The sequence below is a fragment of the Cygnus olor genome, chromosome 20, assembly GCF_009769625.2.
Source record: "Cygnus olor isolate bCygOlo1 chromosome 20, bCygOlo1.pri.v2, whole genome shotgun sequence".
Lineage (NCBI taxonomy): Eukaryota > Metazoa > Chordata > Aves > Anseriformes > Anatidae > Cygnus > Cygnus olor.
The window spans coordinates 8,972,019-9,260,376 of NC_049188.1; the positions used below are offsets into that span (position 1 = coordinate 8,972,019).

The 288,358-nt window shown below is 44.2% G+C and overlaps 5 protein-coding genes and 4 long non-coding RNA genes across 17 annotated transcripts in view; 4 read left to right on the forward strand and 5 right to left on the reverse strand.

Moving 5' to 3' along the window:
- The first annotated feature begins 206 nt into the window (after positions 1–206).
- Positions 207–17,388, forward strand: INTS2 (integrator complex subunit 2). The gene is made up of 24 exons (XM_040532143.1): positions 207–622; positions 974–1,112; positions 1,825–1,927; positions 2,216–2,329; positions 3,007–3,137; positions 3,238–3,411; positions 3,597–3,823; positions 4,335–4,460; positions 5,035–5,106; positions 5,201–5,315; positions 5,632–5,700; positions 6,160–6,294; positions 6,804–6,980; positions 7,692–7,800; positions 8,647–8,751; positions 9,228–9,392; positions 9,606–9,807; positions 9,920–10,045; positions 11,498–11,687; positions 12,308–12,553; positions 13,585–13,692; positions 14,850–14,955; positions 15,128–15,304; positions 15,881–17,388. Exons 1-24 carry the CDS (start codon positions 330–332, stop codon positions 16,048–16,050), a joined length of 3,579 nt encoding a protein of 1,192 aa, XP_040388077.1. The 5' UTR covers positions 207–329; the 3' UTR covers positions 16,051–17,388.
- Positions 17,389–17,591: 203 nt separating this feature from the next.
- On the forward strand, positions 17,592–133,986 carry BRIP1 (BRCA1 interacting helicase 1). 8 transcript variants are annotated; one of them, XR_005813955.1, is made up of 27 exons: positions 17,634–17,756; positions 18,115–18,207; positions 19,078–19,208; positions 19,964–20,075; positions 20,609–20,803; positions 21,084–21,211; positions 22,129–22,263; positions 28,544–28,837; positions 29,465–29,686; positions 30,216–30,415; positions 34,339–34,471; positions 34,974–35,125; positions 35,380–35,551; positions 35,669–35,806; positions 36,201–36,362; positions 58,224–58,383; positions 59,137–59,258; positions 70,646–70,758; positions 73,124–73,206; positions 75,137–75,460; positions 76,213–77,052; positions 79,315–79,388; positions 80,109–80,187; positions 82,138–82,359; positions 83,353–83,510; positions 128,175–133,287; positions 133,907–133,986. XR_005813955.1 is itself a non-coding variant. In XM_040532419.1 (20 exons), exons 2-20 carry the CDS (start codon positions 19,116–19,118, stop codon positions 77,091–77,093), a joined length of 3,819 nt encoding a protein of 1,272 aa, XP_040388353.1. In that variant the 5' UTR covers positions 17,592–17,751; positions 19,078–19,115; the 3' UTR covers positions 77,094–78,472. The 8 variants fall into 8 exon arrangements, 3 of the variants coding, with proteins under 3 accessions (XP_040388353.1, XP_040388351.1, XP_040388352.1); XR_005813954.1 differs by lacking the exon at positions 18,115–18,207 and having other exon boundaries at positions 128,175–131,600; positions 133,064–133,287; XR_005813952.1 differs by lacking the exon at positions 18,115–18,207.
- A 7,281-nt stretch (positions 133,987–141,267) lies between these two features.
- Positions 141,268–173,984, reverse strand: TBX4 (T-box transcription factor 4). Its single transcript, XM_040532420.1, has 9 exons — positions 173,721–173,984; positions 172,376–172,534; positions 171,407–171,501; positions 160,944–161,063; positions 159,139–159,286; positions 148,865–149,017; positions 145,400–145,488; positions 144,684–144,925; positions 141,268–143,301 (listed from the first exon to the last, which is right to left on the reverse strand). The coding sequence occupies exons 2-9, from the start codon at positions 172,529–172,531 to the stop codon at positions 142,679–142,681; spliced, it is 1,626 nt and encodes a 541-aa protein (XP_040388354.1). The 5' UTR covers positions 172,532–172,534; positions 173,721–173,984; the 3' UTR covers positions 141,268–142,678.
- On the forward strand, positions 143,125–144,831 carry LOC121057785. Its single transcript, XR_005813958.1, has 3 exons — positions 143,125–143,260; positions 144,473–144,613; positions 144,697–144,831. It is a non-coding gene; the product is annotated as an uncharacterized LOC121057785 (long non-coding RNA).
- A 6,171-nt stretch (positions 173,985–180,155) lies between the features above and the next one.
- LOC121057938 lies at positions 180,156–185,050 on the reverse strand. The gene is made up of 3 exons (XR_005814027.1): positions 184,922–185,050; positions 181,050–181,251; positions 180,156–180,818 (listed from the first exon to the last, which is right to left on the reverse strand). It is a non-coding gene; the product is annotated as an uncharacterized LOC121057938 (long non-coding RNA).
- A 5,720-nt stretch (positions 185,051–190,770) lies between these two features.
- On the reverse strand, positions 190,771–193,082 carry LOC121057837. Its single transcript, XR_005813971.1, has 2 exons — positions 192,974–193,082; positions 190,771–191,866 (listed from the first exon to the last, which is right to left on the reverse strand). It is a non-coding gene; the product is annotated as an uncharacterized LOC121057837 (long non-coding RNA).
- Positions 193,083–198,300: 5,218 nt separating this feature from the next.
- On the reverse strand, positions 198,301–208,986 carry TBX2 (T-box transcription factor 2). Its single transcript, XM_040532921.1, has 7 exons — positions 207,977–208,986; positions 206,988–207,255; positions 204,428–204,574; positions 203,215–203,291; positions 202,933–203,102; positions 200,819–201,429; positions 198,301–199,928 (listed from the first exon to the last, which is right to left on the reverse strand). Exons 1-7 carry the CDS (start codon positions 208,339–208,341, stop codon positions 199,482–199,484), a joined length of 2,085 nt encoding a protein of 694 aa, XP_040388855.1. The 5' UTR covers positions 208,342–208,986; the 3' UTR covers positions 198,301–199,481.
- A 480-nt stretch (positions 208,987–209,466) lies between these two features.
- On the forward strand, positions 209,467–220,365 carry LOC121058003. 2 transcript variants are annotated; one of them, XR_005814058.1, is made up of 2 exons: positions 209,467–209,663; positions 217,763–220,365. It is a non-coding gene; the product is annotated as an uncharacterized LOC121058003 (long non-coding RNA). The 2 variants fall into 2 exon arrangements; XR_005814059.1 differs by having other exon boundaries at positions 217,766–220,365.
- Positions 220,366–222,064: 1,699 nt separating this feature from the next.
- BCAS3 (BCAS3 microtubule associated cell migration factor) overlaps positions 222,065–288,358 on the reverse strand; it is a 357,048-nt gene continuing 290,754 nt past the window's right edge. Inside the window, 3 exon segments of the mRNA XM_040532922.1 lie at positions 222,065–222,956; positions 237,988–238,053; positions 245,106–245,273. Of these exon segments, the coding sequence (XP_040388856.1) occupies positions 222,808–222,956; positions 237,988–238,053; positions 245,106–245,273 (383 nt within the window). The 3' untranslated portion in view covers positions 222,065–222,807.

A 288,358-nucleotide genomic window follows, 5' to 3' on the forward strand; every position in this document is an offset into this window, starting at 1 on the left:
TCATGACAAAATAAAAGTGACTAAGGAACAAACACTATTGCTGCCGAATGCCATAAACACTGAGTTGTACAAATTGTGATTGAGGAAATGAGAAAAAAAGTTTATACTTTTTAAAAAAAAAATCAAAAAAAATCAAATGGAATAAATTATTCATGAAGCCTTGATTGCGGTGTCTCCTTATTTCCTCTCGGGCAGAAGGGAGGGAGAGGAAGGGGCGGGCCGAGGCCGCTTGCCCGCCGCCGCCGCCGCCGCTCCCCTCAGGGCCGTGACGCGATTGCTTCGCGCCGCTGGTAGCGCCCGGCTGAGGGGACCCGGGGCCGGCCGCCGCCATGGCCGAGTGCTCGGGGCTGCAGTTCGTCAGCCCTTACGCCTTTGAGGCCATGCAGAAGGTGGACGTGGTGCGTTTGGCCGCCCTGAGCGACCCCGAGCTGCGGCTGCTGCTGCCCTGCCTGGTGCGCATGGCCCTCTGCGCCCCCGCGGACCAGAGCCAGAGCTGGGCGCAGGACAAAAAGCTCATCCTGCGGCTCCTCTCGGGCGTCGAGGCGGTCAACTCCATCGTGGCCCTGCTCTCCGTCGACTTTCACGCCTTGGAGCAGGACGCCAGCAAAGAGCAGCAGCTCCGGTAACTCCCCGGGCGGCTGCCGGAGGCCTCCCTGCGGTTTCTCGAGCGGCTTTATTCGGTTTATTCGGTGCTGCTGGGGGTGGGAGGCAGCCGGTACGTGCTGAGGGGCCGAGGAGCTACCTCGGCCCTTGGCTGGGCTGTGGGGAGCACAGACCCTTGGCGTTCTGCTGGTATTTTCTGAATACACCACGTTAATCCACCTAAATAGGTTGGCTACCGCTCTACAGGTACCACAGTCCAACCTTTAGCATGATAGAAGAAATTCCTGTGGAATTACTGTCGTCTTTGACCTGAAAAGCTGTCAGCGTGTACAAAAAACGTGATAACTGTTGTGTTTTAATCGTCTGGTAGGCACAAGCTAGGAGGAGGCAGTGGAGAAAGCATCTTGGTGTCGCAGCTGCAGCATGGCCTGACGCTGGAGTTTGAGCACAGCGATTCGCCTCGCCGGCTCCGGCTCGTACTTAGCGAATTACTGGCAATTATGAATAAGGTATATTTCTTCATTTCTGGATATTTGTGAATTTTATATTAGCAAGACGAAGAACCAGAAGGCTGTCCTCTCAATAAATTAAAGTAATGCCCCGTTACGTTACCACTGCCACTGCTGTTGTGAGTACTCTTCTCCAGATCTTACCTGCTGCACCAAGGCTTACAGTTTACATTTTTTCGAACGGTGGCTTATGATTAAACTCCTTATGAACCCAATGTCCTAGAGGAAGTCGTTCTTCCTCAGAACAAATAAGGGTAATCTTTTCTAATGTAATATTTGCTCGGTGTATCTTATAACATGCTTTACTCAAATATAACGTGATTTTGTGATGCATCAGTGCAGAAACTACATTTGAAAATGAAATTGTGTTCTTACTCTTATTGCAGTATAATGTTAGCTACCATATTTCTCTTATTTTTTTCTTCTATATTTTATTTTCTTCTATATTTTATTTTCCTTGTGCGAACTTAACATATTTTTAGAATTCTCAGGTGTTTTTCTTCTAGAAAGAAACAATAATAGTACTTGTATTGAAGTACTTCTGTTAGTAAATATTTATTATTCTAAACATATTCTTGACTGTTCTGTGTTTCTAGTTACACATTTTTAGCAATCTTAATACATTAAATCTGTTGAATTTGAAAAAAGGAAAGTCTGATCAGACAAATTGTTTCATAAAACTTGTTCAGTAATAATATATAATATCTTGTAGGTGTCAGAATCAAATGGAGAATTTTTTCTCAAATCTTCAGAGCTCTTTGAGAGTCCTGTCTACCTGGAAGAGGCAGCAGATGTTCTCTGTATTTTGCAAGCAGGTATATGTATATATAAAAACTACAAATATAGTTACTTGCTTTACTGTTGTATTACTTTTGACTTCATAACCTTCATAATTTCTTATAAACTTAAAAAAAAAATAAAACTTCTTGAGCTGTTGTGACAGATTTAAGGTTAATCTCTGCTGTATAGCTTTTTGAAAGAGGAATAAACCACAGGTAGTTTTTTTCATTCATTGATTTGATATGTTACTTAAATGCATATTAAATGCAAGTTTTTATTTGTTTCGTAGTGAAACTCTGTAACTTTAAAAACTTTTTATCCAGAGCTGCCATCACTGTTGCCCATAGTTGATGTAGCTGAAGCTTTGTTGCATGTTAAAAATGGAGCCTGGTTTCTCTGCCTCCTGGTGGCCAATGTTCCTGATAGCTTTAACGAGGGTGAGTTAGTTTCTTCTTGTCCAGCTTACAAATAAAGATTTGAAATAGTTTCTAGCAATAAAGTTCATTCTAAGCTAAACCGTATATTGTGAATATTTGAACTGATGAGTGCTTAGCTTATGAAATGTAATTGAATGCATTTATACTTAGAGACGCTGATAGGCCTCCCCTTCTCATCGCGTTCGCTCCCCTTTTTGCGGCCTAACTGTAGACTCACTGTGTGCATGTTGCAGCTTCTCCTCTGTAGGTCACCTTTCTAAAGGCTGACTCAGGCAGTGAATGACTGGGATGATGAACCTGGTCTATCTTTGCTAATAGTACCTGTCCTTCAGATTGAGCCATATTATGATGTGAAAAATTTGTATTGACATTACCCTTTTCATATCCTGTACCCTGCAGTAAGATTTCAGTCTCTAAGGCTGCCAGATGCACAGGTTATATTAGATAGAGTATAAGTAATAATTGGATAACGTGTAAATTTGTAAAGATCCTGTAATTTCTCAGAGGAGAAAGACTATTTACTTGCTCGTCCTACTCAGTGTTAATCACCAGTTCTTGGAGTAGCCCTGCTAATAAATCATAGTGAGACGAACAAAATGGTTTGGCTTTGTGTTTATGGATATGTGACTTTCTGTTGGAAGGGTCAGATTTACTAACACCTCCCGTTGGATATTTAGTCTGTAGAGGCTTGATTAAAAATGGTGAACGGCAGGATGAGGAAAGTGTTGGAGGCCGTCGTAGAACAGAAGCGCTCCGTCACCTGTGTAAAATGAACCCTTCCCAAGCTCTGAGGGTCCGAGGCATGGTGGTAAGCCTGTAACTCGCCTGTCATGAGACAAGACATGATTCATATTTGTCATCCTTGTTGGAATGGTAAAAAGATAATTGAGCCTGGACGTTTTATCTAGGTAGAAGAGTGCCATCTACCAGGTCTTGGTGTAGCTTTGACCCTGGATCACACCAAAAATGAATCTTCAGACGATGGAGTGAGTGACCTGGTGTGTTTTGTGAGTGGTTTGCTACTTGGAACAAACGCAAAGGTTCGAACTTGGTTTGGAACATTTATCCGAAATGGCCAACAGGTAAGACAATCATGTCTTGCATGTTCCCCTGGTGAAAATTTTATTAAAAAAAAACAAACAAAAACCACTCCTTCCCAGTCTCTTCTTTTTTTCTTGAATTCATCATTATGGAGGCTCTTCTATAATATAGTGTCTGATAAGATGAATTTTATATTGTCGTTCTCTTCTTTTAACCTCTTACACAGAGAAAAAGAGATAATATCAGTTCTGTGCTTTGGCAAATGAGGAGGCAGCTGCTCCTGGAGCTCATGGGAATCCTTCCCACGGTTCGCAGCACACACATTGTTGAAGAAGCAGATGTTGATATGGAGCCAAATGTGTCTGTGTATTCGGGACTGAAGGAAGAGCATGTTGTGAAAGCCAGCGCATTGTTACGTCTCTATTGCGCTTTGATGGGAATAGCTGGGCTGAAGTAATGAATGTTTTAATGCTCTGTGTTTTTACTCACTATCGTTTTTTTTTTTTTAACCTAAAATAATATTAATGCATGAAATGAGTTCCTCTGTTTAATGCTGCAAAATCAGCGTTACAGATTTCATTAAAATAAGTCTAGGCCTAAGGGTGTAGAACAGCTGAATAGTCTAGCAAAGTACTTTATATGAACTTTGAATTTCTTTTTCTTTAGTTTTACATTTTAGAGAGCGCTAATGTAGCATCTTCATACAACATTAGTTTTGGTTCAAAGTGTGTTGTACCAATAGGCATGCTTATGTCCTGGGGAAGTTTTCTCACTGTTGTTATCTCTTAGCAGAGATTTTTATTGGGATTCTTAAGTTCAAAGAGAAGTGCCAGTTAATCTTGATATTCATATATTGATAGTAACTTGATAAACAGGTTAAATAACAGAGAAAACTTAATCTTCAACCATTGCGATGAGGTTGGAAATCGCTGTTAAATGATCAGTGTTCTCTCCCCCCCTTCAGACCAACTGATGAAGAAGCTGAGCAGCTCCTGCAGCTGATGACCAGCCGGCCTCCTGCAACTCCAGCTGGTGTTCGCTTTGTTTCTCTTTCCTTTTGTATGCTTCTGGCCTTCTCCACTCTTGTCAGGTACCTCAATAAAGGAGGAGTTTGGTAAAGGTATTGCTGTTTTAACACAATTAAGGCAATGACCTTCAGAGATGCACAGTTTTTCCTCTCCTAATTCTTTATACTAAGAAGGGATTTATCTCACACTGCTGTAAGTGTCTGAAACTGCTCTGCTCACTCACTTGCTGGTAGCCAATCTTTTGAGGGGAGTATTGGCAGTAGCTTAGTTTGGAATGGTTTTTGAAGGCTAAAGTAGGCCTTACCAGTTACTTTTCCATTGAACATGTTTATAGCTAAATTCTTTAGGGACCTTATTCAGAAAAGTAGCAACGTAGTTATTTAATGGATGTAGCTTTTTGCTGTGTGCTTTCAAGACAGGAAATTGTCTGACAGCTGGACTCTTGCCCAGACTTCGAAGTTAATGCTAAATATCAGTGCTTATCAGCTGTTGATGCAAAGTAGACAGTGACAGAAAGTATCCTGGTATAAGATTCCTCAAATACTGTGTTTTATTTTTTTTTTCCTGCTAGTAATTGTTAGTTCAACTAACTGTAATTTCTGGGAAATGGATCTTTTATGTAATTTCTTTGTGCAGTACACCAGAACAGGAGCAACTCATGGTAATGTGGCTTAGTTGGATGATAAAGGAAGAAGCTTACTTTGAAAGGTGAGAGCAGGCTTCTTTTGTTTTTAGTGATTCCAGTATTCTCACATTTACTTATGTCTTGTTGGGAATTAACTCTTCCTCTTTGTTATCGCAGCATTTCTGGTGTGTCTGCTTCCTTTGGAGAGATGCTTCTCTTGGTAGCCATGTATTTCCACAGTAATCAGCTCAGTGCTATCATTGATTTGGTCTGCTCCACTTTGGGAATGAAAGTAAGTCCTAAGCTGTTTCTAAAACACACATTTCTCTGTTAAAATTCACTTTCTAACTGTGGATTTATACTCTTGTATTTACTTTAATTTTAATAAAAAAAACTTTGGTTTTGCTAATGTAAACATATACACAAGAAATGAGTAACTAACTTAAATTAGTTAATTTCATTACTCAGTTTAGATATGTGAATCTTTTCCTCGTACCACAATGAAGACAAATTTTAAAAAGTTAACAGTTAATAAAATAAATTTACAGAACTTAAAAGAAAGTTAGAACTTAAAATTGAAAGTAGTTTTTTTTGTTTGTTTGTTTCAGATTGTTATAAAGCCCAGCTCTCTGAGCAGAATGAAGACAATCTTCACGCAGGAGATTTTCACTGAACAGGTATTTGAAGTCTAAGCCTTTATTTTTTTTTCCTTTGCTTTGTCATTTTTTTCTCTTTTTTTTTTTTCTTCTTTAATCACTTTGGTTTGACCTACAAGAAGTTGCACCCTCCTTATAATGAAGAACTTTGGCCTTTTAATTTTGTACAGTGATCCAATTATGCGTTTTGAACATTAGGCTGTTTTTAAATAATGGAAAAGCAAAAGAGAAAAATAGTCCAGAATGACATAAAATAATATAGTAACAGGAAATTGTTTATAAATGTAGTATGTCTGCTACAGTTTTGCATATACTGCATTAAACTACATAAAAGTGTTCTTCAGCTACCAAACAACCAAAAATAAATAAATGCCTGAAAGGATGCAGCTGTGCAGCTTTGTCACATTGTGCTTATGCATTGTGATATAGTGATATATATTTTTTGTGGTATTTTTCTTGGTAATTATAACTTTCTTTTAGGTTGTCACAGCCCATGCAGTTCGTGTGCCGGTTACAGGCAATCTCAGTGCCAACATTATTGGTTTTTTACCTATTCACTGCATTTACCAGCTTTTAAGAAGCCGGTCATTCACCAAGCACAAAGTATCCATTAAGGTATGATATTCATTTTATTTCTGTTCTCTGTTTTGGATGTTGACTAGGCTTTGCAGGCTTCATTTTTTGGTAGAATTGCCTAAGAAGTTACAACATGAACAGAATTATTCATGAATCTTTCAGTCTATTACCATGTGATTTAAGACGGGACAATGTATTAAGTTAGGATACCTAGTTATAGCTCTGTAATCCAGGAGTCTGAACTTAACTAAGTTACATATAATTAGAAGGTTATCCCTGTCAATTTTCTGTGCTTAGTAAGATCATGGTCTGAGCGATGTTTTCAGCCAGGACAAGCTTTATTGGTAGATCTTTGTAGAGCAGAGAAAGCTCTTTTTGGATATGCAGTTTATGACTACATTTAACGCAGAACAGGTATTATACTTTCCAAAGTCAAAACCTCATTCAAATACATTTTTTTTGTAACTAGTTAAAAAGGAAGGTACTTGCAAACAAAAGAATTACCCGTCAGCTTTGAAACTAAACATAGTGGCGTGTTTTTTTTCTAGGACTGGATCTATCGGCAGCTCTGTGAAACTACCACTCCACTCCATCCTCAGCTGCTTCCTCTTATTGATGTCTACATTAACTCTATTCTTACTCCTGCATCAAAATCCAACCCAGAAGCCACAAATCAGCCTGTCACGGAACAGGAGATACTGAATGTTTTCCAGGGACTCACTGGGGTAAATGATTTGTTTGTTTCTTTCATGTAGTTTCATGTCAAGGTACGTGTGGTTCAGTATATTGTATACATGCTTGTTTCAGATTCTGTAAGTTGTCTAATTTTTTGTCTTTAGTCCTTATATACTCGTTGCCCTACATTGATGGTCATGTGTTTATAAGTGAGTCTTGTTAGTGCTACCTAGATTTCTCGGAGAATTGATATTTGTCCCCCTTTTACCCTTTTCTTTGGGAAGTAATCAACTCACACTATTAAAAATGCAAAATTAGAACACTTCTTAAAAATCACAGGTTCTTCTTAACAGTAAAATAAATTGGAAAGAGGAGTTGTTTATCTTGGATTTGTATAATTTTTGTACTGATTTGGCCTTCTTAGATCAAAAATACTATGTAATTGAAGCACTCTAGCTGTTTTTGAAAGAAACATTTTCTTTTTGATGGAAGTGTGGGTAGCTTGAATGCATGTTGAATGAGTAGTAAACATTAACTTGTGCTGGAATCCTGGGAATTCCAAGACATCAAAAATACCTTTTATGTTTGAAACTCATTTAAGAAAAGAAAAATCTACAACTTTCAGCTTGGACCTCCTATGGCTTGATATTTTTATGCAAGGTTTATTGCTTTATCCTTCTTCATATTTGCAGGTAAATACAAATTTTTGTTCTCAGCAATCAGGAATGCAACATGACCTTTGTATGTGGTTTTTTATACAGGGAGAAAATACTCGTCTTACTCAGCGTTACAGCATCACAACGCAATTGCTTGTCCTCTACTATGTCCTGTCATACGAAGAAGCACTTCTGGCAAACACGAAGACACTAGGTATATGTGAATGCATCTCTGAAAAATAGCAATTTAAAAATTTGATGCAACTAGAGGAATTCTTACAATAACCAAAATTTATGTTGCTGTCAGGTTGAAGCACAGTATGAAAAGCTTAGATTCGTGTGGTAAATGCAGCACTGCCATATAAATTAAACAGATAAACTTTCTGCTAAAACTCCATAGTTGAGTAATTGGTTTTCCAGATTGAAAAAGATCCAAGCTAGCCAAAAAAATATTTATATTTATATAAATGTATTTCTGTATTTTAATAAATATTTTTGACCATGTGATAAATATTACCAACTAATAACTAAGACTTCTTAATCACTTTAGATATTCGTTTGTTCATGTGTCAGCAAACTAAGCACATCTCTTTGGGCTGGCAATTTTATAATTTTATAGTTGGCAAGGCTGAATGATTCCTTTTTGCCTTGAAAATTTGGGCTTTTAAAATAATGTTGTGTATGTTACTGACTGAGTTTCATTTCAATGAAAACATAGTACTTATATCTAGTGGTTGCTTTTTTAATGTTGAATAAAAACAGTGCAGATTTGAATATGATCTCAAAATCTGTTCGACTTGATCAAAAATAGTGTGAAGATGTTGTGAAAAATCTAAACGACAGGGAAATCTTTAAATGGAAATGTTCACAGAAATTGTTTCCTAAAGGGCTTAGCTTAATGCTTTACCAGGAATGAGGTGTGCTATTAGGGGTTTTCTCTATTTTAATTGAATAATATAGGGGCTAATGTCTTACATTTTCCTTACTGATTCAGTCAGGGAAATATGTATTTTTTCACACTGTAACTATTATGTGTGGATTTTTTCCCATTCCCTTATAGCTGCCATGCAAAGAAAACCCAAGTCGTACTCTTCAGCGTTAATGGATCAGATTCCAATCAAGTACCTCATCCGGCAGGCCCAAGGACTGCAGCAGGAACTGGGAGGTATATCTGTGCATCAAAGTCTAATGTCCGTGAAGAAAGAAAGCTAAGCTTGTTTCCAGCTCTTCTGCTGTTGGTTGTTTCATAGTGTGCTTGCCTTTTTGTTTCTTTTAAACTGCGTCTATAGTAACTAGTGAAATTATAGATAAATCTAAAGAGTAACAGTGAAAGTTTGAGGAGGGTAGTTCTTTCTAGAGTAGTCCTTACCTACCTAGAGTAGTTAGCGTGGGAATTACCTGAGAATTTATAATTGTTTCAGGCTAAGTTTAAAAGCTACTGTAGGGTCCTCCCACCTTCCCAAAATGGAACTTTTCCTTTCTGTTGGAGGTAGAATTTCAGACTCTAAACATGCAAGTTCATTGAACATTTTGGCAGTGATTGAGTTAAGATCTGTTGTTGAAATGGTAGGCACAAATGTGTTCAGGTGACTAATGTAGCTATTTAAATCTAAAGTGTATACTTTCTTAATGCCCTTAAAGGCTTGCATTCTGCACTGTTACGCCTTCTTGCAACTAACTACCCTCACCTCTGCATCGTGGAAGACTGGATCTGTGAGGAACAGATCACAGGCACTGATGCCTTACTGAGGAGGATGCTTCTTACAAACATTGCGAAGAATCATTCTCCTAAACAGCTCCAGGAAGGTAAAAGCTTTGTTTGAAGTAAGCAATTCGCTTTCCAAACTGGTGGAAGGAATGTAATGGGTTTGGAAGTGCTTAGTCATTTAATTTCTTTATGCAAATGCTGTATGATCAAACAAAATATTCTGCTGCAAGCTCATTAACTTGTGAGTCCTCAGGTCAAGAAGTCAGCAAAAATGTCAGAAGTCCAGTTTTACCATTGTCTTTGTTTTATAGCATTTTCCATGCTGCCTGGAAATCATACCCAGCTGATGCAGATTTTAGAACACTTAACACTTCTCTCAGCTGGTGAATTGATCCCATATGCAGAAGTATTGACATCAAATATGAATTGCTTGCTGAATGCTGGAGTCCCTCGGAGGATTCTTCAGACCGTCAATAAACTTTGGATGGTTCTTAACACTGTGATGCCGAGAAGGTAGGCTCAAAATACTATTTAGTTTGCTGTTGCAAACAGCAACAAACAAATCCTTTTTTTTTTTTCTTTCTTATGGACTATTAAAAAAAACTTTAAAATAATCTCATTTTAGGTTGTGGGTTATGACCGTTAATGCTCTGCAGCCTTCAGTAAAAATAGTCCGACAGCAGAAGTACACTCAGAATGATCTGATGATTGATCCTTTGATTGTACTAAGATGTGATCAGAGAGTTCATAGGTAAGCATCTCTTCTAGCTTTTTATGCCCTGCAGTACTTACATTGGTACATAGTGAGTGCTGTACATAAAGAAGTCTCATAGAAAACTAAAAATGTTCAGTACTTTGAAATATTTTCAAACTAGTCTTATGAGCTTCTAAGATCCATCTTTTGCTGCACCATATTCTTGTATTAAGCTTGTTGGTCTGAGGATTGAGTGAACTGTGCACGCTGTTTAAGCATGTCATATTGTCCAGCTGAGCGTCTTGTAAAATGGCCTTACATGTAGTTCTATTCTGGAAACTCTGAGATTTGCACATAGATCATCCATTTTAGATTTGTGTGTGTGAATTTGTTCTAGACACTGCAGCATGCTTAAAATGGCTGCTGCCACATGGTGGTGGTGGTGGTTGTAACTGTAGCATCCTTCCACTTCACAATTGTCATTTGACATCCTTCATGGGCCTGTAAATACTTTCTTTTTTGGCTAATGGTTTCTGCCAGTGGGTGCTGGATGTATATAGCAGAGGTAGATTTGCTTCATTTTTCAACTAAGTCTTTTAGCAGTACTTAGAAATTACTTCCTGTAGCTGTCAGCGATGACAGAGGAGGATGTGTAAAGCTGCAGAATGACTTTGATGTAGAAGAACAAGCTGAGAATTTTAGTAGTAGAAATGATCATAACTGATAGCAGCAGACCAGCTTGTAAAAGTACTTCAGCCTCTAGCTTTTTTCCTTTTTGTATTCTTTTTCACATCTTCTGTCAGTTGTGGTTTATTTTTTCCCTTTTTACTTCTCTTTTTTTAGTACCCTTCTGTTCATAATAAATGGCTAGTATCATCTCGATTTGTTCTTCATGTTCTTGTTGGTATGCATCTGCCCCTTTGCCTTTTAGCAATTGAGCTGTTAATCCAATTTTCATTAGGCTCACTACAACTCTGCTAGACTTCAGGTTTCTACTGATGACATCTTTAATGCCAACCCGTAGGAGAAATATTTAAATGTATGTCCATTCAGCCCTGGTTACAAATTGAAAATCCTAAGCTTCTAAAACTGTCAGAGAGATTTATAAGACAATGTGATTTGAGAGCTATCATGTTAGTATTGTGGAAGCAGTTGTTTAGAGCTTCTCTGCCTTACTTTTTCTCCATCATTCAGATCATTATTTTGGTTTAAATTGACATAGAGCAGAAATTTTTCTAGTTTCCTGTGTTTGTCAGAAGTTATTCTCTGAAGTAGCTCCTTGTTTGTGTACAGTGTGTGCATGCATACGCGTGCATGAGAGAAGGACTGAGTGGCAGGACAGCAGAAAGACTTGTGACCTTTAGTATTTTGCTGTGTTGGAGAAAGCAGCTTTAGTATGGACCAGAGTACAACCAAGTGAATCTTTGTGGAGTTTTTAGTTTGTTTTTACTCTTACTGTTTATTATTCTGCTTACTGAAATGGCTTTATTGTATGTGTTCCTATATTAGGAGCCCTCCTCTGATGGATATAACTTTGCACATGTTGAATGGATATCTTCTTGCTTCAAAAGCTTACCTCAATTCTCACCTAAAAGAAACAGCAGAACAGGACATTAGGCCGTCCCAAAATAATGCAATGGGTCCAGAAGCCCCAGAAGTTACAAGGGAAGAATTAAAAAATGCATTGCTTGCTGCTCAGGTAAGGGGGAGGGATGGATATTAAATGACATGAGGAAAGACAATCACAAAACAAATACAGAAATGGAAAATAAATTAAAAGGTCATCTCTTTTTTTTTTTTCTGCATTCAGATTGTTGAATATTTTCTCGGGAATTCCTGAGTAATCCTGTTTCACAGACATTCTCTTCTTACTTTTGTCTGGAAGAATGGCACATCTAGAGTCCCTCTTAGAAGATGATTTTTGAGTTAATGGAGGTTTTATACTTAAATGGGTAGTGTAGTCCCTTCCAAATTCTATGAATTGCATGGCCATGAGCATTTTTTGTCTGATCTGGATGCTTTAGGGGACCGTTGGAGATATATTTTGAAACAATACGTGATTCCCTTGGAAAGATTGTTCTGATCTGTGATTATGATAGTCTGGTGGATTTAAGCTTTTGTTCAGTTAATTTGTTAATGTTCTCTGGGGTTTATGGTTCTTGAACTGAGTTGTGGTTTTATTTTTTCCTTACAGAAAAACATTCTATATCCAGTAATTCTAGCCATTTGGCAGCCTTTAGTTTCTTAAATTGTCATTACTTTGTATTTCGTTTCTTATTTCTTTTTTTATGTGTGCTCTGTTGCTTATTTTCTTCACAGGACAGTGCTGCTGTGCAGATTCTTCTAGAGATCTGCTTACCGACAGAAGAAGAGAAAACTCAGGGCAGTAATACATACAGTTTGCTGAAGAGTGTTCAAAGTACCTCGGGTCCTAAGAGTCCAGAACTAGAGGAAGAAGAAGATAGCTTGCTCTGCAATCTTCGAGAGGTCCAGTGTCTGATCTGCTGTCTGCTGCATCAGATGTATATAGCCGACCCCAACATAGTAAAACTAGTTCATTTCCAGGTCTGGTTTGCATTATTTTAGTTCTTTCATGTTTCTTCTGGTTAGGAGAGAGCCAAGTGAAGTGGTCAAAGAATGCTGGATGCTGTTGTTGTGTTCCTCACAAATTACAAAAACACACTCCTCTTTTTCCCGTCTTCCCAAATTTGTAGTGCCCACGTTTCCACCAAATTTCAGTGCTTTTGTTCGGTGTTGTAGCTGAGAGGGGAGCAGCTAAAGTATGCCTGTTCTTCATCATCAAACACATGCTTTGTTTGTGCCTTTGCCATTATTTATACTGAAGTAGTGTGTCCACTCTAGGCCAAAGAAGACTGGTGTACTCATCTTGTAATTACTTGTTCCACATCTTGTGTGGTTTAGTGTTTTTCTGGCCATGTTCTTGAATTAATATACCCATTATTCAAAACTGTAATTTGGCCTCAAATATCAGTTTCTTCTTATCTTTCCTTTTTGCTAGGGCACACTTTATCTCTTTAGAGTGGAAGGAGAAAGGATGCCCCTGCCACAGCAGCTGTAGGCCTTCACAAAAAAGAAGGGGGGGGGAGGCTTAGCAAATTTTTTATATAAATATGTTTTTTGGTATGTGTTAAATCGCTCATTGCCAGATGGTAGTCTCTCTTAAGAGCAGTTAATTTGCCTTGACCTGGAACTGATTAAGTGACTGGAAAAGTTGTAATAGTGCAGTTGTGAAATAAGCAAGTTGGGGCCTACAGTGGTGTTTGGAACGCAGGGCAAGGACACAAAAGAAAAGAGTCAATGCAGCTTGGTTTAGTTTGGGGAGCAGAGAGGGAATTTATATGCAAATAGTAGGTTGAGTCCTGTGGATAAAGAACTGATTCAGACCCTGGGTGTGTCACCCAGCCTACTTCGTGTTGCCTTGGGGGTACAGGCCTGTTGCTTGTCTTTCTGAACAAAAGCGAGTTATATTTGTTTTGAAAAAAAAAGCATTAATGCAGATCTAATTTAAAACTGTAATTGAAGCAGAATTTTTTAAACTCCTTGGGCATATCTGTTTTCTTTCCTTAATCCCGCAGGGTTATCCGTGCGAACTTCTGGCACTGACAGTGGCGGGGATTCCATCAATGCACATCTGTCTGGATTTCATACCTGAGCTCATTGCCCAGCCTGAACTTGAAAAACAGGTACTGTGCAGTCATCTCGTTTGGGAGTCACTGTAAGTAGTTAACACCGATGCAGTATTGGTTAGGGGGAGAAAATAAAAGGATCACTTAACAATAAGTCTCGTTCTAACCTGCCCAGTATATTAAGGTAGTATCGGTAGCACTTTCACCTTAGATTAAAAGCCCTGCCACCAAATCTGGGATTGTGATGACTCTGCTGACATGTCTGTGTACACTTGTTTAGGAGATGCTCATGAATTTCAATATTACTTTCAAGAACATAAAAGCACTTTCAATAACAACTTTTTTGTATATGTTGCCTATATATCAGTTGGCAGAAGTTTTACCTTCTTAGCTTTTGTCTGATACTTTATAGCTAGAGGAACTTGCATAAAGGTTTAGATTTTGAAAACCTTTTGTGGTAAACATACTCTGCGAAACAGAAGAAGCAGCCTAAAGATCAAAATTTTATTCTTGTGAAAATTTTGACTACCAGGACTTTCTTCCAGAGATTATTACTACTGCTTCTCGAAGCAAGCTTAGCAAAGAGGGAGTCAGGAATTTAATTTTTTTTTAAATATTCACCTATATTTTTGAAGCCTTCTCATGATGATTGTTAAAAATAATGTCAAATAATTGTTAATGATTACTTTCTAGAACAGTTTATAGACACTGATTTGGTATGCTGTGACAAGGGAAGATTACATATTTGGTTAGCCCTAGGTAACTGGAATTTTTGGGGCTAAAAATCAAATCAACTTCCTAGTTGCTCTTAAGTAATCCTTTTCAAATACTAAGTTTCTGTTTGTGAGAAGGCACTCTAGTAAAGTTAAAGCTAGAACACATTGGACACTTAACAGTTTTTACAAAGATTACATTGTAAATTGTGTCGTTTTGTTGCTCATTGTTAATGTTGGAACAAATTGTGTCTGTGATAGAGATTCTGAAAGGCTAACAGATACTTGTTTAATGTTAAACATCTGATTTTTTAATTTTTTATGCAGCAGCATAAAAATTCCACAGTAACTATTTTTAAGATTTCTCTCACTTTTATTTTCTGACTATAAGATGGGGAATATTTACTAACTCCTAAATTACATGAAGAGCTTCGGATTGAAACTACAAAACAATTTATAACTTTTTGCTTATTTTTCTTTTGCCTTTCACCTACTTAACAGATATTTGCTATCCAGTTACTTTCATATTTATGCATCCAATACGCACTACCTAAATCTCTCAGTGTGGCTCGTTTAGCTATCAATGTGATGGGAACCCTACTCACAGGTAAGCATTCCATCAACTCCTAAATGCATTGTTGTGTAAGTTAGATTTGTCTAGGTTGAATAAAATTTTGCCACAATGCCACTGTGTTAATTATGATTGTAAAAGTAACAATTCTTGACTGGATTTTGATAATAGTTGCTTTTTTACTTAACCATTTCCTTTTCCTTTATAGTTCTAACCCAATCAAAGCGCTATACCTTTTTTATGCCAACCCTGCCTTGTTTGGTGTCATTCTGTCAAGCCTTCCCTCCTTTGTATGAGGATATTATGTCTCTGCTGATACAGATTGGGCAAGTTTGTGCCTCTGATGTTGCTACGCAGACGAGAGACTTTGACCCAATTATTACACGTAAGTAAAGCAGCTTGTATTTCAAAGGTAATGTCATGGTCCTAGGGAGAAAATAATGTTAATGTTTCAAATGTTTAAGCATAGTAAATGCAATATGAAATGTACTACTGTTAATTTGTAAATATAGAAGGGATAGGGTTCAGTGGATTTATTGTGTTGGAGAAGTTAGAAGCTGGAGGGGTTGGAAGCCATTGGAAATGCACAGTCAAATGAGCTGAGTTTTGTACAACTGTTTAAATCTATTGGTTGATTTTTAGCAAGTAATTCTGTCTTTCTGTCTAACACAAATGTTCTACTCATGTGATTCAGTGTTCTCTGATGCTATCTATGCTATGATATTTATGTTTAAGAGATTAAGAGGGAGTACAAAAAGAAACAAGGAGGCAGATATAGGTAAATGGAAAGGACAAGTTGTTGTAGTGTCTATAGAAATAATGTGGAATTCAACCATCAACCATCACTGTTTCATGTATTGGGTTTAAATTGACGATTTCATAGCATACGTTTATGCTATGGGTGTAATATAACAGCTGTATTCATTTATTCATTTATTTATTTATGGTTGTTTTTTTTTAGGTCTCCAGCAACTAAAAGAGAAACCAAATGAGGTGTCAGGACTTTGTAAAGATTCACCTTACAAAAGTTGTTCAAGGGATTTTGCAAGTATGGACCCTGATGTTCAGTTATGCCAGTGTGTTGAAAGCACTATCATTGAAATAATTAACATGAGCGTAAGTGGAGTTTAGGAAGAACGCAAATGAGATTATACTGTAGCTAGTCCCATGGCCTATGGTGTCTAAATTTGGATAGAGCTGCCAAAGTGGATTGAGGAGCTGGAGCACGAGAAATTTTTCTTTCACTGGATTCGGTTATGTCTGAACCTTCTTAAAAGAAAAGAATACTTCAAGGAGACTTGTTTTGCTTCCAGTGAAAACTTTTGAGGCTGTTGTGGCGGGTAAATCATTTCCAGTGAAAGTAAGCGTGATCTTTCAGGCTTGCTTGGTTGCACACTGTGCAACTCTGTGATACAGCAATGCACCCATAAAAGGTTTCTTGACACCGTGAAGTGAGTACTTAATTTGTTGAGCAAACGACAAAATGATGGTTAAGAAAAATTTGAGATTGGAAAGCTTTACTAAAATTCAAATAAATGACTGTCCCACGACCTTGCAGAGCGAAAAAGATTTAACTTTTTTTTTTCCCTTTTCAAACCATTGGTCAAAATGTGAATTCATGAGACCAATAACTTTAAAGATCAGACAGCCTTCAGTGGAAGTTTGAAACTGGTCTCAAAGGAATAAAGTGGAAAAGGTATCTTAAGTTGTCGTCAGGGTAAGCTTAAACAGAAATTAATGTTGGAGATGACTGTGGCAGAAGCTAAATTTCCTGTAGTGAAAGGGATGACAGATTTCAGCCATACCAAAGCAGTTCCACACAGCTCAGTGAACAAGAAGGCTGAAGAATCCTTTGTGCTTACTGCGTGCAGTTGGTTGTTCCTTCATTTACAACTGCAGCAGTTAGCCTTGACGGATGTTTTGGGGCATTGCAGAAGGGTGTTTATGGTGCAATGTTCCTGAAGCTTACACAAGCTCTTATGTGAGGCAGCACATGCGTCTGCAACAGAGAAAGAAGCTTGTTTGGCTGTTGTGCCAGAATTGAATGTTGTACTTCAGCACGCTTGGATTGCTAAGCTTGGCAGCCCAGATTTGCTGTTTCTTGAACGACAACATCCAGGATCCTTAATTAAGTAAAATATTTTTCAGTTTAAGCCAGTTTACATTCCAGAAATAACGGTCTGATTCTTTAGTGTGACTTGAGAAAGTCTTGCATACGTCTGCTTCCTGTGATGGACAGCCAGTGGGAGATGCTAGCACTGGATTGCCGAGCCTGGTTCCCAGCTGTGTGCCAGGCTCATCGGTGTGCCCCGACCGTGTGCCGGCACCGTCTGGCTCCCAAGGATGGTTTTGTCATCTCGGTGTAATGTATGTAAATAATTTCAACACGTGGTGTTTTTTCCTGTCGTGTAATTTTATATGCTGTATTTGTATTTAAACTAAAAAAAAATAAAAAAAAGACGATTTGAATCGATTCGTAGGTGCTTCTACTTTCCATGTGAAAGGGATCTGCAGGCACTGATGTAAGGGGGGGGGGGGCAGCAAATGGGGGGGCCCCCATTTGCGGGGGCCCGCGGCCGAGGCCCAACGCCAGCCCCGGGGCGGCTGGAGGAGCTGCCCTGCGTGGTTACCTAGCAACGAGTGCAACCCGGAAGCCAACACGCCCCATCACCATTGGCTCTACCCGTGCGGCGCGGGGGGGGGGGGGAGTCGCTCAGTGTGCGGCTCGCCGAGTGGCGGCTCGGCGCCCTTCCCTTTCAGCCCATTGGCGGGCGTGGCCGAGCCGCGCGGGAGGCGGGAAGCGGGAGGCTGCCGGGGGCGGCCTCGCCTGAGGTGAGGTGAGCGCGGCCCGGGGGGGAGCGGGCAGGGGAGAGGAGGCTCCGCGAGCGGCTCTGAGGGAGGTTAAAGAGCCCCGGGGGCTCCGTGCCCTGCCCCGCCCCGCAGCGGGGCTCCCCGGGCCGTGCTCTCACCTCCCCGGGCCTCCGGTGGCTGCCGCCTTCTGCCCGCTGTGGGGCGGATTCCGCCCCCCCCGGGTTGTGCTTTCTGGGGCAGAGACCGCTTAAACTCGGTTCTGAGCAGCCCCCCGTTAACAGACACCCCCCCCACACCCCCAGTGTTTGAGGAAAAGCCTCTTCCTGGGTGCGGTTTCAGGGGAGAGGCTGGCCGTGAGCTCCCGGTCTTGTCCCTTCTCGCTAGGGCTTCCTTGGTGTTGGCAGAGCCGGTGCTGGAGGTGAATCACGGCACACGGCGGTGTTTCTCTCGTGCCTGTGTTTACACGTTAAAAGTCAGGTGAGGACACAGGTTAGCGAGTTCACGTATCGCTGGAAGACCGCCAGCATAAAACTGCTCTTTTATTCTATACACGCTGAAAACCTGTAAGATGAGTTTCTGTGTCTTTGAGAAACTAGCCGTTTTTTTAAAGCCATACAGGTCTACCGTGTTTTTAATTCAGAATTTTCAGCGTGACAGGGAAACTGACTTTCTTTTATTCTCCAGAGTGAGAAAAATGTGAAATAACACTAACAGAATGGAATAGTAGAGTGAAGGACAGCACATTTCTCCCTCAGAGTAACTACTGCATTACCAGTAAAAGAAACGTGTTGGTTTAAAACATCCCTTTCTTAAAGTCAGTGTCCAACTATACTTTCTCATGGCCATAAAATAAACGCTGCAAGCAACCCTTGCCAGTTGAATCGTGCCTTGCGCCGTCTTGGTGTCTTAGCGTCTTCTGCTAATGGACCTGCAGAATTGGAAAATTGTTTTTTTTTTTTCTTAATAGTCATTTAAACATCCTAAAATATTTTCTGTCCATGGATCCAGGTTCTTATCCCAACAATATTCCACCTGAGAAGTAAAATCTAAAATGATGTATGAATTTCGTTCGTAGTTTGTTGTTGTTGTTGTTTTAAAATTGCCGAAATTCCTACTGTTACTCATCAGATGGCGGTAACTTGTTTTTATCTGTAACAAGGACCGAGCCTGAACAGATGACAAGTAGTATAAATGCCACTCATATACATACCACTTTTGTTAACATGCTGAACTCTTAGCCCTCTTACCAGGTTAGCAGTTTCTACTTGTTTTTGTTTGGTACCATATGTTGTTTCAGGCTTCGCCTGGTTGTTAATGTTGACTTGTTAATACTGTTTTTTATTGCAGTTATAAACCTGAAATAAGCAGGGGAAAAAAAAGCGGCAATGTCTTCTGATGTGTCAGAATATACTATTGGGGGAGTAAAGATTATATTCCCTTGCAAGGCTTACCCTTCACAGCTTGCTATGATGAACGCTGTAAGTAGATTCATGTTAGCATCTGCTGAGCTAATAGCTTATGCTTTGCAGTACCTGTCAGCCTTTAGGAAGCTAGTATGTTAAATTAGGAGCCTCCAATATCTTGAGAATTTCAGTGCAATGTAACTTACTGGTCTCTGTGCTGTACGGTGATGTCTGGCCCCTGACGGGGTAATGTTGAAGTACACTTGGATTTGTGAACACTGAGGGCTAAGAATCAAGTTGTATTTTGTAACATGTACGCTTATTTAAGTAAATGTGTTCTAATACAAATTTTATATAATTTTGTGAGAATGTAAAGAGGAAAAGATTTTGTAAACGTCTTTTAAACAGACGTAGTACTTCAGTAAGTTTTCACTTTCATGAGAGTTTCTCTAAAAGAATTATACTTTACATCTAAGAAGTTTTAAACATTTTTTTTTTCCTCTGTGGGACAGTTGCATTTGTTGTCTGACATGTTCTCAGTGTTTTGGCTCTGTAAGATTAAAGAAAGCAAGCTAGCTCCATCAGGTGTTGTGCACAGGTAAGCGTATCACAGTCCCCTGTAAGGGAACCTTACGGAGCGTGTTCCTCTTGAGAAAAATACAGCTAAGGCTTGTTGACCTGTGGTTACTCTGAAAGATGATTGGGTGGGATTGTTTTTGTTTTTTACAAGGTAGCAGTTGTCCTGATCTATTATTAGAAGCATAGTTAAAGATATCTTCTTTTTTTTTTCCCTGTTAATTCTGATCTTGTTCTTGTTATTCTCTTTAAAGATAGTTAAGGGCTTAAATAGCAGGCAACACTGTTTGTTGGAGAGCCCCACAGGAAGCGGCAAAAGCTTGGCATTACTTTGTTCTGCATTATCGTGGCAGCAGTCTATGTATGGTAAGTTGTTGTAATGTCTGTTTGCATCGTATTTTTACCAAAGTAAGTTATAATGAATTGTTGTTTTTCAGCCTTTGAACGTTTGGTTTCAGGAGTCTAGCTGGGTCCTTGTCCATGGTTATATGTATTGGCTTATTTGCAACGTGGCGTTAGGCAAGCAAAACAGTAACGGCCAGTACTACTAAGCAAAGTAATTGTCGTGTTAAAATGGATTTAACTATCTGTTATCATAAGGGAATTATATGGCTGTTGAAACTTTAAAAGCAAATACCTGTGGCTGGCAGTTACGCAGACTGAATTGCAAAAGAGGGGTATTTTTCAGTTCTGCAAGTTGTTACAGTTCTTTGCGCTGCAGCTCTTCAAAGAGTGATGACAGCTTGTTCAGTCTGTGTAGCACGTAGAGGGATGTGAGGTTTATAACTGGTACCTAAATGAACTCTTTCATCTTAACGGTTATGGAAGTCTAGTGCTCACGTATAATCCCGAATAGGTTTTAATGGAAGACAAATGACCGTGTCCTTTATCTTCCTTAGAGAAATCACTGCTTAAATCGTCATGTGAAAAGGAAGACAAAGAGCCAGAAGCCTTACCACTGTGTCGCTGTACGTGTCATTCCCAATCGGAGAGCAGTGAGGCTGCTACAAGTGTGAATCATGGTGCTTCTTGTTCTTCTAATAATTATGAAACAGAAAGTTCCATAAAAACTGGAAGCCTGCAAACAAACACAGGTAACTTCGTACATAGGCAGCTAAAAATCTGTTCTAGCAGTAAAATATATAGCCAACAATATCACTTTTTATGCTTTCAAGTCAGGAACTATTTTACCATCATAGTAGCAGAGTGCTCTTCTGCCCTGCATGAAACTGGTAGTCTAGAAATTTCCTGCATCATGTGTCTTAACCATATTTGTAATAAATTCTATTTTTTAAATGTTGCCGCTGCTTACTGCATTTCTAGTAGTGGACATGCATTTTTTTAAAAAAAAAAAAACATTTTTTTATTTTTTAGGATGCATGGAAAGCAATACCCTAGCTTCAAAATTGTCTGCCAAAAAAAGGGCATCTCTATGCGAAAGTGAGAGTGATGATTTTCAAGTAGACAGGAAAAGGATTCGTCCTTTAGAAACTGAGCAACAGGTGAGCAAAGTTTATTGGCAGTAAGATTACCCAGGCACAGCTCTCAAACAAAGCTGTCAAATACCAATCAACGTTTCAGGGAAAGGCAGAGAGAATTGTTGAGTCATATCACAGTCATAATTTAGATTGACAGATTTTGTTCTTTTTGTTGTAACAAAGGAGGCCGTTGTAGCATTATATTATTCATAATACCGTGTCCTAAATGGCTTCCTCCATGTTTAAACACTTAATATCCCCAAAGTATATTTATCACCGGTTGATCTGTAATGCATAGTGAAAGTATGAGATTCTAGAGTTGAATGCTCTTGCAAATATATTTGTAAAATACAAATAATGCCATGGTAGAGCTGTGTTTTATTATCTTTTCAAAATGCCTGCTTTCAAATGTAGTTATCTCTTGCCTGTGATGTGGAGTGCGGTATTTCCGTGACGTTTTCTTCATGTTCATCAGTATTGGTATCACGTGATTTAGTACTTATATTCGTATGTGTGCTGTAAATAGCTTCAAATGCTTCAGAGTACTGGTCAGACAGTTTCCTATGTCTAAGTTTTTAGATTAATATGGCTTGAACTTATTTCTTGTTATTTTAGCCATGGAAGTTTTCTTATATTTATAGTATTATAATCTCTATCAGTTTTGTAACGGTGTAAAATAGAAAACCCAAAGCTCAGCAGTAGTTAACTGTTACACATTTTGTTATTGTACTGAACTAGTAATTAGAATTTTATAGCTCTTCCTAAGTGACATTTGTGTAGCTTAGATTTGGTTAAACTGTTCATGAATATTATGATGCACTGTGTTATTGGAACAGATCCAGTGGAATACATCTAAAACGAAACATACATGGCTATTGTAAGCACATACTTCAGCCCCATATGTTTTAATGCAGTACTTTGTTTTTTCTTTTCCCCAACAGGTTAGAAAACGGCATTGCTTTGCAAAGGGAGTCCAGCTAGTTGATGCTTTAGAAGTTTATAATCAGAGAAAAAATGGGGAGCTGATTGTGCATTCTGAAAAAAGTGTGAAAAACCTTACTTTTTCTCCCAAACCAGTAAGTAATGTAACATGTTTTACATCATGATTGTTAGTTCAAGAGCATTTTTTTTTTGACTGTAAAGAGATTATACATAACATGTAGCTTGCTAATCGAGTTTTGCAAAACACTGTGCTTCCAGCTGCTTTATGGCCTCGTAACTTGCTTTAAAGTAATATGTTGTCACTATCTATAGGGAGAACTGCAATGGCTTTTACTGCTAATGGTGGTGTCTAACCAACATGGTTTGCAAAGTTATATCTATTCAAGTTGTTCTTGTAAACGGTTGAATTCTTTTAGCCACGGTTTCCCGATAGTTAATAATCTGGCTCAGCTTTCAGCCTGTAAACTTTCAATATGTGGCAGCAGTTCTATAGGATGTGTAAAATTTGTATGTTAGACCTGCATTTATAGTGGGTTTGTGACACCGTAGAAAAACTTGAAACTAGGACCATGGAAATTAGGTGAGATCACTTGACAGTTTGTGGGTGTTGTTCAACTTGCCATTCTTTGTTCTTTGGCATATGTAGTAGATGAGAGACAGCACTTCATATTGAAGTGTGTGCCTTTTAAACATTCAAAGAAATAGTGTGGAGGAAGTTGGAGCTAATCTTTACAATATATTACAACAAAACATTACTAATAAATATTGCATGTGATTAACAAGAAAAATCCTGTGTTACTGTGGTATTTATTTTTATATATGATCGCTTTCATAGCAGAGGTATCACAGAAGTTGAGGTACAAATACGCAGCTGTTTCTGAAGCTTTCTGCTAGGCATTGGCTGCAATTCTTGGTGTTTGAGTTTTATTCATTTTAGACAAAAGCGTGTTTAAGCAAAACCAGTAGAATAAAAAATACGACACAGTGAGAGATGAACGTGAGATGCCCAGTTACATTAGTGATGTAGCTCCCATGAGTGCTTATCAAAGGCTGTGACAGAATAGTTCTTGCCAATATTGAAATACAGGAGAACGTGAAATTGTATGAGTTTGAGGCAAATATGAGAGAAGAATGAGGTCTGTCTCTTACTACTTTGTTCAGTATGGAAATCTACTTTCTTTTCAAAAGGCAAAGAACATTCTCCCTTTCCTATTTTGCATGTTGTTTTACAGTCATACCCATCTGTAGATAACTGTCCTTCGAAGTACAGGGATTTACGTGAACGTTTGGAAATGTGCGTGGTTTCAACAAGCATTTGGATTCTCTTAGCTCTTTTCCAACAGCACTTGGCCCTTCATATGACTGAATGTAGCTTTTATTTTAATCAGTGTTTGTTTTAACTTCAAGAGCTGCTTTCCAGTATACTCTGCTCTTGTAAACACAAAACAAGCCAAAAGCTTTGGTATTGCTTTAAGAGACTGGGAGATAAATCTTTTCCTGACAGAAGTAAAGCTGTTTTCTAGGTCATTCAATGGGAAGTAATTTTTATTAGTTTTGGAAAGTTCCACAGATTTTTGAGTAGAGTATGAACGTCAGCTGGTACTTTGAAACACAAAGGCCAGCAGAGTGTGCTGTTGATTTTCAAATAAAAAGACCTTTCTTATTTCATTGTCAGATTTGCTTTGGGTACTTTGTGTGCGTCTGAAAAATTCAATTTACAAGTTCTAGAATCTTCACGTAGTGAAGAAAATGGAAAACTTTCAGTACTGTTAAAAATCAGACTATTATTCAGTGTTTTATTATTTTTAAGGAAACTCTTCATTTTTTGTAACAGCGGTTGAGCTGTAAGCTAGTGCATTATAACACATTCTCCATGGGTCTGATTTTGCAGAAAGACAATACAGTATGCTACTCAAAATTTAAACTCTACGCTGTTTACTGCTTCTTTAGAAAGTAAAATGTAACTGAAGAAGAAATAAGTGTTTGTTTCTTTCTTCAGAATAAAAGCAGTAATAATTTCTTTTAAAAAAATTATCTAAGAATGAAAGGGTAAGGTACTATTTTCCTATGATGAACTTTTACTTTAGCAGACTTGAGAACTTGCCTGATGTCAAGAAGCAGTTGCAAAAAGTAGAACCTTATTTGTCATTATTAGCTTTGCAGCTAAATTTTAGGTTTAAAACATGAAGATTGTCGTGGCATAGGCTGTCAGGTATGAAAATGCTTTTCTCGTGTGGCTTATCTTGATTGAAAGTTTACTGAGATATATTCAACGGTGTTACTGTAATCGTGCATTTAGGATGATAGAGTCAGTAAAAATATTCATTCTGTTCGGTACATAAATGTTCTGGCATATTGTTCTGGGAAGTATAGCACCTTGAACAACGCACGCATCCTTTGTATAGCTTGTTTTATTTCAGCCAGCCCTGTGCTCAAGGCTGTAGCTCCTTGTCAGGCATTTCTTCCTGCAGAGCCCCCTGGAGAGGGACTGGGTGGGCGCCTGCCCAGCAGGAGGGGGCTGCCGGGTGCTGGTGTGTCAGAACAGCACCTGCAGGGTAGGACCTTCCCTTCTCCCAGGGTGACTGCCTGCCCTCAGCCCAGGGGCTGGGGATCCATTTCTGCCCTCTAGCTGTTAGTTCTTGTGAGAGAGGGCAGTTCTAGGAGGAACTTAAGATGAGAAATTATACCCTTATGGTACTCTATTACTCCTGTGAAAGCATATGGTCTGAGAAACCGGGGCAGCTGGGCTAAGGAATCCCCATTTATACTTCATTTAAAAAAAAAAAAAGAAGTAAACAGTAAATGGAGAGTAGTGTAACAAACACTTGGGGTATCAGAAAACAGCTGTGAAAAGAATCTGTCTTAATGTGCTAGCCTATTGCAGTTTAACATATTGCTTACAACCTCCACAAAGGAACTCGAGTGACTTCTGTTACACATTCCAGGGGACTGGCAGCCTGTTACAATCAGGGTCTGGACTCCAGAATAGGCTAATTTACCGCGATGGGATGAAGAAAGTTGTGGATTTGTATTACACGCTCTCACCTGACACCGTATCTGATCCTTTACCTGCTGACTGACGTTTTGAATGAGCTCTTTGAAGCAAGTTCCAGCTTAATTAAAACGTTTGCTTGGTTAGCAGTGATCTGTGAAAGGCTGTGATAAATATTGAACTGGGTTCACCTGCTGGTTACTGCGAGAGGATAAACAGCTGCTTTGTGTACTTTAATCAAGAGGCTGCGGCAGCAGCAGAATACTGTGCTTTTTGAGATCATATAAAGGAATAGTTGAAAAGCTCAGGTAATGTCACTGCTGATATCTGACTAGATTGTGCTTGTGTGATATTTCACACAAGAAGTATTCACTGCTGTATCATTTAGATGGCTTTGTAACCAGGAAATGTAGATGGAGATATGAAGAGCTCCTCTTATCTCTTTGTGTTTCAAAGATCACAGCCTTGGTGTTTGTTTAGCTCTAATTTAAGCGTAGGACAGGTCTGTGGACTTGATTTGTTCTTTTATTAATCTGACTTCTACGTTTTTGCCATATAAATATTGATGTGATAGGCTGTTTTATCTGCCTGCTGACAGAGGTAAAAACAAGCTGGATTAGCCCAAGGTCCATATAGTCTGGTATCTGATCTCTAACATCTGTTACTGGATGTGTCTGATGAAATACTAAGGCAAGTAGAAGAATATATTTTTTCCTTCACCAAAAATAAATAAACAAACAAACAAATAAAAATCTCTGTCCCAGATTCAAAAAGCTGAAAATGGGTTCGGGTCTGAAGCCAGAGAAAATTGTTTTATTGTGAAATAGTTTTCTGTTGTCTTAATATTAAACGTTTATACTCAACTCCCTCCCCCACCTATAGATTCTTTCGCAAATAAATTGAAAAGTTTTCTAAGTTGGGTATGGTTTAGGCAGTATCTCTGCGCTACGGGTCTGCAGGTCTGCACTTTGAGGTGATGTTACTCTAGGAACTCCCACATTGGCCCTATCCCTTTGTTCGGTCAGAAGGTACGTGCTCTCCTCTTCCTGTAGCAATGGCAGAATAACACCACCGTGTTCGTTTCTGCTGTGTGATATTGATAGTAAATTGTCTTATAGAAATACTGAACTACAATAGCTTGCTTTTCATAAAATTTAAAGATGGCCAAACCATTTTCTAAAGGACAACGAAGAATTCAAGTGTAATAATGAAAATAACACAAACTAAACTGTTTTTACCATTTTGTTAAAGTTTCCCTGTGTTATAAGGGATGTTCTAAGAAGGTTTTTATTTATTTATTTGTTTAGGGCTGATGGCGTCTGTGGCTTTCAGAAATGTTATGACTACTGCTGGCAGTGTTATACTTCTAATGGTCACTATAAAAATCAGTCCAAGTTTATAACTTTCTTAATGTTGATTTTTAAAAAACTTTTTCAAAGTAGACGGTAACGTTTTAAAACTGGCATAGTGGCTGAAGTGCTTCTTAAAGCCAATATTATATCCATTTCAAACCTTATAACAAAATCTTTTAAGGCCACCTGTAAAATACTGTTCTTAGGTGAAAAGGCTTATAAATTACACTCTTAAGTCTTCTTATGAGAAGAAGTATATATATTTTTAAACCCATCACAGAAGAGGTTTCTGTTCATGTGTATGCAGTTCAAATAGAATAGGAGAATGTGCATATATGTTCATATGTGTTAGACCAACTTCTGCGAAATAGCTGCTTGATTGCTCTTACTGTTTTATTACTTCTATTTGGCCAACTGCATGTGGGGCGTAGCGTTAGCAGTGAAGTACTAGTGCCATGGTGTCATCTTTGAGTTCTGCAAATCCATTTTACCTCAGAAAACACAATCTAACTCGAATCCAGATGAAAAGCTACGTGCATTCCTAAGGGCCCTACGGAGTAACTAGACCGCTTCTGAGGCATTACTTGTTAGCATTGTGATGTGAAGGTCGTTATTTCAAAGAGAAAAATAGAATATCCTTGCTAGAAATATCAAGGTACAATTTGCATTGCAGTTTTCTGTGCGAGTACAAACTGAGTCGAGTATTGGCACATATGTAACATATACCATATGTCAGCTGTTTCCTGCTTCGCTGCTGACAAGAGCCCCATTCATAACTCTTCTTTTTATCCTTTCGGTGAATAAGTAATTATCCAATATAGAAGGCAGGATATTTGGAACCGGCCATTTAATGTGGCAGCACAGCGTAATGAAATCCGCAGTTACTGGCAACCTGAGAGGGGCAAGTAACAATTCCAGCACGGGTGTAACTTTATCTGCTTTGAGGGCCTGTTTATTTGGCACATCAGTGAACCTTTTATCCCAGTGAGTGACAGCTCCAGGAGAGTTACGTTTACATGCCTTGTATCGTGTATTGTAATATTTAATGGGGGACAAGGCTGAGTGGGACCGAGGGTAATGTGAACTTGCTTTTCCTCCGAGTGGAGGCTAAAAGACAGCTTGATCCCCCGAATTGTGGTGTAACACACAGCATGATTTAGCATTTGTTTATAATGGATAATCTTACTGATTACAATTAAAAGGGGAGGGAGGAATATCTGAGCTGGCAGCTACACGTTGTTACTTGCACTATCAAACTGAAAACCAAATACAAATCCTTTTATACTAGAGGAATTCGTTATCTTTATAGCAGATGTGTGTAGACATGGCTACTCATGAGTTACTTCTTTGCCATGCATCTTTTCATTATAATTATTACAATTTTGTGACAGTTGTTCAGGTATTTTATATTATAAAAGATGTTAAAAAGATGGTGCTTCTCAGGAAGAAAAAAAAATGTTTAACAAATATTTTACAGGTTAGTTTCTGTTTTGAACTATCCCCTATTTTGTCTTTTATTCTCATAGTTTCTAGACATAATAGCATGTCAAATATGTTTCTGATGGAGTACATATGAGGCAGTCTGTTTTATCTACAAACAGATTTCATTAAACTGTCTAGATTTCTCTTACTATACTGAAAAATGTTCTCAGTATTTTAATTTGGGTACCTAGTCCCAAGGTTTTCTTCTTTTAAGATCCTGGACACTTCTTATTTTGTAACAGAAGTGTCCTTATGCCCAAGTTGAAATGTGAGAAGTTTCTTTACTTTATTCACATGCGTATTACATGTGTAAATACTCCATGGGAGTAGCAATTCTTTCCGCAATTAAGTTATGATAAGGTTGTACCTAGCGATTGCAGAATGTCTTGTAAGAAATGTTAAAGCATGCACATCACATCCTCTCATGCCTGAAAATCTTAACTTTTTGCAGTTTGATAAGCCGACCTGGTGATTTAACAGGATATCTTGAACTATCCCAGAGGGCATTTTCTAAATAGACTATAAACAGATTTGGCATGTTCATCTTGCAGTGGGATTTTGTTAATCTTTTTTTGTTTTGGGTTACAGTCTGTCAGCTCTTGCACTGAGTGTTCCTGTTCTTCTGGAAAAGAAGCTCATAAAGATGCTAGCAACACAAAGAAGAAAGACAAAGGAGATCAGTTGTTCGTTCCCAAGATATTTTTTGGAACACGAACACACAAACAAATATCCCAGATTACCAGAGAGTTGAAGAGAACAGCGTATTCCAGTGTCCCTATGACAATTCTTTCTAGCCGGGATCATACCTGTATTCATCCAGTGGTGTCTAGTAGTAGTACTAACAGGAATGAACTGTGTGTAGAATTACTGGAAGGAAAACATGTGAGTAATTTCGTTTCAGAAAATGACTATTTGCTTAAAAATATTAAGTAAAAGGTAGTGGAACCGTTACTTTACAATTTTGATTTCTTCAAGCTATGTTGGTTAAATGCATCTGGTAACGTGGTTTAAATTAAATATCAGTTATTAGCAAATGTTGATACACAGTACCAATACTGAAAAATATGTGATAGGAATAATATAGTTGATTATACTTGCAAGTTTAGCTGCAATTTCAACAAAATTTTGTTTCACTCAAATTATTTCCCGTAAAAATGATGAAGTTACGCATTCAGGAATGGTGCCTTTGCACTTCATACACACAAACAACAGAAGTAAACTTTGGTAATGCTGCATTCAGTGTGTGGGATAAAATTGTTGTCCAGTTATCTTTATTTTTCTAGGGATTTAGTTTCTTGTATCATATATATAAATGTTAAGAACCCTTTCTTTATCGAATTAACCACAGCTGATCTATCCATATTAATCTCTTCATGGTATGTTTTTCATTATTGCCCATCATATAAAGTAGCTTTTAAAAATGTTCCAGTAAATAAAACCAAATGCAGATAATGACTTTGAAGGTTTTAAGCTTACTTGTTTTTTCTGTCTGTGCTAATGTGCTTTCAGGGCAAGTCCTGTCCTTACTATCATGCTGTTCATAAACTCAGTGAACACCATGCCCTACAGTCCGCACATAACCTGTACCAAGCTTGGGACATTGAGGATCTAGTCAGCCTGGGAAAGAAGCTTCGTGCCTGTGCATATTTTGCAGCCAGAGAGCTCATGGTGGGAGCAGATATTGTATTTTGTCCTTATAATTATCTCCTAGACCCACAGATACGGGAGAGTGTAAGTATATTTTTAAGAGATTGCAATAACTGAAGTTAAAGTGAAGTTTAAAAAACATCACCAAAACAAACAAAACCCACCAAAATATTAGGTTCACTGGCCATGGTCAACTGAAATCCTGTTTATATCCAAATATAATGTATGAATAACTCCTGGGTTAAGTAATTTTTTTCTTTTCTTTTTCTTAAATGGATGTTTCTGTATTCCAAGTAATGCTTCCCCTGTTCTTATATTGTAGCTAATCGGTCACGTTTTTTTTTAATCAGTGGAAAATAAACCCATGTAAACTTCACAGTTGTTGGACTTGTGGAGTGTAGTATATCCAGATTATATTTACTCAGGCTGAGCTAAGGCTTTTTTTCTCCTGTTTTTTTTCTAGGCTACAGAAACTGGATCAGAAAGATGAAAACTTTGTGTTGCTTGCCCCATGATGTAGAATAGGCATTTTTTAAAAACAGGATCCAGTTAGCTGCTGTTTCTCATTCTAGTATTTTACTCTGTTTCACTAGATAACCATTTTATTTTTCAGATGGAAATTAACCTAAAAGGCCAAGTAGTCATTTTAGATGAAGCCCACAATATTGAGGACTGTGCTCGGGAGTCAGTAAGTTTCAGCGTTACAGAAAGTCAACTCAGAGCTGCTCGAGAAGAGCTAGATTCCATGGTCAATAACAACATTAGGCAGAAGGATCATGAGCATCTACGGGCTGTGTGCTACTCTTTGACAAAGTAAGGCAACTCTTTTTAATTGCATTATGTCAGTATTTTTAAAAAACATCATTTAGACTCCTTTTGCTAATGCAATTTGCTGGTTACTGTGTTGCATCAAATAAAATGCAATAGAAGTAGACTTCTGACTATGCAGTCACCTGATTTTTGTTCATTTGAGGAGTACAGAGGATTTCTTTTTGTTTTAAATCCCCCCTTACTCAAGAGGAAGCATTGAAATTTGTTTAAAAATGTGCTATACTCTTGAATGTACTGGTACTTATGGGGCTTACTGTCCTAGTCTATGAAGTTCAGTATGAAAATTTTACCTGAGGTGAATCAATTGTCTTTTAAATGCTTCTGTTTGCTTAGTTGACGAGTAGTAATAGCACTGCTTTGTCAAAGCATTAATTAGTGCACATTTAGGAAATGCTTTGGGAGCCTTTGACAGGAAGTGTTTTGATGAATGTGTTTAAAGTAGCGTTAGAGAGACATTTTTTCCCTCAAGACTATTCTGTGCTGAAGCTAGAGGGCTGAAGCTAGAGGGAAGTTCTACCAGAACACTGTTGTCATGTATAGCTGAAATAGGAGTCATTTATTGGTGCAGTATAAGACTGCCAACTTCGTTACAGAGAGCATCAGTAGTGACACTTAATGACTAAAAATGTCAACCGCTCCCATTATAATGGTGTTTTAAGTTGCTTCTATCTTTGCTGTATTTGAGTACTTATACAGTGCTGAAACTTTGTTTCTTGAAATTTATTCTGGGTCTTTTATCTATTTTGTCCATGCTTAAAATTGAGTAAGTTCCTAAATCTACTTTAGTAATAATCCCTGTGCCTCTATGTTTTGGAACAGATTCGTCATTTTTGAAAGTGAATTTATCAATCATGCCCTTTATTTTTCTCGTAAAACTTGGCTCAAACTTGAGCAGAGAGTTAAAGCTCTGACAAACTGCTGTACGTACAAATTCGCAGCACAGACTCGTTAAACTTGTTAGAGCATTCAGGTAACAAACTCTTTGCACGTGCATGCACTGTCCTCTTTGAGCTTCTGATTATTCTGAGGCATGAATTGTCTACACAGTGTTACTGATCATTCTTTCTCCTTGGACTATATCGGCAGAATACGGCTTTAATGATTAGCTTTTGTACTTACATTGAAACCAAAGATAAGCTGAATTTCTCGGCACCTGCCTTGTTGGAACACAAGTGTCACGGAGCTCAGTGAATAGAGAAACATCGGTGATTGAGAGAGTGCTGGTAGAAGCACGAGCTGATCAGTAAGGCAGATAGAAACTGAAAAAATTAAAAACATTCTCCCCTTCTCTGCTTCTTTTTGCCCTTCTTCCTACAAAGGCAAAAGTAGTAAAAGCAAACAAACAAAACCAACCAACCAACCAAACAAACAAAATAGTTAAAACCCGGAAAGTGTAGAGGTAGAATTGGACGGAGAGGATCTCAGCAGAAGCTGCAAATCATGAGAGGGGCTGGAAGGAGAACAGAAGCAAATGGACTGACGACAGAAGCTTGGGAAGAAGCGAAGAAAAAAAAAAGAGGGCACAAGGGCATATTTTGCATGGAGTAGGAACATGAGAAAGTTGAAACAATGCCAGAAGGTTCTGTCACTGGTGGAGAATTTGGAATTCAGCTCTCTAGTCTTAATTTTTGAACCTTTCATTTGAGGGATTCAGGGACTGAGAGTTTAGAAATGCACAACTAGTGAAACCTAGAATGACCAAGTCAGTAGAATAAAAGTGAATAATAGTACCAGTGGCTTTGAAGTTAACTGAACTCTGTTTCAGTGCATGTCAAATCATTGTTTTGTTACGTTGGTGGTTGGTGGAATACACCTTGCAGTACGCTACAACAAGTAGTTTGTCATTTTTTCTGTCCTTTCTCTACCCTGAGTGTTAATGTTTGTGTCAGAGAAATGATTTTTGTTTTTCTTTTTTTGCAGTTAATTCTCCTACTTTGGAAATTTCAAATATTCAGAGTTAGTAAAAGATGAGAATAGCATGGCTGGAGATTTAATTGCCTCAAGCTTTTTAACCTTATCAGAAAAACTAAGGTTGATTGTCTTGGCAAATCTGCAAGCAGTATGTAAAGCAGTTGGAAAGCAGAAGACTGGGTGTAAATTGCCAGTAATTGGTAATATAATGTTGCAGAAAGTGACGTGGCTTTGCCAAATGCGTGGGCAATTAGAAGAACCTTATTTCAGTTATAAAGGTCTTGGGTCCCCATTCCAAAAAGCACTTAAGCATGGGCTTAGTGCCACTGAGGTGCTAAAATGACCTTTCTGAGGAGCTTGAAGATATACCAGTAGAGGCATACTGGCAGGCTTTTATGATGAGATGCAGATTTACAAGGACAATTTAGATGGGATGGCTTGCTCCATTGAACAAACAGTGGGATTTTCTGGTAGGAAGCGAAGGGCCAAATATACTTTCTTGAACAGAAGGCAGCTTGGAACATTTGCTGAATCTTTTCCTGAAAATATTGCATACGCTGATTTTTACTTCAAAATTGTAGATATCTGGAAATGAAGCTAATTTTATTTATTTACTGCTTTACTCTAAAATAAATTCTCGTTCTAAATAGAGTATCAGGTATTCCAAGTAAGCGATTTAATGTTAGATTTAATTGGATGGGGTTTATTCTAGAATTTACCTTTTTTTGCAATGCTTTAGTATTAGGTTAGGAAGGTGATTGTTTCAAGTTTGTGTTTATAGCAGAACCATTTTAAAAGTATGCAAAGGCATTTAAAGTTCAGAACAGGAAAACAGAATTTTAACATTTCCTGGAATGTTTTACTCATTTATTCATGTCTTTCATACTCACCTTTTCCGATCTATAGTTCCAGGTCTTTTTGATTTTACATTTGAGGAATTGGGGCCAAATACTACACTGGTGAACTTCTGCCTGTGTTAGTGATCATCATTCCTTAACAAGATAAAGCAAATTATGAAAGAAGTAATTGCCATGGTAGTATTTATGGATTTTTGTTTGCAAACCCAGCAAAAGGGAAGGTTTTTTAATTGTTCTGTTGTACAGATGATTTACAGTGACAGGGCAGGAAATCTGGAACTGAAACAGTTACTAAGCCTTGTTGCTTTATTTGATAACGATTAACTGATTTTACAGATACATATTTTGAACTATTGTAGAAATGACAGCTGTCTTTCTGATGCCTCCTGCTTGTTGATGAAACAGACAGCTTCGGCATTTCCTGAGAAAGAGGGAGCCTGCCTGCTTCTCTAGACAGAGGGAAAAAATCTTGTAATTCTGGAGACATACTTTGGTAGTGAAAATCTTAGCCGTGCCACAGATGAGATGATCTGCATGTTTACATCCTGTTTTTAGAAGTCCTGTCACATATTGCATTGTCAGTACAGTTATAATTCTGCTTAGTTTTCAAGTTGTAGCAGAATTATGAATATCTGTAGCTAGGTTAAAATAGGCAATTTATATTGTATTGTCCAACCCTGCCTTACTGTGTATAGATATTAAAAGGAGTCATTTCATGCCTCAAGATTTGTTTAACAGGGAAATCTGCAATTGAGAGGATGACAAAGTAATGAGTGGCTTTAAAAACACAGCAGAAATCTTTCTTAAATGAGCCTAACATCTTATAAGAACAGATTATATTCTAATCCTTCTTCCTTATTATAGAGATATTACATGATGATAAAATATAAATATATGGGGAGAGGTTTTCCTCTCATTTCACTGAGCTGCCTCAAGAGCAGCTTCCACAGACATCATTTCAACAGTGGAAAAAACTGGCATAAGGAAGAGCAGGATTCAGCTACCTAAATGCAGCGTTTATCACCTTCATCTCAGAAGTGTGGTGCCATTTTTCGAGGTTCAGTTTGTTTTGTACTTGTACTTGAAATGTATCTCTAAGTTTATGCTAAAGTTATTTCTGATTTCTCTCTTTTACAGCTGGTTAAAGGAGAGCTCTAGCCAACTTGTAGAAAGAGGGTATGAAACTTCCTGTAAGGTTTGGAGTGGAAAAGAAATGCTGAACATTTTGCACAAAATGGGAATAACCAATATTACGTTTCCCATTTTACAGGTAATGCTGTAAGCTCTATAAATCAATACCAGAGATGTTAAACGTCTTAAAGTACCCGTAAACTAAATGTTAACACATCTGTTACTTTACTGCAATTTTGAAAAGCTGTCTGAAAATTATACATGATGAAAACCAGGAGTGATCCATTTAAGCTACTGGAACTTGTGGAGAATCTGCCTTTTAAAGGATAAAATTGATCATGTACAATTATTGAAATCGAACTGGTTAGTCAGTGATAGCTTTGTCTGTACTATCCATCTACATTTTTATTGACTGTTGAAATGTACTTAGAGTATTTTCAACCTCATCTGTCCTTTTTGTGTAAGCCAAATATGTTAAAAGAATTGTTAGTTTTCCTTCTCAATTCTGTCTTCAGTCTGACTTTATAGGTGGCTTACATAAACTTTTAAAGCAGCGTGCTAGTTGTCTTGTATCTGTGTTAGCTTTGCTTTCGAGAAGATAACTGAGAATGTTAATATGGAATTTGTTTTGCCTCTTACAGAAACACCTTTCAGCTATCTTGGAAAAAGAAGAAAAAATATCAATGTTTGGTAGAGAGGAGCTTATTGAGATACCGGTTGTGAGCCCTGCCACACAGATTGTGCTAAAAGGCTTATTCATGGTTCTTTTATGTCTTTTTAAAGATAATAGCAGGTCAGTGCAAATGCATAACCTGAACAGTGTGGTGGTGTTTAATTCAGCTTACCAAATTGTCCATTTCATTTGAACAACATTATGTTATAGTGTCCAGCTTCTGAGCAAAATTAACATTTCAAAAAGCTTTGGAAAATCTACTTATTTCGGAAGAATTTATTGAGAATTAATTTAAATACTATCAAAATACATTTTTTCATTCATGAATGAATTCAAACTGTAGTTTTAATTAATATTTATATATCTCTGTATAGGTATGCAGATGACTACAGAGTTGCTCTACAACAAACGTATACTTGGATGAATGAAAACCAGCCTGATGTTTCAGATTCCAGTGCCTTCTTTACAAATACCAAACAGAAAAGGAAAGCGCGTCATAAAACTGTAGTCCACATGCTTAATTTTTGGTGCTTGAATCCTGCTGTGGTAAGCTGGGTGGGAAGTAGAAGGGCTTAAGTGATTTTATATGATAGCAAATACATGTAAGATCTTAAAGTGATTACATCCATTCTCTGAATTCCTTCTTTTCTCTCTCTAACTTAGGCTTTTTCAGACTTAAATGATGTCAGAACAATTGTTCTGACATCTGGTACGCTCTCTCCAATGGATTCATTTTCTTCAGAACTTGGCGTGAAGTTTTCTATTCAGCTGGAGGCAAATCATGTTATTCGGAACTCGCAGGTAAACTCTCCTGAGGTGTAATGCTGTCCATTGTGAAATGAACAGTAACTTGAAAATAAAAATGGTGGCAGACTCTTTCTGTAAGTAGGAAGGAAATGTATAGAACAGACTATTACATAGATTAATGCAACTGTAAGTTTTCAAATGAAAAAGAGAGCAATACTTAGACATCCCCTCCATGGGAAAATCTGAAGCTAAGCTATTTTGGTAATAACCATCTCATCTCAGTTACTGCACTCTCTCTTCTGTTTTTAAGTACTCAAACTCGTTTGCTGAGAAATAATCTCAATATTTTTCTACACATTTGATGTTTCATGATTTAACATAATGTAATTTCATACAGTTACTGTCAGTGTCAGTTTAGTATTAACTTTTTGAATTTGAAATACGCAAGGTTTGGGTTGGCACCATTGGAGCAGGCCCAAATGGTCGGAAGCTGTGCGCCACATTCCAACATGCAGAGACCTTTGAGTTCCAAGATGAGGTGGGAGCACTTCTGCTTGCAGTGTGTCAAACAGTTGGCCAAGGAATTTTGTGTTTTTTGCCATCCTATAAGGTAAGGAAATTTTACTTCATATTTTCCCTTTAAAAAACATACGCTCTACTTGAAAAATGTAATGTGATTTTTTCTTTTTTTAAGCATTAATATATATGAATGGTTATAGAATAAATATATTGTAATAATTATATTGTGATTTCTTCGATCTCATATTGGCTGGCATGCAAATTTGTTTTTGTGAAAAAGCAGACTCATATTTGTTTTCAACAATGTTTGTATCTCAGTTAATATAAAAGGAGTACTAATTTTTTTTGATTATTTTTTTTTAAAAAAGCCAGACTGTTCTGCATTTTTTTTGCAAAGCAAGGGGTTTTTTTCCTTCTCTGTGTGTCTTTAAAGCATTGCAGTCATCAGTGCAGTTACTGACAGTAACCATTAGGTGACCACATTAGACCAGGTAATGTGCTATCAGTGAAAAAAGCAGATTACTGACTATAAATTTATTTAACCTAGCTCACAAAACTGTGTACTTATACACAATGTTAGCAATCTGTAAATAAATTTTGCATTCAATTTATTTTAGTAAGGAGTTTGAGGGCATATTTCAGTTTTCACTAGCATCACTATTCTTTTACTAAGGTGTGTAACGTTAAGCAGTATGTGGTAGTTGATCTTATTGTATACAAACCTGACAAACACCTCTGAAAGTTTTTTATGAGAATAGTAATCTGAATTGAAAGTATGGAGAGACTTTGTAATGACATTTAATAAAGAAGGAAAGAGATTGCTGGACAGCTCTGGTACCCTTCCCCCTCTCACTGCCCTTATGCTTCACTGAAAGGTCACCTAGCTAAACACGTTGAGTGTTTTTTCTTTGTGGGAACACTTCCATGAACCCAGTGAAAGTATTGATAAATATAAATTGCAGACAATTGAAGGATGATATTTTAAAATCACATTGCCAATATCTTTCTATGGATGCCCTTTTTCATTCCACTTCTTCTTTTATTCTGGATTGGGTTGCCTTTAAGACTAAGAGATTAATATGTTGAAAATACAGAATAATGTAAACGTAAGCATATTAGTGCAGGGAAAACAAGGCATTTTTCTTTCATCATCCTACGGAATATTGCTTACCTGCACATTTGCATTTCAAAACTGCTTTTCAGACTTTCATGGGGAAGTTGCTAGATCGCATGAAAAACTGCACCTTTTAAAGAAATGGTTTAAGCCTATCAAGATGGCAATAATATAGCTGGTCATGTACCTCACTGAATGAACTATTATGAGTTAAGCAAATTTTTGAAGGTATCAAATTGTTTTATGAATTGCACTTTCTGCTTTTGAATAAGTGGAAAAAAAGTCTGTTTAAGTGTCTTAGGAGTTTGAGTGCAGTGCTCTGAATTTGGAGTGCCATCAGTGTATCTCTCTTCTATCAAGTTAAACTGATGGAGTTTGAATTTAGGCGTGTACATTGGATTTCAGTTTGGTTAGTTACAGATGTGTTTTTCGGTTCAACGTTCTGTTTTAGTTTTGTTTAAGAATTTCTGGCTCAGCAGTGATGTTCTTTGCTCTGCATGCCTACAGAAGCCTTGCTTCTTAGATGGCTCTGTCTGTTTCAGTGCTTCACTTTCAACCACTCATACACATCTTGGCCTGTTTGCCCGAAAATCTTTGTTAATTATCCCTAAGTATTTGCTTTGTAAATAATGTTAACTTTATTTTTCTGCAAATCCCATTTTAACTTAATTCAAGTAGTAAATTATATGTTACTTTCTTTGCTTGTATATAACGAGAGTACTAGAGACAGAAATTGCATCTTACTGCACTTTCATGCAATTCAATTTGAATTTCATAGACTTTAATTCGTTTTAATGAAATATGTCTGGATTTCCTTTTCTGTTTTGAGAATAGTAAATTAACAGTTTCTAGCCTCAGCCATTGGGAATAAAAAGAATGGAGGTATGTGTAACACTACCCACAGGAAGCAGAAGTAGAGAACCCAGTCATGATGCAGTGTGTCATGATGAACAGTGTTGGGAGCCTAGAGCCAGGAGGCGAGAAGTCTTCTCTCCTTGCTTGTCCTGTTAAAACACAATTACACAATGTCAGAAATAAAATTATGGCAGAAGTACAACAAACTAAATCATTTCAACTTCTTCCAAGCCTGGCAGTTAAGGGGCTTCTGTAAGTAAAGTTTCTTCCTCTATATTTTGCCTAGAATTTCAGGTTGCTTTGTAAATGCTAAGTAATCAACCAACGTTAGGTGAAAATGATGACCGATGTATTCATGTTAGTGCTGGTGAAACAAACTCAACCAGAAATATAGTGATTCGTTTCAGACTTCTGAAGTGCTTAATAGAAAAAATCTTACACTCGCCAAGAAGAGATACCAACATACTTGAAAGTTTCTATGTGTGAATAAATGGAGGGCAAGTAAATTTCAAAATGTCACCACATTAACCTAATCATAAGATGAGAAAACTGGATGCTTCTTCTAGAACATCAGAGATGAACATTATAAATGTCACCAAAGTATGTTGCTGTAGGAGCTAGCGTATTAGTCACACAGTCCTTCCAGTGCCAATGTGTGCCGAAAGCATCCATTAACGGCTTCCATTTTTCTCCGTTAGTATTTCTTCAGGTAGATTGCGACCTGGGAGATTCTGGATTTCTTTGAAAAAGTTGTCAGTTGCCAGGAGGAGTTAGTAGTCACTTGTCTATATTTTGCTCTGGCAAAAAATAGCCTTAAATCTTTGATATGTCATCCATACTTCTACTACAAGGCAAAGAGATGCTGTGTAGTTTCTTAGCTCTGTAGTAGCCAAGTGACCTGTAACTATCCAAATTAAGAGCTTCTCACAGTTATCTAATACCTGAGAGAAACTGGAAAGAAAAACACCACTGCCTTTTGTTTGGCTCTGTTTTGTTTGCCCATGTAACAGTGTTCTTCTTGCTCTACCTCCCTTACTTTTGTGCTCAGTTCCCACATTTTATTTTTAAATTGTAGTTCTCTTGGGTAGACATGATGCCTAACATGCATGTTTGCAGGATGACAAGCAATGCAAAGCCTGATCTCAACCTTTTGAGCATCCATTAACTGATGTAGCTGTAATGAAATGTATATTTGGCATATAAAGTAGAACTTTATTGCTTCATATTTTAATGATAGTTGTATGCTTTTTGTGTAAGAAATTAATACTTAATTTTCCACATATCATATAAAAAACATTTTATTGGCAGATAATTTTTATTCATTAACAGTCAAACAGTCTAAAGCTATGCTAGTGTTAGTAAAATAACCAGTTTCTTGAAAAATGAAATGAGACCAACTCCTTTCACATCAGTGTCACTGAACTGCTATTACCTAAAAAAAATAATAATTCATCTGTCCCCTTTTTCTTTTTTTTTTTTTTTAATGAGAGCAACTGTAGCAGAAATCCCAGAACAATTATGCAGAAGAGGTCTGCCACCTTGTTATAGGTGTGTAATTTGAAATTACTAGATAAAGGCAGAAGTAGAGGAAAGAAGTATAAAAACTTGCCTTTATCTTAATTATTTGATTTTTTTTTTTCATGGAAGAGTGACTGCATATGTACAGCAAATATTTGAGATCAATAATGCGGTGGAGGAAAAAAGTATGAGAAGGAAGCAATGCATCAGATATCCATCTCCACGTTTGGTAGTTTTCTGTTATAAACAGCTCTGATGCCATGTTTCAGAACAGTCTACAAATAACATGATTTTTTGTAATTATCAAACTTCTGTCATGTTGACCTTTTTTAAAAAAAAGCTTTATCTTAACATTTACTAAATAGCCATCATCATGGTTGCGTTTTAGGGATACTTAAAAACATGCTGTTGATACTGTGCAACAAAAATGCATTTATGTGAAAATCAGTAGCAACTCCAGGAAAAACACTCTATAAAAGAGAATATCAGAAGGTGAAAAGATTACTCAGAAATCTAAGATGCTTTTAAACAAGATTAAGATAAGGACCATTAGGGTTCATGTCGCCGACCTGTCTGCATTAAGATATATCTTGCCTGGTGCCTGCATCTTAGATGATTCATTCAATATGTGTCATATCAAAGTCAAGGTATCCAGCAAGGAGAAAAATGCTAATGCTTATAAATTTTAGTGATAATCCATCATGATGAATTAACTGACCTTTCTTTAGTAGCTCTTTTACAAAATAAGCTTTGGACAATAATGTTAATGTTTTTTTTCCGTCTTTTTTTTTTTTTTTTAAGGCATTGTTGGTTAATTTGTATCTGCTAATTGTTGAGTCATAATTTGGAAGTAAAATTTTTAAAATAAGATAGAATACTTTAATTGCCCAAAAGGCTTTGAATGACTTAGTTGTTAAGTTTTACCAATGGGAAGGTGAGTATTCTTTGCTTGAGAATCAAAGATTTGCTTACTACTTTTTCCTCCCACACCTTTCAGAGTTAGTGTCTGAGCACTTTTCTCTCTATTTTTTTTTCCCCTGACTGACTTCTCTCTAGTAAAGTTAGTCAATATATCCTATAGAAGGCTCTCATACATCCTGTATTGGGGATGGTTTTTAGTTTTATGCCTATTTACCTTCCCTTCATTGGGAGCTGGAGTTGAAGAAAAGGAAAACAGAACAGGCAAAGAGAAGGGGGAAACGAGAATTACAAGACTAATTGAAAGCACTGCTCCATTATCGAGCTAGCACTTTGGTAGCTAAGGATATAATTAAAAGCAAACAAAACCACCAAAAAATCATTTTAAGTCACTTTATCGCAGATGCTGTTGGACTTGAGGCTAAACTGTAAGGATAAATATTTGCAGTACAGTCAGCTGACAGGCAATGTGGATTGTTCTGCAAATTCATATTTCCTGAAATTTCAGGTGTGTTTTATAGGCACTATTCTTGTGTTGATGGCTAAGAAGATTCGGGAGAAAAAATTCTGTAATTGTTCCTTGAACAAGGTTACAGAAATTTCAAATGTTCAGAATTAGGAACTGTTCTGGTAACTCAACCATTTAATCAAAATTTAATAAATCTCTTAAATGTAAGACTTTATGATCTCTAATGAGGCTTGGAACTTGTTAGTTTCCTGAATTTTGATAGTTGCTTTATAAATTGCTCATAGACAATTTTTATGGGATCAAGCAAACCAAGTGATCTTAAGAAGAAAATCGTATTTTATCAGTATTTTTGCTTTATGCCCCTGCAGAACATCACCTAGGGCTATATTTGATCAAAAAGTGATTGTTCTTTTCCCGTATTCTGTAGGGGGTATGAATTTCATTCAGTAATTTGGACTTGGCATTGATGCAGTTCTGCTTTCTTGGTTTAACTGCAATAAACGTGAATGGTCAAGAACAATAATGCTTTGCAAATGTGTTTTCTGATTGAGATAAATCTGGATTTTTTTCCTCTTATCTCAATTGATTGCATTTGGTGCTCTAGAACCCCAAATGCAATCTGGTTCAATTTAAAGAACACTTCCATATGTACTGCTGGTGATGGTAGGTTACCAGGAGCTGGTTTGGAATGTCTGGGGTCAAAATCCAGACATCCCAAGCCCCGAAAGTCATGTCTAATCTAAAAGGTGGGTGATTTTTATTTCTTTGAGTCTGGAGCACAAACCAGTTCCTAATTTTTATCCCACTATTTCTAGTTTCAAGGCAATAGGTATAATCTGAGTGTAGTTCTGCCATGTTTAGTTTTCGCTTTTCCATGCAAGTGAATGAGTTTTGTGCAGTGTATCTGGAACCCCACTGCTGGTTTTGGGCAGCCTCCCAACCTCCTTGGTCTCAGTCGAGGTAGTTACTTGGAATAAACAGAAGGGACCTCCGTTTAACCTCTTACTGTTGCACTTTTCTGCCATTGCAGCACAGCGTGTCTGCATTGGGTATGAGCACAAGTCCTTGAATAGACAGTCTCGTGGCCTGGACATAAATGTGCCACCCCTGTATGACAGGCTGAGGGAGGGATACAGTTTCAGTATTAATTCTGAATGTCTGGCTCTTCTTAGGCTGAGACAAATCCCTCCCCCCCCCTTTTTTTTAATAGAAATTGTTTGAGATTGGTAGAAGAAAAAAGTTTGTCAGAGTGGCAGAAAATGAATTGATCATAACAAAAAAGAACAGAATACTTTCATTTCTAAAACTTACCTGAAACGTGGTTTTGTAAAGAAATTATAAGAAACCCATTTTTTCCTACCATCAGTAAAAAAAAATGCTGCCTTCTGACAACTTTTACTTATTTAATAAATTACTTCAATAAATTTACAAAAGATGGTAGTCTGTTTAGCCAGGCCTATTAAAAGCATTAAGGTTTGAGCACTGGCTGTTAAAATGAGTAAATGGCAATATCACAAAGTTAAACAAATGCCAAAAAACATTTTCCAGAGTACTGGGATTGTAACAATACCATTAATGAGGGCAAAGAGGTTTTAATGCAATTTGCACATTCTAAAGTTTCAAAAAGAGGTTTTGAGTTAGTGCATTATTAATGTTCTGAACATCTGGAACTGTGTAAGAGCCATAGACATTGAGCAAGTGCAGGGTTTCCCCACTAGGTCTGATGCTGACTGATTTCCTCCCTAGCGAAAAGGTTGTTTTAAGAAGTTTGAGACAGTAAAATGACAATATCCAGATAAGAGATAAACATTCCACAGCGTCTTTTTGCTTGTAACATGGATGGAGGAAAAATTGGAAGCCATTAGGTTTGTGCAGTTAAAAGGTGAATTTGAAATTAAATAGGAAAATTACTGTTTGCACCACAGATGGTTGCTCTGTGGTGTGGTCGCACTGGTTGCAGAAGACTGATGCAAGGAATTACCTAGTGCCACTGGTGGGCTCCATGAGGTTGTCCATGTTTTTCTGTTAGTTGTATTTAGGTATAGTATGCGGAGAGAAATGCTTGATCAACAGTAATATTTGCCTTGATGTTCTTGTTGACAGCTATAGGAGTATGTTGAGGAAGAGATTTACACCTGTAAATATTTGCAAGATGTAGGAATGTTTGCACCCAGTGTGTTTTATGGCAGAATTTTGTTCTTTGAAGTTACATAAACGTTAACTTTCTGCATCATTTTAACATTACAGAACGTAATTTAAAATATTATGGGAAACAATGTTTGAGCGTGTCTGTAGCTCTAGATGTCATAACTATAGCTAGTATCCAGCATCACATTCACTGGGATGAAAAGAGAGAGGCCTTAAATAGGCCGGCATATCAGAGGTAAGTTATGAAATAATTGTAAATTAATAATGATACTCACTTTCTGCGCAGCATTTGCTTGCTACTCTCAAGGGAAAGGCATTCTCTTACTTCAGAAGCCTGATTTGTTTGAGCCAAACAGCTGCACTGGTGCTATTATAGTATGTAAGAAACCCCAAAACCAAGAAAAGACTTTAGGGAATAGAGTTCTGTCATCCTTGCTATCTCAAATTGTACACAAGTACCTAATAACGGAAGTAGAGCAAAATGATGGAAGAGTAATTAAACAACGTGGGAGAAGCTCTCGCTCTGTGTCTCTGTCCTGGCACTTAGGGCTCTATGCGATGCCCCACTGGAGTTTTTTTTCCAGTGACTGCAGGCTGCTGAGGTAGGTCTTACGACACTGAAGTGACCCTTTTTTAAAAAAAAAAAAAAAAACTTTGGGGAAAAAAAAAAAAAAAGGCTTATTGCCAGATTCTAAAGCTGTGTCTTTTGCCTTTATCTGATGAAAATCTTAGGAGAGTGATTTCTGTGTGATGGGGCATAACTCAGGGTAAATAAGTGGTCTAAAATAGCTGTTTTTTGATGACTCAAAAACTATGCATTTCAACATTTGTACCTAATAAACGTAGATAGAATTTTGTTTTACTTGTTGACCACTGTTTTTTTCGTTGCTTGTTTTTCACTCTCACTCTGCACTCATGGGTTTCTTTCTGATCTTTATCTCAGCTTCCTCATGTTTTTATGGTTTTTGTTGCTCCCATTAATCATATACAATATCTTTACTTTCAGTTTTATTCTACATTTTTTCCATCCTTTAAAGGTTTAAATGTCAGTAATATAAACTGTCTAAGTATCGGGGCCCTTGCATTCATCGAAAAGGCCAATTTTCAGGCTTGGTGTGCATTATCTGAGGTGTCTTCTGAGAACTACAATGGCTCCTGTAAATCTTACTGCAATTTCTGAAGTCTACAGTTTCAGTGTTTGCCATTGACTTGGGCGTAGCGAAGAGAGGTATGTAAAGATCGCTGTGTATGATGGAGGAGTTCAACCTTTCCATCACAACACTCTTTTCACTGAAGACTTCTGGTAGTATTGCCTCAAATAGGAAAGAACAGTAGCAGAGGGAATAGTGAAGTTTATAGAAAAGAATTACAATGATTATTCTATAAACAGGTATGTAATCTTTACCCTCCAGTTCTGTTGCAAACCTCCTCTTTTCATGTCATTGGTTTAATCAGGTTCCTTTGCCAAGCTAAATTTGAAGACGGAGCTGACAGTCCACACCCTGGCAAGATCATTTCTTGTATAATCTGGGAGGCTGCAGCAGAAATATTTCCCCAAGTTAAGAGCCAGAGTGGTGCTGAATTTCACTCCAGAGAAGTAACTGAAGTGCTGTAAAATAGCTCCTAAACTTTCAAAGCTGGTGCTTGTTTTATTATAATGTTTTCACTTAGAATTTTTTAACCTCTTAAGTTGTGGGTTTATTTACCTATTTATTTATTTTTATTCATTACTTGGTTACTGGTGGCTTTTGACAATGCACATGTGATACAAAGCAGGCCAAGAAAACTTTTGGGCTGGGTCAAAGATAATTTTATATCTTTCAGGCTGATGACTGACAACCAGAGTAGTTGCACAAGATTTTTTTTCTTTCTTAAAGAGTATGGCCAGATCCTAGATACGCACTGGTTACAGGAGTAATTTTCTGATTTCTAGGGAATTAGAGGTAATCCAAGCGTGAAGCAAGCTTAGAAAAGTTAGAGGAGATGATCCAGAAGCTTGCATTCTGCCCTCCTTGTGATTGTTCTCGTGCTGCTCCGAGTTCAGTGGGAGCTGATTCAGATCTCCAGAACAAAGGAAGAGGCTTTATTTCCCCCACCCTCCCCTTCTCGCCCTGCTTAGTTTTCTGCTGGCCTTGTGCTCTGAGTTGGCTCATCAGGAGGTTAGGCAAGTGTCAGAGGGTGCTCGAGGGAAGAGATTATATTGTATACTCTTGAAAGGGACTGTGATCATCCCTTTACTGCTAGAGCTCAGCCTTGGAGACGGGACATCGTTGTACTTTCTTAACATGCCTTTTTCAGTGGTGGACCTTAATATGAGCATCTATAAAGATAATCATTTGGAAGTTCTGATGTTTGTATGAAGTATGGTTTATTATCGTGTTGTTATGGAAGTTGGTTAGAGGGCGTTCTTGAATTCATGCGTTTTGCGTTATTGGCAAGAGCGCTTGTGGGCTTGAATGGTGAGCTCCAAACTCCTGATGTTGCTGTTTGTTGAGAGCGCCTTTGTGATGCGCAGGTCTTGTTCCTGCAGTGGGGAGTGCAAAGATGCTCCTCTGAAGTGTGCAACCCCCCCCTTTATATAATATTTATCTCTCTAGAGCAATGCCATAATAAATATCAATTATGCTTAGGCAGAATAAGCCTACAAGCTTGAAAGGTACTTTCTGGATTTTGGAAATTGTGCTACCTCATCAAGTACATCTTATATTTATTTGTAAGTTGCATACAGGGGTGTGTGTATGTAGGGGTGTGTGTACATCTGTATGCTATGTGTATGTCAATATTTTGATCTATATTTTAATTTGCATCGTGGTAGAGAAAAGAGGGTCTTTTGAGCCACGCTATTATTTAAGATTGGGATATGAATATTGTTACTTGATGTGTTCCCTAAGAAAAAAAATATACTTTCACAGTATTTTGCCATCTGTTTCTCAGACTACAGAGAGCAGCCATGAAGAACAGCCATTAGCTGTTCGTGCATGATGCTGCACCCAGGTGTTTTACACATGGTCTTTCTGTGAGTTCCCCAGAGCAGCCTCCGACCACTGCCATGGCCATGCTGTAGCACTTCGGTGCTGTTGGCTCAGAAGAGGTTTCCCACCTTATTTTCGTGAATTACTCTCTGTGAAGAATGAACAAATATACTTTCTGTGCCTTGCTGGGCTGGTATGGTGACAAGCAAGGGACTTGCAGTTATTAAGAGCCCTGTGGCACTTGCTTTTTGCATAGAGCAGCTGTACTTTGTGGTAGCACCCGCACAGGATATAAAGTAGAATCTGTAGCGACAGTCTGTGGCAGGTTATTGGGTATTACGTGTATAAAAGATTATATTCTGGACTGTTAGATGAGTGCTTTCCTTGTGAATTTCACACCCTGAAAGCAGTGCACTTTAATATTTTATTGCGCTGTTAGTTTAAATACCCCGAGCATACAGCATCAGGAAAATAAACTAAAAACCTATTACTGCTTCTCACTTCTGAGCTCTGACTTGTCAAAGTGCTGCAAGCTGAGTTGTTGTATCTAGTTAACACGTGTTCTAATTTCCATTTTAATTGACACTTTCTGCTTCCGTGTTTTTCCTACCAATTAAGTAGAAACTGCCTTGGAAATGGGTTTTCACGGTCAAGCAGTGGCTGCGCTCAGTTTGTGAATGACCGAGTCCAAATACTAAATAGCAAGTACACTCAGCGTCGTTTTTCCTTGGGAACTTTTAATGAAAGGAAGAGAAATCCGGTTGAAAAAAAAAATAGTTAATAAGGAACAATGTACATAAAAAACCATTATTTTTAAGAAGGAACATCTTGCACAGGTTACTTTGACGTTAATGTTCAGTACCAGTGCAGCCTGCCAAGTTGTGGTCCCTTTGGCAGCTCCTAGAGGTTCACTGCCTGATGAAGAAGAGGTGCAACTTTATGTGTGAAAAAGGCTATGTATGACAAAATAAATTTGTGAACATATATTTAGGTAACATGTTCTGTATCAGCAATGTGACGGCATAGACAAGAATTGGAATATGAAATATATTGACGGGGATACGTGGTCTGTTTTAACTGCAGAAAAATTCTACTTCCTTGGGAAACATGAAAGCTTGTCTTAGGAAATCATGATAGTTGCCAATTGGGTAAGAAAGTTTCTTTGTGATAAAATATGATTTGTGAGATGGTGTATTCCAAAGAGTATTCATTGCATTTTGATTTCACAGTCCATTAAAGTTTTTTTAAATGTTGTCAAACGTAATCTCCACAAAACATAAAACTTCTGTTTTATGGCTTATGAATGAGAGTCAGTTTCTGAGACTTATTCCTTATTGCCATTGTTGCAGAAAGTTTTATCTCTCTGTATTTTACCATTTGCTTCGTTCTTTGTCTTGATCTGAGATCGTACTAAGTTGTCAGGATAGTGGTCCTACTTCCAAAGAAGAGGCTTCAGATGTCTCCAAGAATCAATGATATTGTTCCCTGTTATAATTTGGCTTTACATAATTACCAATTCCAAGCTGAGCATCTTGCATACAGTACGTGGTTGTTGCTGAGAAATTGTCTTGTTTTTTGCATGCACTGATTTGCTGTATAACGAGGGAAAAAACGACTAAGGGGAAAGCCAAGAGAGTATTTATTAATATGATTTGGATTTGAATAGGATCATAAAAATTATTTAGTGGCTACAGGTGTAAAATGCTTCTGTAAATGTAAAACTATTTTTTTCCTGTTCATGTCAGTAGACTAAAAGCTAAAACCTGTTCCTCTTCCCCTGCTGGAGTCGGTTCCCAATGACAGGCACCTGACTGCCTCGGGTTCCTGTAGGAGCACTCGCAGACGTGGCCAGCCTCTCGCCTAGGACTACACTTCTCTTTGAATCAGTGGTCCCACGTGGCCCTGTGCTTCGCTGCTGATGTGCCACTAAGACAGCCTTGTCTTCTCTTTAGTCTGGAAAAAAAAGAGGTCAAAGATGACTGAGCTTGGTCTTTTACTGCTGAGGAAAAGGTCAGCAATATAGGATGCGGACCTCATTAATGAGCAGTTAATATTCCATATTTTATTCAGAGCCAGGATATAAACAATTCTTTATTTATAAATAGATTTTTCTGGAGAGCCTTTTTTGCACGAAGGATTGTTCTTTCATTGGAAAGCATAGCGATAGCCTAGGGTGAATGTACAAGTAGCTCTTGTAACACAGAAAGCGTTGTCTTGGCTAATGTTAAAACCACAAAAAAAAAAAAAGCCTGTTTTGAATCAGGTCGTTTAGAAACAGCTGTGACAGAGCTCAAAGCCTTCAAAGGCTATCCAGGTTGTTTTGTAGTAAAACAAGTCGTGTGGTTTGTTTTCTTTTTTTTTTTTTTTTTGGAAAAAGATTTAATATATAAAAAAAAGCTTCTTTAACTGTAGAAGCAACGTATTAACCGTGTTATTCTAGAGTCTTTGGTGTGCAAAACATTTCATTTTTCATTACTGTTGTCGCCGTTCACATATTCCATTATTTAGGGAGGTTATTGAAAAATTGATGGTATGTTGGTACCAGAGAGACATCCTGTAGGCTGCAGTGTTGATTTATGGCACGTGGAACACAGTTCAGTGCTTCAGTTTCCTGCTGGGGAGCGGCACTTTGTCACTGTCCCTGAAGAAAAATCATACCAGTGAAATCCCCTGTGTTTCCCCCAAGTTGAGTGATGCATACATTTCCTTCAAAAATGATTATGAATTATTCACCTTTCATTGTGCTGGAGTGTGCACATGGTGATCAGAATCTTGTTCATAATACAGAGTTTTTCACCATGTTCAGGGGTTAGTTTAATTATGTAGCGGAGTTGCGCAGAAGCTTTTGTCTGTTTCCCCCCACCTTACGGCGTGCCTGCCAAGCCTGTGTGGGCTAGCGAAGGTTTTACCCCACGTTTCCTGGCATATATAGATATCTCAACATGAGTCTTGGTCCTAAATGTTGTGTTTTTTTTTCACTTTAATATGTTATAAGTAAAATATATTTTATTTTCTATATTATATTTATATTATATATACTTTAATATGTTAAAGGAAAAATATATTTTTTCTTAAAGATATTATAATATGTTATAATCCTGTATAAGTTTGTGCTTGAGGAAGTATGGTACTTCTAAACTTAAAGAGATGCATTTTCCACACAAGTTTTTGGAAAGCATAGGCACCTACAAGGTTTTATTTTCCAACTGGTTCTCTGTTGTGAAGATACGCTATGAGATGCCTCAGTGAAAAATCTCTTAAAGCAGATCATGCGGTAGCGATACAGTTTTCCTATTGAGGACAACTTTCTCTCGGGAGGTGCGTAGAGGAAAGACTCCATGATACAGACCACCCGGTGAGAAAATTAAAAGCCTTGATGATCTTTCATCATAACTCTGAGAGACATGTAAAATGTGAGAGTAAATGTGGGACTTGCTGAGTATTCATCAACTTCAGCGATTTTATTTTAATTTTGAAATCATGGCTATCTGTGCAAGCTTGTATTCTTAAAATCACTTTCCTTCTAACTACTTTTGCTTTAAATAGATGCTCTCCTGTTTTATGCACTTAATTTCCGTTTTGCTGTAACAGATGGAAAGGGTTAGCAGTCAAATACACATTAGAAAATCTTCATCATCAGCTGAAAAGGAGAGGTTCTGAAAAAAGTGAGGAATGTGTGTTTTCTTCTGGAAGTGGTACTTAGATGCATATACATTCTGGTCTCATTCCTTACTTTTATTTCAGGACTTTCTAAGCTCTTTCCACATTGAAATTCCTCTCTGTATTGCCTCATATGTGTGTTCCTTAAAACAAAGAAATTGAAGTCTCTGAATATATTACATTCCCTGTTTTCTTTAATTCTTGGTTTTACAGTTTACAATGTTCTCTTTCTCCTGGCAGTTTAAAAATGCTTTTTTTTTTTTTCCTATATTTTCTGTTCTGCAGTTATGGAGCATTTCATTACAGAGCCTCCATGACACTTTGAGAAAGGAAATCAGACAGAAATTGATCAGTCGTCTGTAAATGAAATCTGGTTAAAAAGGATACTTCTTTGTGTAGCTGTTTGTAGCCCCACAATGATAATAAGTAGCCAGGGAAATGTACAGTAGAAAGGGCACAGTGGCCTCTCCTGGACAAGATTAACATCTTTTTGTGGCCTGTGTCCATTACAATTCTGCATTAAGTCTTAAGTTTACTTTTAGCATATAAAGAAAAGGTTACCTGTGCATGTGCATTTATATGTGCATCTGGTATTTTTCTCCAGTTACCCATTAACAGTGGGAAATTAACGTTCTATTCCAAAAGTAGACTTTATTTCACAAGTGAAATATTTTGGGCACAGATATTTTACCGTTCTCTTTCAATTTGAAGGTTGTTTTTTTTTTGGGGGGGGGGGATGAATAGATAAGTTAGTATTTTGTATCAACTTAAATCATTCAAAAGAATGAATTTTAAATACCTCTTTGTATTGTGTTAGGTACCTCCCATAAACATGAAGAAGTTTCTGTGAATCAGTCTATTGCTTAACCTTTCATGAAAATCTAATTGAGTGCAAACAACTGCTTAAATAATTCAATGGGCTATGTTATTCTTGGGTGGCGTAGTCCCAGCCTGGTGCAATGCAAATGACTGGGTGTCGTGCAAAGTTGATTTTTTTCTTGGTGATGAATATGATCAGGAGTAAAATCACAGTTGAAAAAGCACACGAGGTGATTAAGAAGAAGAAAATGGAGAAGAGATAAGATATAAATTAGCTCTGACAATTTAGTAAATCACTTGTAACTAAAAGGTGCATACTCTTAGAGTCCTTTTGAAAACATGATATTTTTGGTGGCGTTCGTGAACATTATTGGGTTTGGTTGTGGTCTCTGACACATTCTTATTAAAGGACATTATGCTTTTTATAGTACTCTTTTTTATTAGTTCAAGAATGCTATTTCTTGATTTATTTGATAGATTTGAATAATGGTCATCAGAGTTTATCAGTTACTTGACCCAAATATTTTCCTTCCTGTTCCTCGAAGGAAACTCAGCTTTTTCCTTTTACCCAAATCCTTCCAGGCAATTAGCTGGCTCTTTGTCCCTTTAATCTTCTATTCCCATTTCATTACTGTTTGCTTTCTTCCTTCTGCCATTTCCTTTGTGTTCACTTTTAACCTCAAATGACTTTTTTTTTCTTTTAAATATAGAAATAGAGTTAAACTGCTGATCCCATGCCACCGCAATGACCTTGTCAACTGTTGCTTTCCCCAAATTGAAGGCTTCCTACAGTCCTGGAGGTCAGCTGCGTGGAGGATTCTGGGACACTTAGTGAGAGGCATGACAACCTTGTAGTTCAGAGAGCCTTTGAGTAAATTCTACTACTTCTGTACTTTTCCGGAATGTCTCTGGTTCTTGAAGAAGTATTTTTAATAGGAGCCTGTAATACTACCATGGAAGTGATGTGAAAAAAGTGGATGGAGTCTGGCAAAATACATTCTCCAGGGCTACTTTGAAATGACATGAATTTAAGGCCACTAGTGTTTAAGCAACATACTAAATACATTTATTTAATGGCTGAATATATATTGGGATTATCACTAATACAGAAGTGGCTTAATTCTTTCAAATAGAAGTAGAACATTCAAGCAGGTAATTAACCATCAACCTGAGCAGACTAGAGCTTTGCGACCAGGGGGAGAGTGGGTTGAAGAAAAAATTGCAGCTGTAGGCAACCGGCTGACTCAGCAAGCTGCCTCCTCCTGAAGGCTTATTAAAGGTAATGCAATACCTGTGGAATTAGATACATTATAAAAACATCTGTGCCTTGAGATCATCAGAGGATTACCTCTGTGGAAAATATGATGTTCTTTATCCTAATAGCTTAAATTCACAGAAGGATCTGTCAGTCTATAGATTTATATATTTTTTAAATATATATATGTGTATATTTTTTCCCCCACTGGAAGGAAGAGAGGAGGCAGCTGATGCAGATGCAAAGTGAATTGTCTGGTGATATATAAAGCAACCTGTACGGTTTACTTGCAGAAAGCCCAAATGGTGGGAAACATTTTTGTAGTAAAATGAGAAAACTGTGTTTCTTTCCGACATCCTTTCTGAATGTAAGTTTTCCATATGTGTAGAGTAAACAAGGCCTTTTATTTATTTGGTTTTGACACCTGTTATTTTTCTGTCAAGGCACAAGTGCTTTATTGAAGGAAAAATATTTCATATGCACTGAGTGGATAAATTTGGTGTCTACACTGCCTCCTCCACTCTGCTGCCTCCTCCTGTTGCTTAGATAAATTAAAAAGCACTGAAGGACTGAGTTATCCAATGTCTTGAAGCAGAACAAAGATTGAGATAAGTAGAAGATGGTGAGAGGAAAAGATACAGAATTTACTGTCTTCTGTTGCCAAGAAGGTATAAATTACATCTGGCATAGAACTTAAAGAAAATATATTTACAAGGCTTGGCACACTGCTGGTGAGGTCTGCCGAAATAGTACGTTTTTAAAAAGCCTTTAATATTAATAAGAAGTTTTTGTGTTAGATTTTTGGAGTACCATCTCTACATTGTTCAGCTTTTTTTGTTCCTGAATGACAGTATCCACCAGTTGCAGATATGCATCTCCTATGGTCTATTTAGTGATGTATTTTGTCTTATAATGTGTTACTGAAATTGAAATGCTGGTAACACGTTGTGTTGTATAGTATGGAAAGGTATAAGAACTAAGTAATGTATGTTAAAATTTAAAATACGAAGGGATACCTGTTTCATTTTGATTAGTTTATTGGGTTATTACTCGGATGAAAGTGCAAAAAACACTGGTTTTAAAGTTAGAACAACATCCATGGGAAAAAGTTGTTTTGTTTTATTTAAATGAATAGGTTTTAGTTTAGTTGCCTTTGGATAAAATTTCCTTATTCTGATTTTTGTGGTTGATTTTGTGTACATGTGGATTTTATGGCCCTTTTCATGGTGTAAGACTGACAAGTCTGGAAGAGCACAATTCAGTTTGACAGGTTCTCTTGTCTCTCTGAATCTAACTATCATTGCCAAATTGTTCATCCTGTATGCATGGAGCGGTGCAGCTGGGTATGGGTCCGTACATCTGCAGTTTCTTAAAATGTTCTTGCTACTGCAAAGTTAAAAGTGAATAAATCTGCAAGACTTTCTAGAAAAAGAAACCATTTAGTAGTCCTGAGAAAAATTATAATTTCTGTAGTCTGTGTAGTAGGTAAGTAACATGATGTATTTCAGTTTTTGTAGATGTAAAACTATGTTCTTCTCCATCTGCCAGGGTTTGGGGGAATCCCTTTATTCTGGGTTTGAAATCCCTAATCTTCCTGTTTGTAGGGTACTAGTTTAGCCTAGGTATCTTTTAGAAGCACCTTCTGTAGTCGGTTGTAGGTGTTCAACAGGGAATGGCCCAGGTCAGTCTTTTCTATTCGTTGTTTCTCCAGAAACCTCAGGTGTTACAAAACGTAACTGGAAATGGTTCTAGGATGCATATGTCTATATTGCATTAAAACAGACAAATATAATATACTTTTGAAATTAAAGGGAAAATGTTTGTAGTATGAGATTTTAGGTGCTGCTAAAACTGCCACCTTTTCCTCACGCCGTTTCAGGTAAATGTAGGATTTTGGTGTCTGTGTACAGAATGTGCCTTAGTGGACTGAGACTGAAAAGATGATGCAAGAGTACGTCATTGTTGCAGCAGTGCACCTTTGTGTGTCGTTTACACACGTTGGTGGATTGAAGAATAACCCTGCTTTCTGCGAGCGACTGCCCTGTTAGTCCCAAGCGTATCAAAGCCCCTTCAGTTCTAGCAAAGCTGAGCCTAGTGCAGTAAGTCCTGTCGCTCAGCCTCAGGGTTGGACAGGGATGTCTGCTTTCTGCTTCTGAAGTTTTCTGCTGACTGTGTGGAGAACTTCTGTTTGACCCTTCAGACACATTTCCAGCCCACTGGAGACACACTTTGATTTGAAGCAGTGCTTATTCAAAAAGAAAATTCTAGTAGCAAACACACGAAGAGTTCTGCATGGGAAAAGGCTTTTAGATCAATGTTAGTCCCTCGAGAATCTCTGACTTTTTGCACTAACAGTGGTGCCAATACTGTGATTTTTATTAAGAAAAAACTAACGGCTGTTTCATCACTCTCCTCAGCTACCCTTTATATCCAAGTAACAATGAAAATGTTAAGTATCCTTAACAGTTGAAAAGTGAATTTCATATCATTAAAAAGCATTACATACAAACAAGATGAAAAAACACTGAAGTTTAGAGAAAGGTGTTGTTTTTTTTTGGTGTGTAATGGCAGACTTCTAAGAGGGTTACCAGGAATTTGTGTAACTTTTGTGCACCTTCAAATACCTTTTGTTCAGTTGTCATTATATAAATGTATGGCGAACAAGACAGCACACTTTTAAAGATGCATGAGAATATGCAATAGAATTGTAACTGGTAGTTGTTATTAAAGACTTAATAGTTGTTAAACTAGCTAATAAAGCCAGAGTTACTTTATTCTCTCAGGGGCTGCTTGGGTCACGAGTGGCTTCATTATCCTTTTATTCCCCCTGTACTGCTCTTGAATATCTTATCATATTTTGAACCGTCCCATAGCTTCTCCGAGCACTTCTTGATGGAGGGATTATTCCCGTAATCCCTTTTTACTCTACTAGCAAGGAGCAGTCCATTCATTACGTTAAACAATGCTAAAATATTTAAGGAATAATCTATGTAAAGAAAGTTAATAACAAGTGCTCGTAGCAGGACAAGAGCTAGGGAACTGTAAATCAAAATAAGTAGCTCATCATGTCATTGTATTTTCCATGAGACCCTCCCTCATCGCAGGTATTTGCTACTTCAGAAATCCCCGTCAGTGGTAAGGAATGCTGCAGAAAAAGTGCATTCCCAGATTATGCTGCAGTGGTGTGATGGCTGCAAGTTAACTTCTCAACTTCTTTAAGATGCTGGAAATTACAATGAACTTGCCTTAGGGTAAAATACATTAAAACAAATCTTTGGTCTTGTTCCGTGACATGGGAAACCTCTAATGCAATTTTTGGCACTGTATAAAACAAAGCAGCAAATGAAAAGGAGCAAAGCTTTTCCTTCATGGACACAGGATGAGAGGATTTAGTTTAGGAGTACAACATAATGCCAAGAGATGTTAAAACTTTTACTCTGTTCCCAAACTCCAAGAGTGTTTCAAAAGATGCCTAAAAAAGGGGGGGGATGCTGACAAAGATGAACAGTAAATCTAAATACTGAGCTCGTTGATTGTACCGATCATAGCTTACAGGTGTCCTTAAGTAGAAGAAAGGAAAAAAAGGCAAAAAGCTATCGAAGTAAACATCCTTCAGTGCATGGGAAGATGACAGATTCTATCTAACAAGATTTTGTGCTCTCTTGGAGGAAGACCGTTTGTTAATAAACCATTTGAGAATCCATTTTTAGGGGATTTAATAAAATATACGCAGACTGCCTTCCACTGCAGAAACTATTATTCCCTTGGGTAGAAGAAGTGACTGACTGTGGGCATTAATGGTTGCTTCTTGTGATTCCTGGCATTATATCTTGCTCCCATTTGCACTTTTTCAACCTGAAGTGAAATAATTTTTATGAGAATCTTGCATTTGATTCATAGCTCTTATGAGGCACGTATGTGTTTTATATTTTATTTATTTGTATTCGGTCATGTCCGTAATTCTGGTGGCTTTAGGGTCTCTTGCGTGTGTATTGTGTGTATTTGCACATATTTTTCTGTGTACAAGGAAGTTTCCATCTCCAGGAAGCTCCATTAAGTAGGAGAGGTAATAGCTTTCGTATGAATTAAATGAATTGTTCCATTCTTGCCAAGGATTTTCATGAATAATTTGCATGTTTTCATCCAAAAAAGTAGATTTTTTTTTTTATTGTGATGGTTTCTGTCAATTAAACAAGAAACCTGAACCTCTTCTGGTCTGATACATACTTGCCTGCAGGGGCTGGGCAGCCCACAAAAGAGAAAAGATGTTTTCTTAACAATCTGGAGGAAGGTTTCCTACTGCCATCTTTCCAAAGATGAATGGAAGTTGTCCTGCTTTAAACTGTGAGAGAAATCCAGTGGAATTGAAGGATTAAGTAATTTTTGTAAGGAATCTTGCCCTTTCTGAGACGATCCAACAGGCTTTGGTTCACTTCATTATGAAACCATTTTTCTGATAAGAATGCTTCATGAGGTGTGCTTGTAAAATTTCAATTCAGTTATACCTAAACGTGTCCTGTCTCTACCATCTTACCAGCCTCCTTTTGCCACGCATGGTAAGCAGAGGCAGAAGTGAATTTAGCACAGCTTGTCAGGTGGATGCCCGGACAAGCATTAGGTTCATAGAAGGAAGAATGAAGTCTGAAAAAGTTGACAATATTACAGTCAGGGGCAGCTCTAACAGATCTTAAATGGAGGTACTTAGAGGAATAATTTGATTCTCTTTACCAGAATTATCTCCATATCATGGCCAAGAACGGAAATCTCAGTGGCAGGCTGTGGATGGCCAGATGCACAGTAATTGCTTGGTCATAATATTATGGCCCTTTATATAAAAAGAGATTATAGACAGGATCCTGCCAGGAAATGACAGAGCTGGTAGAGAAGGGGACAAACGCTAGGACAGATACTTTTGGAAGAAGTGATTTCTTCCCCTGTAACATCTGTATGTGTAGGAAGCTGTTACTGCTGGTCACCTCTTGGTCTTTCTGTGGCTGCTGGAGAGCGGTGCCTTGCCAGCAGTAAGCAATCATAACTGTCTGGTTAGAAATGGGGACAGAGCTAGTCAAAGTACAAAAAGTGTCACAGTATTTGTCCCCTCTGACATGCATGTTCTTCAAGAGGGACCGATCCAAATACTTAATGTCAGAGAATAAATTCAGATCTTTGGTGTTAAGAAGATGAAATACGCAACTGTTCTCTTATTAACAGAGTAATTTTGCAACAGTCTAACCATACAAGATCCTTGGATTTTGGCTGGAGTGCATCAAAAAGGCGAGTGGGCCAGGAGCTAAGGGATGCTGTGGCTCCTTAAGCACTGTACTGGGACTAGTGCAGGTTCCAGCTGGAGCAGTTTGTGTAGTCTGAAGCAAAATAGTAAGAAAGTCTTCAGTGAGCGGAGTTGAGGGAAGTACAGACAAATTAAGAGCGTAGCCCGTGGTACAGAAACTGAGAATTTAAAATCTTCTGTACATATGGATCTTGGTAACTCTACTGCACAGTATTAGTGACACTAATGATCACTGAACAGTAAAATGAGTGAAATAAAGTATTTACCTTCTGTCCACTGAACCAGATCACCTCAGTTCATTCTGAAATGTGTTGGTTGCCTTTCATTGGTCTTGAGGGCATTGCTGTGCACCATCGAGCAAGTATGTTAGGTAAAGGAATGACTTTTGCTCCTTACCTTGATAAAATCCAGTGTAAAAACTGATGAGAAAAGGGCATGTGATGACAGCTAACTGCAAATGACCCCCACCCATCTCACTTCAGTTTTCATGGTCGTTTCAGACTTTGATAATTTAGGTTTTTATAATGCAATACATATTTTTCATTATGTTCACACTAAATGTGGAACAAACTTATTTGCTTACAGCATTTGAACATGCACTGATTTGAAGTAAAATATGCGCAGTTCAGAATCTGGCAGATACAACAAAACTGGCAGGCCCTTCAAGAAGCAGAGGAGACTGTTGACAAATGCTACATCGATACCTCCTCCCCTAACTTATCTATGCAAATTTTAAAGTATTGAAATATTGTGCAAATTTAAGATGCAAATGTTTGTTTTAAATGAATTCAGAATTCAGTATGTAGTGAAACTTGTATTGATAAATACAAAAAAATGAATAATTGCACTGAAATAGGTGTCTTTACTTGCTTTATTTGAACAGTGCAAGTGATTGACCTTTTATTTCAGCTCTTCTGGATTTTTCTGTTTTCAGCTTTTGGACAAATTAAAAGATCGCTGGATGCATACTGGCTTATGGAGAAACCTGGAGCTGGTTAAAACAGTCATTGCAGAGCCTCAAGGAGGAGCAAAGAGTGACTTTGATGAATTGCTGAAAATATACTATGATGCAATCAAATGTAAAGGAGAAAAAGGTATTTTCTTCCCACATGTAATTGTTGATACTGACTCTTTAGGTTAAAAACAAAAAGTGGGTGATACTTAATATGTTTAACAGAGAATAAGGAATGGATAAACAACTAAAACGAACTTCAGCTTAAAAAGTTATTGTGATAAATGAGGAAGATTAAGTGCTATCTGCATTGTTACGTGAGCATAAAGGGCATACAGAATGTTGCATAACCCTAGTAGTGGTATTCAAAAGGCAGTGAGCTGTGTAAGGACGTGCATTTACGCGTCCAGCAGGGTGCAGACTGGTTTCTCAAAGAATCAGCTTCACCATACATTCCATAGCTTTGATTTACCGACTTATATTACAGCTACTATAGGATTTCTTCTCAAAATACTTGAGTATTAGTATAGAGAATAAAGAATGATACTATGTCAAAAATAAATGGTATGGGTTTTGGAATGCACAATTGAAGGTTTAAAATTTAAAACTTTGTAGTAGATTCATATGGTTCATGCATAATTAAGTACCACTGTATCATATGATGCAAAATTATTTTGTTACTCGTATTCAAAGTGACAATTTTATCAGTCAAAATGAGTTAATCTCATCCTTTTAACAAAAACTCTCCAATTTTAAATTTCCCTACCTTTTCCAGACAGGTACAATGTATTATGCTATGTTATGTTTAGTTTTTAAAAAAAATGTTGCTGAAACTTTCTTCTGATATTCAGTTTATCAATGGGAATGATGTCTATCCCTCTTTGGCTTGTTCAAGATGGAGCACTCCTTATAGCTGTATGCAGAGGAAAAGTTAGCGAAGGCTTGGATTTCTGTGATGAGAATGCCCGAGCAGTTGTAACCATAGGTATTCCGTTTCCAAATGTGAAAGACCTTCAGGTAGGATATCAATACCTAATTGAAAGAGTTGTACGTTATTTTTATGCCATGTTTAAAATACCAAATGTGCACAAAATATTTGAAATGTTTACCCTTATGTAATCTTACTCCTGTCAGTCTCATTTGAATTCTTTAAGTTACCTTTTACACAGAAAGAGGAGGAACAGCACAGCATATCGTGTGGACCTAACTCTAAATAAATATATATCATGCTAGGTAAAAGTATTGTAAATTTTTTTGACATTGCTAGTGAAGGCTATTGCGTTGTTAAAGTGCTTGTTAGCTTCATCTTCTGCCAAGCACAGTACCTGTTTCCATCTTTACTTGTCTGTTTTTATATGCAAAAGTTTATACCATTTATATAGAAATAAAGTTACTTTCTGACTTTATGGGGCATTTGGTTGTTAAAGTATAGGATAAGCCCTGGGAAAATACTATTTTAAGTAAGGCATTCAGATTGATCAGAAGACTATTTCAGAAAATACATGGAAAAATAAAGATAATTGTTTCACACTCTTTATTTTCACTTTCACACACTCCGTTATTGATTGCAGTGTGTCACCTTTCTCATTCCTATTACCTTCTTCAGTGTAACTGTGTGACACTTCCCATTTACACAGAGAGTGGAAATGTAAACTTTTTCAAAGCTAACGCTGCTTATCAGATTGAGATTTTGAGTCATAAAATTATGACATAACATTATCTCCTCCTGAAAACTGAGGATATTACTTTTTTTTGATAATTCATGCGTCTTCTAACTTTACTGGAAAAGTATATTTCTAGTTTTGCTTTCTACTTGCTGAAAAAAAAAACCACATTAACTAGTATTTCAGATCACTGAAAATAAGCTTAGTGCATGCCACTTAGTTGCTGGCAATTGTCAGTGATAACAGCCACCATCACTGCTTTATCTTATTGTGTACCTTTTAGGGCTTTTTGAGACTACTTCATGAAGCTAAGAAACAAGCATCACAGAATGAATATCAGAAACAGATGGATTCTGGTTATTAATAATGCCAAATCAAACAAGAAAATAATAGGTTTGCACTTCAAAGCCCAAACTGCCTCAGCTTTGGTTTTAGAGTTGTGTTCTGGGCTTAAGTGAACAACCAAAGACTTCTTTGTTGTCTATGGCATGTGCGTAGTTAAAGCCTTGGTAGAAAAACCCCACATCCTATGAGGACAAGTAAGGTTATGTTAGTGGTGGCTGTCCAGTGCAACGTTCTTTTACTGTCGGTGTAACTTTCTTGAGGCACTTACTCAGCCATAACATTTTTGTCCCTCTAAAACATAATACGCTGTGCTTTAGTATAAAAACATTTACATTCAAAGAATATTTAGCACAGTTTCTAGAGTTAGAAATGCTTTGTTTTAGAAGTGAACACAGAAATGGTATTTTGGAAATCCTTGGTCTGTAGTAGGGCTGGCACTCTTAAAATTTACTCTAAATGACTTCCAGAAAGTCAATATTCTTGTGTTCTAAATAATACAAAATAAAATTGAAAAGAATGTGTCAAAGGTGAATTGTGTTTGTAGAGGATTATGTTCCTTAAGGTTAAAATAATTGCATTCTATTTTCCTTTAGGTACAACCAAATATGTAATATAATAGGGATTTGGGCAGTATATGCCATTACTGATAACAATTCCAAAATATTAATGTTAGATTCATCTATTTTTTTTTTTAAATTACACTGAAGAAAACCTCTGAATTTTTAAGTAAGGATAGAAACAGTAGCTGCCAAATTGCATGCAGCTAAAGGTTGGTGTGTGTATATTTAGATATAGTAATGCGCAAAGCACTGCACTGATCAGTTCTAGATGAGAGAAGGGCATGCACTGGTCTCTTAGCATCGGATTTGAGGAACTGGCTGATCGTGTGGTAGTGCTCCTAGAATACTGCTAGGGGAAATTGTTCTTGTTATAAACAACTTTCTTTGCTCAACAGCTTGGATTCAAAGTGATATCCAGCTAGCAGTGCTTCCCTGTAAATTGACTAATGCCCTGTTTTGTCCAAAGCTTTAAGTTTAGAAGATATCTTTAAAAAAAAAAAAAAAAAAAAGAGTAGCTTTACTACTTAAGCTCACATTGTCAATTGGGTAAAGAAGGGTAGACAAGGAAATTACTCAGTGGAAATAATTTATAAGACTATAAGGAAGATAATTGCAGTATTTTATTAAAATACATTTTTCTTTTCACTATTGTTTTCAAGATATATTAGTAGTGCTCATCATACTAGGAATACATGGATTCTCTCTTCCAAGTACAACCAACTGACTTTTTTTTAGGATGACTGATTTTAATTTAAATGTTTCTACTTGTTAACTTGTTTTTTCAACTTTTTTTTTTTAATTCTTTTTCTTTCCTGGGGTTAAAAGATTCAGATTCTTAAATATTAGAAAATATTTTTCTGTGCTGTTTTATCCTTTTTTTTTGGTAGGATTTTAGGATATGTTGAGTTCCCAAATGAAATGGTTAAAATTTATAGGCTAGTTAAGACATTCGCTTTTATGAAATAGTTGGTTAGTTAAATAAGAACATAGCTTAAATACTAAAAATTTTGAAACTTCCAGCTTTGAAAATTTGGGCAGAGCTTGGGTTTTGAGTAGACAGAAGAAAATTCAAAATACAGTGACACAAGTCAAATTAAACCTATTTAGATATGCAACTGTAAACAGTTACATTTATTGTTTTACATAGCAATAGATGCTCAGTAGCTGTACTGAAGAAACTGATAAGATTATTAATAATGACATCCTTTATAAATAGAAAATGCAAGTGGTTAACAATTCCCTTGAAAATCCATGAATGATGCTTCTGGGATAGGTTTAAATAACTAAAAAGTGCTCTGTTTTTACATGAAAATACACTTGCATGTCTGCTTTTTGGGTTAATAAAAGTTCTCTTAAGGCTTAATGCTATAACCCCTTACTCCTGCACATAGCTTTTACTTGTGTGAGTAATCCCTTTAATACTACTAGAACTATGCACAATCATAAGGGTTTATTGAATTGTACCTTTGGAGAGCAATATTTTATGTTGGCAGCTCGATGTTGGCTCATCTCCACTAATATTACTCGTCTGTGATCAACCTGCTTTCTAAATATATTTTATGATTTGTAACTTGATGCTAATACCAGTGAACTGTAACATTAGAGAACATAAATAATGCGACAGAAAAAGATGTGTAATCCCATATACATGTTATCTGATGCTAACATACTATTTGTTAACTTGTTATATATTTTGAATTGTAGCATTTTGGATCTGGACATCAGTCTTCACTTGGTCAAGAAACTCATTGTCAAATATGATGTATAATATTTTCATATGCTTGTTCTAAATATGTGCCACAACTTCTGGTATAAATGGCAAGCATCTGGTCTTTTCCAGTTGCCTCACTTAAGAATTTTAGGCATATAGTATCTTAAGCTTACTTATTTTCATGAAGAGAAGAGTCTAAAATACTTCGTCAGCGTTAGGAAGAAGGAAATGATTAGGGTTCGTAAGTGTCCTTGATAATAACAATACTGTTTTAAGGAACAGAGACCAAAACCTTAATTCTATATTATTGAAAATGGTTTCATATTGCTGAAGAATCAAGTTGCTAAAGCTAAATATATGAAAGAAAAGTTAAAGTATTGCTTAAAGCTATAGTTCTCTCAATGGTAGGGTTTGGCTCTAGTGAAGCAGGAAAATTTATTTCAGAGCCAAAAATGACTTCTTTGGCTGTGACCAGGATTTCCTCTGCCCACCTCTGGGACCTGAAACCAGAGGTAGGAAAATCTGATTTTGGAGCCAAGTGTGACTTGCTTAGTTTGAGTCATAATTTACTGTTCTTACCTTGGGGATGTGAAAATAAAGGAACTTGCTGTGAAATGTTGATAATGGGCGACTCTGAAGTGCAAGCATTAAGCTAACTTTCCCAGAGAGCATTTCTTCGCTTCCACCTTTCCAGATGCTTTTGATCGTAGTACAGCAGAGTGTACTTAATCATATAACAGCTAAGAGAACTTACCAAAATATAGAGGAAAATGCAGTCGAACACTTCTACATCAATAGATATGCAAGGAAAATAAACTTGATAAGGCTAGGCTTTCTGTGCAGAGATGTTACTCAAGAACAGTAACTCAGTTTGCCATTAATGAATTTTTCCCATAGCTACTACAGTGTGAATATGAACTATGACTGCAAATACTTTCTTTATTGTTTCCAGCAACATAATTTGTGAAACATGGTGGAACACATCGTTTCAGTTACAGTTTTCTTGGTTATATGCAGCTTAATGGTACCAAAAGTTTGCAGCTGTAAGGCTGAAGTTCCTTTCTCATTTCTTGAGGGATCAAAAAATTTGAGATATTTGTACCATTTCAGAATAATGAAATTTTTCATTATATTTAAGCTAGTTTCTAGTCCTTGTGGCTATTTTTAAGCCTGCATATGTTTTCTTCATTTAATGGAGGAAGTGTGCTAAATAAATGGTTGCTGAAATAATTATTTTCTTGCATACTGTTGTGTAGGAAAATAAAATCTTGTATGAAAATGATTATTTTGTATACCTATGAGTCAAGAAACATAATATGCACTGTATGAATTGCATCATGGCTTTGAATCACTTCAAAAATACTTTCACTTCTTATCCAAAATTCAAAGCGAGGTGACATTCTGGTTTGCCTTGCTCTAAGGCTTCACAAGCAATGCACTAAATGTGGTGGTGTGGCAGTTTCTTACGTGGGTGTGAAGCAATAAGATATCTCAAAAGCCTTTCACTTCCCACTTTTCCTTTAAATGAGAATGGCTGTAAAAAGTCAAAGCCATCCACACTCCTCTTAAGCACAGGCTTAACTCCTGTGAGTAGCTGCAAAATCCTGTTGAATACAGCATTCCTCTAGCTAGGAAAGGTAACATTTAAGTTCAGTTTAACATGCAAGATGAGCAGTTGGCATTTCTCTTCTGCTGGTGCGAGGCTGATGTCAATATGTTGGCACAGATCACAGAAATCATCTCTGAATATATCCGGAAGATAAGCCTTTGGATAAATAATACGGCAAATCAAAACTTTACCTTTAATAGTTTACTTTTATGATCCATAAAAAATTCCAAAGTGATTTTCTTGTGTTTATCTTATCCTTAGCAAGTAGGGTTGACCTTTAAGTTTTTACTTTACTGTCAAAGTATGTTGAAAGCTCTAAAAGTGAAGCTATCACCTTGGGGATTTGTAAGGATGACTGACACTTACCACTTCACCTTAGACGCAGTGCCACTGAGCGTATGCAGCAGCGTTGTACCTCTAGGGAGCCTGTTTGATTTTTTTCACTTCTGCTTCAGTGGAAATGGATTGAATTTTCTCTTCAGAGGAGAGTTTTGGTTGCATTAGATTTTAATCAAGTCACTTGTTCTCAGTCCCTCAAAGCCTACAAGACTGAGATGAGTAGATAGGCCTGGGGTGAATGTGCTACAAGATTTGTCAAACCGTAAAACTTCAAGATCGCTGAGATGCCACATGGTGTAGTTGACAATACTAAAAGTGTTCAGTGGTTACAACATTACATAAGCTCCCCATCTCTTTAACACTGGGATTAAGAGTGAGAATACTTGGGAAGCGTTTAGTCATAAAATACCTTGTGAATTCAAAATACAGGAAATACGGCTTCGTGTGAAGTGGTACTGCTGTTTTTCTGTCATTGAAGGTAGTGTTGGCCAGTCAGTAGACTCTGGTATGCTGTCGTTTGCTGATGGGCTGTTTGGCTTTATTTTATAGGTGATACCTCGTTATTAATTGTTGGAGGCTTATGGGGAAACAGTCGGTGTTTTTCCATATATAGTTTCTTTCTTGCCACCTCCATGATTTTTGGTCTTTATTTTGTATATTTCGGTAACTTTTCCTAGCTTCAGTTACATGTTTGGTTATGCAAGAGATGTTGCACTGTTTACCTCCTATGGACACCTGGTACCTGTCTTTTCAGGGGTACTGTTTGGGTACAAGACTTGGCAAGATAGCCAGTGTGAGATCTAGGTCTGCAGAGATGATGGCTTTCCATATATTATTCACTATTTTTAGAGGGAGGCACATTTTTACATAGAAATTTTCAGGTGGAAAAGGTCCCCTGAGCTATTTGGAAGCTGATATGGCTTGGATGAACAGAACTGATGTCAGCTGGTGGTCTGGCTGCAAGTGGCAGCCCCGGGAGAGCGATAGGTGCAGAGCCGGGCCCGTGACTCATCCAGTGAAGAGCTGTCCAACAGCATCCTGAAGATGACTGAGCAGTACAAAGTACCAGGCAATGATGTCTTATTCATGGTATATAATATTACTTTGCTCACAGTTTTGTTTTCTTTAAAAAGAAAAAAAAAGTCTTAGTGTGTGAAAGCATAGTGTGTTATTTATGTCTGTAGACCATATATTTATATATACGAGTTGGTTGGAATGGCCTTAATAAATTATTGTCATATCCAGCATCTAGTTTGGTAAATTATAGGTGATGAGCATTTGCTTGTTTCGTACTGTTTTGTGTGTTAACACCCTTCGCACTTGGAATGCCTGGAACATTTGAAGATGATGTCCTACCCTATCTTCCTCGTGTGGGCTAAGAAATTGAGCTGCTGTGTTTAGATTTATCTTTCAGCAAGTCTGCTGAGGAGTGCGGATGTTTGAAGCATGCCCTGTGACTCAGACAGGTCCATATACGTGCGTTATTTAGTCTTAAATCTCTCAGATGTTGTTGCTGCTTTGGAAGCAAGGGGAAAAAGGTCAAATGCTGCACTATTTAATGCTGCTTCCATTTAAGGGTTTTCAGGTAGAAAAGAAAAGAAATAGGTTTTCATGTCTTTTACTTTCCTGCACTTGCAAACTTTTATGATTACTTGGCATTCATCAGGAGGAAAGTAGATGGCAAGCACGTTCCCGGAGAATTCCAATTATTGCTATTTCAGGTGGAAGAGAGACTGTAACTGGACACAGGAGATTTTGAAGAAAGTAGATTTGTTTAAAAAACATTTTTATGTCTTTTTAGGGGGTGAGCACAGGGAATGAGGTGACCACCTGGGTTTTTGTTTGATGTTGGGAAGTGGGGAATTAGATATTTACCAAAAAAAAAAAAAAGGCAAATGTGTTTTAAAGTTTGCTGGATGACAGAAGCAATATTCTTTATTTTTATTACAATTTGTCCTCTCCTAAAACCAGAGAAACAAGTCAGTGCAATGCCAGAAAACCTTTGTATCCATTTTCTGTTTTTCATTTCCATGGAAGATAAATGGAGGAGAGTGCTGAGGAGTGGAGGCCATGAGCTTCAACGTGTGTCTGCATATACTGACCTTCATGTGTGCATGTGTGTATTCATCCAGTTCCAAGCTTATTTGGCTTTTTTGTTTCAGCAGTTGCCTTTCTTTAACCCGGCATGATGCTGCTAGATGCTGATCTAAAGACAGATGCAGATTTAAATGAGTGCTCTGTTTTACTGCTCACAGTGTTGCCGTTGTGTTCATGAACTTGTCTTGTCTTTAGACTTCTGTGTAATCTGGTTTGTAGTGATGTGCATGTAGATGAAGATACCTAAAACACACTGAAATTTGTTTCGAATTTCCTTATCTCAGTTGTAATTATTACTGCAAAGTAAGGAGAGGTCTTGTATTTACAGAACTGAAAGAACTCAGTTCTCTGGGAACAAAAACAGTGCTTTCATGTTGTTGTCCAACCATTGATTTTTCTGCATAAGCAATTAGCTTATAATAGATTGCTATTTTTATACCTTGCTGTTAGTTAATTTTGAATAGGTCTGGTTCAGCCTGTCGTATTGCTCAAAAGACGTGCTGCAGGCTTCTGTATGTAAATGTGTATGTGAGTTTGAGGTTCAAAAACAATCTGTGCAAGTCTTCTCAGTTTCATGTCATAAGCTGACTAATATAGTCCATGGTAAGCACAATATAAATCCACTTTGCTTACTTGTTTATATATTACCTGAATCCTGAGTAAGTCAGGGTTTCTTCAGGTGAAGCACTGTTTGCCACATATTTTTGTGAGTTGTCAACACTTAGAATCTAATATAAAGAATGTCGTTGAATGTTTAATGCATTTGTTATTGTTGAAGAAAAACTTGTTTTGCTAATTTTGAATGAAAAATACATTCTAAAATCCTTTGAAATTGTAGCAGAAATTACCTCAAAAGATTTTTCCAAGTCATAAAAAACAAAGTTTGTTCATGACATTTATTTTTTGTTGCTGTTTCTCAGTTAATATTCCATAGTGAAAGATGTCGAACTAATTAAGCATTAAAAGAACGAGCGGTTAGCAGGTATAATGCTGTTAGACTTCAGTAAATGTGAATGTGACCATGACCTCCCAGATAGATCAAAGCCTAATCTGTCTGACAGCTACAAGATGGCAGAGCTTGCCACGGGCCTTCTGCTGCTGCTTGCTGAAGCTATTTGTCTGTAAAGCATGCCTGATAGCTAAGAGTATATTTTTAAGGATGAACAGGTAGAAGTAAAAGGCTGTCTTCTGACATTTTAACTAGTCCCTTCTAGCCTGTGGTTTACTGCACATTTAGGATATTTGCTAGCAGGAGAGACTGGCTTTTTCACATATGCAACATGTCATTTTGAATTGGGCGTTGATTTGATGTTTGATAATGTAAGAGTTATACAATGAAATAGATTCTGATTGCATTAAAATGACATGGCCTGGCCTTTTACGTTTCCTAGACTTATGATGAAAACTGAACTCTTAGCAATGTAAGTTGTCGTCTCGTGCTGAGACGTGATTATTGAAGTGAGAAAACCAAATGTTTATTTTCTGCTAGCCCTTTCTTAAATAAAGTAGAAAAAATAGGTTTTAAAGACCCATCACAAAGTTAGACCAAGTGAATACTGATTTTTATATAATTTGAAAAATTAACTGTCCTCATTGATATGCTTAGAAGTTGTATACATTTGCATAATGCTAATATGTATTAGAACGTAACTAATGTATTCTATTCACGGGGTAACATCATGCAGGTGATCTTCAGTGGTTTATGCATACAATTAAAAATATCATTAAGTATAAGACATATGACTGGTTATTCTAATACTGCTTTAAATAGCCTGCTAGAGGAGTAGGACACGTTTGTTACAACTGGCCAAAACCTTGCTGGTAACAGAATTTCTTCAATAGAGGAAATTGTTAGAAAACTTACCAGGGCAAGAGGAAAAATGCAAAGTATATACAGGAGCGTTATTGACATTGGTTATGTTTTAAAGACTTTAATGACATTTTCTCATGTCCTACCTAATTTCTCCAACCTACCTTGTTTCTCCAAGTAGCATTTACATCTGTGGAAATGTCTAGATACAAGTTCCTTCTTACAGAATGGTATTAATGTGCCTAAGAGTTCAGAAGAAATCATCTTCTGTTTTGAAAATTACGAGGGAAAACTGTTGTGCCAGTCAATAGATTGTGAGTGACTGGAACAAATATTAAATCTGTGAAATCAAACTGAATTTACTTTCTGGCTGTAAAGATTGAATTTGTAAATTTGACAGGCAATTTAAAGGGCATAAGTACATAAAATAAGATTTCTTATCCAAATTCAACTTGAAAGTTACCTGTCAGAAGAGGTTAGAAGTCTGCTGTTTTCTCTCCTGAAGCGTGTCCTTTCACTTGTCAGTTTAGAAAGGTTAATACTGTACAAAAGAGCAATGGAAAGACCCTTTCTGGTGTAGTTTTATGTTTGTTTATTGGGAAAAAAATAAAAATCCCCTGTTCCCAATAATAATAAATTCTTCTGATATATGTTAAAGTGCGTATAATGGCCAAGTAACAAATTCTTGTTCAAACTCACATCAGGCGTGTTATGCGTGGTTATCCACGTGATTAGAAAGGAGAGTCGAGGAACTTCTTCTGCAGCTGGTGTTGGAGGTGCCCTGGGAGCGGCTGGGAGATGGCATTTTTCCCAAAGAGGAGCCTGCTTCAGAAGCCCCCCACTTTCTGCCTAGTATTTCTAAAATGCTGCCTAGTCCGATGTCCTCGGTCGCAAAATACTGCATGTTAGGGCAAAAGGTTTTTGGTGGTAGGAGCTCTGCAAGTATGGTAGGGCTGCTGTGGTCATAAACATACTGCTAAATGAATCGTAGCTCTGGAGATAGAGCTGAAAGATCAGGTCTTTATATTAAACCACTCTATGTCTGCCTCATATAAGCTATGAGCAATATGGATATTAATGCTCATCCTGATGAGCATGTTGGATTTCATTCACGTTCACAGCTAGAACAGTATGTTGTCTGTTGGGGTACTGATGCTGTGTAGTAAGGCAGGAATCCTGACACAGCTTCTGAGGAGTGAGTACTTGAAATGTGGCTACTTGCAGCCAACTTACAGGGGCGTTCTGCTTTGATAGCTGCAGTCAAATAGGTTACGAAACTACTGTCTGCCACAGATTACAGTATTTCCTTGCTGGCACGACAGAGGAGTTCACAACTCGGCATGGCAGCATTCATAACCTGCTGAGCACAAACTTGAGCCTTGCGGTTAAGAGAATCAGTTTGCCGTGGATTTTTGAGACCTTTCACATTTGTTATAGTTAGAACTGTATGTATTAAGTCATTGTCACTAAAGCATATCTGAAGTGTTTATGTAATACAGGTGCAATCTTTCCTTGAAAAAAAAACATTCTCTTGTGAAATCCGTACTCCTTTCAGTTTATACTCAGGGTTATTTTGTAAAGATGTGGTTAAAGTTTAGGCAAGATCTATGCTGTTGTTTTTGTCTGTACAGTAGTATGAGTAGCACCTGTGAAAAATGCTGCAAATACAGAAGTTGGCACTTAGATTGTATCAGAATGTGAGATGAGAATGCAATTATGCTGATAGAAAAGACTTTTGTATTCCTCAGAGATTAATGCAACTGTGTTGTCAGGAGAACTGCTATTATTCGTGTTGAATCTGTATTAGTTTTTGTTTTTCTGGTCTGTGCATGTTGCAACAGTTAGAAAGTCAGTGGCTCCGTGGTATGAGCTCAGATGTGGTGTTAAACCTTTTTCAGGTTTTGGTGACCTGTGGTTCTTAGGTAAATGACTCTAAAGGCAAGAGCTGAGACCCAGAGTTATTTTTGTCTTGAGGTAGGCCTTAATTTTGACTAAGGCCATCATGCTTAGTTTGATTGGCCATAATGTAATATGAACAAATAATGATTTGGTTGGGAAAATCATGTTTACTTATGATCTGGACAAAATTTGGAAGACTTTTCCTGGAATTGGAAGTGGGATTGTTTCTAGCCTGCTTTTTTATCTAACAAGCTCCCTTTTTTCCTTTTTATATTTGCTTATTTAATCAACATCTGGTTCTTTTCCCCTTTTAGAATATTTCCATTTCAGAATTATTATCAAAAACAATATATTGTGATTTCTTTCTTAGGTTGAATTAAAGAGGAAGTACAATGACCAGCACAAAAATTCGAGAGGCCTTTTACCAGGGAGTCAGTGGTATGAAATTCAAGCTTACAGGGCTCTGAACCAGGCCCTGGGAAGGTGAGATAAACTGAACATAATTAAAAACATACTTATTTGTAGAACTTCTGGTTTGTGACATCTTCACTGATTAATTCCTCATTGTTAACACAGAAGAAGTAATCAGGCCAAAAAACTCATATTACAGAAATCAGGTCTTCAGCTGTTCTGTACTGGCCGAACATGTTGTGTATTTGTGTTGTTATAATTCCGAGTTTTCATTTTATATTCAGACTCTGCTTTAGTTTGGTTGCAGGTTATGTTGTTGTTAGTCCAGATATACAGAAAGGAAAGCATTTGCAGAGAAAAATAATTCTTGAACTCATAAAGCAAATGAAAATTCTTAGGTCTTTTCTAAGACACACATACTATACACACATACTTATATACTTATATATAAATATATATATAAATATACTAATTATTACTCTTGTTGGGCTTAGACCAGTTGTTTGATGTTTAGCCTGCGAGTATTTTTTTAAAGTGAGAAATAGTATGTGTTTTCTTTTAAGACCTTTGCAAAAGGTCAATTCAATTATGCTTACTGATCTTTTTCCAGATTTAGAAGTGGTATAGCTTACCTTCTCAAAAGGAAAAAAACAAAAACCTAAAATTTATTAACATGATAGAATTAATTCATCCTTCTCCAAAAAGGTTTATCATATACATAGGTAGATACAGTGTCTATCATCTGTATCTGTGATTCTTGCCATACATCTGTTATAGATGTATGTATGATATATATATGCATGATAGAGGCACAGACAAAGATTTATAGATCAGTTATAATAATATAAATGGAAGTTTGGAAAGAAACTTGAGAATATAGTCTTAAGTAATAAAATCTCATTGTAAATTCTTGTTACAGGTCTGATTTCTTAGGTTTCACTTTGCAAAATAAGAGCATTTGTTAACAGTTGTTAAGAAAAATAAAAACAGGTGGTGGAATTCTAATAGTAAGAAATGAATTTGAAGTTTTGTCACCAATGGGAGTTTTAACTTAATTCTAGCTTTAGTGAAAATTGCTTGTATAATTTATGTGAATGAACTCATGCTAGTCTAAACTTAAATGGAAAGAATAAACTTCCATTCTGAAATAAATGTGTGAATCGGGTACAGTATCGTTAGACTAAGTCCTTACTAATCTAGGTTTGGTGAAGGATGACAGCACGTGATGACTATTTTTATAAAAACAGAGCAGTCTACTAAGGTGATATAAACCAGAATGTAGCTTATTCTGAAAACTGCAGCAAATAGTTGCTGTAGATACAAGCTTCTTAAGACGCCTGCAGGGATAGAAGTGAGCAGAAACATGTTAGTCTTCAGTCTGAAACTTTTCTCTTAATTCAGTGCTGTTACATTATACAAAGTAACACAAGTCCATGAAATGAAATAGCAGCCTTTGGGAATATAACAGATGGTGTGAATGGCCAGGTGACAACCATGCTATGAATTCCTTGCAGTGCTGATTTTCCTAAAAAGTGTAGGATGTCTCTCCAGTTTGTGTCATTCATTTAAACTATGAGTTAACACTTAATTGAGCAATAAAAAATGAAAAGTGGGAAGAAATCTGTTCCTTAAAGAAGTTGTGGTAGCTTTTCTTATCATGGAGAGACTTCAAACACAAATTTCTTTGGAGGACCAACCTTGTCACTCCCATTTTAATGCCTGACTGTTACGCTTGTGTTTTCATGTACATATGTACATCTTTTTCAAAAGTTGTCCTCTTATGCGATGGGGATAATAATCCAAAGCTATTACAGACAGATTCTTTTCCATGTTTCACTTATGTTATTACTGTTCTTTCTTTTTTTTTTTTTCTGGGAGGCAGTATAGAAATCCATATAATGTTCAAAATATCGACATGTGTGAAGTGAATATTGGAATATTTTTGTATGCCTGTAACAACTCAGTTAAAAACTTAACAGTATCACTCAGCTTTGACTTGCAGAATTTTACATTTCTTTATGAAAGTGCATAGTTATTTAAAAAACTGCAAGCCGTTGTATCAGTCCATTTTGTTTTCTTTTACACTCTTACAAATTCACCTTTCAGTATTTAATTTATTCAGTTAAGAGTGGAAAACAAATAATATATGGTTTGATTAGCTGGTTTGATTAGCTAATATTTGTGGTTTTTTATTTGTCTTCATATATTAGATTCAAGAACTCAATGAAAATTAAGTTTCCATGATATACTCTGAGAGTGTGGTTTTTGCATTCATAATATATTTTTTTAGTTGCGAGAGAGTAGGAAAGCACTTTCTATATGTTTTTGCATACTCCAGCAGGCTGACTCTTTGCAGTTCCTCTTGTCTGATTCCCACGGTTTTTGACTATATGCACTCTAATTATATATACACTCTTTTTTTTTCGCTTGCCTGTAGGTGTATACGACATAGGAGTGATTGGGGTGCTCTTATTCTAGTTGATGACCGCTTCCGGAATAACCCTAACAAGTACATAACTGGTAAGTATGTTTAAAAAAAAATAAATAAATAATTTTTTTTTTCCACTCCTAGGTGAGTAACGAAAGCCATAACAAAGTATAGCTGTTAAACTCGAAATGTGTACTTGAAAGTTAGAAGTCTAAAACTGCACTTAATATCACTAGTTCATTAAGTGCTCTGAAAATGCATTGATACCAGTATTCAGTCAATTTAATTTCCTTTCCATTTTGTATGTATTCAGATGATGATACAGAAATTTCAGTATGAAGAATTTAATAATTCTTTCTTATTCTTGCTTATAAGTAAATACCTTAGCACTCTGAATCTTTGCATATTAAATATAAGTAGGGTATGTATACATATGTGTGCACAGGTGAGTGTGTATATGTATGTATGAAAAAGGTAGTCACTACGTTTTTATTTGGACTTTGCATACGTCTCTAGTGGATGTATACTTTGCATTGATAAGAAGCTTTAGTGATTTGAGTTAGCAGTCTGAATTTAATGTTCTGGCTTTTTAGGTAAGAACAGGTAAAGGCTGGGCTGTTCCTATTATGGAACCCCTAAATGGTCAATATTCAAAAAAGTAACTTCTCTCTGTAGTTTTATACTAGCTGGAAATAAGTGCAGACAAAATAAAACGGAACATGCATACTATCTTAATAGAAAAGAAAAAAAAAAAAAGAAGAAATTACTGAGGAATGCATTACGTATCTTTGTTCCTGTCCCGTATAGAAGGAATGGGTAAGAGGACATAGTAAACAGATAATGTTGCGGTCTAGTCAGCAGATGGAGCTCAGCCACCATAGTACAAGTCAAACAATTCTCAAACGATTTTCTGACATGTCTTTTACAATAAAAATACATCCGAGTTCTCGAAGGAAATGGAAATATATATATATATATATATATAATAACTATATATATAACATATATATCAACTCTTTATAAAAATATACAAATGAGTTATATAAATAACAATTTTTATATATAAAATTGATATAAAAACTCCAATTTCTTTAGATAATTTGAATTCCTCATATACACATATATGTGTGTGTATATATAAAAAGACACACAATCCATTTTATCCATATTATCAAATTATCTTTATAATGTTTCTAAGGAAACAGAATTTGTATCTATCTATATAAATATATAAAATCGATATGATTAAGATTTTGTAAGATTAGTATTTTTTCTAAAAAGCAAAACTCCGCAGAAGAATCCAGTTCTCTTTTGTCAGGGACTTTTAAACAATTGGTATTTAAAATAATATTTCAATGGATTTAAAAACATTACATTTTATTAAGAAAGTTATTTTTTACTTCAGTCTTGTGTATTCCAACATCATCTGAATATCTATTAGGTTTAAAACTTCTGCTATATGAGGATTCTAAAAATGATGACTATATAATAATGGTATATTGCCTTGCATATAAATGTTGTCATGTTGCATTATATTTTTGCTATTGGGTAGTTGTGATTATTTCTGAATATCTTCCATTATCTGATATGAAGTTGTAAAAGCTTCATTCTATTTAAATTCTAATTTTTGTCATATGCTGTTAGTATGATAATAAATAGCTGTACTCTATGTAAATTATTAAAAATTCGTGATAACAAGCAAAGTGAACACCCAGGTATAAAAGAAGTGTAATGGTGTTTTTGCAATGCAGCAGTTTAAATTTCAAAAGAGTGTTACCGAAAACAGTAAAGGTACCAGTTCATTTTTATTTCGTTTTATAAGAAAGAAAAATATTAATAGTATCATTCATTGAATCAAGTTCCCAGCCCTGAAAGGGGAACATACATTATCTTACTCGAAATACTTAAGAGTCTGTACGTATGCAGAAGTATTTGTAGTATTTAGATAGATGGTATTTCACATCAGTAAATAGTATATATGATATAGTTTTGTGGTAACACTTTTTTTCCTCCCCCCCCTAGGATTATCTAAATGGATTCGCCAACAAGTCCGGCATCATGAAAATTTTGGTAGTGCACTTGAATCCTTGCAAGCATTTGCTAAAAGAAACCAGAAAGGCATTGATTGTTCATCACCGTGTAGTAGTGAATTTCTCCATGTACCTTCAAATTCAAACGTGTCATCAGCTTCTCAACAGGAGGCAACTATTCAGCTGTCACCAGATGTTCCTGTTAAAAGTGAGGAGCAAAATTTGGTCCCAGATGCTCATTTTACTACACCCATCAACTCAATTAATCCTGCGACATCAAATCAGTCCAGTAATATCACGGCGGCAATGAAACAAAGTATGTTCATTTCCTGTGGGGAAAAAATGACTTCATTAACAATTTCAAATGTCCAGTCACCTCTTTTTTTGGAAGAAACAAATGTTTTTTAAAATTACTGGAGTGCTATAGTACAACATGATTATTATTCACAAATGTATATGAGCTGTGCTCAACGTACTGAAATTAGTTGTCATTCCATCTGGTTGTCTTAAAACGATAATATTTGAGAAGATTATAGTACAATCAAAACTATTTTCACTTAATTTGCTTTTGTAATTGACAAATATGAAGATCATTTAAATTCATGTGCTTCAAACGTATTTTGAGCATTATTGCAAGATGAGTGCTTTGATTCAAGCTACGTCCGTTGTTTAGGCATAGTGAGACTCCTAGTATACGATCTCTTCCTGCAACAGCTTTACTAGTAACTATCCGTCCATTCCTAAATTTTAGGAAAGCTTATCATTTCCCTTCAGGTAAGAAAGATGTAAATAATATAAGAGCACAAAGCATAAAAAGTACAGATTTTAAATCCAGTCATACATATGCTCTCACTTTACATGGGCCAGTTAATCTATTGATTTCATTAAGACAATTCACGTGCAAAGATAGTTGTAATATCTGGGCTTTTGTTTGTATTGGATCTTAATGAGTATTATAAAATATCTGTAAACCTAATAAAACAGTGGTAATTTTGATGTGCTAAACATGCTGTAAATCAGCAGGGGGAAGGCATATACAATTAATTAATGTTTTGTGATTTTTCACAGGTGGCCAGAAAGTTGATGTAGAGAGTCATTCTCACAATGCAACACAAAGAAGAAAACATATGGACTCCACACCCAAAACGCCTGCAACTAAAATAAAGAGAGCAAAAAAGAATGATTGGACTAATTCTGGTTTTATGAAAGAACACTGCTGCTTTAAACCACTGACTTCAACGCCTTTGCCTGTAGCTGCAAACTGCATGTCCACAGCAAGCAGCAAACAAAAGAAGAATGTGAATAGTGCTAGTGAACTTATTGATGGTGTAAATCAATGCCAGTCATCGTTCATTTCAGAACATAAACGAAGTGTACCAGAATCACATTTGGAAACAACTAATTTTTCAGTTAAAAATACTGAGGCTCCAGTTGCCGAGGAGCATCTTGATGAGCTACAGCTTCAAATTGAGCCCTGCAGTGAGCTTCCTTCTGTAGGAGGGAAATCTGAACTTTCAATGTTAAATGCATCTGCAGAAGCTGAGGATGAGGATGAGAGCATCTACTTCACACCAGAACTCTATGATGATGTAGAATCAGAGGAACAGGAAATCAGACCACTAGATCCAACCTGTAATACAAATGAGAATCTGAGTGAATGTGGAACATCCACAGTAGCTAGTGATCTTTTTGTAATCAACACCTCAAAAACACTAACTGTAACAAAAGAAATGGTTAATGATGATGACAGAAACACAAGTTTACATGGAATAATGCAAAACGATGGGAGTAAGAATAGTGCAGTTGATGTTGTAAAGATGACTAGTGGAACAGAAGCAGAGCAGATAGAATCTCAAGAGATGGACACCAAAAAACGGAAAATCAGTCTTTCCAGATCACGAAATAAAGGTGTGTCATCCTTTTTATTGGACAATACTAGCACACAGTGACAGCCTCTATGGGAAATGTAGTGAGCAGCCTTTATAACGTAGCCTCACTATAGAGTAGTAATGGCATTCTAGTTAACATCTAAAATATGCAACTATCAAGCTCAATCATTCATTTTATGTTTTTGTTTTTTACTGTGCAAGCTATGCAACATGCAGTTATCTGTAGATATAATTCAGATTCTTCACCCTAACACTGTGGTCAAAGGACAAACATCATGTGTGGAAATTCTGAATAGAAGCCCAAATAATTCTACTTGTCATTGTAGGGTGAAGAGAAGATTCGTCTATTACAGAGTTAATTAGTCTGCCATTAAATGCAAACAGTTGAGTTTACATCAGAAAGCAAAATATCAATATAAAAAAAAATTATTTGCATTTCTTATGATTTTTATTAAATGTGTATAACAGCATCTTTGCAGATCAAGTAACATGATAGATTAAGAACGAATACTGAAATAGATAAGTTCTTCAGTACTTGTTTCCCTCAAATTTCTTTTGTCAAAATGAGCGTATCAGAGGCTGTGTAATAGCAGTATTTGAGCACTTGCCTCTCATCATCATCATCAAATATCTTCTCAAATAGTCTTTCTTTGTTTTATATAAAAGTTGATTACTCTTTTAAAATTTCTTTTCTTTTGTTTCTTTTGGTTGGATTCTGTATGTATTCGTTTCAAAACAGTACTCATCTGCCCTTCAAACACATTTTCTATGCCATATATAACAATGTAAATTTGTACATAATGGACTTTAAATCTGCCTCAGTGTACTCTTTTTTTTTTTTTTTGGAGCATTTTAAACATTTCTTTGATTTACTGCAATCAAAACGTAAGCCAGGGTTTTGCTGTAATAAAGCATTATGCATGATTTTCAAGAAAAGATTGTTCATTTCCATCATATATTAATATGCAGATGCAGGATTTTTGCAATCTTAAGATTGATTTATAGATATTTGTATATTCTGAATGAGAGCTGAGGTGAAATTGTTCACTGGTCATTTTCTCTAAGAGTTCATCTAAATAACATTCTGTGACCATCTCTGCAGAACTGTGAATGTGTTCTTATCAAAATTATTTAAATTGTATCCCTTTGCACAATAAATAGACCTTTATAAAAATAGATCCTGTGTTTGCAAGCATGGCAAGAATATTGTTAAATTTCTCTAACAAGCATTTTTTTGCAATATTTCTTATGTTTGGTTAAGCCTTTTCTTTTATTGGTGCTGTGTAAGGATCGTGTTTTTTGGTTCAAGTTCCATGGAATTCTCTCAATCATCAGGTGCTGATGGTTTTTAGCTAGCTACATCCACACTCCCACTTGATAGTGCAGAAGCAAGCTCTGATGTTGGCAGCAATTTAAACATATGACACATCTAAAGATCTAACAAATTTTCTGTACCAAACTACTTTTTGTGTTTATGTGTATCTAAACAGGTAATAGAAATCACTTAAGTTTAGTGGCTTGTCTGCTCATCTCATGGAATACTATCCCTTAGTTGTCATCTTCACAGATTTGCCTCTCTTTATGTACCATCTTTAAAAGTCCATCTTCCTTTCCTATCAGGAGCAGATTTTGACTTTCTTGAATCCATCTGGTGTTGTGTCTTACTTTTTACTAGAAATTCCTTAAGATATGCCCCTTCTTCGTGTCAAATATTTTATATTAATTTGCAATGTCTACATTTTATATGAAATTACTAAACCATTATTATTTTTAACATGTATTAAAAACTCAACATTTTGCTTATTAGGTACTAGATTTTTCTTTTGAAGTTTTCGTACAGAGATTCACCAAACTCAAATCCTGACTGTAGCTGAGTTGCTTGGGACAACCGATGGATAATAATTCTTTGTATTGCTGCTGGTTTTGGAGGGAAGGCTGGGAGAGGGGAAGGAGGAAGATGGGCAGTTTCTTTCGGTGTAAAAGCTGTGTAAATTCAATCTTTATTTGTCTTTAACTATAGTATTCAATATGTTAGTGGTAAGCATATTCTTTATTTCTTTAGTTAATATATTTGTGATGATTGAGTATATTAAATTCATTTAGCGTCTAGGTAGCAGAGTAATTGAAGGGAAGCAAAATCAATGTACCAACCTTCCTAGAGTTATTTCTTTGGATTTCGCAGATCTGGAAAAGCTAAATTATTGAAAATTTCTTTTGTATATGATAGGTTGATAGGATTTCTTCTGTCTAAAGTAATCATGAAATCTTGAATTTATTAAAGGATTGAAAGTTCAGAGACAATGCAGGCGAAGAAGAGCTACTGTTAGGGCACGTGGCTACACCTGTGAAAGAAAGGTACCCTGTAAATAAAGTTTCGATTTTTAAGTGGCTACTGTTGAATGTTAAGGGGAAATACAAAGTACTTATAATATCTTTTAAATGATACATATATAAATATATGGATAAAACAGCATATTCATGGTCTGTATGGTTTGCTCTAGATCTTTACACTCTGAACAGAAGCCTTTGTTTCTTGTGTGGAGCAAAGGAACAGAATGTTTTTAAGTCCTGTTAACATGGGTAGAAGCTGCAGATACTGACAGTCTACAGAGTCCAGCTCATAGCTCATTATAGATGGGATTCCTATCTCAGTAGAAGCAGTGCTTCTGATTTCTGGTTAGTACATAACTTTTAAGGCAGGATTTGCAGTTTAAGAACATAATCATATGGAAATTCTGCAAGAGTTGGACACCAGTTTTCCCAGGTTCCTCTGCAAAATTCCAAGCTGAATCTTTGATATCCTGCTGCATCATTGGCTGTAAAATATCTCGTTTTATATAAAACTATTTCTCTTCAGGCTAGGTTAAACATTTTTAGTCTGTAGTGTATTTTAATTTTAAGCTAACAGAAATGATAAATATTGATTCAAATAAATTTAAGCATTTACAGAACTATGTCTCAAGTAGTTCTGATATATTTCTAAATGTGTTTGTACTTACATGCTTCAATCTGTATAGTTGTGTAGTTAATATATGCAAACTAGTATTCACATCAACTTGCATATTGGCTTGTTAGAAGGAAAACCACCAACAACCTTGCGAGAAAGGACTCTATTGTAAAATATGTGGAGCTGAAATACTACCAAAAGCAGAAGGTAAGATCTATGTAACTGGTCATTTGTTTCAGGTTGGGAATGGTAGGATTCTTAATCCTTCCACAGTGTTGGATGCTGAAGGCATATTTTAGACTAATTAGTTAATTTCTCCACTAGGTGTGGTAAGTAAATAAATAAGTTGTTAGAAATACACTAGAGACTTGCAGAAAAAATTTTGGGTGGAGAAGTTATCACAACAAAGAAACCTGTTCTACTTGGTATTTCAGTGAAAATAAATTACTGTTAATGTAACCTTTCTGATCTGTTTCTCTTCCTTGATTAAGTGGTCCAGATGTATTGATCTATCTTGAAGGTACGATGGAAACCTGAATGACATTTAAGAGTTAACTGGAGGCAACAGGTCTTGGCATTATGCACGGCTGAAAGAGATTATTTGTAATATAGTGGCCTATTCACTGCAGTATGTCGCTTCTAAGGATTAGGTGTTAATTTGCTACCAGTTGCTGTGAGAATGTGGGTAATATCTTGGCACAGCAACTCTATGAATCTAATACATGTTTTAATGAAACTGTCAAAAGTTTTACTGAGAAACGAACTGTATGATCACTTCGTTGTTCTTCAGTATGTAACCTACCTTGCATTAATTTAGTTTGCTCTTTAGCTTTCAGTTGACACATTGTATGAAATAAGAATTAGATGTGCTCTAAAATTGGCTCTACTGTTTTTGCGAGGTGCTTTAATTTGGGAAAGTCTAAAAAGTTGATAATGGCAATAACTCTTCTACATTTTAGAAAGGCACTGTATCTTCACTCTACTGGGCCATATGCAGTAATGACCTAATTATAAGAAGTTGTTGTGAATTACATGCAGAAACAATTAGAAATAAGCTTTTAGAAACAGACTTTTAGGCTTAGAAATAGACTTTTGTGTGGAGTCATTTACAGCATGCTATGCTATGGGACTTTTAAACTTCCCTTCCCCTTCTGTAAGGCCCCAAAAGCTTATTAAATGATGAAACAATCATGGAACTGGTATCAAAGAAGTGACATTAGCAAAAAGAAAGAGCTCCTGAAACAGTCTTCAGCCGTGAAAGTGGGGAGGCCAGGCTGAGTAGGCAGGAACTGTGTGCATGAGCATTTAGTGCTCATGACTCCAGTGTGCGATGTAGCTGAAATGCATGTCAGGTCGCAAAGCTAGTCAGGACGTTATATGAACCAGAAAATATAAAGAACGAGCAAGTATCCTCTTCTGCATGCCAGATCGGAGCCTGAGGGGAAATGGAAGATGCCCCCATTGCTCTGGAGCCATTAAAGTCACGCCAGCTAGCAAAGTCCTCGTTACTTTACAAATAAAGTAGGGATGCCCAGGTGATAGAGGCTGTTGCCTCTCCATTTTCCCAGACAAACCATAATCTATTTCCTTTTGGACTTGTGTAATCTCATCAGTAGACTTTAATTCATTTCCTTAATATTAATTTATCAGCACTGTCATATGTTTGCTAATTGGTATAGAATCTGTGAAATGGAGTAACTATGTATTAAATAAAAATGTTTTGAACCACTGAGGTCCTTGAACACTAGCTGTTACTAGGATGTCCATTGTCAGCAAGAAGTTTAAGGCTGTTTAAACTGAATCTCAGATGTCAGTTCGTTCATGAAAGTTGAAAAATAATAATTTGCAATGGTTTGAAGAAAATTAAAAATAAATGACACTCTATTCAAAGTGGATTCAAACTCGCTGGTGAGTTTGGGAGTAATAACAAGGGGGAAATTATCTGTTGAAAAGTAAATTTTGGATGCATTAAAATATTTAAATAAGGCCCTATTCCAAGGTCCATTTGCATTAATAAAAGTCTTTTCACTGACTTCAGTGGGTATTGGATCAGGGCCTAAATTACCATCTTGTAAATGTGGAAAATTTGCAGTATGTTTGAACAGTACTGTATTCAAAACCATTTATGTGTCTTATGTCCCGCTTTCGAAATTATAGGAACTTTGAGAAAAACTTGGTACAGTAATATTGAACTGAAAATAATCTGGAAACTCTTCAGAAATACTGCTGTAAGAAGTAAAGAATCCATTAATAGTTGTGCATGTCAACTAGCTGCCAGCTCAGAAGATGATAATATGATGTTGGTCATCTCGGATGCTGCAAGTCTTAAGCATCTAAAAGAAACTTTGAAGGTTTATCAGATGCCCATGAAAAGCAAAGGTAAATTTTACTGATTACTGATAAATACCACCTAACATTTGTCAAGTTTTATAGCTTTAAATGAAATACCTTTCATTTTCTTCAGATGCCTCTGATTTTGGTAATATGCTTTTATCTCTTGATCTACATAGGAGATTTACTTCTGTAGAGAGGATTTGTAGAAATCTTTTGCCCCACTACTACTTTCCAAAATACTATACAGGTTTTGCAGTTATTTACTGGAAAGTATTTTTGAGCCAAGAGAAACATCTGAGCTTTCAAATAGACTATAACCTGTCTTTCGTTAAATTATATAGAACGTTCAAAGCTTTGCTAAAGCTTTTTTGTAATTTTTCCTTATTAGGAAACTTCTCCTTTTGAGGGACACTGAATATCAAGTTAACAAAAGGTGCTTTCTACATGCTTTCTTCTGTGTAGCAATTGTCTGAGTAGTGGGAGAGTGTAGAGCTCTCTATGCTTAACCAAACAGTGAAGATGGACACCAGTTTCCTCTCCATTCTCAAATTTCTCAGGGCCTTACATAGCATTCTAATCAAAAAGAAAAGATAAGGATAATGAAAACAGAATCACTTACATTCCTTATAACAAATTAAACTCCATGAGGCATATACCCTGGCACAGTTGTTAAAGTTAGGGCTCTGTAGAAGTGATATGATGTTCATATTTGACATGAAATGATGCCTGGTGTCATACTATGCAGTGTGTGATACTTTAGCAGCATTCAGGTGACAGAGACCAGAAGTAAAGTACTGATTTTTGCTAGCGTGTAGGCAGTTCTGGTGCTAAGATGGCACAGTTCTGTGATTTTTGTCACAGACTCTATTTTAAATGCTACTGAATGTGCAGAGATTAGTAAGTATTCTTTATCACCTTGCTTTCTTGCAAAACAAACAAAAAATGTTTTGAAATGTGAAGTGCAGCTTGTGATCTCTTAACTGTTTTAAAATATCTCCTGATGTCTATGTAAAGCACTCTTTCTTTCTTTTTTGGAAGATGTGAATGCTGGTTTATCTTTAAATGCTATTTGGAATGAGAAGGAATATTCTCTGACAAGTTACTTACAATGCAGGAACTGTGTCATCCAGTCGATTTCTCCATGTCCTTTGATAGGAGCTGAGGTTACTCACTTCAATGATAAAGTACAGTCACAGGTAAGTAAATTGGTTTATTTTGTATATTGAAATGATTGCTGAATAATTTGTATTAAAATACCATTTCTACAGATGGTAGAATGATTTTTTTTCCTAGACTACTTGTATATGCCTTCATCTAACTTCTACCAGAGATTTGAAATGATTTTCAGTATTACAGTTAAGATCACTTAATACATTTGACATTGTTTATACCTAATTTGATGTGAAGTCTATAGTATTACACTTTATGAAGGGGGATAGGAAAACAGGCAGCAGCTATCCATGTCCTTCATGAGGAGGAAGTCAGAACAAAACGTAATCGCACAAGTGATATAGTCAGACTTGTATTTTTCATATGTCTCTATGAATTTTCTTTCATATATGACTGTGGGTGGAAGTGTAATTGAATTGAATCAGAGATTTTTGAGTCTAAAACTTTGCCAAAAACTGAATATGATCCTTAAGTTTTGACCTGTGTGCATCATTATCCTCAATACAAGCTATTTGAGATGTGCTAGATGACAATGTGATGATGAAACAAAGTTTATGAAACATTACATGCCATGAATGTTGGTATTTCAAACACTATTACAAGCCTTTCAGTGTATTCAGCATCCATTTTAGATGAAAGATAATGAAATGATACATTGAGGGAATTTATACTGAAAGAACATGAAATAATCATTTTTTTTCTGAGGCATAATGGAGTGATTTCTTGTTTTCTCATATCTTTTTAAGAGTCTTTTTCTGTATTTTTAAAATAAGGGGCTCTGTAACACTGCCAGGAAATCAGAAGCATTGTGTTCCACTTCTTTGTTGCTTTCCATGACTAACTGTGCAAACTAAACAATGTCACTGATTTTATTCATGCTGCTAGCCAGGTAGGCATTTGAAGGGAGGACTGGCTGTCTCTCATAGCAGGTGCATCAAGTATTGATGTGTAACCAGCTGGTATTTGATTTACAAGTGTGTGTTTTACTAGTGTAAAATAAACAAATGTTATGTTCTTAGACTGTCTTCAGGTCTTAACCTCCTCTGTTTCTTTAGCTAGAAACACGCAGTTAATTGTTATATATTTTCTGAATATGTCTGTTTCTTTCCTATTCTTTTCTTATACTCTGTTTCCATCCACTAGAAAGAAATCTTGGTAAACCTCTAGGCTATGGAGAGCAACACAGGCTAAAAAAGACCACATGTGGCTTTGGAGAGTCATTCTGAAAGCTGGTGGCTTTCAGTAGAGACACATCTAATCTCTTAATGGATGTCTTTGTTTCAAAGAGATTCAGGGAAGAAAAAAATATCTCATCTTCAATAGACCTGTGAAACAGTTGTCAGAACAGACATCTCTGCTTTGGATCTGTTGCAAACTGTATGCACTATGACTAGATTTATACACCAGGTGGCTTGAACGTGAGAGTTGTGGGGGTGAATAAGCTACTCCTTTTTCTTCTTTTCCCCTTTTTTCTTTTTGGTGAAAATAATGTTACTTACTTAGAAAGGTAAAATGTACTGGGGATGAATGATGGTAGAGGCAAATACAGCTTTAACTTTATCATCTCCTTGCTTTAAATCAGATGGCTGTTTTTCTTTAATTGGGAGTATATGAATGTAAATGAAGACATGTAGAATGAGTAAAAGGAGTTTAAATTATTACTTTAATAGACTGTCGTATGGCAGAGCAAACACACATGCATTAGATTGAAGAAGCTGTAAGTCAGTTTTAGCTCCCAGTTATGTATTCTTGAATACAAGATCCTGCTGTTGTTGAGCAAAATATTTGTAGAGACAAAATCAACACTGTAGTTTATACTGCTGCCCTACCCTATGATAAATCATGTACGTTGTCATGAGGTATCATATGTCATCTTAAACTACTTCATGTCATGTGCTTATAAATCAAGTACAGTTCTTTCTGGAAGGCAAGGAATTATTCATTTAATAGAAATCACATTGGTGTAGCAAAACAAGCTTAAAATAGAATCACTGGATTTAATATTTGCAATTTACTTCAAGGTTTGGTAACCAATTAGAGAGGCAACACCGTTTTTCGTGAGTTAAATTGCAGGTGCGATTATCAAATTACATTTTGTAAATCTTTTCTTAAACCTACACTCTTTCATATTAATTATACATTTATATTGAAAATTAGATTTTTATATTTGCTGCTACATTTCTACAAATTCAATTGTATCATATGCTGGCCACTGACCTAGAAACCTCCATTAACTTATTCAGGCTCTATGTGACATCAGTGGCATATAAATTAATATTGTTATTTATGTTCCTTAATACACAACTATTTACAATATTTTCCTGTTTGCCGTCTTCTCTGTGAAATGGGAACAACTTTATAGATGATATACTTTGGAACTTACAATACCAAAATATTTTCTGTAAAGGGCTCAGAGTGCTTTAAGATCTAGTCTAGCTAATACAATAAATTCTTTCATATATTAAAAGGTGAATGAAACTCTGACAATTAAATTCTCAAACTTATTAAGGAGTTGTTGCTGTAACTGATTAGACAGTCAGCTGTTGAGACAGTAGCTTTTATATAACAGGATATTGTTTTGTTCCTCATGTTACTGGCAAACTTTTATCTTAATGCGCCTATGGGGAATACCAGTCTGACCTCAATCTGAGTAAAGCCTTAATAGTCGACGTGAGGGATGCTTGCAGGAGGTGGCACGGTCATTTTCGCAGACTGTATGTTTGTTATCGCATGTTAATCAGATTCATCATTCTGTTTAATAAAGATTTCATCTGCCACGCGAATGCATAATCGGCTATGTCTGAGTGACTGTCTTTTGTCTTGAGCAGATTGCTAAAACTGTATTAAGCATCATTAGACAAAAATGACGACCTTATTAATTTGTCCTTTATGTGTTTTCCAGCAGATTGGACCTCATTATTATGCAAACACAGTACACAGAGCAGCACCAGAAGTAGCTCATTAATGTTTCTTTCCCCTTAGTACGTAACAGATTATTATTGTGAAGTGTGCATGAAATAATTGCTAATTATGTGCCTTAAATTTTACAGTGATTGTCTAGATCTTTTTTTATGTGCTTTAAGAGTACTGTAGAAGATCATCAGAAGCTACAGGTTAACAGTACTGAAGCAGTAAACCAGAGGAAGTAAATCACAAAACATGCATTTTATCACACATTTTTCTGCCAAGGAGTAATTAGGACAGCTATGGATTGTTTTATAGCTAGCTCTTACACCATTTCTTATTGTAAAAGAAATGACTCTCAGCTGGCATAATTTAATTGATAATTTAATAGATGTGTCTGTCAATGAATAAATGCAGGCAAGTTTAGACTGTTGACTTCTGGTAAAATAAAAAAAGAAAAATCTGTAGGTTTTTGAATGGTAATTCCCGAATTAGTATGGTTCCCTTATTTACACACCACTAAAACATTCTATATTTCCAAATAGTGTTCTTTAAACCTTATGTTTTCCCAGCTATGTTTTGCATTTCTTACAGGCTCTATTTTCAAAAAAAATTCTCCTGAAGATTTATAAGCATGATAGAAATTAAATGTTAGGTTTTGGCATTCATCTGTAGTTTGACAACTTTGTGCTAAGTGTGTAATTGGTTTAAGCTGGTAGTGCTTCATACTTATCCATGGCACATCTTCTCTAATCTGTCTGCCACTGTAGCTGATAAGACTTGGCCACAACTGGAGTTTTTGCAGTGCTAGAAATAAAATCCTGATCCATTAAGGGTTTGCATGGATTTAGCTTTATAATCTGGTTTAGAAATTGTGAGTAGTCAGATTTTAGATGCGAGATTTGTTGTCAAAAAGACATCATGAAAACAATTCCATCAGCTTAAATTTTCCTAGTGCTACTTTTGTTGACAATCTAACCTAAATAGTGTTGTGAGTATTTCTGAAGAAAAGTACTCTTGGCTGGCAATTATTTATTATTTCAGCATTGAAACAGGTATCTTTGAGAGTTAGGAGGATAACAGCATTCATCTGACATTACTTATATTAAATAATTTTGGAGTCTTTACTGCATTTGGCTGATGTTAAGTAGTTGTTTATGTCAGCTAATACCACCATTTTAATGTCATAGTTGCTGCATACAATACAAGTTAAAATAAATGGAGCATGCTAGAAGTAAGTTATTCTTTAAATGTTTCATGTTTAATAGATCATTACTGAATATTTACGAAGGACAGATATCTTACGCTTCCAAAAAATAAAATGAAGTTTTTAATGCAGACACTAAATTCTTTTTACTGCAGTTAGCTATTGGGAATCTGGACATTTACTCGTTAGAATCACTTGACTGATGACCATTGAAAACTGTTGGTGTGACATTGCAGAAATAACTATTTATTTGGTTTTCGATTATTTAAAATGACAGTTTAGGAATACATTACTATGAACAGGCACAGGTATGCTTCTATTAATATTAGAGGATCGTCAAGCATGACTACCATCGTTGTCAATAAATGCTTTCCAGATTTTCAATGATATTATTGCACGGCACACAGATGTGTATGCTTATAATATAATACAAGCACATAAACACACTCCTTTTTTATAAAAGCAAGCATAAGTATTGCAGTTAATTGTTGAATAAAGCTGAAAAGGACTCATATCCACCGTGCTTTGACACTGCACTTTTCCCTTTGCTCCAGAATCCATGTTTTTCTCTCTGTTTTGCAGATCGTTTTCTGCTCTGCATTTTTTCTGCTACTCTGAGTTTCGCTGATCTATTCAGTTACCTTTTTAATTAAATATCATGACTAAATCTAATGTGTATTATTTTCAACGTGATTTTTATTTCATACAAAAGACCGCATCGATTCTTGAGCGATTTCACAGAGCTTGCTGAGAATTTCTGAGAAATAACATACTAAAGACCTTGGGACTGCTAGGCTGGGGGATTTTGGAATTTACCTGAGATTAAGTTTAAACAGATTAAATATTTCTGGAGAATCTGTAATATATAAATATTTTCAGAGAATCTGTACACAGGCCTTCAGAAGGGAAGAGCCATAGATGACCTCAGAAAAGACCCTTTTGTGTTGTTGCTCTCTGCTGGTGCCAGAATCACTAGTCTCTCAGGAATTATCTGTCTGATTTCATAGAATCATAGAATATCCCATGTAGGGTTCATTTATTTTTTTTCACTTTGCCAAAAATGCATTCATTTCTTCTTTTTCTCTCTCCACTTGCTGTGGGTCATTGCTATTTTCAGCTGACACTACAACTTGCATTTTATGATCTGCATTGAAAATACTTGCAGGATACTTCTAGCTTTCTCATTAAAAGAATGTTTGCAGCCTTTTTGTGAATATTGTCAAAGTTGCCTTACATATGAGCTTATTAAAGAAGTGGGTTTATGACTCTGGGAACAAGGGTAAATGTTTAAGCAAGTATCTCTATAAATGAGCGTATGCCATGTTGTCATTGCAAAATCTTCCATGTATTTATTGTTGTACCCATGCTGGCACTATTCTTCAATACAGCTGAAAGCTCTATGTATCAGGGACTGATTATTTTATTCCTTAATAAATTCCTTGAGAGCTATATTTAAGTGAAACTAAATCCTAACTAGTAAGAAATACATCAACCTTTGAGTGCCATCTTGCAGTTACCAGCACTTTTGTTGTCTTCTCTTTTAAGACCTAAATTTTCCTCCTCCTCTTGACTTTTATTATCAGATACTTAAAAGTTGACTTGTACAAATGAATATTACCGTGGCTGCTGACAAGAAGTGAGAACTCTTGAGTAACTACTAACTAGATAAGGAGGGGTGCAGAAACTGGCCTACAAAGCACAGGAACGAAACCAAATTCCTAGGTCATGAAATCCATTCTTCCTTCCAGGTATTCTCCTGATACGATTGATAGTGCTCTTCCAAGTTGATTTTTAAATTCCAGAACTACCATTTCTTCCCTTGCCACAGTTTGTTAATTCTCATTAATCATCAACATCTTCTTCCTGCATGTAAGGTGCCATTAGGAGGGTGAATAAGACGATACCATTTGCAAAGTTTTTAAGTGTTAGCGACAGCCTTATTTCTGTCTCCTCTTATAGTCTTTGCTGAGTGTCAGATGTCAGCCATGGGTGAGAAAGCTGGGGACCTGAGGTGCAATCCAGACAAGAGCTGGGAGTACTTTGGAAAAAGCCAGTAAATGTATTCATATATCATCTTTCCCATCTATTTATTGCCTGGGCTAAAGACATGAATTTATGTATATTCCTTTAATTATTATAGGATGATTTCATAGCTTTGGACAATCTCTTAGTTGAGGATGGCTTTTATCATTAGCACTGGCAGATTACTGCTGTTTCAATGTGGTTCTAGATCCATAATCTAGTGCCTCTCCTGCCTTAGGACCCCACTGTTTAATGGGCTACCTGAGCGCTAGGCCTGCCAGGCATGCTTGAAACTGGGCCTGTTTGTGGGGGCTACTGCAAAAATGGTCTGAGAAAAACATGTGCTGGGGGGAAAGAAGCTGGAGTTCATAAGCCAATTTTATTTTTTTTTTTAATTCAAGGCTGGACTTCCAGAGCCAGTTTGTGTGGACTTTTTATTTCATAAATAAATAACATAAATAAAGCGCTAATTTATCTCCTAGCTACTTGCTCCTTTGGACATTCTGCCAGCTGGAAAAATTCTGCTCAATTTAGTTGTCAAGTTTCTTTGAATTCCACTCTATTGAAATTCGCTTTAAAATACCTATGCGTATACTTTCTTTAAATATTTATATATTCATATATTTAAATATTTTAAAACATAGGAACCAAAACCTAGTTGTAGGCTCACTTAGCACATGTTCTAATTTTCTTAAAGTGCTGTAACAGTCACCAGCACCGTGATTTATTCTCTGCCTTGTATAGATAACCAGGTGATCTTTCATTCAAAAATAAAGAATACATATATATATAAACTTGGGTAATCTTTGCAGGTGAAGCTGACTTTGAAGGAAGACCTGACTCAAAAAGTGTCTGTCCTTCCCCTACTTTTCCTTCCCAATCTATACCTCAGCCTTTGGTACATTAGGGCAACTCTTTGTGAAGCTGCTTTGGAAAAAGCACCTCTGGACGGGTTTGGATTAAAAATATTGCCATTTTTGTGGGAGTATTTTTATACTGGATCATTTCAGGGATCTGATTAATGGTACAATCCCACAAACAGTTTTATCACAAAGAATGAGAACTGGAATGTGAAGGAGCAGGAAGCCCAGTGCATCGATAGCTGAAGCTGAACAAGTTATGGAAAGCATACAGTAGCAGCTGCTGAAGTTACAGATTCAACATTCTGATTGTTTTATATTCTAATGAACATCCATTGTTACAGCTAGTATTTTATACTGATTATGTCAGTCACATAGTGCAGCTGCCACTGACCCCATGATCAACAGTAACAAAACCCCTCTTTGTTATCAGTATGGGAAATATCTTGGTCATTATGGGTGTGAATTCAAAACCAGAATAGCAATCATGCAAAGGAAAAATTAAAAGCTTCGTGATTCATTGACATGAGTCTAAACATTTCATACACACGATTATGTTCAAGTCTTGTTTTTAAATTGTGCTTTACCGTACATTTTTACGTAATTAAATTATAAATTGTTAAAACATCTCTGTGCCATGGTGCATCTAATGAACAGAAGTACTAACTTCTCATCAGTTTTGCATACTGAACTCTCTCTTTTTGTAAATTTATGTTCTATTATTAAATGTAAATCTCCTATTAAGGTAAGAGTATTTGCAATTTGACTTCTATTCTTAAAGTGAGTGTACTTTCAAGTAGTTTGACACTAGTTTTACTAAGTGGTAGCCATTTTTCACACTTTCAGAGCCAAGTGGCTGTAGTAGAATGAAAGAGTGAATTAGATTTGTTGCAGATGTTTTCTAAATTGGATACCTCTGTGATCTGTAAGCCATTCTTCATTTCCAGGAAATTAGAATAAAATAATTTTGTATAACATAAATATAGCATTGTAAATTTACATAATTAAACTCAATGGTATACCTCAGACCACGCAGGCTGTGGTATGCAGCGGGCAGGAATATTTTCTGTAGTAATGTCTGGCTAGTTCAGTGCAGGAATTCTAGTTTGGGAACTCTTAGCTCTTAAATTGCAAACATACAGCAATAATATAAGGTAGGGGGTGGAAAAACAGACAATTTCCACCATTCTTCCATATGTAATTTGTATATGGTATTGGTTATTTTTATTGTTTAAGTTTCATAGTTTCTTCCTCTTGATAGAATACAAACATTTGGATGAATTCTATGCCTGAAGTCAGTGGAACCACAGATAAATTTGGTTCTTTCTCCCCTCAGAAGGGCTTGAAATAATAATAATAAAAAAATTGGCTAAGATTTTAAAGATTTTTATGGTGTTTATAGATAGATGCGTGGATCTTATACAAAGATTTAGCCATGTCTGTCTTCAGGGAAGGAAAGAAGACTATCAGATAAAGCAATACCTCAGCACATTTGAATTCACGTAAATTGTACGTGACTCCAAACTTATTTGAGCCCTCTGTCCTCTGGCTTCCTGGTATCTAAATGGAAGAAAACTTCTGCACGCATTTGGCTTGTGCTCATTAAGTGCTTTGAAACACTCAGGTTAAAGTTATATATAAGCATGCAGTATGATTATTGAGTAGATTTGTATCAGTTTTCTGCCACTTATATGCTTCTATATGACCTATTTTAAAGATGTAATAATGTCAAAGTAATGTGTATTCATTCTAATTGGTATAGAGTCTTTTATGTACATTTAAGACCATTTATATACTTCTTTTGTTAATTCAATATAAAAACCGTTGTTTTAACTTCAGGTAAGTTAAACAACAACAACAAAACTATTCTTGGGCAGTTTTGACATCTACGTTTTATATTTTATAAACCTCAGCTGCAGTTCACACTTGTGGAAACTATAAGTGTCCTTTTATTTTTAACAGCAGCCTAGGGTATGGTTGAAAGAAGCATATTTCCATTTTGGCTTTTGTTTGAGCAGCTTCCAAAACATCTTTCTACTCTTTTTCTGGAAAATTTGCCAAGTCTAGCTCAGATTAAGTTTCTTTGTTAGATTTGTTCTTTTAAGCATCTGGATCAGAAATTGTATCCCATACTGTGTAGTAATGAAACATTTGGAAATCATCTGAGAAATGGTAGTAAACCATGATAGTACTGTACATTCTTTTTAGGAGTAAGAAATATGTAGCTTACAGAGAAGTTTGAGTTTTTTGAGTAAGTTTTATTTTGTTTGAACAGCCCAACTAAGAGGTCACAGTTCGTTCTTCTGGGACACAAACAGGCATTTTTCTCTCTTAAACCATTGTCATCCCTTTTATCACTGAAAAATACTGTTGTGCTTGATGTATATCTATATTCCATGCCAAACTTTAACATTCTAGGATATTTCAGGGGAAAAAATAGATATATAAATAAGGGTTATGTGAATTACAGTTTAGATTTTTATTGCAACTCATAAAGCCAGTATGGCACAAGCTGGTGAATGATTGGGTTTGTTTTTTTCTGATGTATTTCACTACTTACGCTCTTTAAAAGAGAAATCAATATTGTACATGTAAGTTCATCAGTGTGACTAAAAAATCAGTTTAAAATAAATCATTGGAATTTATAGAGAAAATGTTTTTCTTGCGTCATAAACTTGAGAGCCATTATATAAAGTCAGTCTGCTCATATTATACTTTCAGTATAAATTGTATTGAAGAATCCAGTTTGTTGAAGTGAAACAGATCTGAATCCTAGTGGTAAAGAACTAGTGTACCCTCATAATTAGCTGTAGGAGTCCTAAATTGAAGAAATGCTTGGACATTAAATACAGTCCCTCAGAAGGGATAGGAAAGAAGAGGAGACAGCACAATGTGGAAAGGAATATGTATGTTTTGTATTACTTTTTAAGCAAATATATTTATTCACTTAAAAGAATTAGTGCGGTAGCCAAAACATTCATTACATTCCTGCACAGCGCACCATCTCCTCACATGACTGACTGCGATTAGGGACCCAGCTTTATTTTGCCTGTTTTAGTAAATGCAGATGTTAGTTAATTACATTGGGTATATTGTGCGGTTCTTTAGCTTTTTATTAATTTATTTCCCAAGTATTTTGTTGCTTTGAAAGGCATGCAAAGCAAGAAGAGAGCTACCAGGAATGAAATCCGAATGTTTATTTTCTTATAGCTAGATTTCAACTATCAGCTGATAAAACAGACACCAAATCCAAACCACTTGTTGCTCTGGCGTTTACTGTAAATGTCACCTTCAGGGAATGAATCAGAGCCAATTTTCTATTCAAGAGTGTGGTGGGTTTTTTTAAACTTTCTTTTTTTTTTTTTTTAAGCTTTTTATCTAATCCCTTCTTGTTATGCAGTACCTCTTGTGAAATTTCTTCCTCCACGGTATGTATTTCAGCTTCTATATGAGAAACACGTAGGCTGTCTAGAAAGGCACTAACATGGTTTGTAGCTAAAGGAAACAAGTCAAGATAGCCATTTGTCGATAATACAGATTTTTCCTTCATCTCTAAAGAAGTTTTATCTAGCAGTATTTAGGGAAATCATATCTGTTTGACATGAAGCTGTTGGCGTCTTTAAACTCTGCAGCCACTGCTGTGTCAGATACTACTCTTACAAAAGAACTTTCACAAATGCTTAGTTTCTGGGTGTGTTAATAATCAGTTTCTTCACCAGGACATACATCAAGCTCAGGGCCTCATGGATTCATTGGTTTCCCTGTCACTGGAGATGATGCGTGCAACAAGAAGTTGTTTCTATGAATTGGAAATGCTCTGCTGGGCTTCTTTGTTTTTAAGACTGTTTGCTGGCTTCCATTGATGTCAACCAAAATGATTTTTTTTTTTTTTTGCAAGCTTCGGGCCGATTTGCTCAATTGAGAATGCCCTTGTATTGATGTAGGAGAAAGTAGCATAAATGGTTGCACAGTATGTAAGAAGCAGGAAAAAGCAGATGGCTGCTCTGTTAACGGGGCTTCTCCACTTGATCTCACAGGGAAAGCGACCTTTTCATTGTCAGAATTTCTCAAAGCTCATTGATTTTTCATTCTAGCAGGATTTATTTGCTTTTGAATCACTGCTGTGCTGTTATCATTAGATACTGAACCTTTCACTGGGCTGCACATTCCACTGGTTTTTTGATACTTGCTCTTTTAAGATTCCTGCACAGAACTTCCTTCTTTCCTCTTTGCATTAAGAACACTTATTAGATTCTTAAGAAACCAGACAGACATTTTTGTTTAAAATAATCTAAATGCAGTTCATTTGTTTTTTTTTCGGTTTTTGCTTAACACTCTAAAAATGTTAAAAAAAAAAAAAAAAAAATCTTTTTCTAGTTCAGCAGCTAGGTTTTTTATCCCAGATTTTTTTTCCCAAAAAATTCTATTAAAAAGTGTTTATTTCACTCAAAACAAAACAAAACAAAAACACAGATGTTCTGAATGAAACGTAAGCTATGTTGAACAGCATTATTCAAGTCCTTCATTCTCTTCTGAAGGAAACCAGTATAGAATGCCTTCCGTCAAGTTTGCAAAAAGATTGCAAAACTGAAGTTTTCTGACGCTGTGTGCTTAAGCAGGAATAGCTTCAGTCTTGTAGTGCTTCTTTTCTAATTAATTAGATCTACTTCTTTCAATATATACTTTCTTGTGGTCTTGATCTGGAAAATATGAAAACGGGTTGAATAGAGATTCCCATTTACTTATTTAGGGATTTGGGCTTACAGAACAAATGAATTTACCCAAAGTGTGATTTTTCTCTTCTTCTCTGTATATCATCTTATTACCAATATTTTTGTAATGAACTGAATCTTGATCCTTCAGAATTTTACTTTCTGTAGTTCTATGCATGCCAGCTGTCTTTTCGGCAGCGGTGGAGCTGTTCCCTAGGACAGAAGTTGTAGAACCATTTCTCTATTTTATAGCATATCATATTTTACTATATTAACACAGTCCTCTTCGTATCGCAAGAGAGTTCTCAACCAGTTGTTTGGCTTGATTAAAGATGATTGCTAGTCACTAAAGATACTATTGATTTTCTTTTTCACTTGGCTAAAGCTAGGAATGTCAGCTTATATAGCTCATTTGTCCTCAATGACCTGGAGATTGAATCTTCCTTCATTGCAGTGTTTTTCAATAGCATGACTCTGAAGTCCATCAGCTTATATTGTCATAACTTAATCTACATTAGAACCCTGTAAGAGTCGTTTTCTAAAGGAGGGATAAGAGATGTTCTTAGCTGCTTCTACAAAATAACACAAGCATCAGTCATCTTGCTGCTTCATAGCACACTACAGGAAAAAAGCATTAATGTTAGCACTTAAAGGACACACCCTTCCTCTTGGCCTTTCATATTAGACTATAGGTACTGCACTAGACCACTGAAAAGTTAACTTATGAAGAACATTTAAGTCCTTTAAGGAACCCAACTCCAGTGGATTATGTGAACCTTAATCCTCAATCCGAGATTGATTTCTACAATTAGAAATTCCTACAATTGATTTCTATTAGTTAAAGAAACCAACATTATTAGTACAATGAGAATGGACCCTGACACCAGGTGAGATGCAAAAGAGCCTTGGAGGAGTGGGCACCCAAGTCTGGTTGAAAGTCACCTGGCTCACTTCCCATCTTTTTAAAAACCTCTCTTCGGCAGAAGATTTGCAACACAACGTTGTTTAGTCCATTGCCCCATCTAGCTCTCTTCTGTGTTTTTATATCTAGTAATGACTTCTTAAACTCTGAAGTTTGTGAATGATGAAATGGCATAGTTAATACTAAGAACTCATTGAAGTGTTTAACATTAAATTAAGTCAACCTTTGTCCATTGGTGTGTATTAGAGTTTGGGCTCCTGATCACCACTGCATAGTCCTTCTTATTCCTATCAGTATGCTTTGGAGTAGATAAATTATAGATGTGACAGATTATTTTGGAGTGGATGAAGTGTTGGAGAAGTAATTTGGATATCAGTAAGGATGGGGAATCCTGGGCAAAAAAAAGTAGCTGCAAGAAAAAAGCCTAAAATAAATTGTATTTTGTATGGCATGAAAAACGTAGCCTGAAAGACAAGCTTGAAATGTGGACATTCCACCACTGGTGGCACTAGCAAAGGCTTAGGTGCAGGTGTAATACAAGGTGTGCTCTTTTTTTTTTTTTTCTCTACTTTCATTTTTATTGATAATGTTAAGGAGACAAAGTGCACAGACTTTCTGAAGCGTTCCTTGTGGGCATCGGTAAGGTGGTTTGTTGGTTTGATGAAGTTTCAGTTCCTGGAATTGTGTGAGCATGTACGAACATCAGCTTTCTTTGAAGTTACATTTCTAAACTTCAGGATTGTACAATAAAGATTAAGAGACAATCCAAATATACCTAAACTGAAAGACAGAGTTAATTTATTCTCTTAGACTGTCCCATTCCAGACTCCCAACTCAAAATAGCAACTGGACAAAAAGCTGTGAATGTGTGGAACAAACAGGTATTCTCCCAGCAAGAAGTATTAAATTCTTTGACTGACATGAGCAATTGGATTGTAGACAATCACCCTGTAGCCAGTGTTTCAAGAGCCAAGGTTATGGAGCCGAACAGGAACCAAAATAGCAGCCACAGGTATGGAAGCCTAAGCTAGGAACTGACATATAAACCAAAGGTCAGGAGTGCTGCTTGGAGCCACAGCCATTGGCTTATATTGTTGACCAAAGGATGCCTTAAATAGATTTACTACTACTAATCCAGTCACATGAGGTGACCATACTTGTAGTTACCATTACCAGCCTAGAAGAGCTTACTTATCTAGTACTGCTGATGCAGAGCAGGAGAGAATTTCCATTTGCACCTACTAATTCGGGCCATGGGAGAAGGTATTTCGATAACTGAGAAATTGAATTGTTTTCAAAGGAGGGGTAGCAGAAATTTCATAATTCAGAGAGTAAATATGAGCAGGATGTCTTGGAGTCCCCAAGACACCACAACAGTAGCAGAGGACCTGTCCTGGAGGGGGAGTCCTTAAAGGAAAGGCTGTGTCCGATGCATGGTTTGACCTGGGGCATTGCAAGACTTGCCCACCATGTACAAAAATAACCTCCGTTTTGTAATGTGGATTGAAGTGGCGTCTAAATGGAAGTTGAAGTTTATTAGCCATAACAAATGCCTGCAGGCTCCTCTGAAGGCGGAGCTGGGACAAGCAAGTAGCAATGTATCACTTATTACACCTAAGTTTTATTGAAATGCACATCCAGTGGAGCATGCAGAATGCTAAACATGAAAGGCCAAACTTAAGCATGTGTTCAACGTGATAATGTTTCAGGCTTTAGTTTACATCTGATTGTTATGTCAACTTGCTTTATATTTATTTACTTGCTTTCTTTGAATTTTTTTTAAAAGTGTATGTGACCAAACAAAGGAAATAAGATGAGAGTACATTCCAGATAGTCAGACTATGTAGTAAATAAGCGTGGTGATATAAAGTCCATACAAGAATATGATAGCTTTGCATTATTTTTACTCTGAATAATGATGAATCTACAGTATTATATAAATCTACATGGAAGGTGTTGATGAAAGCTTCTGATCTCATTTTATAGTAGGTACAGTTATTGTAGGCTCAATACAATTTGTTGAAATGCTCTTTAAGACCTACTTCATAAAGCACAAGCGTGTGCTTGTGTGTCAAGTAGAATCAGTATCATAGCAAAAAAAAATCATGTGGATATCTATGGAGGTTTTTGGTCTTATGTAACAATTCTTAAATTGGCAGCGGTACTGCGGTAGAAAGAGGCTTGATTGAGTAATATGTCTGCAAACAAACGTATATATTGCTGCTTATCTTGTCCCAGATTAGATTAAGAACCTTATTCCAGAATCTAGTGAAAAGAATTTATGGGAAACTCTGTTTCCATACTAATATTTTTTAGGTATAAGAGAGGAAATATGCCTGATGATATTAATTTGCTGTTAACTAATATAGTACAACATAAGTAACTGGCAGTTAATCTATCAAACTCATGCTATGACATCTTACTTGTTTTAATATGTTATAAGCATGAAATGTGTTTTTCAGGTATGTTTTACATTTGCGCCAGGTAATGGAAAGTACAATATATTATGTGCTTTTGCCCCAGAGGAAACTTTTAAACAAGAATAATTGAATGCAATAAATCTTCCCCTACTTTCCTTCTGGTATGCCTTCTGCATTGTATCTTTGAGTTCATACTTATAGTAAGCCTTGTTGGTAGTGACAGGGTAACAGTGCTGATGCAAGGGACACTGCCCTTGCCCACCATATGTTTGGTGAACGTTACAAGATTGGTTTAATTTTCTCCCTATATTTATTCTTCATTTCTTCACTAAGCAACTTTTTTTTTTCCCCTGAGATTTAGAATCTTATTACAGATTGCTGTTACTATTGAGAGTAAGACTACAGTTTTTCAAATAATCAGGAATATCCACAAGCTAATAAATCTGTCCTGAAATTTTCATTTGATTGTGTACATTGTATAAGTTTATATTTAACCATGTCTCGGCATGAATGATTTATCAGGTGTTTATTTTCAAAAGTTTTCATCATATACAGCGGTGAGATGATTTGATGCACAGTAGGTTTAATAACTTAAATGCTCAGATTATTATTTCTGTTTGGTGTACAGTTTATTTACTCCCTTATCAGACACTAATCTTAAAAAGGACTTCCTTGTCCTGTGAATATGCAACTTGTTTTAATTGCTGCTCAGTAAGTATAACCATCTCACAAGTCACCTTTCATAGCATCTGGTATACCACTTGGTTGCTTGCTTCGGAAGGTATAGAGATTTGTAATATACCATGTAGAGATCGTAAGTTTAAATGTAATAAATATTGCCATTTTAAAAATTCAATTTAGCTTTTGATCATACAGTGGCTGCTGCTGTGTTTTTTGTTTGTTTGTTTTAAAGCAGCTTAGCTGTGTTTAAAAATGGTGATATGCTGTATTAAAAATTTCTAAGAATATATAAACGGAAGAATTCTAGCAAGAAGCAATGGCATGGATTATAAGTAATCCAGTAAAAATGAATGCAGCCCAGGCTTGCAATCCTGGTTCATCCAGCTACTTTCCCCACCCAGGTGTTTGTTTAGCAGGAAGTCTTCTTGAGATGTGATGAGAGAGGAATTTCACTCAAAGCTGGTTGGACAAGTCCAATGTCATGTTGTTTCAATGCCAGAAGCAGTCATGCTTTGTTGTAAGCTATTTCCTCTAAATGCTTTAAATCATGCCTCGAGACAATTATTGATCTCAACACAATGTACACTTGCAGAGCTAGAATATAAATATTAAAGAAACTCATGGGTGGGTTTGTAACTTCCTCTGTGCTTTTATCTTGTGTAGAACTTCAGATATCACACCAATGCAATTGTACTGATTCTGATAATAGAGAATGAAAAACCTTAAAATTGTTTTTCAAAGTATCACCACTGAATTAAAACTGTTCAGAAATCTTCACCTTTGTAGAGGACTGTTAAAAAAAAAAATGTCTTAGCTTAGTATGCAAAATATTACCAACAGACTAAGACATAGTAGCAGAAATGAATTGCAAACAGATGGGATTTCTTATTCTGATTGGCCATATGTTACCACAGTGAAGAAAAAAAAAATGAAAAATCCAGTCAAAACATAATTCATCTAAAGGAAATGACCTTGATAATTCTTTTTAGAGCTAACACATAGAATATATCAAGTATTCTGTATAAATGTCAAGTATTTGTAAAATAAGGGGCGTGGTGTTTGTTTAGGTAGTTCAGAGGGAAAATACAGCTTTTGGAGGAAAAAAAAAACACACTACAACTGCCATCTACACAGGTGTAAACAAAGTACAAAACTGGCACAAGTTTAAGATGAATCATGCAAAGCCATTCTCCTGGGCATTGCTTCACGGAAATGAATAATAACTGCAAGTGTCTGAACAATGTAAATCACACTTGCACTTGGAAAACCTCTTTAAAATACAAACGTGCTTTATTTCTAATAGACTGGGAAGTTTATGGCTTTAAAATGTTCAGTTTTATGTGACTTACTTCAAGAGTAGCTCATATTCACCTACTTTTTAAACCTTCGATTCCCATGTACACATCTCTGATTATTTTTAATAGTTAAAGAGCTACAAAGTACTGTTGCTATATAGAAATATGACGACTTACGATACTGCCCCATACCACAAGTGCTTGTATGGTTTGTTGTTATATCTGTAGACTCTATCCACCCATTAATAGTGATAGGACTTGCCTGATTTGTCTGTCTAGGCAAATCCTTGGAAGCCTGTTTCGTGTTGTGCCTAGACAACACCTAGCGTGATGAGGCCTCACCCTCAGTGACTTTTAGGAATTTGCTGCTTCGAATAAGAATAAAACAGTATTCATAGCAGCAATTTATATAATTTCTGTAATCCATATATTTATGAATCTAATATGCATACATGTACAGATCCTATAGATACCTGATGTTCACATATTTAATACACTACGTTAACTCTCCATCTTCTTTAAAGCTGATACTACGGATTGTTTTCAATTGTGTTAAACGTTTTAAACTTGTCATAGGACAAAATCCATACCTTGGCAAATCCATTTAGCACAGATTTTAAACACTCTTCACAACATTTGAAAACTGATTGTGCCTTGGGGACTACCTCAATGGACTTTGTATGGATTAATAACAGAACATGCAAAGTAAGTTGACAGTAAAACTTTCACTTGTGTTTGGCTGAGCTCATGTAAATATGATACTGATGAGGTGAGACTAAATCCCTAGTTAAAAACTTAAACTCCTTTAGTATATAAGTTTAGGATTATTATGTAGTGTCATTATGCACGCAGAAAGTAATTGAGTTCTTTTCCCACTGGGGGTTTATGTATATACTATGCAGGGGTTTTTTGTTTGGTTGAAATTCTGTTAAAAGTATGTTATACCAACATCGACTGCATTGCTGAAGCTATCAACAAACTTCATAGTTTAGTTTATCATTTTGGCGGTGTAACTGTTAATCATCCGAAAATACATGTAAATATATTCATTTCTATATGAATTTTTATTTTTAAGGTTTGTCTTTTTAGCAACCTTTAAAATCCTAGCTTAAAGCTGTTTTTTCCATTTTATTTTATTTTTTTCATATCAAAGCATTGTGTTTTAGATCAGAGTCTGTAAATGTTATACTGTTGCTCTGTTTAAAAAGAAAAAAAGTAAAAAATAAGTAAGAAAAGTGACTCTTCCAAATTATCCAGTTTGAGTAAAACCTTTGAAAATGAGTTGTATTGAAGTAGCTTATGCTGAGTTATAGGCCGTAGTCATTTAAATCAACCTTCAGTTAGTACAATAAGTCAGCCCAATAAAAGCTATTTTTACTGTAACTATATTTTAAAAACCTGCGTCTTTCCAGTTTCCTGGACTGTATTGGTCTCTGTGTGAATGGTAAATCTCTGAGGAGTATGCATAGACCACTTTTAAAAGGAGTATAAGACAAAATTCCTGTAGTTTACTTTATTTCTCTTTAAAAAGAAAAAAAAATACCCTGAGATTTACTAAAACTGCATAAAACTTCAGATGTGTTCACAAGTTGAATGGCATGCACTGTCTCTTGCTTAGGTATTATGGTGTTTATAAGCTTTATAGTCTGATGAATGAGCAAGTGATTGGAGTGGTTTAAAAAATAAATTATTTGCACAATGGACAGAGGCTGGAACTTGAAAAACAATCCATCAATCATGGAAATCATTGAAGGATGCGACTAGAAAGAAATTCTAGTTTGGCCCCTTTGCAGAGACAAGATCAAATGTAATTAGACCATCTTTGACAGATGTTTGTCATCTTAAAAATCTTCAATGAAAGAGATTCCGTAAGCTTCTTGGGGAGCCTGTTCGAGTGTTGCACTGCCTTCAGAGCTAGAAAGGTTTCCTATATGCAAAGTTAATCTTTGCTGCAGATTAGGCTAGTTTCTTCTTGTGTATCTAGCAGCAGAGAAAAAGAACAGTTTTTCAATGATAGGGAATCAAACACATGTTGAAAGATTTGGGAGGAGTCGTGTTTTGTAACAGTATGAAGTTAAATTTAGGAAGAACGTTCAGCAGAAGAGGACCTAAGAGCTGCTGAAAGACAGGCAAGGGCAGCCCTGTACTGTTACTAACCTCTCTTTCTGCGATCGTCACAATGAGGAAAACTATATTCAATAAGAAATCGGGTACAATTCTATATCCTAAACAACTGTGCAGCCCTGCATGAGCTTCTGTGTCCAGATCCTGCCCACAGGTGTGGCTGGCTGCTGCCTGCCTGAAGCCATGGGCGATGAGTTGCCTTGGCTGGAGGTGCATCCAGGCTGCAGCAACTGGAAGACTTGTTTGTAGGCTCCTGAGAGGGAAAAATACAGGAAAGGTCACTGTTGCCTGTAATTATCATGCAGTAACAATCTGATGTAGATCCTGTTGGAATCCATGGAATAACTGGTGTAAAACGACTTGAGATGAGACCTTTAAGCAAATCAAAAGGGAACTTGTCTCTCTCTAAAAGAGCACATTTATTATGAACACTCATGATAATTTCGTAGGCCAATAGTGCATTTCACAATAATGACTCAGTGATACGTGCTTTTGTGTATCTAATATTAGTATTTGAACTTTAAAGGGAACAAATAAAAATGATTGACTACTGTGGATCCAAAAGGGATTATATCACTGGTGTCTGTCTTGCAAACTGATCACTGCAAACTTGATTAGTTTTGATTACTTTCTACACAAGAAGAGCAGGGAAAAAGAGCTTCTAATGAGGAAAAAGACGAGTTCAGCAATGCATGAGGAGTGTTTGAAGTATATGAAAGACTGTGACACTTTTCATGCATCGCTGAGTTAAATCGTGAGACTCCTTAAAGCAGGTTGTAACAAGTGCCTTCTGTGTGAATGGCTTCCAAACCCAATTAGCAAAGCTCATGGAAGAAAGCTCTGCAACAAGAATTGATTTAATTGTTTCAAGAATTGAAAGCAAGATGTCAGCAAAGAAAAACCACCCTACCAGCTCTGGAAATCCCTAAGCTGGAATCTGAGCTTTTATTTTATAATTGTCCCCGTTTGCTTCTTTTCCCGTGCACTTCTGGCCTCTCTCAGAAGAACGGTGTAGCAGATTCAGACGGATGTTTAGTTTGGCCCAGAACAGCTGTTATCACAGGTTTATTCATACTGATAGAGTGGGGGAGATCTGTAAGTCCAATCTCCTGTTTGAAGCAGGATTGAACTCAGACCAAGTTGCTTCAGACTTTCTCTAGTCTTGAAAACCTTTGAGGAAATGCGGAGATTTCCCCTACCTCTCTTGGCCCCTGTTGCACTGCTCAATTATTCTCTCGGTGATATTGTGTCTGTTTGCTTCTTTTTATCAGTCAGAATTTCACCTTTTAATTTATGGCCACAGTTTCTCATCTTCCCACGCTGCACGTCAGCAAGGAGCTTGGCTTTTCTTCATTTTCTTCATAACCTCCTTGTATGAGCTGGCAGGCTGCTGCTGCTGCTGCTGCTGTGCCCCCCTCCAAGCTTTCTCTCCCAGTTCCCAGCTCCTTCTCTGGGGCTGTGCTCTCCAGCCGCCAGAGCATCCCAGTGGCCCTCTGCTTAACTTGCTTCACTTTACTGGTGTCTCCTACTGCGGCTCCAGAACGGTACCCTTCAGTTTTGTGGTGGCCTTAAATCTGGCACAGTCTGAATCAAGCAGTATTGGGCACCGTTAAGATGGGGCATAGGATTAAACTCCTTTTTGGATTTACCTGTATGGGATTTTGTGCATACCTGAATTTTCCTATTGCTTGTCATCTTAGAGCACCTTACATAGGCTGACATGCACGTGTGTGCTCGTACAGGTCTGCCCACACTTTCTAAAATGTATTTAGTATGCACAGGCTTTCAGAATTGGGCCACTTAGAGTGAAAATTTCCAGCTGGTTTCTGATCTCCAATCCAGCTTAGATGTAAAAGCTCTATATAGAGGAAAGAAAACAAAACCATCAGAATTGGGCAATAAAGAAATAAATATACTATGGATTGTAAAATTTTGTTAGCATTCCATTGCTGTCTGCATTTTTTTTTCACTTTACCAGATATTCCAATTAAATTAACTACCTTTTATGTGTGGTAGTCAGCATAAAGCGTATATTAATTTGTCTCTTGTGTTTGGGGAAAGAATGTAGTTAATATACTAACTTTATAGGAAAGCCTCTCTATAAAATATTAATCTCTGGAATGAATATTATTATTGTAAGGACACAGTACCTAGATGTTCATTGAAATATAACACATATATTCAGTAATCCTGCAGTTGACTGTTCTTAAGGACTTCTTTAAAATCAATAGAAGCTTAGTTGATGGCTTCAGTAAGATATAAATGACTTTTAATGCAACCAATAAGTGAGACAAAAACAAAACTGGCTTTGCTATGGAAGTTCTTTATGCATTTTTCTGCTGTGTCCCAAATTCATTGTAATTTTTGTTATTCTGATCTTGCAATTTGTCAAGAATAGGGTCTGTTCACCAGGCGAAATCACACAGAATATACCGAGAGAACCCTCACTAGGTTATCAAAATGGCAAAGGAGCCAAGTGCCCCAGGGTTACTTTAGTATAAATCAAATTGCTTCTCTCCTTATCACTGCAGGTATAACCATGGTGGGAAGGGGCTTTGCTTTTCATTGAATCTTGCCTGGTGCTTTCTAAGCAAGCATTGAACACGTGGGGTTCTCACAAATTTTAAACTCCCGAACAATAGAAATAAAGCTGTTTTGGCCTGGTGGCAGGGGAATACTCTTTCTTAAAGTGGTCAAGATGCATTAGAACCAGACCTTGTGGGGATGCAAATACCTCAAGTTTTGTAAGAGTCTTTCTGTTATGAAGAGCAGGCTTTTTTGCTTTAATTGGTTTCACAGACTGTGAACGTTCCCGGCATATCACAGCAATGAAAATAAAAGTATGGTATGAGGTTAAGGGGAGGGGGGGGACAACCTGGCTCTGCGTTTTCAGCCTCCAGCAAGTCTTCTGCACACTTTTCAATATAATCATTAGACATATTTCATCATCTATTTTCCCTTATTGTACTTAACCTGGGGTCACTGTAATATTTCATAGTTTCAATGCTTCCAGATTTATTTAAAGGGTTGCCGATAAATTATTTTAATCCGTGTGTATACAGCGTGAGATATTGATTCATATATTTGAAAGGTCTTTAATATCCTCTTTGTACATTTGATTCCTTAAGTGTTGTAAAAAGGCAGAAATTGGTAATTGTTAGTAACAAGATCTCTGGGCCTTAGAGCTGCGTGTCACTCATTGAAAGGGGATTAGGAGAGGCAGGAGCTCACAGACCAGGAGACAGTATGGAACAAAACCACAAATATAATTTTGGATAGCACACACAATGGGCTGTTTAAGCATGTCTGTTGTAACAACAGGAATTGGGTAATCATGTATACCTCCCTGGGAGAGGGCCGTTACCTTGTGAAAGAACCCCTTGGTTCAAATGGAGAGCAAAGCTGGTGATCAAATGCCTCCTGAACTACAGGTGTTTACTTTCATCAGTTTATTTGATGAGGGTCACAATGGAAGAATGGTGTGCTAAAGGGAAAAAGCATTTTGTTCAGAGAGGAAAAACTTGCTGCTACTGGATAGTCAGTTAATTCTTATCCAAACTAAAGCTATGCATCTCTCTTTCATAAATTGAGTCACCGCTGAATTACACTAAAGCCAATAAAAGGATGAAGGAATTATATATTCAAAAGCAAAACTTGTCCAGGCACATAGCACTTTGACTCAAAAAAGATGAGCTAATTAGTTCATTAAGTGACCATCCAGGAAACGCAGGTAGCTGATACAAGTAAGACAACACACATGTAGCAGTTAGGGAGAATTTGGGCTTTCCCCTAGTTCTTTTCCAAGTTCCTTCTTTTTCCCCCAGTTTTAATATTTATTTTTTTTCCATCAAAAAAAGGTTCAAATTGTTACTGTTCTGCTGGATAACTCATTTGGTTGTATGTTTAGATACGTCCCCAGAGAGACATGGGAAATGTGACAGCTCTCCATCCTCTAACGAATGGTCCAGATAGTGCTGCACGTAACGTGAGTGTACTTCACACTTCTGGAGCATGACTGAATGTCGCCCACAGCTGATACTCAGCTTATCTGAAAAAACTGGCATTAGCAAGCTGTAGCAGGTCACTCTTAGAAGAGGTTCTGTGTGAAGAAATAGGAAGAAATTACTGTAAATAAATAATAAGATGGGATTGTACAGACATTTGGCAGTCTTGGCATATGTATATATTAAATCAGAATATCAGTGCGAAAGAAAACTCAGATATAGTCTGTCAGCGTGCAGGCAGGATTAAGAACATGAAACTCACTTATGGAGAGAAAAGCTGTATTGCTCTTGCAGTATACTTGGGTAAATTTGCAACCTCCTCAGTTATAAGTAAGAAGGGTCAAGATGCTTTTTATCACTCTTTGGGTGCACAGAATTGCATTACAGGATGGTGTTATGCCCAACTGTGATTACTACCAGACATGCATTTTTATGCTATCAAGAATTTGCAATAAAAGCAGCATGAGTTCATGTGAGTTTTTGTGGCATTCATCCAAAATGGTTTCCCAGTGAACGCCATGCCAGGTATTTAAAGCAACGAGGATATCTGCCTGATAAGTTATTTTTCTCTCTGGAATCCAGCGTTCAGATCCTTCTGTCAGCCTGATTGTTCTCCAATTGCATTCCAAATTTAGGTAATGATCTTGCAATACTTCAGACAGAAAGTGGAAGTGAACGCATAAAGTGCCAAAAGAAACTATGAAAGAAGTCTAGATGTAGCTTAGTAATAATTCATGGTTGATGACATTACCAGAGGTGATGAGTTTCACACACGCACACGTTTAGAAGAGATGTATTATTTCATAAAATGGAAAGCTGCAAAATCAATAGGAACAGCTATGAGACAGAGTGCCAGGAGTAGACATGGCATCCTCATTGAATTTAATAAGCAAACATTGCCTGATGTTTTTGTTGTTAAAGCACTGTGTTCTCAAACCTAGTTCAGCATTAATGTGCATTAACTCAGCTGCTGAGAACTCTAAACGAATCCATTGTAGTTCACATGCTTGGGAATATAGAACATGGGTCTCATTTCATTTCTGTCAAAGCTTTGCTAAGACACTGGTATCAGATGACTTATGATCATTGTAAACAGATGCCATATGGGTTCTTACTGATTGACATGCAAATCTTTGACAGCAGAAATCCAGGCCATGTCAATCACTGGCAGACAGCGTGACAGTCACTCTTCTTTTTGCTGTGATTAAATTATAATGCCATTAGGAGTTCACTGCATTTTATACAATAGATAGTGAGTAACATTGACAGGAGGGCTAAGAAGCTACAGTTGAGCTCATCTCTAATGCTGGAAAGAAGGGAAGCAGTCAGCACTAGCGACTGGTGGCTACAGTCACTATTGCGGCGTGTCAGACGGGACACTCGGACTAGGAAATGCTAAGCAGTCCATGCTCATTTTCTGGGGCCTCTATGGGATGCTTATCTTTCATGCACTAATACCACCTGTCACATTATTTGATGTCCGGGCACATTTTATATGCACGTTGTCAAACACATGCTACTATTACAACATATTTTTTCAATAGAGAATATGTATTATTTCTGGGTTCTGTACGGCTCTGATTTAATACTGATATCCCTTTATGTCTTCTTAAAGTAGTATGTGAAAGGTTATACAAGATACTACCTATTTAATATTTTGGTGTTCCTACCTTGGGTTTGCGTTGCGTCAGGGCATATCTACATATCTTTTTAAAAATACATAAATACACGTGTATATACACAAACATGTTCACATGCATGTGCACATGCATAGGGATATGGGCGTGTGTCAGTATATATATACACACATGTATATGACTTTTATTATTCAGAACTGACCGTTCAAAGTTGTAGATCTGTTACAGAACGTTTTTAGTTTAATCTGCAGCTTTCAGAGCTTTTCTTGGCAATTGGCTTGTTTGTTTTAAAGATTGCAGATAAATTAGGAACATTTTACACAATGATGAAAGATGAGTGAGAGGCTGCTCATTTAACTTCTATGAGCATGTGTCTTAAGGCTTGTATGTCGTTTCAGATATACGGCTGGTTGACTTCTGGACGCTAATAGATGTTTAGAAATAACATGCTCAAAGAAAAGTCTCAGGATGTGGTATGAGGCTGTAATATATCTTTACAAGCACTACTACTGCCTCATTCTGGGAAGAATGATCTGTAATCTCAAGAAACTATTTGTATAGATTGTGGTGACACACAAAACATAAGCAGTTGTGACAAGTATGTTTGTGTTTTATTAATGAAAAGTTCGGTCAATTGAAAACTTGTAGAAATTATAAGAGTAGCAAGTAGATAACTGTTATTAACATTAACAGGTTCTAAGCACAAGATGCTTAGTTGGGTTTTGTTTCTCTACCACTTTTTTGTTTATAGATTGCTCTGAATAAACAGTTCCATTCACATTGTTTGTTATAGCACATAAAGAACAGCAATATTGTTTTTATTTTTTTATTAAATCCTGGCTTGTTTGGAAGTACCAGAAGGGGGCATAGAATACTACAGCATCCTCTATTAATGTCTACCTTGCTGGCAGCTGTACAAAAAAGATAACAGGGGTAGTGCTTAATGAGTAAACACAGGTGATACAGAAATTTTATGCCTATTGTTAAGGAATTTTTATAATATGGATTTTAATACTTATTTTAATATGCCGTTTTGTACAGATATTCATATTCCCATCAGTTTTCAAAAAATGGAAGAGGAGAGTGAGATTATCTGTTACAGCAGCCAATATGCACAAGAGTCACTCATGAAAACTTGATGGATGTCAGTGATGGTTTAACTTCCATAGAGCAGAGCATGTGTCATTAATACTGTTTTCTCTTGGAATATTTAAGCTTTTCACCTTCTCCAAGATGGGCATGGCATTGTTAAGATGCTCTATGCAGACTGTTAAATTGAGACTAAAGAAGGATTTATGTTATTCACACAGCAGCCCAGCCTCAGAGACGAGTGTGCACCTCAGGTGTCTGGAGCCTGCCGTCTGTTCACCAGAACACGGATCTGTTTGGGTCAGTGTAGAAATGAAAGTTTATTAATAGCACGCCCTTCCTTTAGCAAAGTGATGATAAAATTTCTGAATAAGTCAACCAGGGAGACGTCATTTTAAAGGTTAAAAATCGTATATAGACAGCCTCAAATACAAGTACTGGCCTAGAGCTGCTAAAGAAGCAAGCACTCTGCATTCAGCTGCAGGTGGCAGCATCGCACTAGTGTTACTTTAGCCAGCCCAATGTCTAAATGGAGGATTAATATCTATGAGGATATTAATATAAATATTGATAATGCTGTTGAGATATATATATTTTTTAAATGTATATCTTGAATTGCTTTTTGCAAATAGGACTTTTTTCTTTTAACTATTACAGAGCATTCAGGTCTGATTCTCCTCTTTGAATGCCAAAGTGATAAAGTTGCAGGTGACACAGCCTAATGCACTCTCATACTTATTCAGCTAAACATTAAGTTTTGCCTGCTTTAGGTGCGATGAGTATTTTTGCTGAGTAGGAGTTAATAAGGATACAATCTAGCCTGAAATAAGTAGGATTTAAATGCATAGGCACTACTGCTTTTTAATTTAGGGAAGCTGTGCACCTTCAGCTTTCATGAAGACAAGCTGTGGTTGCTGTGGTGTGTACTCTGTCAGGTTTCTTTGTGTGTATTTGTGAGGCAAGTGAAAACTTAGTTAAATGTGGAAAGTGAAAATCTTACATGTTGTAATTGTCTGTTACGTGTTCACGCATTCATGTCTACTGTATTTTAACTGTGATCTAGGGGTCTCTCAAAACTACCCAAGTGTGGATAAGATCAGTCATCGTCATCTTAATGACCGCAGAAAAGGAAAACCCTTCACAGACTGGGTTGGTCAAGGGATAGGCAAGGTTTCATGTCAATGACATGATTTCTTATCTTCCTGAGGCTGCTGCAGTGTGAACACAATTGAATGGCCTTTCTGATTGAGATGTACATACTGATTTCAGTTCACGTTGCTCTGTGTTTAAGTACAGTGTTTCTTTCTCCAGAGCTGTCAGGCTGGCATATTTGCCTTTAACTAAATTCCTTTTTCCAAGAATGTGTGAATGAATTTGTATTAGAGTTAGGAAAGAAAAAAATGAGTTTCTTTGACAAACACACAGGTAACTCCCGTGTATGTTATTCAACAGTAATTTTACCTTGTTTTGCCTCGGAGTCATTACTGAGAACATCAATACTGTCTACCATTTCTCAGAGTGCTTTTTTCCTAAAAATTTGAATAAGTATAGAAATATTTATAAAATAAATACAAATTACTTGATGCGTCCTGTGGATAGATTGACAGTGCTGTGATATGAGTGCAATCATGAATCCAACCTTTTCATGGCCATCTATAAGGAAACTTCTCTGTAGTACTTGAGTTTTTCCTAATGCGAGGGTGAGGGGAAAACGCAGGCATACAGGACAATGGAGCTGAAAGCTAGAAAATGAATTGTTTGCTCTCTCTCCAGTATTTTTTTCATATTCTTCACAGTCGTCATTCACAGCAGAGGGAAGTTCAAAGCAAACTAATGTATTCTTTAGAATAAGTAAGCAATTCACAGCTTTCATGGAATGTTTCAGATGTTCATTTTGATCTGCCTTAGTCATACATCATATTGTACTGTTATTGTCAGCACTGCATTGAAAGTAAATAATACCTCAATTTTATAAAGCCTTCAGTTTTGAAGGACTTTTCAATGTATGATAAAGATTTTATATAGAATTTAGTTACAATATCAATGTGCTGAAGTAATAGCACATAAAGCTGAAGAGCTTCCAATTTTAGGTTACACCCACTGCCACAAAAGTTACCGTGTTCTTAGAAATGCTTTCATTTGATCACTAGTTGTACTAAACTTTTCACAGGTTTCATGAATAGCATGTCTAATAACAAAGACTTTGGGTAAGCACACAGGAACAACAGACAAAAGCACGTAACAGATCAACGGTCAAATGCAGATCATTGGAAAGGTACTAATGAAATAACCTTTTCAAATTATGTTGTTTTCAATGGTGTCATACCAAGAAACTCTGAAAACCAAACTCTTATTCCCCAAGTAAACATTAACTGGAGAATAATGTTTCAGCAGGTGTGCTTATATTGCTATTCAAACTGAAAACCACTCAACGCTGCACAAAGCTTAGCCCTTTGAACGGTTTGTGAAAGCATTTTCTTTCCCATATTTCTCTTGGAATATGTTTTGGGGAGCACAACGGGCATATTAACCCGTGGTACTTAACTTGTATATTTTAATCTTTAATTTTAATTCTGATATAATGAAAGATGAACTTGTGGCTATTACAAACACTTTTAGTGGTTTTACAGAGAAATGCATTGGATATGCAGTCACCTGTATTCTAAGACTTTTTAAAGTTTCCGTTCTGATATTCTGCTTTTCCTTTTAGCCCTTTCTTTCTCTTTTATTTCAGCCATAGCCAGCTTGCTTATATAGCTAGGTGATTAGTGTTTGGCCATCAAACTAGTAATAAAATTCCCATTTAAGGTACAGAACTTTCTTCTTAAGAGAGAAGAATATTTTTGCAAGGAAATAGTTCTCTTTGACACTAATTAGGAATGGTTTTTAGGATCAAGCCCAAATTTACTTTCAGAGATGTAGGTTGTGTATTCCCTCAGCTGTTTTACTTAAATGTTCATATCTAAAGCCAACTCTTCTGGAACAAAAAAATATTGCAGATATTACTATATTGCTCTATAGTATAATGGCATCTTGGAATGACAGCCATCACCTCTCTCATGTATTTGTTTTCATAGCTTCTCATCAAAACCTGAATTCATTGGCAATGGTGTTACTTCAGTCCCTTATACCTAATTGTGGGTTTTAGTGTGCAATTTTTACTGCATTTCTGGAGGACCCACAAGAGATTTTATGAAAGTAAAAATAACTTAATTTGCAACTATGTATTTTCTCTTCTCTTTTTGCTTAGGGCCACGGTACTTGCTAGGTCTGGACCGTCATTTACTTTGTTTTACAGGTAGAGATTACAACAGGAAACTCCTACCCTTCCGTGACACGTTTTGCTTCATCTGCTTGAGGTGATGAGCTACGCAGGGCTTAGGGAGAACCAGTAGTTCAGAAGTAGTTGCAGTGCAGAACCAGTAGTAAAGGATGTCTAGTGAGGTTAGCTCCATGAGGTTCCTTTCTGGAACTGGAGTTTTGTTAAAAGTGAGAAGTCATTGCTATTTTAACTGGGTAGTGTTGGGTACAGTGGTTGTATGGCAAACTCCAACCTATCTGAGTGCTGAGTAGGGAATCATACACATTAGTAGGGGCGGAGCTGATACTAGGGTGTGATTGAGCATGGGTCTCTACCTATATGAAAGGCAGGCATCAGCCTTCAAAAGCTTGGTACAAATAATCTATATTTTAATTTAATTATATAGGTTCCATTCCCCTTCTCACCTCATGATTTGCATGATCTGAAACCATTAGCTGTTATATATGTAAGTTCTAAGCAAAACTTGGTATTGCCTTTATAAATGTCTTATGGCTTCTGTAAGGTCTGTACTATCCTCTTTTGTTCTCTAGATGCTCTGGAGATCAGGTAATTCAAAAACAATGGGTATTTAGCTTCCCAAAATCAAAAAGAACCCCAGTTTCTCTATTAATTTCTATTAATATTTGTCTTAAGGTATTGAGATCATGCTGTGTGGGTTTTTTTCTCACAATAATTATTTATATTTTTTGCTTTTATGACATTTTTTTATGACAAGGGGCAGAAAAACATTTTTTCAGGTATCAAACACAGAAACTATATACTTAACATTTCAGATAAGTGTTTTCAGTAAAAATCTAACATTTTTTTCCCAATAGAAGCTTGGACAAGTCTATAAACCTTTTATAACTTAATGAATGTTTCACAACAGATGCTGATTCCCTAGGTAAGCAAATCTATAGTTAGTGAGACACAATCTTCTATCATGATTTAAGTTTGTTGAAATCAGATTGAGACTTTCCAGACTTGAGTGGTCACATTTTTCATAGCTTAACTGTAAATCATCTTTCACTTAGAAGATTTAGAGACAGACTGAGGAGCTAAATCTTTTAGTTTGCCTTCCTAACTAGTAGAAGCCGTTAGATGAGCCTCATTATGGTGTTTCCTAAAGGATTAGATAAAACAGTTTTGTAATGTTCAAAGTAGGACAAATACCATTACAAGTATAACAGCTTTATCCTTGTAATGATTTAGATGTAGAATTAGGTGTGGTTGGAAATTGCTTGGATTGACAGAATTGATAATCCAAGCCTTTAGCTATGAAATTAGTAGTAATAAATGATGCTGCCAATAATACATAGTAAAATTTTGAAAGTTTTAACTAAAATATGTTTATTCTGATACCACTCAGCAGCCAAAAAGTGCAGTTTTGAGTGTCAGTGCTGGACCTTTCAAGACTGAGCTCATATAATAGCCTTTCTGATGTCAATGAGTCTACTCACAAACTAAAGATTTAGGTTAAATGGCCCGTGCTTTGGAAATTTGTGTTATTTAAGCCATCAATGGTCATAATTGCTGTATGGGATATGCAAGTGAAGACTGGGACCTTTCAGTACAAAATAGGGATTCGGTGGCTGTTAAGTTTTAATACTAATGACAAAAACAAGATATTGGCAATTCTGTGTACTTTTTTTTTCTGTATTGAATGTATTTCAGCAGAGATTTTGACTCCATTCTTTTTGATGTTCTAGTATTAAAGCAGTGCTACTTAGGAATCTTTATTGCTTATTCAGGTTTGGGGTTTTGTTTTTATTTTTCATTTAAATGGTGGAATACCCCACACTGAAAGTGCTGCTTATTTGGATGTATTTTGATTGTCTGCTTTTAATACTCAATCTGAATTTTTAGTGGTATTAAATCAATTTTATGCAAGCTCTTGGTTAAAGAAATGTGAATTAAATATAATAAAATTTCTCTATAATAAAAAGAAGTTTGTAACACAAATGTAGATGTTATATTAACCCTAAAGCAGAACCAAGAATAATCCAAGAATAAGATAGCAAATTAAACTAGAAGGACAGGTCTTGTCTAGTAACTTTCTACCTTGATATACTGTTTAAAATAAGAATGTTGCTTTATGTGTGTTGTGCAGCAAAATCTGGCTGAGATAAGCTCCAAAGTCAATACTCTAAGGAAAGACTTTTGGGGAATAAATATAATCATATTTTCCCGTTATAAGTTCCGGAAAATAGCAACTAAAATAAAATTATCCAATGCATTCATATGGATTTCCCCCCCTGTAAAATGGTAGTGTAATTTATTCGCAAGCTGCTTTTGTTTTATTTTTGATGGTATAGAGGAGCTCTTAGTATTATGAGCTTTGTCTGATTAAGTGCGCAAAATGACAAACAAGGTTGTCCTGTGCTCATCTTCTTCCTTCTTTAGGCAGATAATCACCTTTAGAAGCCTGGATCCTATTCAGCTACTCTGTCAGTCAGCAATACCAAGACCCTAGTAAGCCGCATTTATCAAACTAAACACTTGATCTGTATCGGCACATCAGCTGGTGGCAAGGTCTGAGACACAAGATGAAAGTTGCAATTAGGATTTAGGAGGACATTTTATTATCTGAGATTTGGAATAGGTTTTCTTAGTTAATCCAAACATCTTTCCACTCAGATATGTTGACAGAGCCCTTCTGTACATGTACTTACTTCAGCTTAAGTGGGAACTCCGATGGATGTTGCCAAGATTTAATACCTCTAAAAGGGGAGTACTTGTCAAGGGCAGGACACTGCGGGTGGAGCGAGAGCAGTGCCTGTGCTCTGTCTGTGCAGGCTTTCTTCAACTGATGTTCAAAAGCCAGATAGTGCTTCTGGGGCAATTTTTTACTGTCCAAATTTTCCAGAAAAAACATAAACTATTCCTTAGTAAAGGCCAATTAGTAGCCTAAGATTACAATACATCTCAGCAGCTGTTATGTGCACGTAGCACATACAAGTCAGTAGGTTGTGTGTGAGTGCTGTATGTGCAATGCTCAGATATTACAGCGAGGGTGCTTTTCCCAAAACCTAAGGGGCAGACTAAAACACTTACCTTTCTGATCCTCCCTGAAAGTGCTTCTTTAGTGACAATGCATTCTTTTTCTCATTTGCATTTGTAACCCTAACTGAAATATTCCTCCTTTGTACACGAGAGGGACTGGCATTTGTGGTCAGTGACAGTCAGAGCGAGCTGGCCGGGTCATAGTCAGAGTTTCTGTGCCATTCGAGCTACCCGGCTGTATCGAGACAGCTTCATTGGGCTGTTGTTGTTGTTGTCTCAAGCTTCTGAGTGTTAACCGTTTTGATTTGCCATTGTCCAACAAGATGGAGAATATTCCTGTGAAAAAGGAACTCTGTGAAGATTTCATCTTCACTTTGTTGTGTCAGTGTAGAGCACGCCAGATTGCATTTGCCATATCTTTGGTGCTATGATCTCTCCAACATTATTTGTGAGTTTCTTCTTATTCTACTCTATTTGAAATGGTGAAAAGAAAATATGCACGGATCTCCATGTTTCATCATCAGTATACAAATTTAAGCATGTGAATTGGAATAGTGGCTATTTAAATGTTCACAGTAGTCTCTGACTTCATAAATGGTGGATGACTGAGAGAGACTCTCTCACAAGTGCCAAGGTTATCGTACTAAGTGAAATAGATTTTTCAAATTTGACTGTGACATCCAGAGTAATGCTAAAGGTGAGGCAAAGTTCTTCACTTTAGCTATTGAGTACAGATGATGTTCTGGACATAGTTGTACAGTGAGGTGCACAGTGCACAGTCTGAACAGCAGAGGTCCTCAAGACCCAGCTGTTCATGCTCAAGTGGAAATTTTACAGTAATTACATTCCATTAGTCATTTTATGAAACAATTTTACTTGAGGATTTTGTCATGCAGTTAAACAAAATGGTCATCTCGTTTTCCTTAAATATTTTTTTTAATTATTGTGAAATATTATCTGTTTTTATTTCTTTTGCAGTGTTGTAGTAACATTTGAGAAAAACACTTGGAGGGTGTAAATATTCCTCCATCAAGCCTTTTGAAGAAACATACAGCAGGATTTTAGCAAAGCAGTTCCTGTGCCTCCTTTGTAAATAAAGGGCAGTGCTGCTGGCTGGAAGCATTTTTTTTTTAATATATTATTGGAAAACATGCAAGTATCTGAAATGTTATAGTAAAATGTAACTGCTATCCAGAAATGGTCAGCTCATGTTCAATTAAGATTGTAATTATTTTTTACTTCACTGTAGAGATATTCAAGCAAATTATTTGAATATATACAACAAGAATTTGCATGGTCTATTGAGTTTATGGGCTTGGACAAAACTTAAATATTTATCTACTTGTACAGTTAACTTTATTACCAGCCTCTTATTTACAGAAATATCTGACGAAAGACAAGAGCATGGGCATGAAATTATAAATATTGAGAGGATTTTTCCTTCTACCTACTCTACTGCCTGAGCACCTTAACTAGTTGTGTCTGGCCTGAAGCCCCTTCCAAAATCGTTGCTGTTAACTTCCCCGTAACCTGGACAACTAAGCTCTGAGTAGAAAGCAAGAATATAAGTTAAAGTAGCTGCAGTTTACTTTAAAATATTACCCATGATTAACAGACTTTTAATGGCAGGAAACGCTGAGATTTTGGCTTCGTCATTAAATATGCTGGAGAATAGGTTTTGTCCTGTAGTGGCTGCTAGTTTTGTCTCCACTCAGAATTATTTCTGAATTGTCTCACTGCTTACCCATGCTACTAGTTTTGACTTCGTTGGCGATTCACAGGTTTTCAGAAGGGGTGTGTGGGGGGAGAACATTTCAGGCTAGTTCACTACTGTCTTTACCTTGTTGTGTTTTCTGGAAAATCTCATGATAGTGCCTTTTTGTAAAAGCTCTCTGAGTGATGGATTAAGATCTGTCTTGGATTTTACATGGATTAAGTTTTAAATTAACATAAAAGAATAACAATGTGAATCAATTTGATCAAAGAAAAAGTGTCACTAATTATTTAAACAGGACACTTACTACAGAGGTTTAAAGGTAAAGAAGCGGATTTCCCTTGCATGTGGATCAAATCAGAAGTATCCCATAATTGACTCTTTACAAGACCTTGCTGCAGCGTAATGGACTAGATATTAAAGCCTTAAGTATTTAAAGCTAGTTTCCGTCTTTCTCTAAATGGAGGTCTACCACTAAGAGCTATTTTACAAGTCTGACACATTAGCTACATCATGGTGAAATACACTGGGCTCTGGCTTCTCTGGCCCGGAATTTCAAGAGCTTTCAATAGTTAAATGGTGTGAAACGGGTAGCATTGAACCTGTGAGAAGGAATGAGCATCCTAAAAATAAATTCCAGATGGGGATGTCTGTTGGAAAGGAGTGGAGATAGTGGTTGTTACTTTTTGTAAGCATTTAATCAGTTCTCTCTTTGCCACCTATTTTTAATTTTGTTGCTGCCTTTAGCGAAAACTCACCCTCTGGTAACAATAGCTCATAGGGCACGTAAGCTGTTTTCATTTCTGGGTTCTGAAGATGTAATCTTCTGCATTTATTTCTGTTTCAAAACTGGATCGGATGAATTCATTACAACTAAAATACTGTTTTGTGCATGAAGGAATGTTGCATTTCCTCATCTAGGAAGCACATGTCAGCTTGGACGGCATGCATTAAAGCTCTTCCAAAAAAAAAAAAGATGCTGCCACCCTCTTGTCCAGTCCTTGTTTGCACAAGCAGTATTGCATGACTTACACTGTCAAAATATTAGAAATGTTATTTCTAAGGCAACAGAAGGTAATACAGTTTATCTAAGCTTATATAAACAATCACAAAGAAAACAAGAAAATGAGAGACTGTAGATACTCGCATTAAAGAGTTTGCAGGATTGAGCCTATGCTTTTTTTTTGTGTTACTAAATATAAAACTGTGTGTTACATTAGGTAAGATTTCTGTCAATATAAGCTTTTATTTGTATTGATCTGTGTTTAAATTGTTGCTGTGCTTTGCACTAGAGTCGATGAACATCTTCCATGCTCTTCATTTTCCATTAATCTATGCTCCAATAGTCTCTCCTGCCACATACCCCAGCCTTTATCCCAGGCTTTGCCTTTTCAGACAGCCCTATATATGTGGTTCAGTAGTGGTACATTGATATAAGAAGGTTGTGTGCTTTATTTCTTAATAATTTTCTTTTTGTATGGAAATAACTCATATATAAATATTCCCCTACTATAGTGGTTTATATTATATATACTTCTAGGAAAATATTACTCGGAAAGCAAAATAATCCTTCACATGATCCAGAATTTACTGTTAGATGATTTCTGTCTTCTAATGTCAGGTAGAAACTGAATCATCCTGAAATTAACTGGAGTTCAGTCTGTGAACACTGGAGCCTTGTGAAGGAAGAAATTTGGTCCCATACACACAAGTGAAAATTTCAAAAGATTTCAAAATTTGAGTATCTTATCTTCAATTTATAACATCTGTGACTTCAAACCAGAGCTAAACAATACTAAATTAATTATATTTTTCACATTTCCTCAAAATAACCTTGTAAATATTAAAGCCACAAATTATACTTTAAAATGAGACTGGACATTGACTATGATTACTCTGAAAGACTAAGTGTTTCACACAGAAAGATCAAAGTATGCTGCTTAGCTGTTTCAAAGGAGAAATACTTTTTAAAAGTTAGTCAGAAATTTTGGCTTATGGACTCAACTGTTCCTTTTTTGTAGGTTAAGCGAGAGAGCCAAGTTTTCAAGTATTTATTTTAACAATTATTCCTAGGCTGGTGATCTTCTCCGAGGAAAGGACCTCCCATATTTTGCTTAAGCCATGTGTTCGTCGTGGGAATGCTGGGGTTTCTTCATTCAGCTGCAGTCAAGGTTTGAGCAGCTAATAACAAGTAGCTTAACAAAACCTCATTTTTTATATTTGGCAGGTTGACATTGTCTGCCCAGCAAGACTGCTGCTAGGGTTAGAGTAATATTTTCAGAGAACACTGGTTCTGCAGAATGATTTCAGTTTGGTGCAGTCCAACCGCATACATGATCAAATGCACCCAGCTGACCACATCCTCTCCAGCCCTGGCAGCGCAGGACAGAACCCATCTTTTCATAGTCTAGACAGGACCTGAGAAACAGATTTATCTTTTTTCTGAGTGATTTTAGAATTCCTGCTGTTCCCTCTGCTTGGGGTTGCATTCAGACTCATGGTCTGCATCCCTCAATTTTTCCCTGATGATTCCAAAATGCAGGTCCTATGGCACATGTTTTTTCCAGTGACCTTCCAACTTTCCACATCCTGCTCCCATATCGTAGCAGAAATACTCTGGCTCTTGTGTTGCTTGGACTGTAGGGGGTCTGCTAGGTTGTTAAGCCTTTTACATCTTGATGGTGAAAATTGCATACCTTTCTTTAAATCTAATAGTCTAATAGTTAACACTATTTAAGAAAAATGTGTTCACTTAAATAGTGTTAGAAGTAAATACTTAGACCTTCAAGGCTCCCGAGCATCATTGCACCCAGAAAGGGGCCTGTTAGTTTCTGTTTCTTCCACAGAAAGTACAACCAACAAAACTCTTAACACTTAATTTGGTTTTTAAATCTTATTTTTCAGTTGTGAGAGTTCTGCCTGAATTACTTTTCCTGGGTTATCTTTCCTATACACCAAAACAAATATTAAAAAAAATAAATCAAATTTCCTTTGATTTTCTTACCCAGAAAAGCAGCAAAGAGCTAATAAAAGGAGGAAGGCTGGTCCAAAGAAAGCACTGTGGCTGATGCAGATTTGCAGAGCTGGTCTGTGGAGCAAGAGCTGCTGTCAATCTCCTTCCTTTTCTTCATTTGCGAGGCACAGCTGGGCATGTACCCATGCTGGGGCTCCATTTCAATAGCATCTAAATAGAGAGATTTGACTTACATAAACATTAATTTTATATTTTACAAAATTAACCTAAGTAACCAGCAAGAAACATACGAGACTAATCATAAAGAAAAGTCTGATCTCCACAGAAAGAAAAATAAACTGTCTTGCCAAAGGCTCTTTCCCCACACATTGATACTTTCCTTCAGCTCATCAGGTTGCATCAGAACTGATTTTATATTTTTAAAAAATGAATGTTCATGTTTAATCGTGCATGTGTGTATATGCTTAGGGCACCCAAAAAGCTTACTGAAGTAAATAGCCAAAAACATAATAGGTACCATTTGTTCAGAAAAGATATGAAGGCAGGAGTCAGGACCTTGTAGTCCCATTGCATGACAGAAGTTTGCCTGAACATAGCCTCCGTTACCAGAATATTAAAAATACAGCAGTTCTTGCCCTTATCTTTCTCTTATCTGTCTGACTGTCTATTTATCTACCTATCAACATGAAACGAGCCACTGAAAGGATTAGCTCAAAAGGTATGTAGATATGCAGACTTGAAAGACGTGTAGACTAAGTAGACTTAATAAAGTAGCAACAGCAGAGTTTGTACTGCATTTAAAAATAGTATCAGTCATACCTGGTGAAAGGTGTGTATCTGTACTAACGATCTAATTCAAGTCAAAGCCAGTGCATTTGTCTCACATACCACGTGTAATTCCACAGAGAAATGCTGGAGCACATAACCACCGAGATGTTTCTTGTCTGTTGTAGACCATAGGCAGTTTAGCTAACTCTACCAATTTGTCCAGCATGACAAGCACAAGGCTGTATAAGCATTGACTTTCTTATGAATTTGCAGCCCTTAAAAAACTTCTAATTGCATGATTATTGATGTGTCCAGATATATCCTTTTTAAGAAGTGTTCATATATTGTCTTGCCATCAGCTTCCATCCAATTCTTGACTTGTATTCAACTTTGTGTTTTGATCAATAGGGTTTCACTCCTGTCTTAAATCATTATGCAGAATTTTGTTTTTACAGGAAGTTCTGTAGAGAATCACAAAGGCTTTCAAATCTGAGACAAGCAGCCTGCTTGTGATTTGAAATGAAACAATGCCCTTTTTTGAGCTTTAATTTCTAGGCATTCTATAAATGCTCGCAGAATCTACCAAACTAAGCTAATGTAAGTTCATGAATAATATCCTCAAGATGCAAGTAAAATTTTCTTGTGTCTTTAAGCTGTTAGACTCTTTCAAAGACTGCAGCCAGTTAGTATGCCCCAGGCTCTGCTTCCCTCGATCCAGCGTACCCTTTAGGACATTAATTTAATTGTGTTAAATTTCCTAGGGGTGTTAATGGAAGATGTTGGAAGTAAGGGTATGAATCTTGGTTCATAGTCACAAATGTTTTATTTCATCTCCAGACATTATTTTTAAGTAATGTGTAATTTGGTTTTCATTTCCTCTCATTTTTTATTTAAAAGAAAAAGCTTTCTGCATTATTATTTGCTGTTGCAGTTAATCTACGCATTAAGAGTAGGAAAACTTAATTTTATAGTGGAGGAGGCTTGCATGCTACTTGGAAAGTTTAATCCATCATCCTTTGTTTGTTTGTCAGCTGTTTAGGTTTCATTCACTTTGAGTCAAAATCTTTTCTCTCCAACTTGTGTGTGAAGTACGAAATAAGTTCAAGATGTGTATATGTGTGTATATGCATGTGTTTCAAACTCTATTCTGACAGTCACAGATTAGTTAATTTCTTTCTTGGTTTTCCTGAAGAACATGACTGCAAATCAAGAAGATTGGGATGGGAAAGACATCCATAACCCCCTATCTGTATTTGGAAATCTCGGGTTTAAAACATGCCATACGGACAGATCAGATACAGAGCCAGCGCATACCATTTGGATGGCTGTTTTGAACACTCTCATCTTAGATGTTTCTGACAAAAATGGTTCTGTTTTTTCACACTTTCCCCTCCTACTTTCCCTTGATAAATATGTGTGTTGTAAATGATGTCAGTGGAAGGCTTCTAATGTAGGTGACTAGTTAGAGCATTCACCTGTGAGTAAAACTGTCCTGTCTTTTTTTTTTTTTCTCCTCCAAATCAGGGTTATAATATCTCAAGTTAGGTATAGGATTTATTTGTATGATGTTTCAGCCTTCTGAAATTATTTTTAGTCCTTTACCCCCACAACTGCCATTTCCTTATTATTGCATTCACAGCAGATCGATAATCTTTGTGCCTGTGTAAACTGGTAGATTGTCCAACATATTGCTCAAGGTGGCTCCTTTCTCCAGTTGTGCATGGGCTGATCCATAACCGTAGCATCAACAAGCTTCCAAGGATGGTTTCTGCCTGTGGGTTTCAAGTTGAAAGCAGTGCCCACCTGCTCAGTCTTACAGCTCTTCCCAGCCACGATACCTTGTCACTGTGTGAGAAGTGCCACTCGAAGGGATCAATGGCAGAGGAAACTTCCTGTCCCTTGGCTGATGCAAGCTGCTCTCTGTGCGGAGCTGAGTCCTTGCCATGAGCTTCAGAACACTGCAGACTTCAGTACTTGGTGAATCCCAGCTGTTGCTTTTCACTGTAATCACCCAGAAAGAGGGTACCGAGAGGCTCCGGAATGAACACAAAGCATGGCTCAGCCCATCTGCCCCAAAACCACGTGGCTGAAGCAGAACAAGATAAAGGAGGAATCCCACCATCAAAAGGGACTTGTTAGGGCAGAACAGCCGACAAGTGAGTACCGCAGCTGTCAAATACTTACTTGCCACATCCAGTGTATTTCTGCTCTTAATATTAAAAGTGTGTCAGAATTTCCATTATAAACCACTTATTTTGTGGGTTTATAGCTTTGCCATAAAAATACACCTTGTGTTGAATCTTGGCATACAGCCATTTGGCAACTTCTAACACAATATTAATTCAGAACATCCAGACAGTGTTTTTAAACACCAGTATCTGAAATGTTGGTGCTTCTTTTTTCCTTTTCTTTTTTTCTTTTCTTCCCCCCTCCCAGTATCTTGTTTTATGTAGGGCTTGCAGAAATCAAAGATGGGCAGATGTAACTACAACAAGAGTCTGAAATGTCTAGAAGTCCTCTTCAGAAACGAGGGCCACCTTCACAACTCTCTGGCCAGATTATAAGGCTGGCTGCAAAACTCCAAGAATAAACTGACAAGGTCACTGACTTGACCAGCAATCCGGCTACTCTCACCCGGAAAGTTTACCAGAAGACAGTAGAAAGCAGGAGTTTTGACCAGCCTGTAACTTACCTGCTCATATGAAGCTAAAATATCAGTTTTTGAAAGAAATGAAAGAATGAAATGACAGAATCTTAGGTCATATTTGAAGTCCATAGGTCACATTTGAAGCCCCTAGCTTAACAAAAGATTGTCAGCCAATGAATGGTAAATTAGGAGGAAAAGTACTTGTAATTTGAAATTTACAGATAGATCAGCTCAGAAAATATAAAAACCTCTTCTTCTGAACTATGGGTTTCATAAGGAGCACATCTGGTCTGTTCAAATCACGGCCCCGGTGAATGACTGGAAAGATGGACAGAAACGAGGGCTCCTAGCAGCCAAATCCTGTAACTCAAGTACTGTTTATAAAATGAATGATGAAAAGGGGCGATCCTAATCTGATCCCTGGCCTTACTGTACAATTAGGAAAAGTGATAATCTTGGTTTGTAAAACAAGGAAAATTGGCAGCTATGGAAAAATTAAAGGAAGTAGTTCAGTTAAATATTGGACTTATGAAAAAATTGTCCATAAAAGCTGCTCTGAGGCTGGCCAGGACAGAGCCTCAGAAATGTCTAGGGAAAGTTCTTCAATCAGTTCAGGAAATGTGAAGACATGAAGCTGAAAGTGCTGAGCTCCAAAGGAATGAGGATAAAGCTTATAGCTTTTCTCTAGATTTGGTCAGTTTACTTTTTGAGTGTATATTAGGATCTGTGAAATGAATATAATAAAGTACCGTTTCTTAAACTGAAGTTATTGGACTAGACAGGCTGAAAAAGGATAAATTAGCAGCAAGCAGAGACAGTGACTGCTGGGAGACACGACACGTCCAAAAAGTGGGAAAATTGGTTTTGAAAATTAGTCCTCTGCTTCAGAGCAAGAAATGTGACTAAAATGATGAATAAGCTAAGAAAGGATTTAGATTTCATTATGGCTAGTAACAGAGTAATACCTGCTGGAAATATTGTCTTATGAATTAAATCTCTGGAAATTTTCTTGAGTTATGTGGCCCGGGTGAAGCATAGCATCTGCAGATAACTGATTTGCAGTGTGCAGATTTTCCTGGTACAGCAGCAAACTAGTACAGCAGTTACTTGTTGCAGTACATTCTCACCCAAGTAAAGGTAGAGTGATAGAAATCTTATTTTAAGGGTCATGCCTTTGCAGAAGTCTTAGCTGCTAGTGCCCTTGCGGGTTTGAAGAAGAGGTTAATTTTCTCTGGCACTAAGAAATTTAAATTCTGAATTAATTTAAATGCAGAGCAGCAGCATGTTCTCAGGGGATTTCCTTGCAGCCTGTGGAGGCATAGGTAGGTATACTTGCTCTAGCTTTATCCCGTCTAGCACAAGGAACTCACTGTGAAAATACAACGGCTGAGAGATCGATGCCAGGTACAAAGGTCGACTCCGTACTTCCCGACTACGCTGGAACCGCGAGCCTCTGCTGAGGTTAGAGTCGCCGCTGCTGTTAGTACTGGTGTTAACAAGGATAAAGAAAGCACGGCTGTGCCACGATCACAGCTTTGGCATACTGTTCAGATTCCCTAAAAGTTTTTTTGCAGTTAAAAATCAGTTCTCTAGATCCAATAAATATACAGCCTGCACACAGTGGTCTACCACAGATTGATTCTGAGGGAAACCAACCCATTACCCCGCACCTCTCTGTTTAGCAAAAGCAAAGCGGTAAGAAGTGCTACTGGGCATCAAGGAAATGAACTGGGATGGGATAAGTGAGCTTTCAACAGTTTTTGGACCTCACTCACATTCTGATTAAAGTCAAATGGTGGCCCGACCAGAGCCTGTGGAGCCAAGTAACAGGAAAAGGGGGAGGGAGCAGCTTTCAGAGCAGGACGAGACCTACTGCAATTTAAAGGGATGTCTTTTGGCACAACACCTGCTGCACTGCAGAGGACAGGGAGAAGGTATCATACAGCATGCCTGTTCCACGTTATCTCTAGATGATATCTCAGTACGAAGTAAAACACTTGAACAGGAACTGATGTAGTTGCAAATGGTCTGTAATATGCTGAAAGTCAGCAACCTGAGATCAAATCCAAAGACAAGTGAATCATTGCAAGCAGAAGTAATTAATTATGAGTCTGCAGCCAGCCAGGGAATGGTTTTCACAGACAAAAAGAAAATGGAGGCAGGACAGCCCTGACCAGCTCTCCAGACAATGGCAGCCAGGTAAAAGGTTTTGGTTTTCTTAAGGATTACTGCTTCTGCTATTTCAGACAGTTTATTTGTGGCTTGCTAATATTGTAAAACCACTGCATAAGTTTGGTGAGAAGGAAACCATTTCAGTGGCCGGTATGCTGTGATTTAACATTTTCAGTTTTTAAAAAAAGTGCATGTAACTGCTCCCATTTCGCCTCCCCACGTTTCAGACACCTTTCAGGCTGCGCCCAGATGCTGGCACTTACGGGCTGGGAGCAGCACTGACAGAGGAAATCAAAGGACTTGAGAGCATGGTGGCTTATTACAACAAAAAGTTTATGTTCTCAGGAGAGAAATTAATATTCCGCTCAGAGAACATCTGACAGTGGTTAAATCTATAGAACATTTTCACTGCCGTTTCTCTGGAAAAGGATAAGTGGTTTGGACAAAGCCTCCGCAGACTGCCGGGGCCCTGAAGGCCGCTCTGCCTCCTGAGCGCAGGGAGCGGGCACGTCGCGCTTGCACGGGCTGAAACAGGCTGGTGCATGGTTTTGTCTGGAGACCAACGTCCCAGGGCCACTACTGACACTGCCAGGGCAGGGCAGGAGGAGCAGGTGGCAGGGACAAGCGGCACGGTGTCCTGTTGTCACGGTGGCTGTCCTCAAAGTCTGCCTTCCCCCGGCCAGGGAGCTGGAGCTGAGGGCAAAGACATCCTCTCCTGTTATGTGGCAGTAACAGACTTTTTGGTAGTAAATAAGCAGAACTGTGCTGAAGAAACACACGGCTTTGTCATTCGTTATTTTCTCCTGACAGAAGTATGCACGAATAATTTGGATTTTGTTAATTTGTCAGTGTTAAGGAGGTATATTGCCATTACATTCTCCTTCTCTACGGTTAGACAGAAGTAAAGAGAATCTGTACTTTGATAAAAGACATACAATATGATGTGGTTGAAATACATGTATTATTATATTTCTCTGTAAAATATTGCTATGGTTTCTTTCACCTGTGTGAACTAAGTAATGGACTGATAATTGTCTTGCTATGATTAAACAAATACTGTGAAATGTTGAGGGCTTTTTTTCTACAGCAAACTGATTCAGTGTTAAAGTTATTGCACATAAAGCCATGCTTTCCAAAGCATGTCTTGTTTTTCCATGCTTGAACCATCATGGAGCTGTCATGTTCCATTCCTAGCGTCTCCTTGACATGCAGCAACAGACCGTGACAGCAGAGTTACAGCAGTAAAGGCAAATAAGGACATGGTTTTTAGAGCATTTATTTTAAACACAGATATCTGCACTGCTGGACATAATAGAGAGCTAAAATCTGAAAGGACAAAAGCTAGCAAAGTGGGTTCTTATGAATAATCTCATTTTAATGGAGTTGTTTTATTTGAAAGCTATTTAAAGCTTTCTTCAAGCAGCAGGAGGGATCAAACACTGGAAAATCAGTTCTGTAAGATTTTCATCACTTTGTTAAATCTCTGTTGAATGAGCTTGAATCTAAGTCAGCAGTACTGCTATGTTACTATAGGATATCCAGTAATACTGACCTGTATCAACATAGGAAACCTTTCATGAAACATAACGCAGGTTGTCCTCTGTCTGTAAGCTGTTGACCTGATGGGGACTGTAGGGGAGACGGTTTGAGGTTTGTTGGTGTTTCTGATTTGTGTGACTCGTCTCCATTCTCATGTCAGCTTTATTGTGCCTGCTTAGCTACTCAGTGTAACAGTCCCCTTAGCGTGCCCTGTCCTCCATGGGTTCCTCGGGGTGGAATCGCTAGGTCCGAGGTAAGCACATGGAGCTCAACCATGCTTGTTCTTGATGGGCTTGCTGCAAGACACGTCGATGCGTGCCATGCTGAACGTCAAATATAGATGATTTCTTCTGGATCCTTCTAAAGTCCGTTAATCTTTGCAGAGCTGGGACTTTAGTAGCCCATGGTCAATTCCAGCAAAGTGCTGAGCTCCCTCAATTCAAAACATCTTGCAGAATGAGGCCAAAGACTATGAGTTAGGAAGAGGTGTGAGGAGAGCTTTATTAGTATGGCACATATTTAACCCATAGGAAAACCCACAAATTTTACTCATTTTAAGTGTATTTCACACTTTTTGACTATTTGAAATAACCACATTTGTAAAAACTTCTTTTAATGAATAGAGCTCTTTATGTATAAAGGCAACTCTTTTTTCCCCTAAGTACAGTACTTTTAAAATACTATTTCTTTTGTAGGTCTGGCTGCTTCCATCGTCTGTTCATTATTGCTTATTGCTACAGAACCCTAAGAACTGAAAACAGGCAATTTAGATTATACTTTATCTTAAAAGATTTTGCTGATCCATACATGTATTCATCAGGACTAGTAAGACAGATAAGTATTTTTGCTATTTAATGCTAACTGCATAAAAATACTCTGGTATAAGGGGCGAAGCAGTACAATCTTTGTGTATGAGTGGAGGGAAAAAGCTACCTGGTTACAAATTCTGGCCCCATTGAAGTCAGTGGGGGTTCTGCCATTTGCCTTCAACAAAACAAAGGTTTCACCGTTATGTTTAACAGAAATATTTCACTGGGACTGTTGTCAGAGTGCTAGTAAATATACCATTTTTAAATATACCTTCCTTTTCACATATGAATGTTTGTTTACTTTGCATGCACTTCACAGTAATTTGATACAAAAATTTATCTTCAATTTCATTTTATTTCAGGTTGGTTTTGAATTGGTTCATTTTTTACTTCTTGTGCATTTAGAGAACCCACATGGCAACATCTGGGCTAAAACATGGTAGGGGAACGTTCACATATTTTGTATTGCTGGGTTTTAAACTGAATTAAAGAAAAACAGAAATGAAAACATTTGCATTTGTTTATGTAATTAAAAAAAATCTTATAAAGCTGGGCCCAAGGTAGCTCAGTATATCCCTTTAATGAACACAAACCTTCACCTTTTTTGCAAGCACACCGTAACTGGAGAGACATACATGTCATATCTACCATATCAATGTCATTTTAGAGGACGTAAAAAAAAACCCACTCTATTTGTCTTAGGAAATATCGAAAACTTTTATAGGGAATTTGGAAAATATTTTTTGGCTAGCATGAAAGGTAAAATCCTGCAGCACAAAGTACAGACATGGGCACAGAGACTGAACAGACGGGCTGCTGTAAAACAACCATTTAATAAGGCATTAAAATGCCATCGACTTGGACACATAAAAAAAAAGCTATGAAAACAAATGCCTTTCAAATAATTAGGATCTTATGCTTGAGACCAGTGTTGATCTCTATGCAGAGATTTTCCTGCTGAAATCAGACCAGTCTAAGTCTGATCGTCTAAGGAAGGAATTAGCAGCGTATAAATCGGCTGCTGCTTGAGATTTTTGTTTCTGCCATACGTAACCATTCATATAAATGATCGCTTCAGACTTTCTATCTCCTCCTTTCTGTTTCCTAAAGTAGTTTGGAAGACATTTAACTTAGAATGCCAGAATAATTTTTTAATTGAATCTCAGGTTTTTATCCTGAGCGTGTGAAATGGTTGAATTACCAGCTTTTACTCACACTGTACGAGTGAATCTGAGCCAGGCTAACAGATGCAGCCAGAAATAGCAACAGAATCCATTTCTGTTCTCAAAAACGTAGTATGACTTTGCTTTCACTTGAAGTAATGTACTTGTACTGATTTTAAGAAATAACAATAGTTACTAGTGATAGCTGGTGTGTATAATAAATCAAAATTTTATAAAGTTATCCTTTAATGTAATAAAAAAAATCAAGAACAACTCTGTCACCTATAATGTATGCAAATACAAAAATAAGAATTATAGTTGACCATTCATATCTGTGTATTTAAGCCTGGCTCACTGCTGTCATGGTAGTCCTCATTTGCATAGCTCAATAAAGCCTCACTAATTACAAAGAACGTATTTGGAAGGCTGTGCATCTGTGATAATGGAGTTAACATTATAAAACAAAGTAACAGGGATGTTATCTAAGAGATGAGCATCAGATTCTCAACTTTAAGTTGGAATTTAATAATTTTACCTCAAAAGTAGTGTTGCTTTTTTCATATAGTAAACTTACTGTTTTGATCTCCATTTTACTGCAAATTAATGTCAATAATCCTGGATAAATTAATGTATGTCCCTTTTGTATTTTCATCTTGTTTCCTGTTCTGTCATTAGTCAACAGCTAACCCCTAAGGCACATATTTTTAAACTTCTAATCTTTCTTTCAGATCTGTAATATCAGAAACTCTCAGATCTTGTGTTTTTAACATAGAACTGGGTCACATGATGAGAGTCCTGGGTGTAACTTTCATAACCCGGCAGAATAGGAGATCTTTCCCTTGATATTGTGATTTCTTCTATTAATCAGTTTTATATGACTTTCTGCTAGCCGAGTTTTTAAAGGTGTGAAAACTTGCACTACAGAGGTATTTTATAGATTGCAACCATGATTTCTGAATAAGATTCTAAATAACTGGTCTGGTTATAAAGCTTTGGGCACAATTTTTAGGTTCCTGTGAATTACTGTTAAACCTGTGTTGCCATTTGGCTAGAAGTACATCCCAATTAGTGACCCTCCTATCTAGCAGTAGCAGTATGCAAGTGATATTTTTTTTTAAGTCAGTCGTAAATGATTAGTCCAAAAGAGTAGCATAAAACTTCGAACTAGTCCCCTGCAGGAGTCGGCTGGAGGAAATTAAAGGATCAACAACACAAGGGAAGCACTGAGGTAGGATTGTTCCAGGCTGCAGCCACAGGCTTTCACATGCACTCAGGAAATTGACTTCATCAAAAGCTGAGGATGCAGGCGCGAGGATGAGGAGGATAACGCAGGTGATGATTCTAAATCATGGATCAATATCACATCGCTTTCCAAGGAGAGCTTTCCTCCCCACCCCAAAAAAAGCAGGTTTTCTATATAAAAATTGAATCTTCTCCTTATGAATTAATAAAAGTTCAGCACAAATCTGAGCTATAAATCTAATATAACTTAATAAATAATGAAGACTCAGTTTCCCCAAAATAATATCAGTTGGATGTTTTTTTTGCAGAAGCAAAAAATGACTCCTCATAAGCTCCACTGCCCGTCTCAGAACGTTACCGCCCCATGTGTGGATTTGTGTGTTTGTGTGAGAGCTGTAAAACAAAGGACTCCAGAGTGCATGGGACTTACAGGATGGCAAGGCAATTTCTTTAATGTTTTTAAGTAAATTCATGCCGCAGAAATTTGGATATTCTGGGCCTGTGATGAAGCTGTAACCTTTCTAGTGGAGCAGAAAAGAATCAGAAGAGGGGAAATGCATAAATCTACATCTGGAGCCAAGTATGCTGGGAAGGCATAAAGAGATGGGGGAGCAGGAGTGCCAGAACAGGGCTGAGAGCGCGAAATTCCAAGGGGAAAAGTGGGAGAAAGAAAGAGGAATGTCCCAGGAATGAAGCTCTTACAATGTTCAAAACTTTCATCGGAAGTAAAACGCTGGAAGGCTATAATCCAAATAAGGAAATTAGAACAAAAATTAACAATATTCAGCTAGTCAGATGTCAAAAGAAATAGCAGAGTTATTGGTGTTAGAGGTTATTGCCAGGGGGGAAAAACTCAGCATGCCCTGGGTAATTAAGCTTCATTGGAGAGCATGGATCCCTTCTCCAGGTAAGAAATGCTTTTATAACATGGCATCTTTTGCTATTGTAATTAAACACCATGGGCTATTCTGCATATGAAGTCTTAAACACTTTAGTCCTTTATCACAGGATTTTACTGGCCAGGCATATGTGTTCTTATGGCAAAAAGCATTGACTGCTATAAAAAAAGAAACCCAAACATTTCTTTTTATTACTTGACTTGCTGTATTTTTATATATATTGAGCCAAATTCATCCCTTGTGTAGCTCAGTTGAAGCCAATAAGGATAGATTTGGCCCATGTCTATATGAGAAAGGTGGTGACAATTAAAATATATTGTTTAATAATGAGAGCTATGGTAGTGAAGTGTCTTTGTGTCTATGAAATTATATACCACGACACCACATTGCCAGTATAGACTGGGGCTAGCAAAACACATAAGACCAGTTTCTGATGGAAAGGTAAAAGCACTCTGACTTTTATTATTATGATTAAATATCACAAAGGCATTCGAACAAGACTAATTTAGGTAACATCTCCAGAAGTCTCATTTATAGTGTGGTATTTTGCCATGGTGCAAGCCATTTTAAAACCTTTCTCGAATGTTATTATATGTGGCTATCAAGGATAGTATGACTGGCTGCTATTAGCAGTAAGTAAAAGAACAGTTTTTATTTCATTTGTACTTTAGTGATTTTCAGTAACACTGCAAAAGGAATGTACCCTATTAAATGAAATGTGCGGACAGCCATTATTATCACTTTACACTGGTAATTCCCAGTGGTTCCTCTGTGTGAGGCATCACACCAGCACACGAAAGACGTCATTGATACCCCAAAGATCTTCAGGTCTTGCCTGTTTAGGCAGTGAGATAAGCAAAGCTTATTGCCCAGGCAACCAGGGCATCTGTATTGGCAGCCAGAAACCATAGCCCTGACTCCAAGCCTCCATGTATGCTGCCAGAACAGCAGGCTCAGCAGCACGTTGCTTCCTAACTGTGCGAGCACCAGTGCAAAGATCTCTGGTTCAGAGGGGGGAAACAACCTGGGCTCCCCCTGGCCAGTGCTCAGGGAAAGTCGGTGCCCCCAGTGGCCCCCTGCTCCTTTCCGTCTGCTCTGACCCTTCGCAACTGCCTCGGGGCTCCCTGTCAGTATGCTTTAGGAACAGGGGTGGGAAAGGTCAGAGGAGTAAGAGGACAGGTAGTTTGTTGACCCAAGAGCTGCGCTGGCTCTCGATGGCCATGCCCAGGAGGCAGCAGAAGGCAATCCCTCGCACTGCTCAGCTAATGGACTCCAGCAGAAAGAGGTATCCCTTAAATGAGAATAAAGCTATAAAATACTGCCGACGCAATGAATTGCTCAGTTTGTCTAATGCTACTGGTCCTCTAAGGAGTCTCTGACCTCCCAAAAATAAGCAGAAAGAAAATGCAGAACAACAACAACAAAAAAAACTTTTACTGTAGTTATTGCTCATTCTGAATCTCTTTTACAGAAACCTGACCTTTTCATTGAATTGAGATAGTATTTTATTAGAAGAAAGCATGATTCATAGAGTTGGTGCACTTCAGGATCTGTGCAAAGGAAAACTGGGAAGGACACAAAAAAGCTGGGCTGTGGAAAACCATTGCCACACAGCGAATCTCAATCTGCACGCAGAAACAGCACAAAGGAAGAAAATATTTCCAAGGAAACATCTGATCATAGCATTGGAGCCAAGTAAGGAATTACTAGTATATTAGCCTTTCAGGAAAGGGGCATGCAGCGTAAGTGGTAGGAGAATACTCTGTCATTTTGAAATTAATAGGATTTTTTTTATTAGCATCAATGTGATGATAACGTCTGGCCCATGTATCTAAAATTCAAACATAACCAAAGAAGTACTAAGAGATCCTGGAGGGAGGGGATGTTTAGTCCATCCTAAATAGGATAACAGCTTCTTTTCTCCTTTTTTTCCACCTTTTCAGAGACCTATTTCTCAGGCTATATAACACATAGCTGTGTTACCTGTATTTCTTTAAATATAATGAGACAGAAATGGTTAAAACAAGTGAAGTTGGGGAACAACCTAAACCTCTGTACATAACAGCAAAGTTGCTGACTCTACATTGAGTGGTGTCTCCGTGTGTAGAGTTCATCATCTCACGCTCGTGTCCTGTGCACAACTCCACACGGGTAGGCCACGTTGCTTAGCATGCAGAGAGCAGTGCATGTGTTCCGCATCAAAACTCTGATCCTCAGACAGCTTGTATCCATGTTGCCAGTTGCTTTTGCTCTTTGGCAAGAAGAAGGTTTTTGTTTTATTTTTTAATTTTCTGTCTTTCTCTTCTCTTTTTAGTTTTCAAGTTCACGTTTTTCCTTGCATTTCGTTCCTGGCTGCTGACTTCCTGCTTCCTGTTCTCTTCCTGTTTATAGGATTGATTTTCAGTACATTTCAGTACATTCGGTACATTGATTTTCAGGCGATCTAATTAACTGCTTCCCAGAGGTGAGTAAATATTATTTTCATGTTGTGCATGAGAGAAGCAAAGCAAAAATTAAGTCGTCTACTAATGGCTGTAGAATGAATCATTGCAGAGTGTATTAGCATTTGTAAATCCTGAACTTTCCTGGAGTTCTTAGACTGCAGTTGAGGCCATTTTCCTTTTTAAAACCACAGGTAAGAGTAAGAATACAAGTAAATAAGGATTTTTAGCTTTACATATGTTGATTTGTGTTAGTAGTTAGTCTCAACAAGGATTTAGTAGTGGCTCCTTTGCATCTGTAACTCAGATTAGCATTTTTGAAGAGGAGAATGAGCTAACAACAGCACACTCGGTCCCTTTGTGCTTTAGGAGGCATGCCATAGTATGTGACGTGCAGGTGTGGTCCTCGTTTCTTGGGGTTCAAAGAGCTGCAGGGTATTTATATTTCCAGGTTCTTGATTTAATGTTTCCAGCCTCCACATTTTCAGATGAGGTTATAGCAAGCTTTTTTTCCCTTTTGAAGAGAAACAGCGCTCTGTAGTCTGTGATCACTGAACATATGTCACCTTCGGGTGACTTCACCTGTTTTTTTTCTAAGCAGATTTAAATAGAATCCTGATCCAATAGCACAGCTCACAGGACTGGCTCTTCCTTGTGCTTCTCCATGGGGACTGGAAGCATCCCTCATTCTCTTGGAGTCAGTGTCATGTTGTGGCTGGTGCTGCAACAGCCTCTGCTGCTGCCAAGCTGTGCCACACAGGGGAGAACAGTCAGGGAATCCATCAGGACATCAGTATTCCAACGTACGCTCGTCTCACTCTAAATGTCTGGTGTTTGTATTGTTAGAGATTTGCCCTCTTGCTTTTTCATGCACTGCAGTCAGCTTGCACCAACACCTTCCAGTCTCATAGTGCTTGGGTGACGTTTATACAGAGTTAAAACCCTCTCTCCTTGCACGTTCCCAATGAAGCAATGTAGAAAAACTGCTTGACATCCAAACATTTGTGTTACAGGCATGTGCTCAGTTTTAACACTGAGTGTAAATCCAGTCCTTCTCTGTGACACTGGGCAGAAATCCCAGTGGAAGTTTTTCCTGCCTCTAACCTGTCTACTTTCGTTCATAGTGATGAATGCTGAGAGGGAAAGCCTGAGGGAGGGAGGGAAGGGGGGAGCTTTCTAAGCTTTGAATTGATCGTGTTTTAAGAAGGATGGGAAAGAAGAATGCAGATTCATTTAAAACAGAATTTTTATATGGTTGAAATCTTTGGTGTTTTTCTCATTTTGATCATCTTTAGTGTTCTCATAAGTAAGTCTTAGACTGAATTCTTACCAAAGATGTCTAAGCAGGTAAGATATTGTGTCTACTTTTATTTTTGACTTTAAATTGAATTGATTACCTATCCTCACTTCCATTTTGTCTGGCACGTAGCTGCTCGGTAGCTGTCACCTTTGCTTTCAGTCTAGGTATCCATTGCGTGCTGACTGTTTCATATTACTTCTGAAGCACAAAGCAAGTTCATCACCTTTCCAGGATGTCTCCTGATTGATTCCTCATGTCTAGGGAAATCTGCTCTAAAGTTTCAGGCTAAAATGAGTGCTTGGATTTAGTGTGGATAATCAATGGTTTAAGACTTATTCTTCTTACATTTTGAGCAATTCATCTGTGCATTAGATACACAGCTGATATTAAATACAATATCAAATATTAAATTCGAAGTTTTATTATTCTCTCAGTAGCTGCTCAGAGGCACTGGGCATGACTAAACCATAATTTGCAGAGTGTGGCTGCGTCATCCATCAAACACAAATAGGCTGTGCTTCATACCTAGCCTGCACACAGCAAAGCCAAGGCTGACAGCACTGAAAAGAAGACCAGGGCCCTGGCCTTGCCATACTGAAATCCATAAAAGTTTTCCTACCGACCTCAACAGAAACAGGACTAAGCCTTATGATTTTGGCAGGAAAATCTATGAATATTCCTTTTCATCTCTCTGCTGAATGCTGAACTCCAGCATACATTGTTGACTGCCTTACGTAAGATGGAGGCTGTTAAGGAAAAACAGTAGTTTTGCACATACTGTTCTCTGCACATGCTGTTCTCTAGTAAATGTTTGTCGAAGGATGCATCCATTCCTGCTGGCTGAGTCTGAGGCTTTGTACAAATTTGGCTTTATTTCCTGCTATCAGTGTAAACTTCCAGCTAGAAGCTGCGTTTGTTAAGTTTTGTCTTTGAAATTGTTAAAATCATTCTTGACCAAGTAGATTGTGGTGACAAAGATGGCCATTTGATGAAATTCTCCTTAAAAAAAAAAAAAAAGCACCCTTCCTCCACTTTGTGACTACAACCCCACTGAAAATATTCATCAGAACTGTAACAATGCATGGCTAAAAGCCAAAGATTAGTATTTGCTGAAAACTAAGGAAAACGGCAACAAAAAATACCAGATAAAAGCTTGCTGGCACTTGCAGAGTACTTGTTCAGACCTCTTATCCTTTAGTATTTTTCTGTGGAACAAGAGCCTTTTGACCCACTGTAGCTATTCCTCCTGTTCTCATTCCCATGTGTTTTGTTTCTCTTTTGTGTAAACAAGTTTCTAATTAACATAAATCAAAGCCTAATTTTAATTGAACTAGCGTTATCAGCACTTTGCACTAATTTATATGCTCTTTTGTTCCCTCTCTCTTATGGCCAGGTTCCAAGGGCAGACTTGGGGCTACAATCCCAGCCTGTGGCACCTTGGTGCATGCCCAGGGGCCTCCAAGCTGCACAGGGTGCGAGGGATGTGACAGCAGAGCAGGAAGGAGGCTTTGGATCAAACAGCCTCAGGAGTCACCAGCACGAGCCCCTGGAGCCATAAGCCCTCTCCTGGGGTGCGTTTCTTCTAGAAGGAAACCTGAAGAGCTGCTGCTGCGCCTTCTTTACCTATGCCTGGTGCTTACAGCACCCGATGGGTAAGGGTTCCATGGTCAACTCTTCACGTTGTGGAAGTCCCTGATCGACAAACAGCCTGAAATGTACCGTGGGCTGGGAGTGCTGACTTTTGGGTGTAGACTGTTGCACTTGGATGGGAATAATTAATATATCAGGGACTGCGAGGCCCGAGGCCACTGCCCATGTCATGCAGGTGGAAAGAAACATGTGCCTAAACCCTACACCTGCTGTTAACATCACGCCTCTGAGATGCAGGAGCTCTTGGGAGCAAGGCTTTCTCTAAGCTTTGGGCTGTGAAGGAGGAGCTGGCAGTGGTGGGGTCCACTCCTGGTGCTGTAAGGGGTGGTCCTGGACACCTCCTGCAGGCACTCAAGGGTTCGTTGGCCTGGCAAGGAGATGGCTTTGTGCATGCCCCTAGGGGGAGTTCCCACCTTTCTAGGGCTACCTGAAGGTCTGGAGGTCTATGGTTGGGGTTCAGAGGCTTCCTGCTGTCACAGGTGCTTTATCCCCTCAGCAAATTTTGATTCCCCACCTTCCTTCCCACTTTACACTAACAGTCTTTGCTATTTAAAACCACAAAGCAAAATTAAAATATTTTAATTGTTGAAAGCCTTTTAATTGAAATCTGCCACAGCGTTAGAAGCCCAGTCTCAAAAGGAATCAGCCAGGTAGGCCTCCTGGTCATGACTGCCATAACAGGTTTCCTGACAGAAGGCAAGCGTGTGGGCCTGCTCGGCCGCCGTCACGCCCTGGGCAGCTTCTCTGCTGGGCCAGGCAGCCCCTGCTGGGCCAGGCAGCCCCTGACGAGTTTAATTTTACACTTCACTTCAGTTTAAATACAACCTAGACTGGTCTATACCTCACAGTGCTGGTGCAAGGAGTGGCTGTGAATCCCCTCATGAAACCGATCTGAGCTCCAATGCCTACTGTGACCAAGTGACAGACAGAGTCCGGGGCAGTTTCACGTGGCAGTGTTTTCGTGTTAAAGTACAGCTCGTGTTGGACATGACTTTTTGCTTTTGTTGTACGGTTCCCAATGTTTTCTTCGCTTTCATTTTTAATATTGATCCTGTATTTGTGGAAAGGAAATCTGTTCAAAACCTTGCTTTCCCCACCAGCAAGTCACAGTCTCATGATTTCCGCTACATCCTACTATCAAAGCAGTAAAAACCCTCAAATCACATTGAGTTTAGGCTGCCTCTTGGCACAGTCAAGTGCATGGCACCTCCTTGGAGCAGACCCTTGAATTAAAATATTGTAAATTTTTTTGCTGTTCAAGCAATACTGCAGAAACACTCGTGGCCAGGGAGGGAGGAGACTTTTTCCTCCTGCTGGAATTTTTCACTATAATCATCCTCAGGGGAGTTCTCATCTTCAAAAGAAACATTCCTTCTATACAAGCTGCAAAAAGAATTATTTAATGACATCATAAATTAATACAGAGAGGCACAAATTTTCCAAAATGTGGAGAGAGAGGAAAAAAAAATTAGCGTTGCCAAAAACACCCCAGCTCTTCCAGACTTAGGCCTCTCTTGAGCCTGCGAGCTGCCAACGATACCAAATTGAACGGTGGGGTTTTTGGCATGCCTAAAGTTTAGCTTGTTTAAATTTTGGCAAATATTCGTATTACTCACATACTCAGCAAACTGATACAAATATTTGTTCTATTTAGAGTGAAGTCCAAAGGCAGTGCTGGCATCACTGCTGCTCGACTCGGTGGAACTATCTTACTCATGCCAATATTAAATTTGGACATCTACCTTAAAGAAAAACAGCCTTTAGGTACAGATTAGAATACATCAATGGAAAACAGACCTCGTGCATAGCCAAGTTTTCCTCGCTTGCTAATTTTTGCCTTAATCTGATTTGAAATGGACCTAGTTTTTCTGCACACGGGCTGCCGCTCACTGTTACGATGCGGCGAGCCACCTAGGCAGAGCTGGAGCTGGAAGGGCCTCCACACACACCAAGCCCTCCACATTCTTGAGAAGCAAAATGTGTTCACGCTGCAGTACACCGAACCTAGGTGTGGTAACGTTTTAATGCTGTGCAGGTTGTTGGGTTTGTTTTAGTGGTGTCTGCAGTTTACCGTTTCTAATTCGAAAACCAAATAGAGCATTAACCTCCCACCTCCAGCTCCTCCAGGAGGCTTGGATACTGTCAGACTCCGCTTCTGGAGGCCCAGCAGCTTGGCAGCGCACTGCCCTGTGGGCCAGTGGGGAGCTTGGTGTCGCTCACACAGCAGCGAGCGGAGCCACAGCCACCAAACCCACCCAGAAGTGAAACGCAGAACTGAAGTGGGACCTGGATGCCTCCCCCCTTGCCCCTGAGCTCTCTTTGGGATCAGACACAGAAAGTGGGTTAGAAATTTTGCAATGAAAACAAAACAAAAGCAAACAGACACCACCCTTCCATTCCTTAACTGAAAGCAGCCAGAATGCGCTCCGGGGGGGGTGTGCTGGCTGCGGGTCTGTGTTCAGTTCAGATGTGGTGTGTGAGCTGGATGCTATTTAATGCTTTCTAAATGCTTTTGTAAAGGCCGAGTAGCAGTGGGATCCCCCTAACTTTAGCCATTTACAAATGGGAAATCTAGCCTGGCTGAGCTGGAGTCCTCTATGAGTGGAAAATATCATCGCCACAGCATGATTCATCCCCTTTTAATCTAAGTAAGTGTCTGATCTCTCTCCGTTGACTATAAAAGGAGCCCAGCTGACCAGATTAGCATATATCCAAATTTTGGGCATTTATGTGCTAACTCAGCCTTTTACAACCAGGCCCTGTATTGGCCATACCATGTCCTATTTTTAAAACTCTAGGAGCTCGCGGCGTGCCACGGGGTTTCGCAGAGCGCCTGCGCAGCACCGAACCTCAGCTGTGAGCTTTACAAAAAGCCTGACGGCTGCGTGCGCCCTCGTCTGCTTCCATCTGAACATTAAACCCTGCATTAGTTACGGGTTCAAGGCTCCTCTACCTTTACGTGCATGAACAGAAAGCTGTTGGAACAATTCTTGTAGGAGTTACTTTCAAAGCTGCCTTAAATCATTAAATATTGCATTAATCAAGAGACGTGGAGGAAAAATGGTGCAAAATAGAGGTGGTGATTATTCACTGAAAAGGACATTATTATTGTTAGTCATATTTGTAAAACAGGCAAAAGATCCAGTCCAGCTTGGCATGTGGACTCTGGGCTCATGACCCCATAAATTGTAGGCTACAGTGGCAGTGCTCATCTCGTGGTGTTGATTCAGTGTCATGGTGAGGAATGACCCGAGTGTTTCATCTTATGGCTGCCGATACCCTCAGACCCCTGCGGCACCACCCCCCCCCAGCCCTGTACGTCACCACTGTACATGAAACTGGTCCACACATAAGTATGGGAGCATCATTTTGCTGCTTCTGTTATAACTACTTTTAACTTCAATCTAGCAGTGCTCATTGTCCGTAAAAAAAAAAAAAAAAAAAAAAAAAGAAAAGGAATACTACCAACAAAAAAAAAAATTTAGTCTTGCAGTGGGCAGTTAAAGTTTGCTGGTGTAGCTATGGCATGGGTGTAAAGGGTCAACTGTTAATTTTGGGCAAGTGTTAATTGGTATAATCAGACAGTAGGAAACAGAAGACAGACGCGGCATCCAGTAATTCACCACGGAACGTTTTTATACTAATTATTGAAATGCACCCAGAGACAGTTTATAGTAGTAAAATGACTTTATGTTCTGATATGTAAAATAAAATGTCCATGCTATGTAACAAACATTTAAAAATTCCACACCACCTGTATCTAATGTGGTTTCTAATAAAGATTTATCTGTAGTATATATGTTTTTTATCTAACCAATTCTTAGTTTTTACATCAAAGGTGTGTAATAAAAAAAAAAAATCTTAAATAGATGTCTTTCAAAAAAAAAAAAACTTGCAACATTCATTTTTATTAAGTATTTCATTCGTAAAAAGCAAAGCTGAATTGGACACGTGGCCTGCATTTGTGATATATATATATATATTTATATATATATATAATATATATATGTATATAAATAGCTATTCAGCATGCAAAAATTGTAGTGATTTCCAAAATCCGATTACAAAATCCACACCAGTCACACATATCGTTTGCTGAATGGGTGTTTAGGACTGTCCGGGTTGAAGCACGACCTCCACCTTAGTGGCCTCAGGGTTGTCTCACTGCGAGCAGCTGCCCTCATTCATCAGCCTCTCCTCATTGGAATGGATCCATCCAAACGCAGAAGCACCTCCCGACTTCCAAATTTGTATTTCAGCTTTTTGCCTTTGCCCAGGTGGGAAGCAGGGGCAAAAAGCTACCACCAGCCCGCTGTTCACGACTAAGGCTCAAATACTGCGCTCTTTAGTGGAACCAGACTCCCAGCACCATTTCTGTGCTGTCACCTCCAGGTAAGCCACGGCAGCGCCAGGACACTTGGCGAGACGGATGCTGTACACTACAGGCTGGAGCAGGAGGCAGCCCCTGCTCCAGAGCTTTTTGGGTGAAGTCGATGGGAGTTTGGGTCCATAAGGAGCGCAGCTTTCTCTGCCACGTGTGTCGGCTCAGCGATTCTCTCGGCACTCTGTAGGCAAAGCCAGCACTGGAGTCAGTTCAAGATACTTCCACGGTAAACAATAGTAGCAATGTATACACTGGTTACAGATTTTTTTTACCTGTTCTACAAATATTTGTACACTGTAAAGCCTGACAGGTAATGGGAACTCTTCCCACTCCCACCCCCCAATTAAAAACCACTTCTCTATGCCTCCTTTATGCTGAAAACAATTCTTTCTGAGTTAGCTGCAGAAGAAAAAAAACATAGCACAAAAGGCGCATTTCAGCTGAATACGAAAGAAATCAAGGACCAGCAAATACAGAAATCGTTTCTGGAAAGTATTAGCGACTTTTAAGCTTAAACTTCATAAATATATTGCAATAAGCAAGTGTGATTCAATCAATGGATGAGAGTCTGAAGACACTGGGTCTGTTCCTAATGCTGCAATTAATTTGCCGTTTGGCCTGGGGCATAGCGTTTTGCTTCTCGGGCTCCCACAGCCACGAAAGATGGTGCTGTGGGGGGAAGAGGAGACGCTTGTGCATCGGGGCCTGCTCTTCTCCACGCCATGCTCCAGCTGCGCCGGGAAGCCACCGGAGCAGCACCGCAGCTCCCTGAGCCCGCTGCCCCACGCCCAGCACCCGCACAGGCTCCACCACTTCAGGAGAAAGGGAATTTCTGCAGATGGAAAGAGCCCAGTAAGTGCTGCTACGGCAGTCCTGGAGCTACGCGGCAGAACAGATGGCGTTTTCCTTTGATTTAGGGGATTCTGTGACTTCGCGAACCAAGTACCGTAAAAGTGAAGCTCGTATTTTTCCACAGTAGCCAAAATTTGCTTACGGATGTTTAATGTTATAGGCGAAAGCAAATGACTAGCTACTTCACTTGTTAGTCATGAAGATGGTTTCTACTGGATCAGTAACGAAGACGCGAGAATTAATTTATTCGGAAGTCAGTGAGAGGCTGATGAATCCAGCCCTCCGAGACAGGAGTCGGAATGCTCCGTGTGCCTGGAGATACGAGCTCTGCACGCACACAAACCCCTCTGGAAAGGCACACTCGTCTCACCGAAGTGCAAGTTACCCACAGGTATCAACGCTGGCTTAACACCGTCCGGGAGCAGTAACACGAACTGTGGCACCCCTGGGCCCGCGGAGTCATCCGTCAGTCCAGTTCTCCACAGTCCCCATTCCTGAATGGTACTGCAGCGACGACTCCCTCGACAAGGAGAAGCTTTGGGAGTAGAGGAATTCGTTGGCCGCGTTTAGGTGCGGAGAGGGGGGCTTTCTCTCGCACACAGATGGGTGCACCCTTTCCCGCGGGAAGGAGGAAGGAGGGACACGCTCCCGGACCTGAGACTGGGACAGCTGGTTGTAGACGCTGAAGTGGCTGTTCCCTGGGGGCTGCGAGCCCTGCCCCGCGATGGATGGGAGCCGCGGCATCATGGTGGTGGCAGTGAAGTGGGCGGGGAAGGGCTGGTAAGGCACAGTTTCCATTGTCTGAACACTGTAGCTGGTGTAAGGTGCGACAGAAGTCCACATATTGCAGCTCAAGGGGGGAGGCGGAGGCGGCAAGTCGTCCACTGCCGGCACACCGGCGATCTCGGCCCCAGACCCAGAGTACATACACGCTTCCCGCGGAGTCACCTCGCTGCAGTAGGAAGGGCTCAGCATCTGCTGGTCGTACGGCGGCGGGGAACGAAAGTAGTGATCGTCTCCCACGGACGAGGAGGCCTCCAGGTAGGAGCGCTTGCAGGGCAGGTCCAGGTGCCGAGCGCTTTCTGTGAACAGAGAAATCAGTGCTCAGGAGCAGCTCCCGGGGCGGCAGCGCTCAGCCACAACCCAGAAAGAGCCGCTGGGGTTTATATGAAGTCCCCTCAGAATCCAAGCACGCAATCTGGGATTATTCTGCTACATTACCGGTGCTCTTTTTTCAGCTTAATTTGCTTAAACTGTTTTGCTTTGGAAAGACAATGTACAATATCACAACGACATTGTGTTGCAAATGTCAGAGTAATCCCATCAGCCTCAAAGCACTCTGATGACATTTATCAGGTTAAGTAAGTGACTTGGCCTACTACTCTCACATCAGAGATTACTTCACGTTCACCCAGATAACAGAGGTCCATGACACTGCTGCAGCGTTACCCCTGACAAATTCAAGAAGTCTCTCAGAGGGTCTTATCACAGCCTTTCTTCCTGTCATTGCAAAAATCACCATACATTCCCCAGAGATTCATGTCAAAAGCTGCAGAAATATCTTGAGATAAAAGAGACCTTTACCAACCGCCCGTCCCTCCCCTAGGCCTCATGCTCAGAAGCAACAACCCCATTCCTGTGATGGCCACGGCGGTGTTCGCCGGCCGCCTTCTGTTAGCTGTTAGGAACACTCTCCGGATGAATTTGTGAACTCATCTGCAGATTAAACATCTGCTAAAATTACACATTTGCCTTGCAGTCCTCATTACTGGTGCTGTTAGATTCCTCATTTGCCCACGATCAGAGGATTCTCACAGCTTAAATAAATTAGCAGCCAATGAGACATGCAAATAGAAGGATTTTGCTGGGCAGAAATTTTCCGTTTAACTTAAAACGTGCCATGATCTCATCTGAAGCTGGACTAAAAGGAAGAGAATGGAGCTACAGTTCGCTTAAACTTAAGAACGAGTTGATAAGGAGGAAAGGATGCTTACACACAGCCACCAGAGTCCCACTAATCTGCAGACATCGAGATAACTGCTAATGGCTTCATCCTGGAAAGTGCTCAATGTGTGCAACTTCGTTAATGCTAATGGCAGTGTCAGGACATTTCAGGATAGATAAGGACCCCTCCAAACAAATATTATTAATTCAGCTGATTCTAGCAAGCTATAATTTTCCAGTGTAGCTTCATTCCATTTGAATTATGTGTTCTGATTGTTTTGTTTTGTTTTGTTTTGTTTTGTTTTTCAGCTCTGACTCCAGAGGCTGAATTTGCCTTCTATAGGACAAAACCACTAACAAAAAACTTCCCAAAAACTCAGCTCCAAAACACGTTGGTCACTTTGCAGATTAAGGCCTACGAGTCAGATAGAAAACAAACTGGAATTAATGGTAAGCTTTCAGTGCCCATGCTTTTAGGTCTATTTGCTCTAATATTTTTCTAGCTGTAAATTCTAGTTACCTCTTCTTTTTAGGCAATGATAGAAGAGCCCTGAATCTCTCTGTGCTGTGAAGGTGTTGAGTGGCAGATCTTGAGTATCTGAGGCTGCAAACTGCATGTGAGCACCATTCTCATACTGATAATGCTGAAGGGTCTGGTGACTCCCGTGAAGTGGGTTAACATCTGGCTTTGTTGAAAGCTGGCCGTGACTGGACACCAACCTCTGCCTCATGATGCTTTTGGAAATTACTGGATATTCTTTGCTAAAGGAGGTGAGAAAAATTATTACCGGTTAGACAGCAATCAGCATTAACAGAAGGGTGAAATATTAGTTTGGCTTCCTTAGAGCGTCCCCATCCAACGACTGCAATACCCTTTGCCAAGCACGATGAGCTCACCCTCACCAAACTCCTCTGGGTGTGGGCAGGCATGACGACAACACGGAGTGTGTCACTGAACTAGAGAAGAGCATTTCAGAGGTATAAGGGCATTAAGTGCCCCTATGCCCCCAAATACAAGAAAATTGGGTGCCCCCATGGCATTTGAAAAATTTCTTCAAAGAAGTGCAGCACATGGTTGTATTCACACCTGTGCACAGACACGCACGTGATGGGATGCTCTCTAGCTACTACCAGCCGGGCAAGAGGAAGCCCCGTGGAGCCCCTCCTGTCCATGTGTCCCTCCTGTCTGTCTGTCCCTCCTGTCCACCCACCCATCCTCGCACGGCCCCGCTGTACCTTTGCAGTCGTGCCACGCGCAGGTCACTGTCGTCACTTCCCCTGAATCCCTTAGCAAAGGGGTTGTTCTCAATTTTCAGCTGCGTTATCTTTAAGAGAAGGAAACCAAGCAGAAAGCATTTGAAAAAAGATCACTTGGTCATTTTTCCTCTGTGAGAAGAATCATAACTCAAACGGTGCTTTGCCTTTGGGCAAGGGAAAGGTGCTGCCTTTTGCAAGAGCTGCCTTTTCCCCCGAGAGATACAGAGCAAAATGGTCAAAATACATTAAAATAGAATAGACTTAGTATTGGTGGAGCTCAGCTTTTGTAATGGAACTGTGAAAGATCTGCCACCTCCTGAAAATGCTGTAAAAAAAAAAAAAAAAATCTCTGTGCTGACGTGAAATTTCCCTTTAAAAAAAAAACCAAACAGTTCACCTGGCCAACAGCCCCAGTAAATACAGCCTTCCCTTGCCAACCCTGTCCCCGGCCCCTTCCTTTTGTAAGGCGAGCACAAACCAAAGCCTTACAGCTGTCAAGAACGCTGGGGAGAGGTAAGTACGTGTCCAGTGTCCACTAATAAAAAATAAAATCGAGCACCTCTTTAATAAAGGATTTTGCATAGATCAACGGGCAGCAACAAAGACCACCTGAGGGGTGACCTTACACCAGCCTGCATCCGATCTTAGGGGCGAGGGTGACAAGCAGGTTCTGCGCTCAGATGACTTGCCAAGAGCGTTGCTATAGCTAATGACCACACGTTTAGCAACGCTGAAAAATAACCAACACCAAAAAACTCCCCAGAAAAGAGCTGGCTGCTCTCGGTGACGGGGGAGGAACGTGTTGACATGTGAATTTAGGCGGCCACGAGTGCTGCTCCTATCAGTGCCGGGGGGGGGGGCGGGGGTGGTCTGCGGGGCACGGGCTGCATCCAGGGCCCAGCACGGGTGCTCCCGGCCCCACCTGGCCCACTTGGGGCCGTTCCCATGCCGCCGGTGGGGCTGGGGGCAGCTCCCCCCCAGCTCATGGGCCATGAGGTGTGTGGGGCCTTCCCGGCCCCCGACCAGCCTCTGGTGCACGGCAGCACGGCGTTCTGCTACATAGTGACCCTAGCGCCCAGCCTGGCTGCTCCCAGCAGCCCCCTTCAGACACGACACATTTTAACGAGTTTGTTCCTGCTGAAAAAATACGTTTTTTTCCATTACTTCACGTTTTTCTTTCTCTCTTTTTTTTTTTTGGTTTTCTTAGTAATTTGCAATTGCTGTTAGGCTGGGCGACATTAGCGATCCAATGTCTGTTTGTACAGCGAATTTGGAGGTGTAATCCTGGCCCTGTGGACACCGGGGGGAGTTTTCCACTGACATGAGCAGCATCAGGGTGTCATCTGTCCTTGTCACAGCGGTCCCCTGGCTTCATGTGGCCCAGGAGGGAGCTTTGGGCAACCTGCACCTGGGGTTGCTGGCCCTCCGATCCCGGAGCCTCGCAGTCCCCCCTGCCACAGAGGCCCTCGGGTTTTGCTCAGAAGGCCGTCCACTTACTGGGACACGTCCTGCTGGCTGGGCATTCCTCAGCTAAACATAGTTCTGCGGTTTGTTTTCTAAAAGATGCCCAGACTGGCATTTCAATCGTTGATGCCCGAGGGAATAAGCACAGCCATCCTGCTGTTTCTCAGTGGCTGCGATTTGTAGGGAGGGCGGCGAGCTCGTCCCTTGCACCCGGACGCACCTGCGGGGCCGCCCCATGAGGTGTTCGCGTGGCGGGGACAGTGGAAGTATAAAGTTTATGAAGCACTTCGGGAACCCTAGGGATGAAAGGCCCTATTGACCTGTGAGACATTTTAAGGGCGTATTAAATAAGCTCTTTCGAGCCTTTTTTGGTTAACCAGGTTTGGGCAACCGGTCATTTTACACCAACAACTACAACTTTTCTAACAGGATTCACTTTGGTGTCCAAATAGGGACCTCTTTTCTCTGTCTTTCCATACTACACACACCCAGGGCTCTACTCCGAGTCCTTTAACTGGCTCACTAATTGCAAAAGCTTGCAAGGACTCTGTGCTTCGAGCATCAAAGGGCATACAGGCATCCTGCTTGGGCGGAAAAGGTCTGGTCAGGTTATTGGGCAGGAAAAATTTCACATATGTTTCTGCTCCTGGAGGATTTTTCTATGAATGTCTAGAAAAAGAGCTGGTCCTCTAACAAATGGCAGATGACAGAGTCGGGGCACCAGGAGGGCTCTGGCGATTGGTCCCTTTCTTTACCAGTCCCAATGTGCTTCAAAAACTCCATCTGATCAGCACCCCCCTAGCCCTGTTTCACAGCAACAAAAACCAAAGGGAAGAAGGTGCTCGTGCAATCAGGCAGGCAGGCAGTAGTGGCCTGGGGAGCGCAGCCTGGAGCCCCTTCCTCACCCTGCAGCAGTGACAGCGTGCCTGCTGTCACAGGAATGTGACAATCAACTGCCTCTCCTGCTCGTCACTTCTTTTGGCTCAGTACCCACCGTTGCCAGCAGACCATACCCCACCACTGCCCCTGTAAAGGGAAGGGGCAAACAGCCTGGCAGGGCACGATGCTTGTGCCCCCTCTCCACCACACACCCCATGCAAAAACCCCACTGCCAGGACACCGGGCACCGAACCCGCTGGCACCACCTCGCTGTAGGGCTGCGCTGCAGGAACCTCCCTGCCCTCAGCTGGGCGGCCTCAGCTCCCCGGGCTGATGCAGGAGGGAAGGAGGCACTAGGAGACACAAACACCACTTTTCCCGGTCCCACCACCCGAGCCCTCTGCTTCCCCCTCACCCCTCAGCCCACTGCCGGCACCGCTGGCACCTCCTGCCACTCATACGGGAGCGTGATCTGGTGCTGCCCCTACCACACCACATGGAAAAGAAATGGAAAAAAAATAAACCCTGCAGTCAGTGGGCATCCAGAACCAGGCAGAAAGGGCAGGACCAAGCCCTTTGTGTTTTATATCCCCCCAAAAAAGAAAACACAGACACCCAAAGCCCCTCCTGCCTTCATGTCCTAACCACAGCGCAGGCTCGTAGCTGTTTTTTTACGGTTACATTCCTTGTGTGTCTCACTAAACACACATGCTATAATTACTTTTCGCTGCAGATTTATGAGCAAGCTTTACCAGTCATTATTAGATTTGCTTGCTGTTTTGAATGACATCTTGGAGTTTATGAGCGCCCCGATTCATTAGTCCCTGGACGAGCAGGGCTCGCCAGGATGTTGTTACCCAATGCTTTTTCATGCTTCTCCTTAGCTGCATCCTCCCGGTTCTTCGGTTGTGCTTAATGCTTGCAGGGCTGGGATGGGAACTGGTCTTTTAAAGCAGGAGCTTTCAGTAGTGTTACAGACCCCAGCCACCCTCCTCGGCCGGCCCCGGCCGAGCACAAACCCCGCTGGGCACCCGCGGAGGACTGAAGCTGTAGGATCACGCAGCCCCAACCCAAGCACCTTCAGACCCAGATGTGCCGTACCTTGTGATTCTGGTAGGAGGTCACCGAGATAAAGGAGGTCTCCGGGAACACATGGGTGCAGAAGGCCGTGTTCTTCGAACCGAAAGCGTTGTTCTCATCTGCCTTCACAATGTGCAGCCGCGGTTGGTATTTATGCATTGAATTAAGAATGATCTGGAAAACAATTGATGCTAAAGTGAGCAATTCAATTTTATAAAAAAAAAAGACGAGCCTTGGCTACTTGACAGGCTTTGCTAGCAGGACACAAAAGCCCACTAGTGCTAAGCCTCAGCTTTGCTTTCAAATTGTGGGGTTACATAAATGTGTATGAACCAAGGCAGAGAAGGTATCTGCTGCTCTGGTGAGAGCTGTTATGCTGAACTTAGAGCTTTTCTACTAAACTCTCATTTTCTTATTGCTATTGGACAGAGTCAGCCTGGGTGGAAAAAAAGCCATAAATTTTTTTCCCAGCTCACGTTGAAGCTGCACAATATATATAATTCACCAGCGGACTGATCCATAAAGTTTCCTAATAAATTCTTTACTGAGCTGAAAAATACACAGTTTAGCAAAGGCAAAAAAAAAAATTAAAAAAATCACAGAAACCACGGGGGGAAAAGAAAAAAAACCTTTTATCTGCCGCTAAAAGAAAACTACAAACCAGCAGGGTTTTCTCCCTCCTGGCTGTGGAGCTGACCACGCGGGTGGCTGGGGCCAGGCACCCCGTAGCCCCCTGCAGCTCTGCAGGTGGGACACAGGGACGGGCGCAGGGGGGTGAGGGGAGGCGAGGGAGAACCGAGGTCCCGGGATGCCCTCGCTGGGGTTTGCCGCAGGAGGGGCACTCATGGGGCTGCCAAAGCACGGAGGGGGCCACTGCAGCATTGTTCTGCCACAAAGAATGGAAGTGCCCGCGTGTCCCAGAAAAAGAAATAGAATTTCTTCTAAGGAATGGAATGGTTTTAGGAGAAGCCTTTATTCCTCTCTCTGGGCAAAGAAGATTCTTTGCGTGCTTCTCGTTTCCTTAGCACACCACACTTCAAACTTTTCTCCCCTCTCTCCAAATGCCTCAAGGAGCCGCTCCCAGGGCAAGCTTGTCCTGAGCCCAGCCGGCACCCAGCACCCGGAGCGGCTGCAGGAGACATCCAGCCGACTGGGGACATGGCAGAGGATCCGGCAGGGAACTCCAGCACAGGTTGGAGCTTCAAGGGCTGACGGAGAAACAGGCAGATGATGGTGGGTGCATGGATGGATGGACGGGTGGATGGACGGGCAGGCAAAGCCAAAAGCAGCAGAGCTCCACCGGTCACACAAATTGTGGATTTAGCCGATAATAAATGAGGATTGCTAAGAAACAGAAGCCGTTTGCTCCAAGCCTGGCTGTGGCGTTAGCACACCTCCCCTTGCTCAGCCGAGCGGAGGTGCCGCGTGGGGCTGTAACGCCCTCCGCCTGCCTGCACAGAGCTGCCCACGGTAGCCGGCTGCGTTATATACCACTTAAACGCAATTTTTATTGTTGACATTTTCCAGACAGCCCTCCTTGCTCCCCAAGAGAGAGAATGAGGAATTTTTGGCATTTTATCAGCTTTGCATCACGTCTCCGAACCACTTTGCAGCTGTTGATATGCGGGCTGGAGAGCGGAGGGTCGGCTCAGGTTCTGGGTTGCAGCCTTCTCTGCGCTTTCATGTATCAGCCTCTCGTAAAACCGCCGAGATGAGCAGCGCCAGAGGGCTCGGGCTTTCATGGGAAGGGGCACTGAAGCTCTCAAATCTCAGTAACTAAGCACTGAGGCCAATAACTACGGATTGTCTGGAGCAGAGGCTGAGCTATGCTACGCTTTGCTCACCTCCTGTCCCTGGCTGCCCAGGCCTGGCAAGGTGACTTGGGCCCCCAAGTCAGAGCAAGTCTCCAGCAGACCAAAGAAAACCACCTTAACTGAGAATTCCAAAGGAATGGATGAACAGCCTGTCTCCCAGCTCCCCCTCCAGAGTACCCACGGGGCCATGATGACCCCTCAAAAAAAATCCTTTTTTTTTTCTTTTTGTTTTTGATAACCTCTTTAAGCCCAAGGAGTCCAAACAATTCCCGGAATTAACAAGATGACTTCTTGGAGCCTGGAAGAAGCCTCCAGGAAAGGATTTCTGACAGATGCTCATGGTTACAGCTGTGACTGCAAATCCGCCTGGAGGTTCATTTTGAGCCGCTTGATATTTGTGAGCGAAAAAATATATCTAAATGGTATATATAGTTATATAATATATAATATAATATATATTATATTATATATATTGTGTGTATATATATATATATATATTTTATATATATATATACACACATAATTATCTACAGTGCTGCGTCTGAAGGTGCCCTGTGCAAGCACAAGCCTGGCTGAGGTGCTTCACAGCCCTCGGCCTTCCTGCTCCAGAACAGCAGCAGCATTATCTGCCAGAGGGGGCTTTAGTGCCCGTCTTGCTCCAGCCGACCCGCCATGGTCCCTCCCGTGGATCCAGGCATGAGCCCACAGCTGCGGAAAAGGCACGGGCAAGGGTGGCAAGGGCACAGCTTCCTGGGAACAGCTGCCATGCCCCACACTCCCACAGCTGATGTTTCACATGCTGGAAATTGAGGAATTGCACATGGAGGCGGTGCCTGCACAAGTAGCCCCCCTTATTTATGCTTGGCTTAAAGGCCGTGTGTCCACAACCCTTGCGAATCCTTCCAAAAAGCCTCCTAAACCCTAGCTACAAGCCCCTGCGCCTGTGCAAAGTGAAATGCCAAAAATCCAGGATAAATAGTTTTAAAGGCTGCTGTGGAAAACTGGTCGTTGGCTAAAAATACGCAAAACAAATGTAAATTCCACTCCAGTGACGAACATCAGTGGAAAGATTAACTTAAAGAATTGTAACAAAAAATGAAAAGTATTTTAATTGACGGGCCAGAGCTGGGCCACACGGGGATGCTGGAGTTATGCGTCCCTGTGTCGCGAGGCCGTGGGGGACTGGTTCAGGGTCAGGCCTTTTTGAACCATTTTCAGTACAAAATATGGACAGTTTGAAGAATGGTAGCTACTAAAGAGGTGTTTTAAAGAAGAAGGTAAATCAAAAAGATATCCCAATCAGGCTCCTCAAATCAGATGGCTAAACCCAAATTTGGGATCTGGAGGGCGATGTCCTTGGGCTCCCCACATGACACATGCCCATCAGACATGACAGACAGCCTCCAAATTCCGGGCTAAGCTTACACACACGGTGGGGCTTTTTATCCCCCCATCTCACTCATTTGTATTGATCACACAGTTGGCAGCTGGAACTTAGAGGGTGGGTTTTTTGTTGTTGTTGTTTTTCTGGCTTTCCCCGGTCAGCAACAAATGTCAAAAAAATGGTGTCATTTGCTCCTTCTATTTAGTGCTACTTAGGAAAACACTCTGTGAGCATCTCATCTTGTGCACTGCTGAGTAATGTCAGCTTCGGGGCCTGAAGGCACTTGTCAGTTTGCAGGATGGGGCCCAAAGGCCAGAAGCTGGGTACAGTCCTGCCTTGCCTGTCGCAATCCTTGAAATCACCAGTAAAATGTATTTGCTTTCATATGAAATTTGGGGAGTTGATTTAAGAGCGCTCCCTGTTTCTCCAAGGTATCAGATGTCATATGATGCAGTGGTTGTTATGGCAACTGCCCTTTTTATATTGAATAGTAAATGGCTACGAAAAAGCCACATAATTTTATGGTCGCTCCCAGGGGATCACATAACTAATATAAAATCTCTCATTTTAATACATTTTCTGCTTCTTTCTTCCTTCCCTCTATTCTTTCTAAACCGAAGAAGGCTTTGAGCCGAGGCGGGACGCGGCGCGGCAGCACAAAGGCCCAGCCCCAGACCTGGGGATCCGCAGTCCCGCCTGGAAAAAAGCCACAAAACCAGCCCTGGAAGAGGAGGACAAGGAGCCACGAGGCCGTGGCCTCTCAAAGCAGACCCAGAGGTGCCTCCTCCCTGCTGGTGGGCACGGAGAGCCTGAAATCACGTCCCACCTGCCAGCTCCCCGCGCCTCCACTGCGTGCCGGGACCCCAGTGCAAGCAGCAGAACCATACCCCAGCCCTCGGGCAACCTCTACAGCAGCTCCAAAGTCTCCTGTCCCTCGTTCTGTCTGTTTCCAGTCAGCTTCAGGACTCTCCAGACCTCTCTCCATGCACAGAGCCGAGAGCTGTGCCCGCACCTTGAGCGCGCTCTCCCCGCACAGCCCCGGTGCATGAGAGGAGCCGCCCCATGCCGAGCATTCATCCTGGCAATCCGCACAATGGGGAGAAGAGGGAAAGGCTGGAAAATCCTGGGAAAAGAGTCAACATGAGCTCACACAAATTGTTCCTTGCACGAGGGCCAAAGCTGCGATTTTTTTTTTTTAGTTTTCTTTTCTTTCTTTCCCGGTCCTTTTTTGTCTAATGTCAGCTGAAATTCATGGTGGTGATTCCCAAGCTCCTGATACAGTGATGCAGTGGAGAACTTCACTTCCACACTAACTCCTAATTTCCACATGGAGAGGGACGGGTGGGTGCCAGGCATGTCACCTGCCAGAGCCCCCCTGAGCTGCCCCGCACCACTCTCACCCACCGACACCAAAGCTCCTTTGCCTGCCGTGACCTTGTCACGTTCTCCTTCTCCAGGCCAGCTTCCCACCCAAGGCTGGAAGAAGATTTCGGAGTCTGATTCTAGTTAAACTGCAAAAATCCACCACACTTGGCTGATATAGACCAGCAAAGGAAGAACAAAAAGATTTAACACAAGAGATGCAAGTCTCCCTTCCAACCCAGCACCCCCTGGCCCATTCTTGCCCAGCTCTTTAAATGACACGTGGATCTGCTCATCCCTGCGCAACTCGTGCTGGGCCCTGCCACACGTAACCCTGCTCCGCACAGCAGCCAACACAAAACTTCATCTGGGACCTTCCCATGTAACTGGGTTTGGTCCGTGGTGTCATCCCCATGCGGAAATGGCTTGGCTGCAAAGTGTGAAGCAAACGAATACAAAGAATCCTAAACTGAATTTGGGGTTTTGTAAGAGTAAGAGGACATGAACCTAATTAAAGTGCACCTGGCAAGCAAAGAGAGAAAAGTGCTAAAATTAAATGATCGAAAAGTGAGAGGGAAACCCCAAGTGTAGAGGAAAAAATATCTTTCAGTGATGAACATATAAAACCAAGAAATACGGAGAGAAATAACAAACTTGTCAGTAGTAGAGAATAAAGCTAGTAAATAATGGATTTGGGTCAAGAAAATCAAGCAATGTCACTTAAAATGATAGCAGAAGTGACAGACCACCCATAACAGCTCAGGAACCAAAGCGGCCCTGCCTGCTGGCAGCAGGTACAGAGCTGTGCTGACCGCAGAGGCAGGTGCAGCGTGCGCACCACAACCACGTGCAGCAGCTCAGTGCTGGGGGGGGATTAAATTAATCTCCAGTGTCATTTGTCCCGGTCTCCACTTCGAATCTCCACTTACTTGTCCTTCTACTTGTCTTTTTTTCCACAGGAATATTTTTATGTATTCTGTAAAACGAAAATAATTTCCAATTGATCCGGTCCCAGCGGAAGCCTGCCAGAAATACTGATGCGATGCTATCGCTCTTTCCAAGCCGGCCTGACTGCAGCAGCCCATGAGAAAGGCTGATCCCTCTGGCAGGGGCTGGATTTCGGTGGAGTCATTAACAACAACAACAACAAGAGCAAAGCCCCCAATGCGCTGTGCTCGCTCTGCTGCGGTTTTCCAGCGGTTCTCCACGCCTACGTGCGCCGGCTGTCCATGGCTCCGTATGCTCAGAGCCTGCCTGCAGCCGGAGGAGGAGGGGGCTGCAGGTCAGAGATTATTTCCTTCCACACAGGTCGCATTTGGAGAGGCGGCGTCCCCTGAGTACCTCCTCTGCGGATGGAGTGCCGCATGCTGCCAGTCCTCAGGAGAACAATCCAAACCCAGCCGAACTTCAGCACTGCAAATGTCCCAGGTGACCACTCAGGAGTGACCAAACTGGAGCCCTCCCTGCTGCAGCACCAAAAGCTGGCACTCTTTTAGTGGCTATTTGCATCGCATGCAAGGCAGCCTCATGCCCTCCCTCTCTAGCACGCACGGAGCACAAAAAAAATGGAAGTCTGCCTTAATTAACAGTTTCTGCTGCTTTGTAGCAGCCCCGATGTTTAAGGACAGTGCTTAACCCCTGCTGCTTGTCCTGTTCCCCCGGTGCCCAATGCTGGGAGCAGCACACCTCCCTGTGCACCCAGCAGCATCGCAAGTCCCGGGCACTGCTGTGGGGGTTTGGGGAGCCAGGCCTGGGGGCGTGCAAGTGCCCCGGGGTTATTGGTGCCACCTGTGCCCTGGCACCACTGCCACATGCTCAGCACTGCACAAGAAAGGAAAGAAAATGATTTTCACTTCGGAGAGCTGCCAGTTTCAGCAGCTTCAATAACACCTTGTGTCAGGAGACGGAAAAAAGCCCAAAGAGAAACAGCAAAAAAGCCCGATCGCTTCAGTGAGTCCCACGGGACAGCCACCTCCCCACAGCACCAGTGTCCTGCTCTCACAGAGGGCCCGGGTCCATAAGGACTGTCTCACGGGCGCCCTCCACCCCGCTGTTTACATACTTGAAACCTCTGAAGAAAGTGGAATTCCATTCATGAGCATTTATCACTACGGAAGTGTTTGTCAGGACTCGCTCAATTTTTCCCCACACGCCCTGAGCTAACCTCCTGAAAGAAATACGAGCGTCCTGATGTCCTTTCCAACCGAAAGGTTATTTTTGTGCATTAAACTACAGCTGGTGCTAGCTAACTGCTCCGTTAGCACGTGTTGTGACATAACCTGGTTCCTGATGAAGGAGCAATTCTCATTTTTCATCGGGAAACACAGCGAGCTGCTCCCTGGGCGGCGCATGCACAGCGGGCTTTGTGTGGGAGGTGGCACCGCCGATGCCACGGAGCCGTCCCCGTCCCCATCCCCATCCCTATAGGCACAGCACAAGGGGACAAATTCAGCCCCACAGCCACGGGCAGCCATGCGGGGGTACACGAGGCTGTACCCAGCCGATCACCTCCATGCGTGGAGGTTTTAAAAAAAATGCATTCATCTCAATTTTTCTCTAAGCGTAGGTGGCTCACAATGCTCTCTTCAGGATCTGATCCACCTCTCCGTAGCTGAACGTTACAGCGACGGCCGATTTCTTAATCCGTTCTCAACGTGAGCGTTTCTCAGTTGTTAAGCCCGGTGTGAAAGAAGCCTTTCATGGTTGAAAAATCCCCCAAGAGTAACATACACAGCCCACACTCGGCTGGTGGTGTGCGAGCGGGCACGAGCCTCCCTGCCGCAAAACGCGCTCGCTGCGGCTCACCCGGAGGGTTTTGCGTGCAGATTACAGAGCTCTGCACTTAATTTCTTCGTATTTAAAATCTGTAAATTTTTATTTGTCTGCATTGAAAAATGCCTCCTATGCCTCCGCCTGTAACTCTAATCATTTACCACAAAAGATAACTGGCCGGGGAAAGAAGCTGGAGCGTGGTTTTGGAGACCAGCGCCCAGAGGAGCGGTTGGCGGCTGGGTTTTTCAGGATCAGTGTCAGAAAGCAAGGCTTTCCAGCACAGCCTGTAAGGCATCCCCTCCGACAACCCACGTAAATAATCTTCAGTCTAATTCCATGGGTTGCAGCATGGGCTTCAGCTCCACGGCTTATTAATTAAGCTGTTTAACTTACTTAATTTAAGCCTCAATTGTAGCTACACTTCTCTTTATGAACTGCATCAAGCCGCTCGTCCATGATGTTAAGCAGCTATCACAGCAGCCAGAGTCGGGGCAGGGGTCTGATTTTCAACAAATTCACCAGAATGATGCAGAATTGCTGCCTGCCGTGAGGTGAGGCCCAGGCACCCAGTGCTCCGGCACGAGGACAGAGCCCGGCGGCCCCTGGTGCTCCAGCACTGAGCTCCTGGGAGCCTCATGCCACCCCGAGCTAGACGCTGCCTCTGCTCCCCACGCACGATGCTGTGGGGTGCTGGGCAGGGGAGGGTCTGGGGGCCGGGGTCTGGCTTGGCAGCTGCACACACACCCAAAGCAAGCACCAGCGGCAGCCCGGAGAAATCTCTCAGCATGGTTTTGAGGTTTGGAGAAAATCAAAGACAAAAGGAAATGGCAGGCAAGCTTCGCTGGAGCACGAGAAGGCAAACAAGCCGTGCGGCTTTTCTGACTTGTTTGTTTTAGGCAGCTTTAAGAGAGGGTTTGCGATCGCTGGGAACAAATTCCTAGAAATGAGAAGCTGTTATTTTTCGTAATTTAATGCGCTCGCTGCCGAGCAGCAGGCAGGGCTGGGCGGGCCGTGCCGCACCGGGCAGGCTCTGCCTCTGTCCCAAGGACATCAGCCGCGGCTGCAACAGGAGCAGAATGGTTTTCAGGATTTCCTGCTATGAAAATTCACGCTAACCTAACCTAGTACTGAGTCCGGGTTTCTCAAAAGCAGACCATTAATTTAGAAGCCCAAAGAGGAATTGTCAGAGAAGTGGCTAAATCCCACATGGCGAGGCAGGTTTTCAATGCCTGAACCACACGGTGACCCAGGCACTTAGGACGATTTATTCCAGGCATTTTCCCAGCGGTGTCAGCCCAGCAGTGCTGGGCTGTGCTACAGAGCAGGACAGCTCCGGTGGCACCAGGGGACAGAGCCCTGCGCCACGCTGCAAAACAGAGACCCCTCTGTGTCACCAGTGAAGCTCCACAGGAGGGCATAGCACTTATCAGAAGGGGAAGAAGCCCTTCCCAGTGAAAATGCAGTGTTAAAATGGCAGTTAAAAAATGACAAAGTCGGGAAAAGCAAGCGTTGAAAGTTGCAAAAACAACACTGCACATCCTGTTTGTTTTACGGCCACATCGAACATCCTGTACGTTTTATGGTTCACATTTTACAACGTAAACAGCAATATATTAAGCTACACAGCTAACCAAGAGAAAAAAAAAAAAAAAAAAAACAAGAGTACAGGAATAACACATGCAAAGCAAGCAGGTCGGTGCAGCTACGGACACCTGAGCTCTGCCATGTGCGGACTCTGTGTAATTTCTACTGTGCGACCCCAGCATAGCTATTTTCCTTTCATTTCCTTGGTGCTTTTCCCCTTAGAGCCGAGTGAAGGGGAGAGATGGCCTGTGATTAATAATGTCAGCATGAAATGGTGCCGAGGTGCCTTTGAAGCTCACACATGCTCCCCTGGGGTCAGCAGGCTGGGGCAGGGTCAGCCCCATGCTGCTGCCAGGCCGGGCTCCGCCGCGGCACCAGGATGCGTGCACGTGCTTTCTGGAGTGTGAAATTTGCAGAAAATTATGAGTGCGACAAAAAATTCTGGCTCCTTAACAGCTTTTTTGAACTGCCAGGGTTATCCTGCCTCTCTCCGGTTCAGCTGTGGGAGAATTTCACTCTTCCTGCCCGGCTGTTCAGTGGCATCGTGACAATTTACTCCACGTGAAAATAAGCCCTTCGGTGGCCGGAGGCACGGCAGACACCCTTCTGCTCTATTTGTGCCCTCGTTCAGGACCTCTTCACAGCCCCCCACCCTGCAAAGTGCTGCTGCCTAAACGCATGGCAGGTTAAAACCCAGATATGAGGATAAAAGTAGACTCTCTTACCTGTGTTTCTAGAAGGAGCTGATGGCACTAAACATAAAGGGATTTAGAAGCCTACCTTCCCTTTCTGTAGCCAGTGGGGTTTGTTTATTTTTATGGGACTTTCAGCTCAGGCAGTGAAAACCAGAGAGGTCCCCGTTTTTATATGCATTATATAAGCATCCACTTGCCTGGCAGTCTGGAGGGGCCCTTGGTCTCAGTTATTACATGCACCGGGGTAGATAACTGTGCACTTCCCTCTTCTGCATTTGCAACACACATGAATTAAGATTTTCCAAATAAAATACTCGATCTTTTATAGGGCTGCCAAAGCCAGCTTGGAAAATAATAAGTTTATGCAACCTGTTTGTGTGAGCTGCGTGCGCTTTGCGCAGCAATGGCCAGGCTGAAAATCCTGCAGCACTGCCTGGAAACTTCCCAGGCAGAAAATAAAAGGTCAGTGGCATCCGGCAGACACTGCCTTTCAGCGAGGGGAAGCCAGCAGTCACCCTGCTCCCCTGCCCATCACGTTCAGCATCCCCACACCCAGCCACATCAGAACAGGTACTGCTACCCACAGTTAAACCAACCGGGTCACCCCCGCCAGCACCCCCATCCGCACACGTTCAGTACCGCGGCCCCCCTCCAGCCAGCACCCTCGCAGGACTTATCTCTTACATGCCCGAAGGGATCCAGGTGGTTGTTGGTGAGCTTCAGCTTCTGGAAGGACACCAGCTGCCGCATCCAGTGCGCGCCCGTGGCAGGCGAGTCGGGGTGGACATAGAGCCGCCCCGGCATGGCCGGCTCTGCCTTGCCGGCCACCATCCTGCAAACACAGCAGTTACAAACTGCATCACCTGAGCAGAGCCCATGTCACGGTGTTTTGCCATTGAGCCCACACCACCCCCTGTGGGCCCCGGAGCAGCCCTGTCCTGGGGGATGTGCCAGGCCCCGAGAGGCTCCCGCTGCCTGCAGGGTTTGGGATCTCCGCAGCTCCACGTGGCATTTCCTTGGGGTGGTGTCACCATGTTGACATGGGTTAAGGAGAACATCTTGCCTCGATTTTTGGAGAGGCCTGGCCATGGAAGAAGCCTTCCAAGGCCATCCTGCAGATGGGGATGATCCCACACACTTCTCCAGGAGAAGGTTCCCAACAGCAGTCAGGGGCCGTGGCTCCCATGGGACGGGGCTGCCCCCAGGAGCTGGGTGCTGGCCCTGCTCTGCCCTCACATCCCTTCTGCCAGCTGCCCTTGCCCACACATCAAACCCACCGCTAACGTTCACGGATGTGAAATCTCGCTCTGATGCATCCCTTAATGGCAACTGCCCCATTACTGTGTATTGTTCTCCTCTTATAAAACACCAATAAAAGCAATATTACCAAAAACAACAGAGACTTTCCAGCAGCAATAAAATGAAAAGGGGAAACAGCTCAAGGGCTGGCAAAAGCTAAATTAAACAGAGTTAATAACTATCCATCATCTAGGGCTTAATGGTTAAAACACAAAGTGGACTGGGCGCTGCAGAGGCCCTCAGTCCACTCCTCTTACCCAGCGGCACTCCAGGACAAAAGTGAGTAGAAAAGGAATTTTTAAAAACTGGAGCAGCCCTAATGTGCAAGTAAATTATTGCAGTTTTATAGGATGTCACTGGGCTTGTTCCCATTAAAATGACTACAAAGTTTTCCATTGCTCGTCTTTTCACCATGCAGCAGTAGGCGGAAGGTATGGGGAAAAAGCACAGCCTAGTCTCAGTCAGGGAGATTGCTAGGCATATTTTTGGGTAAAAACCAAGAGAGAAAAAAACACGCTTCCTTTGTCAGTAAGCAATAAACCCATTTGCCTCTGTGGTAAGTAATTTTACTATCAAAAACACAAGGAAGGGAAGAATTAGAGAAGAGAAAGAAACTCTGGAGGAAGAATAATAAATTAAAAGAAAAAAGCTGGGTCCGGAGCTGGACTGCAGTAGGCAGAAGAGCTGCTCCTTTCTGCTGAAGCAAGCGTGACTGAACAGGGCTTGGAGTAAATGACCCCACATTTTACTTCGTAGCTGACCTCCTAAATGCAAAATATTGGTACAGGAGAAGGAATTTCAGACATAGATATGTATTTTAAGGCCAAAATGGACCATTATATCACCCAGTCCAGGCCCTGGCACAGGCTGTGGCTTCACCCTCTGATGCCTGCACAAGGCCAAACAACCTATGCTTGACCTAAAGCATCTCCTCTGAAAAGACATCCGATCTCTCACTCTGGAGATCCACCAGCTGTGTTAGCAGTTTGCTCCAGCAGGTAATCACCCATCCTGTTCAGAACATTTAATTTTGAATGTTTCTGGTTTTAACTTCCAGCCCCTGGTGCTTGTTGCACCTATCACTGCTCTATGCACGAGCTCTGGGACGTTGGCATCCAGGGAAGGCACAAATAGTCCATCCAATTGCAATTCTTACTGAAAGGAAAGCAAATGCAGAAATGTTCTCTTACCATTTATTGTCGCAGAATTTATACCGGTGGTCATCGGCTGGGACGATGTCGATCAACAGGATGTACTTGGTCTTGGGGTTCATTCCAGTCACTTTGACCTTGTAACTAGGAAACATCCTCCTTGGGAAAAGCAAAGGGTTAACACGTTAGTGAGCAAGCCAAAACAGCTCGGACTGATGGAAAGCTTGGAGCAGCGCCCCAAAAGGCAGCTCCACCACCAGCACGTGAGGAATTCATGCTAGGACAAATGAGCTGCAAAACATTACTGCTACTTAGACATCACCTGAATTAAACTCAGCCCTTCCAGGCCGCGGGCTGTGCAAAGGGCTAGCACAAAAATGCGGAAAAACAAAAACAGTGTATCATAAAAGGCTGTGTATACACATCTTACATACATAAGGAATCTATGAAATATTAAAGAATATATTTTTAATAAAGCTATGGCCATGAAATCAGTATATACATGGTCTAATGGAGATGGCCCTGACTGGGACAGGCACCTCCATGGGCTTCCTGAGCTCTTGAAAGCACCAGGAGCCAGGATTTGCAGGAGCAAGCACTTTACTTTCTCTGAGCGGCTATTTTCTTGGCTCCATCTTCCCAACATCCTCCTCATACAGTGGAAAAAAATAAAATAAAATAAAAAATAACGATCCAGTCAGTTGAGCAAGCTGGGAGCCAAGGCAGCAACCCGCTGTGAAGTCTCCTTGTCATCAGCACAAGAGGATGGAGGATGAAAATGGCTACATCCTGCAGTCACTGTAATTGCGGTAATTAACAAGGAGCCCAACCCTGATGTCACTGCTCCACGAGACGCCCAGACCATTCTGCCATCCCCTCCTGCAGCCGAGATGCCCCGGCTCGGCAGCACCATTTTGTCGCTGGTTGGGGAGAAGGCAACAAAATGGGCCCTGTTAGAAATCATCTCAATCGACTCTTTTACACACCCTGCATAAATTCCAGATGTTTACCATGTAATTAGCCGGGACTAAAAAGGGGTGGTTTACCAATGTCCGTATTTGATTTTCATTCATAAACTCTGCACTCCTCTTAACCTTGTCCTCATACAGGTAAGCACCTGTATAAATACAGTAGGACATTTCAATTTACGAATACACAGCCCAATTCACACATTGAAAAAAATTGCATAAGGAATCCAATCTGAATGCCAAGACTTTAAAAAAAAAATTAGGCCTCAAAATTACATTCGAAAATGAAACCTAAAAGAGGAAAAATAGATTGAAAATCAGAAAGGAGATTGATGCAATTTGACAGTTGCTGCATTGTACCCAGAGAACATCCTGCATCGGGGATTTTTATAACATCGAGCTTCTGAATTTCTTTTTTTTTCTCAATCATTTCATTTACTGTAGTACATCCAAGCTGCTAAAGTAGCCGGACTGATATATTGTAAATGTTAAGTGCTTTTTTAATGGCATTTAAAATTAAGCTTCAGCATATGGACTTCATACAGCATGGACATGCCTGAGTTTATAATGTTCTTTAGTATAGCCCTCTAAAATAAATACAAAGAGCCAAAGTACTACTATAATATATACAGCAGAAATTCTTTAAGGATAACAAATGGGGACTCGCATCTGATTGAAGGTGTTGCTTAACTTGCAAAATGCTCAGTATCTTGCAGTGGTAGCGTTGGGCTAAGCAGTCAACAGCCGAGCTTCGGCCACGTTTGCCAACTCCCCGCATTCTTTTCCAGGAAAACATGGGGTAGGTTTTAGTAATTTGGCTGTGCAGGACATTTCATCATTATTATTAGCTGCTGCATTTTGACCTTTAAAAAAAATATATATGCGACTAATGTGCTGTCCAGGGACTTGTCAGTTTAATTTTCTTAATGAAAACATATTTCTCAACCCCTTGGCAGGGAGTCGTTTAGTAAATATCTCTTTGCAATATGATACAAACACGGGTTGTGCATTTCTGGTGGGAAGGCATGACAAATCGAAGAGCTGTGTCCAACAAAATGCAGTCATATAGAGTTTCAATTGAAAAAATAAAAATAAAAAGGGCGCGTGAGCACCTAACACCGCGTCCTGCTCCTTGCAGGAGAGGGGAGCAGAAACCCCAGCCGAGCCGCGGGGCTGCAGCAGCACAGCCGTGCCCACCGTGGGCCCGTGCAGCTCCCGGCGAGCCCTGGGAAGTGGCCAAAAACCTGCCTGCTTCCCCAAATTTACGGCGGGTCAACGGAGCCGCGCGGCAGCGGGCTGGAGGCGCAGCAGTGCTCTGCCAAGGCTCTGCAGGCAGGAACTCTCCTGCGGATGGGCATGCTCCGCAGAGGATGAGGAGCACTCGCCTGCTCCGTGGTGCCAGATTTCCCTGACAATAGCTTGCTTCAGCATCCATTGCCCACAGCCTCGCGCTGAGACCAGCAGCGGCTGAGGAGCTCCATCGCCACGACGAAGGCTCACCAGCACCTCGCCAGGTGCCACCAGGGCTCAGCCTGGTGCTTTGCCCCCTCAGTCCTGCCACCACATGCCACCCGAACCTGGCCAGAGCTTCCCCGTATGGAAACCGGTCACAGAAATGGTGAATCTGGGACTTGCCCAAGTGACAGCAGCCACGCTGCCGCTCTGCAGCGGGGAAGCTCACCGGGGTTTAGCTCTGGGCACACACACGGGGCACAGGGTAACCATCAGCAGTTTAAGCCACCAGCAACCAGGAGATTGAAAGCAGCAATTGCTGGTCTCTCCGGCTTTGGTTCAGATCCAAAGCTTGGTCAGACATAGTGTCCTGGGGCCCTGAGCACATAAATGCCGCCACCGTCCCACAGCCTGTGTCTCTCCCTTTCCACCCTGTTTCCAGAAGGCCCGCACGATGTGTCCTGTCCAACCCACGCACAAACTCAGGGTGACGGCTGTGGCCACAGCCCCGCGGAGCACTGGGTGACCACCCCGCACAGGCAGACACCGCGTGAGCAGCCAAGCACCAGCAGGCCCTGATTTTGAACACGTCCACCACCCGCTTCTGCCAGTGAAGACGGGACCACGCAGACTCCTCAAAAGCATCTTAACGGTCTCCTATGCCCCTCACAACCCTCTGCTGGACATCAGAGCAGGGGACAGGGACATTTCTATGCCCCGAGGTGCCAGCAGTGGCAGGGCACAGCTATGGCGCCAGCTCCCACCTCAGTGCAAAGACATTTTTGTGCTTCCCCAACAGAGCTGCCCTCAAAGAAAGCGACCACAGGATAAAGGCTGCGCTGCCTCGCTCCACGCATCTGCCCTGAGGTGAAAGCAGCCAGGCTGGCCCCAGTGGCAGCGGGCTGGGGCCAGGGCTGGTGCCTTGGGAAGAGCCGAGGGGATGAGCGGGGCCCGCGCCGCCCGGCCACAGCCCCAGTTAAACCCGTCCCCACTGCTCGGTGCAGATGAAATGTAGCAAAAACAGTAAAAGCCAGGAAAATAAACAAGCAGCACAATTCTGTAGCCCTCCCAAGCTTCAAAGATGATGTGCTAGTGAATTATTTGTTCTGATAATGAAGCAGTCATTGCTTAGCTAAGTTTATGCTAGGCACGTTTTATCTCTACATGATATCCACAAATTGTTTTAAAATGAACTGTTAGAATAAGCATCTCTTGTTTATTTATTTATTCTATTACCATCCAATCCCCTCGACCATGGAGCAGTTACTGACATGGAGCCAAAGCTCCTATTATGTTCAAAAAAAGTTTAATTAATGTGTAATTGGTTGGTTGGGTTTGGGACAGAGTGATAAGAGGAAGGCTTTGCTTTCATTCGGGGCAGCAGTTCCCAGCCCTTCGGGCTCTCCAGGCCTGGCCACTCCATGGGCATCTGACCTGTGTCCTGGTCCTGCTGTGAGCAGCACGGTAGGTACAGGATGCCCGCGGTGCTCCCAGGTCCTACAGGGCCTTGGGGACAGGGGACAGCAGCCAGCAAAGCCCAGAGCATCAGGGCTGATCAAAGGGCTGGAAACACTCATCCAAGCACCAACCACCCCGAGCTATGCTGCTCGCCAGGACATGCATGTCCCAAGGACATGTCTTGGCACTGCTGGGTGATGGGGTGGCCTCTGCATGCCCCTCGGTCCTCACCCCCTTCTGCTCCCAAGGGTCTGGTCCTGCTCAGAAGCAGACATTGCCGATGCTCCTGCTGAGCAAGGGGCCTTCTTCTGGCCCACCCGCGGTAAGTAAGGAACTTGCCTGGTGTTTCCATGGGGAAAACTGCTTGGAAACAAGGCTCGTGAGTCCTGCTGGAGCAACCCAAGTCACGTCCCCACCAGAGGCTGAATCGGTGCTCTCTGAAGCAGACTGGAGCTCACCGTGTGTCCCGTGCTGTGGATGGTGGTTCTCATACTACCAAGGGCTTTCTTCTGTCCTCTCAGGGGTAAAAACGTCCCATAGCCTGTCAGCCATTCAGAAGCTGAAGTCCTGTTTTCTACAGGGCTTTCAACGGAACAAGGATTTTACAACCCTTGACTTTGGGGCGACCAAGTAAAGAGGCCTTTAAGGGACTGGCTGGTCAGGAGCTCCAGCACAGCACTGTCTGGGAAGGTGATGCCTATGGCAGTTCAGGTCATGAAACAATCAATAAAAAAATATAATAAAAAAATCACTTGACATCTTGGCCAATATGCCGTATCACGGCTGGAGGACCACCTCCTCAGAAGTTGCTGGGCATGTGGAGATGTCTCCAGTGATATTCCCTAAGCAGCAAGGAAGATCACACATCTAAAAAGCCAATAATGAATAGCATAGCCCCAAATTCCTCGTGAGAATTGGTCATGGCTGCTTAAGGATGCTATTGCTCGTCTTCATTGTTAGGCGGGAAGAGAAAGAAATGGAATGGTAGAGCTTCAAGAACCACGTTCTCATCCTGATGACCTTTCCTCTTTTTCCTAATTTCCCTTCTTTTGACAAATATTTCTTCCATTGACTTAACGCATCTCTAAATATAATATTCTCCGGGGCAAATTAAAACAAATTTGGGGATGTCAGCTGTTTCTTTTAGCCTTTTAAATGGCATTTCCTTTTTGATAGATTCTTGCTTTCAGAAAATACTTTAAAGAGATCAAAGGGTTTTTCAACAGGGTCCCATTTTCCCAGTGTATCCTAACCCTCAGTCCCTTATTTCTCTTATCACCCACGCCACTCCGCTATGACGCTCTGTATACAAAGTAAGAGCAGTTAACTTTGAAGTGCTGGATTAGCCCATGCCAGATCCTTGCCTCAGAATAACAAACAATACAGGTTCAACAGGAGTTCTCATCAGTAGTTCATTTTTCAGCCCCAAATTCACTGTCACTAACACAAGCAACATTGAACTCTCAGTCTATGGACAGATAGGAGAGATTTATCTGGTGGCAGGACCATGACCTAGTGATGAGAAGGTCAGACAGTTAAAGGATTTTTATATTTTGGAATGGCGAGGTTGTATTTTTTTTTTCTGGCTAGCACATCTAATTTTTAAATAAAACATTGTTTCTCACATACTTGAGAACTTGGTTAACGGCATGGCTGGTTTCACGGTCTAGAAACATTTCCTCTCTTTGCCCCATGCTGACTTGAAGCGTGGAAGGGCTTCTTGCCTTGGTGCTTTCATTTTGCCACACCAATGTTCAGCGGGGAAGGTCCCAATGTGCAGGAGGACGGAAAGCATCAGCGCAGGAAGCTTCACCACAGAAAGAAACCACGCAAGAGTATGGCCAATGTCCCGGTGCTGCGTGGTTCAGGGAAAGCTGCCCCCTTGCCAGCCCAACTCCCTTGGCCATGCAGGTCCCTGGGAGCTTTCATTTCAGAGGAGCCGTGGGCTTGCTGCGGGCTTCGAGGCAAAGCTGAAGCCTGGGCGGTGGTGGGGATCTTCTTCCTCTGCTCTGGGTTTGACCAAACCCTTCCTGCAGCCTAAGGGTGAGCGGGGAAGGCTTTGGGAACACGCTTAACTGTGAGCATCCCATGCCTTTAGGGGACTAACAGCAAAGGTTGTTGTTGGAGACAGAAGCATATAAAAAACTAAAATCCCATCCCTGCCCTGCTCAGTGTGGAAGAGCTCCGTCTTCCCTGCCAAAGTTGTCGACATCTTTAGCAGCACGGCCAAGAGCCATCGCAGTTTGCTCCTGCTCCTTTCTCTCAAAGCAGGAGTTTGCCCTAACAGGGTAATTCCAGGACCCCGAATTTAGGACTAAGCAGATCAAACATTCCTTAAATATCTAATTTATTTCCAAGTTTTAAATTGATGGCTCACATTCCTCCACTGATCTAGGACATTAAGGTTTGCTTTTGGATCAAAAACCTTGAGCAGAGATTCTTGTAACTGCCTCAAAAGATTCTGGACAAATATTTCCCTTTAATTGCAATGAGAACTGGGCATCCATATGCCCTACGGAGCCATGGAAAATTTAACTTTTAAAGGATTATTCACAGAGGAAAGCTGCACCAGCTTAGCCAAAGCATTTATACTTCTTCAAACCTTGATGTCCTAAAAACTAGTTTTATTTTGGTTTACTAAAGTTGATTAAGAACAGATTTTTTTTTAACTGAAATAAGCCACTCTTAAAATGAAACTCGAACATATAAAGGGGGGTTGCGTCTTTTCCACACATGCAGGCTGCTTTATTGATTTTTTTCTGCACAATATTTTCCTACATATGCTTCCTAAAACCTGCTACCATGAAGACTGAGGCTATCTTTGTACCTGTGCACATCCTGCAGTCTGGCCAAAGCTCAGTTTCAGTATCTCAAGACTCCCGTTCACATCCCGGGAAGGTTGTGCTGCTACAGAGGAACTCCTTTTTCTCTTCAGTGACTGCTCAGGAAAATGTCACTAGGCATTCAGGAACTGCTATTTTTTACCGATTTGCCATAGGCTGCATCAAATTTTTTGTCCCTGGCAGTATCTGGAGAGAAACTGCAATGCTGCAAAGACTGGCACCTTGGAAAAAGGAGTGAAGAGCGAGAGCTAAAGCAAGGCTAGCAGGAGGCGAGAAGTCCTGAGCCAGGGAGAGCGTGTTCGTGAAGCTGAACTTCCTGCACAAACGGGGTTTGGAAGCTGGGACTTAACAAAGAATTACGAAAGACAAAATGGGTTTTGCCACAAGGCTAAAAAAAAATAATCGCAATTGTTCAGTTAAATGCCATCACGTTGGACAAGCAGAGTGATACTGAGGTCCCTCAGTTGCTGCCCGCAGCGCTGCTGGGCAGGTACACGGGGCGGCTGCGCACCCTCAGCTCCGCTGCCCCTTTATTACCTTCACATCGATTTTATTCATTTCATCCAGCGGCACCTCGCTGCCTGGCAAACGGGGGGGGGGGGGGGGCTTTCTGGGGGATGGAAACCTCGACGGGAGCGCTGGGACGATGCCCACACCGCGGTCCCCACGCAGCGGTGCGGGGGCAGCGGCTGCGGCCGCCCCGTCGGGGCGGGGGCGGGCGGAGCTCCGCGGGGCCCGGAGCACGGAGCCCGGAGCCCCCTGCCCGGTGCTCGGTGCCCTCTCTGCCTCCCCCCACAGCACCCAGAGGCGATTCCCAGCCCCTCGAGGCAGCCCCGGGGTGCCCCCGGCCGCGGGCAGCAGCGTAGCCGGAGCGAGCTCCGCGCCGCACCCGGCCTTTAAAAGCAGCGAAAGAAAATTTCTCCCGAGTGCAAATTCGTAATTAGAGCAAACCTCAAGCAGGGGGAACAAGACAAAGGGCTGATTTATGGGCCGCAGCGTCCCATCCTCGGGGCTCCGCGAGGTGCAGGGTTTTATGTACGGAGGAGGCGAGCGGTTTTACACAAAGTTCAGGGAACTTTGCTAACATAAACTTTTTATCTTTTGACGATCCTTTTAATATAAAATAATCTCTTTTTTTTTTTCCTCCCTCCCACAATGAAGCAGCCGAACATTAAAAAGATAGCGAGCGCATTTTAAAGATGTTTCCACTTTATAAATCAAGCTTTCTTGGCAACAACACGATTTCTATTGCAATGCTGAGCTTGCTGTGTTCTTCTAATGTCTCCTACAGATCAGTCCTAAGAGGGAGTAATAATCCCCCAAAGTAATTCTCAGCCCTAAATTCTCGATAATTTATAGTTGGCTCGTTCCGAGGAGCTCTACGAAGAACGAAACGAATGACCCCACCACCACCACCACCCCCCAAGTTATCAATATTTGCCTTGTTTATACAGAAAGGCTATTTTACACCATTGCCTTGGAATTAACGCTTCCGCCGAGCTTTACATTTCCTCTCCACTGAGTGAGCTTGTCATTAAAGTCACTGTTTTGTTGTTTGAAATTTAAAAATCAGGCTTCGATTTCGTTTCGTTTGTGCCCCTTGAGGTCAGACAGACCGACACTCCGGCGATTTCAACTAACGGCATTCAGGGGCATCTCCGTGCCTGCTGGGATGGGGATTAGAGTCCTAATTAGTGCCTGCAATTAGCCGCTTTCCCTCCCCCTCAACGCTAAATGCGAGTACGTACAAATCTCCATTAACCGTCATTTTTTAATTGGGTCGAGAGGAGGTTTATTATTGCTCTTTTTTTTTTTTTTTAAATGACTCGGCCGAAATAAAATCTGCACCAAGCACTGATTTTCATTTCGTCGTTTGTTCCCTGCGCGCCCCCTCCACCGCGCCCCACTTCGCGCGTGGCCCCGGCCTCGCTGCTCCTTTTTTTGTCACCCTTCACAGCTGGGCACGGGGAGAAGAAACGAAACGACTGCTTTGTTTCGTGTTATTCGTCGGCATTTCAGCCCCGGGGTCTTTTTTTTTTTTTTTTTTTTTTAATTATTATATATTTTTTCCCGGTACAAATTTAAAACGGTTTTAGCTTGACTGCGCAGCCCTGATTTTCACCAAAAGAGAATTTGGTTTGCTGGCTTAAAAAACAAAATTTTGTGCGTCTTGGGGTCAATCCTCCGCCCTCTCTGTCCCATCCACACGCTCGGAAAGGTGACTACGTGTGCACTGCCAGCTCCAGCGGACAAAGAATGCGGGACTGAGCCCTATACATATGGATTTGTTTAAACAATCCACGTTAAGACTTACAAAGAGATAACATGCACATTTGGGATGCTTAGGGTCTAGAATTTGGTAAAGATATTACATGTCCCGCACAGACACACTCAGATACTATAAATTAAGGGTAAAATATCTGAGGTCTTGATCCCCTCGTCTTAGCTGACTTAGGTAGCAGACCTATCAAAATGAATCCGGCTCTTCCCAGCGCTAGAAGCTACAGACCAAGCCCCAAGATTTTACATACCAAAACGCGGCGTGATGAGGACAGAGTTACCTGAGCAAGCACTTCATACGCAGGCCGAATAACAAATAAATCGAGCATCCCCTCCTCTCTGGGGGGGAACTACCGGGGATATTACCGAAAGCATCCCCGCCCTGCCCGGCCGCTCGGAGCAGAGGGAAGGTGAAGGAGCTGCTCATGGCCCCCCAGCCGGGTGGGGGCCGGGGAGGGCACTGGGACACCGGAGGAGACAGGGAAAGACCCCCCCGCCCCGCACCCCGACTGCTGCGCTCGGAGGATGAGGACCGCAGGACAACCGACAGCGTGCGTGCAGATTGGGCTTTTTTTTTCCTTTTTTTCTACTTGCTCTTCATTATTCGAGTGCCCTCCTCCACGTGGTGTAAAATCAGCAATTACAGGGCACAGCAGAACATGCAGCTGGGTGAGAATTAAACGCGTTTTAACACCCAGTTCTGGCATTTTTTATTTTCCAGCAGCAGCGATGCGATCTGGCTGCCGCAGAAGCCAAGGGCAGATGTTTCGGTGCCCGCAGTGGCAGCCGGCTATTTTTGTTGGGACCGGTCTGACTCCTGGGCTGGTGATTTTCTGAGGTTTGTGTGTTAATTTTGCGATCCCTGCTCAGAGCAGCGCGGGGTGGGCAGGGAGCTCAAGGCAGGCGCAGGGACGGTTCCCAGCCCTCCCGCCCCAGCCCGGCTTCGCAAGCTGAAGATGCTCTGATTTGGTAAAAATCATGAACATCTGTCTGCTCTCAAGAAAATGCAGAACTTTCCCACACCTAACTGACCATAAAGTAGTACCTCGCACTCTTCCAGTTTTGAGATTAAAGCACATCCTAAACATTCGTATTGCAAACATTTTGGTGCAAAGTATCCCAACACAGCTCTTACCGCATTGTGCAAAGCAGGGGAGCGGGGTTTGCTTTGGAAAAAATTATAGAAGTGGAACCACTATCATGCCAAAGTCTTAAAAAATATATATAAATGAATAAAAAACAACAAAGCGGTACCAAAGAGAATCGAGGCTAAATTTATCAAACGACTCCGCAACTCTTTCCAGCACCCACAGTCTTATTGCTGCCCCACTCGAACACATGCACAGTTTACACAGAAAAAAATGTCCTGAAATGTGCGATCACGATAACAATTTTGTAAAATGCCACCGACCGCAGCAGCTCTGCCGTCCCCGAAGGGTTCGAGCAGGACCATTTCGTACGGCTCGGAACCAAACCGTGGTCGCGGGGAATTGTCACTAACCTGCCTGCCTTGGTTATGATCATTTCGGTGCCGGCTTCATGAAATTTCTTCCATAGCTCCTTCTCATGGAGATAGACTTTGATATTTTCTATTGTCTGGAAAAATAAAGATAGTGAGAAGAAAGAGCAGCACATGGAGAGGGGCGTTAGAGAGGGGCTGGAGGCGGCCGCGAAGCCCCAGCCGCGGCGGGAGGGCCGGGGCCCGAAACTTGCACCGCCCGCTGCCAAAAAGGAGAGAAACCAACGCAGCCCGGCTCTAGCTGCAATTTCCCGTCCAGGCCGGGCGCTGCGGCCAGAAGGATTCTTATTTTTATTTTATTTTTTTTTCCGTAGGGGTTTCTGCGCCCGCATGGCGCAGACGGTCCCCGATGGCGCCCAGGGGCTCCCTGAAAGCGGGGCAGGGAGCAGCCGCGGGGACATCCCGGGGACATCCTGGGGATATCCGCGGCTCCTCCCGGCTCAGCTGAGCCGCGATTTCTGCGTTACTTTCCGCAGAATTTGAGGGTAATTGCGGGGCTGAAGGCAGAGAAACCGCGATGGTCCGAGCGGCCGCAGGCGACGCGAAGTTTGATTTAACAACAACAACAACAACAACAAATTTAAATCAACCAAAAGGAACCAACGACAGCCACCGCGGGGCCGGATCCTGCTCGGGAGGCGCCGGGTGCCGCAGGGCAGCGCCCGGGCTCGCCCTGCCAGCAGGAGCGCACCCGACGGCCGGCAGAGCGGCCTGTTCGCACGGGAACAGAATAAATAAACGAAGGACAAAAGGGAAAACAAAATTAAAAAGCGCGATTCCCTGGCGATTTCCCCGCACCCCGACCCACAGCCAAGGAAGATGCGCGGCCGAGGGAGGCTCCGGCACCGCCACCCGGGGCTCCGGGGCACAGAGCAGCCTCTGCCCGTCCCGGAGGGACGCGGGGAGCGGCGGTGCCCGTTTGCCCGACGGCGCGGGCCGGGCGGTGCGTACCTGCTCGGGGTCGGGGACCTGCGGGCTGCTGAGCGGCGTGCTGCTCCCCCCGGCTACGCCGAGGACGGGGGAGCCCGCGGAGGAGTCCGCATGGCCGGGCGCGGGGGCTGTTGGAAACCCTTCCTCGGTTTCAGACAGGCTTTTCTCCTGGAGCATTTCCTTGGGGGGAGAGAGGCGCACAATTAGCTCGCGGCACCGGGGGCCACTTCCAGCCCGCGCCCCCCGCCCCGGGTCAGGCCCGGCGGAGCGTCCTCGGGCTGCGCTCGGCGACACTGGCATGGGACGGCCCCGGCCCCGGGGAAAAGCCGCTGTGCCCGGCCGGGCCGAGCCGAGCCGAGCCGAGCCGGGCCCAGCCCGCCTGCCCTCCCCGGGGAGCTGCCCACGCGTGGCTGCGCTCCCGCCTGGAGCTCGGCAGCTCAGAAGCGGCCGCAGCCTCCCCGCCGCGACCCTTCCTCCTCTCCCCTCCCCGCTGTTCGCCGCCGTGCGGGGCCCGGTACCCGTCGGGGAGGGCGGCCCGGGCCGCTCACTCTGCCCCGTCCCGTCCCGTCCCGTCGGGCGGCCGCAGCTGCGGGGCTCCGCGACGGCGCTCGGGGCCGCGGGCAAAGCGCTGTGGCGTAAACGCGAGGGAGTGCAGGGCTCCGAGATAAAAGGGCCCCTCTTAAACTTGGACGGAGACTGGGAAAAGCCAATAAAGATAAGGCCTGACAGCTCTGCCGGGGCTGCCGCGCATCAAGCCCGACTTTTACTGCGCGGAGGGACGCGGCCGCCCGCCCCGCTCCCCTCTCGAGGGGAGGCTGCGGCTTCCCAGCCCCGGCCCTGCTCGCCCCGACACCGGCGCTGCCCTCGGGGAACGGCGGTGGGGCCGGCTGACAGCACCGGGACGTGCGGGCCCCGACGGAGCGCTCCGCTCCCCGGCCCCGCCGGTCCTGCCCGAAGGGCCGAGCCCCGCTCCAGCCACAGCCGAGCTTCGCGGAGAGCCCTGACCGTGCAGACGGACAGACGGACGGCTCGGCTCCGCAGCCGCCCGGGCACGGCGAGAGCCCGGCACTCTCCGGCCCCGAGAGCCCCGTTCGGGGGAACGGGACGGGACGGGGCTGGACGGGGCGGCCCCAGCCGGGGCGAGCGCAGGTGGGAGCCGGCGACCCCGAGGGCCCCGCCGCTGTCCGAGGCCGGGAGCCCGGGGAACGGAGCCGGCTCCGGGGCGGCGCAGGCCGCGGGGGGCAGCGGGGCGGGCTGGCGGCGGCTGCCCCGGGCCGGGCCACCGAAGCGGAGGCCGGGGCCCGGCGGGTTGCGGGGCTCCCACCCCGCGGGGCTCCGCGCTCCTTCTCCCCGCCCCGGGACTTACACGGCCGGCCGGGGGGCAGGAGGCGCAGCTGGGGGCTCCTGGCGTCGCCTCGGGGCGGCTGCGGCATGAAGGGCAGCCGCGGGGCGCTCAGGCCGGGCGCGGCTCGGCGGCCCCCGATGGCAGCGGCGTGCGGGGCATCCCCCACTGCGCGGATTCACTTTTCCTTGATCTTCGCGAAAAATGTTCCATAAAGATCCAGTTTGGGGCCTTTCGACTCCCTCCCTCTTTGTCTCCCCCCTCCCTTTTCCCTTCCCCTCCTGTTGCTGACGTTGCCGCTGTCAATCACGGCCCCACAGACCAGCTCTGGCCCGCTCCGCCGGGCCCGGCCCGCTCGCCCCGGCCCCGGCCCCGCGCCCACCGACGGCCCGGCCCCGAGCCCGGCACCGGCCCGGGGCAGCGGCCGCCCGGCCCCCGAGCCCCGGGCCCTTCCCGCGGCCTGCCCGGCCTGCTCGGAGCCCGGCGGCGAGCGGGGCCGCCTGTGGCGGGGAGGCTCCGGGGGAGGGGGACACCCCCGGCCCCGCCGCGCCCCCTCCTCCCGGCCCCGACGGGCCCGGCGCTCCCCGGCTGCCGGGGGAACCGGGAACGGGCCGGGGGCTGCAGCCCGGCGGCCGACTCGGGAGGCTTCGGAGGCCGCAGGCCGCGCTGCGAGGGCCCGGAGGAGCGGGCCGGGAGCTGCGGGACCCCCGGAGGAAGCAGGACCGCCCGGAGGGGCCTTAGAATGGGCGGCGCGGCCCGGCCCGGCTCGGCCCGGTCCGGGGGGGCTGTGCCTGGGGAGAGGTCGGCGGCCTCGGGCTTTCCCCCCGGTGCTGCCGCAGCGGGAGCTGTGCTGCAACGTCTCCCGCCGGGCCGGCCGGAGGATGCGGGCTGCTTTTCGGGTGCGGACGTCCCCGACCGACAGCGGGGGAGAGGAGGGGGGGTGAAACACGGCGCCCCCTCCTCGGCCGGAGCCGGCAGGAAGCTCCGCGCCCCGTCCCGAGGCGGGCAGGAGCGGGGCGGGCGCAGACAAAGCGGCGGCGAGGCCCGGGCCGCCCCCGGCGGGGCCGCCTCGAGGTGAGCGCGGCGGGGGCGGGGATGCGCTGCTGGTGCCGCTCAGCCCCGGGCAGGAGCCCCGGCACCCTCCGGCGCGGCCTGCTCGGGGTGCCCAGCGCCAAGAGAAACCCAGCTATCAGGTGGAGAAACCCCTCGGAAGAGCTCCCGAGCGTTGTCGCGACTCAACGGGCCACATCAGCTCTGCTGTCGCGATTCCCAACACCGAGGGCAGCCTGCCCGCCCCCCCCTCAGCGCTGTCGTCGGTTCTGAGCGGCCTCTCACACCCGCCCGCAGCCGAAATGCGCCCACGTTGCCCCGTGTCCCGACAGCCCCGCTGCCGTGCAGCGCCCTATATCGCGATAGCCCCATCTGCCAGGCCGCACCTCGCTCCACGCCCGCGGGAGCCGGTGGTGCCAGGGGGCGCAAAAGGTGCCCTGGGACAGCGCCCTGAGCCGCCGTGGCTTCACGGGGCAGGATTTTTTAAATCGGGGTTTTCTTGAAAGTGAATTTAAACCCGAACTCACTCCCACCGTCACGTGGTGCCGAAATTGGGAACAGGAGCAGAATAAAAAGTAAACTGGGGTCAACCTCTTAATGAACCTTTTTCCCACTCCTACCAAAAAAAAAAAAAAAAGGAAAAAAAAAAAAGAAAAAAAGAAAGAAAGAAAAAAACAGGCCCGGGCAGGCCGGGGGTTGCGGGAGAGGCAGCGGCACGCTGCTCCCGGAGGAGCTGTGCGGGGCCGGGCCGGAGCCGTCGCAGGTGAGACCGGGCCGGCGGTGAGCCCCGACGTGAGCCTGCGGGGCCGGGGCTCGAGGGTCCGGGGCTGAGCAGCCGTCCCGGTGGGTCTCCCCGGGATGGAACGGGACAGGCCCGGGCCGGAGCGGCGGTGGAGGCTCAGCCGGGCACCGCCGCAGCCCCCGCTCTGCCCCGCCATCGTTCCCACATCGGGGCCGGGCTCTCCCCGCGGGCTGCAGGGCCCAGGGCCGGGCAGGGGGAATTTCGGCACCTTGGCTGGTGCCGGTCGCTCGGCTTTATTTGGGTTTCTCTCCCGCCACCCCTTCCGCCTGCAGCCGCGGACAGGGGCAGCGGGAATCACGGGCGTTTCCTGCGCTTTCCTACATTAAATGTATTTTTTCCCTCTTGGAGAGAAAAAAAAAAAAAAGGCTGGGGGGAGGGCGATCCCCGAGTGGGGAGGAATTAATTAAAACAAAGCCAAAGCCCCCCTCCTCCCCGCCAGCCCCGGCCCTTCCCGTCCGGGCTGCGGGAGCGGCTGTTTCGGGCCCTCTCCGCCCTGGGCCGGGGCTCTCCACGCTCGTCGGCACCGGGACGGCCCCGCCGTGCCGTGAGACCGGAGAAGGTGCGGAGAGCCGCGGCACCTGCCCGCAGCGGGCTGGGCTTCCCCGGCCGCACCTCGAGCCCCGGGGTCGGTGCCGGTGCCGTCGGAGCTGGGGGGGGGGGGATGACCGCGGCCGTTCCGCGACGGAGCCCCCCGGCCGCGGCAGCGCCGGCCGCTTGCAAGAGGCTCCGGCAATTCACGGCGAGGCTCAAACCCAGCCCGACTGTCATCACCCGGCAGATAAACGGCCGGATCCCCGACGGCAGGGTGGCTCCGATTCGTGGCTCATCACCGCCGAGTCAAAGGAGCAGGCGAGGGGGAGGATAAGCCCTGCTTTCAGGGCCCGGCGCTCCAACCCACTCATCACTGTCACCGGGCTTGCTCATGCCTTGGCCCTGAACACCGGCGATTAATAAAAGCTCCCTGTCGCTTTTCTCCACTAATTACACTCGCGCGCAGGCTGCGGGCTGCGCTACCTGCCGCCCGGCCCCCGCGGCTCCCTCGCTCTTGCTTCTCCCCCCCCCAAAAAAAAAAAAAATCCTACACAAGAGGAGACGAGGGCAGAAGCGAGTCCCGAGCCCAGCGGCCGCTGCCGGCCCCGACGGCTCACTGCGGCCGGGCCACCCCGACGGCGGGGGGACGCCGCGGCCCTGGAGCGGCGAAGGCAGGACCGAGCCTCGGCCGCGTTAGGTTGGCACAGATTTCTTGGCTGGAGCGGAAACTCACCGGTTCACACCGCTGCTGAGGGTTTGAGTGGCTGAGGACTGAGAGAAACTTGCCGAATTTGGCCCGTAAAACCGCCGAAGGCACGGAGCGTAACCCTGAATTGTGCGCGTACGCGGGAGGAACTACAGAGCATCAGAGTCGGGCTTCTAAACAGGGACAGTGCCAAATTTCTAATAACTGTGTAATATGCTTATTTATACCATACAAGGACTTACAAACCTCATTGTGCATAGCAGCTGGGTCATATTTCTTTATCCTTCCATTCCTCAGGCTCTTTTGCCAAGAGACTGGTACCAAACACTTCTAGGCTGAAAGGGAAACACAAAACCAAATTGCAAAGAAACGATGACAAGAAGCAAGGGTAAGATACGCTCTGACATGCGGCCCTTTAATCTTCAGCATCTGCCTAAAATAGATGCGCTGAGGGGGTATTGGAAATATGCACGTCTTTAAATGCAAGTGATGCTCTGCTTCTAAATCGTTCGAGCGAATTATTTGCATGTGTTTGCCTGACCTGGGCACATTCGTATGCTCTCTGGCCGTGTTTTAGCCCATTAAGTAAATATTTTAACGAACGTTTTAAAACGCTGTAAAGTGGTGCCTTACTCAGACTCGCACCGATCTCTGCCGAAACGGGGTAACTGAACGGAACGACCACAGCCGACTGGGTTTTAAATATTCGGGGGGGGGATTCGATAATTTTGTCTCAGTGTACCAAGTGTACTTACCCTCCTGGAATTTCAAGGTACGCTATGCAGGATGCGAAACAATCAAGGTTCGTTATGCAACCAGTAAAATTAAACTTTGAACGAATATTCATCTATAATATTTTTTTAAAGTTTAAACATTTTGCAAATTAAAATAAACAATTGTAGAATTCTTTTAATTTTTAGAACTAGCTAATTTTGTCTGACTGTTCTGGATTTATATTTTTCAAAATGTTGTCTTGTTATTCTTTAAAATAGCATTGAGAAAAATAATATTTCAAGTCCGTTGCACATTTTGTATGGAAGAGACTTCACTGTGAGCTTGGAAACAGTCTTTGTAGGAAAGAATAGTGCAGAGATCAGTGCCCTGGTAAAAATCACACCAAGCTAGCCTTTCCCAATGGTTTTTCCTAGCCGAAGGTCTGATTTCACTTCAAAATTTACCAAAAAAAATTGCCCCATCTACTCTGCAATTACTTTTTTTTATTTTTTAATGAAAAAAAAGCCTTGGGGCTGCAGCATGCTGGAGCAGGGGAGCAGGCCAACGGGGCCACGCCAAAATGGAAATAGGGGCTTAAAACACAACAGCCAAACCGAATGCCTGGCGCTCAGTGCTTTAGGATTTTTACGCAGCCTGGCTACAGGCGCAAGGGTGGCTTTGTTCAGCTTTGTTCTGCTTTGTTTTACTTTGTTCCTGCACGAAGCCATTGCAGGCCAAGCAGGCCCTGCCACCGCATCCCTCGTGGCCGCTGTTTACGGCAGGTCAGGGGGTCAGCACCACCAGCACCCAGGGGTGCCCGCGGCCGAGGCCCACGGGTGGCAGGGCTGTGGGTGGCAGCGGGACAGGGTGCACAGCCCCAGGGCTGCTCAGTGCCCGTGGTGGAGCTGGAGGAGGACGCCCACAGCCCCCTGGTTAGGCTGCTCGCGAGCACATGGGCTGGGAGCAAAATCGAGCGCATAAATCCCCCGAGTGACAACACTGCGAGTCACCTCTCACCAGGCAGGAAGAAAAGAGAGGCTTGTCCCAAAAGCCTCACATCAGAGCAGGGAACGTCCTCACAGCACTGCACGCCGAGCAGCGCAGGCTCAGAGCACTGCAGCTCAGCACGGCACTCTTGGCATTGTGCACTCATCCTGTGCAGGGACTGGGACATCCTTGGGGCTGTGCGGGGCACAAGGAGGTTTTTGCTATGTCCTGCAGGATGAGCAGAAGCTGATGCTGGTCTGGATGGAAATTCCCGGCACAAGGGATGAAGGCAGCTGCCCAAACACTGGGCAAAGACCCAGCACCAGCCCTGACACGGCCCCGTAGCAATAACCAGGGACAGCCAAGTGGCCACATTTAAACACCACGTCCTCCATGCACCCTCTCCCCCGGGACAGATCCCAGTGCCCCGGGCTGGAGCCAGGCAGCAGAGCAGCATATGGGTGCCTGTTGGTAGCGCCTGCTGAGCACCTCCGTGCTTCGGGATGAGCCTTCAGCCCACGCTCTCGTGTTTACCTTAGCGTCCTGTTGCTATTTAGGCAAAAGCATCCTCAGCCATCCACAACGCCGCCACCTCCCAGGCAGGCGCACGCAAGGCCCCTGCTCCCAGCTGGATCCTGCGGCTCTTTTCAGCCAGTCCAGTGGAAACACTGCAGTGCTGCCCACGGTGAAGCCTCCTCCCTTCTCCTCTCTGGAGCAGAACCAGACCCTGCCAGCGCCAGCAGCCCCACATGCAGCACGGCCACATGTCAAGGCTCGGCGCTCTTGCTGCCTATGGGGGAGACATCACAGCTTTGGGGCTCAGGGGACACACCGAGCCGAGGGCAAACAGGGAACAGGGGGGTGTAAACATTTGCCAGGTACCTACGGGAGAGGGGCCTGTCCTGTCCCGGGTCCTCGCCAAATCACCCCGGGGCAGATTGAAGCAGCGGGAGGCTCTGGGGGCTCAGGAAGTTTGGTGTGGAGCAAAAAGGGAGGAGGGAAGAGGCAGAAGCAGTGCCTGTGGAGGCTGCCAGCCGCAGCACGACAGGCTCCTGGGCTGGAGTGGGGACGCACGGGGAGACATCCGGACGTGGAGCTGCTGGAAAGGCGGACGGAAAGTACCCGAGGAAGGCGAGGTGAGGCAGAGGAGCCGGGGAGGAAGGCAGCGGGATGGGGGCTGCAGGAAGAGGACACCCTGGGGAGAGGTCTGTTGGGCAGCATAGTGACATCGGGTTTCTCCCCCCATACATTGAGATGGAGCAGCATGGGGCTGGGGGGAGCCCTGGGAGGCTGCAGGGTGGAAGGGAGGGGGGAAAGGGGGAGTAAAAGGCAGCGAGCGGCTCCTTCCTGGCAAGCAGGTCAGCAGAGCCTGTCAAAAGCCACCACTGTGTCCCATCAGGACACACGGGGATGGGATTTCCTGTCAGGCTTCTCCCATAAAGCTTCGTACTGGGTTTGGTTCCCAGTAAGGGCCCTCGCATTGGCCTGGGGCACAGCTGCATCCCTCCTGCCCCACTGCCACCACGGATGGAGCGCAGCCCTGGGGCTGCAATGGGGCCAGGCCAGCCCAGGACAAAACCCCATACCCATTTGGGGCATTTTCCTCCTCACCCAGTGAGCACACTTACTCTGAGAGCAGAACACAGCCTTCAGGGTGCTTCTGCCCCTGGAGTAAGGGGGGGGGAAGAGCCACAGAAAGACATCACCCCTGCTCCTGGGGGGGTTCTCTATAGGAGTAAATGGAAAGGGAAATGATAGCAAATGGGGTCAGGCCCAGAAGCTGGGAATTTCCTCCTAGTGGGACAAGACTTGCTGTGGGACCCCAAATATGCTGTGGGTAGAGGGAAGGGAGTGGGGGGAGTGGGAGCAGGGGGTGCTCGCCCCCCCGCATCTGCCCCGGCTCCAGCGAGCGGGGAAAGGATGGCTGAGAGTCATTAAAGAGAGAGACAGGAAAACCTTGCTTAAAGAGCTGTCTGGGAAAGGGGCCATTTCAGGCCTGCTGTGTGCGAGTGCCAGGGATTTGGGGCCAGAACAGACAATTGCTGAACGTTCCTCCGGGCTCCTGCAACAAGCGCCTCAGCCAGAGGGGTGCGAGGGGTGTGAGGAACAGAAGGGCCCTCTTCTGCCTGGGATAGGGACCAAGCCAGCTCCTTCAGGAGAAAGGAGGAAAAAAGATCCCCAAATGAGAAGCTCTGAGCTGGCTGAGTCAGCCCCGGCTGGACAGAGGACGTTGCAAACCTGCACCTGTATCAGGTGATGGGGCCACACGGGTCTTGCCCTGCAGTGGGAGCAGCCAGAGGGATGGCAAAGAGGCTTCTTGTTCACTCCACACCTGTAATAAATTGATGGGATGATATTTTGGAGCAGCCGAAGGCTTGCAGGGAAGACAGCAGATGCTGCTCTCACCCGCTGAGCCCCCACTGCTCTGTGCAGGGGCTTGGTGTCTCCGCTATGCCCCGCACTTTGCTACGAGCTGGGGAGAAGGTAGCTCTGCCCCAAACCATGGCTGCTGCTCCCCTATGACTGCTCCCATCCTGACCCACAGAAAGTTGTGGTCCCTTACCCATTCCCCCTGGTTTGCCATCCTGCGTTGAAGCTCCATCTGTAGAAAATGTCAGAAACCTCGGTGAGTACTTTGTGTACACGGACGGACCCTTCCCTGCAGCCTTTGCTCAGCCCTCCAGCGGTGGAGGACGCTGCAGTTTGGACGCCGTGCCGGTGCAATGGATGGCTGCTGCAGACACCACGAGGCTCAGATAAATGTTCTGAAACAGATGAAATCAGCCGTGAACACCCGATACTCATTCCCACAAGGTTACGGTAAAGGTTGGGAAACGAAGGAAGTGCTGCACTGGCATGCTGGCAGCAAATCAAAGAAAATGACATTAATTAAAGCATATGTTAGGAATAGGAAATTAAACTAAAGCAACATTTCATCTATGGCGTCTTCTCTGGGCACTTTAGAAAGGGTATAAGTTTACTGAAGAGAAAGAGAAATGAGGAGGCTGGTGCAGAGAATAGATGTGTGGGAAGTTAAAAGAATTAGAGCAGAGTTTTAAAAGCTTTAGACTATACACTGGAGGTTATGTGCACTCCCCGTATTTATTTTGAATTGTGAGTGAAAGGGAGGGCTGCAAGTGCCGGCTGGCACTGCAGGGAGCTTGGGACTGACACGGCACCCTCGGCAAGGGGCTCAGCCCTGAAAACAAAATGCACCCCACAGCAGGATCAGAGGTACCGTGGCACCCAAATTTATAAGAGAGATGTTTTCTCAATTTTTTCTCCAGTTCAAGCAGCCCCAGAACTTACCAAAGCTCAGCACACAACCCTAATGGCACCCAGCAGCGTCACTCTTCCCTTTGCAGTGGGGAAACTGAGGCACAGTGTGACAAACAGCACCATGCAGCAGCTGCAGGGCTGGGGGTACCAGCTGGGGCTGCACCCCAAACCTGCAGGGAGCACAATGTCTGTACCCCAGCCCTGTGTCCCTCCTGTGCCACCCACCACCAGGCCACCACCACCCACATCTCCCCAGACCACCACTGCCCGTATGTCCCTAGGTCACCCAGCTTTCTTCCAGAGCATCTTCATGTCCTCAGCAGTGCCGGGAGCCAGGACATGTGGCAGGACTGGAACAGGGCAGATTTTGTGCCTGCTGTGTGCCCACTCCTTGCCTTCCCTGCTGCATCCACCTTGCAGCTGGGGAGCACCACGGGCAGAGGAAATGCTCGAGTGACACGCTGCAGGAGGGGGAAAACGGGAAGCAGGCTGACCCCGGGCGTGCTCCTCCCGCACGCTGCTCTGCTTTCAGACCGGCTGCATTTTTTCCCCTTGAGCCATAAATTGCGTGCTGGGGCCAGCGGCGTCCCTCGCGCAGTCGCCCGCCCGCTTTCCCACCGCCGCAGCCCTGGGATGAGTTATGAGGAGCGAGCGCCGTGGCCAGGGCTTCGCTCCAGAGCCCCACCACGAGGGAGGTGGTGCGGCTCCCTCCAAAGAGCCGTTTTCCTCCCGTTTCCACCCAGAACCGTGCTGCAGCCCCGGCAGGGACCCCCAGCCCCGCCATGGGACCTTGCTGCTCCTGGGGCTCTTCCGCTCCCCATCCCTCCATGGGCAGCAGCCGTGGCACGGCGTTCACCCCCGGCAAGCAGGCAGATGGCTTGCTGACAGCTTCAGGAACACCTTGTAGCAGTTGCGGTGATTCCCGAGATCCATTGCTTCCCATTTCAATTCACACATCATGATTTCTAAACCTCAGCCCGCACCTTCCCAGCACAGCTACCCACCTTCCCTCCAGCCACATCAGGAGCAACAGGGAAGGGGGACAAGGGGAAGGGGGCAGCAGCACCCATCCCATCCCACCTCAGACACCACCTCCTTTCATGGCCTGGGGCGAGTCCCTCAACCTGCCAAAGAAATGGGCACAAGAAGCCAAATGCCATCACCGGGCTGGAAAACACCCCGAGGGGCTGGCGAGTGCTTTTTAGGGAGCCCAGAGCTGGGCATGGGGTCCCCCAAGCCCCCCCAAACCCTAGTGTGGGCACGAGGCTCCGCACCTCACACTTTGCGTGTCCCCCCACACTGCACGGCTTGGCCTCGGGACGATAAAAGGAGTATGTTTTTCCAATTAAAAGAGCCAGATGCATTTTCCTGCCAGTATTTAGTCCAGCCTAACATGCAATGTCTACGTTTTAACCTTGAAGAAGCCTCTAGAGACGCTGCAAAATAAATCAATACGAGTCCACGTGCTGGAAAACAGTACCAATAAATAACTTCAGAGCAGCTTTTCTGTTTACTGTATGAAATTCCCATTCCTGGCCATGCTCTTCAAAACAGCTTCACAAAAAGTACGAAAGGAAAAGAAGGGCCCGAACCTCGGCTGGCAGCATGGGGCTGACTGCAGGTGCAAAGCCACTTCCCCACTAACCTCGGGGCTGGGATTTGGGACAGAGATTGCCAGTGCAATATTTCAAACAATATTAACTAAAAAAATAAAAAAGCACAGTGCAAAGCAGCCTCCAAGTGTGGTGGAGAGCCATGGCTTCCCCTGGCAAGGAAGGTGCTGCAGCAAAACCCGTGCCGGGCACACAAAGCCCCAGGTCCCCAGTCCCCACAGACGCACCAGTTCCCCCTCCTTTATGACAATAATAAATATGTCTTTAGCCTTAGCATAAAAGAAGATTTACAGGAGCCATTAAAAGGAAACTTATAAAGGCATCTTCCTGCATCCTGTGGTGGAGAGGTCTCATGTGGGAGGCAGGTGGGGCTGCGGGACCCCCACACCCTCCTTCGGCGCGCAGCCGCAGGATGGAGCGCTCCTGGGGGCACCCCTGCTGAAGCAGCCACGTGGCTGCAGCCTGGTGGGCTTGGGGTGGGAGAAGCAGCTTCTGACCCATCCCTGGGAACAGACAGCCTGAGGTCGCACCTCTTAAAGCAAGACCTGACAAATCTGCACCACCAGATTAACAAGGATTGCACCCCCGTGAGCCCCAGGTGCCCTGGTCCGTCTGGCACCTGGGGATGCTCTGACCTGAGGTGCGAAGAGGAGCACAGGATGAGGATGGATGTCAGCCTCCAGCTGGCTGCCACAGCCTGTACCAAATGCAGCAGGGACAGCTGCAGCCCAAAACATAGCAATGTCCCGTGGGGGCTTACTCACAAAAGGCCAGGCTTGATCACACCATGCTGCCCTGCGCAGCTCCGCACAGGTGCCCTGTGGCCCAGGACCCACGGGAAGGCAGCTCCCCAGGGGAGCCCACTTGGGGACGTGACACCCCCAGGGAAAGACAGTGACCAGCCGATGGATAAACTGAAGCCATTCTCTTCACAACACCCTATTTCTGCTCCCTGCCACCGGGCAGCCAGCACAGCTCTGCTAGACACACACCGCGGTTGGTGCCAGGGTTTGGTGCCAGTGCTCAGCTGCACGCAGTCCCAGTCCCGCTGTGATGGGGTAAGTACTCACACTGCAGGGTAGCAGCCAGGGCCAGCAGCACCTGCAGGGACCCGCGGGCTCCCTTGGGAGCTGGCCCTAGAAGGAAATGAAGCCTTTTATGCTGAGATTCAAGAGTAAAAACTCTGCTCTCCCAGCCTGGCTCGGAGCTGCTCCTCCAGAGTCGCTGGGGGAGGCGGAGGAAGCTCAAAGGGGCTCCTTGGTCTTGGGAGGCCACGTGGAGAGAAATCAGAGCCTCTTTGCTGTGTCTCACACTCGCCTCATACCCCTGTTCAGGGATGCCACGTGCCTAAAACAAGCAGGTGCCCAGCACCCACAGGGTTGGGCAGCCCCCACCTGCTGCTGCCCCTGCCCTGAGCCCAGGTCTGCCAGCAGGGCCCGATCTCACCTCGCTCTCCCCCTCCACGGAGACCACAGCGGAGAGCCGTGGGTGCTCCTGCTGACTTGTACCCCTCTGGCACTGGTCTCGGTGGGACCCCGCTCACCTCCGAAAGCTGCTGCAACACAGGCACCTCCACCAATGGCACGTGCACACTTTGCAGCCCACCGCTGCCACATCCCTGCAGGGTTTCACTCGCGCTCAGTGTGGATGAAGGCTTCTGAGGTGCCTCTGAGGTCTCAGCAGGGAAAACACTAGAAGAGAGCCTGTCAGAGAGGAGCGGGGACAGAAGTCAACCAGATTAGCAAACTCACTGCGACCCCAGGCATCAGGCAGGTCTGGTACCATGGCCAGCTTCTCAGCAGCTCAGTTTCCACCAAAGCACTGAAGTCACCAACCTCTCGGAGTGATCAGCAGGTTGGGTGCTGAGCCCCTGCAGCCATGCAGGAGGTGCTGAGCAGCAGGTAAAACCCCAGCCCTGCACCCACCTGAGCAGTTTGTGTCCCTAAACCAAGGTTCAGGGGGAAGCCCAGCCTCTCCAGCAGCCATTCCCATGGCCACAGCCGGTGGGATTTTTGACTTTTTTATTTTTTATATATTTTTTTTTACATGAAATCACCCTTTCCTGGGCACCAGGAGAGAAGCCATGTCCCAGAGTGAGGAGGGCATAAGGACTACGTGGAAAGGGCCACACCACAAACCCGCAGCAGGGAAGTGCTGCCTCCTGATCTGCCTCACACTCCCACGAGCACATCACCGTCCTGCCTCGGTGTCACTGCTCCTGTCCCCATTTGGGGCATCCAGGGGCAAGGGACTGCCCCATGGTGCCACTAGCCAAGTGGCAGGCATGGTGTTTGTCACACGCCTGCGAAAACACGTGGTGAATATAAACTGGACAGATTTAGCGACTGTGGGGCCTTCTGTTCTTCCTTACATCTCTGGACCATTTCCCCACCCCTTAAATGCTTTACATTATTTATTATGTTTCATTTAACCCCAGCCACGTCCTCCAAATAAAATTTATTTTGCAGCTGTCATTCAGGTTTACTCCAGCCTTAACCTCATAATCCTATTGATTCCCTCATTATTCTCTGGGTGCAGGATTGATTTCATGCCTCCTGTGTTATGGAGAAGACTTTGCTCATTAATCTCACGCACGTTTACAAACGGCCACTCCAGGTAATTCATTATTTTCTCATTCCCTATACAGTCGGGCTCACAGGCCCTGTTACCTTGTCTGCTTTGCATCCTGGTTTTGGGGTAGGGATGGGGACAGAGCAATCCAGCAGCAGCTCAGTGCCCCGAGCAGCGGTGCTGGGCACCCAGGGGAGCCCCAGGCTCATGCCCTGTGTCACTTCTGGGGACACCCAGTGCAGGGACCGCATCCCGGTGGCATCAAACATCGCTGCTTCAGCTGCACGGGTGTAGGTATCATGGATGTCCACACCTCCAAACACAGAGGTACATTATTTATACGGGGCGATTAATCTGCCTGAGCATTTAATATAGCCCCATCGGGGTGCGCAGCACTGTACAGTGTATGGAGGAAGACATGACCCCTGTCATGGAGGCTTAGAATAAAAAATAGGCAGACACCACAGCTCAGACACGTCATAAATCCAGCTGAAGGGCCAATCTCAAATATTTCAGCTGTTTTGCCCTCCCCCCATAATATATAATTGTCTTTGTTGGATCAATACAGAGAGGCTTTGTGGCAGGAGCATGTTTTAAGGGAAGATTAATGTAGCGCATTATATATGCAGCTAGGAGGAATTCCAATATTCAATTTCCAGGAGAAGAAAGGTCGTGGCGATGGGATCCTCCTTCCAGGAGGGGACCGCAGCACCCCTTGTGCCAAAGCACACCTGGCAAAGAGCATGGCCACCTGCAGCCAGGGCTGGTGGCAGCCCAGCCATGCTGGGCAGGGGCAGGTCCCAGCCACTTTTGGGGTATTTTTGCAGGTTTTGCCCCCTGGCACCCACCTGCCACCAGGCCGGCATGCAGCGCACCTCGCCCTCTAGGTACAGCCTGCTGCAAGCCACCAGGGCACAGCAGAGGGAGCGCGAGTGGTGCTGCTCACTAAACAGGTACCATTTATCCATGGAAACACCCCTTCGGTCACTTCCCTGGGCACACACAGCATCATAAGCACACGAATACCAAACTTAATGCCACACCGTGGGGCTGAGCCCTCCCCTCGGTCAGCAGCCAGACCCTGCTCAGCTCTAGCTAGGTGCGCATCCTGCAGCTATCATATGGAATAAATTTACCCGAAGCAAGTTTTGATTAAACGCAATAACTATGATTGATTTGGTTACATACCCTCCTTGTGACAGTCCGTTTCATTTACTTTTTCATTCTGAGGAGGGATGTTGCATTGATCCAAAACATTAGCTCTGACTACCACCGTAAATCCCCATTTTAGGGAGACCCACGGCAGCCCCATTAACATTTTTACACTTCGCCAGCGGTGGCTACGGTTACCCCATACCTGGGGCCAGCAGCAGACGCTGCAGTCAGCAGGGCAAAGCACCCACTTCTCCATCACTACTGCAGAGCCACGAGCACCCCAACAGCTTCCCAGGGCCTTTCCCCATCCCTGCTCCTGGGGACCCTTTGCTGGGCTCCGTGGGCTTGGACTCCCCAGGGACTAGGGCCCTCAGCACCAGGCTCAGGCTTGGCGTGCCTGCACCAGCCTGTTTGCCATCCAAAATCCCAGAAAACACAGCTCGCCCGCTGCACACCACCAAAATTTGGAGCAACACGACCACAGACTTCCTTACAACAGCTACTCTATCTTTCTTTTTAAGAAGGCGGGGAAAATGCCCAAATATTTTTTGTATTACTAATAAATTGAAAAAATGCTTTATGTTTTCAATATATTTTCAATTTACTGCCATGGTCAGTATCTTGATTGCTATGTATATTTTATAAGCAGCTTCAATGATAACCAGATTGAGCTGTTGGTTTCTCCATAAACGCTGCGTTATCCACCAAAAGTGATCTCTGGTAACACAGAGTCGTTAAAAATAATGCTGAAAAGCATCAGGGAAACACCAAAAGTGAAAAGAATAAATTGCTTCCAAGCACATCTTGGAGATGCTAGAAATTCAGAGGTTTTATTTGGAAGATGAGCTGGTTTTCAACACACATTTCAGGCAGATCCCAGTATCCACAAGGCTCTGAGGATGTCCTAGATGGCTGCACATGCGCCCTGCCCGCAGGAGGACGGGCTTCAACGCACTCACATTGAACACTTCACTAAAGCCACTTCCAGCCCACGCAATCCCCAGCTGCGCCCCCAGCACAATGACATCAACACTTCAGCAGCCTTCGAGGAGCCAGATCTAGTCCACATACTACTGAATAATTTAAATCATGATGAAATCACTGGCTTCATGGGCTCCAGAAAAGGATGGGAATAGCTGGGTGGGATTTGCACTGTGAGGGCATCCCTAAATACTGAATTATTCAGCAGAAGTGTTTCTGCCATCCTTCATCCTACCCAGTTAAGCTATATGCTTAATTGCCAAGCGCTGCCCTTTATTTTCATGTAACACTGGGACTTGGTTTGGTGAGGTTTTGGTTTAGGGGCAGGCAGCTGCTGCGGGGAGCTGCTCTGGGTTTATTTTTGCATCATTTCCAGGCTCTCAGTCCTGTTTCCGTGGCACCAACAAGATGCCCATCATGTACACACATGTGGGAGGCTGCAACAGGGACAGCAAGCAAGGGGGACGCACCCCAGGGTCACCCCATCCCACCCCACCGAGCTCTTTCCAGCCAACCTGCTGCCTGAGGCCTTGCTTCAGGACAACCTTTCATCCTACAAGTCCAAGAACCCAGCCCCAAAAGGAGCTGAGTGGGTGAATTATCTGCCCTCAAGAACAGAGCTGTTTTGTCCCAGCTGGGGCTGTCTGCAGGAGCAGACCCAACCTGCACATACCTTCCTCCTGCCTGGAGGCAAAGAGCAAAATTTCACCCAAATTCACCCATCCAAATGACAAGAGCTCAATGTTCCCTATCAGACAAACGTTAGCCTCATCACAGGCAGAAGATATTTCACTCACCATGGCTATCTTTTATGAGCTGGACAGTTTGTCCTCATTAAAATCGCGTACATCTTTCCCAGCAGTGCTCTGTATCAGGGCGATCAAAGGAAAGCATCCAAATTACTCGGCACGTAAAGCAGCACAGCCCGAAATACCCCATCGCTCTCCTTCACACGCACTTCTCTGCTCTCCCCTCCCCAGGGTGCAGAGATGCTTCTCCATCAATAATCCACAAAAAAAGACTGGTGAAAGCAGTGAGAGGCTCCTGGGCTCGGAAGGACCCCACAAACCCACCATAGAGGGAAATGAATTGCTGCAACACCAGGCTCCGAGCACCCAGGGATGCATGTGGATGGGTGCTGGCGCACAGCACCGTGCACCCAAAGCACACCCAGCCTCCTGCTACAGCTCTGCCCAAGGCCACATCTCCAGGAACCAACCCCTAACACACCAGCACGGACGGGGTTGCAGCCCTCCTCCCTCAGCAGGAGCCTGCAGAGCCCCAGCTCAAAAGCAGCACAGTATTTTCCCATGGCACGCTGGCTTTCTTGCTTTAAAAGAAAAAAGAAAAAAGTATGTAAAGCTTTCATAGCTCCTTTTCATCTAATATTTAATGTGCAAGAGTTTCTGTGTGCCCAGGTTAGGTAAACATTAGAGAAGATTGTTTATAGAAATTATATACAGAGTGGGGCTGGTTTAATTTATCAAAAAAGGTTTTGTTGAAATAAATTTATTTTACAGTGAAGCCCACTTAAACCTGTTAAAGGGATGACCTTGTTTCAACGAACCTGTTTGCGCTTCACCTAAAAGGACAGCTTGGAGCAGCACCATGATACCATCTTCCAGAGTAAATATTCCTAAATATATTCCTAAATATCCCTGGGTCCGGGCACTCAGAAGCTCGGCCAGGAGAGCATCTGCCCAGGGCACTGTGTGCACAGCACCACCACCACCCTGTCACCTGGGGCCAGGGCCCTGCCACCCATCTTGTGTACCAGAGCGGTGACACCAGCAGGAGCCAGGCACTGCAGGACTTCGCTGGTGGCTCTCAGCCCCAAAATGGCCATGCCCCCAGGGCTGAGCACAGCAGACAGCAGGGATGCTCTGCACAAGCCAGGACGGTTTGGCTGTCGGTGCAATGGTTCAAAGCTGCATCTGCTCACACGTCAAGGTGGATGAGGGCCAGGAGCAGGCAGTGGCACAGGAACTGGAGGGGCTGCAGTTGCAATAACACCAGGCATTGGGTGAGAAATGCAGCTGCCAGCCAGTGGGAGCCCCACGGCCAGGTCTGTGGATAGGGAGACACCTGCGGCATCAGCTGCTTCTGACACTGCTGTCAGGCAGATGGCTACGGACTGGATTGCTCGTTAGCTTGATTAGATTGCAGTAATTCAGGAAAATTCTGTAATTCAGGAAAAAAAATAGCAGGCATCCAGTGGCCATTTTTCCCTCTCCTGATGACTGCGGAGCAGGGAAGCTGCATCCCGCGCTCTCGCCTTCCCTCTGCTGGCTCCGTCCTGATGCAGCGCCTGGCGCAGCCCCAGCTCTGCTCCCAGGCTCTGAGCGAGCCCAGCACAGCGAGGCAGGGTCAGGATCACTCCAAACACAGTGGGAAAAACCCACCTGCATTTCTCCCCCATGACACAGGTCAGATTAACGGGGGAAATTAGTGCGAGCATGCTTAACAGAGATGAAATGCTTTATAAATGAGCAGACGCATTGATTAGAAGCATGTCTGTAAGATTTAATCTCAGCAAGCAGCAAGACTGGGAAGAGGATCCATCCATCCATCTGTCCAGGAGGCATCAGCCAGCTACAGGGCTTTGTGCACTTCCTGGGTTGGGGCATGAAAGTATTTGTAGTGAGAGCTGGAGAAAAAGTAAGGGATGGGATAAGGAAAGCTGTGCTTTGGAAGCGATCTAAGCAAAATCCACCAAGGCAGAATTAATATTGTCTCGTTAACAGAGGGAGCAATTTGAAATTATATGGGAAAGGTGGATAAAACCTGGAAAGCATAAGGGCCAGCTCTGATTTCAAAGTCCATGGGAGCATTCCAAGGCAGAGCTTTAAAATTAGAAACAGCATGCAAAGTTACTTTTCCATTGAAATGTCATGTTTTCCTTGAAAAGAGCTTTTTCCATCTCAAGAATGTGTTTTGTCACCGGGCAGCGAGCGCTCTCCTCCTGATAGATTTGCTGAAGCAAGAGCTCTTGGAAAAACCAGAGCATCACACCCGAGTGCTCAGCAGACACATCAAGGCCAAGAAGTAGTCTGGGCAGCAAGCTTCAGCCCAAGGTTTGCTGCTCATCCTCTGAGCATTCCTCCACCTCCTTGGGAGGGGAAAAAACAGTGCAGCATCCTCATGCAGGCAGCTCTTGCACCTGGACCCCGCTCGCAGTGCTGCCCAGACTGCCAGCTCAGGCAGGGGACACCCCCTTTCCCCCAAGTGTTTGGTTTTTGGGGAGCTCGTCCCCACAGGGCAGACACCGCTCATGCCATAAGCGCGCCACGTATCTGGTATTTCTTCCTTGAGAAAGAGCCAAAAAGGAAGAGAAAATACGACCGCTGACTCCAACAGTCTTTCCGTTAAATCCGCCGGAATTGCCAGCAGCTCGATTCAGGTCTTGCCTCCAAGCTAAAACATGGAGTTCAGATCCTCAAATCCTGCCCACAGCAGCACCGCTGGGGAGAAATCCCCCATGCAGGACCCAGGATGGAGCACATGCCATCCTGAGCCTTGGCGCACCACAGAAGAGCACCCAGGTGATGTCCCCCTGGTGACAAAGGGGACCCAAGAGGCATCACCCGGGCTGGGAGGTGCAGAACCACACCAGCGCCCACCCCGTCACAGCTCCTGCCATCCCCTCCTTGCCAGGTGGTTTACATTCCTAACCCCACAGACACACTGAGCAATGTCCCCATGTCCCCTTGCATCGGGTACGTGGCAGCGGGTGTCACAAACTGCTCCTGGTGCTCGTCCCCAGCCACGTCACAGAGCACTGCTGGGGAGAAGAAGAAACATAGGTGTGAATGTAAAAAGCAGATGCAAAACTCCAGAGGTCACCAGACCCAGGCTCAGACACTACCCGGGCTGAGCCAGGGGAAGGGACAAGAGGGGTGGGCAGAAGGAGCAGCACCAGCAGAGCCTGCAGCCACCCTGGGGACATGGGGACGAGGGACAAGCCTTCAGCATGCCCCTGGGGGCAGCCCACAGCTCTCTGTGGGACACCGCGGAGCCACACCAGGCTGGCACATGGTGGGGGTGCAGGAGCCGGGTGCTGCCAGCACCCACTGTGCCCCAGGACTCTGCCCCAGGGGCCGGGGGGCCGCAGCCTCCCCGTCCTGCCGGCGCCTCTCCCCCCGAGACAGGCCCGCTTTGAAGCCATGCCGGGGCTGGCAGCAGCATCGGTGCTGGAAGAGATGGCTTTTAAACTCGGAGCAAGATGAAAAGCAGCCGGAAACGCATCTAACGGGTGACTGCAGGGCCAAGCCTGCTATTCTCAGGCTCGCTTCTCCCGGGCTGCTCCACCAGAGCCCCGCTCCCCAGGGAGGGCCTTTCTCAAGCTCCACTGCCTGTCCCAGTCCTTGGCGGCTCCCAGCCCTGCTCTGCCCCGAGGTGAGGCTGCAGCAGAGATGGAAAAACCAGCCTTGGTCAATAAAGATGCTGGGGTGCTTCCTGCCTGAGCCAGGCTGAGCTCCAAGTGCTCGCAGGGCTCTGCTTGGTGCCGGCAGCAGCCGCACGCCTGCACCAAGGGGAGGTCCCACAGCAATTCCCGGTGTGATTTAGGGGAACTGTGAGGTGCCAGGGGTCATTGCTGCTGCCAGCACCGCAACACAAACAGGAGAAAAAACATTCCCTTCCCAAAGAGCTCCAGGCTAAACCTGAGGTTTGTCTGGGCACTGAGCACAGCCTCCCCCATCCTCTGACCACCTTTGCTGCCAAGCTCCCTGCTGAACCTGCTGGCGGCCCCAGGAGCAGGCTGCGGGATGAGGGGAGGGCAGCAGGCACGGGGGCACCTGTGGGCGGTGTGAGGTGACTCCCTGCTAACAGGGTGAGCAAAGATTTGAACCGAGTACAAAACAGCCTAGAACCTCAAATGGCTTTTTACCTCTTCGATTTGGGTTCCTCCTCCTTTAGGTGTAGTGGGCACAGCTCCAACAGCAGCCGGGAGGAGCTCGCCCCCAGGCCCTTCCTTGCACTCCCACCCGGTGACGGGTGCCTGGGCATTAGGAGCACAGGAGACAGGGATCTAACGAGATTTGCACTAATGCACGTGATTGTTTAGAAGAACAACCCCACGCTAAGCCCGTTAAGCCATTAGGGCTCATCAGGGCTCCCCACTCCCTCCGGCCTGCAGCACCAAGCTGGCCCTGCAAAGCTGCTGCTCGTCTGCGCTCCCCCAAAGCCTGACATTTGCTCAGAGAACCCAGCGTGCATTCTGCCCAGGAGAACCCAGCATACAGAGCCACATCTTCACCATTCCTCTTAACATAAACTCCCAGCACACCCTCAGGAATACCCCCCTGGTGTGCCGAGCATCACTCCCTGCACCGTGCTGGGCTCTGCAAGGGCTGCGCCAACACAGACTCTGCTGGGCACCCACAAAGCAGCTCATGACTTTTCCGCATCCCACCTCACAGAAGGAACAATAAATCCACCATTTCTGGGCTTTGCACTCAGTCCCAGACTGGGGATTTACAGCACCCCGGTCAGACCCCAGCAGCACCTCGCTGCCTGCCCGTGGGGCTCAGCCTGCAGAATCCCATGGATGTGCCTCACCTTCCTCCCACAGCCCTGATGGACTCAGCCATTGTTGTGGTGTGTTCTTTGCTCTCTCTTTTTTTTTTTTCCCCTCTTCCTTAATTGAAAATTGTCTGAACCCTCCTCGAGGAGCTCCCAGAAAAGGAAAAGGTTACCCCAGCACTCAGCCCCGTGGTGCCAAAGAGTCTGCTCCAGCCTCAACTCGGGCCTCCCTGGCTCTGGGGGAAGCAGACAGAAATACGGGGCTCTAATCTCAGCAGTGCTCGCTGATAATCTGCTCTGCAATTTGCAGATAGGGCAGGCTGAGTGCTGGGAGGCTCCAGGGATGGGGGGAGAGGTCCCCGGGGAGGCTCGGGCCCTTTGTGCATCTTCCTTGCAAACCATGCAGCCAAGCAGGGCCTGATCCTGCACCCGCAGGAAGGGGACTTGGGGCCACATCTTTCAAGGCAGTCACTTGGAAAATCTCAGCCAGCTCTTCCTCTTGCTGGGGGGGCATTACAGGCATTGGTGGAGTCCCAAAATAGGGGACCAGCCACCCCAGTAAGAGAGACTTCCTCCCCAGTTTGACAAATGGGTCAGAAGGAAGAAGATGTCCCCATGGTGGGACACGGGGACAGCACCCTGCTGCCTGCCCTGGGAAGGAGCAGGACTCCCCACCGTGTCACCAACATGCCGCACACAGCAGCACCACAATTTGCTCAGGAAAGACAAGGTTTTGGCCAAGTTCTCCCCCACCACAGGGGAACAGAAACAGGGGGCTTCATCCAGGCAGGGGGCTCTGGCCACCCCAGCTGCCCACCCTGACCACAGGGACAGCTCCCTACTTGCAAACAACAACTGGGAAAGGAAAATATATATATATATATATATATACATATATATATATACATACATACACACACACACACACGTATCTGTATATACAGCTGGGATGAAAATCCCTGCAAACACTCCCTCTCGTGGAGACCAGCTCTCTCTGCTGCCCAGGGCCCAGGCCAGATCCTGTCCCCCAAAACTGCCCCAAGGCCAGGGGGCTCTGCGGGGGCAAGGGGCAATGCTGCCTGGGTCCTCTGCAGTGCTGGGCCCATTGACATGGGGCTGAGCCCCAGCTGCTGGCAGGGAGCTGAGTGTGATCCCAGGGCTGGATCCAGCACCCAGGGGTCTCAGACACTTTTTGAGGCTTTTAATGGCCAAACCACCTTCCCTCCCCCCTGACGTGGTGAGGGAGCACATGTATTTAGTGCTACAGGGAGCAGAGGGAAGCATCGCAGACACCTGTTGGTATTCACCCTGATTGATCCCCGCTGAGCGCAATTTCTCTTTTAAAGCCATCATGAGGGTGCCCCCGTGCCCTGACATTACCTGGGCCGAGGGCAGCAGGAAAGGAACCATCGCACCAGCTCCCCCAGCTCATTATTTCCCAGCCTGGGGAAGTATTTCCCAAAAGTCTTTAGCCAATTCCCCTGAACCGCACAGGATTTTGCACTGACAACACCTTTGTGCTGGGAGCCGAGCCAAGATCCCCACAAGGTCATTTGGCAAAGACAATTAGGCAGTCCCCTGACAGCGCTGTCTCATTTTAATTAGATCTCGGTTCCTAAGAATTACAGAGCACGCCAGGCTGAAGGCAGGGACCATTTGCAGAATTCAGTGGGAGGCCAAGGACAGCTGTACCTGCGCTCATGTCACTGCTCACAGAGATGCCAACCAGACAGGGGAATGAAAGGAAAGAAAGGGCCTTTCTTGCACGATTTCACCCCTCAATACTCCAGGCAACAAAAAAAAAAAGCAGTGAGCAGAAGGCAGCCCGTCCCTGCTTCTAACAACTCGCTCGCACTTAGATGCCTCCGAGCCAGCCTTTGCTGCCCCACACAAACACACACACCCGCGGTGGGGGCCGTAGGAGCAAAGTTGGGACCCTGGGCACGGCCTCGGACAGAGCCGGGGAGCGGCGTCGGGGCGGGCAGCGCGGCCACCCCCGGCCCGGCCGCCCCGTCGGGGCCGCCCCGCGGCGCGGAGCGACGGCACCACCTGGCGGCGGCACCGGGAGGAACCGGGCCCGGCTCCTGCCCTCTGCCTCCCTGCGGGGCCGGCTCCTTGCAACCCCCCCCCCAGGAGGGGACACGGCAGGGAGGGGACGGAAAGAGCCGGGCGCGTTGTCGGATGGGGGCGCCCCCGTCCCGCCCCGTCGGGTGTGCGGAGCCGGGGGCTGCCGGGCTCCACCCGGGAAGGTCTGGGAAAGGGCCCCGGGGGGGGCACTGCGGGGCTGGGGGCCCGGCTTTCCCTTGCCATCACCCGCCGCTGTAAACAACGGGAATAAACCGAGAGGCTGCCCTTTCCCCTTTCCCACCCTGCCCCTAAAGCAGGGACGGAGCAAACAGTGCCTGCAGCTAGCAACGAGCTTTGAGGCACAATAAACAGCCGCTTTTTTTTTTTTTCCCCGATAACGTTTCTAACCCCCCGGGCACCCAGACAGATCAAAGCAGCACTGGGAACCCCTCGGGAGGAACAGCCCCGACAGCAGCTTCGTCCTTCCCGCACCCCAGGGGGCTGCGAGGCCTCTGGGACACCAGTACTGGGGGAAGGACCTGGGGAGAGGACCCGGGGGGGACACCCAAGCAGCCTGCAGCACAAGCAGGCAGACCACCCTGTCGGGGCTGAGCCCCTCAACCACGCCACTGGGCCAGAGGAGCCAAAACTAAGCCAAAATAGCACGGCCGCAGAGCACTAACCTGGCCAGGACAAGCAGCAGCAGCACAAGGGGAGGCGGTGCCCGGCACTGCCCCATAAATTGGGGCAGGTGTGGGACCGGCAGCTGCCGTCAGGGCCACGCCCTGCCCAGGTGCAGCGGGTGCGCAGGGGTCCTGAGGGGTGGAGCGGGGCCCCCGGGTAATTGGGGGCTCCCCTGCTGCCCCAGCTGCGTTTCCCCTCAGGGATGGAAGTGGCCAGTCCCTATAAACCCCACACCACAGGGACAAAAAGCAACGTCCCCCCTTTCATCCCAAGTAGGCAGGGCTGCAGGCGTGCCCCCTCCTGCTGCTCAGCAGTGACCCAAAGTGCCCAGGGAGCACGGTGGCAGCAGGGTAATTGTGGCGCCAGCACAGCCGGGCCTGCACCCAGGTGGGAGATGCTGCGGTGTCCACTGAGCGCACTGCTCAGGTGCCAGCCCCTGCTCCTGTGCGCAGCCCCCTGACAGAGGGATCGTGGTGCTGCACAGAGCTGGGCAGCCAGATCTGCCCGGGTTTGGCCGCGGGGCCCCCCAAATGGGGCAGAAACCTCCAGGTTTAGCCGCACCAAGTGTGCCCCCGCAGGGTTCCCAGCACCTCCTACAGCAGTGACCCCAGTGCCACACGTGGCTGTTGGGAGCCGCTGGGCAGGTGGCCAGAACGGGGCTTCTCACATCGGGGTTTAGCCTCGGCTCCTGCCCAGCCACCCATGGCTGCCAGGGGCCTGGCCCTGCTCCCCACCTGGGGGCAGAGCTGAGGAACCTCCCCAGAGGTCACTGTGCCCCGAGGTCACTTGTCCCCAGGGGTCACCGTCTCAGTCCCGCCCTGCTAGCAGCACTTCTCCCTCCCCAGGGAAGAGCAGCCCCATGCCCCATGAGCAGGCCAGGGCCCAGGGCCCTAGGAGGAAGCGCCGTTTACACCTTTGAGGCCCCCAAATCTCCACCACCTCCCTGCTGCGTTCACCTCAGAGCAGCTCCTCCTGAACACAGCGAGGTGGGGAGCATGCTGGGGGGCCAGGGAGCCCCCCCCCCACCGCCACACACAGGCACCAGCCACGTCCCCTGTGTCACTAAAAGCAGAGCCCGTCGAGCTGGTGCTCCTCCTGAGATATATCCTCCGGAAATAGCCCTGCGAGCCTATTTTTGGTAGCTCCATTTCTTTCCTCGTGTTCAAGAGGCCCCCGCCCTGCCGGTCCCCCCCTGCCGGCGGAAACGGCCGCGGTGCTCAGCCCAGAGCAGCGGCTCCTCTGTTCCCGTCGGGGATCCCGGCCCCGGAGCGCTTTTAGGGGCTGGGGGGGGGCGGCCGGCAAGGAGCCGGGGTCTCGGCGCGCCCCGTCGGGGCCGGGCAGCGGCAGGAGCGCGGCGGCACCGGCAGAGGGAGCCCTGCGCACGGCGCTGCGCAGCCCGCAACCCGCGGGGACGCGCCCGCGCCCCCGCCCCGCCGCCGGGCCCATAAATCTTCCCCGGCCCGGGAGAAGGGTAATTGGTGAGGAAAAGGGCTGCCGGGGCCGGCCTCCTTCGCTCCCCGCAACGCCGCCGAGCGGCTCCGGGAGCGGCCAGCGTTCCGCGGGCACGGCCCCGACGGCGGCACGGGGCAGCTCCCCCCGACGGTACCGGTGCCGCCTCCCTCCGGCGGTGCCGGTGCCTGCCCCCCGGCCCCGCTCCGTACGCCCCGTACCGGCAGGGCCCCGCCCCGCACCTGTGGGGGGCGACGGGACGGGACGGGACGGGACGGGATGGGCACGGCTCGAAGGGGCGGCCCTCCTGAAACCAACAACCGTTGGCGGAGGTTTCCACTGGGGCGGCCGGGCTCACGTCGGGGCATTCCCGTCCTCCCCCCCCAACCCCGCACCTGCGGAGGGTGCCGGCCCCGACGGGGCATCCTGAGCCTGGGCGCGCTCCCGCCGCAGCGGCGAAAATGAAAGAGGCGGGAGCCGGCAGGGCTTCTTGGAGTATTTTTTTATTGAAAGATGTGAGAGAATTCATCAAAACTGAACAGACAGACACCCGAGTAACCAGCACGTTTCAAATCATGTATCTTTTTATTTTAAAACAAATATAGAGCACAGTCCTGTGATATTTAAATTTATTATACTTTTTTTATTTTTGTTCTGGAGTGAAAAATAAAAACCTGAGGTTTATTCCTGCATTCTCTATACCCCGCACTGTAGAGAGATTTTTTTAGTACATTTTGGATTCATTAGTTTTTTCTTTCTTTTTTTTTTTTTTTTTTTTCCCTTGCAGAAGTCTGTTAAAGAATTGAACCCTTGCTTTCCAAAAATTGTTCTACTGGTGGCACATGATTGTCCTAGAGAACAGGCGGGATAAACAATATTTTAAAACACAGTTAAAGAAACCAATATCTCCTTCAATCACAAAGAGCTAAATAGTTTTCATTTACAATATATATGTTCATGTAAAATGAAAAAAAAAAAACTTAAATGCGATGAGTTAAACTCTAAATATTATGTACACACCAATGTACAACTCTGAATAAATTAATACCAATTTGCATATTCTGGGATCCTTATAGCTTATTTACACAAATTACCATTTATTTCATAAATATCTGCCCTGGTACCCGCGGGGCTCCCCCCCCAGCCGGTACCAGCTCTGCATGGCGGTGACTGCGCAGCTCTGCGGCGGCTGCCGAGACGGCTTTTTTCCCGTGTTTCCTTCCTTATTTCTGTTTTTTTGATTCAATTTTTCCTCCCTCCCCCCACCCCCCCTTTGCACAGACAAGGTTTCGGCCCCGCTCGCCTCCCGTGGGGCTCACAGGCTCGCCCCGTCCATTGCCACCCGTCGGGTGCCACCACATCGGCTCTTCCCCCCACAGAGCCGCCCCATGCCCCTCTCGGGGGAGCTCAGGGGAGTGGGGGGCGACCAGGAGAAGGGGGGGCAACTCCCAGACCCTCACCCTAGGGGGTGGGTGAGCCCCACGCTCCCTTTCTTGCTCCCGGCTCCTCGGTGTTGGGGCCGCGACGCCCGCAGGGCTCCTTCCCCTCTGCTCCAGCACCCCTCGCCCCAGCCGCCCCCACCCCCTGCTCTTTAATAAATATTTATACTGTGCTGTACAAAATACCAGTGCTTCTCAGCCCCGCGGGGGCGGGCTCGCTGCCCACCCCGTCGGTCACTTGGGGGACTCCCTGCCGGGCGACAGCTCCCGCTGGCTCTCCAGCCCGCTCACCAGTCTCTGGATGTTCTGCAGTTCGTTGAGGGATTCCTTCAGGGAGCCCTTGGGGGAGGCGGCGGGGCGCTGGCTGCCCCCCTTATGCAGGGGCACGTCGGGGAGGGGGCTGGATTCCCGGCTGCTGCCCGCCTTGGAGCCTTCGGAGCCGGGGTTGAGGCTGGCGGGGAGGCCGGTGGTGAGCAGGTTGGTGCTGGGCGGGATGGTGACCGGGAGCTGGTAGGGGCTGAAGCGCAGGCGGGGCCGGCTGCTGCCCAGGAAGGGGTTGCGGGAGAGCGGCCCGGCGGCTGCGGCGCTGGTGGCCGGCATGGCCGAGGCGGCCGCCGCTGCTGCCGCCATGTAGGTGTAGGGGTAGGGGAAGAGTCCGCCGAAGGTGGGCATCGGGATTCCCTGTGGAGAGAGAGAGAGAGGGGTGAGAGCCGTGCCATGCCGTGTCGGTCACCCAGAAAGCCAAGACAAAGCCAGGGCGCGCTGGTGTCATCCGAAATACATGGTGGGGCAGCTGAGGGAGGGGTTCAGCTGGAGTCCCCCACCCCCTCCGCACCAAACGGGGTTGGTGCCATCGGGCACAAACCCATTGGGGTTACAGTGATACAGAGCTGAGCCTGGCCGTGCCCCCGCATGCTCCACGTCCGCGGCTGTGCAGCATCGCAGGGCTCTAACCACGTTAAAACACGCTGGTAAGTCAATCCGATAAGTAAGGTGTGCTCAGAGATGTCCCTATGTATTTCACCATGGGGCTGGCAGAGGTAAGGCAAGGGTGGGTGTCACGGGAGCTGTTCTGGGGCTGGTGGGGAGATGAGGGCTGCTGGACGGGGACAGCCAGGCTGGGGCAGCGGGGCAGGGCTGCCGCTCTCAGCGCTGCCCCTGCCTGTGGTGGAACCCATGACAGCCACAAAAGAATCAGGATTCCTGCTCAGACTGGCTTTGGGGCCATCATTCCAAGTGTTCCCCCGTGTCCTGCCCGTGCCACACCAGGCAGTGCATCCAGGGCCCGAGGGGGTGTCACACCCCGTCCCCACAGCCTGCAGGGGCCATGGGGGAGGCCAGGGGCACCAACAGCTCCTGACCCCATGAGAGCCACACTGGGGCCACCCCGTGTGTCCCCACAGCGGGGGCAATGCTGGCCAGGCCTGTGCCCCCAGAGCACTCAGACAGTTTAGGGAGTTTTGGGGAAAGATGCAGGAGGAGAGCCTAGGATTGTAGGATTCCAGGACTCGTGGAGGGCCCAGGGCCTAGCAAGACAGCAAGGATCAGGACAGGGAAACAGGGAGTCTTACCTGAGAGGCCAGCATGTGCTGGGAGAGGTGGAAAGGGAAGGGGGTGGCCGTCCCCGCCGTGCCTGGGGCAGATGAGAGGGCTCCGTTCTCCAGGCTGCCCCCACCGGTCACCGAGGCCAGCAAATGTCCCATGCCCATGGCTGAGAAGGCGCCGGGGGCCATGGCGAACTGTCCCGGGTGGATGAAGAGGGGCTGCCCCGCGCCCAGGGGGCTGAAGAACTGCTGCCCGTGGAGGCCGGAGAGCGCGAGGCTCTGCAGGTGCCCGGCGCTCAGGTGCGGGGGGCTGTCCGTGTGCACCATCAGCGGGGCGAAGGCCTCCTTGCCCAGCCCGCCGCCCTCCGCGTCCTTCTTGCCCAGCTCCGGCTCTTTCCTCCGCCCTTCCACCTTGTCCTTCTCCAGGCCCCGTGTGCCGAACAGGCCCTCGCCGGGGCCCTCCCTGGGGGACGCGCTGTCCTTGGCCTTCTCTGGGCTGCGCCTCTCCTTGCTCCGCTCGTCCGGGCACCGCGGGCTGCCGCGGGGCGTCGCGTCCTCCCCGCCGGGGCTGGCGGCCACCGGCCGCTCCTCAGGTGCCTTCTCCACCTCCGCGTCGCTGTCGGCCCCTGGTTTCTCCTCTGCAAAGGGAAGGAGAGGTTTAGGAACAGCCCAGGGAGGTGGGAAGTGGGTCTTTCACCCTTGTATTAGGGTGAGATGGCAAAGCCCCCGCTGCCATTATCAGGAGGAACCCCATCAAGCGAGAGGGCTACAACAGGCCCTCGTGCCACGGTCACTGCAGGGAAAGGGGATTGACAACAGCAGTGCTGCTGCTCTGCCAAACAGGAAAAACATGTTGGATGGAGGACCAAAATATATTACAGCATTGTTCTCGTTAGCTGCAAACTCAAAGCGGGTTGTGGAGTGGGAGATGAAGAGAGCGCAGGCGGGTGGACAGCGCTGGAGGAAATGCTCCTGTATATATTTAATTACATGGAGCTGATCAACAGCGGTCCGTGGATTTATTCCAAATGTGCAGGTTGAGTCAGGTTAAGGAGGCAGTTTTAAGGAAAAAGGTATGCTGCAGGCTTCACTAAGAGGGCTTTAATTTAAAAAAGGCACCAAGCTCTCAGGAGGAAAGGGGAAAAGAGGCGAGGGGATGGGGAGGACATGGGGAGCAGAGCTCGCCATGGAGCAGGGCCCCGGTGCACCCTGTCACTGCACCCCGCTCACACCGTGCCCGACCAGCTCCAGCTCAATGGAAAAAAGCCTTTGGTGCCGGCTAGGTGAGGCTCTGCAGGCTGGGGTAAATATTCTGGGAAGCCTTTGAAAGAGGAGAGGGGTGCAATAAACCCTCCCACCAGCTTGGGGAGGGGTGGGGGGCTGCAGTTTTGATGAAGGTTTGCAGGGAATTGGGTTGGTGGAAAGTTTAAAGAGCAGCAGATTGATAGTGCGGCAAGACAAAATCCAGCATCTAAAAACTGCTACGTGGGAACTGCTGGTTTATTTTCATTTACTAGCTTTAAGCCCTGGAGTTACAACATTTTTTCCCTTTCAAACGTATTAATTCTTTTTTTTTTTTTTCCCCCTGCAGGGCACTGAGCGAGCCATGAAAGGCAGGGCGACGCAGCAGCGAGGCGCGCCGGACAGCCGCATATAGCATACGGCCTGCCTCGCCTTTCCTTCTTGTTTACACTAACGTATAAACAGGAAAATGTTGCAAACTCTAAATGCCATTCGCATTTGCTCGCTGGATCTATCCTGTCCTTTCAACCCTTCGGCTCCCCCGTGCCTATCTGCACCTTCCCCCTGTGGGTGCAGTTTGCCTCCCGCCCTGCAGGAACCTGCCAGCCCCGGGGGGGGGGCGCCTTGGAAGCCCCCTACTTATGCCCTAAAGGGGACCCCGAGCAGACGAGGGGCTTGCTGAAAGCCGCGGCCGTTTGGGGAACCCGCCTGCCCCCTGCCCCAGCCCTGCCCACGCCAGGGTGCGCGGCCCTGCCGTCGGGGGGTGAGAGGGTGCGGGCTGGGCCCCGAGGGCGCGGCGGGGATTGAGGGGGGTTGGATGGAGGGACTGGGAAGGGGGGATTGGAGAAAGGGGATTGAAGAGGGGGATTGGAGAGGGGGGATTGGGGCTGCTGCGTTACCTCTGCCGCTGCCCTTGAGGCGCAGGGGGCTGGGGAGGGCTCCCACGGGGGAGTGCAGGGCATCGCGCACCGCCGACGGCTCGCAGGAGGAGGCGTCCGACTCGCCGCCGTCGCGGTCGGGCTTGCAGGGCTCCTCGTACATCCGCAGGGACGGCAGCGAGAGCTGCTTCCTGGAGGCAGAGAGGCAGCGCTCAGCCCCGGCCCTCCGCGGGTGCGGAGCGGTGCGGGGAGCGGGGGGGTGGGGGGGGGGGAGGAACGCGGAGCGGAGGGGGAGCCCCTTACCTCTTCTCCCGCCGGCCATTGCCCGTGTCCCGAAAGCCCTTGGCGAAGGGGTTGTTATCGATTTTCAGCTGGGTGATCTGCGGGGACACGGAGAGGGGCTGCGTGACGCCCTGGCCGCCCCCCCGGGGACCCCGGCCCCGCTCCCCCGGGGCCGTCGGGGAGAGCCCGGGTCGCGGCCGGGCCGGGCTCGCTGCGAAAGGCGCAGCGTCCCCGGTTTAACACACCGCATGCTTTATTAAAAATGATGCTGAGGTTTCGCTTGAATTATTAATAGCGTCTTAATGATAGGAAGTTATTTTTCACGGCCCCCCGGAGGGAAGATGGCGACTGAGCCGCGCTGCGCTGGTTAAAAGCTATTCTTATCCCTCTCCGCGACGGGCTTCTGGGGCCGGCGACATTAGGGCGCTCAATAATGCATGTCTCTGAAATACGGCCCCGAGAGGGGCGCTTTAAAAATGCATGTCTGCCCGGCCCCGGCCGCCCCCCGGCCGCGCCCGACGGGGCCCCCGGCCGCTGCCGCCCGACGGAGCCCACCGGCAGCCAGCGGCGGGCGAGCAGACAAAGTGCTCTTTAATCGATTGTGACTCTTCGCCATAAACTTTACGAGGGAAACAAGCCCACCAGGACCCTCAGACAGAGCTGTCAATTAGCATCAGCAGCCAGGGGTGGAGGTGGGGGTCAGCTTTTGGGTTAAAACACACGCGCGCACGCAGCTCTTGGAGGGGCCGGCGGAGGCTCCGTGCTCCCCACGGGGCGCTCCTGCCTCCCCTGCTCGCGGGGCGACACTCGCTAAATCACGAAAACAACAAAATTTGTTTTTTCTGGCTCTATTTTTCGGCCCCTGCCGGGCCCAGGGCACCTTGTCCAGGAGGTTGCCCAGGCCGGGTGCTGCTCCATCAGCCTGGGCCTGCGGCAAAGGCTCCCGCGGTGCGGAAAGGTGCGACAGAGCCCGGGGGGGGGGGGAATTAATAATAGCACTAATAGCACTAATAACGATATTAGCGTGAAGGGTGCCTCCTCCTCTGAGGGCTTGGGGTATCACCATCCTCCTGTTGCTGCCTTTTGGCCACTCTCCCGCCGATGCTCTCCTGCAGCAGCCCTCGGCTTTGGGCAGAAGCACGCACAAAGAGCCCAGGAGGGGACACGGGGGGGACAGGGACAGGGACGGGGACAGGGCAGGGACAGGGACAGGGCAGGGGCTGCCCGGCGGTACCTTGTCGTTCTGGTAGGCGGTGACGGCGATGAAGTCGGTCTCGGGGAACACGTAGGTGCGGAAGGTGCTGTAGGGCAGCTTGAGGATGTCGTTGGCTCGCACGATGTGGAACCGGGGCTGGTACTTGTGCATGGAGTTCAGGATGGTCTGGGGGGGCGAGAGAGCACAGCCCGCGGCCGCGGTCAGCCCCGGGGTCCCCATCGCCGCCACGCGCGAGTCAGGCTACCTCTCTAAAAAAATGCCTTTTTTTTTTTTTTCTCCCGAAAAAAAAAAAATAATAGTAATAATTCAGCGTGAGGAAAGAATGCCGGCGGATGCCAAAGAGGGAGATTTCTTTTTTGTTTATGTCATTGCACGATCTGCCCCCAAATAAGGAGGTCACGGGGAAGGCAGGCACTGCAACATCTTGGGGAAGGCACGGCAGGAGAGCAGCTACGGGCATCTCCCCGGTTTATTGCAACCCTGAAAACGCGAGGCGAATTTTAGACACATTTCTAGCCGCTTTTAATAGTTCCGTCCTTTTCGAAAAATTCCTCTGCCTCGCCGCCGAAATAAATAAACAAATAGAAATGAAAAAGACCCGAGATTTGCAGTTGGGCGCAGCAGAAAGCCGTGCCAGCGCCTGCGACCTGAAAGGAGCGTTTCACCAAGAGCCATGTTAAATTCATGTCTCAGAGCAACGCTGCAGAAGAAACAGACATTTGTTGTTGTTGTTGTTGTTTTTCCAACCAGGTGTCTGAAAAGCTTCGCCAACACCCAAAGCGATTCTCTCCCCTCTGGCTTTGTTAAAAACTCGCCCCGAGCCCACCGCGGTTGCGCTGAGGACTTGCGGAGCCCCCGAGCCGCGAGCGGGGCTGCTCCCGAGCCCCTGCCCTCGCTGCCCGCCCCGGCAACGTTTTCCTGCCCGAGAGCGATGGAATAATTCCCCAACCTGCTGTGGTCGGGCTGACACGCAGCCCTCACCGCCCGGAATTGGTAGGGGAACGGCGAAAGCTTGAGTAATTATTGTCAAATAACGCCGGCCAAATGCCTAAATAATTATCACTTCATTTCGTTTTAGAAGGCAATAAAAAAAATCCCCCTTTTTCTAACCCCAGCAATAATCACCTGCTGATGAACTGTCGGGTCGTTATTATATTGATATAATCTAGACGGGATTTATCATGAAAATGGTGAAAAGAAAAAAAAAAAAGTCTCATTCAGGCGTGCAAATCTGCATTCCTTTAAAAAAAATAATCATCCCTCTCTGACCAGATGGGCACTGGCTAAACCCTCATCTCCCAGATTTAACAGACTCCGGATTTTGGACAACGACACGTACCAGAAATCTTTAATTGAAGGAGGCGAACCGTTAAAAACGCTGAACCAAACTACTTTTTCCCCAGTATCACAAAAAATGCTATTTATGAGACTCCCTCGCTATCGATTTACCTTGCTGCCTATAAATCGCCTCGCAATGTATTATTTAACAAACACTCCGTTTCCTGCCTTAAAATAAGAATAAAAATAATAAGAGAGAGGGGAGAAAACTTTCTCGGGAGCCGCTCCCCGCACCTGGCCGCGCTGCGCGGTGCGGGCAGAGCAGCACCGAGGCCTCAGGACCTCCAGTCCCCAGAGCACAAGGACGGGCCGAGGAACTTTCCTTTTATCGCCCCAAACGCTCGCCCAGACGCTAAGACAGCTCGCTCGTTCGCTGAGATTTTTTCCCCCTCGCCTTCACGCAGGACCCCCCGCTCCCCTGCAGCCCTGCTCCTGCTTTCTGCAGCTTGCCAACACGCCTCCATTTCTTTCTTTCTTTCTCTCTCCCTCTCATTTTTTTTTCTGTTTGTTTGGATGGATTTTTTTTTTTATTATTATTATTATTTTTGTTTTTGCTTTTCCCCTCCGGGAGGTGATGCAGATGTGATCAATAGGGGAATAAACAGACCCGTTTGGAGCCTTTCAGACGCAGCCGGTGCGGAGCCGCTGCTGCCAATGGCCCCGGCTCCGCTCCCGGCCGCGCAACCCCAGCGCAGGTGCCGCCGCCTCCAGCACCCCTCTGCCCGGCTCGGCTCGGCCCGGCCCGGCCCGGCCCGCAGGGAGGTCCGGGGCTGCACCTGCCCGGCCGCAACGCCCCAGCCCTGCCGCCCCGTCGGGGCTGCCCTCGCCGCCCCCGGGCCGACCCCGTCCGCGCCCCCCAGGCTGCGCCTCCCCGGCTCCTGCTCCCCGCCGAGCCCCGCGGCCGGGCAGAGCCGGCAGGACGGGTCGGGGGGCGGCATGCGAGAGCCCAGGGGACCCCGAGCCCCCCCCGCAGCCCGGTCTCCGTTCCCCCCGGGGGGAGCCGTTCCCGGGGCGGCCGGGAGCAAGGACCGGGAAGGGCTGCGAGACAGCCCGGCCGCTGCAAGGCCCGGCAAGGCCCCGCCGTCCAGCCCGGGCCCGGGCGTGCTTTTGCCGGGGGGGGGGGGCCGGTAAAGCCCCGCGGCTCCCCCCGGCCGTCCTCGGGCACAGCGGGGCCGGGCTCAGCGCCTGGCCCGGGGGGTCCGCGCCCGGAGGCTCCGCTCGTCCCCGCGGCCGCACTTACAAAGCCGTGCTTGTCCGAGATGTTGTTGGTGAGCTTGAGCTTGTGAAAGGCGACGGGTTTGGCCATCCACTGCTCGCCGGTGGCCGGGCTGTCGGGGTGGATGTACATGCGCTTGGGCATCTCCGGGTCGGCCTTGCCGGCCACCATCCAGCGGGAGTTGTGGAACTTGTACCGGCAGTCGTCGGCCGCAACTATATCCATGAGCAAAATGTACTTGGCCTTCTTGTCCAGGCCGCTCACCCGCACCTTGAACGGGGGGAACATCCTCCTGCGGAGAGACGCACAGCGGTGCAGGGCGCGGCGCCCTCCCGCCCGGTGCGCGACCCCCGACGGCCGCGGCCCCCGGCCCGGCCCGGCAGCCCCGCACCGCCCGGCCCCTCCGAAACCACGGGGGGGGGGGGGGGGGTTCTTCAGCTCGCCCCGGGGCTTCCCAGCCTTTGGCACGGCCGGCAGGCCCTGCTCCTTCTCACCCCGCTCGGCTGCGCCCATAGGAGCAGAAAGAGGGGAAAAAGCTCCAAATCCCCTTCCAAGAAATAGAGGACAGAGCCCAAGGGGATCCCCGGACCGAGCCCCTTCTCGCTGCCTTCCTCTGCCTCCTCCGGGGCCGGCAGCGGGGCCGAGGCCGACCCCGGCGGCGGGGAAAGTTTGGCAGGGGCAGGAAAAGCTGCGGGCGGCGAGGAGCCGCCGAGAGCGGCGTAAACAAATGCAGCGGGGGATTGCGGGCGCTCAATTAGTGCGCACAAATTTCATTTGGGACCGCGCTTTAAAAAGTAATAACTGGGGGGGGCGGGGGGGGATAGCTGGCGGGGGGGGGGTTAAATACCTCCGAAAACTGCCGGCATCGAAACCCCATCGACTGTCGCCCGGGGTGAATTCCCCGGGGCGAGCTGGGCGAGCAGCGGGGAAGGGCTGGGGCCGGGGGGCGAGGGCGCTGCGCAGCCCCGCAGGTGCGGGCGGGTTGCGCGGGGCTGCGCGGGGCCGGCTCTTACCTTCCCGACTTGGTGATCACCATCTCGGTGCCCAGCTTGTGAAACTGGTCCCAAAGCTCTTTGGCTTCCAGCGTCACTTTGGGGTCGTCCTCTACCTCCTCCTCGGGCTCCAGGCTCTTGAGCGAGCGCAGATGGGCTGCCTGGTGGTGGTGTCCCAGGGCCGAGACGTGCAGCCCGGCCTCGGCCGCCCCGGCCAGCCCGGGGTCCGGCATGGGCTTAGCCAGCGCCGCCGGAGGCAGAGCCAGAGCGGGGAAAAAGGAAGGCTGGGCGGCTGCGAGGAAGGCGGACATGGGGAAGTCGGCCGGCCGGGGTGCGTGGAAGGGGTGGTAAGCCATGGCAGTCCCTGGGAAGGCTGGATCTCTCATCGGTGCATCCACAAATCCAGGAGAAAAAGAGGGATTCCCTTTACAAAAACGTGTGTGTGTATTATTGTTATTATTATTATTATTATTTTTTGTCTCCCCTGCCCAGCGAACTCGCTCGAGTCTCTGGAAGAGGAAGGAAAAATCAACAACAAAAATAAAAAGCGCACACAAAAAAAAGCCGAAAAACAGCGGAACTAGATCTGGAAAAAAAAAAAAAAAAAAAAAAGAAGAAGAAGAAGAAGAAGAAGAAGAAAAAAAAGCGAGAGGCAGTTCCCGGCTCCTGGGACTCCCGGTCTGCGGAGGGGAGACAGTAGGTCCTTATTTTTTGTTGTTGTTGTCGCAGCGAGGGAGAGCGAGCGAGGGCAAAAAGCCCTCCCGGCGAAGTCCTTCCCGGCGCTGAACCGGCACCGAGAGCGGGGCGGGGGCGCGGGCAGGGGCGGCCGCGCTGCCCTCACACCCCCGCGGGCCCGGCCTGCGCCCCGGCACCGCTGCGCGCCCCGCGGCCGGCGCTCGGGCGAGGGCTGCTCATGGCTCAAGGAGCCCGGGTGGAAACGGTTAGATCTTGTCGTGATCTCTGTAAAACTGTGACTATCTCACATGTCCTTCCTGCTCTGATCCGCCCGCTAATGAGCCAAGCCCCCTTGATTGCTGATTTTACGCGTTTCAGACCAATTGTGGATCTGCATAGGCGTGGTTTTGACAGCTCCGGCCAAGCTCCGGGCGCGGGGGGGGGGGGGGGGGGGGGGGGGCGAGGAGGGAGGGAGGGAGGACGGGAAGAAGGGAAAAAAAAAAAAAAGAAAGAAAAAAAAAAAGAAGAAGGTGTCGGAAGCATCGGCAGTAAGAAAACATGTCAACAGAATAAAATATTAACCAATGACAGAGAAAAGTGCTCGAAATCCCACCCCCGGCTCCTTTCCGCATACCGGGTCAGCCCTGGCTGCGCCGCGGCCGGGGAGCGGCGGCCGCCGGTGCGGGGACAGCGCGGAGCCACCGCGGCGGAGCGCGGAGCGGGGCCGGGGGGAGCCGGGGGCCGCCCCGCAGCTTTCCGCGGCCGCGCAGCCCCGGGCGGGGGGCGGAGGGCGGAGGGGGGTGGGCGGGGGCGGTGGGTTGGGGGGGGGGGGTTGGGGGGGGCCGGAGCTCGGCGGCTGCCGTCTTACGACAGATCCTGGAAAGAGGATCAAGGTGGGGCCCGCCCCGCTCCGCGCCCCGCCGACGGGGCGGCCCGGGCTCGGGGGAGGCCGCCGGGAGCGCGGCCCCGTCGGCGCGGCCGGGCCGTGGGAGAGCTGCAGGCGGCGAGGCCCGAGCGGCGAGCTCCAGCGCGGGTGAGTGGCGGACACTCGCGCCCTGCCCTCGCCCCCGCTCCCCCTCGCCCCCCGCCCCGACGGACGGGTGCGTGTGGGGGGGGGTCCCGCCAGGAGCCCTGAGCGCACGGACGGGGCGCGGACCCCGCCGTCGGGGCGCCCCGCGAGGAGCCGGGCGGGCAGCGGGACGCCGGGCCCCCGGGGCCGCCCCAGCCGTCGGGGCCGCGGCCCCCGGGGCTGGCGCTGCTCTGGCCGGCCGGAGGGGCTGTTTACCCGGGCGGGGGGAGGCAGATAAGGCGGAGGGGGAAATGCCGGGGCTGTTTGCAGAGGGATTAGGGCCGGTCCCGCCGCGCCGGGGCCCGGGGGGGCGGCGGGCGCGGTGGGTGTCCCCGCGGAGAGGTCCGTTTGGAGATCTGCGCTGATTAACTGAGGGCTGCGGTGGCTGAAGAGGGCCCTGGCGCCAGGCGGCTGAGCCCTCACAATAAAGACCCGTCTCTTGTCACTTCATATTTACCCCCAAATCTTCAAAAAGCGCCCTGCGTGCCTTACAAGGCTCCTGCCCCCGCCGCCTGCTCTGCGGCCAGACGGGACGGGGGGAGCGGAGGCGGGCCCCCTCCTCTGCCCCCCGGCCCGCCCCCCCCCGGCCCCACCGCTCCGCGGATGCGCAGCGAGGCGCGGCCGAAGCCGCCCCCGTCCGGCTCCGGCGGCCGCTGTCCCCTCGGGGCCGCGCTGCGCTGCTCCCCGCGCAGGGTGGGACGCGGGGACCCCCGGGTACCCCCCTCCCCGCCGCCTCCTCTCCCCTCTTTCTGCCCCCACGAAGGCTCATCCCGCTGACAGCAAGCCCTGGCCGCTGCCCTCCCGGCGTCGCCGAGAGCCCCGAGCAGAGCCCCGGCTGTCCCCGGGGCCGCTCCCCCCGCCGCAGGTTCATCTCCGCCGCCCGGCCCCCGACGGGGCGGCCACAGCGCGGCCGCTCCGGGGCTGCCCGTGCCGGTCCCGGCCGCCGTGAGGGGCGGTGGGGCCGGGGGGGTCTCGCTGACCATTGAACAGGGCGAGGTGGCGAGCGGGGATTGAAATTTAGACCTGCTTTGGACTTTGCTTCCTCGCCACCGCGGAAATGTGCTGACAGCAGCCTTGGCAAAAGTGGGGCTTGCTCGGGCTTTTTTTCTTCCTACTCCCCTCTACCCCCCCGTTTTGTTTGTTTGGTTTGTTTTGTTGTGTTTTCCTTCCCCCTCACAAAGCGAACCCGGAGCCTCGCATTGCCCCACGCCGGGGGCAACTCTCCCGCGGCCCCGACGGCGACCCGCGGCCACCTCCGAGGGGAACGGCGGGGCGCAGCCCACCGGGCCCTGCCTGCAGCCGCGACCCCGCCAGGAAACGTCTCCCCTCCGCCGGCACAGGGCCTGCCGCCCCCGGCCGCCGCCCCCCGCACCGCTGTAACGCCGCAAACGCCCTCGCCTGCAGAATAAAAACCGATGCAGAGCAGCCTCGTCTCCCCGACCCTCTGTGCCGCGCCCGTCGGGGGGGACGGCGGGGTGGGGGCTGAGAGCCGGGCACCGTTTCCCGGCCCCGACGGACGCGAAAGCGACCCCAGGAGCCTGCGCCCATGGACGGGGCGGGCGGGGCGATGCGGCCGGGCAAAACCCAACGCGGCCTCGGCAATGAGCGGCCCTGGGGAAGGAGAGCCGCGGCCTCCTGCCCTGCCCGGCTCTCCGCCGCCGGGCGCTCCCCGGGCCGGAGCAGCGGCGGCTGGGACGCCCCGGGGGGGACGAGACGGGACGGGCCCGGCTCAGCTCGGGGGCATCGGCCCGGCCCGGCCGCCCCCGCGCCCCACCCGCGCCGCCGCGGCCCCGCTCGCTCTTCCCTTTCATCTCTGCCCATCTCCACTCATCATCCCTTTTCTATTTTTAGCCGGTAGACTTAGGCCTTGGCGCCAGGCCGTTTAAGACCTGTCAAAGTCCTTCATATTTCCCTCATGTCACATGGACCTTTCGCTCCCTTCCCCGCGCCATGCGAGGGCCGTAATTTGGATCTGTGAGCTGGTGAGCAAATGCAATTTGCTCTTCTCCATCGCTGTGTTGTCTCCGTGACCCCAGCCAGCAGGACGGCTGGTGTCCTGTCCGGGGCACTTACACAAATTGCGGGTGATTGATGAAAAATAACAATTCTCACAAGCAGCCGGGCCTCCGCCTTCCCCTCCTGCCGGCTCCGCCGCGGCCCCGCGCCCCGGGGCTCGCTCCCCCCGACGGGGCTGCGCGGGAGGGGGGCCCGGCCCGGGACGAAGCCGTCTCCCCATGCCCAGGGCGAGCCGTCGGGGCCCCCTTCCCGATGCAGATGGCGGGGCTGGGCGCTCCCCTCAGACACACCTGCGGCCACTCGACGCCTCCGCCCGGGCGGGCCGGAGCAGCTCCGCAGGCGCGGGGTGGGAGCTGCACCCCCCGGCCCCGGGGGGAGCCCTTGGCCCCAGCCGCGGATGTGCCGTCGGGGGCCGGCAACCCCGGGACACAGCGGCCCCGGGTCCCCCCAGCTCCCACGCACCCCTCTTGCACCCCGACGGAGGCCGTAGGGAGCAGGGCCGGGGGAAGCGGGGAGGGGGCGAGGGGCGGCCCGGAGCCTCGGCAGCTGCCCCGGCCCCACTCCCTGCCCGGCCGCACCTCCCCGGCTCCACCTGGGAAGGAAAAACCCCAGGGGTGGCAGGGAGAGGCCCCCACCCCGCTCAGCTGCCCGTCGGGGGGCGGCGGCCCTGCAGGTGGGTCGGGGAGGGGCCGGTGCCAGGCACATCCCGGGCAGTAACCGGGCCCCTCTCGGTGGGTTTTTATCCCACACCGGCCCCGGTGCGAGGGGAAACCCGCGGAGCCCCGGCAGCCCCCGGGCCGCCCCCCCTGAATCCCCCTTTTGCCCCCAGACTGTTTAGATTTCTCTCCCGCTTTAAAGAAAATATTTCCAGTAATCCAGATTTCTGGAAAATAACAACACGCGGGGAGACGCAGACACAAACGCCGCTGAAGTTTATCCAGAGTTTGAACCACTTATAAACACATTTCCCAGCCCGCTTGTCAGGGCGGGCGGCGAGTGACCCCGGCCCGGCCGGGCGGCCCACGGTGGGCTGGGGGGGGCGCATCCTCCGCGCCCCCCCGGCCTCGTTACCTCCACGCTGCTGTGAGCCGAGCCCCGCCGCTCGTTTGATTTTATTTTTTAATTACGGAGCTCCCTTCCTGCGAGGGGGCGGCGTGACCCCCGCCCGGCCCCGCACCCCGGGGCTGCCCGGCTCCCCCCGTCGGGGCTGCCCGGCTCCCCCCGTCGAGGCCCGGCGCCTCGCCCGCCCCGATCCCGTTCCCTTGTAGGGTGACGGGCCGGGCCCGCGGGGGGGGGTCCCCGCGGCGTGAAACCCGAGCTGGCACCGCGGGGGGCGGGCGACAGCGCGGACGGGGCGGGCGGTGTGTGTGTGTGGGGGGGAGATCATGCAAATCCCTCTGTTTAAAAAACTTCCATTTGAGAAAGTGTGTCACATCCCGGCGCGGGCGCGTAATCCCCGGGCTAATGGCATTACCGCCGCCTCATCGCCGTAATGGGATGGGGCCGGGGGCGAGCGGCGGGCAGCGCCGAACACCCCCCCCCCCCCCCCCGGCTCCTCCGCCACGCGTGACGGCGGCTCGGCCCCGACGGGGCGCGCTCCGGTCCCAGGGCAGCGCGGAGCCCCGGAGCCCCGGGGGGCGGCATCGCCGTTCGGGGGTGCCGGGGCCGCGGTTTTCAGCCGGGTTTCCCGAGAGAAACCGGTCCCGGGAGGGGCGAGCGGGAGGCAGCGCGGCGCTGCGTGGCCGGTTCATCTCTTAAATAAAAGAGATTAGCGAACGACGTTATTTGATCAAATAATGCTGTTACGGCTCCCGCCCCCTTCCTTTGCGGGATTAAAAGTGAGGATTTGGGACCGTTGAGCAGTCTGACCTGGATGGCGGCGGGCACAGTGGGGAGGGAGCCAGCGAGCTCCCAGACAGCCGCGGCTCGCCCACTTCGGGGCCCTGCGCTGGGCTCTGTTCTGGCCCACCGACGGCGCGGCCCGGACCGGGGGGAACATGGCCCCGAGCACCAAGCAGCGATTTGCAAAGGGGGCAGAGCAGGAGCAGCTCCAGGGGCCGCTGCCAACAGAAAAAGGGGGCCCCGAGGGCGGGGGGGGGGGTCCCCCGCCGGATCCTGCCCCAGGTTTCTCCCCCCCCCAATTCCTGCTCTTTTGAAGCGGGTGGGTGCCGGCCCCGCAGGGAGAAGCCCCAGCCCCGACGGGGGTCACACTCCCAGCTGGCCCCATCCCCTTGCCATGGTTGCTGTGTGGGGCGAGGAGTTCGGCAAAATTTACGGCATCAAAGGCAGGGCAAGGTGAATGCTGCTGGGCATGCAGGGCTAAGCAGGGCAGGCGTCCTGGGCTTCAGACAGGAGTTGGGAATGTATCCGAAACCAAATCTGCACCGGGAGCTGACGCTGCTGCTCTCCTGTCACATGAGATTTTTTTTTTTGTTGTTCTAGTTTTGACTTTTAGGATTGCAGAATTCAGTGTCTCGTGTTTGTAGGAGAGTGCAATTCTCTGCTGAGAAAATAAAGGCAGCCAAAATAAATAATGTGCTGGCCATGGCCAGGAATAAAGCTCTCTCAGTGCTCGCTGCACCTGTCCCTTTCACTGGTGTTCAATCACAGACACATTTGACATAGACCCAGCTCCGCATGGAAACCATCTCTCATCGTTTTTATTCACATTTCCTCGAAAAAGCAGCACTGCCCTGGGCCGCTCCGTCAGGGACACGGTGGCAGTGCAACGCCCTGCGCCGAGGTGCTCCGCAGATTTTAATCTGGGCGCTGCCTAGATTTTAATTTTAAAACAAGTCTGCACATTGAAACAGCCGAGCCACCCCTCGCGTCTCCCACCCCTAGGTTTTTCCCCCTTCTCTGTAGGTGCTGGGGTGTCGAGGGGCTGTCCCGCACCCTGAGGGGGGCTTGGTAGGGGCATGCAGTGAGCCCCAGGCCCGGCTCCTCTCCCAGCTCCTCGCCCACGTGCGCCGTGCGGCGCCGGCAGCCTGCTCTCCAGACGTGTTTTCCAAGGATACCTAAACGGAGGCAGCCCCAAATAACAAGTAAATAACCGCCCCGACGCCGGGCTGCCGGCACAAAGCAGGCAGTTGCCCTTCGCGCAGGTCACTAATCTCTTGACACATGGGCTTTGAGACCTGGGCCACGGGGAGGGAAGCTGAAAGGGAAGAAAAGATAGTGGACACAATGGCGGGGCCGCCGGCCGGCTAATAACCCCTCTCCCAGCTTTGTCTGGGTACACTCAGCGCTACGCAGGGATCAGTTCATCTCCACAGAAAAACCCCACTCCTGTGCTGCAAGGGGGCTGGGGCCGCCCCCGCCCGGCGCGCCCTGAGCATCCCCGTGCAGGGCTCGAGACACTGCAGGTATTAATAGCCCCCATTTTGTAGCCGGCGGTAATTCCCTCCTGTGTTTTCCCCTCCACGCTGAAAACAAACCCTTCACTTGATCCGTTTGTCCTCTCCAGTTGCCATCTGTCTTCCATCCTTCAAATCTCACCTTAAAAACAGTGCCTCTTGAGCAAATCCTCCCCGCCGGCCCCGCGCGCCGTCTCGCCCGGCGCAGGCCTGACACTACAAGCGCTCATTGAAGTGAAGGGGATTTGAGAGCGTGCAGGACACGGCGGGATTAAGGCCACAGATTGCACTCCCTGGCCACAGGCTGCTGCGAGTCACCCCCTGCCCGGTGCCCCCCACCCAGTGCCCCCCTGCCCGGCTCCTTCTCCTTTGGACCCAGGCATCACTGGCCCTGCGAGGGCAGAGCACCTGAGCCACCGTCCCCAAAACCTGCACAAAGCGCAGCAGCAGAGGCCACCTCCCTGGCCCCAGGGGATGTTTCTGTTCCACGCACGGGGCCGGCTGCTGCCCACCACCCACCCACCGGCAGCGGGGCAGCGTCTGCGGGGCGGCCAGGCCAGGCCGGTGACTCACAGACATCAAAGGGCAGCACAGGCACTAACGAAGTCGGTGAGCGGATGAGAGCGGACAGTGCCTGCGCAGATGTTCGTCAACAGCTTTTCTCAATTACGAAGCGCAGCAGAATTTACCCGAAAGCACGCGGATGAAAACAAGCGCTGCGCAGTGTCCTGGCCCTGCCTTGCACCCGCAGGGGCCCAGACCAAGCAGCGCATCCACAGCTCCCCAACCCCATTTCAGCACTGGCACTGCATTACCCCACGTAGCCTCGCTGCGGACATCACTTGCTCCCATCAAAATCTGGGTCTTCCTTAAAAAAATACACCTTGTGAGGCTTTATGGGTGTAGGTGGAAGCTCGGGCATGTCCCGGTCTGATCCAAACCTTTGGAGCCAGTGAGATCTCTACTGAAAAAAAAAAAAAAAATCCCACATGATTTCACTGCATGACCTACGGCAGGGCTGGTGCCTGGCGATGTTCGGCTGGGACAGGCAAGGGCAGCCCTGATCCTGCACAGCTCCCACAAACACCACGACTCCCTGTCAGTCTGAAACATTTACGCAGGAACCTCGTGGTTCTGACGGCCCCACGGGTGGGACGTCTCACCGCTGCCACATGGCTGCTGGACTTTCCCCTTCCGAAAGCGAGGGGAGCAAGCCTCGATGTTCCCTGAGAGGTGGCAGCCAGACGGGCACCCTGGGGTTGGAGGAGATGCAGGGGAGCTCCCGGCCTCCTCCCTGTGCCCTGCTGCTCCCTCCATGGCCATGGGGACGTGGGGACACAGCAAAAGGCAGGGAGGGGACGCCGAGGCTCGGCCTGGGGCTGCAGGTGCTGCCTCTGGTTTTCTGCTTGAATGGAGCTGCTGGGCCGAGCACGGCCTGTAACCTTCAGCCCGTGGCGAGCCCTTGCCAAAGTCCTCTCTGGAATGAACGTGCTCAGCCAGCACCCCCAGCACTGCCTGGTGCAGCGCTTCGCAGGGCTGGGTGACGTTGTGGGTGCGGGGACACACCACGGGCATCTCCATCCCCTGTACTGGAGCGAAAGCACGAGCCCTGTGTCCCCCATCCCGCTTATCGTGGCACGGGGCCGCACACGCCGGCACTTCTCACCTCCCCAGATAAGGGCTGCAGCAGCAGCAGTGGCCGCGTGCAGGCAGGGGGGAGCGGGAGCAGTGCTCGGCTGGCACCGGGACACGGCTGGCACCGGCCTTTTATTACGGTCCTATAATAATATTGTAAATACTCGCTGGGAAGTAATTACATCCTATAAAAGAAGCAGCAGCCTGTGGTTTGAGCCAGGACCGGCTCATGACACTCATTTTAAAAAGACGTTTCATGTCTTGTTTATAGATTAGATTTTAACCTGACAACCTTTTAACATTGTATTAAATTAGAAATTAACTTCGTATGACTGCTCACCGTATAATTGACCTACTGATAGGCTGAGTGCTAGGGAATATTTAAGATACCTTTCAGACAGTGAAGTTCCCAAGAAAATTCAGAGCCTTCCCCTTGATCTAGACCAGGGCTTTGCTATTAATTAGTATTTATGGTCAGGTGGCGGGGCCGGGTGCGGAGGGATGGCTGGGGGCAGCTGTGGCCCCACTGTGCTGTGCCCAGCCCAGGGAGGCGTTGGGAGGAGGACAAGGGGATGGGGCTGGCTGGCTGATGACACCCATGTCGGTGACCTACCTGCAACCTGCACAGAGCTGTCTGTGTTTTACTGTAATTTCCTGCAGCAGAAATTCCAGCAACAAAGGCAAAAATTCAGCTAGGAGCTCACTGACAGATGCACAGGTTCAGATCACATCCGAGTCCAGCAGGGGACAGGGTGGCCATTGGTGGGACAAGCACCAGTGCACAGGCACAGCGTGATGGGATGCCCAGCTCCTAAAGGATCCTGCCCCTTGCCCAGGCCTCGTCTTCCCTGAGTGACAGAAACAACCAATATCCCAGACCCAAACTCCCCACAATTTGTGGAAACTGGAACTGGACCCAGTACCACGGTCAGAGGCCTGGGTCTTCTGGTGCCCCAACACCGCGTGGGACAGGCGGACACCGGCCCTGCCACCATCACGCTGTGGCCCTGCGGCTCGTGACTCTCCTCCCCGTTACAATGCGCCCTTTGCTTTCAGCAGGGTAAAGGCATTTCTGGTAATTGAAACCTGCTCTGGAAACGTGCGCGAGGAGAGAGCCCTAAGCAGGAACACAAGCAGCGCTATCGGCCAAAGGAGGTTTTACCCCGTCGGGCCAGGAGATGAGGACGCCTCGGTACGAGCCTTGGTTTACACTTGTGTTCAATTAACGTTAAAGAACAGCATGAGATTAAATTGACCCTGTGCTGTTTTATAAAAGGCTTAGGACATGTTTACAAACAGCTCTGCATAAAACCTGGCCACCAGCAAGGGCCCCGCGGTCCTGTACTCGCACGCACGCACGCACGCGGCGCTCGCTGCGTTGCACCCCCTGGGCACGGGGCAGCCCCATGGGATGGGTGGGCAGCGTGGGGCCAGGCAGAGGCCGAGCCACCCCCACCTCCACCTGCAGCTCTGCCCTTTGCCCCCGCAGCCCGATTCAGCAGACCCGTGCCCGGTTCGTGCAGTCGGTAGCGTTTTCTGGCAGAGCCGTGCGGGCGTCCCCCTGGCCCCCGTGCTGGCAGCGCCGCAGGAATGCAACACCTTGACTTCCTAATTCCTCCGGCTGCGGGGACGCTGCTGCCAGCCAGCACGCGGAAGGGCAAAAGCCAGGGGAAGCCCAGCCGGGGCCGGGCAGCCTAAGGGCTGTGCCAGGCCGTGTCCAGAGGCACAGCCTTCATGCAGGGACATGCGATGGCCGCTGTGAAGCCCCCTGTGTCCTGCTGGGTCTGTCCTCACCGGAGCTGGCCGTGCAGAAGAGGAGCAGCAAGTGCCAAGAGGGGCTGGTGCAGTTGCAGGGACAGAGGCTCTGCTGCTGCAGACACATGCTCGTCCTGGTGTCTTTTTCATCTGTGAGGCAGGCCAAGCAGTGGATTCAATTATTTTTTCCTAGCACATAAGCCACTAATCACTTACCGCATTAAAAAAAGCCTCATCTCCACAACTTTTGTTCCCATTTTGCCCAATTTAAACTCAAATTTAAAAAAAAGCTTCATTTTCTTTCTTTTTTTTTTTTTTTCAATCACAAAGATGCGATCTTAGCTCCATTGACTCGCTAATTGTAAGCATTCAAATGGCCGGGTTTAAAGTTACACTTAGCAGCTGTGAAACATTAGGGTGAAGTGATTACAACCTACTGGAGGATACCGAACATTTTTACAATATCTCAGGAGCATAAGGGAAAGACAACAGGAAATGGCGCAAACTTTCCTACCCTGCACAGTAACAAGCCAAAGCAAAGAAGTGAGAAAAGAAATGCAGAGACGCAGTGTGGACACAGCTTGGATCCTCAAAAAAAACAAAACAACAACAACAAAAATACCCTAATGAAGCCCCATGAAAGCACCACACGTTTATCCCCATACTTGGGGAGGGCGGGGAGGTTTCACAGCTGCTCCAAGCAGCAAAATCCTCCTGCAGGCTCCCTGCCCTGCCCCGGCTGCCTCCCCACGCTGGCCTTTGTGCGGCCTCGTTGCCAGCGAGATTTGGGCAGGGTCTGAGGCAGAGGAGGGGACAGTGTAGGGACAGAGGGGACATGGTGTGGGTCTCTGCTCCCACACGCAGGGCAGAAGCACCTGGAAGCTCCCGACCCCTCTGGTCCTCGACTGAGCCCCAACTCCAAGCAGTGGCGTTTGGAGAACCTCCGACTTCCCACTTCTTTCCAAGCGGCCAAACATTCCCCTGAACTGAAGCACGCTACATGCGTGTGTTTATTACAGAAACCAGGGTAGAATAAGAAAGCAATATTTCATGTTAATTCATGAAATCTGAACTCAACTTTTAATAGAAGAGCTCCACTTTATGCACAGAGTGATATACAGTCCGCCCCGCTTTAAATGAGACGTTTTGCCTTTTGAACTCAGCAGGAGGCCGCTGCTTACTACTACTGGAAACAGTTTAAAACCCTCCGAGTCCCGCATGTCTTTTGGGCTCTTTTCGAGACAGTGTTTTATATCATGGGACAGCATTCTTGCTGCGCTGCCTGTGACGGCCTGCCAGCTGCGCCCTTTGAAACTTCGGCATTTCAGAAGCTCACCTGGATTATTTCCCCCACAACGCGAGACACTCGGCCAAAACCCTGTGAGGACCACGAGCCTCTTGCGGCGTTTTGCTCCAACTGGGCTTTGGAGCGGGTCCAGGGGGGTTGAAAACCTGGTTAAATCGGAGTCGGGGGCAAACCTCCCTCAGGCCACAGCTTTACCCATCCCCGGCTGCTCCTGGGTGCTGCCTGGGGGCCCCAATCCCACTCCCAGGAGCCAAACCCCAAGGGCGCAGCAAGGCCCTGGCTCCCAGGCCCCACACAGCTCCCACACAAGGCCCTGGTGCCCGGGGGCGTGCAGGGCAGGTGTCAGGTCCAGGAAGCTCTTGGTGCCAGCTCAAGGGGGCTTTGAGTGGCTGCCCGAGCCTGGCACATGAGCTGGGGCAGTGTCAGGCCCACACGTGTGTGTCCAGCACTGCGAACACCTTGGGAACGTCGAATCGGAGCCTACAGAGTTACTGTTCCAACACACTTGGCTTTCACTGGCTCACCGAAGAGCTGGAACTCGGTTATTCTGCTGGGTCATCTGTGAAAGTATCAAATTAAAGTTAAATTAGCCACCTCACTGCAGTGCTCTGCCTTTTTTTTTTTTTCTGTCTCTCTCTTTTTTTTTTTTCCTTAAGCTCAAGGATTTCTTAACAATTTGGCTACAGGGCTATCGACAGTGGGGAATTTAGGACATTCTTTTCAATGAACCAGACTGAAAATATTTTGGTACAGCCCCAGTTTGTAGGGTTCCCCCCCCTCCCCTTTAAACAAAACATCCTGATTCAAAGGAGCTTCTTGCAGACTGGGAATTTCCACATGGCCGTATTGCAGCACTTATAAAAAGTGATTTAATGCCTGCCAACAACAAATACATTTCCAATGACACCACTCCACATTATGCGCTATCCTACTTTGTGTGTTCACAAAGAACCCGCGACCAAGCTGTTCGAGGCAGCAGCGAGAGGAAGAACAGCAGTCGCCTGCCTTTAGAAGATCTCCGTCCCTTACGGCTGCTCTTTGGAAAGGCTGAAAGGAAACAAGAATCACGGTGACAACACAATCCCTTCTGTATGTGTTAATCTGGATTTTGTTTGAACTTTTGGAGCTGACCTTGGCTTGAACTGTGTTAAAAACCCTAACTGGTGTGGACTGACTTGACCCTGTGGTTCCATTTGTTCACAATGCCAGCCCTACCCTAACGCACTTACTTCAATCCATTATTTTACAGACATAAAAGAAACATAGCATTACAGCGGAGCCTGCGAGCACAGATATAGCCAGTGGGCTGGAGCTGCAAGTTCTTATGGGCAAACTCTCCTCTGATTTCATCCCAAGGAAGTTTTTTGCTTGAGAAAGGCCTGACTGAAAACCAAGCAAGAAACTGAAATTATTGCTGCAGACTCTCAGTTTTTATTAGTGGTTTGCAAGCCTGAAGAGAGAGAGAGAAAAAAAAAAAAGCTTGAGATCTGAGGCATGGCATTACAGTTAAAAAAATAAAAAGAAATCAAGCCCAAGACTGAATTTGATATTTGGTGTTTGGGGACGGAGTAGGAAGAGGGTGGTCAGTCCTGCACCAGTCAGTGTGGCTGGTGTAAGCTTCAAGAGTGCAAAAAGATTTGTGGGTTTAGATAGTTTCCTCTCATTTCCATGACTCAAACGGCTTCTATTAAAAACAAGCAGTGGGAAGGAAATTTCATAAGCTGACAGTCCCACCTCACTTTCTGCTTCCCAACACAAGTTGGCTGAGATGTAGAAATTCATGTGGTTACTATGTGCGAGCCCGTCACTGCCTCAGGGAGAGCTGCGCAGCTCCGGCGGTGCGCGCTCATCATGGTGTTACGGGTGCAGGATGTTGCAGGGTTCTCAAAAGCCTCTTACACATGAACCTGCAGTACAGCAAACATAGGTGGGCGTCTCTGCTGCCAGAGCGCCTGGTCCTTGGCTCATGGGAAGCAGCAGGACAAGCAGGCAGTGTAATAGGCACAGCTTGGACACCTACATACACATGTGGGTGCTGATTTCCAGAGGTGCAGAGCTATGGTGCAAGGAACACCATTTAAATCTTTCACTGTAAAAAACTGTTTACATTTGAAGAGTTCTTACACACAGGGATGCAAAACCAAGCTAGACTGGCTGAATAACATCCACTGATGGCTTTAATTAAATCCCTCGGTTAGTAAATATGCACATACTGTTTGGTCCAGGAAGATCTATGAAACACAGGGGTAGCCCAGTAATACTCCGTGAACACTGACATTTAAGTAGTTTCTTGTTTAACTTAGATTTATTCAATGACACATGCATTTCTGGACAGATATCCGAGTTCCAGCGAACAACTTTTATAACCAAGTATGAGAAATCTGTGACTGCAGTTAGTCAATTAAGTACGTTTCTAAAATACATGACTAGAGTAAAACTGGAGCAATAGAGAATTCTTCCAAAGAACAAAAAGAAACATTTCCATTTGTAATACTCCTGGCATTGATGAATCTAGAGGGGAAGGAGGGCAGCAAGGAGACGCAACAAGGAAGGAATAACATGATCAACCCTGTCCACAGAAAGTCCTTGAATTTCCACTCTCTCCAGTTCATTCGTTAATGCTCGGCACTTTTGCAGGCGGCTGGAGCTCCTGGCTGGCGCTTGCACCACACGTTACCGAGATTCCCTTTGCCTCTGAGCACAAAAAAGCAGAGAACGGTTGTGAAACCATATGCTTGACCGAAAGTGGCTTAGAAAGATTTCTTCTCAACCAAACTCCTCCTGAACACAGCGAAAAAAAGAAGCCGCAGAGCTATCGGGACTGAAGACAGAGTCTCTTCATATTGCACAGGAAAACAAAGTCAAGACTTTGTGAGTACGTTCCAGGAAGGTTTACGCGGAAGAGTCGTCAATATTTATCAGGGTAACGAGAACCATCCAGCACAGCAGCTAACTGGCGGGTGACAGACATATCAAGATTGTTTAGGCAGAGAGACAGCTTGTTACCCTGTCTTGATCTCTCCTTGTATGTTTGACTAATTTACGGGAATCCTGTGGGGAAAAGGCTGAGAGGCTGGTTTTCGTTAGTCGGGAGGGGTGATCTGTAACCATCAAAATTGCGTGGAATACTTCCGCTGGTGGAACCGGAGCTGTTACTGAGCGTCTCTATGCTTCCCTCTCGCTGAAGCTCTGAAATGGGAAGAGAGAAGAGGCCCTGGTTAGTGTTTCAGATAAAAGAACCCAGAGTGCCATTAGACGGCCGCTTTATTGACAAATCTGTTTATTGTATCCCTGCTCTAGCGCTGCATTTGCTTGTCATCCATCTTTTCTGGGGCGATTTGACGAATTGCTCCACAGGCATCCCAGCTCCTGGTCCCACGTCTCTGCTGGGCTTGCATTTCAGCCCAGCAGCAACAGGCCGGAGGCGTTCAGCGCTGCCCGGCACTGCAAGCCCTTCGCTGGGGGTGAGGCCAACGACTGGGGACTTGCCACGGTTCAGGACTGGGGATGCTCAGGGCTGAACTGAGCAGGGTGCAAAGGGTACAGAGGCAGATGAGGAAACATCCTTCCTCTACAGCAGTGCTGCTGGGATGGAGGAAGGGAGAGGAGCAGCACCAGTTACTGGCGGTGTGTACCAGCGGTGCGTAGCCACAGCAGATCACAGCAGGGACTTTCTACAACCCCTTATGCTGCATAAGCAGACATAAATAACTCTGCTTTTGTGAGGCAAAGAGAAAATATCCCCTTTCCTATGTGCCTGGGCTGTGTCCCAGAGTAAAAGAGAATGCCTCATTGTGGCTCTCCCTCTCCTGGTCACACACATCGAACCATCTCCTCGCCTCGCTGACCTCCCAAAGCCTTTCTTGCTACCTAATCTCGAGGCACTAGGATTTTTGTGTGTGTAGAGCATCGTCTGGACCCGTGGCCTCTCTGTGAGCCACTTGAACCCAACAGTTGAGTCAGTGGCAGCGTGCAGCAGCACCGCTGGGCAGCGTCACCCTGCCCAGCACTCAGCGGCGGCATGCAGTGGTGAGATTAGGCAGAGCCGCGGGGACACGACAGGAATCCTCTCCTGGACACGCGGTGACAGCCTATGAGAAATATTCCCTCAAGTTACAACGTGCGGCCCTAAGTGTGACTTCCCGGCTCTGCGCCTGTGCGGCCTGTGCTCGGGGAAGGGACATGGGGCGAGCAGTTTGGACAAATTCCTCTGCAGACACTTGCTGCAGTAGGACCCCAAGACAAGGACGTATCCATGCATGGCAAAAGCAGAAAGCCAGTTCTTCACCAAAACAAGCATCCCTTTCCAGTGTCCTCACAGTGCCACCTAACTCCCACGTGCCACCCAGGCACCGGGGGGTACTGGCCATGTGAGCTCACACCTCATGAGCGAGGGCTGGGAGATGCAATCCCCGATCGCAGAGGTAACTTGCAGAGGAGATAATCTACCCAGGATACGTAAAAACAAATCTGCAGGAAATCGGTCACCCTATAAGCAGCACTGATAATGACCTCAGCTGGATTAATCACCATTTCTTGCCAGTATTTGGTTAAGGAATGTACGTGCATAAACCTCTTCATTTTCCTCACATCCTCACTCTCCCATGAGTTCAGGAAGTAAAAACAGTAATTTAAATCAGAAATGAGTGGCGTATCCCACACTAATACTGCGCTTATCCTGTCTGATTTGGTGCTTTTATCTCCCCTGCACACAGCTGGCTTTGGTTAAACATCTCACGTCAGAGCCTGCGCTCGCCGGGCAGCCATCAGCAGTGCACCGGAGCACGCTCTGGCCCTGATCAGACACTGTTAGGGCTGCCGAGCTCCTCCCGAGGTTCCTCTGCTCCCTCACCCCGACTCTTTTTAAGCTATAATTGATTTTCAGGCACATGTTGTGTTTTCAGTAACCGTAACAAAAGGTGGAAGGGGGGAAAAGTGCGAGGGCACGTTCCTGTGCTCTGTCCCATCCCAAGCATCACCGTGGCCTTCCCGCCCGGCCATGGGATGGGTTTAGGGGGATTCAGCCTGGCAGTGCTGATGTCTAGGGGCTGCAGCATTTCCGTGGCCAGCAGCACTCGTCACCTCAGTGGCGGACTGCCAGGGGGTGGCACTGCAGAGGCTGATGCCAGGCAGGGAAAAAGCACAGACAAAAAGTGCGGGAGGCACAGCGATGGGCGCAGGGCCTTGTTGGGGAGGCTGCGGGCTCCGCTTGCTGCCGTCAGGCACTAAAACCAAAACCTTTTAATTAGTAATGGGAAAAGGCAAAACAGAGGTTAAAGAAGACGCAAAGGCTCAGGAGGAGCTGGAGGGAAAGCTTTCCAGCCCCAGAGCCTGCTCTGTGTTTAGAGGGGACCAGGTAAAAAATGGGGGAGCTCCCGTGCCCAAACTGCCATCCCGACACCATGGCAGCCGGCACACGTGCTGCCCTGAACAAATGTGTCCAAGCGCTCCCAAACCGCTCTGTGCTGCGCCCAGGCTCGCTCTGGAACCAATTAGGCGGCCAGGCAGAAGAGCCGTGTATTTCGATACCTAAGGAGCTGCTGTAAAACTCCTGACGCTGCTGTGTGGGGGAAATTGGGCTCTCACACACGACCGGGTCACGCCACGGCACCTGGGCCACGTGAGACGTGCAATTAGACATGACATGGTCACCAGGGACGCCCTGCCCTGCAAACATGACCCCCAGTGCACCTTCCTGCATTCCCCCAAATTAGCCCATTTTTTCTAGCTGTTTCATTAATAAAAAAATACCGTTGAAAAAAAATAAAAGCCCAGTGCAAAGCATAATCTTGCCCTCAGACCTGCCGGCAGAGCAGGGCAGGGCAGAGCGAGCTGCGCAGGGACGTCGATGCCGTGGTCCTGCTGGGTGCTCATCGGGCTGTTGGGTATCTGAAGGAGCAGATCCCCGCCTCCGAGCAGCCCTGAAGGAGCAGCTGAGCCCTGCGTACTGGACATGCATGGCTGGAAAGAGACGGAATAGTTCCCAGAGCCAACCAAGACATGCCACATAAGCAGTCGGTCCTATGTGTTGGGAAAATGCTGGCAGAGAAGCAAGGAAAATGAGAACTGGGACCCAGCTGCTGCAGGACGTGGGTGTGGAGCAGCACTGGCCGCGAGGCTCTGGGCTCTGCACCGCTCGGGCACAGTGGGGCAAAACTTCCCGGCGGGAGATGCCACTGACTTCGGCAGAGCTCTGCCGGGGACGGACTTGGCCCCAGCATGTCTGAGGGTTATTGTGTCTGCGTTCCCCCATGCACACACTGTCGAGATGCATTAACTTCCTTAAATGTACCAGTAAAACAACCGCTTCTGATGCACTTTAATGAACTTGTACAGTAGCCAACAAATTGTGCATCATATAAAACCCATTCTGCCTTATAGACTCTCTGGCTATTTTGTAATAACTGCAATTTGCTTCTGCTGAAGCAAGATAACCAGAGTTGAGAAGTCAGGCTTTGCAGAAACCTAAATATTTGATTTGGGGGGGGAGTGGGTGGGAGAAGGAAAAAAGGGGCCTCTGGGAGCTATTTATGGGGTCAAAATAACATGAGACCTGCTCTTCTCCTAGCATTTCCACCATCAAGGAAATGAAATACTGTGAGAAGACCAGCACTTGCATTATTTTGGCCCCATAAATGGCTCCCCGAGGCATTCGAAAGCCCGTGAAAAACAAACACAAATACAAATAAATGCTAATACTGGAAACGTAAATACTAAAACCTGCCCCCGTCCCTAGAGGAAACTACTCACAAAGTTCTGACTGACCAAAAAAAAAAAAAAAAAAAAAAACAGGAAAAAAGATGAAGGAGCAGCAACATCTGCTGAGGCCATGAGGAGCAAGTCACTTCAGGGGAGCCGGCAGCGGCCCTGACCTGCTTCTGATGCTAAGAGTCAGGGGCACCGCTGGCATCACCCAGGGTGCCAGAAGCATCAGGACTTGCAGGGCACAGGCTCTTTGAAGGCAGCAGCACCTACAGCCCTCCCTGCCATGCACATCGGCCCCTCGGCACCGGCACAGCACCGCTGCTGCTCGGGGCAGCGGCAAGCTAAAGGTGCGGCAGTGCACCTGCTGCTACCAGGCCGGGCCTACCATCGCTCTGCCGGCCAGGAGGCCGCGGCCTGCCTTCAGTGCCTGTTCTGTGGGACAAACTGGAAAGTGTTGTTAAAAAACACACACACAAGAAATGTTTATTTCTGTTAATATTCCTTATCACCACACTTGTAGCACCAAAGCCGCTCTCTGCCTGCCTAGGGCCCAGTGGTGGGTAGGAGCAGCGGCTCAGGGCTCCAAGGGACGCGGCGGGGCAGGCTGAGCATCCCGTCCCGTGGGGGCTGCTGTCTGTCCACTTCCAGAAAGCTCCAGGAACTGTCAAAGGACTTCATCAAATCTAGAAAGGTATAAAGTCCTGCCAAGCTTAAATGTGAAACCATTTTATATGGCACATTAATTCAATGCCTGAAGAAAATCTATATAGCCCTCTTTTGCCCGGAACACTCATAAATTATGCTGCCTTTCTTATTTGTGCTCTCGCTGTAGTGGTCCACTTGAAGCCATGGTATCTCCTTTATGTCTACTCAAAAATCTCCTCTCCACTGCATTATTTCTTCTAATGGTTTTTCCTTTCTCTCTGTTTGCCCTTCCCTACACCGGGCTGTTAAGTACAGTTTCAAAATATCCTCAAAACTCATTTGCTGGTGGAGCTGACCCTTTCCTCTACCTACTGAGCGCTGCACAAGCCCTGGCACAGCCCGGCGGAGCCGCAGCCGGGATAAGTGATACAATGACAGCAGCCTGATGTGTCAGGGCAGTGGGGAAGCGGCAGCAACTCTGAATACAAGAATTATTCTTCATCATCTCAAACTGTCACAACACATTACCCTCAAAGCTGCAGCTCGCTGAAGGAGTGACCCTGGACTGAATGGGAGAGTGCTCGGGGAAAGAACTAATTGTAGCCTTTTTTCACACGTCAGTCACTTTTCACAGCACCAAGCCTTTCAAGCTCAACTAATGTCAAGTTCCCTTTTCCTTTCTCTGTGCTGAGTATTTCTGATTTTTAAGGATGGCATTTTTGAAGGAACGAGGTCTCTGGCAAGGGAGGAGGGTGGGCAGGGGAGGGAAGGAAGCGTCAGAGCGAGCACGCATCCCAAAGTCTAGCAGACGCCTCACGACTCGTTAGGAATTACACAATTAACAAGTAGGAATGCAGGAAGCGGGGTAATGGCCAGCAAGGCTCGCGTCTCCTTGATTTCGTCGCTGTCATTCACCACAATTGTTCCAGGGAAGTTTTGGGGCTCCCCCACGAGCTGGGGCTGGTGGGCAGCAGCTTCCCTGGCCCCTCTGCCTCTCCCCAGCCACATTCCGAAGCAACAGCTCCAAGGCCAAAGGCAGAGCTGTGTTGTACAATCAAAGATAATTTCTGTCCTTCTTTCAGAGAAAACTCCCTGCAGACACGCTTCCCGAAACGACAGCCCACTCCACACTCCCAGACGAAGGCACGGGCCCTTCACGCCTCCTTCTCTTTATCCGAGACTGTAAAATACTTTGCAGCAAGGACTATTTTTTTACCCTTATATTTGCACAATGCCTATCACCGGGGTCTTGCAGAGCTGACTGGGGCTCCTGAGTGTTACTTATTAACTGTAATGAATAATAATTATGTAGCTTCTGCCATCTGGATTCCCATTCAAAAGGATCCTATATAAAGTGAACACTAAAAGGCAATTTATATTAACACAATGGAAGTCTTGAGGATCTCTTAAACTGTTTGTAATTTACACAACGCTCCCCAGTGAATGGATTAGTTAAACATTTTTATTTTACTGATTGCTACTGAGCGGAGCGGGACGTGCTCCCGCAGCGGAGCTCTCACTGGCCCCAGCCCCGTGGCTCCGTTCCCCTGCACACTGACATGCACTGCCACACGTATGCTCTCCATCTCTCCGTGTTTAGACAACAACCCAAACTCAGCTGGACATTTTTGGCTCTAGGACTGCATGAATGTTTACTACGAACACCACCAGTCCCCACTGGAGTCAGTGCTGCCACCTGGGACATGTGTGGCACAGCCCAAAGCAGAAAAGGGCTCAAAAACCGATGCGAAGTTATGTAACGAATTTCTGGTACACAGAAATACCTCTCCTAACACCAGGGCTCTAAAATTGCATTGCTGATAGTGCAATTGTAGGTTTTTCTTGGTTATCCCCTTTCCTACGACCCACAATTTTGTGAAGAAGGGAGCTCTGAGGGTAACACAGCTTGGCAGCCCTCAACAGCTGCATGGAGGCGAGGACCCAGACGCTGGCTCCGGCCCCAGTTCCGCACTGGGACCTGCACCCACCTGCAGACTTGGGTGTGCTGATAAGCAAAAATCTTTAATATTAAATCGTTTTGAAATGCAAGCACTGAATACTCTTTAATTTTTCTAATAAAAGTTCTTAATTTTTCTAGCCCTTTTAATTTGATATAGCTGAAAATAAATTTCTGGGCAAATGCATTTTTACAGTGCTCCTTTCCAAATTTCAAAGTCTTCATACATTACTGTAATGTTTAAAAATGAGTACAATTATTGTAACATTTAAAAGTCCATTAAATCTGCTCTCTGCCCCAAGCCCTGTGCTCAGCTCTCCCCACGTTTGGGTTTGGGCAGCTGGCAGGGACCAATTCCCTGCAATGCTTTGTGGGGCTGTGACAGACCTGCTCCAAAGATCTATTTTCTTTTTCTAAGCTCACAGATTTTTAACTCCATTCAAAAGAGGAAATGTAACACTATGGCATTTGAACACTGAAAATCAATCCCCATATTAAAAGCACTTCATCCTGCTGCATCTTTCAAAATGTTGAGACACCACACAAGCACCCACATTAAATTTTCAAAGTAAAGAAGACTTGCAAACACTGCCTGTACAACTCCTCCGAAATCAGAAGTCAGTGGCCTATGTAAAATATTAGTTACAGTCAAACTATCTTACAATAACTCTAATGCTGAATCCACATAGAATTCGTTAATGCGATGCACTTGGAAATGAAACCTGGCATCTCGGAAAAAAGGTGGCAGGATCTACCAAGGAGATGAGGAGGTACAGAAGGCAGGCTAGAGCCAGGGGATTGAAGACTGAGCCTTCTGAACATCAGAGCCCTTCAGAGACTGAAAATTTCATTTCTGGTGCCTTATTTCAATGCTGAGATGCCAAACGTCTAACACTTACAAAATTGGGAGGACATGTGAACTTACATAAATGACTAGATTTACTTCAAGCACGAAGAGATTGTTGAGATACAGACAAAACATTTTCATGCATGAACTTCTAAAGAATTTTGTCTCCCGAAAAATAAAAAAGCTTGTTTCTCATTTAAAAAGAGAAACCGAAAAGCTCCGCACAACTTGGTTCCATGCAGCATGAGGCCCAAGACTCTGGCGTCTTGCCAGGCTTGACTCTGAACATTTTATGGAAGGTTAAAAGTGCACTAGATAAAGGACTAGCATTTAGAGAGACAATATTCTTCATGATAGGCACTTTCACAATGACTGCAGTGCTTTTAAAAAATAATCTCAAGTTTCCTAGAGCTGTATATTTTTGCAAAGAGGTTTAGGATGTTTTCCTACATAAATGGCACTTCAGAAGGATGAGTTGCCGATTTCAGACAGTATGTGAAATTTCAAGAACTGGAACAGTCAAATGGTTACACAGAAAACAGATTTCTGTAGCCCATACGCATCATGCAAACCTACAACTCCATATGCATGATTTCCAGTATAATTTTAAAACGAATATGCAGATACGGTTACTTTAGTTAAAGGCATTCTCTCCTACCCCATCTTGAAAGTTTTACTGTGTTGCTAGCATAAATCCTATAATATACCTTAAATGTAATGCATGCTTTCCTGTGCAAGGCGGTGTGTATACAAATTTTTAATGTATTTAGGCAGAATTATCTTGTCTCTTCAGTTACGCAAGCAGCACATCTGTGTATATCAGACCAAAAGCATTTGCAGAGAAAACACTGTATTAAAATTCCTGGGTTTGGGCTCTCATTCTCAGGGTTATGGGAGTGCCTCAGCTTGCTCAACAGTGACCTCTCTGGCAGCCTCTGACTCCACAAAGAACAGAAATTAAATGCAATCTGTGTGTTCATGACACCTACCAGCTCCATAACGTGTGCTCCACTTTGTGTCCTACGCTACCCAGAGGCTTCTGGTCTTGCTCAGAAGTTCTGGAGGAGATATCCCTATTCTTGAAACCACCACGTCTACCCAAAGCAGGTCTAGACCCAAAATGTGGGCCTTCGCATGCCCTTTCCCATCAGCTCCACCGGACCTGGAGCCACCCATGGCCTTGGGGAGCAGGTCCTGGCCCAAAGGCTGCTGCAGCGAAGCCACCACGCACAGGGAGCGCTACCTTTGGCCTCCTCCACTCTTGCACCCAACCCAAAAATTGTAGCAAAAAAGCTGGGTATGGAAAAGCTGCCTGAACACCAACAGAACAAATGTGGTGGTGACCTCACGGTCTGGGCAGCGTTTCACTGATATGCTGAACAGGGGATCTGAGGCACGCCGAAACCTCAAAACTGCAACAAGTTCCTTTCATGTCTAAGACCTATTTTTTCCTCTCTTGTGATGTTGCCTTGGTTATTGGACCTCCTTAAAAATCCTGGTTTAGGAAGACAAGACAACCTGGGAGGAGGACTACTTCTGAGCTGAGTGGGCCTATGTGTGCATCTTGCATGTGTGTGGGGAGGATTGTATGCTTCTGACAGAAATGTATTGCTGAGTTCATTTTGAAAGTATAATATTACAAAGCAAAGTAATTCTGGCACAACTTCTAGTACATCTGACACAAAGTGGCCTCTCTGGCCAGCGAGGAAAGCTACCGAGAGGCTCTGAGCTGTCTTCCTGGTGCAGATTGATGCTGAGGAGGAAGCTAGAACGGACTGGAATTTGGGTTTGATTCAAAGGAAAAGTTGAAAGTTTGGGGGCAGCAGATGCTCAGCTGGTCCAAATCAGAAAATTTTCGCTGAAGTGCACGCAGCCACACAAAATGAAGTCACCCGGGTTCAGCCCTGTCTGCTCATCTAAATGCTTCAAGGCTCTTGAATCTGAAAAGCTCAGGTGGAAATCTATCGAGCAGAGGTTTCCTCCTTTCATCTCCGCTGAGCTAGTTTTAGTGTCATTGAGAAACTCCAAACACACCCCAGTAATTCCAGTTCCAAACTGAACTTATTTGGCCTATTTAGTCAGTTATTTCAAAGATGATGTTGTCATCGCTGCTTTAAGCAGACCCATTTTCTAAACACAGACCTAATTTTCTGAAGCACTCAGAGCTTGCCATAGTTCTCTTGCAATCAAGTCTGTACCTGGACTGGGTGTTAACTGGGCCTGGAAAACAACAGGCCAACCTCGGGGGCTCGCTCGCTTGCGGGATTGGTTGAGGCTCTGAATACACTCTGTCTTATTTATATAGCTCCAAATTCTGATGTTAGACATAAATATGAAAGAGCCTTGATAAAAGTGACATCTGAAGCTTAATTTGGCCTTTTGTTGAGGGAGTTGTTTGGCACAGCAGTTTGCATTCGTTCCCATGGAACCAGAAGGCAGTTGAAAAAAGTAACTGGGACTTTTTCCCTTTTAAAAATTTGTATTTTAAAACTGTTCCAAGTATTGATTCTAAGTCACTTTGCCTTTTTAGTCACACTGTTACAAGCACTGTCAAATGCGTGAATGAGCTGCAGCCTACGGACAAGCACGTAGCAGAGGATAACTCTTGTGTGAAATCTCAGAGACCTAATGGCAAACCAAGGCATTCCTCTAGCCACATCCCACATGAAAGGCAATTTAAATCATTTCAAGCTGTTCAGATTCTGCCTTGTACTTGGGCATCTGTCGGAAAAGGTAATACCACTACCTGCTCTTCATGTTGTATTCCTTCGCATAGTTTTCACTCATTTTGATGGGTGACCAGCCATGTTTCCAAAAGGTGAACTAAACAAGTGACAAGACTGGCAAAATATAATCCAAATACATATTTTTTAAAGGTGCTGATAAAACCAACCCTGACTGAAAGCAAAAAAAGCATGATTTCAGGTTAGGGACCTGTCCCTGTACAGCACATCTATCCACTGTTGCCTCCATGGCTGCAGATAAAGGGAGGAAGGCTGCCAGGTTAATTGTGATTATTGCTGCCAAACCTCATTTCCACTGACAGCCTGGCCTCAGTGAGGGAGCACCCAGTGGGAGTAGCTGCTCAGCGAGGCAGGAGATAACCCCCATGGGAAAGCCGTGCCCTGGCTTAGGAGAAAGTCAGAAGAGTCTCAGGGAGGGGAGCTGCAAGCATCTCACAGCACACTGCATGGGACTGCTTCTGGTCCCCCAGCATGGGGCTATCTGCATCTGGTTGGGAAACCACCACTGTTCCCATCCTGCTCACCTGTATCAGGGTGTTCCCATCCCTGGCCACCCATGCTCCTCACTCTGTGCTGCGCCAGCGAGCCCAAGCAGAGGGACCGGGGCTGGTCCTGGCTGCTGCCTCTGCCAGCACCTTCCTGCCCGTGGCCTTCCCAGAAAAACATATTTGGGAACAGTCAGAGAAGTGATACTGACCCTTTGTCTTTCACAACACCATCAGCTTTTGATGTAAACACAGAGTTCATGTGTTGGGTAGATACTAAGAAAGTCACTGACCAAGGAAATAACAAATAAATACCAAAAAAAAAAAAAAGGATGGTATTTTAGCTGTGGGGATGCTCTTGGAAAATGGGATAAAATGTCTCTCACGGAAAAAGGCAGTAAACAGTTTACATCCTGGAAACAGCCATTCTGCAGAGTGGGTGGCTTTGTGGCGCATCAGGCCGTGGTTGCCACCAGCCAGCGTTAGACACTTACCGGTTTGGTATTTTTTCAGAACAGCAAATGGTTGCTCGAAAAGTTCATCCACTTACCACCTATTCCTGTCTGCATGGAAAACTAATTCCTTCATCGCTGGGATGCGGGACAGACCGCATTCAAAGCTGCTCCCTGCCCATGACGGGAAATACCTGGGAGAAATCTCAGAGACTCTTGCTAATGTCTGAGAAACACGAAGCGAAGACTAAAAGCCAGCTAGCAACAAAAGCACAACCACCTTGCCTGAAGTGGCAGGAATGAAACACAGAATATAAACACTAGAAGTAGGGAAAAAGCTATTTACATGTTTTAGAAGTTTTAATCTTTTTCTAAAGTAGCTCACGCATTACCAGGGATGCAATTACCAATGATGTAATTCAAGAGGGCACCGGCAGAAACAGAGAAAAGCAGCTAGTCTACTATCTTTTTGTCTCCACTTTGTGCCTCAATATCTTCTTTGTGAAAGAACACCTAACTTTTTATATAACACCATTTTTTTCCCAAACCAATACACTTTTGGAGGGTTCTTTCTAAAATTAGTTGCATGAAACTCTGCAGGAGTCCTAAACACATTCCGCTTCTGCCGGGCAGTAGCACCGATGGTTTCTCCATTTGCAAAATGCTTCCAACTGATTTGCAATTTTTCTTGCTATTAGTATTTTTTGTGTGTGTGTCAGACATAAAATATTTAGCAATAACAAACAGAGTAGGATGAAAACTGCCGCAGCTTGAGAAGTGAGCTCAGGATATGATTCCTCCTCACCGGATGCCTGGAAGATGTCACTGAAATTCTCTCTCTCTCAGTGCAACCCGTGTGGAGCCAATATGAACTCCCAGCAAAGTGCTTAAAAACCCATTATTTATAATAACTGTTAAATGATGAGACATTGTTTACCCAGATCGCAAGATAAATTCTCACTTACAGAATGCTTGCCTGACCGTCCTGAACGTCATCTGGTTTTTATTTAAATGCAAAATGTAATTAGGCTCCCAATAACACAGCAGAAGAATTCAATAAGATAGGGCTTTTCACTTACAGTTTAATATTAACATTTTCCCATAAATGTTAATGAATAAAAGTCTACTGTTTTATATATTATCCATGGTGGGGAGACAGCAGGCTAAGAATGGAAGGAAAGATAATATTTCCATACCACAAATTACGATACCTTCCTCAAGGAGAGCTAAGCATTCCCAGCATTGCCATGGACTGGCCCCAGCACCGCTTGCCCCTGGGTGCAGTCACCAAACCTGGCCCCACAAGACATGCCCCGGAAAGTGGCAGCACTGGTATGAAAGGTGCTTCCCCAGCAGAAATCCCCCCACAACCTTTTCTTTTCACCTCTTCCTCGCTGCCTCTCCCTGCTTCCCGCATTCTGTCTGCCCATCTCCACTAAACAAGCATCAGATAGCCAACAACATAGCTGTTAAGCAAGGATACGGCCCCAAACCCTGATATCCTTAGACTCCAACGTGGATGGCAAGGCTAGATTATCACAAAAATCAGGTTACCGTTTGTCTGATATTCTGTTAGAGAAATGCAGGGGGGTGACAAGAGGCGATGGCAGGACTGCAGACTGCAGTATGATGACAGGAAATGATAGGGCATCCGAACGGATGGAAGCAGGCCTTCAAAGTTGCGGAGGTGGCACTTCAGGGGCCCATCGAAGGACTTCTGCCTCCTGAAGCCAAGCATGAGGAGCAGATCCAGGGCCTCTGCGACTGACAGGACTAAAAGCTGCAGGGCCGAAGGGCTGGCTCAGGCTGGAACATTTTAATTGCTTCAGCTTTTGACCTGCCATTTATTGATGGGAATTTTGCTGTGTTAATGTGTGTTTTGCTGTCTGGTGACTCATACTTCATTGTATCTCTCTAATAAGAAGTGTTCATTTAACAGCTCAACTACTTAACAATTTATTGCATAAATGGTTTTCCATTCTCCAGCCTCCTCTCCTGTCTCCCCTGATGAGGGCAATGCATAGTTTATGAGAGCTTTGCAATGACTTTGGCCATCTTCCCTTCAAAATCAAAGGAACAGGAGATGCCCTCGGCATCAGCGTGATGTTAATGCTCAACACTGGCAGGAAGGGGAGTCGGCAGATTGGCCGTGTGTCATTTTAAGATAACGAACTGCTCAAACCTTCAAAGAGTTAATGCCAGACGTGTGGCAGATCTGCACTATATAGCAACAGAAAGGGGAGCAGAGTTAGGCTAACCATCCAGGACAGTGGGACCCCAGCTGGGGTCAGGCAGCCCGCCTGGCGCACACCTCCCAGCGCAGTGTGCCCCGCGTCACGACCATGTCTGTGGCTCATCTGCAACTTGAGGTCACGGGAGTAGCACGTACAGTGACTTCAGGTCACTTTGGCATCCCCAGCGCTCAGATGACAAAATTGAAGCAGACACCGAGGGGCACAAAGGCAGCAGCTGAGCTGAGCGGAGACATGCACCTTCCCCTGGCTAGGCTTTAGGACCAAGCGCCAGCCAGTGCTGCACACAACTACAATAATTCCCATAAAAATTAGTGAAATACCCCCAGCCTCGCTCTGAAAGGTTCTCTGGGTCTGCTGGGTTTGGGAGGACAGAGAGGAACTGCCTCATCTTTATTCTGCCATCACGTCAGCAGCTGCAACAAGTTTGGGCTCACAAAACAGCTGTAAAAATACCAGTCCTGTTTCAAATGGTAGGAGATGAGGGCTCTTACTAAGAAATATATGCTTGCCATAAGCTGTATGCTACATAAAAATACCATGTGAAGACTCCAAAAGGAATAACAAGGTAATTATAGAAATTAGAGATGGAAAAATCCTATACGGCTGTTTCGCCGCCTGCACCCTGCTCAGTGCAGGATTACTCAGTGTGGGACATGCCTCAGAACTCTGGCTTTTAAAGGGAACATTTAATAAACATTGAGAAATGTTTCTAAATATTTAGAAAACTCAAACCAACGGACTTCCACGCCAAGCTGTACAAACAGAAAATCAATTTAGAAAACTGTTAAAAATCAACAGCTTTTGCATGCACCAAAATACATTTCTCTGAATAGCAAGCATCACCTCATGTGCGTGATATTGCAAACAGTGCTGTTAGGATGCTGAGCCCTTTGCAGAATCAGGCCTAAATGAATACCTACCGTGGCTGTGGCTGTCCTCTTGTTCCTGTTGAAATCAATAGCAGAAGCCTCTGTGATGCAAAAAGCCTAATGCTTTACAAGGTACTCAGCAAAACAATCAAATGTGAGCAAAACCAAGCTAGACAGAAGGGAGCTTCACATTTTCCTGTGAAATGCCGGAGTATTGCAGTAGGAAAATTAATTTGCTAAATCATTACGAAGAAAAACCACAAACCAAACCAAACCAAAACCCAACATAATAACAAATCTCTAAGGAGAAGGGGAATTGTTTCTCTGTTAACTACTTGGAGACAAAGCACTGGAAGAAAAATGTCCAGTTCCAATAATGTCATAACCTGATTATAGCCTGCACAGAAGAGCTAAAACACTTGCAGAACAATGAGTAAGAAATTAAGTTTTGAATTGAGTGCTGGCCCTATCTTGTGTCGCTTCTTTATATTCTAGTAGAAAGGACACTGCTGAGCTCATTTCATATACAGCACCCTGAGATGCCTGGATGCAGACATCATTTAGTCATCTCATATATGTTTCTCCCCATTTCTTTCTCCAGGAGGAATGACAAATCTAGAAATGTGACTGCACTTTGTTTTATTATGATATTGATTTTTCTGCAAAGGGAAAGTGCATTTATCCTCCAGGTCTGTGTGCTGGCAAGAAAGGGTTAACAAAATGTTTATCACAAAGCTGGCTTCAGAGTTGAAAGTAATGTGATCAGTAATGAATTTTGTGTTACATTAGGTTGTATAAATGGACAGACAAGCGCAGACAACAAGTGGCCAGGAGTCGGGGCTAATCTAATGATGTAAAAATAGAGACAGCACCAATTATACTTGGGGCCAGCTCAGAGCTCCTGCAGGGACTGCAAATGAATAGGTACAAATCAAATTACTGACTAATAGACGCACTACAAGAGAGGGCAGTCAATGCTAAATACATTAGGGCCTTGTGACCTCTCTGCTCTGAACAGCAGAATCCTAAATTTGACTTAAAAAAAAATCAAAGAAACTCTTGTTCATTTAAGGGGAGAAATAGAACAATGTTATTTGTGAAATGATTTGAAACACTTAGATATTTTTTGAGTTTTGTTCCTCTACAACCAGGTTATGTGTGTAACCCTTTGAAAAATGACAGAGGGTTTGCTTTTAAAACAAGGAGAAACACTCTTTGTGCAAAAGTTAAGACCTGAGAACAATACAGTTATGTTACATACCAAAACATTTCAAAGCCATGTGCCTCTTTGTGGTGATGTTTTTTACTGCTACTTCACCGGCTGTTTCTGTATCAAAAATAAAATATTTCTTAAAAAGTGTCTTGATTTAATAAGAAGAAAGAGAAAAGGAATCTCCCCACACCACAATTGATAGTAAGTAAATGCAGTTGACCAACTTGTTAGCAAATGGTAGAAAGTCAGAATTGTCTCTTAGTATCAGTACGCCCTTTAGAAACATCAGCAGGCTTTTTCTATGAGCAGCAGTGAACCTAAATTCACACCAGAGACATTTGTGGTTACAGCATTCATCCCCCCTCCCCCTTAAGCAATGTCTGACCTGGAAGAAATTCCACTGAAAGCCCCAGCCGGTTGTTCGGTTCTGAGGGAAGGGCCCGCTTGGTGCGGCTGGCTGCCCCAGCCCAGGCTGAGAAGTGGAAAACAGTCCAGGTCTGGAGACCTGACGAACAGTTTGGGAGTTAAAATGCACTTGGTGGGTCTGGCGGGCTGCTGGGTGGGGCTGCTGTGTTTTGGGCAGGGCTGAAGAGAAAGAGAAGCCCAGGCTTTAGGGCTCAATGCCCTCAGCAGGATGGCTGCACTGGCCAGACACACGCATGCTTCCTGTGCGGGGCGGCCGTGCTGCTGCATCTTGCACGTGAGAAATGACTCGTGTAACCACGTTAAAATGTGTGCACTGTGAACGCTGCTCTTCTTCCCCAGCACTTCAAAAATGGCGGCTCCTAAAGAGCCCTGGATTTTCATTTTTTTTAAGAGTATCATCCAAATAAACCTTTTGTAGGAAGAACATTGAGCTCTTAGACTTAATTGAGGGGGTAATTTAATCTCTGACCCTGGCATAAATATTCTGAAAGTTCAAAGGCTGCTTTTAGCATCAATGTTATTTGATATGCCAGTGTGTTTGCTGCCCGAGCTGATTTTGCACTGAACCTATGCAGAAATCTCTTTGCAGAAATGCTCTTCAGAGGGAAAACCAATTGATCTGTGTTCTTGTATTCCTAGACCCCATGACCAAGTCAGGATTAAGACCAGTTGAGGAGAGAGAGCGGAAAAAATCTTAGAAAAATTAAAAGGAAGAGAAAGGAAAAGGAGAAAGGAAGGAAGGAAAGGTACCAATCGAAGCTCTGAGTCTATACAGGGCTAATCCTATTCCTGAAACTAAATGCACAGGTACATTTATGTTCACGTGGCTGCTCATCTCTCAACACTGTTTAGGATCACTGATGTTTTCTCTTTTGGAAGGGTTTTTCTTGCGCAGGACCAGCAGGCCCCTGCTCTTTCTCCCTCCCATCCAACCTGAGGCAGGCACGCAGGAGACCACGTGACTTCACTGCTCATCATGAACTTCACGTTTAGACCCAAACCACAAATTTCACATAAATATTTCAAAATCTTCCCCTTGCTAAGCTCAGAGGTGTCAAGACCCGTGTGAGGCTCAGGCCGCGGTAACCATCTGACAGCCAGATGCAGCGCTCGGCCTTGTGTGGAGGCCAGAAGCCAAACGGGCCTAAACACGGATCCCAGCGCCTCGGACGGGCTATCCCCTAACAGCACCTCTAATTAGCTCCTCTTACTTACACCCCATTAATAAGGTTAGAGTTTGCTTCAACTTATGAGCTTCCTTCATTGCATTATGAGTTTGCTGATGACATTTGGAAGGAATCCAGAAGGTTCCTACCCAGGCCTGTGCAGGGCTCTGCTGCGTTCGCACCTCTGCTGCCACTGACTTTCCACTGCTGGTAGCTGACAGAGTGTGCAGGAGTTTTGAGAGAAAATGAGATTTTTTTCTGTTGTTTAACTGAAACTTTATAAAGGGATTTAAAGACCTTGCTTTAAATTCTATAGCAACTCTTCAAAACTCATGGGTTTTATTGACCACAATGGTGCCGTAATTGCATCTTTCCCTGTTCAGAACTAATAACAAGGGTTCTGAGATGCAAAATCTGTGGGGTGCTCTGCAGTTTTTAATATAGGCTCCTAGTGTAAGTTCTTAAGTATTCCTGAAACAGGAATAGATAGAGAAAAGATGTTATTTTGCTCCATAAACTGCAGTATAAACTGAGCCATCATAAAGTACTGGATTTCATGATGGATTAAAAAAAAAGGATACACACCCACAAAATGAAATCCTACTCTTGAATATCCCCAGAACAGTTCCACCACTTATAAAACATAGCAGCCGTGTGGATTTGGGTATGATTTGTCAAAGTGAATCAGATATGAATATAAGTGCAATATTCAGGCAGCCAAAGAAATGGTAAGAGAGAGGATGCAGCAGATGGGCATGAACAGGGATCTTCTCCTGCACGCTGCATCCTGCATTTCCACTGCAGCCCTGACTCCTGGGGCACTGCATCCGCCAAGCTCCTTCTGGAAGAAAAAACAGGGGTCTGACAGTTGCACCAGCATATTGCTTACCTTGACAGAGTAACCTGAACAGTGATACTTACTTATTTTATATACTGACAGTTCTCCCTTGGAAACTTGTGTGTTGTGTTAGTCTCCTGAAGAATAAATCTACTGTGCTGTCACTGTGCTATGTGCTTTATAGTAATAAACCTGAAGAGATGTAGAGAATGGGTTTTGATTTGCTAAACCAAGTGACGGGCGAGCGTGAGGCTGTACCTAGATTTAACACGGAGCTAGACCTTTCACCCAGGTTGAAGCAGCAGGAGATGCTGGGATGAACTCCCCAGAGTAGAGAGTATTTCTTCTTAGGGCTGTACATGCACAGCTGCAAGGTTTCATGCTCCCTTTTACTGCTCTGGAGTCAGTAACTCCTTTATGGGGCTGACTGGCAGATCTGCTGGTTTTCTTTAAGGCCAGCTTACATTTTAGGTGGATGTGGTTGGGGGCCTAATGAATTTGGATACCCGGGATGTACGCAGATCATCCCATGCTATATCTCTGAGGGAAGAAACCACATCAGCAGCACGGTGCTTGTGCCCTCCTCAGCCTAGAAGTAACAGGCGGGGAGCGCAAGAGGAATCTGACTCGTGGAGTTCAGCACATGAACTCCTATGGCATAGAAATTGGGGTCACAGAAATTGTCTTCTATTGGTGTATTTCAGAACACATCCTCTCAACTAGACTGTAGAGGCTTGGCTTCATATTACAGACTGCTTTTCAATATTATGCCTAGAAATGACCAAAGTGCATTTGAAAGCTTAAAAAATGTACTTGTTGAAGGACTACATAAATCAGAGCATTTACTGATTACAGTATTTTGGAGGGAAAGAGTTCTAGCCTGGGCTGGCAATTTGTGTGTGTACAGTTTGAGTGAGTCAGAGAGATTTGTCACAGTTTCATAAATCACAATACTAGCTTTGCTTTTGTTTTGAAAATGCAATGTGAAGCTCCAGCACATACTTAGAAACTATATTGAAAATGTAAATACTGTAGCTGCTTGAAAACAAAGCTTTGCAAGGAAGAGAGGTCATTGACCACTAAATTTCTGTGAGCAGACCTTCCATTTTTTTTTTTCAGTTAGAATTTGACAGAAACTGAAACAGCAAAAACATCTTTTTGCATCTTTGCCAATTTACGCCTTCTTTGGAATTAAATGTGTATTTAGGCTGACAGCTTATGTACAGCAGACTCCACTTAAGATAGACATGGGTCGTCTGGATAATTGGATAACAAGGAGAAAAGCTGGTTTCCCAATCAAGTCAACTAGCTGGATGACTGGAGTTATCATTTAGGTCAGAAGGAAAGTAGATTTTTGGGGGGTCATTTTCCAGACCTGGTTCTTCTCCCATCCACTGTCCGACAGCCCTTGGCAACCAGCCGGAGTCAGAGATGGACAAGACCCATCAGGCCATCTAATTCCCCTTCTTTGCAAAGGCTGCATTATTCCTCATGATTTTCTTGTCCTCCACTTTGACGTTTCCTACACAACCAACTTTCAGGTGATTTCTGCCACTGCCACTACCTTGAACCACTGAACAAGTGAGGTGTTGCTAACCCAGCTTTGCAATGCAATGAGGTAGGTAAGGAACAAAGATACCATTAGTATCTACTTCCCAAAGTGGTCTGTGTACTATGAGCATGCGCTTCCTCTGCACTACTTTCGCATATCAGCCCTGATTACTATATAAATCTATGTGTCAGCTATGTCCTAACAGTTAAGGTATTAAAAGAATCTATTTATCTCTTGCCATTAAGTGCATGTCAGGCCCAGTTGAGCACTTTGATAAAGTCTCACTGTCCATCTACTGCCCATTTTTTCTTTGTCCACGTTGTGGACATGAGCATTACACAGGCACATACCTCCACATTCAGAGTTAGAAATTTCATTGTTGCATGTTTTGGTTTAAAAAAGACTTTATAAATTTCATTAAATCTGTAAAATGTGCTTAAGGACTTAAAAAGAATTAAAAGAGCACAGACAAGGGTTAAAGGTATGCGTGACTTCAAGCTAAAGTAAGTCATTTTAGGATTATTAGAGTGAGGTTTATAAATTACATAATTTGAGTCCAATGCAGAATTATAATTACTGTCTTTGGAAACAGCACCAACATAGAAATCAACTATCAACAAGCAAATTTATGGTGTCTTTTCTGCTAAGCTCCTTGCTATCATTTCATTGAGATGAGGGAGTGGAAGGGAATCCAAGGAAGGAAGAGCTAGCCTAGAAAACAATGTTTTTCAAAGATGAATTCAATTCAGCCTGGGTTTGTTAAGATGTAAGTGGTTTGGGGGGGGGAAGTTAAAACTATCCTACTTGTTACGAGCCAACAAAGATGCCTCTTCTTTGAAGCATTGGTAATGTACCTCCAAACTTATCTTTTCCCATTTATTAACCAGCAGACAGATGCTAGAGCTTTAACGTGATCCGCAGTTTGACAAATGGCTGGCTGGCAGCCTGCCGTGAGTGCAGCCACGCATGTTGTAGCAAGCACTGGTCGACTCCCTAGGCAAGAGCAGTTTTCCAGGTATCATTTGAGTAGGAGAGGACTTTTTATGGGCATCTGGTAAGAAGAACAGTTCAAGAGCTGTTAGGGGATGGAAGTGGAAAGGGCATCAGAGTTCACAGCCTTATCACTAGGTTTTCTCTGCTGCACCGAGTCATCACATGTCCAAATCCTGAGAATAAAGTATGTAAGTGATAGAGAGAATCCCACGACAGGCAGAAAAACACAGAGCACAATGACAGTGTGAGCAGGCTAGTGGGATGGGGTGGGCTGGGTCAACGCTCATGTTACTCACTACTGTGTGATAGTGCTTAGATTTGCTGCTTTGAGATGGCATCTATCTTACACTCACGATGAAGATTTATGGGTCTAGAGTAAAAGCAGGGAGAAATCTCTTTGGATACATTTTTGCTGAGTGATGGTGTCTCTGGAAATAGTCCCCTTCTGTCTTTACACCTGAAGCGTTTTGAGCCTAACCTTATGGCAAAGAAGTCGGCACTCACTGGTATCAGCTGGTGAAAATGGAAAGAAAATATAAACTCTCTGACTGTGACAAAGTTCTTCGTTTACAGTATAATATAAAGGCTCTGGGACAGTGAGTCACCTCAACACGGCATGTCTAGATGGCTTCAGCTTTCAGAGAAATTATTCCCTTCATCTTTCCTCTGAAGCACATGAGGAGAGCTGACCCATCCGAGAAAGTGAACCGAAGTTCCAAAGTTCATTCTGTCACAGTATGGGTCAATAATTGATGAAATAAGTGTGTTTTTGCATTTTCACAGCCTGTTTTTCCATCTTCACTGCCCTTTGCAAACACGAGCTTATCAAACTCCGCCCCTGCAATGTGAGGCATCTCTATCCCCATTGCAGTGATGCAGCAGTCATGGGCATGTTAAGAGGCTTGTCCAAGGCAATAAACTGCTGAAAATTTGCACCAGATCTGTAACCGAGACTCTTACTTAGTGTTCAGCCAACCTCTTTCTGTTAATACTGAGTCTCAAGTCATCCCATGACTCCACTTTTTTCAGGAGTAGCAAATCAGAGGAAAGACAGTTTGAGAGATGGCAAGTTGGGGTATGAAAGGTGCTTCTGCACCATTTGGCAGCTTGGTTATTGCTACTTGTACCTACATAAAGGAGCTTAAGCTGCTGATTTTCAACCTTCTCCTCCAGCTGGTGGGAGGTAGTAACAGCGTGGTGACCTGCTGCAGCTTACCTGCTCTGTAATAACCCTTCTGCAAAGCACGGGGGCAAGCCCTGATGGGAAAGTGCTCAACTCTTTTCTAGCTGGGGAGGCACAGAGCTGGGAGAGCTCAGAGCAGCACAAGGCCCTCAGCAATACGAGGACCACAGTGAAAGGAAGAGCAGCTTCTACTCTCTGCAACGTTTCTGTAATGCCACTAGGCTGACATACCCCTGTGTTACTGCTCAAGTTCCTCCTTTTTTCCTTCCCAGGCATCTTGCCAGAAGAGTGACAAGTGAGCTGGCAGCTGATGTTAGAAGTGACCATGCCTATTAGCTGCTGGTCGCAACACAAATGATGCACAGATCAAAGATGGGCCTAGACCTTTTACTAGAAGGCGTTTTTAAAGCAAGCCAAAATTAATGGGAGACAATAAAACCACAATAACTGAGCTTTAACATTTCTGAACATCTCCTAGCACTGGGCCCCTTCTGAGCAGCATAATCTCTGACGTGCTATTCCATTTACTTAAACAGATGATATAATTTATCAATATAATGGACACTGATGAAGATAGATTAATTTGGATTATAGAACCAGCGTTTCACAGTGGCTCTATTCAGGACACAAAATTAGGATGTGTGTGATTATGACATTGTTTGGATCAGTGTGGGCAAGGGCAGCAATCTGCACATAGACTCAGATGCTCCCGAGTTGGCAGGGAAGGGATGAAAGTCCTTATCACAGTACTATGGTAAGGGAGCTTCAAAAGCCAGCATTTTTCTTCGAGTTGCTTTAGGCTTCCCTGACTATGTTTATGTGACCTACCGATATTTTCTTTTTAAAAATGACTTTTCTCACACTAAGTGAGACCCCCATAAAAGTTGATTAATCACAGAGGTAGTGTGCAGAGGAAAGGAGAAGCAAAACTTAAAAAATAAAAATAAAAAATAAAAATCACCATTGGGTGAGATGTACGTGATCTCTGATCACACCTCTTCTTTGTACCTGTTCCTGATCCCACTATGTCCCTGCTGGGGGATTCGCACATCGCATCGGCCAGGCGCTCCCGGAGGCCCTCGTCAGTGTGCTCCATGGAAGACATGTGGCGGAGACCGAAGTTCTCGGGCCAGCTCCCACACACCTCCAGCAAGGTCACGCTCCGGTCAAAGGCACCTTCAACAAACAAACGGGAGATGTTCGGGAGAGCCTGGGACCATATGATATCATTTATTACATTTGAAAGAAAGAAGGCCTTGCATTTTGAGCTCCTGAAAAGCTAATTTTAGCACATTAGTTGAAACGTTGGCGTTAATAGCACAGTAGGAGCAAGCAGAGAGGCCCAGGTACTTAGCAGCTTTATGCAAAAATGTTAAATTAGAAATACAGACCCAAGTCTGGTCTCACACTAGTGAGAGCTGGGAGAGGCTTTGCTGAAATCAGCGTAATGACACTGATATAAGTGACAAAACAATCAGGAACTGTAACATTAAAAAACCTGCACAGGTTATTAAGTACGTTAGAGGACCGGAAATTAGTTTTAAAGTCGATTTGCCTTTCACTGCTTTGCTGTTGAGCACTCCCTCCCCTTCTCCATCCTGGACAATGGAAACAGTCACATTGTTTTGTCCTTGCTACTGGCCACAAACTGCAGCTAGTGTACCTTTCCTGCTCTTGTGCAGGGAAGTGCAACAGTGTGATATGCTGGTGAGAAAAGGACAGCTTGCTTACTTTCTGCTTTGTGTTCAAAGTACGTTTACTGAAGGAAAAAAGTGAGCCCTTCTTCCAGCCTAGATATGTGGATTTTCTGTCCCTGTACGGTGAAATTTTACCTGCAACTTGAGCTAACAGAGACTCTTTCATCAGCAGTGCTTTGCTGAGGATGCTGGCTATGATGACAGAGTGCACGTACCTACAAAAGATACTGAAAGTAATTCCTTAGCTTACAGTTATTACCTCATTCACAACAGTATACGATGTTCTGCTGAATACAAAGATTAGATTCTGAATTCAAGATCACTTCAAAGTACAAATTAAAATTATTCTACTTTATTATACAGCAAGTCTTCTGCAAAGGCTTACTTAAATCATTCCCACTTGGAACAAGATTACAGTTATGCTTTGTTGCTTCAAGCACATACCATTTACTCAACTATTAGGTAACTGAATATGCAGCATTTATTGTGCCTGGTTTCTGCCAGCCTGCAGAGGGGAAAAAATGCAAATGCCAATGTTTCTCAAAGTTAAAAGTACATGAAACACGTCCTTGTTATCAGGCCTTTGGTTTTCCCCTTTGATCAGCCGTCAGAAACTATCTACACTTGTACTCTGTGACTGTACAGCTTCACAGCACACTCTCTGCCACTGACAGGTGGTAATAGAAAGGGTGAGAGACCAAGCCCTGCGGCAGGCGTCCCTTCCTCTGATAACGTCCAAAGTACTGGGTGATAACCGTTAGTAAACACTCGGGCAGCCGGTTAATCCATACATCAGCAAAGAGGGGCAGATAATTTTGAACTCTAATGGCATGGACAAAAGCACAAGGGCTGGCATTCAGGGATTTATATGGGCTGCAATGGTGACTTCTGGCTCCTGAATTTCATCAGCGCGCACAACTTTGATTTATCTCTTTGCCTGGCTGCAGAGTAGATTCCTGGCACTAGAAAACCATCAACACTAAAATGGACCTCTACAAAATGGGACCATGGCTCTTGTGTGATACACGCACTTGAACTCTGGATGAATCCCAGTTTGAACCGAGAGGAGGAATGACCAAATATTTCAACTTTTTAATGGGTCTTTGGATTTATAAGGTTACTTCAGTCTACTTATTTGTTTTAAGGCAAGGGTTCTTGAAGCTTGTTTGAGAAAATGCAGTGAGGAGGCTAAGTAATTTCTATTATGTTTCGGTCTCTGCAACATTTCCACGTTGTCAACTATCCTAACTGCAGGAGGAAAAGCGAAATTTGGTCTTTTTTGAAAGTTTCTTTTTCAAGTCATCCTTCGTGGGATTTCCTGAGGCCCTGAGATCCCCACTCTGCTTATACTCTAGGACTGAAACACCGGTTTCAGTCATTTACCCTATGGCTGTTCATGTCCCTGGAGAGCTACCGGGGGGCTTCTAAACCCACACCCACAAAGCCCAGCGTGGCAGCGGGGTGACCGCAAGCTCCCACGGATTCGCACTGCTGTGCCAGAAATGCCAAGGAGAAATCTCTTCTTTGCTAGGGTCTGCTCTTATTTTGAAAGTGAGAAATGGGAGCATTTCTGCTCCTATAAGCAGACATATGAATAATAAGGCAAATGGCTTTTGAAGCTCTGCCAAGATGACTGCATACGTGTACAAGGAGAAACTTCATAAGAGTGCTGGTCTCTGGTTCCAGAGATACTTGAGTGAGAGCAAAGGAGACAAGTGTAGCGTTACCTCTGCAATCAGGGCCAGGAGCTGCCAAAACTTCTTAGCAGCAACGTGTGAGGTGCGAGTGTTAATGTAAATGCAGGTTAGAGGGATTAACTGCACAGAAAGCTTTCTCGTAAAAAACTGAAAGGCTGGTGAAGCTCTAGTTTTTATCTTTCCTCCCTTTTGACTCCTTTTGCATGTTACAAGCACACATCTGGCAATACGATTCCTGTCCAGGCACCCAGCGATGATTCACCAGCCATGACCGTACCACGCAGGCATCACTGCGTAACCAGCTGTGGGGCAGAGATGGGATCTGCACCATCAGGTATTGTCCTGGAGTCCACCAATTCCTCCCTATTTCAATATATACATTTATTAAATTGGTTGTAACCTAGGTTACACAGAGCGTGTGGGGAGAAAATGTGACCTTGCTTAAGAGAGGCAGGTCCTTTGGTACCACAAAGCCCAAACCACTGGCTCTGTACCTCTCTGATGTAAAGAAAAGAAAAAAAAAAAAAGCTGCTTCAGGAAGAACAAGAGCGATTGTCGTGGCCCTTCCTCGTCTTCTTGCTGCTGCATTGACAGACAGCAGATGTATCGGAGAAAAACCATTTTCTCAAGGCAGAATGAAGTCCTGGGTATTTTTATGCCTTGGAAAAATTCTTCTGTGAAGTGCATGAAACCACAGCCAGGCTGGTGACTCCCCAGTAGCCTTTGGGTGCTTTGTCCTACATACATCATTACCAAATGCACAAGAGTTAATGGCATTAAATTTAAACTGATAGCAGCTAACCGTATCTTTGCTATTTATTAAATTGTAATCTCTTTTTCTGTCCGCCTTGCTCTCTCTCTTCGCCAGTCCTAGCATCTCAGTTGATAACGTATCGAATTTCTCATCGTCGGCCAGAGAGAAGTTTACAAATACATCTCAGAGCAGTGTCCTGCTCCGAACGCCCCAACCCCAAAGCTGGAGCAGCAGCGCCGTAGCAGCACGACAGAGGAAGCCTCCTGCCGATCCCAAGGATTACTGAGGGGCTGAGAGAAGGCAGGCGTTGCTGGGTGCGTTCTCTGATAAACTGCTGAAATCTTACTGACAGCCACGAATGTAAGACCTTGACGTGTGAAATCCAGCCTTCCTTCTGTCCCCCAGACCTGCCACAGCTCCTCTGATGGTGGAACAGGTTCCACCTATAAGGAGCAATTACTGCAGAAACAACTCCAAAAGAAAATTGGGTATTATTTTAGCCAAGCAATTACTAGTGAAATCCTGGTGAAACCTCACTGAAGTCACTTAAAAAAATCCTGGCGACTAACTTGTGTCAATATTTCATCCTGCAGCACGGTGCTTTCAAGCTAGCAGAATGTTTCCTTCTCCCCTTATTTACTGAAGATGAAACTGGGTGGAAATTAAGACCATCAGCCTGCTTTGTACGATGCCCAAGCTCCATCCCAGATCCACTGCGCTACAAATACAAAACAAAGTCAAATCAAACCAAATGGAACAAGCAGAAACCTTGGCTTGAACATCTAGGTCGAAAGTGCTTTGTGTTGCAATTCCAGCGTGTTTAGCTTTCTACCGCCCCAGACACTCCAAGCTAATTCTGCTCCACACGCAGCATTTTCCTATTAAAACCAATTTTCTCCTGATACCGATCTCCCACTTCTGGCCTTCCACTGACATTTGCCTCCCGAGGAGAACTGCCCTTTCCTCCTGCTGCTGCCGGGCAGCACAGGATTAGGCTCTGCGTCCTTCTGCCTCACGCTGCTCGCGTTTTGCTAATGGCAAAGGCTTCTGCCATTACTCATACCAAACTACCTTGCTTAGAAACACAGAATTTGTCTTCAGCGTTGCAATTGTTTCAAGGCTTTTAATATAAAAGGAAAATAAATTCTACAGAAGGAAAGAAAAACACCCAAACCTTGGAAATGTCCTTTCCTTTCACAGCTAGCCCTACCGACCGAAGACCGAGAAAACCAGAGAAGGTTATTTTCTCTGAAAAATCTAGTACTAAAAAGTATTTTTACAAAATATTTTAATGCTTCTAGTATGTTATTTTTCTAAGTCAAAATAGCCAAGCTAAATCTTTCACCATAGCCCTTTAATTCGAAAGCCAGGGGAAATTTTTTTCATTAAACCTCTGGACGGCTTTGTTTAAAGTATGAAATCAAGTAGCTCCATTTCCTGTCTTCTAAGGAACAGTAAATCAAAAAGAGTACGTTCTCCAAAAATACAGTAATGGTTCTATTAAAGAGCTTGACAGTTTTGAGCCTCACCTTGCATATTGCAACATACGTGTGAGCAAAAATAACAGAGTAAATAGTAAAGGAAACGGCCTGCCAATTTTAACCAACAAAAGATGCATCCTTCTTGGGAAGGAGCCGTGGGCTCGACCCAGGCTGCTCTCCGGGAGGGGCAGGCCCTGGGGGAGATGGAGGTGGTGTTGGAAGGAGCAGAAGGGCTGCCTGTGCCCATGCTGCTGCCTGTGCCCACGCCGCTCCTGCTGGGGCCATTTAGGAAGCAGGAGGGGATGCTGAAGGGAGCCCCGGGCCCGCCTGGACCTAAGGCACCAGAACTGCGGTGCCAGCGTGACCACGCTGCCCAGAACAGCCTGGGCTGGGAGCGAGAACCCCATGGGTGTGTTAAGAACGAGCACATGGAAATTCCTCGCCCCAAGTAGTCAGTCAAATTATAACATACTCCGTTTAAATATTAATGGTTGAACTTTCCTACAGGGTTTGCCAATTCACTTCCATGCTATAACCTCATTACTCCAGGGGGAAAGCTGCAAAGCAGCAGCACCAAGCGCTCGCCCTTGGGGGAGCTGCGCAGATTCCTCTCTTGGTTGGGGAGGACGCGGCTTTACCCCACCTGCCACTCGCTGGGCTTCTGGACGTGCCCATGCTCAGATGCTGGCCTCTGATGGCCAGATCGCACACCTCCTTCCCATCCTGATGCGGGATGTGCCCCTCAGCTGACAAAACTCACCTGTGCTCGGCTCTGAGCTGGGGCTGTGAGTGCCAGCAGTGCCCTGGGAAACGATGGCAGAGGCTGCAGCCTTTGCAAGTAACTCTATTTCCCTGTCATCTTCCCTCCCACAGTGTTTCTTTTTTTCCAGAATCGCTCACTTCTGCTATAAACAGGACATTACTCACCAGCTCTGTATCCTGTGAGTGCATTTAATTAATGGCGGCTTCAACCGGGGTGCCCGGTCCCACAGGCAGCGAACACTTTCAAATCCCTTTGAACTTTTGGATAAGCGAGGCTGCCGTGGCCGAGAGGTTCCTGCGTGCCTCCTCAGCGCACGGCAGACTTGCAAACGAAAATGCTGCTTATTCCTCTGTAATTGTTTCTAAATGAGCTCGAGGCAAGCATGAAGGGGCCGGGAGGAGTGAGCCCGGCGGCAGCAATGGATTGCAATGGGCAGGATTGTCCCAGTGCTGCGGTGGGAGCTCGGCGGTTCCCTGGGGGCCGTCTTGCCCTCCTCCTCCTCCCCACTGCCCAGCCACAGCCATCTCCTTCCCCCCTGCGCAAAGGGTTAACCACGGGCCGGGGAGAAGTGGTTCAGATGCCTAGGAACATGGCCAGCGATCACAGCAATCGTGAAGGCTTTCAAATGTGAGGGAGGTTGCAATTTTCAGAGCTGGAACAGTGAGATATTTTTATAAATACATAAATCTTTTCAAGGAAAAACAAATATAGAGGAAAGAATGTAAACATTATTGTAAAATGCATAATAAAATGTCTGCTGTTTGTTAATTTTGCTCCTTATTATCCAGTCTTTCTCTACCTCCGATGTTGAAACATTTGCCTTTTTTTTTAAACTCCCTTATTCATTTAAAAATAGTTTCCTGCATGTTATATGAATAAGCAAAACCTAAGGTCCTAAATCCAGGAGAACTTTGAAGTATGAAACCCACGGTCTATGGGAACTATGTTTTCATTAATCAAAGTAGATGTTTCTAAAGCCATCAGATTTATCATGACTGGATTTCATATGTGAAACCCAATATACACACAGACATACACTGCTTGTCCTTTTGGATTAGTTTTGACCTTTTACTCTCCTTTCTGAAGGATCTGCCTTTCCTCAGAGCAAGGCTGCCCTGTTTTACCACTGCATCAGCCAAAGGAGCCTTGACAAAGTACGTTTTCAACTTTCAGCTTTCTACGTCTGAGTATGAGTCTGGGCTAAGGTCAAAATATAAATGATTAAGTATATTTATTAAACCCTGCCTTCGCCTCGAATGCTCCCTAAGACTCTGCTCCATGCCAGCCCAAGGGGTGCTGCAACCAGCCCGTGGCCGCACACCCGGCCACCAAACGAGGGACCCGCACGGCACCGACCCTGCTCCGCCACCAAGACCCAGGCTAGCAAAAGCTGAGCAGAGCCACTCAAAGCACCCGCGCATCGCAGATGGCTCCTGCACACGTGGCCGAGCTCCTGGCTTCCCGAAAGGCACGGGGGTTAGCGAAAGGACAAGGGAGAGAGCCCTGATGGTTTGGAAACAGGAGGCGGGATGTGACATCTATCCAAGGCAGGACTTCTAAGATAAAATGCAAAAAATGTGCATTTAGTGTCATCGGGGATATTTATGGTGCAGTTTTGCAGTACCAGAAGCACCGGCCCTTGCTGAAAAGCGTGACACGGAGGCTGGTGGCCAAGTGCTGGCTCTGCCACGGGGCCAGCTCCTGGCCCGCTGCAGGTGCCCACGGGGAAGGTGCAACTCAGCTGCAAGCCGAGGGATGTGGTGCATTGAAAAATAAAAGGAGTGCATTTGTACACCTCTTGCAATACTGCATGCCGCTTCTGTAGCGGTCGAAAAGCAAAAAAAAAAAAAAAAAAAAAAAAGTAAATACACCGTAACTGGATGCTATTATCATTTTGAAAACAAAATAGCCTTTTCATTAAAAAAATACATTATCAGGGAAAATACCATTTTCCCCTAGAATAGCGAGATTCTTGCATATTTTAACTCTTCACAGCTTTGCAGTATCAGAATGCCTGGAAAAAGTCCGGAATGCTACAATCAGCCCCAAGCCTTCCTAGAGATTAATTTTTCTTTGCATTTAATCCTGATGTACAGTGGAGTATCCTGAAGAAGAGAGCTCTGCAGGGCGCCACTGCTCTGCACATCAGGCGCCTCACCTGATGGTCCTTCAACCTCTACGTCTGGAAATTTCATTAAAAAAGGATTCACAACAGATTTGCGGCACTTTTTAGTTTGTGCGGCGTTGGAAATGTTTTCTTGTGGTATTCGCATACTCATAATTCTCAGTCCTGGCTAAAATTAGAAAATCTAGTGACTTTTTTTCTCCTGGTAAAAACTCCCACTCTCCACAGACCTAGGACTTAGTTAAGCTTACAATAAGATGATTATTAACGAGATTTTTCAACAATGCCTCGGAAATTTAAACACAAACTGAATTCCATTAAATCTCAGTGAAGGCTTCTTTAGACAAGTCTATTTTGTTTTACTTCTCATCTGAATAAAACCTGCAATTTTACGATGCCCAAGTCTTTATATTGGCTCCATTGGGAAAAGCTGCATAAGAAGCATAGAGGATACATCTGGTATCTCTGTAATGCTACATAATGATCCTTATTTGCTTCGCATTGACATGCCAAGTCCTTTCTTAACCCTTTGAAACAGTTTGCAGGCATACCCTGTCTTAGTGGCTTCACCTCCAATGTGCCAATTCCACTGGAGGGACTTGGATAATTCCTCGTTACTTCCCTCAAGAAAACAGCAAGATTTATCATGCTTATTACCAATCTTGCAGCATGTGCAAATGCATACATATACACAGGTACAGAGGACACATTATAAATGACTCATTTACCCACATGTAAGGAAAGGCCTGACAACTCATCAGGGTTTAATGGATAACTAAGATCTTATGTTACAATTTGAGACAAAACTGTGGATTTGTCATATTGCTTAAGAATTAGTGGTAACTGTCTGAGCCAAGGAATTTAATTTTGATTGTTTCACTTGAATTAAAAAAGTCTTAGTGTTGAAAAAACATTGGAACTGTGCTATATCCTAATATATCACTCACACTGTAATAGGAGACTCTTTTTTTTGTGTAATAGAAACAGAGAACATAATGCTGAATGGCCAAGTTCATCTTGGGTGCAGTCCCTCACCAGATGGGTCGCAGCAGGTACTGAATTTTGTTTTGCAAAAACAAAGTTTGCAGAAGAGCATCCATAGGAAAGTGGCCGAGCAGCTATCGACGTTCCAGAAATACGAAATTTGGTTTATATCACTAGCAACCAGTTAAGAATGAAATTGAAATATTTTTTTCATCGGAAGAACAAGTATTTTGCTAGTCTCTTATCACCTTTTCCAGATGAAACGTTTCACAACCCAGCTGACATATAAACAGAAACCAAAATATTTTCCTAAGGTGCATCACTAATCCTGCTCGGGGCCTCTGACTTGTAATTTATTTGTCTTACCTCACTATGAGACAATGTGCATGTCGATTCCAAGCTACTGTCTATTAAGTCCTTGTGCACAGGATAAATAAATCTCACTTGTGAATAGGACGGATTCACTGTGTGCCTGGGAGGGGCTCGAAGGACAGCGTCCATCCTGCTGCCTGCTGCTCCCCAGAAGCACCAAGCAGCTCCCGGCTCCCACCCACCCAATTCCAGCAAAGCAGCACGAAGTGTTAATAAACATGAGGCATCTGAGGTTTTCAATTGCTTTGCAGAAGTAAGTGTATTTGAGCCATTTGTAGTAGGGGTTTCCATGTCAGCAGTGTAACTCCTTGCCATGTTCCTATGGTGCAAACCAGCTTTTCCTTAGGGAATAGTCGAGGAGAAAAAACATTCTTCTGATGCTTTCTGTATCAGAATTCTGTGTTAACATTCAATGTATTAGAATTGCATCTAATGCTACATGCACAGCCTGCTCTACCCAGAGCTTCCCTACTCGTATTGTAGAGTACCTCACAAACAGCATGAGACGGATTCCAATAGTAAACTGGAGTGACAGAAATGTTTGTGTTCTGGGCAGCTCTAAGAGTACAGCGCCGTTAACATCAGGAACTGCTTTGGAAATTCACTCTTGCTACATATTAATCGAGCTACCAAGAGCAGGGAATGAAGGAGAGCTTACAAAACATCCCCACAGCCAAATCCTCAGCTAAGGCAAAACAAGTCATCAGTGCTGAAATACAGACTCGTGTTGCTCACAGAAGGGAAGAGCTGGAACATCGAAGCTAAACTAACTCACCAAGGGCACTGGGCAGTTCTGTGGCCAGCGCTGCCCAGAAGCAGACCTTCTGTCTGAGGACAGCCCAGTGCAACACCACTCCTTCCTAGCAGGTAGGACAACACGCCTGCGAGGGACCTCGGGCGGCACCGCATCCGCCCTGGCCAGGCAGCAGATCACAGGCACCTCTCCATCAACTCCAGGCGTTTTGGAAACGGCTCAGTCTCTGCCTCCGGATTCCTCCAAGAACATTAAGAAAATGTGTTTCTTTAAGGACTACACGGAAACGTGAAATTTTATGTTTAGAAAATAATAAAAATTCAAAAAAACGTTAAATTTGTTTCCGTACAAGCCTTCCAAGTCAGGAAAGATAAATTCTTTTGGCCCGATTCTGACTTCATTAAAAGCCCGAGCCAAGTTGCATGAGCTGGTTATCTAAGCTCCAACAAGGACTGGACCCACAAAACACTGAAATCTCTGGTTCCGAGCCAGCTTAAGCATATACTTAATTTTTAGCATGTAAATAGCCACAGTGACTTCAGTGGTCGTATATACACACTGGAAGTTAAGGGTATGCTTAAATGTGCTTCTGGAGCAGGGCCAGAGCACTCGGTGACTCGCAGCACCAAGGTCTGACTTCCTAGCAAACCCCGTTGAACATGGGGGTTTTGCTTGGGCCGGGCAGGACCCAGCTGGTCAGGAGCCAGCAGACCAGTCCTCACTGCCTGAACCTCTCCTCTGAACACGTTCAGGAGGTTTTGCCCTTGTCACTTGTGTTATCCATCAGACATCTGTTGGCTGTATAAGGCAGAGTGACACCGCAAGGTGAGATGATTGAGTGAAAAAATTATTGCAGCTGGCATGTCCTAGCCTACGGCTTTCGGTCATTTAACTCATCTCACTCTCATCCTCAGAAAAGGCTGTACGCGAAGGGCAGGAGATTTACCCTTCTGCATGCCTCATGTTCGCACTTGGCAATCTGCAGTAACAGCTCCAAATGCAGACAGGAGTTCGGCAAAGATGGCTCACTGTTCACAGCTAGCAGTAAAGCTTTCAGGAAGAAACAAGGACTAATTAAAAAAATTAAAATAAAAAAAAGACAGACAAGGACTTCTGCTTTCACACTGGTGGAGACTCAGACCGCTGCAGGCTCCTGCCCACTGGGGACCTGCCTGATTCAGCTGTACATTTCCATCTGTATCATGAAGATAAATGAATCTCCACAAAAGCAGAAAAGGAGAGGAAGGGGATACATCAACCCAAACAAATGCAAAGAAAATCAAGTGTAAGAGGACAGTCTGATAATTCATGTCGTGCTGTTAATCCATGAAATGCAGCGCGCCCTAACTCTAAAGCACCAGAAATGGCTTTTTGCAGTCAATGTTCTTTTTTCTTCCTTTAGTAAAAGCCATTTTGAAGCACTGAGGCAAGGACATGCTTTGTTATGATTTATGAAACAATGCAACCTATAATGTAATTTGGGACTGACCATTCAACCAGAAGCCACCGAAAGCCCAAAGAAATCAGGTACACAGCGAGGGATGAAGGAGGAACTTTGGTGTCTGGAAGTCCAAATGGCGATACGCAGATCCCTGCCTGACCCCACAGGCCCTGTCCCTGTGTGGTGCTGGGAAGAACCACCCTGGTCTTCCCAGCACCTCTGGGATCACCCAAGCTGGCATTTCTCCCTGCCTGCTTCCCCAGGAGAGCCTGATTCAGCCACTGGGCTCTGCAAACACTTCATAGTAACCTCTAAATACCGGATCACTCAAACCTGCCCTATTACAGATGCCCCTGGGCTGGGGCAGAAAGGTTCATCCCTCCCCGCAGGGACCCCACAGCTCTAGCAGGTGCCCTGGGGCTTTCTGCCTTGCAGTACCTAAGTCCTTCTGCAAAAGGAGCCTCAGTTGCTGCACACAGTTTGCGATGATTATAACCATGCCGTGGGCCACGGCAAGATGGATTCTGAAAGCTGCAGACTACTATTGCCGTGGACAATAAATATTCTACTGAAATCATAACTTGCACATATTTTAAAGGATAAACCTGCTACTAATAACTACGAATCAAAAGAGAAGATTCCGATTTTTATGCCAGAAAGCTAACAAAAATCTTCAGTACGTTATAAACAAGTATCTATCATTATAAACTAAGTTCAGCATGTAAAAAACCAAAGATGGAGTTTATTGTCTTTAATGGCTGAGAAATGACAAGTGTGTTTGGTTGAACAGGAATTTAGCGAGAAGTAGTTCTGTACAAGAACCAAGATCTGTCTTAAAAAAATATCACTGCTGACAGCTTTACAGTAGAATTAAGCCTCTCTGAACTTTCAGAAGTGGGGCTAATCACAAGTTTCTGCGGAATTTAACATGGAGAAGAAATCTGGTTATTAGGGGAATCCTCTAACTCAGGTAGAAGCTGCTCCCACACCTTTCCAGTCCCTCAGACAAGGCTGAAATCCTGAGCCCAAATCACAGAATCACAAAATCCTAGAATGTCCTGGGTTGAAAAGGACCTTAAAGATCATCCAGTTTCACCCCCCCTGCTCTGTGCAGGGTTGCCAACCACCAGAGCAGGCTGCCCAGAGCCGCATACAGCCTGGCCCTGAATGCCTCCAGGGATGGGGCATCCACAACCTCTCTGGGCAACCTGTGCCAGTGCCTCACCACCCTCTGAGTGAAAAACTTCCTCCTAATATCTAAGCTAAATCTCTCCTGTCTTAGTTTAAAACCATTCTCCCTTGTCCTGTCACTACCAACACGTGTAAACAGGCGTTCCCCCTCCTGTTTGTACGCTCCCTTCAAGCACTGGAAGGCCACAATGAGGTCTCCTCGGAGCCTTCTCTTCTCCAAGCTAAACAAACCCAGTTCCCTCAACCTTTCTGCATAGGAGAGGTGCTCGAGCCCTCTGATCATCTTTGTGGCCCTCCTCTGGACCTGTTCCAAGAGCCCCACACCCTTCTTGTGCTGGGGGCCGAAGCCTGCATGCAGGGCTCCAGGTGGGGTCTCACGAGGGCAGAGCAGAGGGGGACAAGCACCCCCCCTCTCCCTGCTGGCCACCATTTTTTTAAGCAGCCCAGGACATAGTTGACCTTCTAGGCTGTAAGCACACTTCTCCTGAGGCTTTGAGAAGGGATTTCTGACAGCGCTGTGTCAGTGGAGGGATGGGGCGGTCTGCGAGGCCGTCGCACAAGTGCTGCCCCACAGGACCCTCCGCAAGCACGCCTGGCCCGGAGCATTGTCAGGAAGAGCTCACTCCTGGAAACACAGAAAAGAAAATCCTTGAGGTGAGCAAGTGGCTGTCAGGCCCCGGCTAATGAAGATACGAGAGTGATGCATCAGTTCTGACGATGGGGCGGTGTAAATACAAGCAGAAGAATTTCCTACAGTGGGCAAGCTGAAAGGTGGAAGCTGTCCAAGGGGAATCTCTCAAAAACCCTGGACAGCAACAAAAAATGTGACAAAAAACTGGCCAAATGTTTTAGTGCTCTGCTGAAAGATCAAGGTGGAAAGAGCCTCTGCACTGGAAGCCTTGGAACAAAGACAGACTTTCCTGGAACAGAGCGCTTAACTGCTCCAGCATAAAACAGTCATTTCAGGAGGGAACCAAAGAAATAAAAATAATAATTTTACAGAGAGAGAGAAAAAAAAAAGAACGGGGGAAAAATAAAGAGAAATCTTTTGCTAATTCCAGGTGTGCTAACCTTTCTATCTGTGGATTAATTTAAGACAAGGAAAAAGGAAAAAAATGTGGGTCATTAAATGAGAAATATTTGTAAGTACAAGTGACCAGACTGGAAACGTATTGTGGGAGAAGTGACTTTTCCAAAGCACACAATATTACTACCTTTGATACATTAAAAGTTCAACGGAGGCAGGAGTACTTTCATATATGGAGAATAGATCCAAAAGATATGTCAGGGCACGTTCAAAGTACTGGGGAATGGTGCTGCGGCTCTGTTGTCTATCAAGCCCTGTTTATTGATGTTCTTGCTAGCTGAGGCAAGGTTTGGGAACATGGATCATAACACCATTTTTATACCCTATAAAAGTACATTGTGAAGTGATGAGAAACGCGGATCGCTGAGTTGTGCCAGGCGAGTCCGTTATAAAGAAGGAGCGTACGTTTTCGTGAGGCATTTTACAATACAAACAGTAATTCTTTTCTTGCTGGGAAAAAAAATTGGGACTCCTCCAAAGCATATGTTTCACAAATCTCCAAAAAGTGGAAAACAAGATTCCAAGAGGAGACGTTCAGGAGGTGGAGTGTGAGAATAGCAGTTTGGGACGAGCTTCCCGCGCGTCCCGCAGCCGGGACAGACCTCTGGTAGTATGCCTGCAGCCTGCCCAGGGGCTCCCTCCCCAAGCTTGTAACTCATTTGCCCATAACTGAGCCTGGGATGGGACGTGGGAAGGCACTGGAAGCCAGTTATCCTCCCTGCAATCCCAGCAGATTTTAATTGCATTCAAAACAGGAGGCAAACGTAGGGATGTTTAAGACCACCTGCATTTTCTGCTTAATCGAGCAGAGAACTGCCTTCTCATTCCAAGGTGGAGAATTAGCATCTTAGCACCTTGTTTCTCCAAGACATTTGACCTTTGTAGCTCTACGAACTAAAACACTGGCTAATTTTCATCTAGTTGGACACTGTTTGAAAACTACTGAAGAAGTGGGATACGTTTGAGGTGTTTTGTGAAATATTTAAACTGGAGACTTGCCACTGAGCTGAAGGTACCTTTTCCCCAGAGCCCTGACACCCTGCCAGGGCGCAGTGGAAAGAAGGCCCCGAGATGATGAAGACTTTCAAGTGCACGATTCTACTTTTTTTCATGCCAACTTTGAAAGCCAGTCCTAAACCTGCACTTATATCTATACATTTTGTCACATGGGAAAAGAGAAAGCATCATCTAAAGAGGTTACATCAGTTTGATCTTCTTCGGGTACATGCAAATAACATTGCCAGCATTTCCTTACCAAAATAATTTCCACCATGCTCTGAATACTGTGGAAAGCAGATTGAACACCAATAGTAAAATAAGCCTCCAGCTTTTCGTCTGCATCTCCTTGATACCACTCTGAGCAGCCCAGCAGAGTCACTGGTCCAGCTTATGCCTCTGTATAATAGGCATAAGGCAATACAGGGACTTGACTTCAATTTTCCAAGCTAAGTATCTGGGAATGTTCTGAGGTCTCAGTAGCAAGTCAGTACATAGCACTGCTCACAAAAGACCCCCTGTAGCTAACAATATGACTTTGGAACACCTTGAAAATTCAAAACAGATGAGTGCTGTGCCCATCTACATCAAAAAGCTGCTGTTTCTCAAACCATCCTGTTGTTAGGTCAGAAAGCCTTAGCTTCTGCGGGCTGAAGCATCAGAAGTTTTAGACAGATTTTAGAGAAACCATCCTAATACTCAGAGCAGTGAAGATAAACAGCCTAAGCTGAACTGGAAATCTCACTATTCATAAAGAATGAAATTCACCTCCGTGCTGAGAACAGGCACAAGGCCAATATACCATTTAAGATCCATTTTTAGGGCTTAGTAAGACTTAAGTGGTGCGCAGACCTTGGGCTAGCCTTCGGCACGGAAAGGGATTTTACCCATAATAAACTAGCAAGAGCCAATAGCGCAAATGTCTGCAGGACCTTTGACAGGATGACGGCTACAGAAACATAATAATCCAATAGACTTGTAACCACCGAGTCCACCTACCCTTCTCATATAAATAACAGGTCCAAGACAAAGGAAGTGGAAATTAGATGCTTGTGGTGAATTGCAGCGAGCCAAGGACCTTATAAGATACCCACTACTTACATCTACACTTAATTAGGAGTGAAACTGCAGACATGAGACCTCAACATGTGGTATTCACATGTGGGCTCAAAAATACTGTCAAATACAGTTTTCTTATGGTTAAAACGCTGAGGATATGATGCAGAGAGAAAGTCTGGAGATGTCTGGTTGACAACCCCAGCTGTCTGTGTAATGACACACCGTAGTCTACCAGCTCGAACACAGGGGCTGCTTCAGTGCTCCTAGGGCAGACACCAAGTTTTGCCCGTTCACCCCGTGCAAGCCAGACGACTGCAGAGAGGTCCCAAGATGTCTTTTGTACGTACTGATTGAGCAGTTAAACCTAAACAAGAAGAAATCTCAAATTCAGATGTCAGTGTCAAAACTAATAGGAAACAGGATGCAGCTACAATGCACATGCAGTGGTCCAGGTTCTGGACTCAGTTACAAGCCAGTGAGCCCAATATGAGTGCAGGGAATATGCATTCTGTTGCACATTAATGAAGAATTTCGTCTTGTAGGCTTAAAAATAAACTTGTAACCTTTTTTGACCCTATGTAAAATCCCAGCAAGATTTTCTCCAGGAACAGGCAAAGGACAAACTTGCTTGTTATCCTGATATTACTTGACTTCAGAGACCTCTGCAACAGAGGAGGGGTCTACTGGTAAAATCCCAGTTCCACCAAACCCAATGGGAATTTTGCCAAGGCAGTCAGCGAAGGCAGGATTTCACCCCACATCTTTAAAGGGATATCATTTTCTGAAGAGAGAAATACATTAAAACACAAATGAATGCTCTTCTAAGGATATTTTAAACAGATTTTAAAGAAGGCATGAAACTTAATTAAGAGCGCAAATATGTGGATGTCATCTTTATATTGTATATAAACAATTCATCATGACTCACGTTTCTACAACACTGTAGTGAGTTGGACAAGCTCTCTGCGAACAAAACCAGAGACATCTGCAAATCGGATTTAAAAATCTTTCTTTTTTAAAAACAAAATGATTAAAAGTTGAAGAAACACTTCCATATGGAAGAATCTTACCCCAACAGGTCACCACAAAGACACTTCAAACACAATAAAACAGGAAGCGCTAAAAAAAGCATAGCAGCTCACAAAAACCCCCACAACCTTTTCCACAGAAAAAATATATGTCACCCTGAGTAGCGTTGCACAGTTCAGAAAAACCATTTGGCAGTGTAATGTGTCTTTAATCTGCTCAATTTGCTTATTATAGTAAAGGGTTAGAGGAATTTTCAAGCAGTGGCCAAAAATACTACAATGATATCCTCCCCTTGAAAAGTAAACTTACTTAAAGTGAATTAACTTCTTCAACTGAAATATCTCAAAGCTGGAAGGACCCCCACCAAAAAAACAACAGAAGGCTGCTGCCTATGAAGACTGGTTTCACTGTTCCAGCCCAGGACCCCACGATGATCTGCGCCAGTTTGACTGAGCTGCGGGGCCCGTTCTGTTCCCTGGATGCAGCTCTGCAGTGCCTGCAGTAGGTGAACGGCAAACGCGCTGCTGAGATTCTTACGTGGCTTTTATTCTGCATGAGAAGGGCAGATGCACTTGGAGGCACCAGTGCAGTACAGCATACAGGTACGGCCCGCTCCTCATCCTACTGTGTGCGGGCTGGCACGGCAGGGCACGGAGGAGCCAGGCGATGCATGCAGCAGAGTGCTGCCACCAGAGCCTGACCATGGCTGCCCCACGTTAGGAACAAATTGAGTTTTGAGCCTACCCATCCACCGAACTGCCTACCAGGTTTGAGAACCTCTGAAAGGCAAGATCATAGTTAAGAGGAGACAGATATAACCTAGAAAACATACCTGGAAGATGCACATTCCTTTTTTTTGTCTAATAAAAACAGGGCATGGCATGATTTTAGTTAACAGCACTACTGATGTTGTCAACTCCTCTGACTCAAGTATTTGCTCATTTTAAGCCTGACAATTTACAAAAACACAATGCCAATTTTCTAGGTTGCCTACAATTAGAAATCTGGGGGTGTGAGCGACTTGCAAACGCCAGTGCCGTGGATGGGCACAGCGCCGAACCGGGGGATGCTGGTGTTCCTCCTCCTGGCTGCTGGTGCTACAGAGATGCCTGGAGGAGGCCAACAATGATAATAACAGGGAAATTTAAGGAAATCGGGGCTGCCTACTCTTGATATTTAATATCCACGAGTAAAAGACGGAAAGGTGCAAAAAGCTTAATAGTATTTGTAGCTGAAATTAAAACTTTAAAAGAAACTTATAGTGAACAGTAATGTATGCAATGACATCTGGGACTGTAATCAGCAAACTGCTTTCAAGAGCTGCCAAAGCAAACAGCCAAATAACAAATCCACTTTACAGATCATCAATCTGGTCGGGCACTTGCCAAGGTAAATAGTACAAGGCTGAAGTTTGCTTTGCAAACCAGTGAGCTGGGAGTTTAGCAAGGCCTGCTTCCAGGACAGCAACGCTGGGGCAGGGTCCTCGTAGGTTTGGCATCCAGGAAAGTTCAACAATCCAATATTCAGCCAGCGATTTGGGGTGCGTCGAAAGATGAAATATAACCAACATTAGGGATTAAAAAAAATACAGGAGATTCAGGTTATGTTCATAACTCATTTTATGACGAGGACTATTAGCGGTGGTACAAGTCAAACACAAACTCCCAGATAATGCGGAGTTTATTGTAACACTGCTTTGCAGATTGGGCAACATTTCATGGGAACTCCAAACCTAAGACTGAAAAAAATTAGTAGGAAATGAACCTTCTTTTATTTTCAAATGAGATAAAATCTGGCTCCAACTACCATATTTTACATTTTAGGAAAGAGGATATAAAACATCAAACAGGATTTTTTTTTTTCATTATGAATGCAAGAAAGATAATTTATGGCGGCTGCAAAACATTTATTTAAGTAAAGCCTTTATGTTCTGTATACAATTTATTGGGTTGTAAAAGAAAGAAGTGGAACAACTGCAGCCATAACATGTGCATTTATGAATAATAATTGTAAGCTCGTTTTGTTAAAAACAACTTCTGCTTCAGAGTTCATTCTTCAGTTGATTGGGAAGTCCTCAAATGCAATCTCAGATTTGTTTAATGTTACGCTCTTGGCTCAAAGAAAAGGGGAGTTCAGTACAAAATTGCTAGGCAGTGTATGTCAAGCACCGAGCAGAATAGCAGTACAATGCATGCGAGATGTTTTTCATCCAGGGAGAGACAGCATATTCCTGGTGGAAATTGCCTCAGCTCTGTCTTCAAGCACAAATATTTGATTTTCACTGAAGCTGTGCGGGTGTGTTGCAACACGGCCACAGGAAAGTCTCCAGCAGGACTCTGCCACATGTGGCTTCTCACTCCTTCACCTCGCTGCTAGACAGCAATGCACTATTTCCCTTGCTGCAACCCAAACCCCATTGCATAAGTGCTGTGTTGATAAACATAAACCAAATGTGATGAAATTGGCCCAATATTTACTGCAAGAAAGGTGACTATTAGCACAGCTGTAACACGACATGGATGCACAAGCAGGGGCTAGGTATACATGCGTGTACAGGCAATTAAATGCACAGTTACCCCTTTTTTTTGCTTTAATTTGTCATTTATTCTGGAGAACATTATGCAACAGTGCTTGGCATTGTACCACGTTCTTTGAAAGCATGCAGGTAATAAGTCTTTTCATCGCTCAGGAACCTGTAAGTGGGTTGCCTCTAACTACATTCAGGCACAACACCCTAAAGCACCAGCAGTTTCTGCTCTGCGCCCTATGGTTTGATCATTGTCACCTGTTTTTTAGTTATGGTAAGTTCCTCAAACAGTTACTCTAAGTTTTTAGCTAATCAAAGCATGATGAAGCATGGGAACAATTTAGAGCTGCAGTTTGAAATAAGTAAGTGGATCCCCCACAGGCACAAAAAAATTCTGATGACGAATCCTTCATACTAATCAAGAGGTCCTGTATTTGTAATGAGTCGAGTCTCACGAACGTACGTACAGTGGGGCCAAGTTCCCAGTGGGTATTTATGGCACAGCCGGCTTTGAAGGTCTCAGCTCTCCATGCCAGATACGGCATTTTTGCCTTTTTACCCTGCAGACTTCTGCACACAAACATGTGGCTTTTGTGTGACGGCTGGCACGATGCTGACACTGCCCTGCTGTCCGTGGGCACGTCCACTGCCTGCTCCGCAGGATGGCGAGGACCTGCCATCGATCCCCAGTGCCTCCCTCGTGCTTCATGTTAGCTAACGCTGACCCTCAGCTTCCCTCGGTGAGACGCTAAGATTTCACTTGTGGGGCTATTTTCTATTTTTGGTGAGTCTTCCCTTCTGCTTCTGTTACACTGAAAGAAAGCAGCATCTGGTATCGTAACACAAACAGATATGGCTACCCTAAACACTGAGCTTTCAGAGGCTTGGCAGGATCGCTGATCCGCGCTGCGAGGAGCTGCCGGTGGCCAAATACACTGATAAAAAGGATGTGTAACTCCTCAACACTATCCATGATGGAAACAACTGCAGCTCTCACTGGAGGTCAGGACGCACACGAAAACAAGCCTACATGTGTAGCAGATTACAACAAACACATGGCCAAGATGGACTCGACAGATCAAATGTTGGAATCATATGATGACACATGGAAAAGTGGAGTTTAGCAGGGGAAAAAAGCAACCGAGAGCCCATATGTTCAATTAGCAAGATACAAAGCTTTTGTTGTATACCAAAAATAGCAAATAAAAGTCTGTTGTCATTTTTGGATGTCCAGATGTGTTTCATTTCCAGCTTCACATCTGAACGTGTGGACCTGCCTGAAGTTGAAAGAGAGGAAAGTGTGGCAATGGCTGAAGGGTATAATTACATAAAAACTCTTCCTTCCAAACAGCGGGCGATTACGCTCCCCCGCACCTTACGCAGCGTAGCCGGCACCCGGAGCCTCGGCAGGCTTTTACAAACTCGCTCAGAGCATGGACGGCATCTTAGGGGAGATGTTATCTCCTGAACATCATTCCTCCTCACGTTAAGAAATGCCTCTGTCTTGACAGTTCCTTTGAAGTATCCCGTTTTTTCAAAGAATTGTAAGGGAATGGGGATTTATTCCCCCTGCGCACACTCACAAAAGGCAGGAGCGAATGCCAAGTCACGAGCACAGCAACGGCTACCTGGCCAGGGCCCATATAAAGAAAACACTAGTCTATAACCCATAAACACAAGTTACTTAGGTAGCACTCAAACAAAACCAGATGGTCTCATCTACTGCAGGTTTCCCTTTTCTTTCCTCATATTTTCCCCTCCTTGTTTTTGAATTTAAATTTCGTTCAAACAAGGCACGTTTGCCAATGATGCGACTTCCCAGACGAAGCTTCAGGTGCGCTGCCCCAGCCTGACATGCAGTCCGATTAAGGCAGGAACTTATTCAAAACAGCCTCTAGAGGAGAGGCGAAGCCGCAGCTGCCTCCGAGGGCGGCGGAGCGCCCGCCCTCCGCAGAGCACTTGGCTGAGATTTATCCCGGTGGCCACCAGCTCTGTCTCAAAGCACACACCTCACAAGCAGCAATGCGTTTTTCCTCGAGCGTGGCTGTAGGGCAGTATTATTATCTCTCGTTCCCAAATGGAAAAACTGAAACACACAGAGATTAAGTTACTTGCCCAGGATCACCCAAGAAGCCTGTGGCTGAGCTGGGATTAGACCCTCGAGCTCCCCGGCCCTTGCCCAGCTCTCAACCACAACACCATCCTTCCTGAACGCTTTCATGTAGTTATATTTATCTTTATGTAGGGTCATCTTGGCTCCCATTATGAAAAGCACATATGGTTTCCAGTCCTCCAACTGCCTGTATAAGGGTTAAATATTAAAATATAATGTTATTCCTGGCATTTATGGAAAAGTGTCTCAGTGCCAACTCCAAAATCCCATGGCTTTTTTGGTGCTGCTGCTCTGTATCACAGATAGTTATAAACGGGCTTGTCAGTTCTGTGTCTGCGAATTGATAAAACTGAAGTGCTTTATCCAAAGGTTTAAAATTAGTCTAAATGATGAGAATGTGGCTACATGTTTGCATTTACTAATGCTCTAATTTGAAATTTTTGATCATATAGCTGGTACCAACAGAATTACAGGAAGAAGGAAAACCAGCGAATGCTCCCGCAATAATCTACGCACGCCCAGCATAATCCCATGAGCTCAAATTCCTTGTGTTAGAGTGCCTTTGTCATAAATTCTCAAATCATAAAACCCTTACAGGATTGCAGTGAACAGCTGTAGTACTCAAAAGGTTAATCAAAAAAGAAATGACACTAATAACCACCAAATGTAAACAAGCACTTCTTACCACGGTAATTTCATTGGCACTGGTGCAAAAAATATTCCTAAAAGAAATGCAAACAGCAAAGTCACCAGCACCGATCTGTACTTAGGGATCTATTCTAGGCATCGCCTCCACCTGGGCGTGTGGTTAAGTATTTTATTCCTGATTCAGCTAAAACAGAAGTGCTATGCTTTGTCTCACAGCCCTTTTGGTCTCATCCAGACCATCCAAGAAACCACCCAGAAATACCGAGTGAGGGGCAGGCAGCAGACAGGTACACCGGCCAAGGACGGGATGACTGCATTGATAGTTGTTTTTACACCCTGGCTTGCATCCGAGCAACTTAATTCTTCTTGTGTTATACGGCATGTTGTACTGCTGTGTGTAAAGAGTAGAAAGAAAAAGGAAGATTTACTATCACGGTCTATCTTCCAGGTTAGTAATGATTGATGGACTTTGAGTTTATATCTGATTTTTGTTTCCACCCTGTGTAATGCATAAAGGAGGAGTGAGTAATACATCTTGCTCTCAGAAAGCAGCAGACAAGCAAACACACACTGAATTGTTGCTGCCAGCACCGCGCACTACAGACGTAAGACTCCCACAGCAAGTGCCAGGGGACACAAGTTCCCCATTTTGCCTGAGCAGCCCCGAGTCCCTGTGCTGCAGACAGGGTTGCTTCCCCACTGACTAACAAACTGCAGCCCCCCGGGAGGTTTCGTTACATGTCATCATGTTTTTCAATTCTGTTAAAAAGGATGTGCAAGGAAGGATATCTGCATGCATTGTATGGAGGGCTACTGATAACCACACCACATATGAATAAAAGCTTGGCGTTTCACCTAATCTGTACCACGTGCACGTCCAAGATACCATGTTGTTTCTGCAAATGTTCACTTAATTACTTTTAAATAGATCGGCCACAAGATCCATCCAGCCAAAACAATAAGGAGAAAACACATTCCACAGACTGAAAGCAGTTGGACAAAAAACCTTCCTGTGCTCATTAAACATTGTGTCAGACATTCACCAGGCACCATGCTTTTTAAAGATCTGTCTGTTTACTCCATCATTGCTAATATTCAAGATACATTTAAAGTAAATAGGTTAGGAAAGCATTTGATCTCATTGCTATGTAGTGCAGAATCCCGGTAGACTAAATTTCCTGGTACAGTGAACTATTCTTAGATTCCTTGAAATCTTGACTTGTTCTCATCTACTCCAGCGATACAAGCGCTGCTCTGGCAAAACTGAACTGCTGTTGTGAACAAAGAATAAGTGCAGTTTACTTAATAATCTCATGGCTATGGCCCCAATTCAGCAGAGGTTCAGGCACTGAGTAAGACCATGCTACATACCTTGCTGATTTTAGGAGACAAAGTCTAAGCCAACATTGATAGCTCTTTGGGGTGTGAGCTCCTACCCACTGCCACTGGTTACTGTGGCAGTCTGTCCAGGAGCTCCCCCTCAGCTGTTTGCATGGCTGAGTTTTTGAGTAACAACCCTGCAAAGCTGCTTGGGTTTAGTGGTAGCAGCAGGATCCGCTCTGGCACCGAAGCCAGTTTGAAAGATTCCCACCACCAGGACTTACTAGCCCTTCCCCCTTGTTTGCCATCCTATTGCTACAGCTCACCACACTGAGTTCTGCTCATACATGTGTTAAGGAAACGTGCTCCACTTGATCATTGAAACAATATAAGAAAGGGGAAAAAAATAACACAAAAAAACACCAAACCCACAAACACCAAAAACTTGCAGCAGCAGAGCAGAGAGGAAATGAACTATGGGGTTGGAAGGAGAAGGCAGGGTAAGAGGCGGGCTGGAAGCCTCTTAAACTGGCTTTGCTGTAGGATAAGATGCTCATGTAACTACACCCTTATTAGTGTTATTTTTTTAAAGCTGGATCATTTCACAGATCTGCTTTAAAAACATGTCATAAATGAGATCTGCTGCAATGGAACAGTAATATGGGACCACAGCTGGAGCCTGAATGGAGCTGTGCTAATTTAGGCCAGCTGAAGACCCAAAACTTAGTTTTCACCAGTCTGAAGGTGGAAAGAGTCTTAATTACCCCCACACTATATTTTCCACAAATGGAAACCTTCCACCTCTCTGGAAGATTAATTTTCTTGGTACTAAAGATTAAAAATAAATAAATAAGCAATCCCCCTAAAAGCTATCATTTTAATTTTTCACTTCAAAACAGTTGGAAAATTTCCAAATCTTCAAAGTTTTGCCCCAAAACAAAGTATGTTCTGCAACTCATTTTAAAAATAAACTCTGTTTATTTATTTATTTACTAATCCTACCATTATCACAACAGTTCTTTAAAAAAGATGACATTCCAAGGTGTTTCTTGCCATTCAGTGCCTACAGTGAAGACACCTGCATTTCCCAGTTGTTGCCAGTGCAGGTTGTGATGCTGTGGCAGGGAAATGCTGGTAACTACATAAAGGGATTACCTGGCATGCTCTAATAGGGTTGCAGGAGAGCCCTTCTGCTTCTGAAAATCCTAAATCTTTGAGAAGTGCCAGCAGCACTGATGAGAGAAGCTTCCCACCAAAAACCAGGTAGAGGAGGCGTGACAGCAGCAGCTGGTGTGGCTCTGTCCCCTGGGTGCTGTCGCAGTGGTCCTATAGCTCACCACGAACACACAGCCTAAGAGTTGCTGTCGTGGCATGAGGCAGGTCCTTTGCTACACATCGACACCTACTGCTTGTTTGCAACCTACAGCCACGGTTGAAGAGGAAGGGAAGAGGAATGATCCATACATGCAGACTGTTTTCTCTGTGGAAGAGGCACAACCACAGTCCTGACTCTGCTACAGCACCCAACATGTGGCCTCAGGCAGGTCACTTCATCTCAGAAGCTGTTTTACAGCTGTCTCAGCTGTACAGACAGTTAATACCTCCTTGCCCTGAAAAGCATAATTCACTAATGCCTATAAAACAGTTGGTGCTTTCCACATGCAAGTGTTAAGAGGAGGCGGGGTATTGCTGCTCTTTCAAGGAAATGTTCTGTGGCAATTACATTGTGAGAGACACCCTGGCTTTGCCAAATGACAATATTAGGAAAGTATGTAGACAAAAGCCAAAAGAGAAAACCTTTTTTAATTATAATTTTGGCACTTAAGCAACGACTCATATTTACAAACCTCTATGCAAGCTACCCGTGCTCCCTCCGATGGATGCATGCAGCTGGGGCTGCTGGCTTGGAAGAGGGGGTGGGTGTGGGGCAAGCACCCTCATCAGTTATCCAAGTGGGTACATAAGATGTCTCTCCTGTTTTACAGAAGGAGAAAGATGTGATGGAGAGGGCAGAGGAAGCCTGGGATCCCTGCGGGGAAGCAGGTGGGTGGTGGAGTCAGAGCCAAGCCGGGCTGTTGAGGATGCCCTCTCCACACGGGGCTTCCTCCTCCCTGCATGCTCATGTGCCTCTCTGGTCAACGTGAAGAGTAGGCCTTCAATAGCTATTAGTCTTGTTCCTCTGTGGGAAACAGCACAGACCCCATAGGAAAAGCAAAAATATAAATACAGAGTGGAGCCTGAGCCACTGCTGACAGCTCTGCATGGTGCACAGGCCTGCCCTGCTCCCCTCAACATGGAGGCCGGCGGGCCACGGTGTGTGAGGCCTGCCCACCTTCACAGGAAATTTTACTCCTTTGTAACACAGCGTTTGTGACACACTGTGTGTTAATAATTTATTGTGGAGGCAGATTAAAGTTACAAGGCATTAAATCTTGCACTTGCAGATTCACATAAGTTTTCAGTACTGCTGGGCGTAGGGCTTGTTTTGAGTAACCCAGAGGGGAAACCCACAGCACTCCCATGATAAAAGTTAAAGTAAGCTTTTTATTCCAATTTGGAAAAAGTTAAGTAAAGCAAACCCCCAGATCTAAGCTATGGGATTGAACGCAGAGGTTGTAAGAAGAGGGAAAATTCAGCACATTGACATGAATGACTTTGATTCACTTTCTAAAACCAAAGAGACTTCCATTTTCATCTGGTGACTACATTAAATATAACCACACATCAGTCATGGTGAAAAAAGACAATAATCACTATTTCTGCCAACGGAGATGCCACCCTTTCCATTTGGTAGAGACCTTTTTATGACATGCACAGCATTTGGCATTTTGAGGAGCCTTCTCTGGGACACACCACTTCGCATCATGGTTATGGAAAGCCCTGTAGATCGCTCCACTTGCACCGAGAGCCAAAGGGCATCATATTCTTTGACGTCCTTGAGAATCAATATGTTACAGTATTAACATAAAACTCTAGCCACCAAACCACTTTTTTTTTTCTTCCTTTTTTTTTTTTTTTCCCCTAGACTTTCCCTTTGGAGAAACTTGCTGCACCCAGAAAGTTCCTTGTATATGCAGACCCAGGCAGAGATTTTCAGTCCAAGTTCAGACTTAGACACAACGGTCTGACTGATGTAAAATGTAAATACTTGTCACCAGAGCCATCCTGTGGGAAGCTATTCCAACACTTCTCTATTGCACTTAATAGGATTTTTTCAGAACTACCATTATCTGTGAAAAATCAGAAAATTGAATTATGTTTCTCAGAGATACTTAAAAAACCAAAACTTAAGTGAGAAACTTGTAATAGATCATGATGTCACTAACATAAATGCATGTGCTAACATAAATGCATTCTAAGAAACAGTTATACAGGGGGGGAGAGTGATATTTTGTGAATTCTTCTGATGAAACTCAAAACAAGACACTTGGGAGCTGGATTTCTCACAGGAGCCATTTTTGCTGAGCAGCATCACACAACCAGATCACCGCTTTTGAACACAACCCAGAGAGACGACAATGGAAAATCACGATCTTCTGATGTCCTTTCTGCAATTTATGAAAAATGAGTTACAGTCGCAATCCACTTCTTAATGAAAGTGTCCAAAATACCACCCGACCAAAATCCAACCAAACCACAGAATATTCTACAATTTTCTGTTCCAAAAGGCTTTTCACAGTTGTCATTAGATGGCACTTTTGTTTGTGATCTCAGCAGAGATGCCAAAAATGAAGCAACCACATGGATTCTAAGCTAATTATCCCTTCTAAAAACGGTCTCTACAAATTCAGGTGAGGGGCAGACCTGACCCCACTACCCACTGCCAGCACTAAGCTATCCTGTGCGCAATGCTATCGACACCGCACTCTTTCATGAACTCCAAATTCACTTATTTTAATAAAACATGCTACTCGAGCCATCTGACATTTATTATGCTTAAGAAACATAAAATGGAAAAGAAACATCTATGACCAGAAACAACCCTTCAACTCACTTTTATTGCCAAGGATCTGAAATTTTTTTTTTTTGCTAATAACAATGCCTCCCTGCTCCACCTTGCCTTCTGCAATATTGCAGGAAATTCCCAGAAAGAAATTCTAATGTGGATCGCAGCTGTGCAGTTTAAAGCCAAACAAGCCTCTAATTTCAGAGGTTCGGGCTGCACTAAACACTACTTTGACACGCTGCAAAGTTGCAAACACTCTCCTGTTGCTTAAGAGCGAGCTTCCATGTTAGCGGAGGGAGCGTGCAGGGAGAAATATGCCCACTCGGAAGGGAGCAGCTCCACCAAACCTGTAGCACCTAGGTGATGCCTTCAGTACGGATGCTAAACCTTGCCTGTATTGGCAGCTCTGCTTCAAATCTGGGAGCCTGGCGGGCGTGGGCCAGCGAGCGGAGGAGCTGTATCTTTAAGATTTCAACCCTCTGCCTGTGCCCATATATCAATGCTCCATGCTGTGGTGGCTTTTCTGCCTGCTGCTCAAATTTGTCCAATTAGACATGGCCCCACAGGGTGGAATTCAGTGTGAAATGTGTCTACTGATGTCTGCAAATTAACCACCGTAGACATGCTGCTTTAAGGCCTGTAAGTGACAGGCAGAGAAACGCCTGCCCAGGACAAAAGCAGGAGGACTTGCTGCGTAAAAGCCTGGATCAGCCTGTTAAGGGATTCCCAGACTCAGCTAGGTAAAGTGTGTTAGCCGCCACGGCACTTCGCACCTCAAGCTGTGCTGTCTCACACCACTGACCCTTCCATGGCGACATAATTCTCAAGAAGAAGCCAGGATTATCTGTCTAAGAGTCTTATGTGTGTCATGTAAGGTCAGGTGCCAACTGCAATGTAAATTAGTAGTTAAGAGTATTGGTAGCTAGACAGATGCTGGGAGCCTCAATTAGAAAGAAAAGTCAGATTATAAGTAATTAAGAGATACAAAAAATGCTTCAGAGGCTAAATACCTAAACTACCTCCAGTGTATTTTTTTTTTTTTTTTTAATAAAGCACACATTCCTGAGCTCTTCCAGACTCTGCCTGAAACATCTCTGCAGACTCCAAAGCTGGGCTCCATGCAGACAAAAATCCCTGGCATGTTGGTGTCAGAAGTACCAGAAGGAGAATTATGGAAGCAGGGTGCTTTTATTGGGCAGAGTGCAACGTGAGTCATAATTTTTGCTACACTGCTGCTAGAAAAGGGTGAGCTTTTTAATCTTCTGCCATAAATAGGTCTAATTGCTTTTCAAATACTTGTATAATTTAATAATTTCTGTTTTAGATATTGCTAAGGAGGAAGAATAACAACTATGTTGGAGAAGTGTTTCTTCTGCTACTGTATCTCCAAGGTACAGGAACATATGCAGATACAATAAGCACACACACTTAGAAGTTGATGACAACCTGGTGACCTTAAACCACTTTATAAATACAAATACCTAAAATATCTGCAGCACAGCATGAAAATACAATCGCTAGTCCCATTTTAGAGAAGGACAAACTAGCACAGAGAATCTAAAATGTACAGCCTTGGGTAGAGGTGAGTTTGCAGACAAGGTAGGAAGGGTCCCGAAGAATCCCACCGACCAAACAGCCTAGGTACCTGCTTGTACAAGTGCCTGCTTCAATGTATGCAGTATTTTGTTCATACTCAATTCTTAGGACCCTTTCTTTGAAAGATTTGCCACTGGACACTTGGCCAACTGAAAACAGCACTTCAAAGATATGCTTGATTTAGAGCCACTGACATTTAGGAACTATGCTTAAACGCTCTCCTTAGCATGGAAGAAGTTAAGCATATGCTTAAGTGTATTATCAGGCCGAGGGCACAGCGATTGCCACGGTGAGAAACCCACGGCAGTGACTGCTGGCCCCACAGTGTTTGTGGGACTGGACTCTTACATTTCAGAAAGCGTCAAAACACATGGAAAACCATACACTTAGATTACTTATCAGGGTGCTCCGGCTTTGAAGAAGCCATTCAGTATTTTTAAGTGTTTTTCTTTTTTTGAGGCCGAAAGACTGTAATGGCTTCATAAGATCTCCAGGAGACTACAGTAGCACCTGCAAAAAACACTTATGTCAACAGGGAGCTCAATGCTAAGGCAAGCACTTAAAAATCCTGAGAAAATTCTTCCAAAACAGTTCTGTGTTTCAGTTTGCTGTGTTTTCAAAATACCCCATACAGGGGAGGTGCGGTTCAAGTTAGCTTCTTGTTATTTTACAAATCATTCAGTATTTTCACAACCATAAATCATGGAAGCAATTGACAATCTCCTGACATTGATTAAATGGCAGCTGATCCCTGAAATTGTATTACTATTATTTGTACAACACCTAGGGTTCTCAGACGTTGTTAGGACTTGGACAGCCATATAAAAATCCTCTGGCCACAGACCTCACTCGCATTTTATTGCACAGCAAATGATTATGAGCAAATAAGCACTAGAAGAAGAGGGCTGAACTGAAAACACCCTTGCTGCCATGTACATATAGCAACATTGGAATGGGGTAAAACAGGATTGTGTAAAATATACAGCCAATGCCAAAGGATAACTTGATTTTTTTTTCTTCCAAAAATAAAAACATTTTATAGCAAAAGTATTGTAATGCCATTGTGTGCCCAGAATTGTTCACCAGAAGCGAAGGCCCTGAACTGTCCTATTATGTCAAAGGATGTCTGAAGACAGGAGCATCACTCATGCAGACAAATGCAACTTTCTCTGGATTTTAACTTTTTTTTTTTCTTCCTCCTGTTGTATTCATTTGGTGGAAAGGAAATTTCTCTCCCTGAAGTGAAGCTCTGCAGTGTTTACCCATGAGCATAACCCCTCAGCCCAGACCTTAACAAGAATAACAGGAAAAGCTGTCTGGGGAGTGGGTGAGCAGGCAGGAGGGAGCAGCTGCTGGCACAGACGTGGGGCTCTTACTGCAGAAACAAGAAGCTCTTGGTTATCACCAGTAATAGGGCTAATTGAAGACCCTGTCTTACGCTCACAAGTTGTGCCATAGGACACAGAGCACAACAAACTTCTTTGTAATTTTGATCACAAGTTGCAGAGATATTACCCTATGACAATAAAACTTACTTTATGCAACAAGTAAGAACTGAATACAGGAGAAGGGAAGACTGGAAATGATTGTTAAGATGAAACTTTGGAAAGGTTCCCTGCATATTTTTGTCACCCTTTTGTCCTTTCAGAAGCTGTGTGGATAGTTATGGCAGGGCTGACTATGTTATCTTATGTACTAAATCCGCCTAGATCTGTAGATGATGTCTTAGGGGGTGAAAAAGATTAATAAGGAATCACTCCAATGGCTTTAGGACAGCTAAGAATCTTAACCCATTTAACCTCCCCTAAAACACACAATCAGATCAGAGGAAGTTGTAGGAAACTCATTTCAAAGACTCTAGGCGACACTTTTTAGGTCAGATTTACAAAGCTCATTAGAATGAAGGTCTGTTACTTTAGATTTTAATACTAAGACATACTAAGAAACCCTCTTGCCCCATTTAGGAAACACACAAAGCAAAGAATGCAAATTTTAAAAAGAAACTTAATCTTAATGCATGTGTTCTGCCACCAAATCTGAGTAAAACCGTCCTAGCTTATGTTCTTACAGAAAAAGGGAGAAAATACATCAAAACGGGACAACAAATGCCCATTCATTTACATCTTTTTATCCTTTGAAGTAGCACACGGGGTGCAAAGGGCATAGGATTCTTTTCAAATTTTATGTTGTCTGGAACAAACAGCATCATTTAGATACACCAGTTACTGACTTTTCTTATCCCTGCCAACTTCCTAAAAATCTGTTTTTCACAGAGGTGCAAGAGTGCTGAGGAGCTGAAGCTGAGACAGATACCTGTATATTCAGCTATACTAACAGGCATGCCCTTGCAAATCTGAGTTGTATTCACATGCTACTATGAAGACAGGGAATGAATGACAGTGGTCAAGACTCTTGCTCTCTGTTTTGTGCAGAAAGGACACAAAAATTGAAGGCGATCGCTAGCTGATCTTATTTGTGATAAGACAGTGCATCTTAAACAGAGAAATTAGGACAAAAAAATTGAAAAATACAACAGAAGCATGTCATTTCACAGCCTAATATAATTGCCAGATTTTGGTCAAAGGGAAGTGGTATACTGAACTTGAGATAAAAATGAAGAGATTACTTCATCTAATATTGGAATGACAAGCCATCAGAATTTTGTGGTTAATTAGGAGGAAAAAGTCCTATGTAGAATGAGCTACATGGCTTGGCAAACTTTAATTTTAATCTTGTGATATCTCCTAATAACAAAAGGCCCCTATGATATATCAAACAAATTTATAAACGTATGATCAATACATTTGACATGTTATTTAATTATGATTCTTCATGACAGAGACAATATGAAAAACTAGTGTCAACATTCTGACAGTGGAATAAATAAATAGATGTAATTATTTCTTATACTGATCCCAGATGAATTGTAATGTATCGGGCCAGACTGCAGAGCAGAGTTCTAAGGTTTCCTTAATATGATAGAGTTTGATGTAAGGGGTGTCATGTATCCAATATTTTGCTGTTTTATTAGAATAAAAAGCTCTCGAGGGATTTCAAGTTCAAATGGTCACAAGTCTCCTCCTCTATTGCTATTGTGCTTAATGTAAGGATAAGCACTGAAATATGTTTAGAAAAATGCTAGTGCAGCTGGAAGAAGCAAAACATTAGCCCGTTTGAATCCGAACAACCCCCTGAACTCTGGGGCTGTTCACAATTGATCCCTAGATGTGACTTTTTGCAGTTGCCCTCTACCCTAAGCAAATCCCAGCCCTGAAGCACAGGTTTGGACACACGAGATACCCGCCATGTGAAGGAAGTCCTCAGGGCTAAGCTCGGATGAGAGCTTTTGCAGCCTGAGCCCGCTCCCCGCAGCAGGCTGAGCGTCGGCATTCCTCCATTGGGGGAGAAACCAGCATTCCTCCATCGGGGGAGAAACCAGTTGCAGCGGTGGGTCAGGCCGAACGAACACAGCCAGCACACTTGTGGCCATTATCATGCAGACAGGAAAGAATGCACTATCTGTTTTTTGGCCAAGAGAAATTAGAGTTAACATTTAACATGAGGGAACTAACTTCAAAGGAAAGCCAGCTGGACTCGAATAATGGGAGATGAAAATGCTAACACCAGCACAAACTTGCAGGTGGTCATTTTGGCTGAAAATAATACATCCGCAGTAGATGAGCCGGCTGTAGAGCAATGCCTGACAATGCTGCTGGTTGCAGTGGAGCAGGAGAACGGTTTCAGGGGTGTGCTTGCTGAACACACACGGGGGCTAGAGATCACCGCGCGTCCCTGCACAGCCTGGCAGCACAGGGCACCGCAGCACCAACTCTGCAGCCCCAGCGTGGTTTGGAAACCTTGCCCTGCTGGACACAATGCTTTAGCAAATAGTTTGGGAACCAGTGGTAAAGTAAATAAGAAAAAAGCTACGTGCACCATTAATAGAGCACTTGAAGGATTTTCCTGCATCATTCTTTGCAGAATGCGGACTGGCAAATGAAATAAGAAAAACATTCATCAGATCTAAAAATAAAATATATTTGTCGTTTCCACGAGACACCCTGCTAAAAGCTGGAGAACGATGTATTTCTGATGGACCGAATCTCGGATAAATCTCGCCTTGCGTAGCCTCATAGCATGATGTGAAATGAAAGCCCGCTCCTTTCTAGCTCGGTACCAAACCACTCAAGTAGGCAGGGTGCGATTTCATTCAGTTCATTTCTGAAACTATCCAGGAGATCCTTTAAAGCCTGTTGATACAAAAATGCTGACTTAACATCTCCTCCTGTCAGCTGGCTACTTCCTACATAGCAGATCAACTGCATTTTACTCAAACACTCATGTTCCCACAAATTACATAAATTAAATTAATTCTGCTCAATTTAACACAGGTAAAATAACTATACACATTATTATGAGGAGTATGAGTTGGAAGCAATGAGAGAATGCAAAAATTCTCTATGCAACTGATTTTTGCTAGATTTTTTGTTGTTTAAAAGGTGGGTGACTACAGGACAATATTTTTGTCCACACTGATCTTACTGAAGAACTTATAAACAAACAGCACCCATAAAACTGGGACAGAAGTAAATGTTCACTGCCTCTGTATAGAGCAAAAAACAATCAGCAGATTTTAACAAATGCGGTTCTTCTCTGTGACTTCAACTTCAATACCACAGACAAATGGCAAATAAAGGGTAGCAGCAGTCCCTAAGGGAACAGACTCCAGCTCTATTAAACCCAAATGGAAGTGATTTCTAAGGGCACTGCACCGGGAATGCCTTTTCTCTGGTGGCCATAGATTTAAGGCTTGTTTGCAAGAGGACAGAGCCGTTCAAAGGTCTGAGACCCCGCAATAATTATTTTCATGATGTGATGTGCTGTATTATTTAAGTACAAAATGCCAGAAATAAAGTAAGCCATAGCTCTGTCCTTCCTCAGGGTCTGAAACAACTGCCTCCAGCAGGAGTTACTGTTCCATAGGGTTATATGGAGTAATAACTATCCAATTCATTATTGAATTTCTGAAAAAAATTCTAATTACAAAGTCACTGCTTATCCTACTCTTTTTATTTTCGAAGACAGCAAACGTTTCATAGTTATCCGTTATCAGAAGCCACGGACAGAGACCTGAAAAATTAGCTGTCTGAAAGTTCTGATTCTGGTAAGAATCTACCATATTCAGCATGTGAATTTACCTGCTGATTAAGCAATGAAGTGGTCTAAATTCCTGCCTTCAGCCTCAGCTCCCTGGTAAAGTAGACTGGCTGCAGAGAAATCCTGTCAGCTTTCTGCATGTACGGACAAGGCCAGCAATATTGTAACGTAAGGAAAGGAAAACTATGCAGTGGGAATTTTAAAAGGAATATGGATAAAGACTAACATATAATATTAATATTCATATAAAATGATTTTAAGACAATCTTGCATAAAGCATCAGGGTAAGATTCAGAAGATTTGTTGTGCTGCCTGTTTTTAAGCATAAAACAGTGTACCCTTATTCGTTAAGTAGATGATGCTAGTTTTAACAAATGAAGCTGGATTAATTTAAAGTATTTAAAGTGATCAGCAGTCCTTAGGTTAAAGAACATATGTCATTTTCTTCTAAGTTTCTGCTTTGATGAAAATACACTGCCAATCTGGGCTCTTCTGTACACGCAGAGAGGCTACCTGAGCCTTTGGCTACCTGCCCTAGGAGTGGCTGTGCCAGCAGCTGCAGCAGGATTAATGAACAGCAACCTTCACAGAGATGGATTGAGGAGGTCAGGAAGACACCAGCAGCCCCGACACGTGTCATGTATCACTGTCTGCTCTGCCGCTTCGGCCCCTGCCCGCCGCTCGGAAAATGGCCAAGCGTGTCCAAGCAAGCCCACTTAGGGGACTAATGGGTAAATGCATAAAACTATTAAATGCATGAGAATCCTCTTCACCAAATGGCGATATGTAATGAAAGTTTAAACTGTTAATTGAATAAACCTCTTAAGGACAGAATGCATCAACACGGGATGTTTAGCAGTTCACCAGTTACCTGTGAGGTTACTTCAGAGCCCAGGTGCGCAGCAGGGACCTTCAGCGTGCTCAGGGCTCGATGCGCACCAATGGCCCTGCTTATGTTTACAGCACTCAGGCTCAGCGCTGCAATTACTCCTGCAAGGTGCTCTCCTCTAATTGATTTTCAATGCAGAAAGGCTTAAAAACATTTTCAGCTTCGTGTACAGCCAAAAGCAAAGATCTTCCACGGTACCGTTGCTCTGGGCTGCAGCACTGCATCAGCCTTGGAGCGGATTCACAAAATCCTCCTCCTGTAGGCTGGTTTGAAGACACAAAGGATGAGCTAAGAGTAAACCAGACATTTTCCGCATGGTTTTATTGGTACTGATTGTTCTTGGTAATGTAAGCATGATGCAATGGGGCACTGGCTGGCTCCAGTGGCTGCACAAGGAAAACCCTCGGCACGCCAGCACGAGCTGCGGCACTGGCTCACCTGATGGTCCTGGCACTGTGCTGCTGCATGAGAAGCTTTAGGCCTCTGACTTACAAAATAAAATCAAAATCTAAAAGCAAGCTTTATTCAGAAGGCTACGAACTAGTTGCAAAGGAATTCCCCAAATCCCACATTTCAGTTTCACACACTTGATCCTACGAACTCTTTCTGTCACAAACTCTTGTCCTCACCTTTGATATTTCAAAGGAGTAAAACCTTGCCATTTTTAAAACCTGTACTATAGTAGTGACAACTGATGTTTTGTAGCTATTTCCTCAGCAACAACTGGCTCCTCTGGAGATCAGCACGCTGCCTTGGGCCTCCTGGTTTATCCTCACCGGAACAAGATTACCGCCTCATAGAACAATTGCAAAGCTACAGTACTATTATCCTTTAAACAGTGAAAGAAGAGGAAAATGATTTATGAAAAATACCATGATCCTTCATGAACAGAGCCTGAATGACAGCAATTTCAGAGACAGTAACTAATCTAATGTTGCATTATAACAGCACAAAGAAGTAGATTTGGCCACTGAACCAAAGTCATTAAAGATTAGACCGGCTGGTTTAACAGTTAGGAAATGTTTTTGCCTATCTGAGCACAGGATACAATGAAAGTCATTTTATGATTTAATGTCTCCATTGTAAACAATACGACTTTTTGGATAAATCAATGGCTGACATTGACAGGACAGAAAACTTACTGAGCTGAAGGCAGCATTTAAATCCGTCCTTCCAAAGCTAAGCTAACAAAACCAGTCAGATTCCATCCCCAAAATAAATCTGCGTTAACGTATATTAAAATGTTACAGAACGGTAGTCTGTAACAGTACATTTTTTTTTAATTTATGCAAAAACTGTACTTATTTATACCAAAGAAAAATCTACCTAATTGTCCTTTATATTAAAAAAGGGAGAAGACAACAATAAAAGCTGAAAGCTATAAACCGGGAAATGCTAACCAAGAAAGGTTTTCGTTATGGATCCGTTAGTGTTAGGTGCTAAAATGTAGCTACACACTCTTAGGCAGAGAGAGCCTTAAAGTCAGGCTGGAGAGGTTAACTGCTGGCTTTATTAGTGTCTGATCTTTGCATTGCTCCTTCCCATCGCCTTTATTGTGGGGTCGCCACCGGGTTGCATTCAAGTGAAAACATTTTGACCGTGTCATCAAATCTTTTGCAGAGCATCCAAGCTCTTCTGCTGCTGACAAAGAGGTGAAATGCAGGGGCGTGTTTTGTGGTGTCGGAATGAATTGAAAACAGCCAGCTAGCAGACATCTTGCTGGTTTTCAAGGGACTACAGACATCCAAGTCTCTGTGTCCACAAAAACAAAGAGCAACCACAAGGCATCTGATGCCAGCGAGAAGGCTTAGCTTTCCCTTCAAAGCTTTGGCTGCCAAATGCCAGTGGAATCTTAACATGTATGTCAAGGCAAGAGATTTCTTTCTTTACGTTACTTTTTTGAAGTATTAGCTGTGGGATATCCAGTGATCTAAAATATCCAAATACGTTAAAAATAAAGCAGGTAATTCTAACTGACAGTGCCTAATTTTTAAGACTTTATGCTGGGGTATGCCCTTCTAAGTTAACGATTCAATCAAGCGCCGTCTTCCCCATTTTAAATCTGTTTTCTAAAACCTCTTCAGTCAAATCACAGGTTTGTTTTTTGCAGGAGTTACACCCGGCTATCTACCAGGGGAGGCAGCAAACGCGGGGCTGCATCCATCCTGTCCCCTGTGCTATGGGGAGAGAGAGCAGCGCTCCAGTGCCTGCTTCTCTTATCTTTACATCTGTCTGTGGCCGTAGTCTCTTATTTTTCCACATTACTGCTTACTGAAATGATTCAACAAATTAGTCAGTGGCATTTAACCCTAACACACACATATGTTTATATATATACATGCACACAAATGTATTTGTATCTGTATCTACATATTACAACAAAGGAGAGCAACCTCAAAGAAATCCTGCCAGCAGCAAGGTCCTTTCCACGTTACAGAAAGCTTTTGTACTTTGTGACCTGTGTGCTGTTTCAAGCATATTCAAATGATGCACATATAATAATTCTTTGCATGGCGGCCAGTAGCATCACCAAAGCGAGACCTTCTCTATATGTAGAACAGTCACAGGACAGCAGATAAAAATCTTCGAGTGTAACGAAGTTTCAAACATTGCAAGCTCTGTTGCTACTCTGGATAGATGTTCTTAATTCATACCCACAGTAAGAGGTGCTCTCTACTTAGTAAAAATTATAAGGAGGGACAGGAAACTATTTCAATGCCCAAAAAATAGAGCCTCTGGGATGGAAGATCACTAAATAATACCAATTGCTCTGTGGCACTTAAGTCTCCAAAGGGGAATCCAGGAAAACAGTGCTGGACTTGGATCAAGATGCTATACTGCTATGAATACACTGGGATATTGTTAATGGGACATAGGGAACTCAAACATAAATAGTGAGTGGGATTTTCCTTGCATTGGCTACAATACATATGTTTGTTCAAGAAAAAAATAGTTGGAGCAAGAAGACATGCACGTCTGGTGTTGAAGAAAAGCCTGTTTGTGTCAGACACAGTGGAGAAATTGTTCAAGAATAGTTCATCTTTAAATGAAGGTCACCCTAACAATGTTGCCAAGGTCCATGTCAGATTGGATTTTTGGCTGCGTAAGTGCCAGCAGCACAAGTAAAATCCGCCTTGGTTTGAGGTTTAAACATGGGTATCTGACATTTCACTGCGTTTTCAAGAATTGGTTCAACTTCTTTATTTGTCACCAATGGTGCCATTGATCCTCATACTTCCTCAGTTCCCTTTGGACGGGCTGTCTACCATACAAGAACAGTGACTGTATCACACAGAAATGTCAGGTAAGAAAACATCAGCTCAATTCCAGTTAAACGAAGAGTGCAGGAAGAGCAGAATTTGTTACCATTACTGGAAAAGGCTCTGAATTTGACCCTGGGCAATAACAAATGAAAACAGATACAAGTAAGAGATTTAAAATGTTTCCCATCTTTGTGTTGTGCTAAATATGCATCTACATACATGTGTATGTATCTTTCCATCACGTTACAGGCAGACGATGTCCTCTCACGGCTCCCTAAGCTTTGTGCTCAGCTCCTGGCCATGCTCTCACTTCTCTAACATCTTTTACAATTAAAGGTAAAGACTCCCTCCAAAAAGACCGCATTTGTGTACAGATCCTATGACCTCAGAGACACTTGTAATTCATTACCAACATTTTTGACTCATGACCTCTTTATTTGGAGTTCCTGATTTTCTAATTACACATTTCTAATTTATCATTATCTGAAGTGCTTCAAAAGCATTGCAAATTCTGACACCACTGTGGGCAACATATTTCAAGGAAATATCTGCACTGATTCATATTCTTTCCCCTCTGACACCAAGAGGTTTATGCAATTTAGCAGTAACAGAACTGCTAAAATTAATGGCTGAAGGGCAAGCCATTTTCTTTGTCACATTATATATAACGTTTTGGTTCAGTAGAAGAGTAGCTGGACTATTCTGATTCTTTACTCGTAGTTAATTACAATTAAAAGTAAGACTGTAATTACTTTTCTTGTAAACTTTGGCCTTAACTGCTGAGTGCAGCAAAACAGAATGAGGCTTGGTTAACCTCAGTGGAAAAAATAAAGCTTTCCTTCTGAAACAGCTAGAGCATGGTCAATCAGGAGGAACATTTCTGTAAGGGTGAAACAAAAGAAAAGGGAGAGCTGGTATCAGAGCGTCCGCTTCTGGACCGACCATTTATGAAACCAAAGTGCTCCGGGAGGGGGGCGCAGACGCCCCGAGTGAGCGCGCAGTGCGGCAGCACGTGTAACTGGCTGTGCTGACAGCTGGGACGTACAGCCAAGAGAATTCAATACCAAGCTTCCCCTGTTTCCCTGTCTCACTTTTATTTATTTTCACAGTTTACTGCTATTGTTTGCACAGGGAAACCAGCGGCTCCCTGTGCCTGCTGCACGAATCTCAAAGGGCTTCACCGCTTCCCTGTAGCCAGAGGTGCTGCAGGCTGGACAAGCACCAACTTTACAGGCTCATTGCTAACACTTTGCTCAGGGGAATTCAAAGTTCTGCGCTGCAGTAAGACCACTGAGGCCCTTTTTCAAATACGATCCTTTATTTCTCTCTCTGAACATGGAAAGGGCACTTGAAGGCATTTCTAGCTTCAGAATAAGGACTGTCTTGTGCATACACAGGAGCATCAAAGAAAGCAGCAGCTTTCCAGAAAAAAAGGTTTTAATGCCAGGTTGTTATGTCCCTGAGCAGGCCCATTGAAAGAGGTTGCCCTGGCCACTTTCGAAGCCGCAGATTTGGCTTGCCAGAAAAGAACAATCTATAGGAGAGGGGGAATATATCTTGGTTTCATGCCTGTCTGTGCCAGGCCCAGCCCTGACTCGGTGCAGAAGCCAAGAGCTGGCATTCCGAGCGGAGTGAAAGCTCAATGGCTCGCATTAACTTTCCATCCAAAGATGACAAACGCTCCATTGTAGCACGGTTGCCTTAAGACAGACAGACAGAAGGAAGGAAGGAGGAAAGAAAGGAAGGAACTCTTGAAGACAAAGTTGTTCTTTGGTTAGTAATTACAGATATTTAGAGATTGGAATTGATAGCCATAGGAGGAACTTTTGATTTCCAAGTGTGTAAACACTTCCTGATCTATGATTCAACATTGAGGATTTTGGAAAGCACAGTAAGCCTCAGAATAGGCCCTGTCATAAGCACAATTATTTCTGATTATTATTGAGAGAGTATCCGAAATGTAAGTACATTAAAAATTCCATTTCTACAGAATTAATTAATTTTTAAACATTCCATTTCTACAGAACTGCTTTGGTTTTTTTTTGGTCTTTTAAAAAAATCTTTACAAGCATTTGTATATAGATTTAGTAATAATAAGTGTAGGAGGAAAGAAACATAAAATAACCCAAATCCCTGCCCAACAAATGCTGCTAGTACATAAACTTTATAAATACAATGTTGGCAGATTCCGATATATAAAAAGGTAGCTAAAAAAAAGTAAGAGCCATAAATAATGCCAAGTAATAAAGGAGGTGAATGTTTTTGTTATTAGATTCTTTCATTGTATAAATCTGTTTAATAAGCTGGCTAGGAATCATTGATAGAAAACAGACTGCTTGTGGTGTTACAGATCAACCTGTTCTAAATGTTCTTTCCTAAACTCTATGCCAAGCAATACTTTTTACAAATACAATTTAAAAATTGAATGTTCTTTCATCATCCAAAGGGAGCAAATAGCATTAAAAGTCAGAATGCACCTTTTGAAGAATGCGTGACATGTGTCTGTACCAGCAAGGCAGAAAATCTTTGTTTTCAAAATGTTTAAGACGGTTTGCTGTGTGTTCGGAGTAATTAATACCATACATCTGATTCGTCAAATGTGATTAGTGTATGTGTAAAACTCTTGATTTAACAGTCTTATTCCCCAACATATGTGTATTTTTGGAAAGCCCTATCATATATTTTTCTTCAGAAGTTCATGTAAAAAGTATGCAGTAACATTTCACTGTAATGAAAACTAAATGTTGTGAAATGTTATTGAGGTCAGTGATGGGTTTGTGACGTTAATCTTTGTACACTATTGTTTCTCATTACTGTGTGGTATTTTTGGTTTTCATTATTACTAGAGAAAAGGACAGAGAAAAATGAGACGTCGTAACCCAAGTAAGGAAAAAGGAATAAACACTAAAATGCAAAAATGAAGATAATAAGAATAAAAATAAAGAGCCCATTAGGACGTTATTGGTTAATAAGTTGCTGAAGTTAAAAAACTAATAAACAAACAAAAAACCAACCGTTGAAGTATTAAAAAGCAGACAGGCTTTTCTGTATTATTACCGAATAGATATTCTTATCTCTGCTTTACGTTTTTTTTATATATATTTTTTATTGCTGCATTAACTTCTACAGCAGGTGGTTTAAGTGTGCAGCTCTCAATATGTTATCTCAAAATCATTTTTGGTTCTGGCCCTAATTTTGATCTCACGGAGCACAACTTAAACAGCTCCAGTTTCAACATGTTAAGGGTTGCCCAACTTCAGGAATGTCACTGAGTGCTTCACCAAGTCATGCTGAGGAAGACTCTCAGGTCTGCAGGAAGGAGGCCCTCCCAGGAGGACAGCCCATTGTATCACCACAAATAACAACTATTCACACAGGACATGATCATTATTTTGATTTGAGGTGAATATATCTACATCGAGCGGTAAAACTCTGCTGAAATAAGAGCAAGAGTGTCTCTGTCTAGGCAGTCCGCTCATGTGGATTTCTGCCACGTGCCCGGGACACGATGCCCTGTGCACCACGAGAGCTCACAGCACCTCCCTGTCTGCTTCCTCATGAGGTCGCAGGGCCGGAGCCGCTGCAGCTGCCAGGACAGGCAGCAACACACTTCTACTGGCACGATCCATCACCTGGAGCCCAGATTAGGAGGTGTAATTGGTTTCTACACCATATAGGGGCTGAGCATGCAACTGACTTCAAAAATTGAAATGACCCCTTTTACAATTAACAGCCCGATCTCTAATTAGACTGAGATTTATCAAAGGGAACTCCTGGAGAAAGTGAAGCAGACAAGAAGGGCAGGCGTTTGGCAAGACCTGTAGAATCAAAACTCTATCTTGCCCATCAAACTAATGAGGTGTGCACCGAGTACTTGAGGGCTCATGGGAATAGCATACAGAGACTTTCAGCTCTAAATCACCAGTTTAAATCCAGCCCGGTTCGTCATGATTGAAAGTGGTTACCATCTGTCACTGCCGCGGCCTACAAGGAATCTGCCGGTGGTGCCACCCTCGCTCCTCTGGGAACCACGGGCAGCACGCTCCTCCCGCCCGGCTCTGAGCATCCCCACTGCTGTGATGGGCAGAAACCAGGGATGGGGGAGAACCGACACGGACCAAGCTGTGGATCAGCCTCTACTCCAGGCAGGGAGAGCGGCTGGCTTCATCCTGCTGCAGGCCCCAGCGAGACATGGAGGCTTCAGAGCGCTTGGCCTGCTGCTCCTGCTGCTCCCATTTTACTGCTTTACCATACAGATGAGCACTGTTTATGATAGCTGCAGGAATGCAAAGATTTCCTGAAGTGTTGTGCACAAACATTATAATATAATCCTTGGAGCTTCAAAGCCAATCCCGACAACTAATCCCACAGATAAACAAAGCTAAATCTCTATTTGCCTGCGAAAATAATGAGCAAACATTAGGGATATCAGTGTATTGAAGATCTCCAATCTTCTGTGGGAAGATCTCCACTTTCACCCAGTTTATACCATAAAGCCCTCATCTATGGTAAATTACAAAATCTAATTGAAGTGAGGCAAACTGAAGAAGGTAAAACCCTTCAGAGCAAACATGCTGCGATTCAGAGCTGTGCAAGTCTTCATTTCAAAGAACCATTTGCAAACCTTGTGCTTCCTAGCATGGCACTTAAGCCACCTGCCTGGTCTAAGTGCTTCTTCATGTTGTATAGAATAGATTTATAGCTCTTATCACTACTTAGGGTATTACATTATATGTAAAGTTGTCCATGACATGCTCGGGCTCCTTCTATAGTAACAACATTAAATGTTGTTCTGTCCCAAGAGATACTAGGACGGGTTTAAACTCCATTGCAAAGAACCCCTCCACACAGACACCAACGCATACATGTGCTATGATCTTTGAGGCAATGACAAGAAAGAGAAGCAACGCTCATGTCACACTGGCTGGCCATAAAGAGTGGGCACCCTTACGGGAAAAAGGAATTAATCTGCACAGGTGTTGCTCCAGCAACTGATGATCACATTTCAAATCAAACAGTGCAGCAGCAAGAGAATAAGAAAAAAAAAAGCAGAGCAAGCTTTTTCATACCTCAAAGTAGTAGCCAGAGGTCAACTGAAAAATTAAAGAAGGTAACACACTGCAAACTAAACAAACTTCGGTTCTTTCCAGATACTTGCAGTGCAACTATCCTTAAATCCAGGTCCATAAGACGTGGGCAATTTCATGCATCCCCGTAGGACTTGCTGTGTGGATAATGTTCCTCAGTGAGGATGCCACAACTGAACCCAATGTATTCGTGTCAAGATTTTCCAGCTCATGAGACTAAGAGCCTCTCTGAAATATAACCAAGACATGGCACTAACAAGAAGCATTGCTGTGTGACTGCCTCAA

Coding starts and splice junctions, on each gene's coding strand:
- TBX2 (XM_040532921.1), bottom strand. CDS start 208,341: ATGAGAGATCCAGCCTTCCCAGGGACTGCCATGGCTTACCACCCCTTC. Junction 204,575..206,987: donor TCTCGGACAAGCACGGCTTT/GTAAGTGCGGCC, acceptor TCGCCCCCCCAG/ACCATCCTGAACTCCATGCA. Junction 203,103..203,214: donor AATGGCCGGCGGGAGAAGAG/GTAAGGGGCTCC, acceptor CTCTGCCTCCAG/GAAGCAGCTCTCGCTGCCGT.
- INTS2 (XM_040532143.1), top strand. CDS start 330: ATGGCCGAGTGCTCGGGGCTGCAGTTCGTCAGCCCTTACGCCTTTGAG. Junction 2,330..3,006: donor TCCTGATAGCTTTAACGAGG/GTGAGTTAGTTT, acceptor TTGGATATTTAG/TCTGTAGAGGCTTGATTAAA. Junction 15,305..15,880: donor CTTTGACCCAATTATTACAC/GTAAGTAAAGCA, acceptor GTTTTTTTTTAG/GTCTCCAGCAACTAAAAGAG.
- TBX4 (XM_040532420.1), bottom strand. CDS start 172,531: ATGCTCCAGGAGAAAAGCCTGTCTGAAACCGAGGAAGGGTTTCCAACA. Junction 149,018..159,138: donor ACCTGGATCCCTTCGGGCAT/GTAAGAGATAAG, acceptor ATTGTTTTCCAG/ATCATTCTTAATTCAATGCA. Junction 143,302..144,683: donor TCATTGCCTAAAAAGAAGAG/GTAACTAGAATT, acceptor CTCTGTTCACAG/AAAGCGCTCGGCACCTGGAC.
- BRIP1 (XM_040532419.1), top strand. CDS start 19,116: ATGTCTTCTGATGTGTCAGAATATACTATTGGGGGAGTAAAGATTATA. Junction 22,264..28,543: donor TTACTTTTTCTCCCAAACCA/GTAAGTAATGTA, acceptor TTTGGGTTACAG/TCTGTCAGCTCTTGCACTGA. Junction 70,759..73,123: donor CTGAACCAGGCCCTGGGAAG/GTGAGATAAACT, acceptor GCTTGCCTGTAG/GTGTATACGACATAGGAGTG.